The sequence below is a fragment of the Platalea leucorodia genome (genome assembly GCF_965183815.1).
Source record: "Platalea leucorodia genome assembly, chromosome: 6".
In the NCBI taxonomy this organism is placed as follows: domain Eukaryota; kingdom Metazoa; phylum Chordata; class Aves; order Pelecaniformes; family Threskiornithidae; genus Platalea; species Platalea leucorodia.
The window spans coordinates 9,665,278-9,953,635 of record NC_138828.1 but is presented as its reverse complement, the minus strand read 5'-3'; the positions used below and the strand labels follow the sequence as shown (position 1 = coordinate 9,953,635).

Genomic DNA, 288,358 nt, shown 5'->3' with positions numbered 1-288,358 from the left:
GTTTAAGCATGCATATATTATTAAAGGGTAATTGGTAAATAATCCTTATTAAATGAGTATGCCAGGCTTGAGTCAAAGAGTCCAGCCATAGATGAGTCATTTTTCCCCATCTTTCTTTAAAACTCACTGATTGTGCTTTGCTTTTAAGGTCTATGCTAGCTAATTAGGGAATTTCAGTAATCTATTTTTAATATGTACCATCTTCTGTTCTTTTTAGTGCAGCCTTAAGATAGACTTTTATCTTTACTGCTGTGCACAGATCATCTGAAAATATAAGTTCTCTACTACATGACAACTCATAATGAGCCTTAATGAAGCTTGGGAACAGCTGTTAAAAACTCCAGTTGAATAGGTTTGCCCAAGCAGCAGTAGCTTAGGATGCTTTTTCTCTCACAGCACTGTTGAGTCATCTGCTCACCATACATATAATGAGAAAAATCAAAAATGAAACACTAAAGCAGCTTAAGCCTTTTCCCTTAGACATTTTATTTTAATCAGAGTTTTAATAAGTACATTATGAACCATCATCTCTTAAGCCTTTCACCTTTTTAATTATATTCCTGCTCTGAACATCGACAAAAGCAAATGTTATTATGCAAATTTTGCTCCGAATTCGTGTCCTTAGCAAGAGCATAAGAAACATAGTTCAAACTCCATTTTTAATTATACTATAGATAAACGAGCTGGAAATTATTAGAAATTACAATAAGCTCTCACGATTTTACATGTTACCGAAGCTAAAAGTCAAAAGATTATATATTTTGGGTAGGATAAAGGACTTAAAGAACTACGAAGGTTAAACATCATTGAAACAAACAAATTCCATTACTTCATATTGTTTGTCTTCTCTTATTGACCTTTCATTGCTTAGACACTAAACTCTACGGCATATGGGACACAAGGGGTTTTTTGTACTGCTTTTCTGCTTACAAGGATGTGTAGGTTCCCTCCAACATTTTTTCAAACATAATTTGCCAATCATTCAATCAGAACACATGGGAGCAGTTCACTTTCATGCATCAACTGCAAAGCACTACTTCATGAAACATCAGAATTTTTTTCCTCCAATATCCTCGTTATCTGGTTTTGTTCCAGTAACACCTATAGGCCTAATTCCCACTCTACTAGGTATAGTACAGCTGCAGCAAAGAGATAGTATAGTTCAAAAGCACATCACTTAAGTCTAGAGCCAATGGATAAGAACTCAGATGACAGGAGATAAGAGATAGACGATTGCATTGAACCTGATAAGCAGAATCCACAGAACACCTGATAAACTTTCTCTCTTCTCCTTCCCTCAATCAATGTTTCCCAATAAAAGTTTCAAAGCACCAACACTGCTTTCCATTGCCAATATTTTGAATGATTTACAGCAACCTAATAGAGCCAAAAACTTAGCCGTAGGCATTGGACTTCAGATCTTTAGTTAATTTAATGTTTCTGAGCTTTGAACATTTCATGATGAAATTTTCCAGTTGTTCTGTAGGGAAATGCCAAGAAATAGAAGATTCTTAATAGATCTGTAAACACTGAGCAACAGAAGTCTGCCAAAGCCCTGGTCCAGTGAAGTTTTACTATCAATTGCAAAGGCACCAGAATTCATTCTTTTCTTCACTGATTCTGAACTCCAGTATGATTTGACTGCCTTGCACAAAGACTTGGAACTGTTTGCTTGTGGAAAGAGTGTTATTTGCTGAGGTTTTTCAAAGTTCCGGTCTCATGGCTCATTACGCTACTGACACCCACAGTTTATTTTCATGATTGTTTGCTTTGGAGGATACTACACAATTGCCACACCACCAGTGACAGATAACAAATACGTAACTGGAAAAAATGGATCTGGACAACTTAGACCTGAACTTGACAACTTATAGATTGTCTTCCTTTCCAAATTGTGACTGTCGTAACAACACTGCTATGCGAAGCTCACTGCAAACAAATGAAATAATACACTATATCTAATAACTCTCAAACAGAAAAATAAAGACTAAGGCCACGATTCTTAGTTATAAGGACTTTATCTGAAGCAGTTGCACTGAAAAGAGTGTAAAGCATCCTAATAAAAATCTGATGCAAGACAGTTTGGGATTTGCAAGTTTCTATAATGTACAGTGTTATGCACCAGAGTCTTCTACATAAAGCAGAAATCCAAAGCTGCTTGAACTCCTTTATTTTCAGAAGGAAAGAGTAAAAATAGAATAAGGACAAGGATTTTGAGGCAGCCACTTTCTCTGAAGTGGCCCTCATAGGTCACATTATCTGCATTTGGTTAGTGAATTCACTCCCGAGAGTCACAGAATAAAGGGAGGATGGTGGCAATGTTGTATAATTCAAGAGTTGTAATAAGTAAAATTAGCAAACATTATAAGTAGTAATGGAAACTATACATGTGAAAAATAGCGCAGTGACAGTGAAATTTTAGAACAGCAAATAAAAGGGACATATTATGGTTCCAGAGTCATTCACAAAAAGGCCTTTCCATGCATGAGAAATGCCTATGAAAATCCTCTGCACAATTTGGAGAAGAGAAAAATCTTTACACACTATAACAGGACAAGAGTATAAACCAGCCCCCAAACCACAGAATTAAAAGTCCAGAAGCTGTTTCAGGAGAAAGAAAAAGAAAAAACTTCCCAATTTCATGTAGCAATATACCTAATCTCAAAGCAAGGTGGCTTTATCAGGTCATTAATCTAAGATGATACTTGGTGCCTCTAAGCATTATTCCTCAAGAAGATATTTAGTCACTCTAAAGAAAATTCACCCTTTCACATCATAAGGAAAAAAAAAATGCAGCAGAAACCTACTGGCTCACAGTCTATTTTGCACAACTACTCTCTTTTTCCGTGACGTACGTAGGAGAGAGTTTGGTTATCCTGATATACACATCAGTTATTGGGGAGGGAGGGAAGAGGGGGAAGCTTGGGAGAGAACAAGAGAGCAAAAGAAGGAGTTTTTCTGTCAGACTAAATACAGGTTTAGCTGGCGGGCAGGGGAGGACCATCTTCCAATAGTTCAGGGACAACTCCATACACAAGACTGCAGAAATTGCAGGCATCTCAGCACAACACACATGATGTAAATAGCTTCCCAGAGCCAGTCTGCACATATACAGATTACCACAATGACAACATACAGTAGATGAGCTAATAAAATTACATCTGAGTTGCACCCCATTCCTGAAGTCTTGCCTCTGTGTAGTGCCTGGTCAAGGTGCTATTTATGCTGAGAAACTTAAGCAATAAGCAATTGTAGATACCTAGAATTTTTTCCCACAAACACATATCTCTGACTTCTCTCTCAAGGGTTTACATTCTCAGCTGTTGTAAACATAAAATGCCATGAAATGTGAAGTCAAACAGGGAGAATGGAAGTCTCTAGTTCTAGTAATTGAGTCTCCCTAATGAAGTTACTGTGTAAAAATCTCAGGGATGCACGTTCCACTTTTATTACTCTAAATGTGAGTAGTCAAGTTCAGCCTTCAGAGTAAACAAAACATGATTTACTTTATCAAAGGAAGGTGGAAGTTGACTTTTGAAAAAAAAAAATCATTAAAAATCAGTGGCAGGCAATCATTTGCTGAAAAATATCCTTTTCTCTTGCCAATAGTTTTATTAAAGCAGATTTTTAGCCTAGTCTTTTAAGGGAAGTAAAGGTATCATGCTATCCCAACTGTCAACAAGTTCAGAACCCATTAGTAAAATCTGGCTGAAATATGAAAATGGGGTAATAGTCTCAGACACAGAATACTCCATGCTACATGAAAATCAGCTGCTGAACAGAGAATAGATACCCCGGTTATCACCTCACTAAGGTTATTGTATCTTCCCATAGACAGCAGCCAACTAGCCAGTGAAATTTCCAGCTAAGCAACTCAGCACATACGCAGCTGCAAACCAGCAAGCTTAGGCAACGGCACTCACCTCAGCCACGATGGTAAGGGACACTGAAGGGAGGGGTGGTTTAGGTAAACAGAGGGAAATAGTATTACAGAAGATAAAGGCAGGCATTTGGGGGCTTAGAAGGCACAAAGCAAACAAGGGTCTATAGAAAACTATTTTGTTACAGTTCAAATTGTTTTAAATTAATCATCTCATTCAGAACTGTCCTACAAGGAGGTTAAATCCAGTTTTCCATAAACTATTCAGACTGTTTGGTGATTTAACAGGACATATTGTCAAAAATGGACCAGGTACGCTGCACACCCTTCTTGATCAGATGTCTATTGTCTATACTAGCACTTGTCACAGATATTCACCGTTGTGTAATTAGCTGTTTCAATCATACAGTATGGTTTCAACTGAATAGCTTAATATAATTCAGATAAACAGAAACAATGCAGAGAACATCTTGGAAGTCTCAAAGCATTTAAAAGGCTTTAATCATCTATCCTGTTACCACAAGGGTGGACCTTCTTTGAAGCTTAACTGCATATTGAGATAACTTTGGGTATATCTACACAGTCAGATAAGTTAGCTATGACGTTAATGCTCAAGTTCAGATTCCCTGATCATCTGTGTCATGTGTGTGTTACTTCAGACTTGGGGTCCCTTTTGGTGTGAACCACTCCACAAAATAAACCAAACAAAACCAAAACTTGATCATGGTTCTAGGTATCATTCACTCCAGGAATGGCTCTTTTAAGTCAACACAGCTGAAACCACATTAGGCTTGGCTCTCTACCCAACCAGGCCTCCAACACAATCCCACAGCTAGCACTCTGCTCTCAGATTTTCCCCTGAACATTCAAGTCACACAACACTCTTGTGGGTGTTATAACAACACTCTTCTACTCAGGTAGACTGCAATATCTTGTTTCATATACTTTGAATTTAAAAAAAGACAAAAATATTTTTTATGACCCAGAACAGACCTGGGCAAAAGCCATGTAATATGGGTGGATCCAGTCCACCCTGCACCACTTAAGTTCAGGACCAGAGACTGGTCCTGAGGCAGCAGCTTTAGAAGTGCACACAAACCTATTTGACTATACAGAGAACCAAACATCCATGTCTCTGGTCCATGGACACTGAAGACTCCAAATGGCAGAGTACAGACACACTTGTAGCTTGCACAAAGAGAGAAAATAATACCGCAAATTAAAGCTTTGCACTTCTATTCTAGATCTGTAAAAGACAGAATTTTGAAAGACATCCTGTACACCTGAGGTAACATCCTGCCCCAGGAAGTCCACTGGAGTTTTGCCATGAATTTCCCAGGGGACAGGGCTTCTCTCACTCTTCTATCCAGATTTTTCTCAATTATTATTAACTGGGCATTTAAGCTGTTATTCCAGGGAAAACAGGAATGAATTTCAGAGAAAAATAACTCACCCATTTTTCTAGTCCTTGATCAGGAAGCAAGTGACAATAACTGGCTACTAAGTCAAACCTTAGATTTACAAAAAAAGAGCAAGGGTAGAAGCATAAGTTAGAGCAAACAGGAAAATTCATTGCTTAAGTGATAATATAAAAGTAATCACGTAATTCCTCAGTACATCACCTGGTCCAATCCACAAACAGCTTTGCAGCTCGTGTCAGATTATGTTGGGCAAGAGTTACCCGTCTTTAACAATGCAATGATCGCTGCCAAATGAAAATCGGCTGAAAGTATCAGTCATCTGATCTGGCACAGGAAAGTCTCCTCCAGCCCCTGAAACATGACAATCTTGCTTGAAAAACTGTATACCTTGAGCTACTGCACAAAGGAATAATAGAATCTCCTTTTTCACTATATATTTCAGTTCCCACTGAGGACAGGGGAAACTAATATTAAGGCAAGTACTTGGCCTAGTCAGATTCCTCTTTCTTTGGTCTAAACTGTACCTAATGAAATCCAACTGGTCCAAAAGATTTAGCACAGATATTCCATTGATTTGAAAAAAACAGTTATTGCACTTCTAGCAATCACATAAAAGCAGAAATTGCTTGAATCTTAATGAAGGTATAAAAGATTAAAAAAAAGACATAAAAGACTGTTTAATAATAATAAAAAAACTAAAGCATACTGGTAAGGCCATGAATTCAAGCCTTGATTAAGCTCTGTAATTACATATTAGGTAAAGACCGAAGCATCAAAACTAAACAGTACCAGTTTGTACAACAGCAGTATGCTTTAATGAATCCCTGGAGCTACTGTTTCAATTATTAGCAGTTTTGGGGGTTTTTTTTAGGATAACCACTCAAACAGGGCTGTATTTCTAGGTAGACTAGAAAAAAAAAAAAGTGCTAGTTTTCGCTGAGCATATCCAATTCATTCCAGCATTCCACTGACGTTATATAAATGGCATAATAGATTCAAGTAACATATTAAAATCAGAAAAATGACAGAAAATGACTAGCAGCTTCTCTCTTCCCATTCACACTTTCTTCACTTCTACATATACTTAAGATTTGCATATTTCTACTTCTTTTCTGTTCCTCCCAATGTCCCTCTAAAATCAAAAGCAAAAACTTGCATTTTCAAAACTACCATCTTTGTTTCATAAATTCCCCCTACTGCTATAGGTTCCCTAATTAATGTTCTTCCAAGTCAGAATATTCAGAAATAAATATTAACAAATATTCTAATAAAATTATGGCATTATTTTAACCAATACTTTTTTCTTTTCCTTTTTCACTAACTCTTTATTACTTATGGGTTTAGCTATTCTAAAACCTTCCCTCTTCCCACTCTCCCACATATTAAATGGTATTTCCTTATTTTCTCTAACTGGATGCCCTAATATCATTTAATGTCTTTTTTTTTTTTTCCCCGCGTTTTGTTTCCCCCGTGATTCTAACAGCTTGCTTTATTGACAATTTCGGCTGGCTGCATAACAGGCTACAGCAGGAGATCAGTGCATGTAATGACATTCTCCACAATATCTACTTATAAACAAATTTATAAGGCTTGTTTTGTTAATAAGTCAGACTAAGAAAACTTTATAAGCACACCTAGTATTGCTGACATGCAAACACTAGTTTCTACCATAATTTTAATGTCATCATCAGTCCAAGAAGCATAATCGAGAGAGCTACAGCATCAAATTATAGAGGCCATAACCTTGACACCAGCCATAGAGGGAAGCAGGGTACCACTAGACACGTTTAATAGCAAAAATCCTAATTTAGTAGGACTGCCTTTATTCTGAGCTGGTATGATTTTGTGCACACGTAATCTATTGCAAAAGGAGCAACCAGCAAACCAAGCACCACTTTCAGACTGTGGCAGAACGGTCTCTGTAGTGACAGCAACTATGAGAAAACACAGCCAACAAGATACCTGTAGGTGATATCATGGTTAACTTTTCAGAGGGCGAGCACAAAAGTCTGAAGACGCGTTACTTCCAGTTCTTTGCTACCACTGCTTTCATCGGTATTAGACAAGTCTACAGCACTGCCCCACTATAAAACACATTTCTTGAATGGTGCGAGACTGAAAGGATGAGATCCTGGTGCGTCATCAGCAAAATCAAGCACAGGACTGTTTTCACAGATATGAGAGCAATTAAAGGAGAGGTATCTGAAACAGATGTGTGTGCATAAATCTCTGGAAACTCTGCTGTTATCACCCACCACTTACCCAGAGATTGCCAGAAAACACATGCACCCTGCTAACTGCCCATGAAAATTCAGAATATTTTGGCAAATCTGAATTTGCAGTTGACAGTCACGTTGGCAACAGGAAGAAGAAAAATGTATTTTGAAGACCTCCTAATAATTTTTCCTAGTGGGAGATAAATAGCACTGCAAGTTTTCATGGCCTGTATTTTATATGTTTGTCACCTGTAGATATTGCAAGTATTTTATCCACATGTTGTACAAAGACATAAAACAATTAAAAGCTTTTCAGATTTCTTTAATATCTGTGCTACTTATTTAGTGGGCCATTTCAGCATGCCTACAGACACCGTAGAACTAGCTTTGTGCCGTACGTGGTTTTCAAACAAGAACAGTGTTACAGCAAACACTGCTATTACTTCTGCTGTACTTCTACAAAAGTTATTCTATATCCTGTGGTCAGTGAAATCCTAGCACAAGATGGTATAGCCATGTTAAATCTCCATAATGGCTAGTTATAAAAGAATCCATTATTAGGGAATTTTTTCTAAATCTCTCACTATTAATTTAGGAGAGAGGGAGAGAAGCATATGCTTTTCAGTGTAAATTATTTTAAAAACATTAATATCCTGGAATTGTGTGCCAACTACCTATTTTGTATCCTGCTTAGGTTTATTATTTGTTTGGTTTTTTCCTTCTCCTCTCCACAGATCAACAGTAAGTATCGGATATCACCAACCCAGATCTTGATGTGGAAAAATGCATGCTGCTGGTGTGTTTCATGCTGAAAAAATGTACCACGCATTCCTCCTCTGATGATGTTTCTTGGTTTTCAATACAGAAAAAAAAGTCTTCTCTTGCATGGTATAATGAGCTATCTTAACAGCCATTTAGAAATGAATTGCCAAAATCCTTTCACAAGTACAAAAACTATAATGAACATCTACTGCTGAATATTTATCAATGTATCCAAAGACAGATGAAAGACATAGTATTTCCCTTTGCTTAAGAAGTTTACTAGTTCTAATATATTACTTTATCATCGTGCTTTATGTGGGGGGGTGAGGGGCTGGTCAGCCAGTTTTCTTAATAGTAGGGGAAGACTTATGTATTCCCAGTGCTTCTTTAAAAAAAAAAAAAAAAACAAACAAACAAACAAAAAAAAACACACACCCCAAAAACAGTTTTAACAATCTGTCCTTCCTGCAGCTTGAAAAATGAACTGAATGACAGGTTAAATATCTGGCAGACTGGTCACTTCATACCTGTGTTCCTGTACAGCTTTTTGATGCTTAGCATCCGTGCAGGCTGACCTCAGTGCTCCATAAGGTACTGATCCTGAAAGGACATAGTGCTCACCTTTGCACCTGTGAAACAGCCCAGTGGGGCCACATGCAAATAAACGAGCAAAGGCTACCTTATCAACATATGTCTGAAGATGCGAGTAAATGCAAATAACTAGTACTTCAGAATAAAAATATATTTGCAACAGATTTCTTTCAGAGCGAGATATAGTTACGTCCCTAAAGAAACTGACATTCACTGCATTTTTTAATCTTACCATATCCCAGTATTAGCCTATATTCACTCACCTTTCAGAATCACTGACCACTGTTTTGTGGGTTTCACACACAGGCAATTAAAAATAATTGAGTTATTTGTAGCCATTAATGTCTTCAGCTACTTCTCACAGCTCTGCATGAGTACCAGTACAAATTCAGAATGAAAAAAAGATCTTGTAACAGGAGATATAGATTCTTTAAGCATCAAGACTTTCGGAAAGGAAACTGAATTTACTAAAGGGGAATCTTGCTGCTGTCTTCAGTTATCTATTGGAAAGGTATGAAGAAGATGGAGGCAGATTTTTCCTCAGAGGTATGCAGTGAAAGGAATAGAGGCAACGGGAAAAGTTGCAACAGGAAAATTCCGCTAAGCTGTTCGAAAAAGAACGTCTAGTAGAAGAGTAATGAAAAACTGGAGCAGGTTGCCCAGAGAGGCTGTGGAGAGCCTTACAGATATTTAAAGCCCAACAGAACAAGGCCCTGAGAAACCTCATCTCAGTTGACCTTGTTTTAGTTGGGGGGGGGGGGGTGGTGTGGGGGGGGGGGTGTGTGCGCGCGTGAACGTGCGTGTGCATGTGTGAGAGCAGATAACCTCCAGAGGTTCCTTTAAACGTAAATTTCCGAGATTCAAATTTTAATACAAGAATTCTGCATGTAGGTAAGCCCACATACAGACTCACTACCCCTGCTTTCCAGACCTTCTCTTAGCTTTTCAGCAGGTATTGGCAAATATACAAATATCTTAACCTTCTGTAATGCCTCCGCTGTTAACATCTGCTGTAGGATTGCACAATTTCAGGATTACAAAAAACCTGAAAATAAATGAGTGAAAGTTTTATTGTTCTACCTACACACATCGGAATGATACAAAAAACACCCTTCACAGAAAGAACTATTGTTTTTCAGTGTGAAACAAAGCTTCTCCTCCATGCCCCATATTAGCATCAGTGAGACTTGTTTTTAACACCTATACTAGATTTTTGTAAACTGTGTAGTGCTGCACAGAAGAATAAAACTTTGTTTGCAGCTAACCCTTTACCTGTGCTTTCTGGTTTTGAAGGGGAGAGTTTTGCACCCAGATTTGCCCACTGTTCTGTAGTTGCAGCCTAGCAAAATTTAACCTGAATAAATACGTTGACAATTAGAAGATATCTATATTTTTGTTATTGTCATGGTGAAAGCCTGACAAGTAGAATAGAGTCTGGAGTGTTCAAAGGATTCTTCTAAAGGTGGGGGGGAGATGGGGGGGGGGGTAAGGGTTAAGTTTTGGGATTTTTTTATTTTTTTTTTTTTTTTTATTTTTTTTTGGTGGGTTGGGTGGGTTTTGGTTTGTGGTTTTGGTTGGTTGGTTGGTTTGTTGGGGTTTTTGGGGGGGGTTAAAGTAATTTTGGAAAATATTGCTAGAATATTCCTGGGCTGACATCAGTCTTACTTCTTACATCACTTACAAAAGAGAATTATTATTAGAGCTAGCACTATCATCCAAAACACTGTATGGAAACATCTCCCCTCACAGAATAAATTGAGTAAACATGGATAAGGTCATTTTTCTCTCTTAACTCAGAAGATGTCAATGAAATAATCAGCGCTAGCCCCATGCAAGTTCCTTTTATTAATGTACTAAGGGCAATTACCAGAAAAATACCTATCTTAATCTACCATCTTTTACAAAATATGGCTTCATATTATCAAGTCCCATAAATGCTGAAGTCACAAACAGCCATAAATAAGGGAAAGTTGATTAGGAGCCTATTAAACATGTACTTTTATTACTCCCAAGACTTCAGTGCACTATACATAGGCATCCCTATCTTCCTATAAATGCTTAGTTAGGGTGCACACTTGCAATGGTTTCTCAGACCATTGCAGTGTCATTAAACATCATTACATCATTATTGTTTCTTTATTTTTCAGTTCTGTTCACATAAGACAAGGACCATTAGCCACGGACAGAATTTATTTCAATAGAGGCAGCAACACATGAAATGTCCCAGCACAAGTCAGCAGAATACTTGCCCAGTGACAAGCAGTTATTTTGCCTCAACCCATCACTACAGCGGTATACTAAAATTTTTAAGTTATCATTACTCATATCTTGATGAAATTCTAACCAATTTCACGCAGTTAAAACAAACAAACAAAAAAATAAAATCTCTCTCAAACCATGTCTATCTGTAGCATGGGTTTGGTGGCCCTGATGAAAATAATGGCAATGCTTTAAATTATGGTTGTTCAAGGAACATGTTTTTTAAAGCTACTAAGACAGTTATATTGTCATTTAATATAAAACAATTGATAATTACTTAATCAAACTGGGAATTAGCACCAAAGATATAATACAGCAGCTGTATAAACACCTAATCCTTCTCATTTTATATAATGATACTACTTACTTTTAACTTAAATGTATTTACACGAAACTGGTAACAGTCACATAGTAGCCAACACCGTGCTCTTCGTTACCTTGCAACTTGACGAGGAATCATAAAACACAGGCCATGGGCTATTGTTTTCCAAACATACCCCTCCACATCTTTTTCCACAAAGAACACAGTTTAATTTTAGGGATAGTATCAAAGGCTGAGATGCCTCCTGAAACTAAAAGGATATTGATAAAACACAATCTGAACGCTGTTGGGATGCCCAGGATTTCCTCAGATAAAACAGTTGGGCTTTAAATCTCCAACACATTTAGCAAATTTTCCCTAGGGGAAGAATAAAAAAAAAAAAAAAAAAAAGTCTTGGCAACTGAACCTGGTGCTATGCCATTCATTAACTGTGTTACAGCCATCATATGCCCCAAAACCCTAACAATGCCCTCAATGCAAATAATGAGCCAACTTAAATCTGGGTGCACTTCCAGGGAATCAATTAGAGCTAAGCCAATGCTAAACATGACCTGCTGTACACCACCGACTTAAAACAGGCTATTTTATGTGCAATAGCTGCTGATTTTATGCTGATACTTTGCCAAACAATGAACTTGGCAAAAATCGAAATGGTCTTTAATCACAGTTTCAGTTAAATTACATTCTTCAGCAAAACATGCTCATGACAAACAATAAACTGACAGACAGCCTCACAAATTCAAGGTACAGCTACTCCAACAGAGCCATCGTCAAATAAGTAAACTAATTTGAATAAAAAACCATGGCCCAATAATGAACCTTTTCCTTGAGCAGAGGCATGCTGCCATATGCAGACATAAGACACAAGATGATGCAGCTTTTCTAGAATAGGTCTTTTCTTCCAACCATAAATGTCAATAATTTGAATTTAACAAAATGCATTTTTATAACTAAGTTTCATAAATTTGTATTGTGATGGAGAACGTTCAGTCAAAAATTGCCAACTAATTCTCTTTGCAAGCTCTTAAGTCTTAAGGCACTATTAAAAGCAACAGTATGGGGATAAGATGAGCAGAGATCAAAATACTGATCCTACTCTATTATTTTAAGTGAAATAGGTACTAAAAAGGGATGAAAAAGAGCAGATACTTTGGGTCTGTATCACTAAAGGATACTAAAAGGCACTTGCTTAATTATATCATTAGCTTAGTAGAGATCAACAGGATTACACAAGTACTTAAAGCTAAGTATTTACCGAGCTGCTTTGTGATTCTAGATGTTGGTAAGCACATTCTGAAGGTCTTTTAAATTTAATTTCTGTTTCTATCATATAAGTGACACTAGTCGGAACAGATATGTTAAGCACAGAAAACCAAATATTTTCACTTCACTTCTCCAACTTTTAAAAACTTTACAAGTGAAGAGTTTTCATTTAACTTTCACCTGTTAACCAGCAGATACAAGGTCTCTGAAGTGTGATTACAACTTAATTTCTCTGGGTAGCACACACCTGATAAGAAAAATATCTGCCCAAAGCAATCCTATTCAAGGGACAGAGAATCCTAACTTTAAGCAGCAACACAGACTATCTTTTTTTTTTTTTTTTTTTTTTTTTTTTTAAGAGAAAGTTCTGTCTTGCACCTGGACACTTCACTTTGTCAGCTTTCATTTCTCAGGCTACAGCTGCCAGACATCCCTCTGTCCCTCAAATGCTTAAGACTCTATGGGGTAAAACTGCCAAAATAATAGGTACAGAATAATGCCTTAAATTCTGGTAGCAGTAATGGGAGTAAGGCAAGGCGTTCCCTACTGTACTGCTGTGAAAGCATGCTTCAATAAGTTGCTATATGTTGTTATTAGAGCTCTCTTAATAAATGCCATCAGTAGAGATACAAAAGTGGCAAGTTATTTGATTTAAAATTCTATTTCAGGTCATTTATTCTATTTGTTGTTATTGGCTTTTATCTATAACAGTGACAGACAAAATAGTCATTTATGTGATTTAGACACCTAGCCATCTCATTTTCACACTACGTGCTCCAAGAAAAGGCAAAGAATTACACGCAATGTTGACAATTTATATTCAGCAGAGCCACTGTGTGACATCTCAATCTGTTGAGATATATCATACAGTTACCACTGTAGACCACTTCAAAATTATCCTACTTTCTTTCATAACGTCATGTGGGGAGGGAAACATGCTGGCTTCTTTTTAAGTTCTTGCACCTCCTCGCTCTAAAGCCCTCTGCTGAGCAAAAATATCTGTCAGTCTGCAGATTTCATTGTCGGCTACTTTCAACATATTGATTTCCCCAGAGACGTAAGTTGATTTTTTTTTTTTAAGCTACCTTATACTTCAACAGAGGTGCTAAAGTAGCAGCAAAACTAGACACTTCCATGCTACCGTCATATGTTAAACACTCTACACGGTTCCATTTCCTTTATGCTAACTAAATAGGCTTCTCTCTTTTCCAAAAGAGCCTTAACACATTAGACTAGACCTTTCTTCTGAACGTGTTATAGTAAGTCAATGGAAACCAAAGAATGACCTTGGAGAAACAGACCTGTTAACCAGGCTTCTAGTAGACTAACTGATTTTTCTTAATATTCATGACTGGCTGTGAATATTCTTCACACATATTTTTCTCAAAATTTGCTTCCCTTTTGATTTAACACACACAATCAGCTAGGCAATATAAAAACAATAACTTGAGTACTTGGCATTCACTCAGAAATTAAGGGACATCTTTCTTGTTCCACTCTGCTCAGCTTATGTCCTCTTAGCACACCCAGAATTAAAATAAGACCTCAACATACAGTTTCTAAAGTGAAAAAATAGTCTTGCAGAAAAGGTAACTTTATAAAAATAACGTAGATCAATATGTTAGTCTATTTCTCTCAAGCAAATGTGAAGTTTTGAAGTTTCATGAGCACATACAAATGAACAGTCAGCAGCACTATAAAGGGAAGTAAGCAGCTGAAAAGACCTATTTGTTTTTAGCTTCCTTTCAGTGTCTGTTTATAAATGCTTTGAGTTCAGAAAATATAAATAGAAGGGAAATTGCATTTTAAAAAATACATATATATATATATTTTCTGACTAAAATTTGACAGCAAAAAAATCTTGACAGACCACCACATTGCTAGACCAGCACATTTTCTCATTCACATGAATTAGTTTGTGACTCTATCACCAGAAACCTATGAAAGATCGCATTTAATTTTTGACGGTACCTTCCATAGCAAGACATCTTAACCCATATCTGGATTAGGATTTCACTAGTAGGAGTTTTGAAAACACTATTAAGCAGCATTAAACATCCCTAAATGAAAGAAAGAGCTGATAGAAGACAACATGGGCACACATAACCACATTCTCAGTATTCAAAAGCTGGCTGCTTTCTAACATTTCTGTCGGAATACAGAAGGGCACTGAGGGCCTCAATACTACTTAAGGAGTCAAGTATTCAAGAGTTGTGAGATTGCCAAAAAAGTGTCATTTTAGGCAGCAGATGTGCATGCTGTCAACAACTACCTTCACACAACATAGTAAACCAATGGCAAGCATATTTTTTGGCTTTGTTACTAACAGATTACTGCAGGGCATGTATGAATGGGAGCACATTCTTCTATGACAAATGAAGAGAAAAGCATGAGAATAAAAAAAAAAAATAAATAAAGGTAGGTAATCCCCTTCCTGGTATTGAAAAGTCACTGTGCTGCAAAACAGGTATTCAAATCTGGTTTCCATATTGCAGAAAGAAAATAAATTATTAGCATAGTTTACAATTGTGGGTTATTAAGAAATCAATACATACAGTACAATTTACTATCAGCACAACTGTTTATCTTTTCAGTCACAAAAGACTGTTAGGTAGTATTGAATCAAATAAGCAATTTACAATTCAGCAGACATCTATGGCAATATAAGTCCAGGACAATAGATTGTAGTGCCAAGAATTCACTGACAACTACTGACACTTCCTCATTTACGGTTTGCATGATCCGGAATTCAAAGTCTTAAAGGCTCTTTTAACTAGTGATCATCATCTTTGATCTCCATAAAATTACTATGGCATGTGTAGAAATGAGATTCATAAGAATCCTTACCCTCTTGGCACAGAAATTAACTTAGTAATTTTACTGCATGTTTAAAAAAAAAATAAACAAAACAAAAGCATAGTTAAAATTTGAACAAAATAGATCGATCCAAGTAATCATCATCCATATTCAGAACAGCATGAAAGACTTTTTCCTGAAGATAAAAGAAAGTTCCATTAATGCATTTTCAGCCTGCCATACATATTCTTTTCAGCATATTGCACCATGAATTATTCTTTTATAATCTCTACTAAGATCATTTGTCATTCATTTAGGTCTCAAGCCTTCTGAAAATGACAAATGTTTTCTCCTACATTTCTAAGTACTATTGAAAGTATTAAAAAAAAAAAAAATGCAGCATTAGTTGTTTAAGCTGTTTTATATCTACACCACAAAGCAAGAAGATTGCTTCACCGAGTAATTTGTTAAATTTGGGTTCGTGTTTCATATATTTCCCAGTCTTAGCTGAAAGACCTCATCTTCACTCATGACATCATTAACCATTAACATCACGGTTTTAATCTAGTCTTCCATAACATCATAAACCAACAAAGAACAGATATCTTCAAGTAGTTACACAGGTATACCTGAGTTCACAGGATCAGCTCACTCCTCAGTACAAAATATGGAAAGCATTAAGGCTTTCTGTGAGATATTTTGAGTCATAAAATGACATCCTTGCCCAAAAGTCCCTCTTCATTTACTTGACTTATCTATACAACAGCCACAGTAAGAGTCATGACTAGCTCCTGATTTCACTTAAAGTCTTCACAGCTAACTAGGTCTTTCCTGGAACCCAGAAAAGTCAGAACACCTGCACACATTTATCACGTTAAAAGCTCTCTAGCACACAGCACTGTGAGAGAGTACAGAGAGAAATATTAGAAAGCTGAAGTCCTAGTAAGTTCCAAGACCAACTTGTTAAGTGAGCTTTACCCAAGTCTACTTTACATATACTATCAAAGACACTAGACCCTCATTCAACAAGCAATTTCTACAATACCAGTTTTGTTCTATTATGGGAAACCTTATAGCCATCACCACTAAAACCTCCTTAGAGAAAGGAGAAGCAGGAGAAAAAAAGGACTAAAATTCATCTGTGAAGCAACACTAACTATTAATGTTTTACTGGAATAACAATTAGTATTTATGCTTTGCAAATTTTAAGACAGTTGTGTGTTGCATTACGGTGACTAAAAGGCTCTAAACATTAAAAAAAAAAAAAGTTTTAGCATTTTTTCTTACTGAATCAAGTCCTATGTAAGTAAATGCCAAAACCTCTGGTTATTTTAAAGTAAGCACCACGCTAAACAATTCAGCTAGAAGAGGGTAACACTTTCCAGTGACAAGCTTTATTAGAAGACTGCTCATTTTTAAGAAGAAAAAAAATATTTACACAGTACTATGAGGCTTTCTCCACTAGCAATACTCAGCTGGTCATCACAGCATTATTTTGGACACTACAAGATTGCCAAAGACTGGAAAATCAAGTTGTTCACTACACCGCTTCTTAACCAAGACTGGGAAATCACTATATCTCTAAATCAACAGTGGCAAGAGGAACCAGCACAAACATTTGTTGTACCACAGGCAGTTGCCCAACTCCACACCCAGAGGGAACATACCTTCACAATCAGACAGTCCAGGGCTCAACAAGTCCTGTAGCATTTTTCACTGTGAAAACTACTAAAAGAGCTTTGTTACACAGAATACCCTTCTATCTCTACAAGAACAAGCATGCCTCCTTCCCCCAGAGACAAAAGCAAAACCTCCAGGCACGGAGGAGGAAAAAAGAAAATGAAAGAAACTTCCAAGCATTTCTTCCTCATATGCAATCACTAACAGCACCTGGCAGCCTCCCTTTTGTCAGGAGCACTCATTAGTTTCACCTGAAGGCCATTTCTGTCCCACTAGAGCACTAAGCTATAAATTGCTGGGTGAAACAAGTTATTTGCTTGAAACTAGGATGTATTATATTCCTTTCTTACTAAGTTTAGCGTATAGAATACGTTCTATCAAAATCAGGTACTTAAATTTTGAGACTGAGTTTAACTAATAAGATAATGTTCAAAGAATAGAAAAGAAAGGTGGTTTTCTGATTAATAGAATAAAAACATTGTTAACTGTGTAATTCAAGTTCTTGGGAAGCTCTTTCCCCTACTTATTTCTCTCTGTATCAGACAAGCATATCACGAATTTAATGTTACTGAGCTGGGATATGTTACCTGCTGTAGCCAACAGCATTTCTTTCAATAACAGCCTTTTTTATTCCATGCAAAGTACACAAGCTCAGTGCCTCAGTCCCCTTTCAGCATTATTCATTAGACTTAAATGAAAAATGCATACGATAGCCTCCAAGATCTTCCCCCTTATCATATTTGTTATGTTCTTTCCTTCTTTTCAGGAGTTACAGTACCCAAGCACGTATCCCTTTTCATGCTGCTGCTGCTGCTGTCATTAAACTTTACATCTTAGTCCCTGAATGCAGCAGAGCTCTAAGCGTGCCCAGGACTCACTTTAGGCAGACTTAATGTAATCAATGAAGTATTATAAAATTGCTAACCAGTGTACCACAGGATTAAGTACCCCATAATATGCTCCAGAAAAACCAAAGCTCACCCACAACTGCCCTGACTTCTTCTGAAAGAAACTATTGGGGAAATTTGTAAGATTTAAACTTGAAGCATATCTATCCGGTACATTCAGTATTCATTACGATGATGGCCATTGACTACATAGTAACGTACCAAGTCTGTTTTTAACAGCAATCAATGGAGTAAAATACATAGACGAACTTTTGATCAAAGCCCTAACATTAATATTACTGTGATTTTAACTGTGTAACCCTAATACTGTGTTAAAAGTTTATGGCAATTGGCTTTGCCTTTTCATCCTTCTTAAGGCAAGCAGCACTGCACATTTCAGAGTCAAAGGCCCCACAATAAGTTGAATGAACCTTTCGAATAGACGTATCCAGGGAATGTCATTTTTAACAGCCTCCTTAAGGGTGTCTACAGCCCAGTCAACACGTATAGGGGAACCCAAGATGGCTGAGCCTTCACTCTAAGGAAATACCATATCACAAGCATGAGGGCAGCTCTCATCTGATTTATAAGTACATAACGTCCAGAGAACTGATAAACTCTGAACAGATTATTTAATTGCACCCAACAGTGAAAACATTAGTACAGACCCTCCTGCTAGAGTAAGGAGACGTTCTGCAACCCATTTTGCTGTTACCCTTAGGAACATCTCCAAATAAAGCCATTAAAACAATCCACTCTGAAAACAGTGAATTGACATGGAAGAATTCAAAGCAAGCTACATCCTTTCTCGCATTTTGCTTCCTCTCACTCTTTACCAGAATTTTATAAGATCTTAAAGAAGGTCCCTAGAACCCTATTAAACAGAGCTCAACAGCTTTAATCCATTACATATTGCGCAGGACTTCTTTCGCAGAGGTGAAGCCTGAAAATTGAGGCACTTATACCTAGCTTTACAAAGAGCTCCCTGCAGAGTGACTCCTGCAGTCACCCAGGAGCCCTTATAGAAGAGAACTCTAATTAAGGGCCTAACAACATGGTTAGATATTGAACCTGAGATATCTGCTTCGAAAAATACCATCCCCCTAAGAGCTTGGTTTAGAAACCTGCTCAGAGAAATTTGCTTTAAATCTGCCCTTAAAAAACATACTTAGCCTCTTCTGCAGTGGTAAAGAGGTCACTAAGAAGGATTGTTACTAATCATTCTCTTCCATGAGGCACTGCCACCATCACTAATGCTATTCATTTGCTCACAAATTTCATACTCATTATAGAACTTTTAGATTTTTATTCTTCAATACGACTAGGAAAGAGATTACTCTGCTTGAGATCAGTGTAATTACAGAGAACCTGGCAGGTTTGGTATCCTTTTCTTTCCTATAAATCACAGTCATTAGCCTCAAGTTGGACAACCATGATTCAGCAATGTCACATCAGCAAAACCCACCTTTACACAGGTCTGGTAGAGCTCCTACAACTGGGCACTTATCAGATTGCTGAGTTTGTGCACTCTAGCAACTGGCTTAATTTCTGTAGGCTATAGTGCCAGTTCTTTCCTTGGCTTGCCCAGTACTCTTCTTGTGCACAAGCCATCTCTGCCTGCCATCTGTTTGTGTAAATGAGATTTTGCAGCACAACTCCCCAGCGCTGCGTGTTCAGACCTGATCTTCCAGACTCATCAACAAGGACATCCTCCTCTGGTGCTGTGCTTTGGGTTATCAATTAATCATTTCAAAGACATATGACAGCTGAATCAAACAGTACATAAACCTTGTAAAGGTTTCCAAAAAAATACACCGTGCTTTAAATAGTACAAGAGAAAGATACAAGTAAGCAAAGCAATAAAACACTTCCACACATCTCTTGCTTAATATATGCTAGTAACTAACGTGAAAAATCTAAAAGTAGCCATATCCAGAAGGCATTGAGCTCCCTAACTTCCAGTAAAATCAACAGGGTTTAGGTACATATGTGATTTTGAGAAGGCAAACTTATTATAAGGCATCTACATATTTTTTTCAAATTGGCTTTAAGTCACTTATAAAAACAGGAATTAGGTAAATCTTTATTACTGGATTCTATATGTAGTGAAAACCTGTAAGAGAAATTAAGTCAAACCTACAGAGGCATTTTAAGGTCTCTGATTCCTAGCGAGTCAATGAGAGTTCGGAGCCTACAAGATTTAGCGCATGAGAACCTAAACACCTTTTAAATACATGCTTTTTCAGAAGTTATTAAATAGAAATTTGCCATTTTAGAAGCTTAGACAGAGTTCATTAGAATAAATTATATCTGAGAGCCTTGATGCAACAGGAAATGCCTCAATTTATTTCATGGCAGTGCAGACTCACCTTTGGGTATTACAAAAAGAAGAAAGCAAGACTGTGAAGCATCTCATTAAATATCTTACACTATGTGTTTTGTCTGGAGCTTTTGCAGCTCAAGACTATTGTATTGACAGCCTGAATGTGTAAAACATACCTGTTAGACTAATATCCAAGAAAACGGTTTTAAAAGCTTAAAAACTCACCTTCACCATTTTACGAAAGTTGAAGGTCACAGTATTATCTGCACTCTGGAAATTGTTTCAGTAATGCTTAAGATTACTGGAAATGAGAATTTGAAAGGTATAAGAATTATGCAGCATTCTAAAGAATACATGAAGATGAAAATTGTTGCAACACAGGGTAGCATTTTCATCAGAAAGTTGTATTTAATGGACTCAAGCCTGAAATATTGAAATCATATGAGATATCCTACTTTCACATTATTTTATGGCATCCGACCTAATCACTTCCCTTGACTTGATGAATCTTATAGAATTACTGTCAAGCTATATTGGGCTGAGAGATCTGTTTATATGAAGCTGATTCGTAGTTTTGCTGCTAAGTAAAAAGATAAATCCATCTGCTGTCTTTCATCTCACCTTTTCATGAAAGCCTGCAAGATGAAGCCTGTAGCAATTTTTTTTTTAATCTTTCTTTGGCTGTTCCATTTTCAAATATCAAACGAGGATTTTTCAGCACAGCCCACTGAAGCTTCTCTCCACTGAGGCTATAAAACATCATTAATTCTTAGCTTTAAAAGCTACACATACAAGATGGTCACATATTCAAATGCTCAACAGCGTCCTGCTTCAAACAAAGGTTGTGGTGTGGGAAATGTCATGAACAGATACTGTCTTGAGTGAGTTACTTTAACTTCATTCCAAAGAGCCTATTACTTAGAGACAAAGAAGAAAGGCAGGATATTTCACTTTCTTAACACTCAATGTTTTGAGGCTGTTTAATATTTGGGGGCCTGGCTTCCTCTACTGACATACTGTTTAAATTCTAGACTGGCAAAGCCCTCAAGTTAACATTAAACACACTCCCCAGTAAGAAGCACCTGTGTTGTTTTAGTACAGCATGGAGCCACCTGTGGGAAACTGAAAAGGGATTCTAATGAGATGCCCAAAGCCATTCTCATCTGCAGCAGCTCATGGCTTCTTAAAAAACAGCCTCAGATTAAGGACTAAAATAAAACTAAACCTGAAATGTTCATCTGATTAGAGGACAAGATCTTTGCCTAGCACAGGAGCAGGCACACCAAGGCTGCTCAGAAGCAAACAGAGTAGGCCCCCAGTTCTGCTAACTACCTGGTTTCTCAGTCTCAGACAAGAGTCCTGCTGGCATTTATGAATCATAAAACATCATCATTGTTCATGGATGCTCCATCTTCCCATGCCAATCATCTAGTGCCACCTGTGCAGACAATGCTAACTAGAAATTCCACCTTTGCTGTTCATGAAGAAGATACTAGAACTGACATAGCGACAGATTTTTTGTGAAATTTGGATTTACATCACAGGATAAAATTTACAGTAACATCTGGCTTTAGGCTGCAGTTTAGAGTTTACATTTTATTCAGAGAAGTACAGAAGGTTTAGGCATGAAGCCATAAATTCATAACAATCCTAAATAGTGTCACTAAGTACTAAATTTTGGAGTAAAAAAATGCACATCTTGCATGATAAAGTGAAAGACTGCACCAGTGAAGCATGAGTCATCACCTGTTGACATTTAATTTAACAGAACATTGAGAACATGAACACTTATAATGCTGGATGCTGATATCAAAGAAACAGAGAATTTGAAAATTTATGAAGACAAAGATACAATCAAGCAGAAAAAAAAATTATAGTGACTTCAGTGCAAAGAAGTGACACCGTGTACAACTACAATGGTACTCAATAATGCGTATTCGTAGGGACGTATCGACAGGGCTGCTCCACTAATTCACAACTTTGTGACCCTAGATAGATGCTCTCTGGGGAGGGACAGGCAGCTCCTTCAGCCTCCAGCGGTAAAGGGGGTAAAAGTCACTGTTCTGCCCAAAAAGGCTTTGGACAGGCAACATTCCAAGGTGGTTTTGGACAGAAGAGTTGACATAAATCCCCTTGACTTCTGAAGCCAGTTGTTTAAGACATGGTACGGTTGCAACAAAAAGACTAGTGCTCTCTGACAACAACAATGCACATCTCCAGTGACGTATGAAAGCTGGAAGTCCCAGTGACCTTAGAAGGCACTTAAAATGAAATTATGTGAGTTTGCTTCAGTCTGGTTAAAACGTACACATGATACTATGCCATATACACGCTGCCTGGTTTTTGTTACATTTGTTGACATTAACTTGGAAGGGAGGTGTAGAAAACGTACCGTGAAGAGCCATGCTCTTTGTGACACTGAAGACCAACTTATAAAATCCACGAGTAACTAAAACATAGACAATGAATGAAACATATCTTTGCCAAGCATCTCATCTCAGGGAGATTTGTTAAAATGACAGAAGACACTCAAAATTCACAATTTATTCTCTTACTCCTCTGAATGGACAGGGGTTGATGCAGCAGTTCCTTCACTGAATATCCTTAGTGTATTTCTTTTTCTGTTTATCACTCATAAAATATTCAGCAAGAGTACAGTGCCACCTGAAGAGAGGGAAACCAGGCTGGTTCTCATGGATCTCCCTACTATAAAATTCAAGAAGCAGCAATTTTTAAACAGATGGGAGGGGCTACAGAGTTAAGAACACTAGTCTAGAAACTGCTGGTGCCTCAGTTTAGGAAGCAACTTTTTTCCTCAAAGACAAAAAGATGATCAAAAACCTTTCACATTTCAGAAGAAAAAATATGGGAATCATTCATCCCACTCCTCTTCTTTTGCCAGAACTTTCACAGAGCAAAATTTCTGAACAACAAAAATTCTGTGTGGTTCTTCAGGATGATAACAGAGATACATTATAACCAGATAGATGACCGAAGCACTTATGATAAAAAAGGTAACCAGAAGACTGTACTGTCTCTTCTCTTGATCTCTACTAAACTAAGCAGGGTCTCAACTGGATACATTATCTCCAAGATACTTGCTTCCATTATTCTCAATTCTGCATTTCCAGTAGTAGCTAACATAATCAATTCTTGACAAGGATCATTGGAGATACAGCTTATGGTAGTCAGAAAGACCCCTGCAAATGCAACCCCATAACATAAAGACTTATAGAACAAAAGCATCTATCCAAAGACTATTTCTGCACAATGGCTGCCATCTAGGTGAATACACCAAGGACTGAACCCACATCATCTGTGAATCTAGAACTGTACCACAACACACATACTTGTCCATGGGCTGCAAAAGCACTGTTAACCTCTCCTCGGTCTTCAGGGTAGTGAAAGTTATATTTGCTATTCCAATCTCTTTCCTAAAACAAAGCAGAGCATCTGATGCTCTCTTATACAATGTACATCTGGGCTTTTTTCACTTGCTAGCTCAACAGACTGGTCTTTGCGTGTGATGCCCCCATTTGATCCTTCCCCTGTCTATATGCCATGGTTCATATGGAACCTAAATTAAGAACCACATTTACTTGTGTTCATTCTTTGGTTTGCCAAGTGACAGATTTATTGGCCATGTTAGTGATGTCACAGATTTTCTTTGTATTTCAGTCATCTGGAGTGGCATTTGGAAAGGGCATTTTCTGCCTACAATCAATAGCTTCTCTAGCTGCTGTAATATTTCTTCTTACTTAGAAATATTACTCAGAATATAAAAGCAATTGATTGTAGGCAGAAAATATACTTGCCAATTACTGATGGAGAGGGGAAGAATACAAAGTGCCCTCTAGCTTAAGTAGTTCCAGCTGGTGACACATCAGTACTAATCAGCACATGTGTTTCATAGGCACCGGAGCCTTCTCAAGCAAATGCCTGGTTTTCCTTCTTATAAGTTGAAACCCAAAGTCTCGTTTATTCCAATGAAAACACGAACGCAGATTTCTAATTCTGGATTTCTCAGAGCTCTACTTTCACAGTAACCGAATCAGAATATCCTGTTGTTGAATTAAGGTGGTGAAAATGCAAGTTAACTTTACTTATTTTTTATGCAAACTTTCCAGTAACCTTAACAGAATATGAACAGATTAGTGGAACAGATTTAAAATATTGGAAATTTGTCCTTTCTTCTTTGGACTGAAGCTAAAGTAAATAATAAGTTGTGTACTTGATTGTGATAGGTTGCGATTACCTAAGAAAGGTGATACTAATTACTATACAGTAGAATACCAGCATAGCTTTGATTTGGCGCGCTGCCAGAAAAATTTCCAGTCCTAAAGTCCAGACTGATAGCCACAGCCTTGAAAGTGGAACAGACACATACATACTTCCCTAATTTCATACTTTATGTACACACAATTGCACACAGCAAATTGCTCCAAAAAACACAGTTCTTCCCTGTTTGTTCTCTTACCTCCAAAGCTGCTACAACTACTTCAACATTCATTTATTTTCTCCATTGTAATTGGCTGCAAGGAAGTCTCATAGATTTTTGTAGTGCCTCTGGTTATATGCTGCCCGTTCTCATGTTTCCTAACCATGCACAGAGTGTGCATCAGATGATAACAATAAAGCTGGAAGAAGAAGAAAAGCCCAAAAAGGAGTTATGTAGTTTCAACAAGCTTGACATAAGCTACAGCCAAAGTGGCCAGATCCCTGAAGATGTTGGTTTGAGCAACAGTTTTCTCAATGAAATTATGATATCTCACTTGTTTCTCTGCATATCAAAGAATTTTTGTAAGAGCTATATTAAGGCTCATATTTTCACAAAGTACCTCAGTGAGATAGAAGTACAAGCTCCAGTGACACTGGATTGGAGCACCTAACTCAAACTTTCTGAAAGAACAGAGATGAGCACTTGTTAGCAAAAAGTCAGTTTTGATTGTTGTTTTCCATGCAGTTTTCAGAGATTAAGGCAAGTATACTTTTCTGGGCAGGTGAGGCCATTAGACGCTGCTGTAGAAGAAATTCTGGATTCATCATTCAGAAACACTACTTTCAACGTATTTCTTCAAGACATGCTCTTACCTTCATAGGTGTCCCAAAAGCATCTGTATGTTAAATCACCTAATAAGAAATACAATAATTTCAGAAATTATATCCTTCTATACTTACACAGTTTAGCTATTTAAGGATCTAAAATAATCCCTTGACAAATTTGAGTCCTCCTCGATATATGTTGAGACCTAGAACCCAGTTCCAAGTCTCTTCTGTATGGGTTGTTTCCTTCTGAATTTCTATATACTACCACAACTTTATATACATCCCAGACATTTACTCAAATTTGGTCTCAAAAAGTTCTTTAGTGTGTTTTTAGTATCAGCAATAAGATTTTGAAAAAATATTTTATTCAGGAACTATTGTAAACCATACATAAAAGATTACTTGATTTTTAGAGCAAAAAAAACTAAAACCAGAAAATGGATTAGCCAGTTTCTCTTCACAGCTAATTCTCTCTTCCTTGCCCTGACATTATACAGAGTCATTAAAGCAGGCAAAGCTTTCAGTTAGCACACTTAGTAAGTTATTTACATTTTAAAAGGATGTTTTGGAACATGCTCAATTATTCCAAGTAAGCATTACATAAAATTGAATTTTATACATTGGGCAATACTGAACTCCATTTGACATGCTGTTTCAATAAAGAATATGTTGCCAAATATGTCAACAAAGAATATGTTAACAAAGAGTCTACAGCTTCATACTTCCAAAACATTTTCTTCTGTCTATCAGGGAAAATTTTTCACCCTCCATGTGGGTTTCTAAGGTGATAAAAAACAAGGAAAAACAAAAAACTACTCCCCCCCCAAAAAAACCAAACAAAAACTTTGTGCTTGAATCACAAAGTTTTGGTTTCAAAACTATGTATATGAATTTAATTATTACTGTGATGGACAGACAAACTAATAAACCTCTAAAGGACAAATTTCCAGGACATATTTTTGGTTCAGGATGATTTTTAGTATGATTAAGCTTGAAATATCAAGACTTCCCTTCACTGGGAAATTTAACAGTGTTTCAGTCCAGCTGTTAACAAATAAGTTAGATGACATAATGCTGCTCACATCCAACTGACCAATCAAGATAATGACGAGCTGTGTTCAAAATATATCATCCACTCAGGGATAAAACTGCTCTGTCTAATTTTTTTAGGTAGGATGAAAAGAACTTACCATTCTCCATATTAACTGGTTTCTTGTAACTTTATTCAATTCTACATACATCTAAGTATTAAAATACATCCTACTACATACTAGACTTCTAACATTGCAAATGTTGTGCATAAATAGAAGAAAGAGCTAGGAAGAACAAGCAAATAGATTCATTTGGGCAGATGGAGAATGAAGAGAACGTTGTCATGAAAAGGCTCAATCAATCACTTTATGCTTCACTAATTTTTAGGCAGGTCTACTTTACTCATACGGCAACCTACCAAAACTTGGTTTGCCCAAGTAAAAATTCATTTTACATCAGTTTGGTCTGTTGCCCGGCAAAGAACTTACTAAACCTTATCAAACTGAAGAATTAGATGGACTGCCACCTTAGGCATCCCTTGTATCTCAGTGTCTTTTTCTCAGTCATCCCACTTCTCTGCTCTGCAATGCATAACCACTGTCCAACTAGGTAACTGCTACAATCAGCAGCTTTGCACTTGATCCAGTTTGAATCTATCATACTATTTTAGTTGAAGAGTCACCATCATTTCTGCTCAGCCCAATATAAAATATTTGTTGTTGTTTCTATTCTGCTATGTTTTTGATCTTCTGACTCCTAGCCAGACCCAGAAGTGTAAGCCGAAAAATCAATTGTTCCACAATTTTTTGTCTGAGTAATGTGGAAACGGGAATTATCAGCAACCCTTGAATAATTCTCCCTTCCAAAATTTCACCTTTATTTTCGAGAATCAAATGCTTTGAGAAGTTGGAGTATTCACCTAAATCCAGCTGATTTTGCACAAGCTCCACATATTCAAAAGGTGAGGATCATCCACAGGAATGGCACTTGTACTGCTAGTTAGGATTTCTTCTGACACACCACTTACTCAAAAGAATTTTCCATGCTGTCATTGCCCTAAAGATTCTTTTCACGGTTTCAGTAACAGTGGCATCTGCAGAGGGGAGCTCCAGCCACTTGAAACTCATTAAAACATACTTGAGATTGACAATGAGTTGAAAACATCTGTCAGACTTGGCCAAGATTTCAATCAAGTGTGATGTTGCCGCGTTACTTTGCTACATTGACTTAATAAATGACTTGGCTGCTGTCAATGCAAGGAAAGTTGGGTTCTAATTACTAGCCTGATTTTTCTTCTGTATCTGAAATGTACTTTCACTTAAGGTTCATAGTCTACATGACATGCATTAAAATTAATTTGCTGAATCTAGAAGCTGAGGTAAAGTAATACAGACTCACTTTTTAACATGCTGTATTAGGCATCAGCTAATGTATAACATGGCATACACATAAAGAGTCTCCAATACAAAGTAAATCACATGCTTCTCCCAAACAGCCTAAGAAGAGTAAAAAAGTGACTACCTGATACTTTCATCCTTTTTTTTTTTTTTTTTTTATTAACCTCAACAAGTCCCAAACAACTCTGAGCAAAAAGCTTCTAAGAACCTAATGTCATTTTTGAAAAATAATGTCCAGGAAAACCTGAGAGATACACAAGTAATTTTTCAAAGCAGCTAAAAAAGTGTACACCTAACTGAAGATATGCCAAAGTAAAAAATCAAAGGGCTGTATTACTATTTCAAATGGAATAGGAAAGAAGTAGCACACGGTTAATTCTTACCTCCAGAAAGACAATATTTTCTTTCAGATGTAAGGGAAGGGAATCCAATCCAGGGACTGATGGGCTTCATCCTTTCTCTTTACTTTTCTTCAGTATCCATTTCATCCAAAGGTATTACACGGATTTCTTGAGTTCTCCCTTCTTGGGAACGATCCCACAAACAGGATACTTTAGAAAAACAAACAGTTTTACACAAAGTAAGGCCCTTAACAAAATCAACACCTTGGAGTCTAGAAAGCTGTTACAATATGATTTAGATGATATAAAACTGTTATATGCGATGAGTATGCTATATAGTAAATCTGTAGGTAAAGGGAGACCATGTCAATGAAATGTTAACATTGACATAAAGCTGCATCACTTTTATTTTACCATTCTGGTATGTGCAAAGTATTCTGGTAGTTATTTTACTAAAGGGATTATTTTATGAAAATTGACTTCCAATAAGCGGATTTATTTTATTTGGCCAGATTTCAGCTTTTTTGTTGAAATGGGAAATAAAAGAGCAAGTGTAAAAAGTAGTCAGACTTATCAACTGTTCTGCGAAGCTTCTGCTTCCACTAAATCCACTGTAAAGATTCACCTGAAACCACCAGAACACCTATGAAGGCCAATGAGAAGAGCTTTTAAATATCCTACCCAGGCTGCATGCAGATATACGGGAGCTTTAATTCAAGGCTGCATGTGTGGCTAGAAAGGATGAGAAGTTAACACACAGTTGTCCTTTAAAAGCCAATCAGTCATTCCCTCTTGCAAGCACTGACATGTTCAGATTGTGTGTGCACCAAAATTGCAGCTCCGAAGAGTGCTTTCTTTGTTTATTTGTTGTTGGTTGCTTTTTTTCTGAAACTACTCCAGTTCTCTGAAATGATGGATATTACCCAAAGAAACAACAAAGATTTTATTAACTATTATTTTAGGTATAAATTATTCCCAATTTGAATAAAGATCATTTAGATAAATATAATGAAAATCTTAGGTTTTGCCTGATGTAAAATTTCATATATTCATAGAAAATCTCTTTTCCTTTGCTTGCTGTGCAGGAGCTTTAAGAAAGAAGAAAAATATTAATCTTTGGGTTATCACCTATGGCCAAATCAAGACATCTTTTTCCCTAACTGTACTTTGAAATTACACATAAATGAAAAAAAAAAAAAATTCAAATTATGAAATGCATTGTGCTGTGTTTTGTTTTACAGTATGGAGCACTGCCACATGCATGGCTCCTCTGTGAAAGGCTGGCAGACAGTCTATTTGCAGCTGTATTCTTACTTTTAAAAATAAAATTCTTTATGCAGTCAGCAAGTACCTTTTCTAATGATTTTTCACTTCAGAGGAGCACCACTACTTACACTAAGATATTACAACACGAAATAATATAATACACTCACATATTCTTTACATGCATGTTCAATATTTTAAGTAATGTTTTGAAATACACAGTATTATTGCAATGACTTCTCTTTTTTCTTTGGCTTAATGACCACAATAGGTTTGTGTTCACAACATGCTACCCTGACAAAACAAGGTGCTCTGCTCTAGAAATTTGCCCTTCTTTTTCTTTGTGATGTAAAGCTAGATGAAAAACTGCAGTCTCTTGGGCGGGGGAAAAGGGTGAGGGTCAAGGGCCAAGCTCAGACTATAGTAATAAGGTATGTTTAACCTAAGGGCTACTCATTCTTCAGAGACTCTCACCCTGTGAGCAAACTAAGAAATCAGAGGATTACACACAGAGTAAGGTGAAACGCAGTTCAGGTAGAGATGACAAAAATCTAATCTTCATAAAACTGTAACAGGTTCTTTGAGGCTTTTTAGTCCTTAGGATTTAATAATAATATCCATTGACAGCTTAGTCATTGAAGTCCTTGGTGGTATACCAGGCACTTTAATAGTCATCCAGAGAATACGTCTGTTTCTGCCAATTCATAAATGCAAATTTATTTTAGACAAGGCATGAATAACCCACTCATTCATCCTCAAGTACAATCAGATGAAAACACATGGGTTGAGCAACCAGCCATACGTTATTATTTGTTATGGATCTGCTATATCTACATTCATTTCTAGCCATTTTCAGAAGAGGGACAGACAAGATGATTAAACAGGCAATGTAAATTTCAAGATTACAGTCAGGAAACACATCTTCATTACAAAAAGTTCTCTAGAAGCCCCTATAAACCTGTTACCATCTCATGGTCTCTAGCAACATGTTGATGTTCACTTCTCAAAAACTGCCACTTGAAAATACAGGTTAGGTTGTAATTTCTAGGTGATCTCCTGTCTTTGTCATATAAATAGAAGAGAACTGAGTGGGTGAAATAGAACAGAAAGTCATTCTTGCATCTCCAGCCTCCAGGCTAGGAAAGACTATCAATGGTATGCTTCTCTTATGATGAACATTCACTAAACCTTTTGTTGAACTAGTTTCTGTAATTTGCTTATCGTATTAAATAGTTTTGCAATGAAATAATATGCTTTACTATGTTTTCTTAAGAATATTGTATCAATGCTTGCCAATGTATTTGCTCTATGCTCTATGTTCGGCATACTAGTTACCATATTCCAGTTGCGCTTTTAGCATCATTTTGAATGAAGTTAACATCAATATGTAATTTTGCATTATTTTTATTAAATATCTAAAGCAAGAAAATTAGTCTAACATTCATTTATCAGTAACATAATATGTAGCAAACCATATAGCTGCAATAAAAATAAGTACATCTTCACATGCAGCTAAAGACAAATGCAAGCAAATTTTGTCTCTGCTCAAAGCCAACTCCAAGAAAGCCAACTCAGTCTTGGCTCAGCCATATCAAAAGGACAATGTCCTTGTGCTAACAGTACCCTTTTTTTTAGAATTCACACTAACTTCCTTATGTTCTTATATCATGCCTTGACTTCTATTGACAAAATGTTCAGCTCCTAGAAACCACACCATCTTATATCACCTAGCAATGACTCCTCTGAAAAAAACAAGTGATCCTAACAGGTATAGAAAAAATCCAAACCTGTCCTTTAGATATTTAAAAAAACCGACAGCATGATGTACAATTTTTAGAAAGAAAAAGAAACAGGAACCTTGAAAAAAAGCTGCAGAAAAAGTCCATTATTTAGCAATTGTGACGGCTGCCCTCGACCTCTTAACCAAACTAGCGCTAGTGTGGTACAGGCTCCAAAGGAGGCAAAGGCCTGAGCCGTGGCCAGGCCACGAACTCCTCTGGTTCCAGTGTGTTCTCTGAGAACCCACAAAGGAGCCGAGTAGCACGGAGAGCATCGATGCATGAGAGCTTGGAACACCGATCACGCGATTGACACGTGAATAGCGGGTGTTTTTTCCAAGACTCATTTATCAGGGAACAATGTGACTACGCCAATTTGTCACGACAGAAATACATGTTGTATTTTAATAAATGTGAGTAATACACATTGCTGTATCACCTCAAAGAATGAGATAAGATTCCCAAATTATGTCTACACAGGATGAAGCTCTCCTAAATGCATACAGACCTCCTAGTCTAATGAGTATCGAGTTTTAAATAAAATTTATAGAACAGCTTGTATCTGCTCTAGAATAAATTTTACTCATTAAAAAAAACTTCATGAACACCATCACTTCAAAATCATCCTTTGTACTTGTTTTAATCTCAAAAATAAAAGATTTTTCTTTTGGAAATCAAAGTCTTTCTGCATGGCCTGTTTGTGCTCCAGCACCTCTTGCCACTGCTGTGTAACTAGCACCTTTAGTCTCACGCAGAAGTAAATTTAGCATCCTTTGGCATTCCTAGGAATAAAGGTACATCACGGTATGAGCCAGTGAATCACTTTCAAGGCAAACACAAGCCCATTTTCACGTCTTTGTATTCTGTTGAAGTTTGTCAATGTCAAGTCAACCCTCCCTAAAGACAACACATTTTCAATCAGAGATGTAAAAAACAGTTTGCATGTAATTTAAATTCTGCAAACTGGCAATCTTCTCATGAAAACCACAAGCAATTCTTTCCTTTCTCATGCGTCAGTACTCCTGATTTACCATCATTTTTCAGTTACATGAATTGATCCTTAATTTCCAAGACAGGAAAAAAAAATGAGCGTTTTTGACAGGGGTTAGTGATTTCACATTTAGTCACCACACACAGTCAAGCTTACACTGCTAACAGTTTAAACTACACAACCAAATACTATTCGTCTCTGCTAAATTCTTAACGCATCCATGGATTCCCATTCCACCCTCATCAAGAAAAGTTGATCTTTTTCATCTTCCCCACTAAAACAATATAGAACTGGTTTATGAGCATTTGAAGCTTGCAAGCTTTCTTATGCTGAACGCCAATCAGATATGTTACCAGGCAGCAATGACTGGAGATATATACTTAAAACCATAAGAATACCAGAAGAGGCACTGAATTTTGATTTAAATATATAAGGTTGTGTTCATGTGAGGCCAGGTCTTCATCTGGTTAAATCGATACATCTCCTTTGCCTTCAGGGAACCTGTGCTGATTTAGATCCCAAATCAGCACAGCACTGTAGTCCCACTGCAGTCAGTCAGTCTATATGTTAAGTTCAACAGCAGCATAAGGACACTGCTAATACCAATCTACTGCTTAATCACAGTTTTACTGTGATCAAGAATATGAACCTTGTCTTTTAGGTTACTGAAACAGTGCTCAGAGACACACGCAAAACTGAAAACTAATGGGGAAATGTCACAATTCAAAAGAAGCTGACACCTGTCAATGCACTTTTAAAAAGAAATGCTCTATTTAGCAAAAATGGTAGACTACTGATCTGTTCTGATGAGTATTCATTCAAAATTAGGACTCTATTCATTAAAACATTTCTTGGCTTTTTTTTTTTTTGTGGTGGAAAATAAGAACTTCTGTTCCGTTTTAAAAAATAATACTTCCAAAAGAGTCTAAAAAGGTAGCACTTTGAAATTGACCCCATCTTTGGTTTAGACTCTCAAAATGTTTAATTTCCCTTTCTCACTGTTAACCCTATTGAATTTTGATTGATTTTACTCTCCTTTTTTTTTTTTAAGGCCTCAGCTTTTTTAAACTAATGTAATTTCTCTCTCCTCCCCTTTTCCTGTCTGGGAGCGAAGGTGGCACATAAGAAACCATCTTCTACGACAGTACTACTGTACTCAGCACACCAGCTGGCCACAAAGTCCTGTGTGCCCCTCTTTATGAGGTATTAAGCACATGGTCCTAGATGCTAAGTTGATTTCTAATGCAAAATGTGTAAGTAACATGCAATTTCAATTTGAGTGTTTACTTTTAGAATTTTTTTTAATTCAAAATGACAAATTTCTGTGAAACATTTTGATTTAGATGAAAGTGCAATTTGCAGAATACTGCCATAGTGAGCATTTTTGGGCAAGTCTGCTTTGGAGGAAAGAAAAAGAATTCTTTGTTATTTAAAAACAATCTTTCTTTGCTTCAGAACAAGCAGATTTCTTCATGGGAGATACTTCCGAAGGGAAAATTTTCAGAGCACACGTACCCTCTCATTGCCCTGCACTGCTCATTGCAGGTAGAGAAAGCAAAGGAGTAAAGATAAGCTTGGGAGAGGGTGGGAGGACATGCATTGTTTTAATGTTTGTCTTTGTTTCTCACTACTCTTATCTATTTTAATTGGCAATAAATTAGTCTTCCTCAAGCTGAGTCAGTTTTGCCTGCAGCAGTAACTGCCAAGTGGTCTCCCCGTCTTTAGCGCAACCCATGAGCTTTCTCATCCTATTTGTTTTCTCCCCCTGTCCTGCTGAGGAGGAGCGAGAGAGTGGCTGGGTGGGTGTTTGGCCCTTAGCCAAGGTTAACTCACCCCACTGCATCGGACTAGATTTTTCACAGAGGACTAGGAACTTGAAACTACATTGAACAACTCCCAAAATCCTAACAATGGCTCTGATTCTGCAACTCTTTGCATCCAGGAAAAGACACAGGACTGTGCAGAGCCCTGTTGATTGCAATGTAGCTGCCTGCAAGCACACCTTCTATCCATAGAAGACCTAGCTGGAGCCAGTGAGGCTCCACCAGAGCACAAAGCTCCACCTGCCTCAAGACAACTGCAGGATCAGGACCATGAATTGCTCAAATGAACCTGAAGCCAATATAACTGTCAAAGGCATATGAACCAAAACAAGAAAATCTCTTCACAATTAGCCCACAACCACTTAGCTATATGGTCATCAAAATACTAAAGAAAAAACTTGTTGCCAATATAGTCAGGGCTCTCTTAATTTCATGCACTGTGACTTCAACAATTTCTTCATTTCTCATTTTATTTCTCTAAAAGTGGCTTCATTTAAAAGCAGGAAAACCACATTTCATGCTCTTCAGTTTCATTAAAGATATACAAAAGCCCTTACCAAAAGAAGACTACTCTAATTAAACCATTGTAGCAGAAGGAAATATTGAAATGATGAATCTGAAAGGATTCTGACACGCTCTATATTCTCTTGCACATCATTCCTTATGGTATTAAAAAAAAAAAAAAAGAAGAAGAAAGGAGCTCCTCCCTTTAAAAAAACGGTTTTTAGAATCACATGATGAAACATGTAACACTCAACCCAGAGGAACACAAATGGACTATCTCACAGATTTTCTAAGGTGTGTCAAGAAAGAAGGTCATTGATCACTTCTTCAGCAGTGTGAGAACACAATATTACACCCTCAGAAAATCAACCTGTATCTGCTTGACAAGGCAGGTATGGTTAAACCACCTGCTTAAAACTCATTCCATAGGAAATGTGATATAAGTATCATTTGAATTACGTAAGAGAAATTCAGAATCATTCAAGTCGTGCTGCCTAATCAGCACTTGAATTAAAGCATTGCTGAAAATAAAATAAAAAATTAAAACTTGAGTATTACTCCTTCCCTCAGGAACTGCAAAATAAGACTTTTTTTGAATGATATCTTTTCAGGAGCAAGAAGAATGGCAATGACTGTTCTGAGTCTGACACTGGGAACGGAATGAGGTGGGGGCTTATTTCACTTTTGAAGCACAGGAAACTAGGGCTATGTTAAAAAGCTGGCTCACAGTGAACTCAATTTTGCGATTAATTAATTAATTGCTCCAAATTCCAACAGTATTTTAGGAATCTCTTGATTACACGACAAATACATACATCAAAAGTTTGTTTCCACATGAGCAAGCAACCATTTCTGGGGCTGGCTTGAACCAAAGAAGCAGTTTCTATTTATTCAAATCCTATTTCATAGTGGATAAGCGCCTTTAGCATTCAAATCCTGTACAGATAACCATAGTCTGGGGTTGTTGCATCAGATGAGGCTCACAAACTATTTCAGTTAAATTTCCCATTGGTGAAGATCTCTATCACAGCCTCTTCCCTTCTTCTTTTCAGGTTGGTCTGCAATACAACTTAAAAAGAAAAATGTAAAAAAAAAAAAGTCTCTCCTTTCTTTCTCGTAGATCTGTCCAAGGAAAGGAGACTACCATAAGCTTTCTATCGGGGAGCCTCCTCCACAAACACACCTGCCACCTTCAGTTTATGATGTTCTCTACCTCCTCCCTCAAATCCGTACTGCCTCAGACTCCTGTAGCTACAGCTTCCTGAAGAACCACCCTTCAGGGTCTTTCTACATGAAAAGGAAGGTAAAGACTGGGAATGCATATGAATATTCCCAGTCCTGACAAAGCCTGTGCAGCTGATAACATATCATGCTTCCACGTGGTTTCTGATACACTAAGACTTCCTTCTAGCTCCAAGATGACAGAGAAATGGCATTGAGACAGGTGATTAGATTTCCTTATCCTCATGCCATGTTTTTTTTCATTCCAGAAACACCTTCACAGACCTTTTGAGTTATCTTAAGTGAAACAGATACTAATTCTGTGCTTTTTTTTTATTCCTATTGACCTTGTCACATTAGCCCAGTGTCTAACAAAAGACCCAGAAAATCATTCCCAATAATCCAAATCCAATATAATAGGCAAGAGGTGCAAGAGAGCAGATTCCAAGGAAGTCAAGAAACCAAAAGGTTGCTTCTTTCATAGCCTGAATGAAAATGAAAGACGTATCTTCCAACTAGAAGAGCAGATGAATTAGTGAGCCTCATCAATCTCACAAAAACGTCTCTATCAAATTAAGAGCCATGAAATACTAATTCTGTTATTTTAAATTCACTATTGTTACTCTCCTTACAATCCACTGGAAATACTAAAATACTAGAAATATCCAGTAAACACACGTTCATAGCTCTGGCCATACTATCAACAGCGATCAAAGCAGTGAGGAGTATCAATGCATTACTGACTGACTCTTGGGAGACTTTAATCTTTTCTCATAAATCACTTCTCTCCAGCTACCTGATCATTTGGATTTCAGAATAAAATACATGTTTTCTGAAAGGTTCTGACTGATCTGAGTGGCTCACAAGTAGGACCATGAGGAGTCTTAAATGGCAACAGCCACATGCCGTCCTGGTTTTTATGCATCTCTTTAGGTAGATTACCTGAAATGAACCATGACATCAGCTCATAAGGGAAGGATTCATTTTTTTAAAGAAACTTACTATTGCAGAGAACTATAACTAATCTATTTTTTTTTTTCTAGCTTGTAAGGTTTAGATGAAGATGTATTGAAAATATATCTCAAAAATATTTGCTAAATCCATACACTGAAACCAAATTTAGAAGCTTGCAGTGTATCTATTTCTCACTTGCTTACTCCATGTAAAACAATGGATTGCACGCTATATATGCTGGTGGGAGAGTGGGTTCCCTGAAACATAACACACTGGGAAACTGTGGTCTAACATAACTTGCCAATTTTGCCTGAAGCTGTTTCCATCAACAACAAAGAAAAGGAGGTATCATTGATTTCAACGGATGCTGGCTCAGATGCAAAGACAGTATACACAAGCAAAGCTTTAGGGACTGGTTTTGATCACCCAGGGTTTTTTTTATTGTTGCTCATCTCTGCATTTCCTGATTTTGCTGAAATAAAGAACAGCTGTTCTCACAAGCTTACCAATTCAAAGCTGTGAAGACAAAAGTTGCATCCAAATTTCCTTTTTCCTTAATGGCATGGTATAGATCTTATCTCATTCAATGGAGAACAAAATAAGTCCAAAAAAGAGAAGGAGGGGAGTCTGTCTCACGATTCTGCTAGTTGTGGAAAAATGTATCTCCCTGCATGTGTATCTACAGACACACTGCTGGAATTTCTTGCTCCCCAGTATGTGGCCAACAGAACAGATACCGTGGTGAAGTGGTTCACACCCTGAGGACTATTCCCCAAAATTGCTCTAGGGCCATTACAGTGACAAAACCTGAGACAACCACAGCAGAGCTGGCATTTTTCCTGGACAAAAAGATACACGTGTATTCATCACCACATGTGACCCTTGCACTGAGTTATGATACATATGCAGATCAATTGTAGGCACAGTACAACTGATGCGAACGTGCTCAGTGAGCGTGTTCTTGTTTTCTGGACATTCAGCACTCCAAAAAAGATATCCTGAAACCTTGTTTTCTGCCTCAACAAAATCTTTTGCAAAAGAAGTGGATATGGCCAGAGAAACGTGAACATCAGACTAAGATATAAGCTAGGCACGACCCCCCACCAGTACATAGCTTAGCATGTGCTATGAAACCTGCCCAGAAAGTTGGTCAAGTGTTTTGCTGCTGTAGACACACCACTGAAATAGCCCTCCCTACATGCCACAGTTCCCCAGAAAGATACAGTAGCTACCGCTCAGCTTTCCAACAGCATGAATCAGTCCAGGGAAAACACTGCACCCACGCAGCTGCCATGTTTTCAAGCGAAATGTCTCGCTTTGGATTGGATGTGCAATGCAAATGTACCTGCAGCCTCTGTACTCTCTAGTTAGCTCAAGCATCACCACACTACAGTCACTGCCATAACAAAAGTTTACATATATCTTTAAAGTGGGAGATAGTCTGTAGCTGAGGAACAGGAGCTCCACATTTGATCCTTGCTCCCTTTGTAAACTCAAGGAAACAAATCAGGCACTGTGCCTCGGTGCCTGTTGCTCCAGAGCCAGGCTGCTGTGCTTTTCAAACCAAAAGGACAAAGATTGCTGGCTGCACGTAGGCGGGGGCAGACAATTAGTGCACTACACGTGCACACTCGTGGCTAGAAAGAGGTCTGTCTCTCTGACACAGCAGCAAACAAGGGAGCATGACTTCTAGGTCCAGCACTTTTTTCTTCCTTACCTTGCTGAAATGAGGCAGGGATGACAGCTATTAGATAAGTTGCTACTTACCTGCAAGTCAAGGGCCACACACAACTAGTTGGCAGCATAGTTTCCCACACACATTAAGGGCCTGTTCAGAATCCCAAATAATAATTTACCTCACAAGAGTTTGCTCATTATGTACTTTGCCTGGCCCTTGTGCTCTTGTAAAACCCTCTTTGAGTAGGTAGGCATGAAATAATCTCCTGCTGCCTGTAGCACTGGCCTTTTTTTCTTTTCATGTGACTGCAAACAGACACTCCTTATTCAAAAAGGAAAAGGTTATTAAACTCAGCAGAGTTATTTTAAAAAAGATAGAAATGAACTGTGACTGCAATCTTAAGTGTGAGTCTTGCCTGGAAAGCTGTTTGACACACAAAAGGCAAGCGGAAAGCACAGATTCAAGTCAAGTCTGGCTATTTTCATGTACAGTCACCATTAAGCTGACAAGACAGTAATCTGCTACCTCATTTTGTTATGAATGGTCCTTTAATTTGGGGTTATTATTATTTTTTATTAGAAGTTCCTTTAAGCTGTATGCTCTCTTGACACAAATCTCCCTTTTCCAAACAAGGCACGCATCTCAAAAGGATTTAGACATGGCTTGTACTTTACACTGGTGAGTTGCCTCACTGATGTCAGAGTGACTCACACGAGTAACATGAAGGCCGATAAGTCTAAGCAGCACTGAGCCCTGTCTGATTAAATCTTTATATCCATAGCAGTTCATGTGTAAAACAGCATCACGGTCATGACATGAAAAGTCAGCAGCTGGTAAGCCAATGGATCAACACCACATACCTCCAAAGGCCAAGTTTTAACTTACCTGCTTGTTTTAAATAGGATGATGAATGATGGTAAAAATGGCACTCACTCTTCATCTCTTCCATGCCCTTGTTTGTTTAATGGCTGGACTGCCCAGCTACAATATTTCTTTTATACATAAAGCTTATTAAGTGCACTCTGAACCTGAAGTTTTAATGCTATTCTCTATGCTAACATTTGCCTGGTGCATAAATTGCCACAACAATCTGGCAGCTACTGTGATGATGGTACAATGCCTTGAAACAACACAGTCTCGGGCTGGTCAGAATGATTATTAGCACCAGTCACACTTGATTGAAAATAAAACAGATAAGCTGTATTAAACCATCTTATTGGTAACCATCAAGAAATGAAATGAGCTAATTACTATTTCCTTTCTTTTCCCAGTGATCTGGAATCCCTGGATGAATGCTGTGTAAACCAGAAAGGTTTTTGTGGCCATCCTTTAGTAATTGACCTTTAGCTCTCCCCATTTCATTTGCCCTAAGTGTTAATTGACTTCGAAAAAGCAGTATATTATCCTTTTAGAAAAAAAAAAAGTCTGATTTGTGCCCGCCAACATCTTACAGCATCAAAGCCCTGTTAAATCATAGTGCAGTACAGCTGGAAATGAGTCTCCAGAAGAAATGGAAAGAGGGTGGGGGAAGGCAGCAGACCCGTCATTGAAAGAGCTCCACTGCCATCTAGAGAGAATCTGCGCTAGCCAATTTTCTGAAAGGGAGGATCGTTGTTAGTCAAAATATTTCCATTCTGATGCTGTTTGGGGGGAAGGTAGGGACTCCGTTCAGGTTCACTGCATCTATACATTTTTTAAACCAACTTTGTAGTAATTTTCACTAAAAATAGCATATCCTGGAATATAATCTACCATAAATTCTAAGGAAATCATGGGAGATAGCTTTAAAGGTTCACTTATAGGCTCTCCTACAATGAGCTATGATATCTGTACAGTTTTGTTTCAAAGAAGCTCCTCTGAAGAGGTAGGTGCTGTATCTTTGCAGAAGGGTGCTTCAGTCACAAACAATTTACATTTTGACAGACATGCTATGCTCCTAGCAGCTACCTTTATGATATTGCTTGTCAGTTAGAAAGAAAGAATGTGCTATTTCAAGCTATGATTTTTTTTCTCTTTCAAATATATAAAATTGTCTCTTCTGAGTGTTTTATATGCAGCAGCCTCACAGAGACCAAGTCAGAGAGAGAGCAGGAGGCACCCATGAAATGCGTTACTAGTAACAGTCTACTTTAATCCAACCAATTTAATTTACTCTGCCTCTGACCAAAGAGCAACTGAACTCCATTTACTGTACGTGATGGGTCAGCTGCTATGAAAACTGGAGAGGCGTTCCTCACCACCAGCACCTAATCCGGTTACATTCTCAAGACAGCCGACACATGGGTACATGGTTAACTGCATCTGGAACAAAAGAAATTAATTTGTAGCTGAAGGTACAGTCAGTAAGAAATGAAACTGCATCACTAATGCACCTCAAAAGGGAGAGTTCATTACTGCTGTCTCACAAAAACACTCGCTGTGAATTGTGCTCCTCTTGGTCTCCATCACTGTTATTTACTTGCTAATTAAAGAGCAATGTGGGACTTGTAACAGCTAATAGGAACTCACAGGTTCCTCTGTCTACTGACTCCCTGAAAATTTCAAAACCAAAACCTGTTTGAGGACTAAGGACTGCTAGTATGAACCTAGCTGCAACCACTAAAATACTGCCTGGATGTTTTTCATATTACAGTGCAATTTGTGTTTGCTTCCTTTGTGAAATCCTATTGGGCTGAAATCTCTTGACATCAACAAAATTAGTAAATTAGTTTGTGGCTATCATCTCCTTTAGCTAGCCAGTGAGGTGCTCTGTGATGCTGCAAGGTATTTGCCTGCTATGGCAGCAGTGGTGAATTAATACGGCACAGAAAAAGATGACGGTGGTTATACTCTAGTTAAGAATATGTAAAACATGCTGCATTATACAATTATGAAGGGCAGTATCTGAATTATTTATACTCTTCATTCCTGCCTAAGAATGGCACCTCAAAACAGGATTATAAAGGAAATTATACCCAGAAAAAAATATTCTTCATTTTCACTGAAATACACTGAAATCAGAAACATTTGATTCCACACTGCCCTGCACTCCTTGACATTTATCCTGACTGGATGCTAAATCAGACCATTCTGAACACCCATTTTATATGGGCATGGGTGGCTACTCAAGGTGAAAGCAATGGAGAATCAAGCCTACAGAACCTATTATGCAAACCATAAAGTTCACTAAGCCAAGAGCTGGTCTCAGTGAGTTGACTGACTGTCTTCTCATTTCTATTAATGGTAACACTGACGATTCCTGGATGGAACATAGTAATTTTGAGTGATGGGTTTATGAGGAGAGAGAATCCACCACTTTGATGGAATACTAGGAAACACAGAATACAGAAGAATGAAGTAGATGATTGACTAGATAGACCTTCCAGTCCAAATGTGTTGCAAAATGCAGGAGGCCTTGCTTCTGTTCATTACAGCCAACAGACTTGTCAGGAGGAAAAACCCCAATGCACCTTTAAAACCCAAATTGTCCTTTTTGCTGACAAACACAATTAAGCTGTGCAATTCAGGGAGAGAACAGTAGGCATAAGAATAGTTATTGTGAAAGGGCAACCATTTAAACATGGCTAGACTGGGCTTTTTGCTCTTATCCTGCTTCTTACCTTGTCCAGAGACCTTGAAGGCAGTCCTGAAATAATGACAAAGAGGAGCTCACCTTATAACATTTAAGCATTAAAACTGAATCGGGTAAATGTCAAAAGCCAGACAGTTGTAGACACAGTACTGCTTCTGGTGAAGCAGAAGTGTAGACTTTCTTCTTCTTCCTCTTTTTTTTAAAGGCAAATAAATTCAGCCCATAATGCTTGCAACATGTAGACCGGCCCTTCATCCACTATATTTTACACCAGAAGTTGTTTTAGGCATTATTACCAACGGATAGTCCTGTTAATGTCAGACACAAGTACATGAACTAGAAATAGAAGGGATGATAACATTCATATTGTAGAAATGAAAGGATAGCATCTCTTTTGTGTCTGGAATTTATTGTGGAGTCAAAGGGCACTGAAGAAATTCTGTTTGATTTGTACATGCCACTGGATATAATAGGATGGGATTCATGAAGATATGAATCTCTCAGCTTGTTTTGAAGGCTCGCTTAAAATGTATTATTTTTTCAAGGGATATAAATAAAACTCCTTTAAAGCCACTTACTTACAGTGTGACTGTAATCAATTTACTTCACATCTTGATGCTTCCCTCCCCTCACTTCCAGACTTTGTCTTGTTTATTGAAACTCTATACTTCTAAGGGTAGACTGTCCCTCACTATTTTTTTTTTTTCTGAAATGGCTGGTACAATGAGACCAAGTGCCCAGTCTAAAGGTAACTGTCATGTCAGGCTTCAGTCCTTGTTCAAAATTAAATTCCCTAGAACATATTCATTCATGCTAGCTGGTTTTGTGCATTTTAGCAAAAAGAAAGGCACACACAGATCTTCCTCCTTCTTTCACAAACTTTTACCTCATAGGTTCATTGACTGACAAATCTCCATCCAGATCTCCATCTGTCTAGGCTTCTCATTAAATACCACATACAACATGACATAACTGGCATTGCTGCAATGTAATATTTTATGACTTTGTAAGACATGTTTATTTTTATATTGATTGTAAATATTTTGGTGAATAGGCTGGGTCTGCTCTGGAGAAAGCAAAAGCAGGGGTTTGATGTTGTTTGTCTAGCTTCTTCAGTGACCAGTGCAAGGACTTACAACAGTCTATTACTCATTTGGAGTTAACAGATGTCCTTCTTGCTCAAATGTCAGGGACTTGCCTTCTTGGTATAGAGTATCTTGAGTTTGATCATGATGGAAGATCATCATGTGTGCATGTAACCATGATACTTGATATCAAAGTCACAAAATCATATTTGGGAATAGCAAATATCATCATGGCAGGGCACTAATGTCATTCAGCACTTAAGCAGCCTGAGCCAGGTGCTAATCAAGCATAAATCACCATAACACCATTGCAACTAGTCAAGCTTCACCAATTTTCACCAGCTAAAAAACTGTCCCGTCATATAATGATATACAGAAGAGCCTCATAACCCAGAGTCAAGAATGAGCAAACAGGCAGCAGATATGAGTGCTTTTGAGCTCTTCTGTTCTTTTTAAGTAATCTCTAGGGACAACCTCTCTGAATTCATTTGCTTTTTAAAGAGCTTACACAACTTTTTGGCCAGCCTGTTTCAGACCCGACTGGAAGCAGTGTTCACCTTCTAATGAAGAATGCTGCAAGGTGCTTTGCAAATTGTTGCATATTCACTTTAGTACATGAAATATAGGAGACAAGCTGCGTGAGTGGCTAAAAACTAGCTAGTATACTAGAGCCAGAAGGTACTTAGGACTAGAAGCAGTTCCAAAGGGAAGGAGTTGACTTGTGGAATACTGTAACATTAGTATTGATTTTGTTTATTTTATAAACCTGAAAGGAGGAAAATGCAGTAAAGTGCTGAAATGGGCTGAGGATACGAAATGGGTGAATCAACAAATACACAATAGGAAAGCAATAAAATTCACAGGGACTTGGCTAGACTAGAATCATGGGCAGATAAGTGGCTTATGCAATTCAATTTGGAAAAAGGTAAGATAATGAATCTACAGTCAAAATAACAAGAAAAGGGAACTCTATCTTCAATGGACAGAGGGGCGACTGCTGAAAAGGTTTGCATTTTAACATTCTAATGCAGGAAATGGCATGCTGTAAACTCAGGTTTCTCTAAAACATCTCCCTTTCTGCCAGCCCTTTTTTTTTCAGTAGTTGCTGCTGTATGGTAAAAGGCACTAGCCAGAAGAGAGAACTGAAAAGAATACGTGAAATTCTTCAACTCTCGGCCAACTGGCTCCTTTTTATACAAAAAAGGAGAAGAAACAATGTTTAAGCACATAGAAATTAAAGGAGATTATTCTAATACAGGGCTAGATTAGATATTAGGAAAGTGACATTTACAATCGATATATATATCACTCTGTTTAATAAAATGGAACAGAATTGGGAAAGTAGGATGTGAAGAAGACGACAAAGAGAAATATATATAGGCTTATACAAAACACTTATTTAGGAAGTCTGAAAAAACAGGGTATGCATTTGGAAAGCGGTGAGGAAGATTAACCACATCACTCTTACCGGCTTTACAGAAGCACAAATCCCAGGATATTGTTGTGAAACCTGTAAACGTACTGTTAAGAGGAAAAAGGAAAAATAAAAACCAAACCCCGACATCTGAGACAGGATTTACTAAGGAATACAAAATCCCAGAGCTGTCAGGATTATCCCAGTAACTTTTGTACTATTGAGAGTTCCCAAGCATTGGTAACACCACTTCAACCCCAAACCTTGTGTGCCATGCCAGTAATAGTAAGAAGCCCTTATTTTTGAATATTTTACTCATCAGTAGTACAGTTTTAGCTGCCATGAGACCGATTTCTGCTTAACTTTCCTTTGTGGTTTTGGATGAAAAACTGTTCTGAGGAGATGGCAGGGAAGGTTAAGAAACGGAGGTAGCAAAATGTCACAAAGCCAAGGAAAAAGCAGTGAGAGCTGGAACACCCCTTTCCTTGACAATATCCCCTAAGGCTGGATACTTCCCTGCACTGTGCAATTTAAATCTGGATCCCACTCCAGGCTTGAAAGGGAGGGAAGTTTTGAGTACTCCTCTCCCACTCTGCAGGAGGCTATCCTAAATGACTGGTACTCTGATGAATTTCTGTTGGCCTTTTCTGTGGGAACATTTCCACTTTGCAGGTAATACCTGAATAATTGTTGGTGCAGAGACGAGAGCTCAAGTATTTTGTCTGTGCCATAACGCACCTCAAGAGAAAAACAGTCAATTCCATGCCACTGTATTGCAGCAGGCACTTCACAAGACTGAGATACAAGCAAAAAAAAATGTTAGAAAGGCAAAAAAACCTCCCAGAATTCCCCAAGGGCAAGAGAGCCAACATTTCTATGGTCAAGGTACCAATTCTCTACTTCACACAAGCAGCTACAGCAGAGAGTATCCACCAAATGTAACAAGTACCTGAACATGTTTCCTCTCTCATACATGCCCCTGTCACTGGAAGAGGCAGAATACAAGACCAGATCCTGAAAGCTCAATAACGTAGCGAAACCTACTTTTAATAAATAATAAATTACTAATAACAAATAAAAGACTCCAGTAATGTTCCAAACAAGGAAATATTTGGGGAAGAAAGAGCTAATGAATGTTTAAGTCTGCTCTGCAGTTATTTTGGGGAAAAAAATAGCGTTTTGTCCTTCAATGACTCCTAAGTCAAATATACACTCTTTGCATGCAAAGACAGGCTCTGTTTTAACTTCCAACAATGCAAAGTTTATCTGGACCAAAAGGACTGTATGAGGTCTTTCCATTTAATATCTAAATATTAGCAGTAATGCTTAGGTTTTCTGTTTTCCCAAGCCATTACAGTCGAACTGATTCTACAGTCCATGATGGTCTTGTAAGATCTTCAGTATCAGCTGACTGGCCACGAACCGGGCTGATCCAACCAGTGAGACCTGGCCAGCAATGCTACTGATAGAACAGGAAGAACAAAATCCTGCTCATTGGTAAACGCTACACTTGTGATTGAATTTTTCAAATCCAAATTTCTGCTCTTAAAAAAATAACAACAATAAAACCAGTCTCCAGATATAACAACACAGAGACAACAGTTCATATGACAGGAAAGACTACCTTCTTGCAGCCAAGACACGGGCTCAGTTTCAATGATGGTCCACCTGTCCTCACAGGAGCCACCCAGTTGTCCACTAGTGCCTAACAAGAAAAGCGTTGCTTAGCCACCTTGAGATTATAGATAGTTGTTCTGACATGCAAAAACAAATCACAGCAATAGATAACCAACAGAACAGAAGAAAAACCACCAGCCAACCTAATTCCATGATTTTCACTGGGACAGTTAAATAAGTTACCATCCTTTATGCTCCTTTTACATGTTTGAAACATGTACAGGACATCCCAATCCTCTCATTTAATCTATCATGACAGTATCAGAAACGTAACATGTATTACACTCCTGTCTTAAAGAGGTCAAGTGTAACAAATACCGCAAGGCATATGCTTCAGGTGGAATGTAGAAGTTTCACACATTTGTGAAATATCTCTACTTAAGAACTACTCAGATGATTACATCTCTCAGTTTCCCACAACCGCAAGGGGTAAAGGTAGGCATTACACACACACAAATTTTTTAATATTTTGTGGATAATTACACTACTGCTAGAGGCTGAATACTAATTGCTTGGAATCAAAGTAAAATAAAAAGCAACCCTCATAGCTGTTAATTTGACAGCTGGTCATTTCCTCAAATCTGATAAAGAATCCTTGGGCCGAGACAGCTTTTAGAACTGTGTGAGGCACATTCCTGTAGGAGGCAACACAGCAGCAGGGCTTCAAGGAGGGAACCTGATCTTTATTTAATAGACTGGCAGCTACAAGAGAGAACGCCAGCACATTTGCAAATGTGCCTGTAGCTAATGAGTGCATGTGCAGCTCAGAAGGGTTACAGATCTCCACATAAAACTCTGACCTAAAGCTAACACTCAATTTAGAATCAAATTATAGGGGGAAAAAATTGTGTAAATAATTCATAAGAATTTTAATTGACATTTCTTTTCTGTGGCAACAAGCCCATTCGCATTATGGGTGATTACCTGTTTTTTAATCACTCTTTGTGTTATAGTTGTGCATTATATAAACTACCCAGTCCCGATACGCTAGAACAATCTAATGACTAATTCTGCAATAGCAGCTGCAGTCACACAAGCAGTCCTGTTTTCTTCAGTGGAATCATACCAGTAAAGGCAACTTAATGGTGAGAACGTATTGCACCATACCTTAATTGAGACAAATTATGCCAACATTTTATGCAGTCTGAAGTCCAACTGGTTTCCACGCCTCTACTTACAGGGTTAAATATTATTTAATTCAGGGGCAGCTGATCTTAGCACTTTTTCAGATAAGACTGGTGACACAGCAAGAGTGAAGGAACAGTACAGCATAGTACATTTATACATATTCTCACCCACTCCAACTTTTTATAACAGTACTTTACTAGTATTATCAAGCCTACTGTCTAAGCATCATCCCGTGGAGATATTATAACCTATCAATCTCTTTTTCTTAGCCTATGTTTAGCTTGTTTTCACTTTTAGAAAACACAGTGGTGGTAGCTTAATGCTATCTAAGGATCCAATGTCAAAGCAGCTTGGAGAGAGGGAAAGCCACAAAAGCAGTAAAACCTTGGCCTTGGGATCAGATTATATCAGTTTATCAGGTAAATCTATTCGCTGGTCACTGGTGTTGACCATCTCACTTCAGGAGCAGCACGTCTGTGTAAATAAAGTTACACTCAGAGTATGTCATTAATGCACATCACCAACTTTGCCTCCAGTGTAAAGTCATGTCTAGACAGAATGGGAAGTGATATTAGAAAAAGGTTTAAGATATTATTAATTTTTTTCCCAGATGCAATCATGTGTGTTGATAGATTTCAAGCTCTTTCTGGAAACCTCTGCCAACGCTCCAGCACATTCCCTTCCGCTGCTCTGCACAAGTCTGCACTGGGAAAAGCTGGTGAAAATGACAGCCCAGAAGATACTGGGTAATTATTCTGCTCAGCCATAGCTTCCAGAATCCCCTGGGTTCCCAAACCCTCTCTTTTGACAGGAAAAGTCACACTCCTAAAAAGACAAGGTCTATGCTGTTGTATTGGAAGATGTTCTTATGGTGAGTATTATGTATGCACCAAAAGAAGCAGCACGAGAAGCATTTATGGGAACACATAAATAATAAATAAAAGCAAAAATAAAATGAACAGTGCAAGCTTAGAGATGAGAATTGTCTTTCTCTTTGAGGACTCTTAACCTGGTGACTACAATGAGTCAGAAAGGATATTTTTCAGTAAAATAATGTCAACTGTCATTAATACAGCTCTTTGTATCCAAAGTGATTAAAGCACCCTGACCAGTTCTACATGTTGACTTACAAGCAATGCCCCAGTCCTGCCTAATGCCCCAAAAAGTCTGTCGATAACTAAATCCATGAGTAGCTCCAGCTGCTAAGAAAACAGCTCACATGCCTGAAGTTGTGCATGTGCCTAAGTGTTTGCAAGAGTTGGGCCTAAATTACAAATTACATTCCTTATGCCTCTGTGATCAAGCATGGCAGCTGTTTAACTTCATACATTAACACGACACAGCAACTGAGGCGAGAGAGTATCTGACCTCACGATACTACAGGGAGAATTGCAGGTAGGCTGATTAAAATTACTCAGACGGAATGAGTCTTAAAATATGAAGCTTATAAATTATATAGTCCTGTCAACGCCAAGGGGACAGACTATGCAGTAACTTCCATACACTTACTCTCAGTTTCACACAACCACAGTTTGGGGGTAAAGTTTGAACACCAGCATCACACAGAGGAGAAGGCAGAGGGGCAGACTTCCTGCCAGACCCTTAGTAAAGAGGGCAGAGAAGGAAACAAAACTATTGGAATAATCAAGCTAAAAGCGTTTCTTTTAGGAACAGTATTAATTGCATTAAAATTAAAACTATAATTTTGTAATCTGACCACCTGTAGACGGGAAGCAAAGTACCGGACTGCCATCTGCTGGCACTACCTTATAATGAAAGCACGGCAACAAAATTATTTTTTGGAAGTTCCTGCAGGACTTGGCTCTTGGCGTATCTGCTGGTGGTACTGTGCCAAAATAACTGTACCGGCTTGCACCGCCAAGGCACGTGCTGCCTACAGCAACAATATTAAATGCATCAAGAAATACAGAGATGATGTTTTCTGACACGTACTGCAAGATGTCATAGGGACCAACATAAGTTTACACAGAAAACCGAAAGCACAGGGAAACTGCAGAAACAGAGCAAATGTTTGCTCACACCTGCAAACCTGGAAGCAGGTTCTACCCCAGCTAGCACACAAATTCAATACTAGATGAAACTCCAGCAAAACAGAAAAGTATTAATCAGCCTGAAGGCTATTTTTGTCTGAGGAAAATGAGCATCTTTTCATGTACACTCATGCTGTGTATTTTCACGCCATACCTCTCCACATAAGCGGTTGGCTGGAGCCTTCAACTCACTATTTTTTCTGAAACTAAGGATAACATCTCGTGTATGTTAACTTAATGTTACTGTAAATTCATAAGCTATTTTGAGTCAAAAAAGTTTCATAACAAGAAAATCAATACTGCATACATTTTCTTCTAACATTCCCTAGGGTCTTCCCTTAACTATAAAACCATCTATGGCTAAAATTAAGCTGCCCAATTGTTCCATTACTTCCTCGTTCTCATTATGTACTAAAACATCCATTCAGCATTTTTTTTCCTCTACTAATGTAACAGAAACTCATCTGCTCAATGAGATTTATTGCTTGCTTTTTTTCCTGTGTTCACAAGAGATTGTTGTGCATTTTGCAGTAGGTCTTTATTATCTAGTAATGATGGCTTGCAAATTAAATTAGTTTTTAATGGCACAGTTAAATTCTAATTTATGTTTTGGAGCTTTGTTTAATTCATTTAGTTGTAATGTAATCGCTTTCTCACTATTATCTTACATTACATAGGAAGAACAAAAGAATAGCGACTCCTCTCCTCGTATTCAGTTGTTTTGCTTTTATTAAATCTTGTTACTAATTGCATTTCCCTGAGAAACTTTTTAAACTACTGTAGGCTTATCTGAAGGGGAGGGAGGGGGGCAAACTATGTGGTTGCCTGGGATTCAGAGCCTTGAAGGAGTGAAACAGAACACTTACTGCAACTCACCGAGGTCTGACTGTACACATTGCTTGTGCACGCATACTCTTTAGAGGCATGACTCGTTACTGCCCTACAGGTTTTTGGCAACAGCTATGCATGAAAACAGGGCAGTAAAGAAAAGGCAACAGCTCTTTACCTTAACTTTTTCAGCTGTGAAGATCTGGCCTGAAACCAGTCTGTTATTAGCAGCCTTCTTAGGAGCTATTTTGGAGGGCTGAAATAAGACTTAAGGAGTGATTGTACCTCCAGGTCTTCCTCAGAGTGATTTTCCTCCCTGTATTCCCATCAGGTCATGTTCTGCCCTCTAAATCTTTGCTTTTGTGATAACGGTTTCTTACAGGCATCCCACCTGTTCAGCAGGAGGTTAAAAGGAAAGTACTTATTCAGTACATCGTGTAAGATATAGTTAGTCTATGTGTAAGGAGTTTGGAGAACATGGTGCACTACAGATGATTTCATCCAGGAATTAATGTACCCCTACAACATAACTTGAGAAAGATGTTTTATTGGGTGAGGAAACTAAAACACTGAGGCCAAATAACTTCTGAAAGCTTATACACTAAATACCTGGTAAGAAATAGATCCTACACTTCCAACATATTAGTTTTGAGTCAATAAGGTTGATTTTGTCCACAAAATTTCATAAACTAGTTAACCTTGCAGTCAATCACATGTATTTTAAAGGTCTTCATCTCTGCCTTTCCATAACCTGTGCTTTCCAAATTTGAATAAATAATTGTAAACTGGTTTTAGTTTAGTAGTTTAAAACAACATGCACAAGAATATGCAAAACTAAAAATTCTATCTTCTCTAATCTGTGTGCCACAGCACTGTAAGCTGTACAGGCCTGAAGAGCTAACATGTTCCAGATGTTAGAAGAGATCAAGAGCAAGGGCTTCAGAGGTCTGTTTCCTGCTAAGGTGACAACTCCCTGAATAACCCAACAGAAGACAGATCCCTTTTCAGTACTCCACTTTCTAGTCTGTAACCTGGTAACAGCAGCTTTTACCCTTCAGTCCATTCAGAAAGATGGCTCATTTTTTTACAAACCAGTGATTAAATCCATTCAAGTAAAATGAAAATAGCTACAGACATATAAACTATCACTACCATAAAACTGAAACCAGTTGTGTATAAATGGTACTGCTTAACTACAAAAGGAGCAGAAACTTTCTGGATTGACATATTTTGGTATAGTTTCATTTCAGCTTCAATGTCTTCTGAGATGCCATTTCCAGAAGTGACCCTGGAGAGCCTAGCAAACTGAATTTACCTTTTGCAGTATGCTATGCCTCATAAACCAATCAAAGCTGTTTCTGAATGTTTGTGGCATAAGAACAGGTCCTGAAATTAATTACAGGCCTATATTCAGTCTAGGCATAGCTGTGTTATACATGTGCACTGTTTTCTGATGTTACAAACCTTCAGAGAACAGCTTTTGTGGTTTATGACTCAAAGGTGTAAATTCAGTTTTGTATGAGTATGACCTTGCATGTTAAATGTCATTAACGTGGCACTCTAAAAAAAAAAAAAAAAAAGGTAATTTTTAGCACTGACATACAGTACAGAAAATGTGAGGTTTTTATCCTACTCTTGAAAAAATAGGATCAAAGCTGTTCACATGGGAAGAATTTGCATTTTTTTTAACTACATACCAACATTCACCTCTAAAAATACATAGATGCCTATCTCACGGTTTGCCTTTAATGATACTATCAATAGATGAATAATTATCAGTAATCATTTGATGACATTATTTTAAAAGTTAAAGTTTTCTCAGAAGCAAGAGAATCCGAAGTACTGCTGTGAACATATTTTTGATTAATGTTTCATAAGGGTAAAGTACCTTTTCCTCAATGTGTTTTTTAAGATCTAGGAGGCAACATTCATTTGGTTGTTTTTGACAGCTTTAACTTACTTCTAATAGGCACAGTCATTTTCCAGTTCTACACTGCGCTTAAAGTTTTTCAAAATTAACAAAACTATCCAAGATGAATCTTCTGAAAAAAGAATCTTTTCTACACAAAAGTTATAATTTATTCAGCCCAAAATATTTCTCACCTGTTTGCTGCTGAATACAACAGCCAAAGATTGCCTGCTACAAGACAGTCATATAATTAGTATGACAGACCACTACAGATTTCAATTACTATATCATGATCAGTGCCTGGAATAAAGAGGGGAATTTTGTAGAAGAAATCCGTAGGAAATAAACCGGACTGACAACTGACTAGAATTCAATTTTGCCAAAGTGATATTGAAATACAGAGAAGTAGCAGTACATTGATTAAGTTTCAAACTGCTGCATTACTAATACTGTCTCATGAACCTGCATGCTCTGTTATCACCATGGCAACACGATCATCAGAGCAATCCAGAGAGCATGCAACACTACAGACTGTTCATTTACATTTGTGATAGACGCTGAAAAGATTTGGGATTTAATAAGCCCAAATTTCTTCTGGTGCGTGGAGGAAAATGAAGCCCAGAACCATAACTGAAATTCATAAATAAAAGTTATAGAAAAGCAAAGGGTAAAATGTTCTCAGTATTTTAAATACATAGATTTATTCTGGATTTTATAATAAGAATTTCCACCCTTCAAAAGCCTCATGACTCATTATGTTACTGGAAACAGTATACTGTTAATGTCTTGTGCTGCATCCAAACAGAAATGCTATTATTTTAATCTTAGTCATTTCTACTCTGCAGCTGAAGTGGTCTTCAGATTCTGGACTTTAATCTTCACCTTTAAAATCTGAGTACTTTGCTGAAAAATTCAGATTTACACTTCATACTAGACTTCAAATAGTCCTTAATTTGTGGTTATTTATATCTGAGGTATCATGATGCACACATAATAAAAGCCTACAACGACCTTTAAAAACATCAGAATTTATGTCTCCAGGCTCATAATTCTAAGCAAAGTATAAGACAGGTCTGTCCCAATCCCCTGGACACTACCTGCATTCACTCTCCAAGCATGTACAAAATTGCAGCCAACATCATCCTTTTGTGAGAGGAGGACACTCAGGTGGTGATCCAGGTTACAGCACGGTTCCACATATAGCTGTTCCAGTACAAGTCACAGGGCTGCAAATTTAATTAAAGTAGGAATAAGCGGCTAAGAAAAGGTATATAGGAATTATAGCCTATGCCAGAAAGACTATATACTATCAAACTTAGACATACAGTATTATCATATGCAAAACAGCTGTTATGCAGGTGGCATCTTTAGGTTTATGAGTAAGCATTATTTCACTTTGAATAATGGTGGAAAAGGGATTCAGGTTGACACAAGTGAACTTATTTTCAAAACCTCATTTTGACAAAAAAAGTCTAAGGAATTTATTTACAAATATCACATTAAATATGTGGGTTTTCTAAACAAAAGCCCACCAGAGCAGAGCAGTGAGCTGGGCTGAAATTGTTGTCTGAATGACATGACTTCACAGGACATTATTATCTGAACACCTACATTTTCGCAGCTCTTCCTGTAAATCACCTCTTTTGAGAGAAGAGATTTTTTAGTCATGGTACTACGAAAGCTGGCTTTATGGAGAAAACTTGAGAAAAAGAACAAATAACTTATCAAAAATTCAGAAAAGTATGTTTTAATAACATGTATTATGTCTATTAACCTGCATTCTATACTTGTGTATTTTACGAACTGAAAATTACAGAGAGACTTCGCCGCTGGTCACCAGCAAAACACAGCCATTACAAAGACACTAACCAAATGCGTGTATTCAGCTCCCAGCGGCATGGACTTCTCCAGTTACAGAGTATGTCTGGCAAAACATGAAGTTCTCTCTCAGGGCTGGAGTGGAGCTCCACATGGAGGAGGAGGAGGAGCACCATAAGAGAAAGTGTTTTCCTCTGAGGTGGTTTTTTTTTTTTTTTAATGGCTGTTATTCGCAACGCCTCATGAAACTGAAATGCCACTGTAAATCCTGGAGAGAGAGAGATTAAAAGGCATAGAGCAAGTGAAGCAGTCAGGGGCACAAGATGAAGATATCAAATCCATTTCAGCTCCGCATACGTGGTATGTAAACAGAGATGGGCTCGTATGGCATGTATATGTACAGAATAGCACTGACAGACAATTTGGCAGTATATATATTAACTGGAATTTGAAGCCCGAACAATCAGACACGCCGATGTTATAAAATCCGTCAAATTGAACCCAAGCAAACACTCAAAAATAATAAAACTAGTAAGAGCGGATTAAGCAGTATTAAACAGCAAACACTTAAATGTAATTCAGAGCCACTACAAGGTACTTCTTGTCTACAGTCATCTGTTCTTTTGAACAAAGAGGAAAAGTAAAATGCCGTCATTTTCCAAATGTATAATTACAGCAGTTCACAAAGCTAATTACAAATGAGTATCACCAGCTCCAGTTCCCTGCAAAGCAGAAACTTCATGGACAAGAATGTAATTATTATAATTTGTCATGTTCCCATGTGATCAGCTGCACTACCGACACAACACGTGTGTTGCAGAACGCCTGCAGAAACAGACCTCAAGCCCAGTTACTACAGCAAGGGAGATCATTTCTAGCACAAGCTGAGAGTACATGTGATGCAAAAATATACGCTAGAGGAAATCCAGCATGTAAACATCCAATCAGAAGCAGAAAAAAATGAAATATTGAAGTCAGCCCCAGACCGTACTTGCAATTTCTTTTCAAACTAAAAAAGGGCACATTTCTTGGCTTCTATCAAAACATGAGCAGCTCTTGTGTTATTTCAACCAAAAAATCAGGGAAACATGACAACACCAAATGATATCATAAAATGAAATGCAAGGTTGGCTGCCTCACGTACTTTTCAGGTTGGCCTAGAAAATGAATCAGAAGCTTAAGCCTCAAATCTTGCTTCCATGATTCATGTTTACTGAAGTCCCTCTCACCCCTTCTCTCTCTGTCTCTCCATTTTTTCCCACAAATGCTAAAAAACAGGGAAAATCTGCTTCCTTACTGAGATTTTGTAAGCACCAAATATTACACTCATTTTATTATATGTTTTTAAATAATGTTGAAGATAGTTTCTAAGCCTCTGTATATAATATAATAAGAGATAAGAAGTCACTGCCCTTTTATTCATTCACATTTCCCGCTACAGCAACCAAAACGCTTTCTACTTAACTGAAAATAGCCCAGAACACATGCCATCAGACACCCAAAGATTTTTCAAAATCTGAATTACCCCCAGTAAAAATAAAAAATAAGGCAGCATTTTGCAAATTTGTGCTACTAGTCTTCTGAAACACGTTAACAACTTGTAAGTGTCAAGGGCCTGCTGTAACTTAGTACCAAAAAAGCATTAAATGCAATTGCCTTTGACTAATAGATATTTTATGTTAAAGGATAACCTCTAATTCTGCTCCAAGAAGTACATACTTGCCATTCACTGCAGACATTAGGAATTATGATTAAGATATATGAATGGAAGTCATCCTAGGGGAAAAAAAGTCCATATAAACGTAAGTGAATCAAGACATCAGACCTAAAATTGTGAAGTTTAAGAAATAACTAGTAGAACTCGGAGCCAAAGGAAAATGAATTTTAAGAACTACTATATGATTTGTATCTCAGTAAGACAAAGTATAGAGACATATCAATGCCATGTATCACCACATAAAATGAATCCTAGGAGGGAGTCAGGAAGAATTTTCTCAAAATAACATCCTAGTTTGTTAAATGCAGGACGGCACGACCCCATTCTCACGTAACTCAGTGAAAAATGGATTCTAGTAGCAGTGGGAACTACATTTATCTCTATGAGATGCCCAGCTTTCTGATGGGACTCGATATCACAAAAGACCGGCATTGTACACACTTCAAAAGGGCAAAGCCCAGCTCCTTTATTTCCGTATTCCCCCAGCCTCTGCAGTTCTTCAAGTCTTGTAAACGAGTGTCTGAAAAGACAGTATTTCCCTAATGCACACAAAAGATTATTCCTCAGCCCGGGTGTGGTCACTGAGATTAAACAGGCCAGGTCCTGAAAACATGGTTTTGAAAAAAAACATTATAAAGAAACAGGGGTGCAGTCAGAGGCTGTGTCTACAAAGAGTATATACTTAAGCTCCGTCCCAGTCCCACCCCAGGACAAAACCGGTCTGTGCACCATCCCTTTTCAATTCCCCGCTCCCTACACCCCTAACAGGAGCTAACCAAAGCCTGACCTGAAGGCCAGGGACGCAGGCGCGCAGGGCATTGTGGAAATCCAGCTGCTCACCCACCGGCAGCAGTGCCGGCACCTCTGCTGCTAATGAAAACCACTCAGAACAGCACTCTTCTCCCCTCTGAGCATTCCCTCCTGTCATCCCCTGTTGTCATCGTTCCTCTTTGGTTTTAATTTAAACATTATTTCTTAGAATTCCTGCTTTTACCTGCCGCTTGTTGTGGCACTGTCCCTTTAAAGGTCGCCAGGCTCGGCGAAAGGGAACCCTGAGGACTTTGCCGTTGTAAGGAGCCAGCGGGACGGCGAGCAGGGGGCTGCGCAGGGCAGGAGGCAGCTCTGGTCAGGGTCCAGGAGCCAGGGGCAGGCGTGGGCCAGCCTTCCCCAAGGCTAGAAGTGCCAAGAGCTCTGAAAGCGGAAGATAAGTTTTATTCAAACAAAAATCACAACGGCAAGCTTTCAAACAGCAAAAGGCCACCTCTGCGGTTAGGATGGCCAGACGCAGGGCTGGTGAGCAGACCCCTTTCCCATCCCATCCCCAGCTTTGCCCTCGGCCCCACGGTCAGGCCAGCAAGGGCTGGAGCTCCCTGGGTGACTGCGTGTTTTCCAGTCGTCCCTCCGAGTCCTGAGGAAAAGCGTCTGTCTTCCCCTGCCTTCGTCCCAAGCTGCCCACTGGCCTCTGCAGTCAGTACCGTGGGTGCTGGTGGCTACAATTAGCCCCTTGTGGGGCTGGCTGGCTAATTGCAGCTGGCCATAGTTAGCCCTTTACAGATTGCCAGGCTGAAATTTGATCACAGAAAGGCAGGACTTTTTAAAAACAGTTTCTTGGCAGCTGTATACTAAGCCCCTGTGGAGGCAAAGAGCAGACATATAGGAATGAACGGTTATTCCATGGGAATCAAGCAGTCGCTCACAGGGTTTCTTTTAATGCCTCTTCATGCTAACACAGCGTAATGAAAGAAATTAACTGTAAGCTTTCTAACATGGAAGTACACACAGCTGAATGCAAAATCACAGCATTTTCTAAGCAAAAGACAGGGGAACAAAATAGTTTTTATCTTGAACTATTCATTACTAGACCAATGATAAATTATTTCACAAAGGAAGCAGGGACTGTATGGCAAAGATGTATTTTTTTGCATGTACAGCATGTACAAATGTTTGGGGATATCATGAAGCCTGTATCAGTTTGAAGATACCAAAGCAACAGGTTTCTCTACTGTTTATATTCCCAGACAACATCAAAAAGGGCAGGCAGTCATCTTTGTTCTAAATACAGTGGGCAGTAATTGCACATTTAAGACATGTGTGCAGTACCCAGTAATTTCATATATACTAATTTTTTGGGTTTTGGCAGCTGTTCCTTGCATTCATTACACTACAAGTGTAAAGGATAAAATGCAAGGTGAATCCATGTTTTCATTTCTAGGGGAAGGTTTCAAATAAGCAAGCTACAATGACAAACACTGTTGTTATGAAACTGCTATCTATCTGTTCGTGTGCTTGCAAAGTGACAAAACTCTGTTTGCCATTTCCTACAAATATATAAGGTTTGGTCTTAGTTCTCAGTATGCAGGTATCCCATCAGTTTCAATGGGAGTCTTAAATATGCAGGATCACTCACAGTTACGTCCTTATGACTCTGTCCTGAGATGTCAATTTTCCTTGAGAAATATATTCAAACATAGTTCAGAGAGGAAAAATCTGTTAGCAAAGAACAAACTTGTATATACATCCTTAAAATGGATTGCAGTAAAAACTGAGAAAATAACCTTTCGAGGCAGAATTATATGTATACTAGACGTCTTTCATTTCAAAAATAAGATCACTGAATAATAATCCAATGCTTAAAGAGGGAAGTGTTTTTCCCAATACAGTGCCTCTAAAGAAATCCACCCCTCTTTCCAAAGCTTCAAGTGTGCAGTAAGATCCATTTTAGGAGAAAGGTAATTACAGCAATTTGAGGCCAAAACATGGACAGGAAGGAGGAAAAGAGTAGTCACTCCTTTCCATTCCACTTCCATCTTCTGATATAGTAGTTAGCACACAGTTTGGAGCAGTAAAGGCAACTCAAAGCAGGGAACAGTTATTCTGAGCGCTCACCTCAGGGCAAAAAAGACTTCCAGCTGAACAGTCTACCTGGCAATTACTGGCACCAACAGTTGCAATTCTACCCCTTCATCCAGCCAGGCTTCAGCGGGAAAAGTACCACACAAACAGCTGTGTGGTCACACTCATCTTCCTCCAGTGACGTTTCTCCTGCCCACACATGTCCCAAAATCCGCACAGATCTCTGTTTACTTACACATTTCAAGTTGTAACAGCTGGTTCATTTTGCCCTACACCTTATACCTACCAGTCTTTCCAGAGAAATATTTGCAAATGATAATTCAATAGTTCTCAAACCATACCACTGAAAATCCTACATGTGACATCAGATAACAATTTAAATTGAAAGCGATGTTCTGTAATAGCTCCAAGTTTTGATTTGCACTGTACCAAAAAATTCACATTTTTCCCTGCTAAGCTCTATTCCTCTTCTGTTAATATAAGTCCAGATTTCTTACATTAGAAGCTGAAGGGTTTTCAAATGCTTTAGTAGCTCTTACGTACTGATTTTTATTTTTTTTCCCCCCACAATATAGCTTTATCCATTCAGGGTCTGATCTGAATTTCAGCAGCCAGCAGGATGATTCTTGTTGATTTCAGCAGCCATCTGTGGAGCAAAACCAAACCAAGTTACCATCACTTAGAACCTGAAACAGAAGTGGTGCATTGTCTCTTGAAAATTGTTTACAGGATGGAATATATGAAATAATCACCAGCAAAATAGCTGACATTTGACACTAGTTTACAATCAGTTAAGCAGGCAGTCCTAGGAATTCCAAACCTGTCAGGTGTTATTTAGGTAGCCACTGACTCACAATTATTGACCCATAACTGTTGGCCTTTTTCCCTTGTGTTCTGTCTCTTATATCCACGTATTCCTTCCCACCTTGCAAAAGTTTTGAGAGGCTACCTTTTTTGTTTAGTTTTTGGTTTGTTTTGTTTTTTAAGAAAGTTTTACTGTGGTCTTCATCTCCAAGAATGACTACGATACAAATAAAAAATACTAAACGCCAATTTTTGAAGTGCACGTGGGAAAAATAGCTGTTCTGCCTGATTCTGAATTAATTTATTCTGCCTGTTGTTGAGACTTAGCCTTGAGGGATAGTCCCTGTAAAATGAGAGGGACAAGCAACCGATCTTCCACGTCTTCCATCAGATTTCACCAGATTTTCAAAACCAGCATCATCTTAAACAAGAAACTTATTTAGAAGTTGCTTGTTAGTGTGCAATAATCAGTGATTTAAAGGAAGATTTCTTTCCCTGACCAAAACCCCAAGTACACTCAGCTCAGCTGCTGCCTTATTTCAAACAAGGAAACGGCAGCAGTATATAGATGCCCTCCACAACACAAAACTAATATCATTATTTGCTTTAATGACAACTTGACCACAGATGCTGGTGCCAGTACTCCAGCATAAATCCACACTATTAAATGTCCTGCTTCACCCTGATGCTATGAGCTTTACACCCAGAAGCTTTATGCTGACAAGCAGGAAGCTATATAAAAATGGAGTCCCGTCTTAGCAATTAGTTTTAACAAAATAGTTATCGCACAGACAGATCAATCCTCAGCATCTTATTCCCCTTTCAGCAACTTCCTTTTCTCCAGTTTCACATTTCTCAATAATCAAGCCCTTGAGGTAGGGACATTATCATTTTTTCTCCTTTGTCTATAAAGGACAATACAATTCCCGGCATTACAAAAACAATAGTAATGTCCTGATTGCATTAGTTTGCCACTATTTGCCTAGAATAGAATGAGCCCCTTGGAAAAATGTTATTTTTTGAGGGTGGAAGGAATAGAGTGAGTTTTAACCGTATTTGATATTGGCCTGTATACCCTGTAACATCATTTCAGAAAACTCTGGATTCAATTTGGGCTGAGGCTATACTCCCACAGTTGAAGTTTCCCTTCCATAATTCAGATTTTCTTGGCTTCAGATTTACAAAACTAAAGTTTCTTCCACGCATAAATGGTACAGCAATCGCTGCTCCCTCAATGTCTATTCTTCCCTTTTTCTTTATGAAAGGCAAGAATTATTTTAAACCAAGTTGTCCTTCATGCTTCACATCAACCATTGTTTTCCAGTTTTGGAACATAGTAAGTTTTCCATTGTATAAATTTGAGTAATAAATTCTGGTCTTGTAATGCTTTACCCAAATTTCTGAGAACTCAGTTTAATATCAAAGTATAAAATATTAAAAATAATACTTCATTATTTTATTAAAGATAAAGATAATTCTTGTTTCCTAGATAAGCTTCACATATGCCTCCAGCACAGTAACCATCCCAAGCAACATTTCTAAATGGAAGTGGTTGCGTGCACACGGTGTTGATTGCACGTAAGATATCGAGGTCTTTTTTTGCACTGCTTCAATATTTTAGAGGAATCCACCAGTTCTCTCAGCAACAGTAATTTACGCAAGCTATCTTGAATATTCTTTTGAAGAAAGTCATGCAGCCTTGTACACTGTCGCTTCCAGTAAACGCTTCTTTAAATGCACGGATCATTGACTCGTGGCTCATTTTCCCCGAGTTCCAGCAAAGAACCCAGGACAAGAGAGGTGCACAGGATAGTGACAGCTTATCTATCTGTAATAGATAGGTCTGTTTACTCCAGCTGTGCAACGATGAAACTCTACTGAAATGAAGGGAATTCCACCACTGGAGTATAAAACAGTTATCAGTCAGGGGGAAATCTTAAAAGTCTGACAGGTGGAGCTTCCCTCCATTTCCACTCTTGTTCCCTCCCCTCTGAAGTGTTCGGTTCCATTTGTGAAATAATTAGGGGATAAAGCAATTCATAATAGGGCACAGGACTAGGTGCCAGGAGATGCAGGTTCAGTTCTGTCATTTTTCAGTTCTAAGGTCCACAGCAGTGAAATCATTCTACAGACTGTGGAAAAATTAAAATATAGCAAAACAGAAGAGAAAACAAAGCCCTCTATTTAAACTCCAGTGTTTTTTCCAAAAGTAAATCTCAGCAAGTCTTTTCTCATTCAGGCTGCATCTTGCCTGGATATGTGGAAGACACTACACTGTATCCATCAGACAAGAGGAAAGAAATCTTCCAAAATAAAATAATATTCAAAAATATCATAAGACTGGGGAAGGTAGTAACTCCAGTGTTTACTCACTCTGATACACCTTTTGGGTGAAGCATGTTAAACCTACTTATTATGCTCAGTTCAATAGCAGTAGCTTCAATAATGCCCAGTAAACAACTCTCTTAATGTGAATATCAGTTTTTGAAGCAAAAGACATTGAGCTCTAATTTCCATGCTCTACTCAGCCAGCTAGCAGAGTGAGGGATTTACTAGGCTCTGGACTACATGGCATTGTGTTTGGTGTAGAGGGACAGTTTTCAGACTGATTGGTGGGCTTTGGTTTCATAACATATTATAATATGCACTTCACTGTAAGCCCACCATTGCAATGTCAATAAAAGACAGGCACAGAATTGCTTATTCAAAGATTCCAGTGAGCAGCTCACTGCCATCTCCATCACAGGCGCAAAACATATGCTACAAAGGTAAAATGTCTTACTGCTTCTGTCTGCTGAATTTTACATTTGCTAATGACTGATACAGAAACAGGTGGTGCTGTAAAGTCATGGGAAAGCACTGAGTTAGCCATATGACCGTGGCAGTAATGCAAAGTTGTCCACAAGAGGGGAAGACTTCAAATTAAAACATGTGTAATTCATTTCCTTTGCAGGCTATTCTCTGGTGCCATTTGTACAGACCTCCATGTGTTAGCAATCTATTTGCGATGTTTTGCAATTGGTTCGAAAGCAGTCTTTGCTCTGTGGAGTGACAGCAGCAGCAGTGATTAAATGAAACTGGAATGCAAGGTCCTGCTGAGCTTCCCCTGCCGGGGAGCAGCCAAGCCACTGTACTTGGGAACTTCAGGGAGCTTTTGTGGTTTTTTCCTTGTTTTCCCTGCCAATTTGTGATTTGTTCTGTTTGACTTACTTCCCCTTTCCTTAAAACTGTCACTATCTATGACAAGCTAATTATGATATATTCATTTCTCAATACTTTTAGAGAGATGTCCCAGAATGTCAAATAATGTTGTAATAGAGATGAGGAGAAAACAGCAGGTGCTTGACATCTAATTCAGTTAGAGCTGCCAGCCTGAAATAAGAGAAGAAATGAACATACAACATGTACCATCCATATATTTATTAAATCTCTATGTACCTGCATAGCAGAGAACTCAAATGAACCTAGCCAATAGATTTCACTGTTGTTCTGTATCTCTTATCTACTATACATTTACAGAGAAGGAGGAATGCAGTTTGGAACGTCCATCTTCTCTGCAACTGTTAATTTGCAGAGATTCATCAGACTTGGAACTAGGACTCAATACCAGGATATTTCCATGGCATTCAGTAGCAGCTGAAGCTGTTCCACATCTCACAGAAGAGGTACCACACTTTTCAAGGCTTGCAGTTAGATGAGCATCAGTCAGAAAAAATGTTTATAAACATTACTGGCACAATCTTGAACAGTCCTGCCTGTCCTGTCTAGGAAGTCATCATCTTATAGGAGTAAGTCATTCCGAACAAAACCATGAATTAAAATGCAAGTTCACCCGGATTTCCTCTGACCCCTAGATCTCAAGTAGTTTGCCAAGAAAATCCCTCTCTGTTCACCAAATCACTAGCTCACAAGACATTAGCAACATTAGTGGGTTTCCGGGAGATAGAGGAAGCTGTAATAGAAAAGGTTTTAGGCAGCAAGAAACATCTCTTCTTATCGCTTATGTTGTTTTTAGCTATCTTCTAGTAATACTTGCATTATTTTGTCATTTTAATGCTTTCTTATCCCAGCTCTAGCACTATGACTATACACAAGTCACCGTACTGCCTTTCCCTCTAGACAGATATGCAAAAGAGAAATGTAAGCTATAAAACCCTCTCAAAGGGTTTTGACTCTCAAAGCAAGTTTCTGTCTTGGGTCTCAGCTTCCTTTGAAGCTGATGGGACTTCAGGGAGGTCCAAACAATCTCAGTGGAACTTAGTGGAAAGTCTTCCCCAGAAACTTGGCCAGACATTAGGCATGGGGCTATACCATTTTTTTCTGAAGAAGATTCTTTCTTTCAGACATTGTTTTCCACATGTATCCTTGGTTCATTGCAGTTTAGATTTTTTTAATGTCTCTTTCCACTGGAAGAAGAAGTTTAGAAAGGCTTGGATTTATTTTGCTAGCTTCATTTCCTCTGGTAGATATTCATTTTCTTACACTATTATATACCTATGCATTATGTGTAGTCTTGTGATGCCTGGGATTCCTTGCTTTCCCATTTGGACACTGAGAGCAAGACTTACTGAGCAACCTCATCTAGGAGCCTGTTCCTCTGAGCTGCATGTAACAACAGATACAGGCAGAGGAGCTTAGCTGTAACTCTTTTTTGTCTCTCTCCATCCACTTTATAGGAGCTTAGAAGCTCTAGTCAAGCACCTGTAAAATTCTGTGGCTAGGCAGTACTAGCTATCCAGACTGGGTACAGCTGAAATCTGCAAAACATCAAGAAAACAGTATGATTAGATATTAACTCTGCCTCACTACAGTTACTCTTTCTGTATTTGCATATTGTTTTATACACTAGCAGGCAGTGTTAGGCACTCTGAGTTCAAACTGAGTATCTCAAAATATGTCTAAGAGCAACCAGTCTAAAGCCAGCATTCTTTTTCTTTAGCTGCTTTTGACACCTGCCCAATATATGCCTGATTTTCTATGACTGCAAAAAGAAAATAATTATTTTGACAAGAAAAAAAAAGTGTGACCAACATTGATATTCTTTTCAGCTCCTTATTATGAAAGGTGCAATCCACAGCTACTGCCTTTTATATGTGCAGAAACTCCTTAATGCTTGGGAGACAAAGGACAGCGGACTGCATAGCTCCACAGACCTCCTGAGAGAGCTGCAAGCACACTCTCCAGATGGCAGGCAGCTTTGCATTAGGCGACTGAGCCTTCACAACCAATAAGGCTGTTGGAGAAAATCATGTCACCTTTCTTGAATCAGAAACGGCCCATGACAGAAATCTGTATGCTTTTGCATTGAAGTTTCCTCCATCCCACGATTGCTCCAGGACAAAACCAAAACTGTGCTGTCCTATTCACAAGCCATACCATGAGCCCTGAAAACGGGACTGTGGAGACTTGTTTAGGTAGAAATTAAACTCCCCTGTGAAACAGTACTTTGTTTCTATGCCATTCAGCCCTGCTAAGGTTTGCAAGGATAGTAAGACGACCTGTAGGCAAGAATGAAGTACTATACTTCTCTGTACATTAGGGGAGAGAGGCTTTGGCTTTTTTCTGTTAGCTCTCAAGGTTCAATAATAGCAATAACAACTTTCAGCATTAAAAATATCATGGTCCATTTCACATAGAAATATACATATATAATAGGGTCTTATTAACAAAACCAAGTTTTCTTTGGGCGCTCTGCCACATCTGAAGCATGAAAGCGTATGAGGAGTGGGAAGAAAAGACATTAATTATTGAACTGCGAATGGAGGAACATAGTCCTCATGAGATTCAAAAGATCCCTGGGAAACTGGACTTTCTTGTAAAGCACTTCTGAGACTGAAGTGCTCATGGATCAAGTGCTTTTGCTTTCTTTAGAGCAGCTGAATAGATACCAAAGAAGTCCTACATATAACAGCACTCTCTGCAAGACCTCAGAAATGACAACTTTCTTCACCACTGCAAATTGCTAACTCGGTAACCCTAATTCTCAGGTATGGTACTCACTTGTTTCCAGCACAAAAAGCACAGCGCTCTTAGCATTTATGAAACTGAATCTATAAACATGTCTCAAATTCAAGCATATGCCCTGCACTGCCCTTCAACAGACCTGCATCAAGTTGGTACTTTCACATTTGAGTAATTTAAACTTGGAAAGAATTGACTGTGCCTCTAGATTTTTCAGAGTGCTGTGCACGACTAATGAAAAAAAAAAAAAAATCTTGTAACAAAGAACCTAGCATTACACAAAGATTAAGTCTTTCCAACAGTATAATGGCCAAAACCTACATTTTTATAGCTGACACTATGCATTCTTTATAACACTAACAATACCTGTAGCAAACTGCACTTATTAACCGGAAGCCTAGGGCTATCATGGTCACCTCAATAAATTAATGCTGCATGCAGAGCTCAAGACAAAATGCAAAGCTGGCCTAATGTAAAAATGTGCAAAGCCCTTTCTGCAATAAGCAGTATATTTTAACAGACAGCTGTGACACCAGTGTGCCATGATCCAGGTTGGCTGTCTGCCAGTGTTCAAATCATTGGTCTGAAACTTTAAAGCTATGGGGTCTAATTTCTCTGCTAAAGTGGGTATCTTGTGGGGCTAATCAGTCTGGACAGAGGATTAGATAAACATCACAACATTTCTGCTAGAATCCAAGCTAGCTGTCAGTATAAATGTGCCTATTGTGTAAAAACACTTCAAGTGTAACATCTTAATTCCCAGCTCTTAGCGAGGACCCTAGTGACACTAGCTAAACTGGTAGATGTAGAAGCACTAAGTTCTCCAGTCTAGATAGATACCACTCCCATACTGCAGTGGAAATTGCACCTTGATGTTTGCAGGAGAGAAACCCAGGAACGTGTGCTGGAGGACATAAGAACACTCCAGGTCCTTCACTGGGCATTTCAGGATCAGGACCCTAGGACATACTGAAGAATGCACCTGTCCCTCACCATAAATGCAGTATTAAAAAAGACAGGGTTTTTGCTTTATGCAAGACAAACAGCAGATTTTTCCTCTTTCTTTCAGACACTGTTCAAAGAGTTATCAATCATGTGTTCGTTTTCAGATGGAGGGCAGTTTTATACTTGGCTTCTTCTGCATGAGTTAACTCAAAACTAGCTAAACACCACAAAAGAGTCAAGCTAGCTGTTATCTTAAATAAGACTATTTTCTGACCGTCTTCCTTGTTCCTCTTGCTTACATATACTAAACAGTGAAGGGCCATTTAAAACTTCTCCAATTGTCCTTGCAGTTTCTGGAACTTTTCCCCTCTGGAAGAACTTTTAACTGCTCTATCCTTCCTCTCAGAGTATTTGCGTAGTTGAGTTTGCTCCTGATACAATGTGCTGTTCTGTAATCAGAGCCAATTGAGAACCAGGCAGAGACCTGCTTCCTTCAATGCCTGACTAATAGGTCAGAGTTGCTTAATGCAACACAACACGATAACCTGGTCCCAACCATTGCTTGCAAAAGAACCTTTTAAAGGCATAAAAGCTATCGCAGACCAAGGACAGAACAAGTTCTTGAACAAATCCTGCCAGCAACCCTCCCTGTTTTCTGGTAAGCTCTAAAGCCTCCATAAACACATCAATGGCAATGTCTTGGGAACACACGTCTCTGTGAGAAACCAGGTAAATTAAAATTTAACATTTTTAGGAAATTACAGAATCTTCCACTGAGAGGCTCTCAAGTTATCAAACTGTAAATTCCTCTGGTCCCTGATGTTCTAGAGGGTTTTGTTACAGGTATTTCATGAAGACATTGCAACCTCCTGCAAGCTAACTGTCTCAACAAAAACTTAAGAGCAGCAGACCTTACACCAGTCTGAAAATTATGTGCAAAGAAATCACAAACAGGATTTCATAGCAAACTCTCAGAGGTGCCCTAGAACACGCACAAAATAGTTTTACAGACACTTACAAATTCCTCCCATGTAACTGGCACAAGTGACCAGGCAGGACCAATTAATCCAATCCATTCATGGTAAGTCAGTGAAAATATTCTTTCAGACTAGACTTAACTCTAGATCTAGTCCAAAATCCAGAAAAATTGAACAAACAAAAAACCCCACAAACCAAACCAGCCACATAATTGAAATCCTTATTCGTAGAGCTATAGGTGGAAAACAGCAGCAAGCCCAAGGTACTTACAACACAAATCATTGAAAGAACATACCCCAAGTTTGGATGACAAAACAAATTTAACTGACAGAATAACCGAAGGAGGGTTCAACAGCCTGCTCTGCCGCTTTAGTAATGTATTGCACTGTCAAAAGAAGGTTTTATAATGGAAGTGTTCAGCAGCTTCAGTAGCTTTTAGTAAGTGCTCACTATACCCTTCCTTCATCTTATGCCTCCTCACTTTTCTAGTACAACCTAATATGCAATTTGCCTATTTTACTGAAACTGTTCAATGGGATCATGGTTTCAACAATTTTTTTCCACAATAATCCCCAAGTCTTTTTCTTGATCACTGTGCTGGATGATTGTTCCACTTAGCAGGTATTCCCCAGATTATTTAGTTCCTTCAACTTTAATTATCTCACATTTCTCTACATTGAACTCTATTTGCCATCTGCTGGCCTAGTCTCAAGTGAAACAATTCCTTCTAATTTTGATTGCATTACTCTGCATTGTTTGTTCTGCCTCTAGTCCTGGTATATGCAATCTTGGAGGTTTTGTTTTCAATATTCTTTTTCAAGTCAGTTTGATAGGTGTCAAGAGAAATGGCTCAGCCAGTTCAGAAAAGAAATAAATGCTTTAGGAAAAAAATCTTTGCTTCCATATGAATTTAAGTGTTCTTCAGTAACTCAAAAAAATAAAGAAGTTCATGTTTCATATAACACAGGAAATATAAATTACATTTTGCCGTAAATAACCTGTGTGCTGTATCCTTCTCTCCCAAGGAAAGACCTAAAAGTCAGGGCTCAGAATACTTTTTTGCCGTTCTGGAGATTTCTCCGAGCTTGTGAAAACTATTTATTCTTAAAATTGGACTCAAACTGACCTATGATTTAGCTAATGATTTCAGCTCCCTATTGCAAGTTTTGTTGTCTTTTATTGGTAACTAATAGCTGTATTTTGCACTTAACAGAACCAATCCAAAGCCTATTGCACTTAGTTTTCCCATTGGCTCTAGTAGGCTTTGGCTCAGGCTTCCACCCAAAGAACTCCAGCTAGCTTAATTACAGACAGAAAGATAATTTCCTAGTGTTTACCTTTTACAGAAGATAAACTTGAATCCCAGAGGTTAACTACAGTTTCTAAGATCAGCAACAGGTTTCGATCATGGGTTTTTAAAAATTTGCTGAAGGAAAGTTAGTGGTAGCATAGGACAAGAATCTGCATCACAAGTCATTAGACTAACCAGATTACCCTTAGCTTTATTCCACGTTAAAGTATTTTTCAGCATATCCCTGGAAGCAGACTTTATCTGTAGATTCTATCTGAAGACTGTGAGGTTAAGTCACATTCAGATTAAAAGCCACTAACCTTCTACCTCAGGAATTTGGTAATGAGTGATTTTTTTTTTTTCTACCACCAGAAATAGAATCAAAATATAGCAAACATTTTTTTTTCACCTGCTGAGCAGCAGGGTTTGATATTCTCTGCCACTGTAATGATATCCTTTAAGAAGGGCAAAGAATCAGATTTTCTAAAGATCGGAGATTCTGATGACAACTGCAGTTAGAAAAACAGTACTTTGAATTCAGGTCCCACTAAGGAAGAGTGGGTTTTTTCCCAATATTTCTAAATGGTTTTGTCTGCTTCAAATACTTCCCCCCCCCCAAGTTTGACTGAAGCAATCTGCTTTAGCCAGACCTGTTTTGAGGTCCCTTCCAACCTGGGTTCTGTGATTCTAAAGCCCTGGAAACGGATTCACTTACAGACGCCAGTAGTCTTCTTAAAGACAAATGCAACACATCCTGGAGGTGACTGGCACAAGAGATGTTTTTACATCTGAATTCTAGAAGATGCTTTTGTATCTTACTAAGATTTCTCATTAACATCACTTCATAAGGATATTGTAAGAACTTTAAAATACTAGGAATTCCAGATGTTTGTAAAATATGTATATTATATTTAAGGAAAGAGTGCTAATTTAAACAGAGTGGTTTGCTTTCAAAACCAAGGCTTTTGCACACTCACACCCTTTGCTTCTGAGAGGGACTGCTCCATCTGAATGGTTAGGTTTGGAATGCATCTACATATGTGGTCTAATAGACTGAACACTCTCTTTAAAATAACAGCCTGGTCTACCAACCATATTTCAGCAACCCAACTCTTAGGTTACCCTTAGGAGCTGAACCCTTCCTATTCGATTTCCTGCTATGACGAAGCAGTTGCTCTTGTCTAATTTCTGAAGGGCTTTGTTTAGCTCAGTGACAGCATCAATTATGTATAAAATTATCAATTATCTAGTATTATTGTTTATAAAGTGGCATCATCTTCCTACGTATTTACAGAAAACTCTCTCTCTCTCTGTCTGATTTGTTTGTTTCCACAAAATGAGTACCTTTACTTGAACACAGTCTTTTGAAAAACATCAGAGGAATCGCTTATACGCAAACTCATTTTAACAAGGCTTTGTAAAAACCACTGAAGTGTTTATGCTCTACTAGCCCTCTTAGCAGGGGCTTAAATTATGAACAGGCACCTCTGCCCTAGTGGCACAAAGGAGTTGGCACAGAAGCTTGTCAGTCTCCTACTGCTCTCCCTTATCCCTCAGCCACCACTGGCACGGTTCTCCTGTGGAGGAGAGCAAGGGAGGGCAGTCAGTGCTATTTCTAAAGCAGCTTTAATTCTCCATCAGCTTCCTGCCAAGAAATCTGCAGGGTCAACAGGGAACGTTGTTAGGGAGTCACAATTCTTGTTGCTTGGGTTTTAAGCTTTATTGAAGCTTGAGCTTTGTTAAACATTTATAATACCTTAAGAAATACACTGTAAGCACTGATAAGGGACATCTGCAGGGTACAGGATATCCCTCTCACTCCACTAATAATGGACCCCACCATACCTTTAAGAGGCAAGTCCTTGCACTTGCTCAGAGGCGCAGTTGTCCAAGTCTTGGTGCTTTATTTTTCTTCTCAAAAAATTCCCTGTCTTACTAGTCCCAGATTATTCTTTGCTTCTATTCTTGCAAAATCTTATTTCATCATTTCTTTCATCTAGTAGCCTGGTACCGGCCCTCCACACTGAGTCTTATTAGACAAATTAGGAGATTCTTCCCCTTCCAGTGAACTGTACATTAATTTAAATTTAAAAATATATAAATAAAAAAGGCACTGCCTACATCACACTCTGAGAACCTTTGAAGCCAATTTCTTTAATATCTTCTTCAGCATCACTTAACATCTTTTTCGTCGTTGTGGTTATAGCTAAGTCATGATAACTTGGATGCATCAGGGCATCCATGGTCTCAGCTAGTGTCAAGAGCAAGACATTCAGCCTTCCATCTTATCCTATCATTTTTCTCTGCACAAAATAAATGTCATACCTATCTACGTTGGTATTTCACTCTCAATGGTAGGCACGTACAAAGTTTGAACTACAAGATCCATAATGTCTTCCTGCAAATGCCTTCAGCGTACAGAACCTTTACTAGATTGGTATACAATCTTTACTAGATCTACTAGCAAAATGAAACCACACCTCAAAGTTACACTGCAAAATCTCCTAGGATCTCCATCAAGCTCTGGTAAATGCTATGGATTTCCCTGATTTTCAGATTACATTTAGAGAAGGGACTATCATTCAACGTGAATCCTACAGCGCTGAGGTTCAGATTCATCACACTCAACCAAGGTACCAAAGGTAGGTGTGCACTAACCATAAGCTCCTTCTATAATCATTAGACACAGACACTTTCAGAAAGCAATTCAGATTTGCAATGGAATGAATGGCTCTTGGAGTGTGCTTACCTCCTTTAAGTGACTACAGAGGGAACCTGAGACAGCAACGTTCTCAGTTTAGGCACATCAGCGGAGTGCTAAAAGTTAAGTGGCTGGAAGGTCCAAGGTGTTTCTATCAAATGTTGTTACACTAGATAAAAATAACATGGGTGCACATGTTTCTCTCTCAGAATCAAACACTGAACAGAATTAATGGACCAAAAGTAAGGACCTTACCCAGTTGATCGACATCATTTGCATGTAACAGAGCTACAAACTGTACAACCGCCAACAAGTGTCCATCCTAACCTCATTTGGAGCTCCCATACCCTTTCTAGAGCTCTTCGTAACAGTGCCCATGTTACAGAACCATTCCTAACTTCATTTCAACACCTACATCTGGATTTAAAATCCCAACAGTAAAATGGCCCCTTATTCTTGCTTTAAAACCTTTGCATGTAGGACTTGCATGTAAAAATAGTAATGACTTGCCCAAGTGTTTCTTCAGGAACACGTTGAACGGGATCAAATATAGTTAATCGTAATAAAATAATTACAGGTTATAATGCCACTTGATGTTCATAGTAAAGTGAACACACTAAGAAGAAAAAGTTTCCCTTGTAAGGAAACAGAATCATTATTATAAGTCAGCCAAGCTTCATTAGCAAAACAGCAGCATTTGTGAGTCAGAGCAGCACTAGCAGACAGCAGGCTAGCCTATCTGATCCATTTTTAAATCCATTTCTATTAGCCTTCAACTACTATTTTCAACAGTACAATGTTTAAACTGCTTACCATAACACAAAATCACCTTCCTCAATGTATAATTGAAGCATTCAATAAACGAGGTATTCTGGCAAGTAATGAAAAACAGGGCACTATATACAACAGTAAATATTTGACTGGTTCTTCAAAAGAAAATTGCAGCATTTCAATATTTACTTTCACTCAGAAGTGTTGATGATTTCCCTGCTGAGCAATAAAAGAGGAAAATTAAAAGTGCCTTCATAATCACTTGATCTTCCTTTTAAAAAATAATATTTGCCAGAATATTCTCTGTATTCCTATTGTTTGTGAATTAGAAAATGTAAACTTGCAAATACATTTGGAAGTGCTACTGTTTTAAAATAGCATCTCCAACTTTGATTTTCCTATCTGCTCTCTGCCCTAAAGCGAATAGCAATTTCTCACTGTGACAAGATGGATCTGGCATCCTCAAGCTATATCAGCATGAACTATCATCAGCACTTGCTGAGCATCTCTCTCACGTTATATACAGTTCCTAACACATTTATGCTACAATGGCAATTATAAAAGTAACATTGGCTGCCTGCAGATGGTTATTTGATCCATAACAAAAATGAGTCCTCTTATTGTTTATTATCTCTGGTATAAAATCCATCCTGTCTGAGTAGAAGACAGATAACAGATGTCTTCTTTCTTTAACTATATAGTCTCTTGAGAGTAAATCATCAGTTATACACGGTGATAAGGATGCCCCAAAATGTCACTTCAATTTTGATCATTCAAAACATTTGGAATAAATCTCGTCTAAAGTAGTAACAATAGCCTGCCTGCCCGCGCCTTTCTTCAGAATTAAATGTGCATTTAACATAACTAGGTGTAATACACAAGACAGAAAGTCACCTCATTTGCTGGCTCCCACCTAGCAGGCACACAGTTGGTACCAATTTATGAATCTCATCTCCATCTTCACCAGGCAAAATAACCGAATTAGGTAGTGTGCTGTTCCTAGGACTGGTAGTATGATATAATTTATTTTCTTTTAAAGATTCAATCTGATGCTTATTTTGAAATATTTACTCTATAAACAAAGGGCCAAATACTGAGTTATGCCTAAAAGCACCTCTTCAGCACTAACCTTATTTATCCACACCAAACCTCAAGTTTTTCACGATGAAAAGTAAACAGAGAGGTCTGAGTTTTCTTACTTTGACTGCCTGAAGTTATACCAATAGGCTAAGCAAGGCCTCTAGGCTCTCCTTAGAGTCAATAGTGAGAAACCGGCATCTCCAGAGGACAATTCATCCCATCCCAAAACAAATGTTATGATACAGAATTGCTGTCACCTATCTGTTCACCACTGAATAAATGAGATACCTGCTTTTTTAGATAACTAAAGATGAGAAAGTCCTCTCGGACAGTGCCTTTGTCCAAAGTAACACATGACTCAGTAAAAGCAAACCAGAACCAGTATTCATGGATTAGTGGCTACAGCCAACCAGGAATTCCTGGCCTAACTGTAGGACAATGGCAGCAGTGTTTCAGAGAAGAACAAAGAATATGTTATGATTAATTAAAACTATGCTACAGATAATTAAGTTGTTGTATAGATAAAATGCTATATAAATGTAACAGAATAATTTTTTCTCTGTTATCAGAACTCTCCTTAAAAAGCCTCAGGAAAGAAAATGTGTTCTTTTTCAAAGAATAGTTATGCCTGAAATAGTTATGCCTTTTCAAAGAACACATGGCTGAAAAACATTAGCCCATCACTCACCTGAGGAGACTGGATTTTATTGATAACTATGAAACGAGGAAAATGTTGTCAAGCTTAATTTTATATTTTCTGCTTTTGTCAGCTTGCATGAGTAACTTCCATCCCCTTTCACGCTGCTCTTAATGTATTAAAAATAATTAATAAAGGAGACTCTAACAGAAGAAGTCAAATATGACAATATAATTAAATTACTCAGCATCCAGAAATCTCTTGCTTTTCAGATCTATGAGTTAAATATATGCCAATTCAATTTCCTTAAACACTTGACAGGACCTGTTTTCTATGAGATTTCTTGCTAACAGGCTTTCAGTCACATTAAGTGCTCACAAAGTGCACAGAAGTTGTATTTTACTGCACAGCCCTAATTGAGCTGTCTGGGCTAAAGTAGCTGAATGTTACAGAAATGTTTATTATACAAGCTCACTTACTCTGAAACTAGAAAAGAACATTCCTGTACATTTGAGTGTAATTTATCCTAGAAAAAAAGAAAGCAAAAGGTCTTTTATCACCCTCTCATTTCAGTGAATTATGCTTATGGAGTTCTTTTACAACTCAAAATCTGGTTTCACTCCAAACTGCAAAAGAGCAAAGCCTCAAATACCTTGCAGTTGGCTCTCATTACATTTGATGTCTCTTTCTGACCAAGAAGTATAACTTAGTTCCTTGTAGCATTCAGGAGCAACCTCCTATTTATAACTCGTAAGTGTTATTACCTTAGCAGCACTCTATGAATGGGGAGATGATATGTTTTTGTTTTCAATAAACATCTTGTTGTTCATGTTTGCCTTTTTCCTATAACTTCATTTAGTATTTGTTTCTCCATTTCTTCTGAGCATCTACCCATCCAGTCTAAGTCAAAAGTCACATTTAAAAGACACATAAAAATCAAAGAAAACAGATGTAAAAAAATCCTACTACCTGCATGTGAAATGCAACTGTGGCTGAAATGTCACACCCCCCCAAAATCCCTATCTATCTATCTATCCCATAAACCTTCCTCGTGGCAGTGAAGGAGGTAAAGGATGGAAATCAACTTCTCTCAAGCAGGAAACTAAAATCTGGCTCTGTTAGAAAGTAGGGATGTGTTGTAGCAACCAATTTATTGGATAAAAGCTGCAGCAAAGCCATTTTAGTTGTAAAGCAAGACGACATTAGCATAAAACCTGGTATCAGCACTTACCTGACAGGGGCCACTGGCTCACCCAGCCCTCCCTTGAACAACTCCCTGTATCTCAGCAGCGTGGCTCCAAGCGCTCCCAGCTGTGAGTACAGGGCAAAATCACCTGATCTGGCCCCACAACTTGCACCAGCATAGATCAGCAAAATCTATCCATTTGATCTTTGGGTCACACCTTATCTGCAGCTGTGCTAGTGGCTCACCAACTCAGCACATACTTTGGAGAAGAAACAGCAATCTAAATGAGAACCTTAAATACCAGACTTGACCTGTTTTCCTTTATTTCTGAATATCTCTGTAGTTTCTTTAAAAGATAAATAAATAAATGAAAAACCCCAACACAGAAACTGCACATCAGCTTAGTAGGCTCTTCAAGGATACAGAAAACTGGTTTAAATCCAATTTTTGCCTCAGTCTGGCCCGCTTATGCAAGCTTAATATTAAAAAAACAACCCAAAATACTTCAACCTGAGAAGACAAAGGAGGAAAGAACGCTAATGAAGAGCAGAGACTGAGAACCGCATTCATTTGTTGGTAACCAAAAAGTCCCAAAATAAAGTAATATAAAAAAAAACCATTCTTTTAGCAGGCTCCCCTCCCAGCATGCAATCAGTGTAATTAGATATTAGATCACAAGATGGAAAGGAGCTTGCACATAGGGCCATAAAAATAGAGTCTCTGCTCTCCTGTCAAATCTTCCTTTTCCCCCTGTGTATTATCTCTGCGTTTCCAACTAATTCATTTTATTTCATTTACTTTTCTCAAGTGTCCTCTCATCATAATTCAGTGTCTACACTAGTCCTGCACCTTGACTGACTGATTTTTTTTTTTCCCCCCTTATGTCCATGCTTGGCAAGCATTTAATAGTAATTAAAGTTTTCTCTAGTCTATTCAACGGGTACACAGATAATCAACAGACAGTGACTTTGATTGATAGTCACTGTCATGAAAAGTGGAGGATGAAACCTTTGAGTGAATTTCCTTGAAGAAAAGCTCTGTAGATAATACATTCCAAACTACGACCGAGACATATTTTTACCACACGCCAGTGTTGCTTAGAAAGATGATACAGACTACCAGAGATTGGCACAATGAAAGAGATATCTGCAGCCATCCAAATTTGTCAGTGATCTCATTTACCCTGGGGTGTCTCACCTTCTCAATATTACTTTAGACTCCTTAGTGGTATGACAAATCAACAGAAAATCAATAGCAATAAAACTACAGTGAAGCAACCTTCATTGCTGAGAAATTAAGACAGAAAGTGAATCTCATGGATTTCAAAATAATGATGAGAGATGACAAAAAACAGCAGCAATGGTAAAAGGGCAAGAGCAGCTAAAGGGTCTCCATGGGTCATCATTGCAAAACATTACCTCTGTATACATACACTTGATTTAGTGCTGGTTACATGAGGTCTATAGTACCACAAAAGCTAATAAGTCCCTGCCTTGGCTGACAGCCTTAGCACCTGTGCTTCATCAAACAGCAGGAAGCCTTGTAAATTACCTAGAGAAGCAACTGGTGACCATCCAGCATGCCTGTGAGAATCTCGCAAATCCCATTTCAGCACACTGATTAGGTTCATTTCATTTCCAATGTTATTAAAGCCCACATGCACGCTTTCGAGTACTACTTATCCTTTTGCCCTGATTACTGGTTTTAGGATCAAGTTAATATCACTTTTCCTTCTTGCACTAACAGAGATGCATTACTTCTGATTTTTGAAATAGTGCCAGCGTGTCTTTGACAACAACCTGGAACATCTACTAATTTAAAAGGAAAAGTAATGGCTAGAGAGTGATGTTATAGAAGACCCTAGGCACTTGTATTTGAGGATAGATGGATTGTTTATTTACATGGGAGTGAAGTGACAGGAAAACCTTTAAAGGGATTTGAGTTGGTACTGAAAGTCTTTGGGTTTTCGTTTTCTGAAGTTAAATTGCACCAAACTTTTTTCCATGTCGATGAAATTTACTTAAGAGTTTAATAGAAATATTAGCTTATGTGTCAGCACCAAGGAGAGAAATTCAACTGACATGACTAGACCTCTATTTGGATCAGCAAGGAACAGTGTCACAGGGTCTTGATAGTATGCAGACGAATGTGAAACAAAGTAACTTCATGGGTTGCATCTCAACTTCCAGCCTGGAAATGTTTAAGATAATGCTGAGATTAATTGTTGCCAGCAAATGAAGTGATTTTACACAGGTTTAAAGAAGTTTCAAAAGGGAGAAAACACGAAAGAAGTCTGCTGCAAATAAGAGATGTGAGTTAACTCAGTGGCTTTAGAAGTATTTGAAATTGAAATCTACCATTAATTCCACCTTTAAATAAATGAAAAAAAAAACCCTGAATTCATGCAGAGGATACCTGAATGGCCACTAGTAACAAAGAGAAATGCTGCACCAAAATTCCTGGTGTGTTGAACACTTATTTCTGAGTTCTGCTTTTTAATACATTACACTGCATGACTTTACATCTGAGACAAATTTGGTCATTTTCTCCTTCCTTCTTTTGAAGGCTAGACAAGAAATACATTATAAACTTCTGCCATAAGAGATCTTGCAGTCAAAGAGAGCTGCAAGAACTCTTTTTTGAAAAAAAGAGGCATGTTCAAAGAAATAGGACTATCCACGGGGGAAGGCAGAAGTCACATTCAATTCATTCCACAATCTTCAGCCACTACTGCAGAAATTGTCTCCCTTACAGGCAGTCTTTACCTTTACATAAATACCAGCAGTGCTCTTATCCCGAAGGTTTAAGCAGTCACTCGGTTATCCTGAATTCATGCCATGGAACCCGCTAAAGATAAGAAACAAGACTTCTAACTCAATCAAAAACTCTGCAGGAAGGCACCAGAGAACCGAGTCCAGTGCTTGTATTGCTGAGATCTGTTGCAACGTTTTTAGCTGTGTAGAGCCTCCTAAGTACTGAAGATATACCCATAGACATATAGCACTGGTCTAGAGCAGCTAAGGAGCAACAGAAAAATGAGCAGTAAAGTCAAGCTGTGGTCCATCAAGAATATGGTAGAAAGCTCCTGCTACAGGACAGCAAGCTATAGCCCAGATTTATTAACCATAGCTATCATCTTCTACCAAGGAGGTCACAGCAAATCTGCAAATGTCCCAAAATACTTTACTGTGCCCATCAGTATTACTTGATTCTTGGTTTCATCTTCAGTTGGTTTACATCCATGAATGTGCTTCACCCAACCCCTGGCAATCTTCATAGCAGTAGCATTTTTGCACGAGATAAAGAATAACTAGAGATGCGTAACATCTGCATATTGAAGGCATGTAAGTTCTTCACATTTAACTAATTTACCTAAGTAGTCACAACCTAGATCTTGAAACAAGCTAGAAAGGCATGAGTCAGGGGAATTACCCGGGCTAAGCATCAGACCAGAACAGGGCGCTGCCATCAACCACTATTCTGGCCAGAAGCTACAGTTTCAGCCTTCACCTAAAGGCCACTTTTCCCAGCTGTGGACTCTGAGTGTTGTGAGTGGTAACATATTACAGCCTTAATATGAGCGTGTCTTCTTAAAGTATACTTCTCGACAATACAGATTTGATCATATTCTTCCCACTCGCAGAAACTGATGACAGCCACAATCAGTAGAGATTTAATGCAAGTGGAGAAAATCTGAATGCATGTCTTATAAAAAACACACAAATGGGTTTCATCAGCTGGAGTGCACCAATAGGAGGTCATTATCCAAGGAATGTAATGACAGCATTATAGCCTTAAGACTGTAATCAGAACAACTTGTAAAAATGATGTAAAGATTGTCCACTCTCATTTTGGCCTCTATTACTAAAAATATTTTCAGTAAGCTTTTTATTTTTCCCTTCAGATGGCTCCATATGTCAAAGGACTGAGGTTCAGAAGATGAATGCTTCAAAGTCTCTGAAAACTGCAAATAAATTGCAAAGAATTTGCAATCCTCATTTCAGCCTGTATTAGCAATCTGCCATTCTACTTGCATAATTGATAGGCCATTCTATTTGCTTTTCAACTTTCTGCTAAGTTCTAGGTTCACTAATTGTCATTCACAAGTTCAATAAATACCCAGAAAAAACACAGAATTAGGAAGACCGTGACTGATATAGCTGAACATTGTCTTAGCTCATTGTATTAGCTCTAACAGTCCTCCTAACCTCTAACAACCATTCTTTCTACAAAGCGTCTGATTCATCACTCCCAGTGAGGAAACCAGGTACAGAAGAAATAGAGTAGGGAGCCCAAAGAATTAAATAAATATGCAACTATAATTTGCTACTCATAATTAGGAGTATGAGCAGCTCGATGCAGAGAGGAGGCCCAATATGCAGCAAAAAAGTAGTATACACATCTATCAGTCATGAATTCAGAGATCACCCAGACAGCTATATTCCATAGGTTGATGAGTTACTGATCAACTGAGCAGCAGTCACAGTGTATGTGAGTGATTTTGGCCAGCTACATATGAAAAGTGTTAGCTCAAACAACAAAGACATTTAAATTTGCACTTGTATCATACTGAAACTGTGCAGGGAGCCAGTTACTACAGCTGAGCTGATGCATGTGAAGTTATTAAGTTAGATGTCTGAGCTCTTAATATGGAAAAAGACATAAAGACTAGGTCCACAAAGGAGAGAGAGCATTTAACAGCATAAGAGCAGAAAAAAAAAAAAAAAATCTGAGCTTACATGGCTAGCACTGGATATATTTTTTTTGCAGGACCCACAACATGTTTGTAAAATAAATCAAATAAAGACTGTACTGGTAGTCCTTTTACAAGCTACTGGCCTACTCAGACATTGTTATTTGTAGTCATGGCTGAAAGACTTGGCTTAATCTGTTCATTTAAAAGGTCTATATTGGCATCCTCTTCTCGATTTTAGGATTAAATTCTTTAGCATTTATGGGGTGCATTTCAAATGAAAATTATTCAATTATCTTCAACATAATTTATTTTTCTTTACAGAAAACTAGCAATAAAGAACAGAACTGCTTACTTATTTTGAATCTAATTTTTAACACTCCTTTTTAATAAAATGTCTGTTTCATCTTTGCATTCTTGCCAGTCACTTAGAGATCTCTTTAAGGGTGAAAAGATTTCCCAAACCTTCCATGTGCACCCAGGGCACACCTGGCTTAGGGGACGACAACTGATCAGGGAGATGGCTTACCACTGGAATGTATTCTGTAATTCTGTCTGATTAACAAAGGGAAAAAGGAACGCACAAAAGCAAGACATCATATCACTTTATATTTGCCTGCTCCAATTAAATAATTATACTCAGTTTTTATAAATATTTGGCCTATTAGTAAAGACTAGTAGATTATTCCAGTTTGACTGGCACACACTGGGAGCTCAGGAAGTGGACCTATTACCTTCCCCCTTCAAAGAACTGGCATGCTGTGAGGCAGATTGTAATATCAGTATTCAGATCAAGTATTTTGAACTGTGTGTAGTCCCACAATAGCCAACAGGACCACTTACAAGATACAACCCAATCTGACAAACAGATCCAGTGACAGAAGAGTGGAATTTGAAAATACATTATTGAAGAGGTTTTTTCTTTTTTTTTTTTTTAAACAATAAGGGTAATTATCACCTGGGACAACACCTAGTTGATCCGATTGGTTTCCCACCACTTAAAGTCTACAAGTCAAGTGTAGATTTCTTCCTAAAACATACATTCTAATTCAACTAGAAATTTGTTATAATACAAGAACTTGGGGTCAGAATCCTGTTATCTATAACCACATATTCAGTAAAATGTTGCCTGGAATTAACTTGAATCTTATTTCTAAGTGGTTTAAGGAAAAGTGATGTGAACCTCTGAGTATACAAGTTCTAGGTGATCTTAAACTTCACATAAGCTAAACTGAAAGGTTATTAATTAAAAATAACAGTTTTAAGGACTTCAGGAGAGGTCTCTCTGAAATGAACAATTTGGTTGAAATTCATATTTCAGGATAAATCTATGTAATTTTTTTTTAACACAGATTAACACTTATGAAGAAGACAGAATAAAGATGTCCCTTTACAGACTTAAAATCTATCAGAATGTTGCTGTTCATCCCCATCTTTGGGAAAACAAGCATAGTCAATCAATGCAAAAAAAAAAAAAAAAAGCAGCCTACAATAGCTTTTTAGCAGTTCACTTAATAAAAATTTAAATCTTCTAAAGAAATCAAAAATATTTTTCTAATTGCTTAACTGTGTATTGTAAAATATAAGGATCTCTTACTGCTTATGCACACTAGCTATAACAGTTACACATTATACTATGGTAGTTATGTTATCATACCACTGTACTTAGAAACAGTATGGATCACATCTGTGATTCCTTTATTTGCCAAAAAGCCATGGATGAAACAGTGGTTAGATAAAATTGCAAACTGTGCAAGAACTCATAGATAGAGAGGGATTAGCAGACCGATGTTACTTCAGTCATACCTGCCACAAAAGGGGCAATCTAGAACCACACCATCACTGTCACTGCCACACAGCCAAGACAGTAGAGAGATGATTCAACTGTGCTGCAAGTTCTTTAACCCAGTAGGAAAGAAACACTGCCTGGCAATAGCTTCTACAAGCGCTCAGCCTTTCCTTACACATTCCTACTAGAAAGCTGTCAGGCTTGCTGCTTGCTTCCTCTTCAGACAGGTGCTAGGAATACCTGTCTTCCCTTTGGATACATTAAAGTGTTGAGGAAAAAGACATTGTATCCCTACATCGCCAAGAATCAGCTCTGCTTTCAGGCTTCCTTACAGGCTTTCACTGAAGCTTAGGGCCAGCTCCAGCAAAGGATGTCACAGCTGTGGGGTACAGACCCCTTCTCCCCTACTCATACCTGTGCTGGCCCCGCTGACGCTACTTCCACGCGGGTGATAGCTACGGCTGCCCATCACTCTCACCACTGAAGCCAACAGAGGCAATGAAGACTGTAGAGCTTGTTTTCTCATGCTAGCCAGATGCATCCCTCTTTCCCTCTCCCAGGAACCACTTCATACAAAGCTTTAGTGTGCATATTGTTTCACAGAGGCCAAACATCAAATTTCTCTTCAACCTGACATCTTTTGATCCCCTGAAGCCTTTCGTGCAAGCTGGGATTTAGGCACACAGGTACAGCGGGAGCAGAGAAATTATTCCATTACTGCCTACATTGTGTCTGTGAATAAATGGCTCCGTGCTCCAGGCCTTCTCTTTTAACCAACAAAGCCAGTGACGCATTTAAAAAAGCTTACACTATATTCTTTACCAAAGAAATTCCCATTTAGATCGATCTAAAATGAACTTTCCTGCATTAGACTGCTAACCTGTAGAACATTCTGGCTGCAGCTTTCATCAATTCCACCCAATAGCCTTTTGATAAACAAGTTTAACATTGAAACCAACAGCTGCAATTTGGCAGCCAGGAGTTTCCCCTCTTTCATTTTAATAATGTTTCTGCCAGCACTCACTGTTCTTGTTATTCAAGGTACAGCAGCCATAACTCATGTCTGCTGGGGCATTATTGTATGTATATTTTGGAGTAAAGAGAGCTCTTAGGATGTCTAATATGATGTCCTTTGCAATCTGTTATTAGAGTATGAATCACCTTCCCAGTTAATCATATCATTATGAATGCTGAATACATGAAAACCAAGAGGGATTGAAATGCATATATTCCCGGATTAAGAAAAGCTACTTGAAAAATATAGGCAGACTCGCGAAGACAGGTTTTGAACTGTGCTGGATTGCTGCACAAAACTGAAAAATTTTAATCAAAAGGGCTTTTTGCCTTAGTTGCTTGTAATGATCCGGGAAAAGAAAGGGAAAGAACATGCAAACTTCCATCTTCTCCTAAAAATGGAAATGTAAAAGGAAGAATCCAATGCATTTGGATGAAACCCAATATCATTAAAAAACAATAGATAAATACATCAACTCTCTATTTACCTGCACTGTCATTTCAAGCTAGAAGAGGCTGATGCATTTAGTCAGAGTCATCATCAGTACTGCATAGCATCATTAATCTCTTGCTTGTTTAGGCGGTAGCGTTCATTTTACTTTCCTTGCGTGTACTTTGCTGCCACCTCCAGGATGCTGTGGTTGTAAGACTGGAAGTTTAAAAAAAACCTGTAATCAACTGAAAGTTACTTTGCTCTGAGATGCAATATTTCAAATTGTAAGCATGGCTTTAGTCTCATTTCAAAAAATCACCAAAAATCTGTTTGCAGACACCATTCACAAGCATGGGTGTCATGATGGCTTACAGATGCAAAAGCTGCAGGCTGCTTGTTAGAAAAGTAAAATGGTGCTTTAAAATAATAGCCTAGTTAGCATAATGCTAAGTTACAAAGGAAACCCTGTAAAAAGATATTTATGGCATACACTCATTCCAAGCCAGTCTTTTGTGATTGTTATTCCACCTAATTCCAGGAAAAGAAAGAGTAAACAGACAGTTCTTAAACAGAATTATTTTACAGGGTTGGGATTTTTTTTCTTTTTTTAAACTGTGTTAAGTCATTCAAGGCACACTGCTAGCCCCTTAGAAGTAGGCAATAATTGCAGGGGAAAAAAAAAAAGGTTCAAAATCCTCTAGAATGAGAAGGTACTGGTGATATCTTTTCTTCCTCCTTTGCTAAGGAGAGGATCAGGTTCAAGTGGATGGAACATCAGGTATCATTAAGGAATACTTTTTTCCAAAAACTGTAATGAAGTGTTAAGTCTCACAGTGCACAGTTGTACACAATGGACTATAGAAAATTTGCCCTAGAATTAAGACTAACATTAGAGTGAAATTTTTAAAGATGCTATACAATTAGTAATAGCTACTTAATATAAGTCATGTACAACAGTGATTTTTTTTTCCTTGTATACAAATCTTTTCATCCCTCTCATCTTTTCTGTAACCTTCCTTTGGATATTTCCTGACATTATATCAATGTACTTTACTCTCTTGAGGGCATACCATGCACCTTCACTTGCTCACAATCCCAAAGCTACACCCACATTGATAATACACTGGTAAGAGTTCTTTACCTCTCTATCTGAACATCAAACCATTTCCAAAATATATCACTTGGCTCTTTTACATTCACTTTCAGTGGTTCCTTGTTTGCCTAAACACCTTTTGGGGTATTCACACAATACTGCAGCCTTCCGTAGCTAAATGAATTTGACCTGCACCAAGCCAGTGTCCTAACTGGCTAGGACATAATACTTATTAAATCCTGATATATCTCATTATCATCCTTTTAAAAGGATTCAGAACTTCCTAAAACTAATAGTATGTTCTGGTTGTAGAGATAGTATATACTTTTTTTTGGTATCTCCAAAAACATAAGATCTTGAAGTCATAGTTTACAACAGTGAAGGAAATCTCACCAAAGAGGCGCTACTAGAGTTAGTTTTTATTAAAAAATAAGATTTGGTGAAAACTAGGTCATATCCTACTAGGATTTTCATTTTTATTATGAATCTCCCTACCTCAAAAGTATAGGATGCAGCCTAGTTACATTGTCTAGAACCTACACTCCAGATTTTTCTGTCCCTGATTAACTGTAACAACAGACAAGTTAACATATCACACATCATGGCAGGAATGGTCTGTACCACTGGATTAGCCATTGCCACACTCTTTCTCTGTAGAGAAGATCAGCATAGGTACTACGTAACACAGAATCCACAGAACAAGTTTAGTGACATTTAAGCGAGATCTTTAATTTGTTAGACTTTTGCAGAGTTTATGCTACTGGCAAGTGTTTCTGTATAAGCCATGTCGATGGCAAGCTATGATGCAAACACATACAAACATCATTCCATGTTATAGCTGAAGTGCTTTGCCAAAAATCATTCAAAATTATGTATAGAGGGCAAGTTATTTGGCTCCATTTTTATTTTTATTCTTGCAGTTATTTAAGTAAAGGCTTACGTTGCTAAAGATGAGGTGTGTGTTCACTGGGTTCTTCTAAAATCACTTGGCAGTAATCTTGCCAGAAAAAGTGGAAAGCATAGTAACATGACTTTCATTGGTTTCCTGCACTAAGATCATTACAAACGTATCAGAGCCATAAAAATGCACAGAATAGGTGCTGTGTTTACAATAATACTGAACTATACTTACCTTTTGGAATTCAAAAGGCTCAATTACTTTTCCTCTATTTTAGATAGAATTCATTTGCTTTCCAATCTGATCAGCATTTGAAGTAATTAATTTGTCCACAGTAAATGTAATACTTCTTTATAGTTGAAGAGAGTAGTTTGAAAGGAAGACAAGACAAAAACTTCAGTAGAATGTTTGCATGTGACTTGATGAAATTTGACCCACAATCCAGAAAACAGCGCATTTTATGTCAATATTTCAGAATACTTCAGAACTACTAAATAAATTATACCAAAATAAAAGCACTGCACTCAGTGTAAGGACTCAGCTGCCTGGAAAATTCATCCACAGTAGCCTGAATTGAAATAGTCAACAACTCTGGGACCGTGGACTCACATCATCATTTTCTGAAAATCCCTTTAAAAAGACATCGTAACACAGACACTCTTTTTTTGATATTAGCCATCCTGAAGAACTAAAATTTAACAGGAATTTATTTCGTACAAAAGGGAAGCCTGTGGTAATTCACAGCATACGAGCACCTCATCAACACGGCATATTTGTGGTTATTATTTGGACAAGGGTGTAAGTGTCTGCTAAAAGAAATTCAATCACTCAGGTAGTAATAAGGATTTTTTGGATTGTTTTCCTCTGGCTTTTTTGTTTGCTTTTTACATGCTCTGTAAATCCTAGGATTTACATTTAAAAAAATGCCTGTAATCCAAGGAAAGCTAGAAATTAAAATGAAAATAGTAAATAAACTGAGAATTCCTGAGATCATCTTCTGTTATTCACACCAACTTCTTTCTCATATAGAACAGAAATAAAAGGTTCATATAGCCTGTATATCTGAAATTAAGTTTTAAAACATGTTTCTAGAACACATTATTAACTCCATTACTGCTACCATACTTTGTTGTTTTTTCTTAGCAGAAAGCTGGATCTCATTTTTCTCACTATTGTTGACTTGCTATAGTTCCATGTAAACATAATCCCAATTAGATGTTCATCACATACAGACTTCTGCTGTCAATATTCAGTATGGTTCTTCATCAGAAGCCATCAATATGACCTACACACTGTATTTTCTAACTGACAGGCCATGCATCAGCCACATGCTGTTTATTTGTTAGCTTCATTGATTAAAATGCTTTCTTATGGTTTCATTTGCATGTCCAGGAGGGGGATGATATTAGCAGAGGCCTCACAACACAGATGCAATGAACTACTCAAAGTGAACGCACCGTGAGATGAGTGTCCACGTCTTGAAGAGCAGGAGAAAATTAAATACTGTAAGTATATCAAGCTGCTTTTGCCATCTTGATTAAAGGGTAACAAGCTTTCAGGCATATATGTCCCTAACAGAGTTTATACACTCCACTTACCGTGTAGTATCATCAATGTCTTTTACTCAGCTGAGCCTTGTCTTATTTTTTAAAATACAAAAATGCAAACTTTTTTTTATAGCTTACACTGCTGTTGTGACAGCTAATACAGACGGGAGAAAAAGTCCAAGTCTCCAGTGTGGAGAATGAATCACAACTTCCGACACCTTTAAACCAGACAGAATTAAGCCTCTCCCTCATCACATGAGGTTGAGTGGAAACAGTATTGCTTTGTACTAAAAGGGGGATTTAATGCTCCCTTAGCCTTGCTTTGTAGTCTTCATGAGATTACAGCAACTACAAAAAAACCAAGGTGTAATTTATAATTTCAGCCCACAACAGCAAAGGGGTCAGATTCCCTATATTCTCTGAACATAGGCAGAAAATTCAGGACATCAAAGAACACAGGAAAAAGTCCTGATCAAGACAAGCCACAGAGGAAAAATATTAAATTAGTGACCACTGTGGGCATAGTGCGACTCCTATTTCAGGCTAAATCTTATTGAGATGAGAGTCCCAAGACAGTCCCATTTAAACTAATTTAGCATAAAATACCACTCAATACAATGGTGGCAATGTCTAGTCTCAACTGTCTCCTGCAATTTACTTTTAATCTATAACATTCCCCACCTTCTGCGCAATTTCATGGCAGAAAAATAATACTTATAAAGGCTACTTTAAAATAGTGTTTCTGGTTGCAGACCATTAGTTGTAAAGACAGTGAAGTACCTTAGTGCTTCTATTCAAATGTAAGTATTTGTGATTTTTAACATCTTACTATTCAAAGCAAAATAAGCTATTCATTTACCACACTTCCTTTATTCAGAACACTTTGAATAATATTTACAGTCAACATTTTATTTTTTCAAGGAAAGTAATTTTTCCCTTAGTTCAATTATCATTGTCTTTCAAACGTTGCTATCACTATTGCTACTAAATACCATGGCATCTTTTTCAGAAATTATAACAACCGCAGAAAAAGGTAAAATATTTCAATTACAAAAGCGCATTGTAAATAATAAATTGGGTGGTTCGTAACTGCTGTGCCTCAGCAGGAGCTGAAGGCAGGATCTTTGAAATAATTATAATTATTTCCTTGCTACCTTTTGTCTCGAGACCTTTATCAGTAATAGGTTAGTTCTTCCCAATTCCCACCCCCTCCCCACGTCCACCCTTCCCTATGAGTTAGAAAGGCCGGTACAGCAAAGGCTAAAACATCAGTACTGGCCATTTCCCATTTCTCTCAACTCACCTCATTCAGCAAAAGCAATAGACACACCAGACAGCGGGAAAGGGGCAGCAGAGAAAAACAATCATGCAGAGGAGTGCACTGAAGATCACTTACCCACTTACTCCCAGGCATTCTGGCCCTCAGCAACCGCAGAAGTCAATGCTGAATATTCCAGTAAGATCATACTGTTTGAGTAAACAATTGTGTATAACCTTTACTTTAGCTGAAAGAAAATGATGTAGTATTCTATTATCTACACTGACAAGTGATTTATTGGTATACTTTTTATTCCTCAAAACTGTTTTAGGTATTACACCTCTCCACGACTGTACTGAATTTCAAACTCTCTGTGCAATTCTGTGTCTGAACAGTAGTGCCAGAGATCCTTAATCGTTAATGACATATTAGAGTAGTCCATTTTCTCCCCAATACACGCTTCCTTAGGAATAGTTTTACAGCTACTTTAATACAATGTTTGAAGGCCGATCTCAAAGTCCTGAAATCTGTTTTTCATAGCAGATGTTTTACTTGTGCCGTGTCCCCCCTCCAAGATTACACACAATCAAATGAGAAAGGAATACTTCTCTATCAGTATTTTGTTTCACTACCATGCAGCTTTAGCACATGTTACACCAAAGCATTTCAGATGGCCTCTAGGTTGCTAGCTAGCTGAATACAAGTAACCAACTTTAGAGATTCAAGATCATTCCGACCTATTTCCCAATCATTTCTGAAAGGATCAACGAGGCTGCATTTTTCAAAAGTTCTCAGCAATTCTCCTCCCATTGTATTCCAGAAAGTCTAATGTTTTGCACAGAAATAATTAGCAAAGGGGCAAATGTTTTAAATCCAAGTATTGTTAACGCACTGGACAAGCTGCACTGCCTAGAATCCTTCTGTTCTTACAGATATTGCAAAGGCATTTTTTTCTTGCCTGAACTGCAATTAAATAATAATCTGATACTTATGTAATAGAAAAATATTTAAAGCTATTACAAAACAGAATTCAAGAACTGAACTACTTTCATGGGAAGTTTCAAATATTAACAAGAGAAAAACAGTTCCAAAGTGCAAAATAATGTAAGCTGTTTTCCCTCAAAAGTTATTTATGATATATACAGAAGATCTATGCATTTGTGCTTCATATTCACATCTAGGTAGTCACGAATGGAATATACGTGGCCCGAGCTCCAGCCTCTCAATAAATCAGCTACTACTAAGTTGAAGTGGAAATATTAAAGTTCACAACTGACTGTTTTAATAGTAGTTAGAGACAATATCCTCAAGCTTCCAGCAGTAACCTGGAGTGCAAAGTTACAGAAGTCACTTCTGTAGTGTTAAAGAACCTCCTCTTTCTTTAATACTACTTGCATGACTACTAGCACAGTTGCCTCTTCAGAAAAGACATGTTTAAGTAATGCTGCTCAGTGCCAGCTATTAGAAAGGGTAAACCTAAATATAATTGCTAGATTAATGCAGTGTCTCTTTCACTACATTTAATTTATATCTCCCAGTTTATGTTCAGATTTGCCTGTACCTGTTCAATCGCACTACTTCTCATTCTGTAAGAACATTTGTAGGGACTTCATTCCACTTCCTTAATACACAGCATGGTATAACTTCTTTCGTCTACTCTGAGCTCAGGCTATTCTGAGTCTGGAAAAAATTCTAGTGTAGATAATTGGTGCAGTCTCTTAAAAAAAAAAAAAAAAAAGAAAATAAAAAAGTAAGAATGTCCCCAAAAGCCCCATTATCATAATTATTACTCCTGACGCCTCTGCCTTCTAAGTCTTTTCTGTTCCCTATGGACCTTCGACCATACCCTTTTTCAGTCCAGCCTCCTACGTACCAGCCCCTAAAGTCAGGTTGCTCCCAGAAATGGGAATGCACAGTAAACTATATCCTGCTTTCAGAGTCACAACACCCTCTTCAGCTCCAGAGTAGACCATCTGCCCACTACCTCTTGCACATATCTCATTCAAAAAAGTATTAAAGCTGGAGAAGGAGGGGGGGAGAGAGGCATTGATTTTATTTTTTTTTTTTTTAGAGAAGAAAATGCTAGATAACACCAAAAAGTTAAATAAGCATCAAGCACAATACCCTTTTGACTGCATTATACACCTAAAAAAAGGTAGTGTCTGAAGAGTTTTTAAAGGCAAATTTTGGTATTTTAGAATATTTCAGTTCTTAAGGGGTGTTATTAAAGGAAATTGAAGTTTCATTTTATTTAAGTAAGCTTTCAAATGTTTCTGTAAAACACATGAACCTATTAAAAAAGTGAAGCTTTCAAACTTCCAGTCCACCAAAAATACCAAAACATCACGCAATTGTGGGAAACAAGCTCTCCATTAACTAAAAATCCCGTTTCTTGCTTGGCTTTGCTCAATGATTCCATGTGAACTCTTCTTTTCTGCACTGCAGCAGTTAGCTAGTGTTACAAGTCCTGAGCCTTAGCTGATTTCACCTAGAGGTCTCTCTTTCTTCTTACAGAACCAGAATAAATCCTGTGGAACATTCCAATGGAGCTTCTGAGCCAGCTTTTGCCTTGGCCTGGGTAACGCATCACACATGACTTTCGTGAAGTCTGTTCTGTGTGAACGGGTTACCAAGTTCTTAAGTCATATTCTTCATTCACTCAGCTTAACTGAAGAGTTTGCCAAGTCTGCCCCCCTCTTGCTGGGCCTGGAAATATGCATACCCACAAACGTATAACCTCCAGAAAGACACCATGGCAGAAGCCTCTCCTTTCTGTTACAATGAATTTGTTCTGCTTTAGAGAAGAACCAGTGAAGTACCTGAGTTCTTGTGAATTTTTCATTAAACAAGGTATGTAGTCATTATAGCTTGTGAACTGTTTTTCTAGAGTCTAATGACAGTCAGCTTGTTCACATAGCCTTCAGAAAATTCAAGGTATAAAACAACTTACAGAATTTTCTTTAAAAAAAGATAAAACATGAGAGGGAATAATCTAATCAAAAAAAGAGTAAATACCTCAATAAAGTTTTGTTTTCATTTTCTAACGTGTTCTTTTTTAAACAAAAGGTATATTCAGAGAGTGATTAATTTTCAAAGAAATTTGTTGATGGTACAGTGATAGTTATGTATCAACCAGCTTTCAACCCAGAAACTAGTTATAGGTGCACTTATAAATAAAAGCAATGCTGCGCATTAATTTTGGGCAATCATTCTCACAAGTTTCACAAAACTACGTCATACACTGTTTCAAACTTAGTGGGAAGCTCATGAGATCTCAACTTTTCCGTGTTCTAATCTAAAAGAATGCAAAGATATGAAATTAAGAGACAGCTTGATGATACCCAAGGTCCCCCTAAGGAAAAGCAAGTTATTTTGTTGCTTAGGTCCACAGCAGCATGCCAAACAGTGTTTATGAACTTGGATACCCTTCTTAAAATTGCAGTTTTGCAGTTAATGAGCCATTGATATACATACTTCAGAGATGCATAAAATTAGGACTGAGAGAGACTGCTGACCTAATAAACTTTTCATCAGAACTTTTTCAGGTATCATTTTTACCAAAGTCATAATGACGCTAAGACCTAGGGAAGGCCCATTGATTTCAAGGAATAGTCCCACTCCGTTCCACAGTGACCCCACTGACTTCAGCAAGATAACTGATGCTACCAAAGCACGAATTCAAACTCTGTGCTTGACAACAGCCTGAGTAGGCACTGAGACAGAATCACCGTTTCCCCCTCTGCAGCCAGGGTTACAGCACGTTCCTCAGGAGCACAAGGGAATCGGCAATAAAGTTGCTCTTTATACAAAAGACAGGTGCAGTAAAACACTGACCTTGGACTGCCAGATATTTTCAAGGATATCATGTTGGCATTTTTCATGAGCACTAAATTTAGTGAAACGGAATAGGGTTTATTAGATTAATTGATAATTATTAAATTAGCAGTGAAGCGATGATAGTACCTGAGAGTCTTGCCTTCAAGACCCTACCGAAGCAGCAATAAAGGGTTTAACTAGAATCTAGTTTAGTGTGAACTTGTAAACAAAATAAGTTTACTGATAATGAAATAAGCCCAAAGATTTATTTTCTTATCAAATATATTTGCAGGATTTCCTGAGAATGGACAACTTCAATGCTATTTCAAAGTGCTATCAATTGGTTGCACTATGCAAGCTGAACTGCGGGATATACTATAATAATTGTCAATATTGGCGTTTTATTCTTGCAAGAAAGACTAATTAATGGACTTAAATGTCCACTCACTGTTGTGCCAGAAAAGCAAGATTCTCTCCCACCCACCCCCTCCCCTTTTTAAAGCAAGAAAGAGGACATTATGCAGAGGAGCACCACGATGAAAATTAAGTCTTTTGGTGGATTATGACTTCAAGACAACTAAACACTGCTTCCAACAAATATCCTTTTGACTTGTTTCACCGGTAGAGGCACAAGTGGTTGATGGCACAAACCTACCAAGCAACTATGGAGTTGCTCTAGGAGTTTAAGACATACCATTACAAGTTATTTTCTCACTTGAGAATGAGCAACAATGAATCAATATTCCTTAATTTTGAGTCATTATAAACACATTTCATTCCTCTGCAAGGGAATCATCATTATTTATCATGACCCAATGAATATGGTAAATCACTAAGAATAATGGCAACTATTTTCTTCTAATTTTTCTGGGAAAGAAGCGAGCAATGTACATCCCTACTTAAGGGAGATGTCTCATATCAAAGTACATGCAACAGCTCTGCACACATGAAAACTCAGAAGAGGACAAATGAATTCAAAGTGAGAGGTTTGGAAGCCTATAAAGTCTGGCTTTATTTTAGTATCTTCTGTGCTACTCAGGTTCAACTCATGTAATAAACTCAACAGCTTAAAGCTTAAACGATTAAAGAAAGGACATGTAGTAAGAAAAGACATATTAAAAGTAAAAGCCACACTCAGATGTAGCCATGTTAAAAAATAGAAAAATTGTAATGAGCCCTATGCTTAGGAGAGAGCATTGTGCAGTTAATGTAAGTAATGAACCTTTCATCTGAAATGATGTAGTGTCACAACTCATTTGCATCCCACTTAAAGTGTAATTAAGTTTCCCTGACAGCATGGCTTATGGCTGAAAGAACAGACCTGGCTGCTAAATTAATCCAGAATCCCTCTAGTTAATAACACTCCGCAAAGAAAACTTAACACACTTTCATTCAAAGTTCCTAAACTTACATTTAAAGTGGCACTATAAGGAATTTCAGAGAACGTTTTTAAAGACTTGAAGCTACACTCAGTCACACAGCTGGCTTGAAGATAGTTGTACTGAATCCAAGACAGGATTTGACCCAAACCATAGTACACAAGACAACGCAGGAAAATGTCTAAACAGGTTTCCGTTTTTTGTTACTCTTGGAAAACTGACCTATCCATTGCAGGAATTACCAGGGGAATGTTCTCAACTGCAGAGAGAGATAAAAGGTCGCAGTCAAAAGGTGCTCCTAACTACAGCAAAACAGATGATCATCAGCTGGTTCATTACCTGTAATGATACGCATGTCTGATTTTTTGATAGAACAGTAACATCCAGCAATGCTCAGTAACAGTCAAGAGTTGCTCTGTTTTTAATTGAAAGAAGTCCTATTATTAACCATTCTTTTCAGCCACCTATAAAATCCATGTTCTACGAAGGAGTTACTAAAAACATTATAGAAGGATTGTCTATATAAAGCAGTCATGCTTTTATTTTTTGGGGTAATATTTTGTGGTTTATGAATCAGTTTATTCTTTACTGAGTTTCATCTTAAAGGTTCTATTTAGAGCAAAGAAAGGTGAAACGTTCCAGAATACATAAATCCTGTAAAATCCATATGGAGCTAAGAAAAGTTAATTCATTACCATGAACCATAAGTCATGGACTGTCTAGAATAAACAGCTCATAAACACCGTCATCTTATTTACCATTATATTCCTGTATGCACGTTACAAATAGTGAGGAACCTAGGCAGTCTCTCCATTATTCTGAAAATCTCATTAGAGAGAATTCTGTTTCTGCCACTGGCAAGAATCCAATTTTAGCAGCTCCACAAGATCATTCCCAAGAGTCACGCTGAAATACATTACATGAAAATCTGCAAAGTCAGAACCTGAATCCAAAAGGAACAGGTACACAGTGGCTATAATTAAACTGTAGTTGTTACAAAGGGCTTATTTCTTCCCTACAAGAGGATTAGTTATAACAGCTTTTGTGACTACCAAGTATGACTAACTGAAAAACAAAAATCATGTTTTGCAAAGTATTTTGATGTTCTGGAAAACAATTTTACTCTACAGTTGAAGAAAATGAAAGCTGGTAGCGGTTATTTTTTATACAAATAAATGTTCCAACTTGTCACACAAAACATGGTTTTACAGTTGGTGGTAACAGAACATGAACAACCAAGTCTCTTTGAGAGATTAAGCTATAGCTTTATAAGATTAATACCATCACTACTTAGAAGATTGGTTAAAATAATGTCAAATATTTTCTGTTAAGGGGATGCTTTAGGAAAGCATGTTGTACCCAGGAAGAGAAGTTTAAAGCACTAATTATCCCTCCACAGTTATAATTTATAACCATCAATGCAAAGCCTAAGTAGTACTTGAAGTGTAGCCCCTTAGACGAGAGAACTTGCTCATTCGACTGAATGTGACTTTCACCATAAGACAACACAGTTTAAACAATTTGGACCAGATGTTTGTTTTCAAGTAGTTTTAGTCATTACTTGACAGCAGCAACTGATTTATCTATCTCCACAATAGTAAGGCAGCTGGTTCCCAGATCTCTCCCAGATTCCATTTTTGACTTAACGTTTGGAGAAAATAAGGAACTAATGGAGAAAATAAGGAAGAGGAAAACAGTGTGCAAGTAAACGTTACGAGTTCCACTAATAATTTAGACTTAAAAATTAAATTCTCTTAGGTGTGATGAAAGAAGAATTTCATAGCCTCTGGCTTTCGTCTGGAGCCACTTGCAAGTCTAACATGTTACTCAAGGCCACATATGTATCTCATCAGATACAACTGTTTCTTGGCCACACGTTTCAGGGCAGCAAAATTCAACTTTGCTTTAAATGCAATGAGGTTTTGAGTTGGTTTTGCAAGTAATTATCAAGAGTTTATTGGCATTAACTGAATTAGTATTGTATAATAATAATAATTGTATAGTAATATTGGATAATATTAAGAATATAAATGCCATTATATTCCACCAATCACGTAGTTAGATATCAAAATACTAAGTTTTTTTAAAGCAGCAAATAAATACACTTTTTCGGCAGGGACAGAGCAATTTCCAATTCCTTTGCTGCAATAGCGAATAGGAAAACATGCCCTAACTGAGTTAAACAGAGACCACCTAGGGTCCTTCAGGCAGCCAGAAAATTCGGAGGTACTACAGAACCACCAAGCCTGAAATGAAGGAAAAGCTGCTACAGTAGTTTTTTTCTCTAACAACATCCTGCTTAAGTTCTGAAATCAGGGCCACCAGGCACTGTAAATCAGCCCTGGAGCTTTGAAATCGGTGTGTTCCTGCATGGAAAGAATATAGCAGAATATCTTCTCTGTAACTTGTTTGCATATAGCTGTTGCATTTCCTCTAGAATATTCATTCCTTGTAATTGTATGCAAATAATCAACTTACATAGGATGCTCTGTATTCTCATTAGCTGAAAAGTCTCATTGCCAAATGACATTCCATTCTGGATTTAATCCAAAGTCAAAAGGAAGAAACTTATTTCCAGACTTCGGTGGCCTCAGAGACCAATCTTGCTTTATTGGCAAAAAGAAACTGTTCATACTCACAAATCAGGCTCCTGACCCAGTTCAATCTCTTCTTTAAGTATTGGATAAAATGCTTATATATTCTTCCAATCATATATCCATGGATAACATGGAATTCATTATTCTCAGGTGGGAAATACTTTCAATGAATACATGATGCACCATTCCAACTACTCCAGCTTATATCCACTTTTTATAGCAGATCACTCCCTTTGCAGGGCATTTAAAAGAAAGTCATGAAAATTTCAGCCTCATTTGTAATGTGATATTGGCAAAGTGCTTTGAACTAAAGCATTTTCAAATACTCCAAAATATTTTCATTATCTGCACTATTCAGACAAGGATCTTGAAGTTTCTCTACTATTTCACAATTATTTACTATTTAGGGATTATTCAACTGATTCCCCGACAAAAGTTTCAACATATAAATTTAAGAAATACAGAAGTTAGCTATGGAAAAGAATTATTGAATGTTATCATTGCAAGCATTAAAGTGCACATATTGAAATAGACACTGATTTTGATTACTTTCTAATTTTTAAGAGCATTCTTTCTTCAAACTGCCATACCAATAGTATAATTAGAGATATGTAATGTTCTTGTTAAAGAGATCAAACTCCACTAAATTAACTGAGTAGCAATTCCTGCTGGATACAACAGACTATTCAGAACATCTTCCAGACTAGTGCCATTCCTATATACCTCCTCCCCTCCCATTTGAGATTGCACATGGGGACTGACAACACCAGAACTTTTCTCACGCTTGCTATTAAAAGAGTTGTGGTAACTTCAATAATTCCTTAACTGAGAAAATTATCATTAAAGTCATTTTTAGATGTCTTAATACAATTGGGCAACAGAAAATGAAATAGCAGTTGGGTCTACACACCTAGCTGAATCATCATAGACTGTTGTGTTTTATAGATGAAAGTCTGTGAACACAATAAGGATCGGCTTTTGACAAAAACAGATTTACAGGTGCTATTAAATGGAGCACCATGTTATCCTACAAGTTACAGTGAAATTAATTTCTAAACAGTTCTGTTACTTGTACATGCCAGTAACAAGTACTTCATAAAGTCTATATATACACTGAAGAGTGCAGGCCTTCTATCAAAGTGCTCAGTGGTGCCATCAGGTTTTCCATTTTTTATTTCAATTTGAAATTTTAAATTTGAAACCCACCAATTTTCCAATTCAGCATTGACGGAAGGGTCTAAATTAGTTTCTATGTATTAATCTTATACAATAGCGTGTACGGACATTTTGGATTAAGACAGCAATGTCTAAACCACTGCCACGGTGAAAGATAACTGCTTTTCAGTCTTAAATTCACTCTTACTGTGGACAGTACCAATAAAGGTACTGCCTTTTTCATCTACAGCTTTTTCAAAGACTCATGAAAAATAAAAGGACAATCATGATGTTGTCCAACCATGTTGCCTAACTACAGACAAATATAAAAAATTAAGATAAATCAGAAAAATTACTCTTTTATTTAGCCTTGGTTACTGCATGATTAGGATACCTGCAACAACATAAGTGCTACCCATTAGGACAGAAAGGGATGGATGACAAAGAATATTTATGTACAGTTCAGAACAGCAGGCTCCAATTTAATTTCAATGTGTGCTTGCACACACACAAGATGTTCCAGATATGCATAAGAGTACCTCCGTATAATCTATGGTTGAGGGATATCGAAAAAAGCTTTAGATGCAATCAAACACTGAGTTGGAAAAGGCAAAGACCACCTGCAAAAGTCTAGAAGTATACTTTTCCCCTGTCATGGATTTTGTGTCCCCACTTGCTTCATTATACATGCTGCAGAGAGTAGGGTCCTGGATGAAACAAGTTTACTTAGTTTATTGCCAGAAATTTTACTTCTGAAGACTGTTGTTCTGCCACAATACTGCATTCAACCCTATCAATTGCGGCTGCATATCTTGTATTCCTAAACTGTGGCAATTAAAAAAAAAAAAAAAAAAAAAACTCCCCTATATCTGCAAGACAAAACAACATACCCAAGTCAGCCAAACTGGCATTTTCAGAAAAATTCTGGTTTGGTCCTGACCAGATGACTGGATATATTACAGCATAAATTCCATTCCCTACTGGTGATTTAGTCCATCATGGAGGGAACTGTTGCTTATCTTCCAAATCAGAGAAGAATGGCTAAGCAAGCCTCAGATGAGCCTGAGATTACAAGATGGTAACTAATTCACCTGCTTGACTGAAGACAAGACCTTTTGTTACATTGCAAAAGAAAGCATCAAGTTCGTAACTCACCTTGGGATAGCCACCATGCCAAATCCTTACCTCAACAGCAGAAGTAGTGTATTTGTATTAACAGCAGTGGTATTTAAAAAACAAACAAACAAAACCCAAACAAACTTAGGAAAGGAGTGATTGCTGCTAAAGTATAAGAAACATTTTGATTACACAGGGTGAAATTCTATGAGTTTTGTCATTTAATTCAACAGGAGCCAGATTACAACCTTAAAAGTATAATGAAACACTATAATCAACTAAAGTTTCTGCAGTCTTGATGACACACTCTAACCATTCTCACAACTTCTCTCTTAAATTAATTCTCTTCATTAAAGTACACAAACATTCTAAAAGCTACCTGCCAAAGTTTTCACACATTACAGAAATTCTATTACTCTAAAAACATTAATTTAAGTGTGCAGTTAACTAAAAGTGTGAGCTATTGAAAAAATATATTCATACTCTGCACAATGTGTTAAAGTGAGGATGGACTTTTCAATAATTAATAAGGGAAAAAACAGCTTTGGTTTTCATAGAGTGTCTGTAAAGCTTAAGTATAAACTTGAATATAAAGAGAGAGCCACAGAACACTTTTCTGATTAACTGGATAACCTGAGTCAACTTACACAGGGATACAGAGGTATCCTGTCATTACTCAAAGTGCATTATTTCAATGATTTATTTTAGGACACTAAAACAAATGAAGTGAAATGTACAGGTTTTAGTAACCAGAAGGAAAAAAAAAAAAATCATAAAGGGGAAAATGGTAAAAAGAACAACAATTGTCAATTTGCAAACCTCTTTGTAAATGAAAAACTGGGAAAAACATTAAAAGAAATTAGAGAAATTTATTTTACCATGCTGGTTCTCATCTATTCTCACATCATTAAAAAATTACTTGCATTTAACCTTGAAGATAGTACATTTTATAAGGAAATCTATTAAGTGAAACAGTTGGCAAGGTGTGAATTTATTATTAAAAATCAGAAATATTTTACATATTCCTGGATCTTACACTATATTGTTCTTGAACAAAGTTACTCTTAAAAATAGCTGGAATAACTCCTTTTCCACTTAAAACAGAGCACAATGTATAAGTAAGCATTTCTTGTTTGAAGAGTCTTCTTTTGTCTAGCGCTGTTTGTATATAAAGTAATTCAGAAAAATATTTCTAAATCCTAGCCTTAAAAAATCCTCAAGTCTTATTAGGCACCTAAATTGACTAACCAAATCTGTTTTAAAAGTGACCTACCAAGGAAAATATTTTAGACCCAATCTTCTTATTCTAGAAATTCTTTTTAATGTGAAAAAGTACACATGTGGGCAGAATGGTTAACGTACAAATATGAAATCATGCACTTTTATTTCTCTACCATTAACATTAGAATACTAGAGTATCTTTCCAACCCATATACTTACCTGTTTATTCACAACTCATCATTGTGATATTTTCGTGTCTGGATAAAAACCCATAACCATCAACTTTCTACTTACTGGCCAAGAAGCTAGAACAACAAATAACCAGGAACCAGTCTCATCACTTGACTAGCAAGGAGAAAGGACAAGGACACCGTTTCCTCCTGTGAATTTACAGCAAGGCACAATCTAATCCCAATTCTCATGCAAGATTTACAGAGAAATGCTGTACTTACAGAAATAACTATGAAGTCAGTGACATTGTACCCAATTAGCTGTATCCAACTTATTTATAATCCAATTATTGTCCCCTATTAATGGAGGATTTTGTCGGTATTTTGGGAAATTTACAATCTGTTGTCCTGAACAGAACTCTCTTCACGTGGTCTCAATTGTTTCTAAGCACTGAACACACCTAGAACTCTCCAAGTCTTCCTTACTCATCGTTTTCTCTATGAAAATAGCTACCTTTTTTCCACATATGTAGTGGAAAAACATAGAAGAGGGGAACGTTGTCTGCAGAAAACTTTCTCCATCGGGATGCCTTTAATTCAGTAGAAGTTCAAGAATGCAGTCTGGTTTTATTGTGTAAATTAAAGGGAAATAAAGTTCCTAATTAAGGCTATGAAGACATGAAAACAATGTGAACTGCATCTTTCAAAAAACCTGAGCTTTCTGAAGTTATTTTCCCCGAAAATTCTCTGATCTCATTGATAAGAACACAAACAAGAAGTCCTTTAACTCGTAAGAAAATGAAATAAAAATAATAATGGAAACAAGAAAGAGTTTCAGATGGCATTTCGTTATCCTTGCAGGATACTACTCACTGCAAAGTAGTCTCCTCCAGAGAGGGTTCCTCCATATTCAGTCAAAAAAAAAAAAAAAAAAAAAAAATTCACCTGAAAACATAATTTCAATTATAACATTAAAACAAGCTCAGACTCACCACTCATTAAATACTGAATTTAACTTCACATCTAACCTCTTCTTCAGTCAGCCACTTGTCTGATCTATCCTAATTTTCCATCAATAACAAAAACCACAGGCATATGCAATCACATAAGAGACGGTGGTCTGTTATCCTCATGCAAACGATTGCAATAGTTACCAGCTCAAATTAAAACAGTATCCAAATTTAAATTATGCACAGACACACAGAGCGTCAATCAAAACTTCATCAGCTAACTTTTTTGCTCCATCAGAAGTTAATTACTAAACAGGGAAACAAATTTAAGGACCAGATGTTTGTATTCATTTTATTAATTGCTCATCATACTGTATATAACTGGTAAAGAACTCTATATACAAAGTCTAAGTCAAGTGAAGTTTCAGCAATCAACAACCTCACAATCAGTGCAATGTCTGTTATGGAAACTAAGCTGTAACTTTACCTACTCAAAACTGAAGCGACTGATAGTTTACATAAATTCTCATTGACAAAACTAGTAAAGGCATTTTAACCCTGGAGGTTTTGCAATGGCCTTATCTTTTGGCAGCTATGTGAACTTTTGTCTGGTTATCCAAAAGTGAAGCTTATGTGGTTGGACGACTTGTGTACCTGTCCTGGTCTTATTACTTTGGAATCCATGGAGCAACCTCATTTAAAAGGGGGGACAGGGGAAGCAGAATGCATTAATGGTAAACAAACTTTTACAATTTTTATGGTGAAAAAGACAGTGAATAGGTAGAAGGAGGTTCAAGTTACTGCCCCTATAAAGTAAGCAGGGGTACAATTTTCAGTCATTTCCATTTTGTTTAACAAGCAGTTGCTAGTCAATCGGCTGACGCATGTACCCAGCATATCAAGCAGATTACCCACCAGCCCCAGTAGTGTGTGCATAGCTCCAGGAGTAAACTGTCTTTGGCCTAGGATAGGCATCAGAGGACAGAAAGGCACAGGGAGCACAGAAAACAAAACTGTAAGAAACTACACTCTGCAAAACTTTTTGTAAGCAATATGTTCTAATTATGTGACAAAGGATTCTTGGTTCATAATAAAGATTGGTGCATATAATTTGCATGTTTGTGGGTTTTTATAATAACATGGCTCTGTAACTGTCAAGGGCTCTGATCCTGTCAGCAAGGAGGCATCCACAGTTCCTAGAACACTAGATTAGACTTCTTGCTAATCACAAGCTTGCAGATGCTGCTCAGCAAATCTCAGAATTAGGCCCAAATTTGATGCAGACTACGGATGCTTACATACTTTAAATCTAATCAATATGCCAATCATTATAGCAGGGCAATTCCAGCAGAGTTTTTTGGGAACAACAGAGTTGATTTAACAAAGCTGTAATGGACATTTGAAATTACAACCTCATCACCTACCATAGGTTCCCCCCTGCGCCCCATGCGAACGTTGGTATGAGGTTTCTGGTTTCTGTTTTCAAATTCACTTGCACTCAAGACTGCTTGGTTCCAAACGGGCATTCTGTGCTGCATGGTACTACTCATCGCAACTTATGGCCTGACATATCTAATCATAAATATTAACATTGCAGAGAGGGTAACCGGTGACATGAGTGGATTTCTTAAAAATATAGCTCTTCCAGCGTGCAACGTCTCCTAAGACCCAGCCTTTTGGACCGACACATCACTTCAGATTCTGCCAACTTTTAACCATTAGATAAAAAACATAGCCTTCAATACCAGCACTAATGGAGCTTAAACAAATGTCAAAAACTTCAGACTATCTTCTACTTCAAAAAAACTCCTGAAATGTCAAATGCAAGCTCGTAGACCTTACTGAAAGCTGACAATATGCATGCAAGCAAAGAAACAGTTAATCTTTTAACCAAAAAAATCTCAACATACTCCTGTTGTCTCCATTTGAGAGAAACAGATGACCAATACTGAGCTCAATCAGAGCCTGACAGCAATTACAAGCTCCTTAACCGTCACTCTTCTAACAAGACCTAAGATTCGTAAGCCATTTCTAATGCAGATAGAAGGGCTCGGGGAACACGGAACACAAATCCAATGGAAACTAGGCTTCACAAAACAGCTTGTAATTAGTATGTTCTAATAAGATGCTGAAAGACACACCACCATGCACAATTAATTCTATTCATGATATAGCTTAGGGAACATCACAACTAAGTTAGAAAAGACCACAAGTGCCAAAAAAAATCTGAAAGCAAGGCTAGGTGGCTCCCATTATGTGACCTACTGAAAAACAAAAAACTCATCTTGTATAATACCTGGAATTTATTTTAAACAATCCAGTCCTTATGACCATAATTAGTTACATTACAACTGCTGAAAAAACTAGACAATTAGTAGTTCTAATAAACTAGCCATTAACTTGTACCTATAAATGCCTGATTTTAAAAGCAGTATATTTAATAGTTGAAAAGAATCATTACATTTGTCAATTAGCACCATATTTTTTTAATTAAATCATCTTTCCATGAGTGGAGGAAAATAAAATACAGGAAATGTTTCATGAAGTTTAAACAGAGCAGACAATTCTTCTGACTAAAACCCAATTTTTAAGGGCTGTAACGGCTAAACCAATGTTTTGAGCTGTAAGTGTTGATACACGAGCTAAACAGAGAAAGAAGAGAAGTTGCACAGATCTTTGGACAAAGTTCTACTTTAAGGAGGTTATTCTGGTCTTGTTGATCAGGAAAAAATGGATTTCAGCAGAAAAAAAAACAGATGTTGAAAACTACAGAGGGCTTTCAGAATACATTTAAGAATCATGGAAGGAGAAGGTGTTAAAAACCAAAGAGAGGAATTCAGCATCTCACATTACAGTGAACACAAAATTAGGTGAACACAGTCAATGCTTGTGATGCTGTGCAATAGTCCCCATTTTAACAGATAAATTACACATCTTATAAGCAACGCTATCATGATTTTAAGCACTTCAGGCATTGTAGACTCAGGAGGATGAAAATAAAGACTTGGCACCGTGATGCTAACACATGCAGAATGTGATTACTTTTCCCTGTATCATTTACTAAACTTGCTAATTAATCTGGAGAGCCTCACCCAAGCATCAAATCCGCAGATTAACTGAGATGGAAAGCAGTCAATTTACTTTTCTATTAAAACTAAACAGGTGCAGAAATAAAAAAAAAATATTCCACTTCTCATTAGCTCAGATACTCTTTTCCAATCCTGAATGCTAAATCTCAATAAGTCTTGACACCACAAAGATGCAACATGTGGAAATGGACTCATGTCTGAAGGAACCTCCAGTATATAAAAAAATCCCCTTCCTTCCAAGGAAGCAAGTGCCTTACATTTGCCAATACCTTAAACTGTAGTAGTTATCCCTTTTCCCTGACCTGATGTCCACGTCTATGTTCCTTTTGTTATGTCAATACTCATTCAACTGAAGTTTACTTTGGTTTAGGGATTTTGCAGGCATTTTGGTGTTGGTTTTTTGTCCCCTCTCAGAGAGGGGACCTGGGGTAAGGGTTGGGTGGGGAAAGGCTTATCTGCTTCTTTATAGATGGAGTTGTTGTCTATACCGATTCACCTCGTGGCTGGAAAAATTCCACTGCAAGCACAAAAGGGATATCAAGCCAGAGGCACTGGCAAGACAAAGCTGCCCCCTTTTAAGCAGCAGCCTGCACTCAACTTTCAAAACCATCTTTCACCCAAAGACTTCATTAATGACCATCTCATCAATCGTATCTGATTAGATATAATAGTCACCATTTCCTACCCAAAGAACACTATCACTACATGACCTGACAGAGTTTGAAGTACGAGGTCCCTTAAAGGAAGATTTGACTCTCTTTCCACAGATTATATCAACAATTTAAAAATCCAAATAAGATAGCCAGATCTATTTAACAATATAAGGAAAACATGATTAGCATCAGTTTGACCAGTGATTTGTGAAATATAGACTGGTATCACTTTACCTATTGTCCTCAAGGCAAAAGAGCCTGTAGAAGTGAATGAAGGGTTCCATCAAACAATAATAAAGAAGCATAAAAAGCCACTGTGGCATAAACTACTCAAGAGTTCAGAAGCGACCAAGTACTCTGCAGCCTTATATATTTCATATTTAGTTTCTTGTCTATGACTATACGATCCTACACCACATTGAACTACATATACCACACGAACTACCACATTTATTCTGTACTCTCATTTCACGTGAGGGACAGCACGGAGGGAAAGAATCTGTTACCAGCAAGATTTCTGCATTTACTGCAGAACCTGGGAAGAATATCCAGAACAAACAAACAAACCAAACCAACCAAAAGAATGGAATCACAGTTCAGTAACTTTAATGATATCCTGGTAAATGGAATTGTATTTCTTCCTCTGACACAGGATTTTACGTTATATTTACCAAGTCACTGAAACCTAACTTTTCACAACTGACCACTAAATGTAATCCCATCCTGCCCCACATTCCACCTTTACAATTTTATTCATCAGGTAAAAATCTCCAGTACAGGTTAAAAGCAATAGCAATGAGAGGCTACTTATGTTCTTCATGGTCCACCAGGCTAGAAAAGACAAATTTAGCACTTGGCTTTCACAGTGATCTGCTAACAGCAATAGAATGTGAAAGTATTCCTGGTTCTAAAGAAAATATCCTGTACAAGTCGCTGAACTTTTTTCCATTTTTTTTTTCCTGACCCTATCTCCATTTCCCCTTTTCTCTCAAAGCTCTTTCCCTTGACTCTCCTGGACTTTTTGCCAGGCCAAGTCTGCTCTCTCCTACCTTCCCTTAGTTCTTCTGCCATGCACCCCCAGCCACCCCCTTTTGTTTTCTTGTCTAGCTGCTTTTGCATTTTATATCCTTTTCCCAGAATTAGTCTTCCTTCACAGCTCCATGTCCCACCTTGTGTCTCCCATCCCCTCCTCAGTTCATGGTTCGCTCAGCCCACAATAGCTAAGACTGAGCTTCCCAACTTCATGAATTCTAGCAGCTTTGTTCTTCCACTTCTCAGTACCTTGGTTCAGCACGAGATTTTGAGAACATCAGCAAGAAGAGTTGCTTTGCCCCTCAGTCGTAACACACAGTTCTAGTATAAATAATGAGAAACAACTGCAGGGAATTACAAAATAATTCCTTCAGTTGGATTTCCAGATATAAGAATAGATAGTGTTTCAGACCACGAATCCATCTAGAACAGTGGCCTTTATCCATAAGTAGATGCCTAAGGAAGAGTATGAACAGAAAGTAAAGAAAGCATATGCTTATCTTACTACACTCCCAACCGCCAATTATTTTCAGCTGAGGGGATTTCTTGAACCTGATTTTATATACTTAAAACCCCTCACTTTATCTTGCTTCCAAGTACCTTTCCCAATCTCCCACTGAGCCCACAGAAGCTTCTCAAACACACAGTGGCAATACAATGTTATGAAAAGCACCACCTTTCTCTGCTCCGAGCATGGCACTCACTAACTTCATATGATGGTCCATCCTCCTCATATTAGAACAAGTCAACCCCCACCCAGCTTCTCTTTGCTGTTACATGCATCCAGACTCTATACAGTAATTAGTAGCCCTCTACCACAGCCTCAAACCACCTCTTTTCCAGGCTGAAGACAGCCCTAGCCTAACCTGTAGATGCTCATAAAAAAAGAGCATTCCCCATCACATAACCTGTCACCGGGCGGCAGAAAGACCACTCAACAGTGAACAAGCAATTCTGCCTGCCAGTGGTGTATTCCCACTCCCTGCAGAATCTTCAGAGAATTCACCTGTCAAGATGCAAAAAGCTCTTTTGAAGACGTACAGAATAGTTTCTGAAAAGCTGTTTCACAGAGATTACAAAAGACTCCTCCTGACAATAATACAGACCCCTCACCAAGTGTCCGGATTTCATTCGAGAAGTCGTAAGAATTTAAGAAGGTAAAGACCACTTTTTTGTCTTCTGACATCATGAACTACCTTCCTCTGAAACAGCTAAGTATTTTGCTGAAATTAAAAAAAGGTTTGAAGTAGATACCTGGCATAAGAGGTTACAGACCACCCTGTTAACATTTAGGAAAGTAATATGCAACTTTAAAACAAGAACCAATTATTTAAAGTGCCAGGCACAATTAAATATAAATACCACGGCTTGTATAAGCTATAAAGCACTCAGAAAGAGAAAGCACCAGTTTCCAAAATGTTTAATTTGCTGATGAAAGCACACTCAGCAGTAAGAAGGAAGTGAACCAATTACTTTGCCTAGACTTAAAGAGATGAATAATTTTATGACAGCTACTACTGGCACTAGGATATAAACTTCATTGCCTGCAGTGACTGAGTTCAAGAGAGCAAACTCAAGAAATGAAAGACAAGATTAAACTGGCTAAAAATGTGTTCTACAGAGGGGAGTTCTGTATTTTAAAAAGACGACATCTGAAAATTCCTTTTTTTTTTTTTCCCCCCTCAAGAAGCTGCTGCATATCCCAAGAAAGCCACTAAACTAGTCTGGCTAGGTTGGTTTTAAAACAGCAGTGAAGGCACAGTAATTTAGATTTTATTTCAGTGCTATTTTAAAACAATTTAGTTAGTGCTGGTTTACCACCTGTGTAAGAATACATTTGTATTTGCAAATAAACTACATAACTGGCAGAAGGTATTTACACACATACTCAGTGGCAGTCTATAGCATTATTTCTGAAAATGAATCACGAACATATTTTCATATGTTCGTAGCTAGTGCAGATACAAACAGTGCTTCCTGAACCATCACCTAAAACCCTCCCACAGACCCTGCAGCTAAGGCTTTTGCTTGTTTTAAACCAGAGGAAAGAAAACAAGCAGTATGCTTGGATAGAACTAGCTTCTAGAACTGAATTCTCCTGATAATACTGATACTAATTTCGACAGATAGACAAGTAGATGGAAAAAGGCATAATTGTGATACACTTTATGTTTAAACTGTTGCATTGATCTCACTGGGACTATTTGTATGAGCATGTGTATAGCTGTTTATACAACCAGTGTAAATAAGGGTTCTATAATCAGGCTTAAAGCACTTCCCAGTACTTTTGCTGAAGCACTGTTCAGGGACACTGTAGTAAACCAAAGCACTCACTGAAAGCAAAAGGAAGGAATCATCAATAAAATAAACGCAGGTTAACTATCAAACTTCAATAGCATTATTATAAATGTACCATAATCAAATGCAATGAAGTCCACTTTAGAGATGGCTTTGGCAGTGTGAAAGAATAGTTTTAAATTTTATGTGCAGCAAGTTATGCACTGTGCTGTTCATATTTTGAAAGTATTTTACATGGTCAGAATTTAAAATACAACTGACGTTTTGTGCTGTGCCTTTCAGAAGCACAAAACACCTCAGCCTGGGAAAAAAGGAGCAGCAAGCAACATAGTACTTAACATCACATCCATCAGTATTGTATCATCACAGTGCTGGGCAGTGCAAATATTAACTGACTCGCATTTCTAATGAGTTAACTAGAACAGATAATATAGTAGCTATGCCAGCCATGGCAAACAAAACACATATAATCCAGCATGAAGTTAGAGCTTACTAGCTCTAACACCTGACCTGGCATATTAGAGAAAATTATACAAAGTGTACAAGGACATCAGCAAAATTTTACTCCCATTCAGAGCTTCTGCATAAAAAAACCCCTGCTGTGTGTTGTCACTACATGCAGTGCCAGATTTGATCACTTACCATACCTGACAGCCTAAGTTGCTCCATCTTTGCATTTAAGACACAAATCACTGCTGCCAGTAGGACACATTACCACTCAAGTTCTCTTTAAAGAAAACTTTCTTTTTGCATTTTTGTATCGAACAACAATTTTCTGTCCCTCTTAAGCTGCAGTTTTCACATTGTTTCACATTCTTCTCTAAGCTTCACTCCAGAGTATTCACACCACTCACCCTTGAAGGGGTGCTGCACCTCTTACAAACCAGGCTGTATTTAAAAAAAAAAAAAAAAAAATTCTTTCAGAATTAAATACAGCCTTTTTGGAAAGTTTGCAAGACACTATCCAAGATATTTGTAAAAAGAAAAGAATATTCAAATAATTTGCATATCACAACACTATGTTTTATATTACAGACTGACACCTCATGGAATTTATCTTCTGTTAATTTTGTCTCAAAATTATTTTTAGAAATACTACTATAGGAAAAGAAACATTACAACTGTAACTACACAGCATGGCATAGTGTTTCTTTTGATAAAGATGTCTCAAAAAAATCAAAATAAGACATCATCAGCTTGACTGAAACATCTTTTTTCTAAAATCAAGTATATAGCAAGAAGGAATGGATCTGGTTAAGGATAACTAGGCTGGTAGCACCAAGGCATAGTTTTGATAACCTTCTTCTTCCACCTAGTGGCAAGAAGCACAAAAAACAAGGTCTTTGGGAGTGCAGTCAAAAGATGTTTTCAAACACCAACTCTATAAAGAGTCACTGACATTATAAGGAGGACTGAGTCATGTAGAACCCTGGTTTTCATGTTCAAATTCACAAGCAATAAACATACTATCACAAGGAGCCTAGAAATACACTTACGACACAGAATTGTTGAAACTAACCTAAATTCTCTTTACAGGTATATTTTTCATTCATGAAGCTCAGTATTTTTGTTTTCCAGGTTATTCAGTCTGATCATCTTGTAAGTAAGAGGTTGCAACTATCCAAATCTGCATTCTGCCTCAATTGCTCAAGTGTTTACTAAGAAGATTTGAAAAAAAAAAAATTAAAAAACATTACAGCAAAACTGCTCAGCATTTCATTAAACTTAGTAAATCAAATACCACAATAGCATAAACTAAGACAGGTAATACTATTGCCCTATAGACAGGGGGTGGTTGTAGCAGAATATAAGAACTAATTAAAAGTTTCTGCTGAATTATCTGGCCACAGTGGAAAAAACACGCCTATTAGTACTGAGCACTATGTAAGCAATAGAAATATATCCATTATCTTGATTGGAATTTTAAGTAAGAGCAGTGTTTTCAACCTCACATTCTGCTTCTCTTTAGGATCAACATTCTCACAACAGAACCTACTGAATTAGAAAATGGATTAAACCAGAAGTGTATTTTCAGAGGCAATGATAAGTTGATAGTACATTCTTTGTGTTTTCAACTAACCCTGGCATTAAGCTTGGGGAAACTCCATCCCTTATCCTTTGTGTGGGATCTTCTCCTCAAAAAGGACAGGAACAGGGAAATTATTTCCTGAAGATTCACACACACACACACAAGAAAATTAAGCACTGAAAACATGCTTGGATATTTACCATGTCTGTTATCTGTTAGCAGCAGGACTAACAAAACATGGCTCCTCATACTTTTATATTTTATACATACACTCTGTCTCCTAAGCTTCTTGCCTCAAGATAACACTAGGTCACAGGTCTATGAAATCTAAGCTCACCTCTGTGACAGCACCTTATATCCCTTAAGTTCCACACATTTCCTAGTTTCCTAACCGAAGTGTAAAGGTAACAGCCTATATGTACTACAGCTGAGCTTAAGTATGCACCAACTGCTTCCAATACCAGGCACTACAGCTACAGAATAAGGGCTAAGAAATGACCTCTCCTTTCCCTCAGTTTGGGGTGCTATAGTGAGGAACTGCCTCCAGCTGGTCATGTCCACACATTTTGCAAGAACCCAGTATCTTTTGAGGCTATTTGTTCCTCCAATTCTCCTGAAATTGGCTAATGGATTTAAAAATTGTTGTGGAAGTGGGGGAAAAGGTAATGACAACATTGCCAGAAAGGCAAGAAGGTAGCGATAACCCACCAGCTTCATGCCCTTAGGAAGCCTGGCTAAATATGGTAAAATAATTAAAAATTGCCACGACATTGACATTTTCACGTGTGAAAATATCACACTTAAGCTTATCTAAAGCCTTTGCAGAGCCAAAAAAAAACAAAACAAAACACACACAAAAAAAACCCAAAACAAACAAACAAAAAAAACACACACACACAAAAAAAAAAACACCAACCCAAAACCACAAATACTGTGCACTCCCCAGTAGGTATTCCCCATTTCCAAAGTAATAAAATTCCTGCATCTTAGACTCAGTATGTTACATGATATAACTGGCACAAGGCCAAATATTACCCACAGGAAACATTTATGAGACAGGTTGGTTTTTTTTGTTTTGGTTTGTTTTTTTAAGAGAGCAATGGATAAGAAGTGCTCACAGAGTTGAAGTGTTTAAATCCGTTTCAAAGTGAAATGGATTTATGGACAGAGTGCTTCCATGAGCTATGCTTTCCGTCATGCAGCTCTGTTTTTTATCAAATTGATATCCTACATAAAGTATATCCAGCATGACAATTTACAGAATTTATCTGTATTATCCTCGATACAAGTTTGACATACAAAAACAGCACAATGCTGAATGTCTATATATATGTATGCGTGTACATACACACATACACTGAGCTAGACTGGACTGAATTGCATTCCTTCTAAACCAGGATTAACAATTAATGAACACATACTTAAACGGAATTCATGCAGAACAGAGTTTGTTTTATCTTTTCCTCATGTTTGCATGTCATCAAAAAAGAGAGGCAATTCAGGAAAGACGGGCTACAACTGGACCCCACTGTGTAGAACAAGGCCTGGTTAAAAAGTAGATCAGAGCAAAACAGCTACGCACTAGCTAGTCATCTCAATGAATATTGATACCCATCCCTGGAAAGTCCTGGGAGCTTGAAGTGACGCTGGCAAGCATTGTATTGTCCGTTGATGAGCCAGGAATTCACTGCTATGTGCCAAGACACCGTATTTCCATCTAACATATACCTTATGTAGAGATTCCCTCCTACAGTAAGTTTCTACCAAGGGAATAATTTAACTTTAAACCTTTAGAAACAAGTCAGTGCACGGGTTCTAACTCTGCACCCCATGAACCCATTCGGTAATCTTCTGATGAAAGCCAGCACTTACGGTTCAAACAGATTCTTAAAGCTTAGAAACATACAAGCAAACCACCTGACAGCAGGGTGGAGTAGCATGTGCCTTGAATAAAGTCTGTATGATAATTCTCATTTTCAGAAGAACCAAGCATTACATTTTTTACAGCAGAGAATTATTTTACTTTAAACTACTTATTTAGGGGAAGTAATCTGTTTCCCTCAAAGTTTATAATTCACATCCAAAGTCAAATCTGAAGTAGTCAGTTTGAAGTGGGAATGAATGAGATGAAGTCTCTGAATAAATAATTTGATTTGCTGTCCTTTACATACAAAACATCATTCATCACGTGAAAACAACCTTTGTGAGAAAAACGGTAAACTCATTTTGAACATTTGCATGCACTTTTTTGACAATGTGTTTAAAATGAAGTCTAAAAGTTTAGTGAAATGGTTTTTGCTTTTGACTGAACTTTCAAAAGCAGCTTTGAGATGCCAGTATCTAGAAGATGTTTTTAATCAACATTTATTGGATTATTCAGTATTTCAGACTAACGCCATTCTTTAGAAAACTGTACAAGGATTGTAAGTAGAAAAGAAGCCAAACAATTGAATGTACAATACTTCTCATTTTCAACAGATGGCACTTTATAGCAAGGAATTTATAGTGTCTAATTAAAAGATAGCAAAAACGACTGGATGGCTGAGCGCACTGACGTGCCAAAGACTGCATCTGAAAAAGCCTAATATCCTTAAACTTGAAAGTATAGTTCTATAAAACTGCAAGTACAAAGATGGAATCTAAGCCAAACAAAAACTCTGAAGTAACATTCTGTCTCAGATATTAATCACACCAAGATGTTCTTCGCAAAAGGCAGGATATTCCCGTCTTCTCTTCTTCTCCGGCAGAATTTACAGGTAGAGTTACGTTTAAAGATAGCAAAGCAAACATGACCATCAGACTATGGTTATTACTGCACACAAGCTCAGAAGAGAACAGAGAATCCTTTTAGTAATATGAGTTAGAGTGCAGTTTTGTGCAAAACTTTACAGGCCTTTTGATGTCTAAAGCTACACACAAGATTTTTTAGAATCATTTATGAGGTAAACAAACAAGAAAGGCCTGGGAGCATTGCTGCCTCTGAATTACAACCCAAGTTACACTTTTAAGTTGTCTGTCAGTATTGTCTGAGTGGAAGGTGCTTACTAACGAGAGTCACAAAAGGTAACAGTTATCTTTAGTTAACTAATCAGTAGTTATAGGGAAAAAGTCACTCTTCTTGGAGATGTACAGAGAAAGGACAAAAGGCAACGGACACAAGTTGCAGCATGGGAAACAGCAATTAGGTAAGTTTTTATAACAGAACTAGTTGAGTATTGAAACAGCCTGCCCAGAGCATTTGAAGCTCCATCTTTGGAGTTATTCAAAACTCGACAAGGCCCTGAGCAAACACATCTAGCTTCAACAATAGCCCTGCTTTGAGCAGGATGTTACACTACAAGAACACCAGTCCCTTCCAGAAACCTGTAGGATACTAAATTGTCCGGCAGAAAATGCTACACAAAAGGATGAGACCCAACACCACATCCTCGGGGCCTAACTTCTGAGAGATACACCCTCAGTTATGACTGAGACATATTTTCTCAGACTCCCAAAACAATCCTTCTCACAAAACCAGAGAACATGACCACCTTTTACCCTGTGATGATGACATGTCACCAGGATGCAGGAAGTCCTCTTTCTAGTAAAGGACTGAGGACCATGTCTTGGTCTGAATTCTCACTCTGAACTAAACCAAAGAAGTTTGATTTTAAAGTCATCTAACTTTTCAGATATAGGATCTGGTTAGGGGTTAAGGTTCCCATTTTCTAAGTTAATTTATATAGGATCAAGTCAGCAGCCACAATCAAGCAGCACCTACTATGCTAGACAAAAAGGAAACATCTCATTTGTAAATCCTGTGAGAGTTTACAGATTAGACGTTACCATCTAACAGTATTCAGTACTGTTAAAAACATTCATGCCCACGTGTAGAGAATGCAGGCACATAAAATTAGAGTATTTCCAATGTTAGGTGGCATGCAAACAAAATTCTCATATGTCTGAGCTGAATCCTTAAGGTGATATGACAAGATCTTGGAACAAACAAGCTTTTGCAGGCACACAACTATATTAAAAGGTTTTACTAAACATTATTTCTCCCAGAAACTTTTCCTGGAATACATAAAACCTTTTGTAAATCTATCCTCTGTACCTAAATATCCCTAGAAATTCCATACTGAATTTGAAGCAGGGAGGTCTGCTAATAAATTAATACAGATTAAGTTCTCCCTTCAGCACTGTGCAAGTGAAAACTTTAGGTACAAGAAGGTACAGGAAAGGGTAGTGTTATACCTCTGCAGCACCTTGCAACGCACATAGTGGGCCACAAAATGCCATGATAGCTATATTCTTTTCTGTTCTTGAAGGAGGCATTCTTTCTCCTGATTGCAATCAAAAAAATTAGGCAAGTAAGAAGCTCATTAAACAGCCAAGAAACAAACTAGCAGCAGTGAAAATACAGCAGAAATGCAGCAACTACAGGGAACTGAAAGATTCCAAGCCAGATATTGGCCTTGTCAGGCTTAGAGCTCTCATGAAAACACAGCTGTAATTTTAGCACATTTTTCCCCCTTAATCAGTAGGAGCAGATTCATCTCTTGCATAGATGAAAAACTCCATACCCAGATGAACTAAAACACAAGCCACTGCATACTTCATACATTTAGAATCAACTAGCCCAGATACTTTACAGTTGATTTTAAGACTGATCAATGACTTTGGTGTCAAGGAAAGCCTTACTAATCTGATATTTACAAACTGCTCAGAATGAAGAAGTTGTTTACATACAGCTTCATCCAACCTTAATGCTATAAAAATTTATGCTTCAATCCATTTAATTAGTGAGACACTTCCATATATCTGATTCAGGCTGCTTCCAATCTTCTCCCATTAGTCCCTTCAGATTCAAATCTTTGAAAAATTCCAGGCGATGACTGCAAAGAGAGGAGAAATAAACAAAAGCATTGTAAGTCTTGTAGTATGTGTCTTAATAAAAGGTAGTACCCTCAATAGGTTTAATTAATCTTTATTTTCAGGCTTTCTTGGACAGGAATGTAACCAGCATTCCGTGTGTTCATTTTCCAAAACTTGAGTTTATAAACAAAACATCACCACTGTGTTTCTGAAAATCTTGTACTGGAAAACACAGGGCAAAATCCTCAACTATGAACAAGTATCACACAGCATAAAGTGAAGTTAACAAAGTGCTCACCTTTTAAACTCCCTCAACTTATGTTGCCTGGAACTGCAGTCAGAGCAAGAGCACAGTGATATCCTGCTTTATGACTTATCCACACTCCAATAAAGTAAAAATTTACAACTCTTGACCAATTGAAAAATCGTATCACAGGAATATCCTTTCCTTACAGAAAAGAGGAAGACTAGATAATGAAGCTAGTAAATGTATTTTTTCTGTAAGACTACAAGTGTTGTTTTCTTTTAAACATTATGAATCAGTTCTTGCTAAGAATGTCTCCTTTAGGCTACCACACAGAAACAATAGAAGGAAAGCACTGAAGCTAATTGCTAATTAATACTTACATTAAACAACTGCCAAACAGTAGATAGAACATCTGACACTACACTAATCATTTAAAAAGGTAAATAGAATTCTCTTATTAGAAAGTCATTTGTAAGAGTAAAGACAAACTAAGAGCAATGAAAGTAGCAAGGAGCAACCTCTTCACATAATTGCATCTGCTAGCATGTCTGAAAAAGTCAAGAGGTTTTTTGGAAGGGGTGCTATAGAAAGAACAGAAGGAATCCCTTCCTGAAGAATATTACAGGCATTCTCCAGTTTACCACAGAAAAATAAAAGTATCTATTTCTTACAGAATGCTGATAAAAAGCATGTATTTTATTAGAAATAGCTTAGATTTTTTTTAAACAAACAGTTGCAGCAGCTAAGTTTTTCTTAAATAAAGGCAAAAACGGTAACTTATCTAAAATTTACCTTACCTGACTGTCATTGTATGTTGAGTAACAAGTTCGCATAAGAACTATAGTGTACCCTCTAGAGCTAGTTCATTTACACAAAATGCCAAGAAGAAGCTGTTTTTAATCAAATCATCTCAGCCTCACAGTCAAAGAAAATAAACAGGCCCAAAGCACAATTTAAAAATCAAGATATTCTAGTTTTTCTACTGATACTGAGTATCCTTTTATTATACTTTTCAGTTTAGTCTGCCTTCTCAAATTTTTTCCATCATATGGAGCCACCTGTAGAGGTGAGGTTGTTTAGAACAGTAGGGGAGAAGCAGAAGAGATTTACTGGAAATGTATCTGGTGAAATTAACACTAAATGGTGTTCCAGGAAGTGCTGGAGGCAAGGAAAAAGTAGAACAACCTATCTATGATTTAGCTGAGGAAGGTGATAAAACAGATGCCAATGGTGTTGAATGCATCATTTCCTATGCACCTGGGGGATAACATAGAAATCAAGCACTAATTACAGCTATCTGCCACAGTGCTTTATACAAAGTACAGCGCCAATGGATCTGGGGCTAAGCAGTATAATTAAAATACTAGTGGCACTTAATCTGAAAGCCAGATTAGCTTTTTTAAGTAGTCCAAGAATAGTGCAACTATATTACAAAGGAGTTAATTTCATGCTTACAAATCTGGTTTCTGTCCTTCCTGTAGCTCATGTCGACGCACGGGATAAAGCGCTTCATATTTTCTCTCTTCTCCTGAGCCATGAATTGCAAATGCATTGAACTGGTTCGTGCATGGTGGAAAATAATTCCAAGGAAGATGAGCTTTACCCTCCCATTTGGTTTTCATTCTGGTCACCTCAAACTCTAAAGGAAGTTCTTCCTGTTAAAAGAGGGAAAACAAACAAACAAAAAAAGGTAATGCCACCTTCCAATCAGGCAACACGTACCTAAAAACAATTAGTTTTTCTGTACATTATGAACGTACTTGACCACTTACTTTCCATACTCTTCTTTTGCCAGAAAGCAGCAGCAGCAAGTGTTGTCCATGGCTGGTCAAAAAAAATCAGAGCACAATTTTCTTAAAATGATGCCAAGTTATTAGTGCACTGTCTGCCACAAGTGTGTACATTCCCCATATTGGAATAATTTCTGCACCCAGTCTTCCTCATACATATATCTTACAAGCATTAGAACTGGAAATGCAAATTAACATTTGTGACTTTTTCAGAGTGCTGTACTTACGGACAAAGTTCAACTTCTAAATACTGTTCAGTTCTGTCACTCAGGAAAAATGCTTCTACAACTTAAAAAAAAAAAAAAAGAAACAACAGGCTGTCAGTATTTTATATTAACTATTTTGTAATATCCTGACACCTTCATATCCCACTAAAACAATTCTGTTTTCTTGATTTTTGGTCTGCGCCATGCCAGAGTTTATCTAGCTGTGTCCACACTACTGACAGCTTCCTAACTATTTGAAATGCTGTGCCATAATTGTAACTTCAAGAGCTTTCATTTTTAATGCCTATCATCATAAAGAGCTTTATAAAGCACTGTACTAATTGTATTTACTTTACCAACTCCAGCTTTGGAAACACTCATCTTGATGCAGCAGAGAAATAGCAGATCTAATAACTCATGTTAGCTGCCAATGCAGTAAGAAAAGCATCAGTACACAGCTGTTTCACCTCATACGGTTGCTGTGAACAAAGCTGACCAAGATGGAGGGATCCCAGTCAATCATACTCACAGCACACACTCCAGGTAGAGCAGTTAAGTGCAGAAGTCTTGTGTTTGCTGGTACCCTGAGGATTCAGAGCACCAGAGACCAGAGGGGGGAAAAAAGAAAAAAAAAAAAGAAAGAAAAAAAGAAAAGAGGAGCAGCTGATACCTTGGACAGGGGATTACTGTTCCAGGTGTACCTGAAAGCCAGGTGTGACTGCTGAATCACCTTTCAGGAACACAAAGCAGAAATATAATGGTGTTTCTCACAGCAATTACAGTATTAGAAACCTTGAGTTAGAATTATAATTAGATATGATTATTTTATTTTTACATAAGCCTATTTAGTGTAATATCATCAAAGAGGTGCTAATACTGTTCCAGGAGAGCTTTAATCAGAATAGCTCAATAATCAGGAAGTAGAGCTCTGCTGGAAACATTAAATTCTTGCATTATTCAAAGCAACAGGTAAAAGTGAAAGTATTGACAAGAAAGGAGAAAGAAAACAGCATTACTATGAGAATATTCCCCATTCCATTTGGGTACAGTTTTGAATCATGTTTTATAAGCTGCCCTTTGTTTCATACCTTCCTATCCCTCAAATATACTTTGGAAAAGTGATTAAAATAGACAAATGTTTTAGCTATTGCTCACTACTTCTTAAAGCAAAAGTAGAACCTATCTTTAGGATTTTACTTCTATTTGCCTACTGCAAATGCATTTAAATGTATATGCCACAAAATTATTTTGATATTCAAACACATCAAGCCTCTATTATTCCACAAGTTATATCAGTAACCCAGAAACTAAGTTTGAGTGCCTATACTATTGACAGGTTCAGGAAGAGTCAACCTCATCATTCTTGAAATCAATCCAGCTCATCGTACTTCATTTCTTTATGGCCGAGTGACATAACATATTAGCTTCTTTTCCCAGTCATTTGTATTGTTGCACTACAATAAAACAACCGCTCACCTTACAACCAGCAGTGTTAGTGATGAAAATCAATTCACCACCTAGGAAAAGAGCATCATTCTTGATACAGTTTGAGGTGGTTTACAGCTGAATATAGTACGGGGCTTACAGTTACTTAAGGAGCTGTATAGGGGTAAGGCGGCGATTACAACTAAATTATTTCCCAGTATTCTTCCCCACAGAAACTAAATTTTTTTAATTTTTTTTTTTAAAGAAACCAAGTTGAATTAGACATCATACACTCACAACCATTAGATCAGTTTGAAAAAATAACCATCATAGACTCTTAAACAAAGACGAGGCATATTAACTACAGAGGAACATCAGTGTCTACACAAATCAGATATATTTGCAGCAGAACAGTTATACTTACCCTCATAGTCCCACAGTCTACTAAAAGGTTCCCCTGGCTCTCCAAGTGGTGCTGGAGGATCATTAAAGAAGGGAGCATTAACTTCCATCAGCAGTCCTGCATTGTCTGACTTCAGCACAATTGTTACTGGCTCATGGCTCACAGGTAAACCATCCCATGTGTGTTTAATTGCAAATTCCATCTTCATGTGCTACATAAATGAGAAAGTTTCTGTCAAAGAAAGTATCTGTCAAAGATCTCAGATTCCATTTCAGCACCAACTACACTGTTTGCTTGGGCAGGAAAAAAGCACGCTTTCGTACAAAGTCAATCATCAAATCATGATTTTAGACATTGGCAGAGCTGGGATAGTTTAGCTTTATAAAGCAACTAAATAAACAGCTACATGAATGGTTTTCATAGGTTTTTATACCTGCATGGTTACAAATCATTCTGAAGTCTTACCAAGCTTAAGGCATTTCAACTATGTACCTAAATAAACACCTTCCAAAACCATCAAAAATATTTATCAAGAGAACAGACAAACAAAACAAAGTCTCCACCACATGATCTTAGATGATTTGGTAACATGAGAAAAACAGATTGAGAAAAAACTTCCATGAATCTGAGATTCAAGAAGATGAAAGAGTTAGCTAAAACTTTCCTTTGTGGTCATTGCAAACCAGCTGAACTACAGGATTTGAAGGAAAACTACAAGCACGTCTTGTTAAACACACTGAATGTTCGCGGAGCAGCAAGAACAGAGAACACTGCACTCCAACAGCTGTTGTTACTTAGAAATAACTGTACGAACCTGACGAATAGCCTTAATCTATTTAACAAGCAAAAGAATCAGTGGAGCCCAGTTTCCAACAGGTTTATGGCCCCTTATCCGTCCCCTTACACATCTGCTAGCCATACAAGAAGGGAACTGGCAGTACACAGCCTGACTGAGAATTACGCACATGCTGTTAAGGCCTGTGACCAGAGAGGTGCTAGCTCAGTACCTAAGTTGTAACCACGTTTCCTTCAGTGGGGAACGCTAAATTGTGTTGTTTCATCTCTACCCAGATGCCCATTTTCTTGGGACTCACAGAAAGGTCAGCGTAACTGACCACATTCTGCAGGTGTTATCAACAGATGCAGTACATGAGACACAATGTAACCGCATGCATCACACTTCCCTATAGGCCGTAGCCTTGCTCTTATGACTACACGTTAATTGTGTCTCATACCCCCTGCTACAGTCGCACTAGCCAGTTTCCATTCACTGATGTTCATGCTGAAAAGCACCAGACCTCCTCTCTTTGAGTTCAAGTCGGGAAAACAGCTAGAGTGACGTCAGGTAAGTAGATATACTCACAATCAAGGAGATAATGATGTGACCAAAGAAGTGTGACAGAGAAAATTTGAAGCAATAGATTTAGTAACTAGACACCTTAATTTAAGAAGTCCAGTAAAAAAGGAAAGTCAAATATTGGACTATCACTTTTGACAAGGTTGTATTTAAATAAACTGAAAACCAATTAAATTTTTATGTCAGAATTTTAACTGCATGATATGCTAGACAAGCATCAGATATGCTTTATGTGAGAGACCTGGGATAGCCCTAGAAACTATGACTCTACCATCATTAATGTTCACTCCAACTCAAGTGGCAAGTTTCTGCAAGCAAGATGACACAAGTTGAAAGAAAACAGCATACAAAGCGTGGGGAGGGAAGACACCCAGCAGTGTCCTAACGGCATCCTTAAGCCAGCAGAAATTGGCTCATCGTCCAGCATTAGTAGTACCTCAAACAGGCAAAGCTGAATTAAATTAAATTAAAGCTGAATTAAATTAAATTAATTAAATTAAATTAAAGCTGAATTAAATTAAATTAAAGCACAGTTTAAAACAAAAAGAGAGAACTAGTAAAAGGTATTCTAAGCAAGTACAGTGACAACTCTTCTGCAACAATTACCATGTACACCACCAAATAAAAGAGCAATATGTTAAATAACAAGTCCATTTCACAACACAAACAGCTGCTGAAACATACTCAATGGGCTATTTAGCCTTAAGCTGATCTAGAAAATATTAATCCACAGGAAATGTAGGCAAGTGTTGTGTTTTTAACTTTCTAAGCTGCAAACACTGAGCAGCATGAGCATGAAGTATCCACAGATAGTAAGGCTCTTCCTAGAGTTTTTTGAAATGAACAGGGGAATTCCTGTAAATGGAGTGCACATGCCTTATGCACACCTACTCCGAAAGGAAACAAGACAGAATTCCACAAGTAGGATCACTTACAACTTAAGAGTAAAGTTTAAGAGTAGATGAGTGCATCTAAGAAATTTAATAAAGTGTTATGAGCCCATCTTATACTACACTATTAAATTAACACTATGCACTTAGAAGTCAACATTTCCTTCTATTATTCTGTTTTCAGTTTGTGCCAATATATTTAACTCTTTGCATTCACTGGTCAAGGCAAATATCCGAAACACCTATTTGAAAACACTGCCAGATTTCAATAGTGTTTTAAAGTAATATAGCCTTCTAATAAAAGTAGCCTGGGAAGCTCTTCAAATCCAGGGGGAATTACATGACTAGCTATTACAATTCCTGACTGAAGTAAGGAATGTGAAGCTTCTTGTGCACACGATCTGAAAGGTTGTCTCAGGAAAAAAGTCATAACATACCAAGTTTAAAAAAAAAAAACAGTAAAATAATAGAACCTGCTAAATTACTTTAGACGCTACTGTAACTGTAGCGTCTAAAATGAAGATGAGACACAAGATGCATCACACATTCCTATTTGTAGTGTACCAAAATGAACACACTGAAGATTTAGCTGATTGTTGTAAACCGATATTACTCTTGAATAGAAGAACATGCAATTTTAAAAAGAACCATAAAGTAATAAGGAAAATTGCAAAACATTCTCTAGCTTTTGTTAGAAGTCTACCTAGTGCTAAGGTTGCTCAATTTACAGGACAGCAGATCTAAGATTTTCCAAATTAATGGCCATCGGTGCAAGTTTTAAGTTTATTACATCGCATAGACTTAGGTAAGCTGGCTACTAGCATGCTTTTCAATTACAATAAAAACAGCAACGCGTAGCAATGGTGTAAAAGTCATTTAAAACAGCAAGAGGAGACTTCTCATTACCTTTTAACACTACACCTCAGCCCATTGTTAATACGCTGTAAAGAGATGCAAACACTAAATGAAATAGTTTTACAGCAAGTATTTTCTCAGCCATTTAAAGGCACTCGCACTGCACGGCTTCAAGCTACGCAGAGCTGGCAGCGCCTCAGACCGCAGCCACAGGAGCGTCCCACCTCACCAGCAAGAGGAAAGCTACCGCTGCTTGCCGCTGGAATCACCTCACGCCTCTCCTCATCCAGGGGATTTACGTCTTCCAGCCCAAGCCCTACCGACGTTGGTAACAAGGACAAACACAAGCAGGAAGTAATTAGCCTGGCGTTTTTCTTAATTGCTCCAGGAGGACAGAGGAAAAGTTGGAAACCGTGCAAGAGCCAGCAGCTTTTGCGGTAGTTCATCACCAGACACAGGCGCGAGCTCCCAGAGGTTCCCGCCTCGCGTGACCCCCCCCGCCTCCCCCCAGCTACTCCAGCCCCAAACAGCAGCAGCAGCATTTCCTGAGGAGAAATGTAACGCGTGAGCGCCTGTCCTCACCCCACAAGTTTCTCAGAGGAGTTTAACGCGGATTTCTTACACCTCCAGACATCCCCCGCGACTCCGAAGGAACACCCGGCTCCTGAGGCGGCCGAGCGCCTCCGCCTCCCGCCCTGCGCAGCGCGCATGCGCGCGCGGCCTCCCTCACCCCGCCCGCCCCGCTTCGGTCGCTCCGCCGCCACGTGACCCCGGCGGCGGTTGGGGCCGCGCCGGTCGCTGAGGGAAGGGGCTGCGGCGGCCGCCGCTCCGGGGGCGGGTGAGCGAGGGGAGAGCGGCGGCGTGGTTGCCGCGCCGGGCTGAGGGGAAGGGGCCGGTGCGGCGGGGGAGGTTGTGGTTGCTGCCCCCGGCTCAGCCAGCCGCAGCCGCGGCTTTACTTCCCGAAAGAAGTGCGAGGCGGCAGGCGAGGGGAGCGCGTCCCCGGCGCCCGGCGGTTGTCGCCTCCGTCCCTCTCCCGAGCGGTTCTTGCCTTCCCTCTCTGCTGGCGAGGCGAACCCCGCCGCGGGCGGCGAGCGGCTGAAATAACCCGCTTTTCCCCGGGTTTTTGCAGGCTTTTCTCGGGGGGAAACTCGGCGGCGGCGAAGGTTTCCACTGGAAATATGGCCACGGGGCTGGGCGGCGGGGGAGAGCCAGGTGAGGTCTCTGCCAGCGGTCGGTTGGTGGGCCGCCCGCCGGCTCCCGAGGCACCGCGGGCCCGGGAGCGGCCCGGGGCGGGGGGAAGGAGGGAGCGGCGGAGCCCGGACGCTGCCTCTCGGAGCCGGGGTCAGTTTCTACAGAGCGTAGAAACCCTTTTGCCTGCGGTTGTAGCAGGGAAGATTTATGTTCTGTAGCTCTTCCAGTGTTTGCTGTAGTGAACAGCATCAAAACTGTTTTTTTGGTTCGCTGAAGACTAATAATTAAAAGCTGCTAATGAGGGTAATAGCCAAAAGCACATGCATTTTTTGTCATAACGCCTCTTTTCTCTAGTTATGAAACGACCGCGTTTCTTATGCTTGGCTTACACTTGAAAGGCAAAAAAGCTGTTTTGCCAGTTGCTCATAAAATGGGCTTTACAGACTAAAGTCGGCATTTTTAATTAAGTGGGTTTTGTTACAATTTTGGTAATTTTAACATAAGCTTAATATGATTGAATCAGAGTACACTTTAATTACTTACTAGCAAAATACTGGCAAAAATTTCTTCTGCACAGTTTATATTCCCGTAAATAGGGAACGGGTTGATGTGTTGTCCCAGGAATTTTGCTGTCCCTGTTGCTAATTAGCGTTACAGGAAAACTTGATAGCACAGAAGGACGAGATTACGGTGCATAAAGTGCTATGGCTGTGCATCACTCAAAAAACAAAATTTCAATTGATACTAAACTTTGTATGACAGCTTTGGGTGGCCAAAGTTGAAAGAGCAGCTCTTAATTGCAAGGACCTTAGCAGCAGAAAAGCTTCTGTCTGAGCCAAGAGTCATCCCAGCTCAAAACCCCGTATCTTTGTCGAGTTTTGCATGGGTATTTACTATACTGTGATGTGAGAAAATCATGGATTTTCAAATATTGGTATTTTTCTTTTTCATATGTATTTAATTTTTCTGGCTGTAGCTTCTTATTTTATAAATCTTTAGGCTCTAAACAGAGCTCAGATTATTCACTGTGAAGTGGCAACAGTTGCATTTTCTGCCAAGGAGTTAAATTCTGTCTTTAAAAAACTTCTTACATTTTGGAAGGTGCCAAATGACGAATTTGAAGTTGGCTTGCATGCCAGCTGAGACACAAGTTGTTTGAGGCCTACTCTAAGTCTGATATATGGATTGATGTTTCTCTTGTTTCATGAATGTGAAATCAAAGTTCTAAAACGCTGAATGTGTGTAATGCACATAAAAAGAGATTCTCTGAGCACTATTATATTTAGCTTTGTAGAATAAATATTTGTTGTGTTAAATACGTAGCTGTAAAGAAGGCTCTCGGAATGAAATGCCAGTCTCTGGCACTGATCAGTTATAAATTGAGTTTTACCTGAATGCTTTCTGCAGTATCAGCAGCCAACCCTACAAATAATAATTCATCCATGCCATTACATATTTTTGTGATAAGCTACTAAATACACAGAACTTTTATCAGAATGTATTTAATGATTCACTGTTGAAAGTGAGTACATCTATAAGGGGTGTTTAAGATTTGTCCCCTTTTGCACCTATGGCCTCTCATGTTTGCAGACTGCTTTGGCTGGTGAGGGCAGCTACTTTCCCCTTTCTATTCCTTGGCATCCTTTTACTATTACCTCCTTTCTGTCCCCTCTGTCTTTTTCCTTTATCCTCCTTTAAAAGATCAGAACCAGAAAAAGGACCATGGGATGTGTATCAAGAAGAATAGGCAAGAAGTTTCTTTAAATCAAAATGTATGCATTACCTTCCTGACTTCCTTTTTCTTCCCCTTTACCCATTCCAGCTACAAAGGTGTCACTCAGATTCTTATAAAATAGCATAGAGTATTTCAGTTGGAAGAGAGCTACAACGATCGTATAGTCGCTTGAGCAATTCAGGGCTGAGCAAAAGTTAAAGCATGTTATTAAGGGCATTGTCCAAACGCCTCCTAAGCACTGCCAGGCTTGGGGCATCGACCACCTCTCTAGGAAGCCTGTTCCAGTGTTTGACCACCCTCTCAGTAAAGCAGTGCTTCCTGATGTCCAGTCTAAACTTTCGCTGGCACAGCTTTGAGCCGTTCCCATGCGTCCTATCAGGATCCCAGGGAGAAGAAATCAGCACCTCCCTCTCCCCTTCCCCTCTTCAGGAAGCTGTAGACAGCGATGAGGTTGCCCCTCAGCCTCCTTTTCTCCAAACCAGACAAGCCCGAGTCCCCAGCCGCTCCTCACAGGACATGCCTTCCAGCCCTTTCACCAGCTTCGTTGCCCTCCTCTGGACACATGCAAGGACCTTCACAGCCTTCTTAAATTGTGGGGCCCAGAACCGCACACAGCACTCGAGGTGAGGCCGCACCAATGCCGAATGCAGCAGGATAATCACCTCTTTTCACCGGCTGGTTATACTATGTTTTTGTTAGATCAAAGAACACTCTGTGAACAAGTGGAAAGAGCTGATACTTTTCCCTTCCAGCTGTCTGCTGGTTCTTTCGTTTGTAGTACAAGTAGTAGAAATAGTAGAAATCCCAATAGCCAAAGTTAGATGGGTAAGGAAGAGTGATGCCTTAGTTGATGTTCCCAGCTCAGCAGTGTGAAACCTCATTACTCATTATGCTTTGCTTCTTTCAGAAAAAGCAGATACTGACAGACAGCATTTCTTCATTCTTGTTTGGGTTTCTTCTGGATATACTTGAGTGCTCAGATCCACTTATCAGTGAAGCTCTCTTGACCTAAGTTTGTTGAAAGTTTATTGAGAACTGCAGGGTTGAGTTCCCAAGAACAGGTTAGTTGTCAAACATCCAGCTGATTGAACTGGACACACAATGTGATTTGTTGCACTTAGACCATGTGAATCATTAAGATGTGTATGTGTTTGTGAGTTTTCTGGGCAGAAACTTCATTTTTTAAAATTTCTAAAAGAAAACAGAAGGAATATGAAAGAAACGGAGTTCATTATTATTACACAGTCTTTTTAGGCTTTTTCAAGTCCTATTTTCATTAAATAATTGTGCTAAATGGAAGAATTTTATGAAGCACGTTGTGCGCCTTGAAAGCACTGCACCTTTAAACATATTTCTGACTGCCAGTCAGGTTTATCTAAATGGTCCGTGTCGTAGCTATGATTCTCAAACTTTGTATTTTTCAGATCAGAGGCTAAACGTGGCACTTGGACAGTATGAAACAGATGAGATTTTGAGAGCTACTGCTGAGCAGGTATGTGAACTCGGGGATGGAAGTAGTGAGAATTTTTGTGATGAGGGTTTGAGACAAACATCTTTGCATACATAGAGCACAGCCCACTTCAATGTGGCCTGGTCTTGCTCTGGGTCCATCACACAACTCTAGAGCTGCTTGTTTTTCCAAGCAGCAGCAGAATAAAACTGTCATAACGGTGAATTCCAGTATCTTTGGTGCGTTTTCAAAAGTTTGTCATATGCAGGAGAACACATCCCTGCAAGAATACTTGTTTTCTACTTCAGTAGACTTTTTCGCTTTTATAGGCTTCTCTTTTCCAAGAGGTTGGTCTCGTGTGAAGATAACTTTTTGTGCTGGGCACCGTAAGCCTGTCTGAAAGTCTGTACAGAAGCTAGGGCATCAGCACTGTCCTGATGCTGAGATGCATGGAAATGAACTTAGCATTTACACAAACTTGTGACTGTTCTTTCAAGAGCAAGATGATTCCCCCTCGGATGCAATTATGCTTTGTGTCAGAGCATCTCCAGGGGGGAAAAAAAAAATTTGTTCAGATTGGGCCAGCACTCAAGGATTTTTGAATATAAACCTGGAAGTGATCATGTGGGATATTGTGTATGATTACAGTCAGACAGAACAGCAGCTTTGGGTTGCGTATAAACATTTAAAACTACATACACTCATGTGCAAGTACTAATTCATAAAGTATACCATTACAGAATAATGCCCCTGGTGTTGATGGCGTATCAGGATCCAGGATAACGAACCAAAGGTAACTGATTCCAAAGGATAAGTGGGAATACTACAAAGTATTCAAAAGAAATTGTCATGTGCTTTTAAAAGTGTAAACATCTGGGTGAACCTGGTCTTACGTACACGTTAACGGCTCTGAGAACTTCTGAATGGAGGTCTGTCAAAGTGTTCCTGTAGCAGTTGTTTTTAGATGCTATTCTGTTTATTCAGTAAATTAAATATATGACTCTTCTTGCACAATCTGTAAAATAAAGGGTGAGAGATGAATGAAGGAATTCTAGTCCAAATTTTAAGGTAATAAACAAAAGTGCAGGTAAGATCGTTCTGATCTAGGTAACACAGGTAACTGCTGTCTGTTGAAGTCAGATGGATGTTTCTAAAAATGCTTATTTGACAATCTTCAACTAAGAGTTGCCTATTAGTAAATTGTTTAATAATCGCTGTCATTTCCTTTCTGTTATAAAAATAACCTATCCTTTCTTGTTAGCTTTTAAGGCATTATCACTCCAGACTAATATAGAACTTTCAGAGCATTACTGTAATTTACAAAAATATTAGGAAGGAAAAAGTATATTAGTAGAACTACATTATTTTACATTCTTACAGGCCACTTTACTGTTGTATGTGAAAGCAGTTATAAAGTCTAGGCTTTAATCGTTTGGGATTCTATGGATGAAATATTAATGTTGTATTAATGCTCATTTATAATGCCCCATGTTCTAGTTCTGTTATACAGGAAATCTGCTGTTAATGATCATACTTTAAAAGTAGTAATTAAATTTGTTCATTTGATTGTGGTCAATGTCAAGCTTGGAAATAAAGTGCCTGTTTTGTTCTCTTCTCTAGATTAAGAATTCTGTAAAACTAATTAATTATCAGAACAATGTTTCAGCATTTACAAAATTTATTCTAAGCATGTTTTTCAACTTTTTAGCTTGTCAACTCTAATCACAGAGTATGATAAACACTTGGAAGAAATGAGAGAACAGCTGCAGCTTTATCAGGTATGGATGTTCGTAACATTTCAGACTGTATATTTTTAGTATTTTATACTGTTCGTATTTAGGCCATCAGTTTTTGTCAGTAAAGGAAAGCGTGCCCGCACCGTGCTTCACAAACTTGCTGGACTGCAGTCTGCCTCAAATGGATGAACGGAGAGCTTTCTATGAAAAGGCTGGGAGATTGTCCAAATTGCACAGATTACTGTGTGTTTGGAGAAGTAGCGTAGGGAAATGAAAAATCCATGCTTTATTTCTCTAGATGTTCTGGTATGGTTGCAGGTGTTTTCCTAGGTGACATTCAGATGAGGCGGCTGTTTCCCCCTTTCCTTACAGGTCTGATCTTGGCCACGCAGTCCAGCTCAGTCCTGCAAGTGTAGATGCGCCCAGCCTTCTTCGTTCTTAATAATTCTTCAGATTCAAATAATTCTGTAAATGTTTATTGTCATGGAGGCTGAGGTGGAGGGGGACTGTCCTCCTTTCAACCACAGAAAAATGAAAATTTTTAATGCTTCATATGATCACCAAAATGCAAAGTGATATGTTTAATAATTAAAACCTGTGGCATACAGAAAGCAATTTTTACTTGTGATCTACATGTAGAAGTTATACTCTGGTTTTGGTTTAATGCACTTAATTTGCTTGCTCTGTCCATCAAAAAGATTCTGCAAATACAGTCTTCAAGCTTGACCGATTTTAGAAGGCAATAGAAGCACTATGCTGTTGCACTACTTAGTTAACAAAACAGTCCGTTTGACTCATGTAACTGAAGTTTCTCCTCAGTTAATTCCTAAACTCTTATCTCGAATGCTTAATGCATAAAAGATGAGAGTTATCCACTGTATCTCTAAAAGAACTTAGTTAATTAAGAATCAATCTGTAAAAGCTGTAAGAATTCCAAAAGGTAAGGTTAGTGCTCGTAATAACTTCTGAATGCTCGCGTGTAAAAGGACTTAGCAGCTGTTCAATTTAAGTGGCATCCTGTGACTTCCCTTAAAGAAGAAAGTGTCTTTCATTTACTGTATTATACTGGATTAAATTCTTCATCTTTTACAGTATCGGTCAGAATTAAAAGATGAAAGAATTACCAAAGTTTGTGTCACTTGAATGAGTGCTTACTCTTGCATGTTTTTTTGTGTTAGGCGCAAATGAGTGAGATGAGACTAAAATTTGAACAAGTCACCAAGGAAAATGAAAGGTAAATAACTGCACTGCCCTGTTGCTACTGCTGTTTTTCTTGATTTCTAAACCTTAAAAAGCTTTTTTCTAGGACCTTGAAATCTTTTGAATCCACTTAAGAGTTGAAGATCTCGTACTCACAAGCTTAATGTTAGAGTCTTTAAGTGCTTAATACAGATTACAGCACCAGGTTTAGGAGATTTAACCATATCTCTGGAAGAACTAGATATTAAACTATTTCAAATTGTCTGTTGTGTTTATAGAACATAATACATTTAAATCTGAGTTAGAAGTAAACAGTATGTACTATTGAAGGTACAGTATACTTCAGTTGTTAAAAAAATCCCTGTTAAAGAAATATTTGCTGAACTTAGTTCTTTGAATTTCAGGCTGCATGCAGAGTTGAAAGAGGGTCTTGAGAAGCAACTGGAGGCTCTTCCTTTCACGCCTCTGGGAAGTGACATTCCTGCAGATGAAGGAATAGTGAGAAACCTTCAAGAACAACTACAACTGACAAATCAAGTGTGTGAGATGAAACATTTGTACTGTTTTATTTCTCTTGTTGTGCATTCGCAGATGAGGGGAAGCTGTTTTATTTCTTCGTTCAGAATTCATTTGTTCAGAGTTCCTTGAGACTATTTTGAGGTCCTCTTGACTTTCTGTAGCTAAAGAAACACATACCTATACTTTCAACTTAAAAACCTGAAGGAACTTGTCTCCTAGATTCATATAGGAAATTTTTAATATTAATTTGTGCCTGTAATTTTACCTAGTTGACTTGATCTTTATATTGAATTCCTGACCAGGAAATTAATGAGATACTTTGTTCGATTCATGTTTTTGTAGTAGCGTGTCATTTTAATCAAAAATGTTGTAATGTGATAGAAGGAGGCAAGTATATGTGGGATATAGAAAATAATATTTAAATCTGAAAAGATAAGGAAAATTTTTTGAGCGTATTACAATGATGTATCAATCCTGTTGCCTATGATTAAGTTGAAGTGACAGCTGAATTTTGGTATTTGAATATTATGTTTACTGTAGGCCTACAGTAAATACCTGTAAAAGTTTGAGCTAGAAAAATAATCTTGAAAACTTGCAATTCACTTGTAGGTGAAATTTGAACTTGTAAGCATCTGTTTTTCTGCTTCTGAATTCGGTATTTTGTCTGTATAGTTGTAATGTGTGCAGAGAAAAGTACAGAAAATGGCATTTCTTCAAAATGGAAGTTAAGACTTCTCTATTTAGAGAATGATAGATGAAGGTAAATGTGCTGTAATAGAATATTTTATGCAAATCATTGTTCTGTAACTTAGGAGAAAGAACAAGCAATAGAGCTCTGGCAGACTGTATTAGAGGAGCATGATCGACTCCAGCAGCAGTACCAGGAACGTATGACTGAAACGCAGATTCACGTGGCTGAAAGGCAGAAACAGAAAGTAATTTTCATTTATATTTTTGTTAATTTTGGAATGTCTTTCTATACTGTAGAGAGTCTGGGTCTGTGTGGAGTCAAACTGAAGTGGGGGGGTTCTACCAGTAATGTTAATCGTTTCCATAAGAGTCACCAAAGTTGAGTGGTCAGATGTGGTTACTGATTCGTCAGCTAAATGCACCAGTACAAGTGGAAAAGTTCTTTATTTCAAATATATGGGCAGGAACTTGGGGAATGCACTGAGTCTGAGTCTTAGCATATATATATGTGCACGAGATATGCATGTGCATATAAATAATCCTATGTTTGAATTGCATGGTTGGAAATCTTCAGTAGAGTTCAACATCTGATAAAAGCTGCTAAAGACTTCTGAATTCCAAGGTGGAAGTCTTTCACGTTTTCTTCTATGTTTGAATGCTGAATTTTGTCTGGAAGGTCACAGTGGGATGGTGGGAAAAGTAGTCTCCATTTCCTGTTCTCATTCAGTAAAGCAGCATGTGTAAACAGATGAAAAATCAAGTTCACCAGCATTCTTCTAATGCTAGCTTGTGTTTAGCAGCCTGCTTCTCTTCTGCTGTTTCTGGGGAAGGCCTCTCAGGAAATCTTAGTTCAGAAAAGAAGCTGTTTTGCCCTGATGAGCTATATAAAGATGCTCAGTGTGTGAAGAACTAAAAGAAACTTCATGCCTGTATGTACCTCGCTACAGATATTTCTAGCTCTGTAAAGAGATGCTACAAACTTTCAACATTTGCTTTCCATTTTCAACTGCACTAGACTTGTGGGTACAGTTACAGCTCACCTGTATAACAGAATTTTTTTTTACTGGTTCTTGTTCTTTTATGGTATTAAGTCCACCTCAGTAACCTGCTCTTTTCTGAGAAACAGGAAAAATATCTGTACAGCTATTGTGCTCTGTCAAGTTCCATAATTATTTCCAGTAATAGTTACGAGGACTCTCTCATCTACATGTAGTTCCAACTTTTTGCTCCTGTTCTTTCTGTTAGATTATTTCTTGCATTGCATTGTCGGTTACTGGTAACACACACATAGTAGAGCATACAGAGTCATTGGTAGCTGTTGGAGGGTTTAGGGCTGTCAGATTCCACTTTTCATTGGTAACGAAATTCTTGGTGGACTTCAATGCCATTGTAACAAGAAGGAGGTTGAGCTGCCTTTTATTCTTAAATGCTACTGTTCTCCCACAGAAAAAGACTTTTCAGTTAAATAAACTTTTTTGGTTTCTGTTTTGCTTTTAATGGAGGAGCAGAAAATAGCTATCAGAGGTAAACAGAAATAGGTAAGACCAACTAGAATTAGAATTGACAGAAAGCAAAGGTGAAAGAGGATATTGTTGTAAGGGTTGGACATAGTAAATAAGGGAGTTGTTGGAATAGGTTTCTAGCAAATACTTGGCCTTGAGGCTGTTAAACGCAGCACAGCTACTAGATATTCCAGGTCAGCAACCTGAATCCTCTCTATGCTGTGAAGACACTTGGCATGCTGCAGATGACTTTTGTGTTATGTTCATTTTCCTAGGAAGACAGGGTTCATGTTCAGAGACTCAGGAGTTGAATCAAACAATTTTTTTGTATGGACGCAAGCCATCCTATATGGCACGGAGCAAATGAAACATGTCCATACAGGCATTTTTTTTAATTGAGGGGTACTGTGCTTAGCAAAAAGGCTTATGGTAGCATTGTAGACCGAGTGGCTCTTTAAAGGCACTACTCATGTATGCTTTCATATTGTGATAGTAAGCGCGTATGAGTTTTGGAAGGAGGCAGTTTGTAACTGCGCGAAATTCAGATATGTTTTTCAGTAGTAAATCTAATTTGCCAGACTACTGGGTCAACAGCTAAAAGCAATCTAATTAAAATCTACAAAGGCATATGGAATTTCCTGCAACATGTATAAATGTCTTTGAAAATGTTTTCGGTTGACTATGAAACTCTAATTATACACTCTTTTTGATGATAATGATTATAAGAAGCTCTGAATTATCTTTTTAGGATCAACTGACTGGCTTTCAACAGTTGACTCGGCAACTGCATATAGCCAATGAGAAAATAGAGTTGGTAAGTAAAACCTTCTGAACAGTGACCTAGTAAATTACGTTTTTTTTCTTACTAGAGCCTCAAAGTATAAAAGAAAAGGAAAAAGTCCTTCATACATACCTGGTTGGAAAAGAACATGTGCGACGCAGACTTGCCAGCTTCTCTAGGGACCAGTCGAAAATCAAGTAGTAATGGCTTTTTTCCTGAACTCCAAACACCAGGTCAGGGTGATTGAGAGGTTAGCTCTTAATATTATGTGAGCTCTTTCTTCAGAAAGTCAGTGATAAGCTTACACATGGAATTTTAGTATATGGTGAGTGTAAGTCACGCATTCAAAACCACCTTCGGAAAGGAAAATTTTATTTAAGTGATGACCTCTTATGTATGCTAGCTCTGCCACATATCTGTCAATTCCTAGTTTGGCACTGCTGGCTTCAGTGTCTGTTGTTGACCTTTTTCAGGGATTTTTCTGAGCTCTAATCATCTTCTAGTGCTTCATCCATATCCTTAGATAGTGAGACTTCTTAGTCTCTAAGCTTTAGCCTAGGACTTTCAATATTGACAAAAAAATCTAATATGGTAGAAAAATTGAGGTGAAAGACTTGAAGTTTCTAGCTGAGCAGCTTTTTCTCTGAAAGACATGATTCCTGTGTGAATTTTGATTAATGTTTGTCTTGGATACTGGCAGTGCAAAAAGACCCCTAACCTGCTCTAGGCAGTCTGCTCTCTCCTGTCTTTATCACTGGAACTTTTTTTCCTCACATCTGACCTGTTGTTAAAATACAAGTCTGTTTCGTTGGTGTGAAATATTGTAGGTATGAAGGAAGGATTACTACATTCTTTGTCACAGTGCCCGTTATTGAAAACTTTTATATTGCCATTTTTCTCTTTCCCCGCTTTTTCTATTCTGTTCAAAGCAAGTCAAGTCTTCAAATGTTCTTTGACTATGTTTTTAAAGTGTCTAATCCTTCTTCTTGCTCGCCTTTAAATTCTTTCCAGTTGTGCCGTCATTCTTGAACTGTGGTGCTGGAAACAGTACAGTACTTCAATCGAGCCCTTTACAGTGTTGCGTAGTATATTGCAGATTACTACAGAATTGTATCTTGCACGCAGTTGTCCTATTTACAAGCTGTTTAATTAGTATTAATAAAAGCAAAATAATGCACTCGGAGAGGAACTTTTGCCTTATGTAGTCAGTGACAGTCTCAAAATTAACTGTTCTCTGAAGATAGGTACTTTGGAGTTATTGGGAGGTTGCTGTCTGAAAACAATCTCAAGCAAAAACAATGATGAGCTTTTAAAGCAGTTTTGCCTGAGGATTTGGAAGTTACAGACTGTTTGATCTGCTGTTACAAGCAAATCAGTAGTAGGTACCTCAAAAAAATAGAATCACTGAATGCTTAAAATCATAAAATTGGAAAGAGATGATGTGGAGAGGAGAGAGTGAAACAGGTGAACTCTTTGAAGGAGATGAAACAGATGATGTTAAGATAAAGGTAATCCATTTGTTTGCGTTATCCAGAAAAACATTTGGCAAGGTCTATTGCCAAAGGCATAAAGATGTCATGGGATAAAGAAGCATGCCCTTTCTTGAACTAACAAACTGAAAAATAGGAAGTGAAGAGACAGAGTAATTAGTCAGGCTTTTTATTGTGGAAAAACAGCTGCGTTTCCTAGACGTGCTCAGGTTGGAGTTGTTCAGCATATTTATAAGTGTTCTGGAAATGAGATTCAGTATTGAGGCAACAGTGTTCACTACTGATGTTAAACTATCTAGGGTAGTGAAAAGTGAAAGTAAACTGCAGAAATTTGCAGAAAGATCTCAGGATGTTGAGTATCTTGAGTGAATTTTATGTGACATTTCATTGGTATTAATAAAAGCAAAATAATGCATGTGGGCAAGAGGGAGCTTTCACTTTGGGTACTCTGTGATGGTCTTGAATTTAACTGTTACCACTCAGTCCTGAGTGGTTACCACTCAGAACAGGTATTTTAGAAGTAGGAAGTGTCTGAAAACAATTCTTAGCAACAGTCAAAAAAGCAAGGAGGATGTTAGCAATTATTAGGAGAGGAGGGAAAAGGAATATATTGTGCCTAAGTCCACAGCACAGTAGCATCTTGAATGCTGCCTGCAGTTGTGGTCATCTCTAATATCTCAATGTAAGATATATTTAAGATCTAGAAAAGGCCAGTAGGGTAACAAAAACATGAAATGATTCTCAAATGAGAAGGCAGTTGAAGGAGAATGACACCTCCAGCACTATGATGCATAGAAAAAAATGAAGGAGGAGCAATTGCTCATTGTTTCTTGTCTCTAAAACAAAGGAATTCTTTCCAGCAATATCTGGTCTACTGTGGTACTCATTGTGACAAGGTATTCTAGACACCTAAATTAGATGGGAATGCGGATGGCAGGTCTGAGCTATTACAATTCTCATCTCAGGAAGTTCTTACACTACCAAAATATGGGGACAGAAGGGGAGGATTAGGTAACATCACCCTGCATTTGTCTTTCTAAAATACTCTACGTAAACCTTGGCACTTGGAGACCAGCCACAGTGTTAAATAGACCTTACTGCCTGGTTTTGTGGTATTATATTCTGTAGAAATGCCCTATAACAATTCTGAATATATAACAATTTCAATAGAATAAGGAACATCTTACAAATATCTCCTTATTTTGCAGAGCAATCAACAGTTTCTGAAAACTGTAACAGAACAGAACGTGGAACTAGAGCAGCTACGAAAACAACTGAGGTATAAACCAGGCAATCTACAAAATTATTAAATATCTTTTCTATAGCTTTTTCTAACCTGCTGCTGTATCATGGGCCTTGTTTGTACTGCAAACGGACTTGATAGTGATAGTTACAATGGTTTCAGTTTGTTACAAATGTGTGCATCGTTAGTGTTAGGGTAGCATATTTCCAGTTAGTGGTGTTTGGTTGAGCTGTTTCCTGAAATAGTCAACATTTGACCTTTGATTTGAAAGGAACAAAGTGTCAGTATCACAACAAAATTGACTCTGGAGACAGGTTTTCAGTAGAATACAATTTGCTCAAAATCCAGTTACATAATTACTCATTACAGTTCTGAAATTTGAATGTTCAAAGTAGTTTCAAGTTTTAATGTTTTTAATAAAACTTCCACTCATTGTTTGTCAATAAAGAGCTCTACACCATAGGCTCTTTGGAAGTTAGAGGCAAGAGAAGCGTTAATTATATTCCTGAAGTATATCCAGGAAAATGAGAAAAATACCTGCGACACAATTTCATGATTATTAGTATTTACCGCCATAGTCTGTTCAATGCCAGTTTACTGTATCTGTTAACTCTTTTACTTAGTGGTGGTTGAGGTCCAAGTAAAATTTAATTTCAGTAAACAGTGGATTTGTGGACTGACAATAAAAAGGATTATTACTCATTATCGACCAGTGATTTTTTTTTTGTACAGCCTTAAATAAGCTTTTAAAATAAACTTTAGGTTTATAAGTTTAAAATTTATAATGTACTTAATTTTGGTTTAATTATTAATTTTTCCTTTGATTTTGGTGATTGTAATTTCCTTTGAGACTGTGATTAAAATATTTAATATTGTTGGACTGCTATGATGTTTTAATTAGTTTTATCTTTTGATTTTAAAGAATGTCATCCCAAAAACAGTAAAAATAATTTCCATTTTTATGTAAACAGTTAAAGATGGCTCTGTGTGTTTGTGCATGCACATGTGTTCATGCACTCAATTTTGTATGCAGCTTTTGCAGGTAATGCCAGTATTTAGAAACCTAGGTTGGCTGAAGGCATGCTGGTACTGATTTTAGCCCTCCAAGAAAGCATGGCTGCATCAGGCATTCCCTCTCCTCTCTTCCAAACCCATGCAAAATATGACATGAAGAGCAATTGGTATCTGTTGTAATGCTCAGTGCTTATCGCTGTAAAGATTGGGTGTTATACAAATTTCAGCATCTGTTTAATGAGTCTAGTTGTACAATTAGTAGATATTAAAGTTACTGCGTCACAATACCCACAGTAAAAGATACAGCTTTAGAGTGAATAAACAGATTCATTGGTGTTGAATATTGGTCATTGTTGAATATTTATTAACCAATTTAAAAATGAGTCTTTTTTTCAAGATTGGTTGTATCCAAACTTTCTTGCTGTTAGAGCAATAAAAATTAGCTGCTTCTAGAATTAAGCTTTCACCCCCTGCTTGGTACGTTATGGTTTATGTACTAGAAGAATTTTATTTGTTTTAAACAATGTTTATTTTTACATTTCCTTTGTATAATAAATTTAGGACCAGAACGTGCTTACAAGTGCCAAGTTACCTCAATGGCTGAAGATATGTTTTTGAGGGGGGCTTGTTAGCACCTCTCATTCTTATTAGCCAAGATTTTTCCGTGGAAAAACTATTTTCAAAAATAGTGTGTTTTGGAGAAGGAAAACGTTGTGACAAGCAATCAAAGATTAAGGTGGTATTCAGGGTATTTGCTAAAATAAAGTATTTCCAAACTCCGTCATCACTTGCAATTTGCTTGTGCATGCTACTATTTAATTCTTAAAAGGGAAAGAACAACATTTTCACATCCCTACTTTTTTGGAATTTCTTTCCTTGCAGAGGGTATTAGTATTGAATTACTGTTTTGGTATCTCATTCAGCTATAAATCTTTGGTCTTGCATTGACATGCTTACATTGACTCACGTAATAAGTGGGTATGAAAGCAATTAGCATTAACTGAACCTATTTTAGACATTCAATAAATGCTATCAGCATTCAGTTTATTACTGCATTTCTAACACTCTCAGTGATTTTGATTAAAAAAACAAAAAAATCCCAAACTTAAAATCATTCAGGTTGTGGTTGTGCAGCCAGTTGAGCGTTTTTGTCAAAATTACAGATGTCATGATTTCCTTTGGTCTCACCTTTATTTCATTTTTTTTTAAAAGGAAACTCCTTTTTAGGCGTGATCCTTAGAGTTACATGAAATTCTTTAATGATACCACTTTGATCAAATAATTTAGAATATGGCATGACAAGCAAAATGGCCAAACTCTTTGATTCGTAGCCACGCATACACACCAGGATCTGTATGACTGGCTATATGGCAACGAGCGTGGATAGTAGAAGGGAAGTGCTTGTTTTCTGCTTAAACTGCTGCTTTGGGAAGAAGGTGTGTTAAAAGGTAGAAGTCCCTGGGACTGACTGAAAGCTAGTGGATCATCTTGCTCTGAACTTTTACTCATATGTGCCCAAATATATAGGCATATTCTTGATTAGTTGCTGTTTTATTAATAGTGAAATTGTGAGTGACTTTAGACTTCCATCTAAGTATCCACAGGGCTGGAGTAGTCATCTTCCTTCTCATTTCAGAACACTAGATTTCTGATTTAATATGTTCTAGCTGGGCAAGACTGCTCAGCACATGTGGCTTAAGTCAATCAAAGCAGTTAACTGCATGCCATTAATCAATAAATGGACAATCAGTGGCCTATACATTAATGATCAATGTTAATAATATAACGGGTAAGCTGTGATACGAGGCATTTGCAGTATATTAATAAACAAATGCAAATCTATAAACAGCCTTCTGTAATTAATCCCATGAAGTACTGATCTCACACACACTTTCTTGCTTGCTCTTATATAGGTACACACACCCTCTCTCACGGGAAGCATGGATTAAAAGTGTGTGCCCAGGTACTCCCTTTTGGGGACGTACACGTGCCCCACCTGCACGCCCCTCGCGCTGGAGGTGCGGGTGCTCCAGCTTTGTGTGTGCGTGTGCCGCTTGCTGAAGTCTGCTAGCGGTGCCCTGCTGAGAAAGCGCCCCGTGAGTTCCCACACGCGCCCGATGGGTTGGTCCCCAGTTATTTCCCCCTGGGCTGCCAGCTGGGTGCAGGCTACTCACGGCGTCTGGTGGGGCGGCTGCTCTCGGGCACGAGAAGAGGTGGCAGTGCCCATGGGGCGACTCCTGGCAGGGTCAAACGCAGCTTCGCTTCAAACGTGTCGCCCACGTTCACAAGTTCTCATGTTTCCTTTCAAGCTGTTGTCTTCTCACAAGTCTCTTTGTAACTGTTGAATCTGGCTGGTGATGAGAACTGAGCCGTTGCTTCTCATCAGTGTTAACATAAACTCAATGCAAAATGTACGGTTACACTGTACTATTTACATACTATTTACGTGCTATTGCGCTAGCTATTAAGGGGTCATAGTCTGCCGTGCATAGAGACAATGTAATATTTGATGTATTTCTGTAGAGAATTGAGGTTTGAACAGATTTCTCTTATTTATATGCTAGAATTTGTATTAAAACATTTATTAGTGCTTTAGTGTTTCGAAGCTCTGTTGGCATTGCTAGGGCAGAAACTTGGCATTGCTGGGGCAAGGATGTGCATTTCAGAATCTTAAAGCTTTTAAACAGAGGTAACTTGCTAAGATTATGTTAAAGCTGCATCCTGAGAATCAATTTATTGCATGTTAAACACACACCTCTGAATTTGATCTGGATCTGAATTTGGTCATTAAAATGCATTTTTAATACTGAGGCTGTTCTGCATTTTATGACCTCTTTATATTTTTCTTATTTTTCCCTTGTTATGCTGGGTTTTGAGTTTTTATTTTGGGTTTTTTTTACAGCACATGTTAAATATTTTTGGGGAAGCAACTTAATGTCCTCATAAACTTAACAGTACTTTTTGTAGGAGAAAGGTGCATGATTCAGATGGAGTAAGATCAAAGTTTTGGACCTGCAATGAGGACCATGTGTCTGGAAATAATGCTGTTATGTTTGTTTTTTGCTTTTTAAAGAAATTATAACAAAATTAACTTTCCTGATTAATTAAGCTGAAATTAAGTATTTGCTGTAGAATTGCTGGGATTATGTATATTTTGCTTAAGATTTTCAGATAGGTATAATGTGCTCTTGTCTTTTATGCCATTACATCAAAATTATTATTTCTCTAAGGAATTTTTGCTGGAAGTTGACCCTGAACAGCATTAAATATTTTCTAGCTTCTTTCATGGCTATTAGTGCTCTAGTTTGCATTAGCTTATCTAATACGTTTGCTCTTTTTTAACTTCATTATACATTCAATCATCAGTCTTTAAATTTAGCCGAAGATGCAGCCTGAATAATTGGGTTACACCCCAGGTGAAGGACTCTCTGTCTTTCTGTTCCCAAGCCAGTGGAGTAGGAGGGTTGCTCATTTCAATGAGCTTTTCTACTGAGGAGGAAGTCTGATTCATTAACTAGTCCCTTTTTTTTTCTTTTTTTTTTTTCTTTTTTTACCCTTTTCTGTTTCAGCTCATCAAACCTCTTCAGATTACAAAGCACATCAGTTAAATTCCTCAGAAGTGGTTAATGGATTTTTTTAAATTCCTAGTCAAATTGCTTTAAGAAGGGAAATCTAATTCTGGAAAAGACTTCTCTGTTAAGTATCTGTGGCCAATTATATTGAAGTTATTGAATCCCTTAAAGTTTTTGATTGCTTAGTCCTCCAAAATATTTAATCAACACATACACCTTCTCGTTAAGCTATCTTTAAGAAGTAATTTGTTTAATGAATTTGGTATTCCTCTCTCACTGCCACATAGTAAGAAGGAGAAGGGGGAAACCTTTACTGCCCTGTAGGAACAGTATTACGAAATCTGACTGCCCTTCACAGCTGTTTCCAAACAGTTGTAATGGAGTTGGTTTTTTCCCCTATGATAATTGAAATGTAATTCATAGACTGTTTTCTTTATACAGGCAAGCCAAAATAGATGGGCGGACAGCAAATGCTAAGGTTGATGAAATGACCAGATTGACAGAGAAGCTTCAAGGCCAGTTGGAGAGAAAGGTATTCTTGAGAAAGGAACGATTTTCTATTGCAATTTAATGGCTAGTCGGTTATCTGAATGCTGACGTTAAATTGATTGCAAGTTGTTCTCTAACTTGTTTTATGTTAGTCTATCTTTCTTTTGTTCAGGGAAGCTCAGATGATGTCTGGATAATACCTATATTCTTTCTAGGAAGAAGATGTGATATCTGCCCAGCAAAGAGAAACAGCATCTGACAAACGCTTGCAGCAAATGCAGTCTAGTATAAAACAATTAGAAACAAGGTAAAGATAGCTCATTCAGTGTTAATAACAGGATACGTGCAAGCGAGATAAACTATTACGTCTTTTTCAGCCTCTCGGTTTTGTGTTTCTGAGCAGTTCTGTTTTCTCAAAATACGGATATCTTATGCTTGGCTGCTCTCCATCTTATTTGTTCTATTCTGCAACCTTTCAGAACAGCTTCTGATTTCAGGGTGTTTAAAATGATAAAACAGACCACCTGATTTTATTGACTCTAAGGGAGAAAAAACAAGGCATGTATTTTTCATTCTAGTGTGGAAATTCTAGTTACTCAACTCTCGTTAGCTGTAGGTGGAGTTCTAAAGAGAAACATTCACACTGAAACTTGAAAATGTTTATGTAAACTAGCTGGGTTTGAGGTGAATACAGATTTTTCTTTCCATGTTAAATAAGATTTGGTTTCAGGTCTTAGTTTAGCAATCTTTATACAAAAAAGGTTATTTAATAAAACTGTTAAAGCACACTTCTTAACAATAAATGCTAGTTACAGAAGTAGTTTGAATACCTGCTAAGGAGTAGAAGTTTAATTCCAGCACTATCTACTGGAAGATCTAAGACTCGATCAGGTTCTTTCGTCTGGGTTTTTTTTCCCCCCCTCACTTTCCAAGGATATCACACTTAGCTGAGCACAGTGCTTTTGATTCAAGTATCATGAGCGGTTATTAACATTAGTCAAATGACCTGATAGCTGAGGAGAATTCATAAATTTCTTATCGAAATAACTGTGTGACTGTTCATCTTCCCTTCTTGGTCACAGCCTTGCGAGCGTGATTAGCAGACTCTTCAGTAACTCTGGGAACCAGCCTTGTGACCGCGTGGTCAAGTACTGCCGCGAGGAGTTGCACAGACTTGTGTGGCTACCTCTGCTTGATGAATTTCACTGGCCTAGGCGTTGTGGAGGCTCTTAAGTTTATTTTAGAATGTCTTAAGGAATTAGCTAGTTTTATTATTTTCTGTAGGTTTTTGGTTCTAGAAAAATTGTGATTTGGTTCTACAAAAATAGAATGCTTGTCTTTATATTTTATGACAAACATGTTAGAAAGTACAAAAGCGTGGCTGCTTGAAAAGGCAGCTCAAGTGTTGCCCAAGTGCTCACTGTGGATATTTAGAACCACGCGCTTTATTGAACCAGCAGCACTTGTGGAACTTTCTGAGATCTTTTCGAGGATACCTCTGAGACTCTCCTGCCCTTTCTTGTGCCTGCCAATACTGACAATCATAATTAAACAATAAGAGTTTCTGAGCTGTTGTAAAATTAGCAGTGGTTTTCTTGTTCTAATGGTATAGCTGCAACTTCATTGCCCACATCCAATTATTCCATTTCCTCCACAGAGGGAAACTTTATTCCTTCTGGGGCTCTTCTATTCTGTTTTAATATAGAACATTTTCAGTGATGTATCCCAGGATAGCAACATTCTTCCAAGGATCTTCTGAGATTAGATATCTGAGTTAACTCCTTTAATTCTGTTTCTTTCTAGGACTTGATGAATTATTAAACTCAAATCTTCTGTCCAAAAACAAGCAGAAAACCAGGATTGACGTTTTGGCAACTTATGAATAAATATTTCCTATTAGTTTAGTTTGAAAGAATTAGCGTCTTAATTAAACACCTTGTTGTTAAATGAGTAAAATTATTACTGTCTTGTAGATTACGTGTTACTGTCCAAGACGCTGAACAGCTGAGAACAGAAAGAACAGCCCTGGAGAAACAAATCGGAGAGCTTCAAACAAAGTGTGCTAATCTAGAAAGGGAGAAGTACGATGCTGTTGCAAAAGTCCAAGATTGCATACAGCTCTTAGAAGAAGCTAACCTACAAAAAAGTCAGGTAAGGCAATGGATGAAGGTATTTCTTAGATATTGGAATACTTTCATTACTTACAGTTGCAAAGTGCCTGATTATGTATTCTTACAGGCATCCATGCATACTCAACGAAGCTTCTTTTATGTCTGTTGTACTAAAATTAGTAATGCGTAAGATGGCAAACTGTGGTATCACCATACATTACTTAGACGTGTCAGACAGTATAAATTTCAAAGAATATGTTGAGTGCCTGGCTAAAGGTGATCTAAGTGATAATACTCTGCCTGAACTTGAGTTTTCAGACACTTTTGACAGAGCTTCTTATCAAATACTTAAAAACAAATTAGGCTGTCAGAATAAAAAGGAACGTCCTGTTATGAATTTGTAACTTATTAATGGTTAGGAAAGAGGAGCTAAAACTAAAGGCACTTTCTTTGTTACGTGATGGACATAGGTCACCAAGAGAGCGAGTCCTATGTTCAGATCTCAATTATTCAGAAGTTGTCTGGAAAAGTGCCTGAGTAATGAGTGGGTGAAGTCTGCAGTCAGGAAAAAATTGCAGAGGCGTTTATTAGTGTATTATAAAGTGGCAGAAGAAATTCAAATGTGCCATACTCGGTGCTGAATTTAGTCTTACCAGTCAAAAAACGTTTTCGGTGATGGTGTGGATGTCTCAAATACATTCACGCGATCTGCAGTGGTACTTGATACAATGAATAGAATGTGCAGAATGAGAGTTGAAAATAAAGATGCCTTTAAACATAGCACCATCATGTGCAGTTTTGATCAGCCCATTTCAGGCAAGACACAGGAGAATTAGGAAAGTGCAGGAGGAGTCAACAAAGAAAACTAGACGTGCAGAGAAGCCTTAAAACCAATTTTTATATACAATGTGTTATTAAACTGTCATAGGATGACGTGTGTGCCAAAAGAATAGATATGAAAACAGTCAAATTCATGACAGGACAATCCACCAAAACTTCCTACAGAACAGGGTCTAATCTAGCAAGTCTTGACGTGTCTCTCGATCAAAAAAAAAATTCACCCTGTTTCCCAGTTCTTAACTTTCCTGAAGTATCTGCTGTTTGCCCCTTTAGGATACAGGGCTTGGTAACCTTTGGTCTAGTATGGGCTCTTTGTGTTTTAACGCTAAGCTTCAGTTCGACTTAGGCTTTTAGAAATCTAGTGTATTGTGGTTGCTGGCAAGACAGAACTTTAATGCACATTTGGTGACTGCAGCCATCAGTAAGTGAAACCCGGTTTAGTTAATGTCTGTGGGAATAAATGGAGAATTTGGAATTGATTCTGTCTGGGCTAACACGTTGAACTGTTGAGCAGTTAAGGACATAAATGCTCCCTTTCAGTCTGAAGTCGCTTTTCAAACTTGAGGAGCCTCCTGAGTATCTAAACTAGCTTTTTACTTTTAACTTTTGGAATATTAAAGTTAGCGCTGCTCTTGCTGATTTCAGTTCTGTGACAAAGGAGGCAGACCTGCCTCCTTTTTTCTGACAGAAAAGGTAACTAACTTCTTGAAAGAGATTCTGCTACCTTCTGGCCTGCTTCCAGAATGGATTACAATATTGACAAAGCTTCGGGTTCTGGTCATTACTGCAGCTAAACGTCTGTGATTCTTCCTGTTATACAAAAGACAATTATCATCTTGTTACAGTCTTTCTTCCCATATATTTATAGTCATTTAGGAAACCCTTTGGTGGCATCTTTTCATAATTTCCTCATACCTTTCTGGCTCTCATTTGCTTTATGAACTGATCTTCTACTGTTCCCTTTACCTGTTAGGCTTTGGTTCAGAAAGGGGTGAAAAATGAAGTTTTACATCCTCCAGCTCTTCATGGCCACCTTTGGACTTGTCAGTTCCTTTTTCTTAGTAAGATATTTCGATCCTTAACAGCATTCCCCTACAACCGGATAGTGGGGAGAACATGAAGAATGAAAGGTGAAAATAAAATCATTTTTTTCAGAGTTTAAAAAACCAGAAAACACTCTTTCATTTGCAAATTACTGGTAAGGAGTATAAATCGCATTTCCAGTTGGCTAACTATTAGTACATCAGAGCAGTGTTAGAACACCATTTTTCATCCAAAAGTAGTTCAGCAGATCATCTGATGCCATTTGCTATAAACTCACATGAAGCTGACAGAAAGAAGTGGTCCAGTAAAAATTGTTATGATGTAAATTGCGTCTCGAAGACAGTAACTGAGCAGTCATGGATAAGTAAGTGGCTTGTTATAAGTAACAGTTTAGATTGATGCTGTAGTAAGAATAAACTGGAATTTGCACACACTTGTTAATTTACTGCTCTGGCTAAAGGATCCCAAATTTTTCAAATTGGGAAGTTTGTTAATGAGCAGGATAACAAAATGCAGCATAATATACATATGAGTTAACTCTTCGTGTCTTCAACTGTGGCCACAGAGGTTTCTCCCTGCTCTGTAAGAGACTGAGGAGTGGGAGTAACAGGCTGTCACAATAATGCTGCTTGCGTGCAGAAGCACACAAAGCTAAGCTTATAAAAAGACATCAGAAGAATTTTAAAAGAGTAGTTTGAGAAATAAAATACAAAGTTGAATTGAATGGGAGCAGTAAAAGAGAGTATGACGGATGAAGTGGCATGTTACTGCCTGAAGTGAGTAACCTTCTATAGGCTGAATTTATGTCATCCAATAGGGATGCTCTTATGTCTCTCTCCCTTTATGCATCTACATATTCTTTATGTGCCACCTAGGATTTTTCATCTCACCCATCAAGAACTCAATATTCTGTGATCTTTTCAGACCAGTATCTCCTATTATACTTCAACATCAGTAGCTTTCTTGCATCCTCCAGAGGAAGGGTTCCTCGCTACACCTTTTTCTGTAATTCTTGCCATTCTTTTATGCTAAAGAGCTGTTTGGTTCTTTGTTAGCCGCCGTGAAAGGGACTGCATGCACATTCCTTAGTTGTTTATAAATTTTTACTCTTTTACTTTTAGTTTTCTGGGAGATGAGTAATTTAGTGTATCAACCATAAAAAATGCTCAAGCTGTACGTAGGAGCACATGTGTGTGTCTGTATACAGGTATTTGGTTTCCTAACAGAAAACTTTCTATGTGCCATCGTTGGCATTTTTTATTACAGATCCTGGCCCCAGATGAGAACACTGGAGAGTAGCTTTGCCTTTTGGTCTGGGTTCCTGTGCTTTCTTCTGTATAATTCCATGCCCAGCCAAAATCTGAAGTCCCAATAAGAAGTCCTAATAGAAAAAGGCACCTACTGACACTAACTTTTTGTGTGGTTCTGATTTACATGAGTGTGCATTTACTGCAAAATGTTCTCGCTCTTCTTGTTTTCTTGTTGGGTCTCTGGGTCAGCTACTCCAAAGTAAAAAGGAAAAAAGGTTTTTTGAACAGTGACCGTGTGTGGTTTAGTCTCTCAGTGCTAGATATTATGTCACCACAGAAATCTTACCAGTAGTATTTCAAGTTGTTATTTTTTTCTAGGCACTCTTTGGGGAGAAACAAAAGGAAGAGGAAATAAAAAAAATGAAAGATGAAATGTCTCAGCTCGCAGAAGATACTGCTGCAAGAATTAGAAAGGCAGTAAGTTATGATGTTTAGAAAGAATGGGAAGATTTTTTTGGTTTTCCTCAATGTGACAAGCTACTGATGGTGCATGGTCATCATGAGCAGTTTTCTTAAAAGTGTTTTGATAATATAGGTAGCAAGGCAGCGTGCTGACAGTACTGTACTCCAGCTTTGTTATCTAGACATATATTCTTCCGAACTAAATGATCTTAAATCTCTCAAGAACCAAAAGTGTTGATGTCGGTGCAGACACTGCTATAGAGAAGGCTGCACTGTGAAGATGTAAAGAATGGCACTTTGGTTTCAGAGACTCTGCTCAGTAGCACATCAACAGACTGAGTGTTGTATTGGTATCGAGGTATTTAATTTATGATACATGGCCTCATCTTGGAAGTTGCTGATGGAAGCTTCTCATGCATATTAAGATGATAGGGCCTGGTGAAAGTTATGCTATCATTTTTTTGGCATCTCAGTCCTTAAAAATATTCCTCTATTCAGGCAAGTAAGACTCTCCTACCAAGTACAGCTAACAATCAAAAGGCTCAATATCACAGCACACTTAGAAATCAAAATTTGGTAGAGAAGTGACTCAAAAAAAAGTTGTAGTCTCTTTATGATTTTTGTTATTGTTGTTAGGAGCAGCTGAAAAACTGAAGCTCTTCTGATAAAAGACTAGTCACAAAATTAATTTTCTCCATGTTGTGTCCCATCAGCAGTTAAAATGCAGACTAATCTACCTGGAGGTTCTCAGTAATTATCTGCATGTCAAAGAGCCTTCCTTTATTTTAAGGCAGACTCCAGAGGAAATAAAGGCTTGTTACAAGCAGGTGTTGGCAATGTCTTTTGTTGCAAGTGAACGACAGCGTAAAGCAATTATCTCGTTTGTAAGTTTTCAGTGGTGAAATTGATTTTGCCTCCTTTCACTTTCTTCACTGTGACACAACTTGCATATGTACTGTATAGGGATGAAAGGATTCTTTTTGTTTCCAGTCCTTTCATTTGGCGAGGTTTCAGGAATATACTGCCCAAATTTTCAGAGCCTTTAAAATGAGGATAAAGATGGTTTGTGCCTTCTTTGTGGCAGTTACCTGAAAGAATCACAAAAATTGTGTGGATTACTTAAAACTGCGATATTAAATGTCATACACAATTTGGAGAAGGTGCAAGAGCTAAACAGTAATTAGGATAAGCACTCTAGTTGTGACAATGATTTACTGATCAGAATCTAGAAATATCCTATTTCTTATTTTGAAATTATCTCAGTAAAAGTGAATCTATCAAAAGCATAAAAAGTAAAACTTTAAACTATGAGTTGTCATGTTTCTCCAGGTGTTAACAAATACTTCTTTCGTTACGTGATCTAAAAATATCTGTTACACAAATTGCAAATAACTTGCACCTAATGGACAGCAGCTTTCCTGACAGTCTTGTTCTTTCTGCAAGTTCTTGTTGCGATGCCCTCCTTTCTGCTTTTTTTTCTAAACACCCTTAGTTAAAGTACTATGGATTGATAATAACCATTCTTTCTAACATTTACATAATAAGATTTGTCAGTTATTGCAGTCCCGTATATTTCCATATTTATATACATGCACCACATATGGACTATATATATGTATAAAAGCAGGATGGAAGAATAGTTCACGGGATTAATTTTTTAGTTTTACTTTGGTTTTGATCACAGGTAGACTCTGCAAAGAAGCAATATAATGTGCAGATTTCTCGACTGACAGAAGAACTCTCAAGTCTTCAGATGGTATGGTGTTGACTGATGAAAGTATTTTTGATTGTAAAACATTTGAGACTTCCAGTTTTTGTTTATCAAGTAAAATACTAAATTCAGATAAAGGTCAGTCAAGTAAAATATGATTAATGAAGAATTGTCCAGGACTATGCTTTATTACTCTATAGCACTTCACGTTCTGCATGTCTCCAGACATGAATGCAACATACAGTGTCTTTCATGTTGCTTGAGAAAAGCAACTGTGTGCAGTGTCTTAACAGTCAGTGCAGAGATTCATATTTAGGTATAAAGGATATTTGCTTTGAAAATTCCTTTTTAATGTGCAGATTTGCCTCATGGGTATACAATCATATCTTACTTGTACTGAGAATCTTGCCTGGCTCTGCGTGAAATACTACAGTTCTGCAAATCCACACATTTCTTTTTGTAAGTTTATTCCTTGATTTATGCATATTGTTGTCATAGTTCACAAGCATCTTGACAGTGAGATTCTGTGCTGGAAAACATTTCCCATGTGATGTTTTTTCTTAAGTATCCCTGTTTCTTTCAGGGATAAATAAAGCATGGAAAGCAGAGTATTGCCTATCTATAGCTGGGGATGTAGAAATGAAGTACATGAAAGTTGATAAAGTATGCTAAGAGAAAGCCTGTGCGTCACAATCATCGTATTCTTGAATGAACCAGGACTTGTAACAAACTATGTGGGACACTAGAAGAGCTTGGTGCATATGCACCTATTTATGGATTAAATTTATTGAAATGGTTTCATTTTACGTGTCTTAGTCTGTATAGTGAATGAGGCTGATCCTATAGAGAAAATAATGAGCAGGTAAATATAATCAAATGCATTATGTACCAGCAGCAAGAATTACATTTACAATGGCTGGGTTTTGGCTTTGGTACTTCTTGAATTTTTCAGTTATTTTTTATTAGATTTATTTAAAAATGACTTTTTAAAATAGGAATGTGGAGAAAAACAGGGACAAATTGAACGAGCCATTAGAGAAAAGAGAGCAGTGGAAGAAGAACTTGAAAAGGTAAGACAATTGCATGCATTTTTACATCGCGTTTAAGATCTCCTTTCAGAAGGAAAAGATGTATTGATTTTTCCCATTTCTCATGGTTTTTTGGTTCCCTTAGTTATTTTATTTTTTGAGTAGATTTTCTTAATTGTAAATTTTCATGTAATTATTGTAATGTGTGGGGTTTTTTTAATCTGGAGAGTATTTTAAAGCTGTAATACTAAACTGAAAAAGAGGGTTCTTTGAAAAGTGTAAAACATAAAAGGAGAGATGTTCGACATAATCAGAAAGAATTTTGGTATATATTCCAGTTAAACTTAAGCTCAGTAGACAGAAAACTAAATGAATGCCAGATCTTTGAAAACTTTTTTCCCAAGTAGCAGCAACAATGATAGAAATTCAGTTTTGTTTTAAATCGCTGGAAAATAGGATGCAGTGAGGAGCAGCCTCCTTGTCAGTACCACTGCCAATCACCAGTGCAAGGTAAAGGGGATCTTATATGTGAGTTCATTCTTCAGATTTGCAGGGAAGACAGAGGACATGAATCTGACCATAGAAAACTGGAGCAACTGCATCAGAAATATTTACTTGCAGAAACTACAAAAGGTGACCTTCAGCTAAGTCTACAGACAACACAAAATAAACTGAAACAACTGGAAATGAAGTAAGTAATGGATAGTATAGAAATTGGAATGGAAAGCAATGGAAATTATTTCTGACTAATTAAGTTGTTAATGATGTGTTAGGTTTTTGTCGCATCTTTTTAACCAGTAGCAGGAATAGTATCAAGATACCATAGTTCTGAGGTAAGGGCAATCATGAATTACTGTAAAAGAATTAAAGGAGATAACACACTATGAAATGAAAGATTTTCTTTACAAGATGAGAACTGCAAGCAGTTGTTTGATAAAAAAATGAAAATATATTATTATTTGGAGTATATTATTTGGAATCTTTACTGCATTTTTAAATACTGGCTGTAGGAAATACTGTTTGTAGGAGAAGTTACTCTATGAAATATTCAGGAAGAATTTGTTGCTTTAAAAATTCATCTAAAGTGAGGAATCTCCTAGTACATGCAGAACACTGTGTACATAGCATACTGAATTTCAGGTCTGTGTTCAGAGCTAATAGACATTATTGCAATTCCAGTAATACAGTGGTAAAAAGTACAATATGGTACACATTTTTAGACCAGGTTGTTGTTTTCAGCATGAAAAGTGTAGGATTCTCTAGGAGCTTCAGTCATTTCTGTACTCTGATGATCGTAAATGCTGTCACTTCACCAGAGCAATCCTCAGATGGGAATCTGGAAATGTTATAAAAATGAAAATCTTGTTTCTCATTGTCATTTTACTGAGATTGCTACAATATTAGATTGGTTTTATGAATTCCGTCAACTTGATAAAATTCTTTGCGGACTTGTGCATAGTTCTAGCTGTCAAGCCTGTTAAACATGGTGAGCTGATAGAAGCTTTCAGGAAGAAACAGGGGAACAGTTGTACTGGGTCAGACCAAAGATCTGTCCCAATATATTTTATTTTTTTTTTTTCTCTAGTACAGAAGTTGTTCAGCTCTTGAGTTCCAACAAGACTTTTCTTCTCTTTCAGCTCTGAGGAAGAGAAATCTCGCTGCCAGGAAGTTATCTCTAAATTGCAAAGCATTCTGGATTCAGAAAGAGAAAAGAGTGCCTTTGTCAGTGAGCAAAGGCTAAAACTTCAGCAAGAGAATGAACAACTGCAAAAAGAAATGGAGGGCTTGAGAAAACTGGCCATAGAGGCTCAAAAAAAAGCTAAAATAAAGGTATGGTTTATATGTTGTTTTTCTTTTAACGCAAGACTGATGTTTGCCTAATAAGGCAGCAGTTCTAAGAGAAAATCATTGGAAGTTTAAATTAAGGATGAAAGTTTCAGTGATGCTTCCTGGTTTCTGCGTAAGAGTAATTTTGTTGTAGCATTGTGTGTCCTCAGAATCTGCTGGGTAACTCAATCTCTGCTATTTAAATTGTATTTTCATAGGTATTACATTCTGCTTGATAAGAAGATCCCAAATGTTCTTTGCTTTTTATAAGATTAATAGGTTAAATAATAGCATATTTTCCTTCAAGTGGTTTCACTTATTCCAATTCCAGATCTTCATTTATCTACTGTCTGTAATGTGTTAGGAATCTCCGTATGACTTTCAGTCCAGAGTGTTCCTCTACTTGTATGTCCACCATGTTGTCAGAGCAGTGTGGAACTAATAAATAATTTAATAGCGTGGCTGTCAAACATTGGTTCTGTATTGTCTGGACAGAGAACATTTTTCTATATGAATAGGTAACAAGATAATTAGCTGAAAGATGGGTGTTCTTTTTGAACGTGTTCTGTTAAATGCACCTGAACAGACTGCAGGTGGGATAATGAATTAATAGTAACCTCAGCAGATTCATGGTACCTTTGGCTTCTGGAGGGAGTCACAGCTTTGATCCTTGATGTGATTTCTAAACATATAAAGCTGGTACTTTTGTCATATAAAGCCCTCTGCTCTTAACTCCAGGGGTGTAAAGATACTGAAAAGGGATCTAAGAATCTGCAGCAATGAAGACTTTGGTAAGCAGTTTTACAAGTCATGAACGGGGACCATCTCAAATCCAGTTTCCACTTTGCACAAGAAGATAAAGGAAGCAGTCAAATTGAACAGAAAATCTTGTTCCAGCTCCAGAACCCTTTGGTCAAACGTAGTTTAAAACCAAAGGATCAGAGTCTTGTAACAGATAGGTAGTGGTTATAAAGCATATCCCAGATCTTTCTTTGTCTCATTTTTAATCAGACAGGCTTCCATTATAGTCACAGATAAGATTTATTGCTTGCTTTCATTTTTCTCTGATGTACAACGGATTTTAGGTGCAGTTAAGAAACTCCTAACACATTTTAGCTAGATGAAAAAGAAAGAACGTGCTTCTGTGGAGAAAACACAAGGGAGAAGGATAAAGATTATTTACAAAAATAAGCATACGCAGCTCATTATCCTTTATTGTCAGTTGTACTATTTGCTTAAATTGGCTTTGGGAACATGTATCTATCTGAACATATAATTACAAGTTTAATTATTGCATGTTACATGCTTTCAACAAATGTTTGTAGATTTAACTCAAGTGATGTAAAAAAAAAAAAAAAAAGTGAGAGACTTGATTGTACCCGATTTGTATTTTTTCTAGATAAGCACAATGGAGCATGAGCATGCTGTGAAAGAACATGGATATGAAGCTCGACTTAAGGAAATGGAAGACACCAGTCAAAAGTCTACTGCTGAACTTAGGCGTCTGTTAGTAGCTCAGCAAAAAGCAACAAATCGGTGGAAGGAAGAAACAAAAAGTCTTACTGAAACTACAGAAGCCAGGATCAGTAAGCTAAAGTGAGTGCAGTTTTGTTCCTCTTCTGGAAGCTGTTACAGTTTTAGTTACTGTTTGGTGTATGGCAGTAAAGCTGTGGTGAAAAACCATGAAGAGCAAACCATCCAGACTAGACGATGTGCTTCCCGCAAAACAAGGAAGAATGCTCTAAAGAGAACTTTTGATGCTCTCTGTGAAGTTAGCACTGCAGTAAAAATTTTGCATCTTGTTGATGTGTGTGGATTTTGTAATGACAAAAAGTAAATATATTCCAAAATGGAATATATTACTTTTAATTTTCTCTTTCAAGATATAACACGCTCAATTTAGAGAATTTTAGCTTTGGATTATGAAAACCTCTATATTTATAGCTATTCAGAACAGTCACCATAAAATCAGTTGTGGAGTGAGTCTCCAGACTTCCAAAACAAGCTGAAAAGAACCTATTGGGACGCACATCTAATGTTCTCTTCTGAGCAGCTGCTGCCATAAATAAGGAGACAAATGAGTTGTGTGATTGCCCTAAGCAAAAATATGATATAAACTTTACTTTTCTCTTAATTCATACAGGTTGCCAGGTAACTAGCTGATACTTGTATTCCCAGCACACAATGTAAGAATATTTTCAGTTTTGAAAGGGCATAGTAACAAGGGCATCTCACACAACAGACACAGGTACAGATTACATGTGATTCCTAGACGCTGGGGAATATAGGCACCTATGGTGCCTGTGAGCCTATATACAGACAGACATCAACTGATTTAGAAAAGACAGTGGCATTATTGGAAATGGGTGAGTAGAGAAGGAAGTATGCCAATGAGAAATGAGCAATTTGCAAGTTATGTCTGAAACAAATTCTGCAAACTTATCTTTGTTTTAAATGGATGCTGCTATAGATAGTGTTTCCTTCTACTTGGATGTTAATATCCATTAAAAAATGTTAAGAATCCACACTGATCAGTTTATGAAATAAGCAGATAGGGCACCTACATTCATCTCGGTTTTCCTTTCCAGTGTGTGGACCCATTGCACGGTGTTAACATATAAATGAATTGATCTGCGCACAGTGGATTTACAGTGTCTTTCCTTTTCTGGTGTTGCCTTCCTCCACCTCAGCTTCCTCACATGTCTTGTGTTGGGCTGGCAAGTAACAGCCAAACTGTGGCTAGTTGCGAGCTGACGCACACGCTCGCTCACTTGCTGTGGTCAGCCAGCTAGCCGGTGCTTCTAGGAGGCCAAGTTTTAAATGGGCTTCTCTCAACAGAGGCAACGTTTGCTTCATGCTTTATTTGATTTCTAAGCTCAGGAAACTCTGTCAATTAGATCAAGTAGACTATAAATTAGAGATTAAATTAGCCTGATATTTTTATAGAACTTCTTAGAAGTTTATGTCCTCCAGATCTCTTCCTCTTCAAAACTGGTTGAAGTTTGGAGGAGACTGACAGACTGGTACACAGTAACTTCTAAACTAGGAAGCCTGATTTCATAAGTCTCATTTCTTTAAAGTTAAAATGGTTAGAGAAGAATATGGTGTTGCAGATTTCATTATCTTTTAGGAAGTGCATTCAGTGGTTTTTAGAAGTAAAATTCAGGGTATGCAGCTCTGTTGAGAAATTTGAAATGACCCTTTAGTCACTTAAAGCGCAGGATGCACTCAGGTGTCGTTCTTTGCTCAGAGTGATTTTAGGAGTTGCTTACTATCATGTTAACAAGGAAGCAAAGCTTTTGCCCTATTAAAATTGGAAACCTGGGAATTCTAGCTTTTATTTGCTTTGGGAGTAATCTTTGGATTTGTCATGTTTTATTATTATAATGGTTTACATATTCTCAGCTCGAACCATAGTAATTCCAGTATCCTGTGCAATTTCTTTTGACATCTTTTGTAAATGCAGTAACTAAAGAAGAAAAATAATTTGTAATGTTTTGTGGTAAGGTAAATTTAAGCTGTTAAACTAGTAGTTTATTTTCTATAAATGAAATTACAAAAACTCTCACAGCCGAGCATCTAGGTTCATAACTAGATCCTGAATGTAGTTCAGCAACTTCCAATTAAAAGGGAAAAATTGCAGACTTCCAAAACAAAGATGTCTGTGAAACAGCTGCTGTCCTTCTTAAAGCTTTAATGTTAAGTGTTAAAATGTTGTTATAGGGGACCAAAAGCTTTAGACCTTATTTATCTGCAGCAAAATGCTGACATAGAAAATATAACAGACATAAGAGGAAGTCTGCTTTGTGAATCTGTATGAAAAACAGGTAGTAAATTGTGAAAATGTCCCTGTTTATGTGAGAGACTGCCTATGTGGCATCATCTGGAAAACTCCTGCAATAATTTACCATCCTGCGTCAAGAGAATACTGCCTGAGGAGCAGAACAGAAAAAAATGTTCATCTCCTATTAAAAATTGTAAGTCTACACTAAGTCCACATGATTCTCTGTGACTTCAGTAGATATTTTGGTGCAAGTCTAAAGGCAAAGTCGGTTACTTTTTAAGATGATTTCATAGGTGGTGCTTTTACATACTGTATGAGCTAGAAGCAGAAGTTTTTATCAGACATTTGCTCTACCTAACAAGGACCCTGGCAATGGAAACAAGTTTGTTCTCTGCTGGAAGGTAGTAATTTAAACTGACATAGGGAATTTCATAATTAAATCTGTGCGGTCATGCTCTGATATTATGGTGACAAGTGGCTATAACAGAACCTACGAGTATTATCTGGAAGATTTAAAACCAGCTGATTTTTCACATTATACACATTACCAGATACCTAGCTGTATAGTGCCCAGTGCAGTTGGTATGAAAATTAGCTCCTGAATTACACAGTACTAGTTATTCAACGCAAAGTCCTTGCTTATATTATAACTGAATAATTAGCATATTTATTTTAATCTTATCACAATAACATTTTGAGTAAGTATTCTGAGTGCAAATTCAGAATGGCAAATCACTTCTTACTTTGTTGTGATCTAAAATCAAGTTGCTGATTATTTAAAAAGCAAAATAATTTTGCGGCAAATGCTTTTATCATGGAAATATCAGCAAGACCACTAAATAATAGACTGATGCTGGGTAAGCAGGATCTGTTGAATTAAAGGCTCTGTTTGAAAGTCCTCTTGAGGCTAATGCAGGAAATGGTATCGCCAAGCCGTACAGAGGGGTCCAAGTGAAAGTGTGATGATCACCCAGCTTTCCTATATACATAATTTTTAAGTTTATGTGGTTTTGAGAGAGTTAGTTAAGCTATGAGCTTGTAAGGAAAACCTAATATCTTCCTGAGAAACTTCATCTTGTCATGACTGCACAGCAAGGCGATGAACTTCGATGAAGATCTCAACATACCCTTTTGGGATTTAGATAGAGCGCGCTCCAGGTTTAGCAGCACATCGTGGTTATTTAGTATACGTTGAGGACAGTGTGAGGCATTCCTTGGCACTTCATGAAGTTACTGTCTGACGTATCAGATTCATGTAACTATATGAGCAAATACAGAGATTGTGTTGGTGACATGTAGCAGAAGTTCAGTTTTTAATAAGAATTATTACTCTTACAGCATAGTAATGTGCTTTATAAGAGAATGTTTTTCAGGAAGTTCTAAACTTCCTAACAAAGTCATATCCATGTGTACAGGGGAGGTAGTTTACATAAAGGCATTTCATACTGCATTTCACCAGAGGTTTGCTGTTAGGGCAGCTCTCGTAAGCATCGAGTCAGTGTCCCATTTGTTAGTGTAGGTGTTTCCCATTCCATTGCCTCAAATTCATGATCTGTTGCTGGTTTTCAGTTCTATCCTCATTACTTTCATTTTCCATGTGAAGGTGTCTGAAACTTTTTGGCTTCTTTACTAACTTCCCAGCAGCAGCTGCTAACTTTTCCATATTCTGTGCTGCTCGTTTGTCATCTTTTAAGTCTCCAGTGTTTTGTTTGTGAGGTGTAATACATATACATAAAGGAATTATTATTAAATAATTACTTTTAAGAAATGAAGCAACATCAGGGAATGTTAGGTGATTTTTAATTTTAAAAAAATTAAGAAGCAAAAGTAAATTTTGCAACCTGTAACACTAGAGCAGGGTGTGATTTTTTTTAAATAATATGAGAATCTAGTAGATCAGTGAAAAACCTGTAGATAAAAATGCTGATAAATCAATTGATAGTTTCAGGCTTCACTGAAAATTATTCTGTGCTTTCTTGGACATTTGGGTCTCAGTTCAAGTTAAACATGTAATCATGGCCTATAAATCTGAACTTGGAATTAAAAAACAGTGCTGAAACAGTAGGCAATGCATTGAATACCTGTAGACTAAATTCCACCATTTTCTTCATAAAAATACATTACAGTCTTCATTTATGAGAAGAGTTTTCTTCCCTCTAAGCATCTTCAGATGTCGTACGCTTTTAGAAGGATTTATTGGTAACAGACCTCACCTTCACCTTGCAAGGGGGCAAGGAACCAGTTTTGCTTCAATATACTTGTGCCAAAAGTCAATCTTGAAGGTAACTAAGAAGGTCAGTGCTTCTTGCAACATAGGTCATCGTTCCAAATAAAAACCTTGCTCTTGGCAGCATGACTAACAACTCCTGACTAGTGTTTATTCTCTTTATTCCTGCAAAACGTCTAGTCTGGCAGACTATGAAAGGAAGCTGCTCTGGCTTTTGATTGCATCCATTTTAGATGTACTTTGAGTTCTAATGACATTTACCGAGGTGAACTGAGACAGCAAATATTTACAATTATAAAACAGTTATGCAAATGAATGATTACTGTTAAAGGTTGTAAAAAAGTGGCATAGCGCTCATATTTATTTAAAGATGAGTTGTCGCAAGGCTTTTCTATTGAATTTAGGTCGTTTCTTTCTTGAAGAATGTGTTTGTATGTAAAAAATTAATTTAATCTATATCTGCTTATATATGTTTATAAACACATACAAAAACTATCACCCTCAGATTAAGTCTGGGGGAATTTTATATTTTATGTTAATGTGAATTTAATGCTTCCTAAAGACCTGTACTGGGTTTGGCTAGGATGGAGTCAATTTTCTTTATAGCAGCCTGTATGGTGCTGTGTTTTTGATTTATGACCAAAAGAGTGTTGCTGAATAGTGCTAATACAGCGTCCAGGCCTCCTCTGTTTCTCACACTGCCGCCCCACCAGCGAGCAGGCTGGGAGCGGGCAAGAAGTTGGGACGGGAACACAGCCGGGACAGCTGACCCCAGCTGACCAAAGGGATATCCCGTGCCGCATGACGTCACGTTCACCAATAAAACTGGGCGGAAGTTCTTCCAACGTAGCTGTTGTTTGGATGCCGGCTGGGCATTGGCCTGCTGGTGATCAGTGAGTGATTTTGCATCTTCTTTGGTTTTCCCCTTCACTTATTAAACTCTCCTTCTCTTGACCCATGAGTTTTTGTCACACCTGTACCCTTTTGGTTCTCTCCCCCTTTCCTCTGAGGGGGAGCGAGCGAGCAACTGGCTGGGGACTTACCTGCCAGTTGGGTTAACCCGCCTCAAGACCAAAGGACAGATGTGGCTTTTGAGATGAAAATGCATATTAACGCTTCGTTTTAGTTGAATTGGTTTGGTTACTTGCAACGGGCTTGCGTTTTGACAGTTTCATCTCTGCTAGGGTCTGAGATTCAACCACCAATTCAGTTCTGACCAGGAATAATCAGTAGAATGAACTTCTGAGAGGCAAAAAGTCATCTTTCATATTTGTTATAGGGGTTTAAATGGAAAATAGTAAGGAGGGAAGTGTAGAAATGCTAAAAAAACTAGCAAACATTTCTAAAGGTAATTTTTTTCATAACACAAAAAGATCTTTCAAGTCTTGGTGAATAATTTAACTATTATATGTTCATTAATTTAGTAATTGACACTTACCCGAGTTTCTATTTGATTTTTTTTTTCTCCCCCTATATCTGGAATATTGTTTAAGTAATCTAAATAACCAAATTGGAATTAGATTTAATGTTTAAAAAGTTATTTTGATCTTCAGTGTTACTTCTCCACAAATTTGAGTGGAATTTGATAAGAAATAGAAGCAATCCATGTTGTTGTTGCTGATCTACAGGAGGTAGAGCTTCCAATTGTAAAGTTGTAAGCTCTAAGATCACTGTCAGTTTGAATGTCCCAAAACTTCAAGGGACTTAGGTGATCTGCCTTTGACAGCTGTGGTAAAATAATAGTATCCAGTGCTTCCAGCTTCTTTTACATTTCTTGTCTTCATTTGAAAGAATTTGCTTTTGAAAGAAATGAGGAATACACACACATACTTTTAAAGGCTGTTGCTTTCACTGAAGTACTATAATCTAGAAAAATGGTTCCTATGCCCATAAGGATAGATTGAGAAGGGGTAAGAAAGTTCTGACGCCAGAATTTAAGCACAAACAGGGTAATCAGATCTGCCAGCATTTACTAAAAGCAAATAAAGTGAAAGACTGTATGCAAGTTTAAAAAATAAGGGTAGATTATTTATTCATTCGGTAAAGTCCACTGTGACTGGTCTGTACTTATGTTAACTAGGTTAAACAAATAATTAAAAAAGAGGTCATAATACAAGTAGTAATAGATGGTTAATCCCGTCTAATGGGCATATGAGTGTTCTTCATAGATTTTTATGTTCTAATCCTGAGAACGGAGAAAAGAATTCAGGTAAATTGAGAAAGAATTTGGCAGATAACCAGTGGTTACACATAAACTCTTACCGGGCTCCTCACCAGTGGCCAACACCAAGAGCATATTTCTGTTAAATGTGATTCTGGAGCAGAGATCGGAACAAGATTGACACCGATAAGCGAAGTGTCGTAATTCAATCAAATGACTGAATTATCCACAGAATGCCCTTCAGTGGAGTAGATCTTGAAATCTGCAGATGGGAAAAAGGTAGATCTTGTAACTTGAAAACATGACAGGAAATTGATAGTTCTCTCAACTTTGCTATCGCTATTACTTTGGCCTGTCAGAGGTGTGGCTGATTGCTCAGTTAAGGTACAGTTTAGCCTGAGTAGGGGTAGGAACAGGTATACACAAGTCTGTTCCCTTTTTAGAAATATAAACTGAATCGACAAAACAAACAGTACATGAGACAATTTATAAACGTTGGCTTAGATGATAGAGGGTAAATACTTTAGAAGTTACTTCCATGTAACAATGCATTTGAGGAGCTTTAAAAATCTTAACTCGTTAACTAATAAAAAAAGCCATAAAATTTAACACTAATGCATAGAATGAACAAATTGGTAAATTAATAATCTTAACCATCTGACACTATTGTCTAGTAGTAAGATATGACTGGGGGGAAAAATAAAAAATACTTGTTGTAACATAAACCCATTATATTTGAACAACTGTACTGAATGGCTTCATTTTTTTAATATTCACTTGAATTATAATTGTCAGTACTTACAAAAAGGGAATCCTTGCCATATTGTTTTTAAATTTAAATACTCTGCTTGGCGTAAGTCATCTGATTGCAGCTATTTTGGGTGTCTTTGTTCCAGTTTCTGCTTCTGAAACATTTCTGTGTCTTAGTTAGAGTCCCTGACTCATCGGGAGCCGTGCGTGGCTTTTGGAGCACTCAGTTTTCTCTTTTCTACAATTGAAAAGAATCTGCCTCTGAAGAACGACCTGTTTTGGTGCCTGTGTATGAAGTGCTGGCCAGGGCTGCCTTCTCCTTCTCCCTACATCCTGTACAGTCCATTAAGTGAATTGCACAGCATCTTGAGATGAAGAAGTTTCCTCCGTTTCTAAAACATTATTCTTGGCTGCACTTCTGTAATGTTTGGCAGCCATAGCTGCTTATTTTAAGATGTTCATTAAAGAAAAAAATTAACAGGATGAGAGACAGCTGCAGGTACTGGCAGTATACAAAATTCATAATTACTAAGAGTAACTGAAGCATATTATAGTATAATTCAACCGAAAAAACAGCTGGCACATGCTATATTTGTCATATGAGAGCTTTGCAGAACGTACTTGCTACAGCTGGCCGATTTATCACCCGTCTGCCGAAATGCTAGAAGCTCACCTTTTGTTTCCTACTCACTTAACAAAGACAATATGGAGTAGGGACCGATTCGATTATTCAGCAGTTGGGGTTACTGCTCAATTTTAATATAAAATCTCGTAATGTGTGTTTGGGGGAGGGTTAACAATCAGAATGGATTGTCTAGCCCAATGAATGTCTAGCTCAGGAGCCATCATGGTTCCGTAGGCTTACAAGGTCAAACTGTTTTCTTTAAATACGTGTTCAGTGTGATCTAATTATAAAAATAATTTCTTGATATACAGCTGTATAGGAGCATGTAAACTCTGTTTATGGCCTGTGCTGCCCAGAATGCTAATTCCACACCCCAGCACAAGCATAGGAGACAGACTGGTTTCAGTCACTAAGACTTTTTAATTTAGAAAATTAATCTGTTTGGATAGTCTTCTAAGATGACGTAACAACAAAGATGGTTTGTCAGAATTTAAGAATTTCCTTATTTTCAAAGCCTTTTTAACTAGCGTAGTTAAACTTGAACATAAACAGTCTACACGTTGTAAGGAGTCGTGTTTGAATAGCTTTCTAGGGAGTTTGTTTTGAAAAGGTACGTATGAAAAGGTACGACAGGAATTGTATAAAATTGTATAAAATTTCTGCTAATAAAACAGTTTATAAAAACTGAACTTTCAAAAAACAGCTGTTCATTAGGGCTTCTATATTGAAAATGCTTCATCTTGATGCTTGATATTGATTACAGAGGACAAATTGCAATAAAAGTGTTAAGAATTAACATACTATTTTGATCCTGCAATTGTAATCCATCTTTAGTTCTTTAGTTTTAATTTAATTTTATATAAAAATGTTCACATATGGTCACACGGGTATAATCTATATAGAATTTTAACTGTTTAACATCGTTTAAATATCTGGCTATGTACTCTCATTTTTATAGCGGCTAGTCAAAAGATGTTGACCTGTTTTTAGGATATCTACCTGGGATGGGTTAAAGGGGTTGGCTGAGAACAAGGGAGTGGAAACTACCAGCTAGGTGTACTCGCAACCTTATGTTAACCGATATATTGCCACCCTGTATTTCAAGTGCCATATAGCTGTTTTCAGTCAAACTGTTACGAAATACTAAGTTTAAAAATTTTTAAGAGTAAATTATTGTTGAGAACTAAATGCCATCATTAAAATAGCAGAGGCTTTTTCAGATGGAGATCTGAGGTTAAAGTATCTCCCACCTGGCCTCCACTCCCCCAGAAAGAATAAGGGCTTTAGTTTCCATTGCAGTGTATGTCAGTAACAGGCAGAGCACCTAAAGGTTAGGTATCAGCTTTCTGAGTGTTGTCAAGGTGCTACATATTCATGAAGGTGATTGCATTTCGGCATACTTGCAAGTTGGGAAAAGAAGGTAAAGTGAGAATAGATTTGAAAATTCTTCACAAACATGCTCGAACCTCAATGTAGGAGGTGAAACTGGTGGCAAGAATCTTGATCACACCATTTTTTGTGATGGCTGTTGCTAGTGGGGTAGAGACTGGTCAAAGGTTAGAGCAGCTCATTTAATTTTGCGTCTTCCTCTGGCTAGAATTACCGAAGTTCAGAGATTTTTCCATCTTTAGTCATCCCTCCTCTTCAGTGGCTTGTGATGACAGGAGGCAAGAAGTGTTTCCTTTGAGCACCAATGCAAAGATGTCCACCATAGCCCAGATATTTTTTGTCTTCAATACTATACAAATTCATGATCACTCAAACTCATTCAGTATGAAAGTAGAAAGACCACTTTGAAGAAGGTGGCATTTTCCTTTTCCTCATGAAGTGTTAAATTGTTGTCTCATCTCACCAGTATAGAATGATTTGGTTTTAGGTACTTCAAAGCACCTTCAAAAATGTCTACGTTGAAGTCTGGTTATGGGACACTAATTAGAATGTTAATCTAAATATTGAATGCACTGTGCAAATGCAGCTTATATTTATAGCATAACGTGCCTGCAAAATAAGTTTCAATAAACAGGAAAAAAAAAAACAACTGTAAAATGTCAAATGCTCTTGACAAAGTTCTGTTGATTCGAACGAATACATCTCATTCCTCTGCCACTGTAGTTTTGAATACGCATCATGAAGAAGTGCTAGCTGCATAGTGCTTTTGAAATGTTTTAAGAGCAACGCTGTAATTAAAAATACACCATAAGCCCCTGCAATGCAAGAAGGTACCTATGAAATTATATTCCAATAACTGATGCGCTACTGTATGTTAATCAGCATGTTTTCTTCTGATTAATAGAAGTGAGCTGAGTCAACAAAAACTTCGTAGCCAGGAGCTCATTTCTCAGCTGGAAATGGCAAATGAAAAGGTAGCTGAGGTAAGATAATGACTGATACGACAACTACTTTCAGTTACAACCTGATGCATGCACACTAGGATCTTAACAGAAACCTATGTAGATGAGGTATGTTGCTGGTTTAGAAAAAATTAAGAAATTTTTTTAAAAATTGGAAAACCCCAGTGTTTCTGCTGACTGACATGTTCAGATGGCAGGAAGACAAATTAACTTCACTCTCAAATTACAAGAAAAGGTAAAGGAGAGATCATCTTTCAAGGTTAGTAATCTAGCAATTTCAGGCAATTCAGGTAATGTTTCGGAAGTCACTTATGCCTATGTATGCATGCATACCTCTAAAAAGGAGTAGGCGTTGTGTTATGCATAATGTAGCCTATGCAGAGATATCAAATTCTCAGCATACTATGCGTATAGTAGAATTTACACGGTATGTGCATATATGCATATAGATAAAAGCATTATCCATTAAAGATTAAGGGCAGGATTGTTTTGAATGTGCATTGTTCAATAATTAACGGCCACTTTAGAAGCCAGCTATCCTGTCAGCCTCATAAATCTGGGATAATATCCAGTTCTATCTAGGATAAGTTCTGTGTTGTCTTTTGTAGAGCTGTATTATTCAGTGGAGAAAAATGGGTCTGATGCGAGAATAGATTTCTGTAAGTAAAGGATGGTTAAGACAGACTTTATACCCTTTGATGAAGAGAGCAGAAGAAATCTGTAGCAAGATTATAATCTCATTTGTATTATCTAGTATATTCTTTTTCCCTTTGAGTATAGCGAAAACATTTCTGTTGTAAGATTGTGTAAATTAAATTGCCTGGATTAAAATGTCAGCTTTTATGCATCTTACTTGAAGATGGTGAAATGAGTAGAACTCCCTCTGCAGATTACTCTGCTTGCAAAAGTCACATGATGTCATATTTGAGCTGGAAATTCTCTATAATGTGTCAGCAGTATGTCTTCAGTCTTATTGTAAGTGGTAAACAGTTCTGCTTCTTAAGTTCCTCTTGTTTTGAGCTTTTTCACTGGAGTATGTATGGATCCAGTAAAAAGAACTTTGGATTTGTAATGAGATATTTCATTTGCACAGGATGAAAAATTAATGATGGAATATCGAGAATACATCAATAGGCTTCAAAGGCGACTGAGCCAGGCAGAACAGAGGGCAGCTACCGCATCTCAAAAGGTACAAAACTAACAAAAGCCACGTTATCTAAGTGCATTTAAAAAGTCCCATCGAATATTACAAAAATATTCACTTTGTATCATTCCTGAGGCAGAGGTGATCATTTATGTGCATTATTACTAATATAATTTTAACAGCAAGCTTGTGTTTTGGATGTATCATCACAAAACTGAGGCAATACTCAATTAAATGCCACCTTCTGACAGGATGCTTAAGCGACAGTATAGATTTGTTTATGGAAACAAATTTGATGCGAATTAAACTTGTGTGGTTCAAAATGTGTGAATGCAGGTGTGTACGATCGTTTCCTTCTTCAGGAATGGCAGCAAGTTAACAAAGAGAAAAAAACCTCCTTAAATAACTGCAGCTCCCGTTTACATAAAGCGGGCTTTTTTAGCTTGGTGTAACCTACTGCAGCAGTCGCAAATGATGGCTTCACGTGATAAAGAGCAAAGATTGTGCTGATTCCTACACCTGTCTCCTGGGGAGTCTGATTTACAACAAAGCATCTCTTGAGTTGACGGCTGGAGAGCTGCCTTTATAAAAACTGCTAGGAAGCATAGCTGTTTTGTGGGAATTCTGTGGATTTTTTCAGCCAAGTTCGTTCCCTGGTCTAATTCATTGTGTGGCTGCACAAAAGAGCATGGGGAAGTGGTGTGCAGCGGTCGCAGGACAGAACTGATAGTGTGGACCTGTTCAGTGTCGATCAAATTGCAACCTTGAGTATCTTCTGCCACGTCATGTGAACTCCTGGAGTTGTTAACTTCTTGTCTGTCTTAGTGGCCTCCAGCAGCTGTGTCCCATAAGACTGCTGGAGAAGTACACCCCATGCAGTTATCAGCAGTGATGTAGAACAGACATAAGTCGTCCTGCAATGTCAAAAATATTGAAAATTGTGCAGACAGAATAGGAAATACTTAGGTTTTTCCAGGCCATGGGAAGGGAGAAAGGAAGGGACGGTGTATGTATCTCGCTACCATAGTAAACGTGCCTAGCACGTGTTTCAGTGATTCTGGAAACTTCAGCCAAGGTGGGTCTGTTAGAGCCATGTATGTGCCCAAGACCTCCTTGTGCCCCATGGTGATCACTTAATGAGCTGAATTGTTGCTGCCTTCTTTTTCTAGTTCTCTTACAACCCAGCTCCAACTTTGAGCAGTACTATGCGATATTTGTAGACATTAGAGATATTGGGAGGAAGGGTTTTCTTCAGAAACTTCAGGCTTTAATTGTGTAAACCCCGTGCTACTTATAATTCTTTATTTTCTCTGCTGGACACTAGGTGAGTTTTTTCCATCCAGCTTTCTTTTTTCTGTACTATTCAAGCTATACATCTTGAAGCAAATCCCATGGGGGGTTTATACATTGGGTTCACTTATTTGCCAAGCAAATTCGTTACTGAGGTTGGTCTCCTATTAAGTAGAGGTGGTCTTTCTGCCTTCTGATTTTTTACAGTGATTTAGGAAACCCATTTGCAAATTACAGCTTTTTAATGTGGGCGATCCCATGTGAGTTGCAGAGAGGAAATGTTTGGTTGATGTAAATTGTCCAATTAGGACAAAGGGCATTTTTTCCCCCACAGCAGTGAATAAATGGGCATAGCTGCCAAGCTATCATAACATAAGCTGTCTTTCCTGGCTGTAAATGCTCTCTGTCATGACAAGGTCTACCCAGCTGGTGAAGAATTGCTCTGAAAGAGTGATTTTTTTTTTTTTACCTCCTGTTTGTTATATGTAGCTGTTCAGCTCTCATACTTCTGAGGTGCTGTCTTCCCTTAAAAATCATGGTCACATCACCTTTCAGGTGTTCAGGAGTAAATTCCTGGCCTCAGTGCCCATATAGGAAGAGGTCTTGCTGTTCTGAAAACATCGATCATTAACTGTTCCTCACCAGTCTCCCTCTGAAAGGTAACAAAGAGATATGATGTTTAGCAGCTGAATTGTTGTCCAGATCTTACTGCCCATCTTCAGAACTGCCTTTGCCTTCTTCAGGCTTGGCAGAGGTTACTGCTGCCAGCTGTCAGGCACGGCTTCTTTGTAGGCACTTACCAACTTCTGTGCCAAGCCCCTTCCTCTCCCTCTACCCCCGCCAAAAAAACCAGACGTACCAGCAGTGTTCCCACTAAAGGCTGGACAAAGCGGTCTCCAGGAGTACTGCTACAAGAATGTCTGCTCTTCTGAATCTGAAGAAACAAGGTGTTCATTCTCTTCTAGCTCTCAGAAGACGGAATGTTCATGTGTGTGCTTCCTCAGATTCAGAATGGCAACTCTTCTCTGTACGCTGAATCTGCAGATTGAGGGCTACTTTCTGACTTAATTGTGTATCCTCATTACATTATCCAGCTTACTTGTAAAATTAAATCAAATATAGGCTAGAGCTGGACTGTTAGGGAATCTAGACATTACATTCTTAATGTAGTTAGTTCAATGACTATAAATCTTAGCTTATTATTAAAGAAAGAATAGCAATTCAGTAAGAAACATCAAAAACACAGGATAATGTTTGCACAGGTTTAAAATGTGTGTATTCTGTGTAGATGACTTTGAAGTGTACTCCTGCTACCTCATCTTTCATCATCTTGAATTCTTTGGGATCTGAAATAAGACAAGCGCAGTCGTCATCTGTAGAGCATGTTGTAAATTCTGCTGTTCACCCCAAATTCCCACGTACCTGTGCTTCTTCCCTCTCCTTCGTGACACCTTACATATTGAAGTTCTGCCGATACTTTGATCTTACAAAAAATTATATACGGAACTATCTGCTTGTTTTTAATTACAGCTCAGCCTGATAACTACACAGAAGAAAAAAGCCGCTTCCCTGAAGGATCTGGAAAATATTTAAACATACGTATTGATCATTCACACCATGTTTGGAGTTAGTTAAGAAGATTGCTGGAGCAACTTCACATTGGAGCATTAAAGTCAAATACATAGCAAGGCTTGTAAAACTTACTTAGACATTTTCTGGTTTATTCAGGTAAGAAAGGGGGTGGATGAAGATACTGTATCTGTATGCATAGTAAAGATTGGAAGAAGACTGCAAAATGATGTAATTGAAGTCCTTTAATGTAGCCGATGAAACAGTCCGATACAGTGCTGTGGCATGTTGGTCCTTTTTGGTCTAAAACCCACCAGCTCCAGCTATGACAAGATTGCGTACAGGGAACAGATAACATCATTATACTGAAATTCATGATCAGCTTTGCTCACATGCACTCGATACCTTTCATTTTTTGTAGCGCAGTAACTTGGGAATGTTTTGAAGATCTTTTATGAATTGTAGTAAGACACTAATTACATCATGAACGTCAAATAGTTGCTGCTTTTATGGTAGGCGTTGCAGCTGCGAAATGCCTCCGTTGCCTTCCAGTTTTAAGAATTTGGTTCCGTTTGTTCTGATACCCCTGGGAAAGAGTCAATAAATAAAATGTTGCTGTGGCTGTTCATACAGCTTGTTTCTAAGGACCGTCATCTTTCTTCAGTTGTGCTTTTTCTTCCTAATTACTATTTTACAATTGTTCCTTGCTTTTCTGTTGATCTGCTCTCTTGGTTTGTACGTGTCTAGGAACTTCAGTTTGCACAAAGCTGGTGAAGTCATCCAGCTTTTATGCATTTTGAAATAGCGTGTTTGAATTCTACAGATGCCGGTATGTGGGAATCCTCTTGTGCACGTTTTTCTTTGGTAGTTGAGAAACTTCATATATATCACTCTAAAATTAGAGCTGAACTCTGTTTTCTCTTTCAGCATATATTATAAACATTTGATAGGTGTTAACTGACTTTTGAAGTGCTCCCATCTTGGACTTACTTAAGTGACGTAATTTCTTGTCCTTGCTCTTAAATGTGAAGAGTATAATTCTGGTTTATAACTTCTAATTCAGTTGAATGGATAATGCTTACCCAATGCTTGATGAAGACCATTGTTTTGGACTAACAAACCCATACGTCTGTCGCAGTGGATCTTCACCGTATTTGCATTTTAGAGGACAGACCTGGGTTGATCACCACATGGAAGTAACAGTTTGTGCCACCTCCTGAAAACCTGGCTCTTCAAGCAGAGCCTGCAAGATGGACGCAACCTCAAGAACAATTTCTGCTTAGCGCAGAGGAATTTACTATTTCCTATACTTGTCCACACTTGTTTCTTTACTAGTGCTTTCTATGTGCCTGTACCCATTGCAATCTCTAATTTTGCTGAAAGGCTTCAAAGATTTTTCCAAGCAACATGGATACATTGTCCAGAAGCGCCAAACGTCTGTTGCGGTGAGATTTTCATCAATCAACCATGCATATGATACGGAGGGCAGTAAGTACCAAGCACCTTACCGTCATTTGCATAACGCACATCTGAGATGATGACAGACCACCTGGAAGATTCTGTGTGAGCTATTAATCCCATTCACTCCATAGAGAGAGGCTCTAGCTGTGAAGTGAAACCCAGCTGGAAATGGCAGGTAATTGTAAGGTTTTGAGCAATGGTATTTGTGTATTTGTTCCTTGAGGCACAGAAGGGCACCTGCTTGGTTCCCTTTTAATTATGGGTATATTCATTTCAGCTTGCGGTGTAGCTCTTGTGGAATGGTTATTTGCCAGAATATGAACTGCAGTGATGACACAAGCACCTAACAGTAAAGTTAAAGGGCAGCAGAGCAATTATGGCAGGTGACACAGGAAAGAAAAAGATTTCCTGCTCATCATCTGTCTGCCTGATCCTCTGAGCAGCTAAAAATTGACCAAATATACCTGTCTGAACCACCCAAGGAAACGTGGTCAGGTTAAGCTCGTCATCCTCGCATCACCTCCATTCATTTTCGTTTGGCTTCTAGAGGAGGCTGCTGGCATGTTGCTCACAAATTGGACTTTCAGAGGAAAGGCACTTGTTGAGGCAATTAAAATTTGAGGCTTGCTGGTTAGAGAAGTGTTGCTCTTTCCCTCCCGATACTAGATTGTTTCATGGAATTGAGCAGCAGGCTTTTCAAGCCCGTCTTGGTTGGTTTATGTTTGTTTCTGTGTATTTCTTTTCACTCTTCCATTGAAAAGTTTTTGTTTTCCCTACTTCCCTTTCCCACCCCAACACCAGTTTTTGAGAGTTTTAAAGATTCCCTAGTGTGGTATTAACACTTCCCATTGAGTAAAACTTTGTTCTTGACTATGTTTGTTTAGGAAAAGTTTCTAGGTGAATAGCTACTTCCATTCAACAGGTGAGAGAAACTGACTATGAAGGCAGGACGAGTTTCATTTGGGGTCCTCCCAAGACCCCCGTACCTTCTGGCACAGGCCAGATCTTGAAAGATCTATCACTGCATACAAGGAACTTTTTCAGAGACTAGTTAAGTGGTTAGCATGCTGCCCTCAGCTCTGACCCAGCCTGACTCAGGTAATCCCAGCAGTGCAGCAGCTGTCAGCAAGATCTAAAAAGCAGCTGCAAGAACATCTCTCAGACTTTCATGCATGCCTTGAAGAGCTTGTACTGGTAACTCTTAGGAGGGGGCCATCCTTTCATCTTCGTTCTTTGAAATGTGTTTTTGAGGGGTGCCACTCGCAGCTGCCCACAGTGTGAATGCATGTGATACAAGTACAGATCTGAGAAAAATTATTTACCCTTAGCTGGTTTTCAAGATGTATTGCTAGGTGTATGTCTTCACAGCCTTGTCCTTGCCCTACTCCAAGTCCCTTCCATGTTTCCACGTCTTGAGTTTAGAGGAAGCAAGAGGAAAGGATCTACTGTGCCCTTCGTGCCGTGTCTCCTAGAGATCCTGCTGCAGCAGCAAATGTTCTCTGTCAGCGTTGCTTGACTATCTATAGGCAGTTCAAAGCGTGAAGGTACATTCAGCGTGCTTATCTTCAAGATCTACAGGTAAGAACCCTCATGTTCCTCTTCCAGAGGAACATGTATGAAGAGTATGGACTTTGGAAGGACATCATCTGTCAACAAATGTAAACTATTTGAGGTAAGCAACATCTCTTGGAGGATCTCAAGGAAAAAAGCATACCATTTTCTGTTGATGGGATGGGCACAGCTGTCAGTAACAAGACCCTATACTATTCCTCAAAGAGGGAAAAAAAAAAAAAAATCTTTCTCTTGCAACTGCAGTGTGCATTTTGATACCTGTAATAATCCAGATTAAATGCTTGGTTTAACCAGTTATTCAGATCATTGCAGTGAAGTGTTTATGTAAAAAGCCAAACAGAATAACTGCTGCAAATTCTAAAACACTGCTGGCGAGGATACTGCAAAAATGTACAGCATTTATTCACATACAGACAAAAAGGCACAATTCTACTGAATATTTTAACAAAAAATACAGCTGTCTTCAACTAGGTCTTTATAAATACTTCAAAAAAGGGAGAAAATAAATACAGGATTGGGCCATGTAATATAAAATAGTCATCTCTACATATACTTTTTATTTCTATCTGTTTCTCTTCATGCACCTTTTTTAATTAATTTCAGCTGAATGGACACCAAAGCTAGGCACATAGTGAAAAATCTTCTGTACAAGGTTTTACAAATGTAATGACAATTTTCTCAAATTTCCGAAATTAAGATTTATACACAACACGTATAACCCTTCATTTAATCTGTGTGAGTTTAAAACCTAACAAACGGCATTCCAGGCAACTTTACAGAAGTTCAACTAGCCTACAGGTTGACAGAATACACCAATCATAATCAAAGATCTCTTGGTCAGTCTGCACGAGGAAAGGTAATGCTTAAAAACAGAAATTCAGCAAATGGTTCTATCCCAATAAAATACAGGGGTGGGTTTGTATCGTCACTGCTGTACTTACGACACCTCTTCTGCTGAGCGCTAAGCATGGGAGACAGAACTAACCTACAGAGCTGGTCATACTGCAGTCTTCTTACAGCTTTTTTGGTTTTGGTTCAGCTTAACTTGAAACATTAGAAAGCTTATTAACCTAAACGTTGGGGAGCAAAACAGATAAGGCATTAAGTCTGCACAACGTTAGCATTCAAAATAGTGCAAATTAACAAGGTACCTCTTCCAAACTGGTGTGAGGTTAAATGTTTACTTAGAATCAGAATTTAGATTATTCCAGCTATGGCTTGACAAACAATTCCCTATATGGTCATGAGCTTCTTTCTTACAGAAAGTAACAGCGCCTGTCTGGAAAACGGTGCCGTATGTCAAGTAGAACCTACCTGCATTTACCTTTTGTCTGTCTGTTGTTGTTTGATCAAATACACACTTTTTTCTTTTAACGCATCCCAAGAGTGACTACGTAATTTCAGATTCACCAGTGCCCTGTTTTGAGTTTCACCTCTGTAAGTCATGAAGTTAATCTAACTTCTTGGGACCAGCAATGGGATTTTAAAAGTATGCTATCATCTTACACAAAATTCCCCTTCCTCAACATCGTCCCGAAAGGTATCAAAAGGTTAAGACTTCAAAGTTTTAAAACAAATGATAGGGATGCATTCTGTTGCAGTAGTTAATTAAGTGGTAACTTGCATAGCAAGACAGGGTGTTAATAAGCCTTTTTTTTTTTTTTTTTGTCTTTGTTTTGATTGAATCCTCTGGAAGACTCAGTTATGGCAGATTTCTACTGTGTTTTAAATGTTCCCTGCTCAAGAGGCAAGGGTCTAACATTAAACAGTGAGTGGATGTGGTAACAGCAGGCTAGGAGTAGGGAAGGGGGAGAAGGGGGCTCTTTATGCCTGTCTTTCTGTAACACATTGCTGCTTAAACTTCTTCACCAGTACCTACCCTGACTTATATCTATGAAGAATTCCAACATTTACAGGCTCCTAACACTCCACTGTTATATGTGCCCTCTACTCGGTACAAAACAGTATCCTAATGATCTGTTAATATTATTGCTCATAGCTTACTAGTTATTGCCATTTGCAATTATTAAAAAAGTACACAATCAGAATACGAGTTCCCTCTTCCATCAAATCTAGTCCAGAATAGAATGAAATATTTTTTCTTCATTTGACTGTAAAGAGCTAATCACAATTTATTGCCTTTCCATTTTATTCTATTTAAAAATATATATTCTTGCCCACTTTAAAGCAACCCTTTAGTGTCATAAGCCTGGCTTTCCCAATACGTACCATTAGTGCATATGTGCTGGGCTTTGGGAAATCCTACTGACTAGTGCCTTGGAAATGTTTGTCTTGAATTGTCATCGTACTCCCGGAGACAGGTGACTGACTAAACGGTGACGGGTTATTCCACGGGGTGCAGTAGCCCACAAGCCTGCCCCCTTTCTCAGACCTGAGCCATTCCAGAGTGTCCTCCGTGCTCGGTCTGAGTCTTTTTCAGCTGTTGCACTGTAAGGCAGCTGCAGCCCTGACCTGTCCCTTCCTCCTTCTCCAGTATAATGTCATGCTGAAATCTGGTCATCTCGTAGGTGTATTTATTTACATGTAAACTCTGGAGCTTACGGAGGGGTTTGAGCTGCCGTCTATGCTCAAACTGAATGCAACAGAAAACATTCTGCAAACGGAGGAAGACAGACCTACCACCATCCAAGGAAAGTGACCATTTGTAATGGGCTTCAGCAGTGCAGTATGGTTAAGCAACCATCTTCGATTCAGTACACACTAGTTAAATTAAGAGCTTGTGCTTTTCCAGAAGGCAGGGGAAGGGAGTATCATTTTATCAGTGCTTTTTAGCTAAAAGGGATGAACGCAGCCTACTTCCCCCTACCCACCCTAGCCCCTTCTAAAAGGTGTCTGTGAGTTACTTTAGTGTTCGTCACAAATCCTATTTTAGTAGTGATGTAATTTCTCTGCTTACTCAGGAAAGTTGCAAATAAAGGAGATTCAAACTTTTCGCGGGGGCGGGGCAAAAAAAAAAACAGCTTTAAGTGCATGTAAACATGTTTATACAGCTCAGGAATAATGGGTTATCAATTTTGTCAGTCTGTAGCCATGTCTAAGAACTCTCCTCTCTCACACCAATAAATAACGTGGAGTTGGCTTGTAGGCAGTGACTCTACTGACCGCGGCGCTGACACCGTGTCCCTGTGTCCAGTCAGGATGCCAGGATGCTTCTCCTAATAATGTCCGTCCTTCTGCTGATAGTGCTGTTCGGACTGAGCCTCTGCTGCCTGCACTTTTTTTCAGCCACTTCAGTCTCCGAGTCGCTCATTTCAGCATCGGGGATGTACCCATCATTCTCACTGTCAGGCTTTAGCTTGCTTTTTGCCCTGTCCTTCGGTGAAACTCTGCCCATGCCCAGGTAGGGGTAGCTGGAGTTCTGGCGGCAGGTCTCCTCCGGGCTCTCCCCCTGCTGCTGCCTCTCCCCCTTCTTTGGAATTCGGAATCCGCCCCAGTTTTTCACTGGGCTGGTGGGCGTCGTAGGCACTTTAACTACTGTCTGATTAGAGTTTACTTTGACAAGACCCCCGTTGCATTTAGGCACTATATCCCTCCGCGTGCCAGGTGCTGACCTACCACTGGAGTGGTTCACAGCCCTTTTGTTTTCCGATTGCCTCTGAGAGAGTTCCGTGGGTCTCAGTGGTTTGTGGTTGTGTTTAGAAGTCTTTTCCTTTAGTTCTGCCTTGATCACCTCACACTGTGGACGATTGTCTCTTCTTTTCCTGTGGTCTGGTATAACTATGCCATTTTTCTGCTGTGCTGATACAATCCGTGTTTCTGCAAAGGTCTTGTCAAAATTTAAAAAGCTCCCTGGAGCTGCACCGCCTTCCCTTTGGCTGGGCTGCCTCAGCATGGATTTGCTGTCGTTCCCAGAGCTGTTTCTTACTCTGTCTCTCTTGTGCGATTTTTTCAAGGTGTGGGTTAGAGATGTGCCCATTTGTTTCCTGAAGAACGCAGAATGCCACTTCAGATCCTCGATCTTAGGGGCATTGGGGCCCAGAGATGGACTATTGAACAACACCGTGTTTTCCATTGAGGAGAATGAGGAAGGCACGCCTAAATGTAAACAAATTAAGTTAAAGTCAAGCAATTCCACGTCTGGGTAAATACCGCTTTCGAATGTACCTATTTTAACTCTGGTCCTCATGCCTGGCGTGTTCTTCCACGTAAGTGGGTATCTGGTTGCCTATCCAGCACCCTTATGTCACCATTATGTGGCTACGTCGTGGTTTCACAACATATTGCTGGCGGAGTTTACCTTCCTGTAGCCGTGCTGCACCTAATGACACTCGTAGCAAACAAATCCTCGCACTACTATGGCCACCAAGACAGAGAGACGACTCAGAGAGGGGCGGGAAAAGCCACCAGCAAGTGGATCTCATTGATTCTGTCTAAAATACGGTTTATTAGTTACTGAATACTTTAAGGATAATCTAGTTAATGCAATAACTTTGAAGTTATCAATCTTTCTCAGAAAAGACTACTATCAGTGAGATTAGGCAGAAAAACCCATGTTGTTTTAAAACCAGAATGCTACCTTTTTAAAATTCATTTCTTTCAGCTGCCATCTATGATGCAAAGAAGCACATACTAAACACTAATGCAGCGGCACTAATAAACCCAGACTTACTAGGTACCATATGGCACTAGAATGTAAGTCATGGTCTCTCTGTCGTAAGGAGCCATTAAAGGATCAGAGCAGAAAGGACCTGAAGCAGCAAGCCCTTTGGTGCCCCATGGATAAGAACACAGGCTCACCAGTTTCTATAGCAATGTGCCCACCATTAGAGCTGCACAGATTCTCATTTTTTTCTCCAACTGCTGATGCATGGTGGACTACACAAGATTTTAATGAGAATAAATGAGGTCCTGTTCGTCCTTCAAAATTAGTCATTAGCCTGTAACCAAACCTTTCAATGCTTGTGCCTGTGGTCTTCCGTGAAAAAGATAACCCTCAAGCATACCTGAAACTCTTTCTTGTTCCAACTGCTTTGCGTAGATATTAAATATCTGTTCTTGAACTTTGCAAACAGATCTCTTGATTTTTTCCCTTCGGGTCACCATGTAAGTGAGATTACGCACCTAGAAGACATCAAGTTGATGAGTTTTACAGGTATTGTGTTTCTAGAATGTTGTCAATCTGTGCTTTGCATTAATTCAGTTTAAGTACTATACACCATTTAAACAAGTTAGTAATGCATTTAAATTTAACCTTCTTCAACACACTTCTTAGAAAAGAGTCTTAAATACCATTTAGTTGACAGATTTGGGAGGGACACAGCACAGAAGTAACTTCTATGAACACCTGAATCATTCATGTTATATATATATATATAGGAAATCCAGAGAAATGCTGGAAATGCTTAAATATACTCTGTATTAAATAGCCTAGCACCATTTCCTTCTTATTGTTTGAGACACAACAGAAAATTATACTTAATTAATAGCATGAAAATGTGGAGAGCTATTCAACAGTACCAGTCTTTCTGATGACCCTGCCAGTGCAGTATGATTGGTGAAAATAAAGGCAGGCCAGTCTGTTCATGCCATAGCATAATGGAGGTAGCAGGGACTGGGAACAGTAATGAAATGATTATTTATTTATCTCAGTTTTTTTTAGAAGAAAACTACATTTCTGCCCTTGAAATGTGACTGTCTCATCTAGACAGCTGCCTAAGTTTCACCACCACCGCTCTCCTGGAGCTTAGAAGTTACTACTTTCCCGGATGAGGGAATTGCCGAGAAGTATACGTGGGTGTTTCCCAGGCTGCTCTCGCAGTTCAGCCTGGCTGCAGACAGCGTGGTGCCCTGGGGGTTACAACCTTGTAGCCTGATCTCACAACCATTAAGGAGGAGACTTTTAACCAGTGTGACTGTTTTTGCTAAGGTCCTGCTCTATTTAAGGCTTCCAGTCCTGGGACAGCCAGCACTTCCAAGTAACTGTCATTACTCTGTGGATTTGAGTTAGAAGGGATTTGTCGAGCCTGGGACCCCTTCTGATACAGTCCCTGGCCTTTTGTTCTTTGCCTTCTCTGATCCAAGCTGCAGAGCAGATGCATCATGTCCACAGAAGTACCTGTTTCATGAGGTAAACTGGATGACACGATTTCAAAACCGGTTTCCAGATGGATGACGCTGTCACTAATGTCATTCATAATCAAGGCCACCCGACTATCTTGAAGAAGAGAAAAAAATGTAGGCCCCATTTTTTATTTTTTTTTCCATCCAAGTTCTCTTGGAGGTACAATCAGTGGGAACAACAGAGTAGTAAAATATTAAAAATATTACTAGAATGATGTATCCTGTTTTGACATGACACTTAAAAATGGATATATATACAGAATAATTTAAGATCCAGAGAACACAGTGACAAACTCAACTTATTTAGCTGATCAAAGAGAAGATTAAAAGAAATCTTGAGCACACAGAGCAGAAACAAAAGAGACTAGGTAGCAGCTATCACACCGAGCTAGAAAAGGGTCATGGGCTGGAAGTTAAAACTAGAGAAAAACTTCAAAAGAAAAACTGCACTGATTCATTAGAAGAGTAATTAGCTATCAGGATCCTTTACAAAGGGTGCAGTAGATGCATGAGCACCTGCTCTCCTGATGTAAAGGCTAGATCTTTAAAGACTTTCTGGAAGAAAGGCCCTAGTTCACCCAGCGGTTACTGAGCCTGAGGCAGGACCTCCTGAGCCGGGTTCCGTACCTGGCCTACACAAGCTTTCTGGCTCTAATGTACCTTAAACACCATTTCCCCCCCAAAAAAACCAAAAAAAAACCAAAAAGGAAGGAATTCAGGTCGTTACAGGATCAGATGTACTTAAGATAGAACACCAAACTGATCCTACTGAACTGTTCTTTAAACATTCAAAACGTAACTGAGTGGGATGTCACGTGCCTCCAAACCTACGGCACAGTCCAGTGAAACATCACCCTACTACGCTGTGTCAATGAAAAACAGATCTGCTGCAAATCAAGGTAAGTTTCATAATCTTTCCCTTCCTGTGCACCAGATGACAGGAGCAGGGAGAGCCCTTAAAGGCTAAAAAGGCTCGGGCTGGGGGTTGCAGTACAGTCCACAGCCATCAGAGTTAATCAGTAAAAAAGCATAAGCAGAAATACAACAATCCAGTCATAAGGAGACTGGCTACTACAAGCCAAGACTTGCTGGCCCTGTGAACTAACCCTCTATTTGAAAAGGGTAATTGGTGTGCTCTGTAGAAATCTAGTGTTAATGGTCTTTCCTGACAATACAACCTTGAGTTAAGACGCAGGATGGAGTGCCGGCCTGCCAGGGCAGTAACCGAGAGCGTAGTTTGGGAAGTCGGCTAAGGAAGGCCAGCGCACCTCGCACAAGCGCAGGCAGTGCAGTGGCTTACCCGCTCTAGATCCTGCCGGAGGTGTGTGAAGAGCTGCAACCTTCTGAACAGAACGTCCTGTTCCCGTTTAGCCAGATTGTCCTCTTCATCCTTCTTTGGGGTAATCAAAGGCTTATTGAAGTTGGCTTTTCTCTTCAGCTTCCAGTACTGGTAAAGGAATCCCACCGGCTCCTCGGGCAGCCGCAGCGCTTTAGCCACTTCCAAAGACTCAACAAACGTATAAAACTCATCCTCCAGCTGCTGGAGCTTCTGCTTGCGGAGGCTGACTCTGTGGGCCTCCTCCTGGTTTTGATCCATGCTGTGGAAAGGGTCCATGTGGGCAGGAAGAGAGCTGTCCTGAATCCCGTTCCCGTTCTCCTGACCTGGGCTTTCACTGAAAGTCTCGTCATCCGCTTTCTTGGTGGAGCTGTGCTTGGGACAGTATGACTTAAATTTCACCTCATCGTTCTCTGCCAGTATGGTCTTCATCTCCAAGCCACGGTCAAATGCACAGGTGACGTGAAAGGCTGTTCTGCAGTTCTTCACCGAACACTACAGAAATTAAATTAAAATTAATCAAATAAAAATTTAAGAAGCCATACTGCCTGAAACTATTCAAGCAGCCAGGACTGCTTTGGAAGAACAACCCTGCTACCACGCTCTGCTTCTAAGCTGCATGTACTTTCTTGCTCTCTTTTAATTAGGTTTACGATTTAGTGCTTTCAGGCCAGGCAACGATCAAGTGGCCCAGTGGGACAGGAGTGGTTAACCCCTCCCTAGCCCAATCACGCTATTCAATAACCAGTAAATCCACAAGAGGAGCGTTCTTGCCGTCACCGGAGCCACTCGCGTAAGGCGATGGTACACAAAGGAAAACGTTCCCCCTTTGACTGTGCCAGCGTGAGAGAGAGGGAAAAACATCTCGGTGGCTCCAGGCCAGTCTGGTACTTTTAATTAAAAGGCTTTCCCAGCAGCTAGACCCATGCTACCCGAAAGGCCTCAACCAAGGGGGATTTTTTTTTTTTTTCCCTGTTATCCCAATTTTATAATGTCAAATATTAAATCACTGTCAATCACTACTTCACTAACTACAGCCTTCATTTCACCTGGGGAATGAGGAGAACAGGAAATTCAATTTTTTTGTCCTTTTTCTTCCCTCCCAGTGAACCCCACTGTCATGCAGTGATGGGGACTAGTTCAGCTGATTTAGCACTTCATTTCCATTATATGTAACTTTCTCTTGCAAAATGCTGTCATTGCTATTGCCAGCCACAAACTGAAAGGTTTAAATATATATATATGTATGTACATACACACACGCATACATATGCATTTGTATCAACTCACACCTCTGCCTCCAGCGAAAAGAATTTCAAGTGGAAATGAACATTAGTGCTATTAACGCGAAGGAAACAAAACTATGCAAACGCAAGTCATCTAACCTTAAAGAGAAACACATTGCACTAGCATGTTTATACAGTACTTTGTAAAGAAGCCAAGTATCTTTCTCCTCTGAGTTTTCCTGCTCAGGTTGACTCAGCAGCCAGATGGCATATAAAGGTACAACAGAGTGTAAGCTGCACAAGTTTCAAATGAACATTCTTTAATAAAATCAACAGATAAAAGGAATTAAAAAAAACCAAGGCATCTTTTGCCCTTTCCTCTCTCTTACTAACAAACGGGACAAAAGCAGCCCAACTGGAACACCAGACAGTGCAGAAGAGTACTTCAGCCACGGTTTCCAAGCTGCTATCATTGAGAATAATCAGCTCTTCGTGCGGCTGATGTTTTATTGGGAGAAGAGGGGAAAGCCTGTCTCATGGGAAGGAAATCTGCTGAACCTGGGAGAATACGCGGCCTCGTTTTTCCCAGCTTACTGCAGCTGCTCTCTGCCCAGCCTGATGCAGACTTCCAGCTGCCGGCTTTTTTAATTGCTGTGCACATCTCCTAACATCTCTGGAGGATCTCTCTCTCTCTGTTCATCCAGTTAATGCTACTTCCTTTCTATTGCCATGGCTTTGCATAATGTTCTTCTCTGCTGTATAAAATTTCACAACACAAATCTAAATATTTCTCACTGATAGCCTCAATGATACCAAGATTTACACAACTCCTGTAAAATGCCAGGCAAAACTGTAATTTTTTGTCTCTCCCCCATAATTTCAAATGTAGAACTGTCTGAAGTGGCAGCCATCGTGCCTGCATGTCATCCTGTGTTGTCACTAGAAGGGGAGAGGTGGTATGAGAAGAAATACGGAAGGACGCTCCCCTCTCCCCTGCACACTGACATACATAAACACTCAAGTGTTCAATTACTGTAAGTTACCCCTCAGAACAGGTCTGGAGAATGGACAAAACAACTACCTAACAGCAGCCAAGAGGAAGGGCACAGCTCTGCAAGGAGGTATTACGATTGCAAATTTATATGCTGTGGACAGATTTATTTTCTCTACTTAACATTTACTGTTTTATATATTCCTTAAATGGAAACGGACTGATAGGTTTCACTGGAACTACTGTTGCATTGCTGTTTTACAACTTTTTCTGGCAACCTCATCAAAGGACTCAGAGCAGAGGAAAAAAGGAAACGGATAAAACCTAATTTTAAAGAAGCGTAGGACTTCAGAAATCTCTGTGTCTTAATGCTGGTCTTACCAGCGTGGATCCTGTAACATTAGGCTAGCCACAAAACAGAAAGAGCTCTACTTATTCAGACTTCTGAAACAGTAATATCTTCCTCTGTCTCAGAGAGCTTTCTGAGGATCATTTTGCTGAAGTATAAGAAGCACTTTGAAGCTGAAGAACATTACCACAATGCTAAGCTACCTTTTATTGTCATCTTCTACACAGCCACAGCACTGCCCCGAGTGGGTCACCTGTCCTTACTCTCATCATTTGTTCTCGAGTACGGTAGATCAAAGCTTTGTCCCGTGTCTCAGGAAACCAAGTATCTCCTCTTTCAAAAATCTGGGGCTTGGTAATGTGTTTTCACAATCTCTCTAGATTTTAAAACTGTTCTTAAAATTATTATTTTACATTTCTGAGTGAAGCACTGCAAAGGATCTCCAAGTGCTTTACAGCTAACAACCCAATATAAATATGCACGTGAAACCACACTTCCCAGTCTGAAATGCTCCGGTGCAGATCAGCTCAGTTATTTAACAGCAACAATTCACCGGCTATGGTGAGAAAGGCTGAATCCAAATCCAACTGAAACTGCAGTGAATTTCAGAAGTCTGCAATGAGACAAATTGGCACTGGCCCAAGAATGTGAGTTGTTGGTATGAAACAAATGGCTTTATACTGCTGGCTTTATAGTTCAATTATTTATTGCATCCGGAAATCATTCTTTTTGGAACCATGAAGACTCGACATTTGTTTTGATTCTGCCCTGTCTTGCTGTTTCGAGCAGTGATCACCCCTGAGCTCAAGTGAGTACCAGAAGTCAGAACGGTAACGTGGCACTGCTGCTACAGCAACGGGAACTGGGAAACCCACACCCAGGAGGCTTCTCCCCCCTTAGAAACACCAAGAGCTCCAGAATCTACCCACAACCAATGGAGGAAATGGGGCTCATTTCCTCAGCTTGTGGCTTGCCTGAAGCTCAGAGCAGACCAGTCAAACAATCTGTTTCTTTCCTACTGCTCAAAAAGCCTAATATTAAATGATCAGATATTCTCCTCAGCAACTTAAAAGCTGGACCAACAATAAAACAGTTACAGAAAAAATAGTTACAGCCAAAACAGTCCGATGTTTAGTACCTAAAATTAGAAATTCAAAGCTACGACTAGCTTTATCATCAAAGTGAAGGTGTTCGCTTCCACTGACTTCACTGAGAGCTGGGCATGCCCAGCACCTTAAAAGTTCAGGTTGTTACAGGAAATACTCAACTCCCACCGAGGTATCCAACTTGTCTTAGAAGCTACTAAACAGGGACTAGCAGATAGATTTCAGCACAGAACCTTTCAGCATTCAAGCTTCATTTTTGTATGTGGTGCATCACAGAAATATAGGGTTTTTTTTCCTCTACTCAACAACATTTAAGTTTTATTTCAGTGTACTAATAAACATATCAGCGTATCTACAAATTAGGAAGTCTCATGGGATGACCCGGCTATTATTATTAAGGTTTTACTAGAAAGTAAGAGCACACAAACATTCAAAAGCACTTTGTGTGCAATTAAGTCCATTGTAACAAACAGGAAATCAGTTTACTGCGGATGCAGATTTTGTGTATCTATTAAAAGCTGACAAAACAAAACACATTTGTGGGATGAAATTACCTGTATAGATGCTCCAACTTTTTCATTACACAGGCTGCACACCAGTGCCCATCTACTGCTGGGAATGTGAGAAACCTTTGTAATGGGCTCCATTTTTTCTGGGCTTCCAATGCTCACCTAAGAGAGGAAAGGTTAAAAAAAACAGAGTGACTACAGCACTGTTAACTGAAAAGGGAAACAATTTTATCAAAGAAATCAAATTCCTTGCGTGCATGTGCAAAATGTTCCAAGTTCCTCAGTTTATAAGGAACTAAAAAAATGAAAATTCCTTTTTTAACAAATCAGTTCCTCCCTGCATGAACAAAACAGTTTCAAGGTGAAGCCCTCCAATTTAAAATTATCATACAGGATGAGTATTTTGATTATGAGAACCCACAGGAATTCTCACTGTCACATCCAAACCTTCCTGATTCACCTTTAATGTTCCATTTACAAAATAAAACGGTACTTTGTGTGCTTGTTAAATGAGCTTTGCCATCAGCAAAGGCCTAATTTTGGTTGACAAACGTAATGTAATTACTTTCTTTACAGATGATGCTTCATCCTGCCAGACTTTACATATAATTGAAAATTTCTTATACTGTCTTCCTAAGAAGTACCATATATATGCTACACTTGGTGTAGCAACACACACTAGGTTGGAGCAATGTTTTAAACAGATTTCTCCTCTCCCAGAGACACTGCAGGCCTGAGCTCCCAAAGGGTTGGCACCTACCTCTGGAATCCACAGAGCACAGCTAACGTGGACCCACTTGGTGCCGCTCCGGGTCGGCTTCATGGCACCACCCTTCTTGGGACAGAGCAAACACTTGGGCTGAACGCCAAGCGCGCACGTCCTGCACAGCCAGCTGCCTTCCGGCACCTTCAGGATCCCGTAACACGCCTGTATTCCCATTTACAGAAAAGGGAAAGGAAAAAAAGGAAACAACATGCATTTCTGTTACTTTCTAGCTGTTTATGCATAGCCTCTCACAACTCTCAAAATGTTCATATGGAATTTCTAACACTATAGAACCATTAGCTTGTGGAAGATCTCAGGACGCTTTCATAAACTTAGCCAACCACATTACCCATTCGTTCCCCAAAAAGATCTTTCAGTGAAAGGAGCAGAAGTCATGACCAGCTGTTATGCAGCAAACCACTGCCCACTTCAGCTGTGAAAACAAAGAATGTGTTTGCCAGACCAAAGAGCAAGGGGGCTCCCAACAGATAAGCCTGCCAGCAGTGAGCTAGGATGAAGTTCAGTATCACAAAGTCTACAAGTAACAGGAACTGGACTGTATCTAATCCAAAAGGCAAGAACCACAAATTCAAGAGCTCTGCTGTGCAATACTTGATGTTATTCCAAAGCATTGGGGTTTACTTCTTATGCAGAGGGAAAAGTGCAGAACAGCGACTAATTAAGACCACTTTTTTCAGAGGACTGCATCTTTATGGAGACCTCCGGCCAAATTACTGTCCATTTTAACCCTCTTAAGTTTCAGGTCTGATGTGATCAGAGACTAAGGATCAGAGAACTGCTACAGGTCTGAAAACATCCGCTCTACTCTGAGTATCTTGCAAGATAGCCATTTGTACCTTACAGCTGTCATAGGCGTATTTCTTTATCATTAGTACAAATGCATTTAAGTAACACACGCAAGAAAATGCCATTCTTGCTCATCGGACAACACAGTTTTCCGAACACTGAATGACAAAGCAAACTTCTTAAAGCTGGGAAAGAAGGACAGGCTGATAGGAAGGCATCTACCACAGTAAGAAGTATCCACGGAAACAGATATGCTAAAATTGTATCTGTTATTTCATGCTAAGAGGACTTCTTAACTGCCACAAAAAGGTGGCACATAATAGTGCTTCATTAGCTCAGCTCAGGTCAGTAGGTTCTCCATTACATTAAAATGACTATAATAAATCCTACCTGTGTCCCTACTGATTGCCTCTCTGCTGAGCCTAAGTTGCTGATACTAAAGTTGTGTTAGCCCCCAAAGTGTGCAGAAAGAGAGGAAAAGAATATAGCAAGAGAAGTGACCAGGGGAGAATAAAATACACAGATGTATGTTTTGTGGGGGCTATTCCTCACCTTGTAACTTCCTCCACAAAGACACAATACCACTTTTAACCCTCTTAGCATGACATTTCTAGAATTACATCTCACAATTCTCCTCAATTATGTAATTTCTGAATTCATCCCACCGTTCCATGGTGAACTCTGCAAGAACTTAACAGATCAATGTCTGTCACTGGAAAAAATCCAACCTGTTATCTTCACTGGTTTGGAAAAGTTTCTGTCCCCACCCCTACACTCCCCCACTGTGCCCTGGCCGCCGTACCTGGTGCACACAAATATTGCATTTGTCACAAAACACCATTTCGTTGCCATCCTCTCCATCTGGAGACTGGCAGACGTCACAGACAACATCTTCATCATATTCGATCCCAAGTCCTTCTTCCGTCTCGATAGCATGATTCATGTTATCATAGCATCGTTGTTCGAACTCCTCTATGACCCTTTCCATCGTGTACTCGTCCAGCTCAGGCATCCCTGGGAAACAGGAATTGTTACTTACTTAAAGGAAAAAGTGATAACCACCACCACACACAACTCCAGCTTCTTTTTTAACAGCTGAGTAGGTACGGCCGACCCCCGCACATACACGTCATTCCTAGACAATCATGCCTATTCCAGCATAAACTAGGGAAACTGAAAAAAAAACAAAGTCAAAGGAGTCTTAGAACTGTATTAAACTAACAGAAGTGGAGTATCCAAACCAATCTTTCAAAATCCTGAGAAAAACTTTCCTAAACTGATTTTGGCTTCCTGGTCTTGTTCTCATTTTTCCTTCTGGGACAGCACTGTCTACGGCTTTTGTTTCAATGTTGCAACCCAGATGTTGACTCTTTGGTGAAAGATTTGAGTGTTTTGAACCGAAAGTGATGTGGGCAGAGGGAGGAAATCAATGACAAAATCTGCTATGATACTTGTAGCAAACTTGCAGTTTCTAACAACAGAAACAACTTGTTTTTTTAAAAGTCCCAACCCAAGAGGGTGCAACCCCAACTGAGGTCTCCATCAGACCCTGCTGCACCAATAAATTAGTTTGTTTTAAAAAGCGAAAAACACAATGCAACATCAAATCTGGGACAATAAATAAATGCAACATCTAATATGGGATTTGGTCTTTTCAAACAGAATCCATCAGAAAATTTTTCATGATACCACAGCTACAGGCTGATTACGTTATAGTATTCTATAATTCAAATTTGTTAACTATATTAAATTACTATTATAGACCCAAAAAAATATCTATCATAGAAGCAGCAAGAAAAAAATCAAAGAAGAGCACAGTGCTTCCTTCCCCCTCTGGCTTCCATCTCTCACTTGCGGTGACAATGAGCTGGCTGTAATAGTTCCAAGTTGGTACTACACCAACCTTTACCACAAAATCATGCCACACAAACACCTGTGAAACCAAGAAAGCTACGCTACTGCAAACAATCATTTTCCTCTTGCAAAGTCAGTTTAGCACAAGCATTTCCATAGACTTAAATCACTACAGTGAAGTGTAGGCTTAGGATATCCTGCTTTTGTTCTAATTCCCAATACCTGAGGTTTACCGTGACATACAGAAGATGGCAACCTCACAATGGGTGTTTTAACAAGAAAATCCCCCTTTGGCTCTCCCTGTGAATAACTGAGCCACAAATTCCACAAAACAAAGAAGAAAAAAACCTCTCTAGCTCCCCCAGATCAGAAGACAAACACTACAAAAGTACTTGCAGCTTCCCTTACTGGCAGGTAAACCCTTGCAGCAGAGATCAATGCATCCCACACTACCCAAACTGAGCAGCTGAAAGGTAGCAAGAGGGAACATCCAAAATCCTGCTGATGAAAGAGAGCGAACTTTGCCCTGCAGCCCAGAAATACTGCACCAGCAAAGCAGGTGATGGCAGGGTTTAGACCAGTTTGCAACTAAATTCTAACCTCACGATTGCTAGCACTTTCTAAAAAACCCTTAGAGAAATGTCATTGACTGTGCATTTATAAGGGTTAAAAAAAGGGAATCAAGGGACTGCGGCTTCAGTTCAAATGTTTACATTCATTCTTTTAAAGACAGAATATACGTTTGCAGTACCTGAAGCACTCCAACAGGTATCAAAGAAAACACAGGGAATTCATAGCTGCAGGGACACCATAAAGGAAGTGCTACAACTGCAGATGAGGAAATATTTCACTTTCCAAATGCCCATTAACAGTATCTGTAGAGTGCAGTGTCTGCCGGAGCACCCAGGCACATTATTTCAAGACCCACAATGTACTGCCTGCTACTGACAGGAGCATTTCCTTCCCTCTGCATACAGCAAAACTGAGTGGATAAAGATTCAGAGCAAATGAACTACAGAAAACTACGCCAAAAGACAGCATCAAAGATCAGATCTGTCAAATCCTAGCTGTGCAGTGTTTCACGTGCAACGTGTACTTTTGAAGGATATGTCGGTGCAGCAGAATGGCTACCACAAGGCTTCATGCACAGGTACAAATCTGCACAACGAAGAGCCCCTCTTGTGCACTTTATCACTAATGCCATTCACGCCCCAGCATAACACTGTGGTACCCCTCCTCTGGTTTTGGCACAAGACAGACAGACTGAGGCGATTACCTACATTGGACAGACTGATATCAATTACAAATCATAAAAAGTATTTTTAATTTTTCTTTGAAGAAAGCTCAGGGGACTTGCTGCTGCTGTTTTCCTGACGATAACAGGAAAGGTAACCTAAACTCTTGAATCATGAACTATTTTGAAATCATCTAAGCCCAAACACTAAACCTGAGCAGGCCTGACTTGAGATCTGGAAAAAAGGCGTGGGTAAGAGACCAGGTCAAGGCTGGGTTTGAAACGGAGAAACTTTTAAACAGTTATAAATGGTCAGTTTGTGGTTTACCAGGTCTTGAGCCATGCCACGTATGGGCTACAGCCAGGTAAAACCCGTATGACTAAACTGTAACTCAAAGCAGAGAACTGCCACAACGCTAAAACGAAAATGAACAGGGTTCACCAACACGTCCAAACCTTTTCCATCTGGCACAGCGTCTTTTCCCTTATCTAAACAATGTGATAAAAGTTCTGTGCTGACTTACATCCTCTTCAATTCCACTGAAATCCTCTCCTGAAGCACACACCTTACCAAAGAAACGTTCCTCTCCTTGCTCTGCTCCCCCACCCCTTCCCACGCACAAGCCGTCCTGTAGAAAAGGGAACAGTTGCTCCCCTTTGACAGCTCCTCTTCCTGCTTTGGAACTGGAGCACACCGTCACAGCAAGGTTTAGGAAGTTCCTCCAATAAATCACTGTGGGAATTCCTTACTGTCTCATTCCCTGGGCAGCTGGCGTAGGTTCTCTAAACTTCCCAAGACTCCTTGTCTACCTTCTTCGCACTGAACACCACTAGCTAAAAAGATGATACGGATATGTGACACACAGAAAAATAAATAAATAAGTAAAAAGGGCTAACTGGAAAAACTACCTGAATGGTCTATCTGATGTTCTCTTCAAGTACCTCGATGGCAAAATGGGAACTTTGTGAGAATCCCCTTATGAAATGGAGAGAAGCAGAGAAAAAAAAAAAAAACACGTGGCCAGATTCTGACCTATCTAAGCAGATACAACTCAGCAGTTATGAAAGCATATATCTTAGGGCTTAATCACATCAGGTCTGGTTTGCCATGGCTACCCCAACTCATATGATTACTATCTCTTCATACCTCTATCATCTCTTCCCACTGCTGCCCTTCTTATTCTTATTCTTATTCTTAAGTCTGCCAGCTTTAAAAAAAAAAAAAAGGCAACAAAAACACAAGCACTCATTGCTCACCCATTTCTTTGAATTCTTCATTGGCCAGCTGCAACCATGCTACGTCCACATCATTGAGATCGTAGCGACACACGCTGTCTGCTAAGGTTCGAATGTCAACGTAGCCCAGCTCTGGAGGCTCCGAGCCTGACGAAACAATATATTTCCTGGGACGCGTGAAGGTGACAGCTTTCATCTCAGACACAACCCTAAGACAAACAGACAAGCAGATGTCAGTCAGGTACGCTAGGCTGCTGAGAGACTTGTTTCTAGAGAATTCAAAATGCCTCATTCTAAGCGACTAACAATCATCAGCAATCATCTGACCATCTAAGCAATCATCTTGCACCACCGAGATGGGAAGAGAAGACAGTACAGGGCTCTTTCATAACGGATTGGCGGTATTATAAGAAATTAATTGGAGTTGTCTAGAAACCCAATTCTTTACCAGAATTCTAAATAAAATAAGAAGATTAGAGGATAGAGCTGTGCTTACTCTTACCTGAAATTCACACTTATTTAAAGCTAGAGTAGGAGCACTGTATTTATGTAGTGATGGCTGCCATATACACAGATGTTAAACTCCGTTGTAAGACTTTTTTTAAATCCATCTGTTTAACTACAATACCAAGATCAAGAAAATTCAAGGAAAAAAGTACTATTTCCTGCTACATTTGAAGTTTTCTTTCTTACAGTATGTTTCTTCTGTATTTTTTTTTTTGGAGTGTGTGTAGCTATGGAATTGCCATCTTTGTGAAATTCAGAAGACCTTTCCACAGAGAATCAGTAATTTGCAGTAGCTTCACCTTCACTTACCCAAGCAGATCCAAGCTCTGGCATCCTGGGTCTGCATTTCCTCTTTGACAATCACTAATGTCATGCTGGGCCAAGCACAAATATTAATCAGCCGCTGCTGAAACTACCTTCTCTCAGGTTTTGGAGGCTCCAGCTGGCCAACAACCAACAACAAAAGTGTATTTTAGCTGCAAGCCAACTGAAATTTTGTTCGACCACAGGCATTGATTCAGGAAACGGTAAAGTACCTACAGCACGTAACCTGTTCTAAGTCGGATTCCTGCAACGCCGCAACTTTGCAAAGCCAGGAGCTGGGGGCAAAACCGCCTGATTCACAAAGGACAGCAGTCATTCTACCAGCAAGCTGGTGACTTGCCTCCAAACAGCAAGATGACTCTGTCAGTCCACCTGCAGCGCAGTTCTCTCAGCAGAGGACATTGCACCTTGTCTTAGTTAACTGCACACACTGAGATTCAGTTTGGATGAAACCCACTTCACGATGTAATGCTGGTACCTCCAGGAGCGACATGGCACACTGCCAAATGACTGGCTCCGGCAGCACCAGCGTTGATGATTTTTTGGTGCTTTAGTGCTACAAGGGAGGAGATAGCACCACTCCGTGTAGACACAACTTTCTGCTGGGAACAGCCTAAGCTCCACAACAAGCAGGACATCCTCCACCCTATTTTGCCCCCATCTGAGGTCCAACGAGTTAACTCCTCCTATCAGAAGGCCCTGATCTGCTGCTACTGTATCCGCACACATAGGTCTCAGTAAATCCTCTACCTATTTCAGCCTCCTGCACAGCCCTAAATCTTCCCCTTATCTAGTGTACTTCAGATAACAATCCAAGAAATAGTGGGCAAGAACCGAACGCTAAATTTGGGGTTTCTGAGGTGCCGAAGGGGACTGTGGAAGAATACGAATCCGAATGACCTTGCCAGCCTAACTGCACTGCCCAAACTGCTCCTGGTCATACTGCACAGTATTAAAATATCACAGACTACTACGTCTCACAGAGAATTTCCTTTAAACTGGGCACTGCTCTCCAAATCTTCTGTACCATAAATTCCTTCCTGAGTACCTCTCCATGTGGAAATCATAACCTCTGGGCAGCACCCTGCACGTGCTGTCTAAATACCACTGTAGTGGCACAGAATAAACAAGCACAGGTAGTTTGGCTTCGAAACAAACCACCTTCATCTCTTTATTTCTGTGATAGAAAGAAGTAAGAAATAGCAACACTTACTACATACCAAAAAACACATTCAACTGAATTGTCCATCTGACCGCATGCTTACACTGAATCACCACACAGACTCGCTCCTTTCCCCACCCCTCTGAACCTGCTCTTGCTGCCCTGACCAGTCGCTACAAGGTCAAAACCTTTTATTCTCTACTATGTACCTCACTACCATCAGCTATCCGTACTGTATTTTACTGCTGTCCTACACCAGCTACTATTTGACTACGGCTGATTCAATTTACAGAACGTCTCCCTCCCGTCCCAAAGTTAGGCACAGAAGAGTTCCAGCACTCCAGCACCACCACAGCAGGGCTCTCCAAGGGTTCTGTGACGTTGCAAACAGGATGATAATCAAGCATCAGAGGGCCACTCTGACCCGCAGGTACTCATCAGTAGGACCATACAAGACAGCTCAGCAACTAAAAAAGAGTGGTGCCTCCTGTGCTGATACCTACAACTGCAGGTGCCTTCTTTCCCTATTACAGGAGATATCTTAAATTTAGAGCAACATCTCTGTTGCCCATTGGCAGAGAAAAGCTCTCTCCTAAGTGAGTACCTGGATCTCATACAGCCACCCAACCACCTCCCTGAAAGATACGGGTTGGGAATCCCCTGGAAGATCTCCCTCTGCTAAAGTCCACAGGTCTCCTGGCCCTCCTGCAGCCTTGGGAGATGCTTGAAAGAGAAAGCAGTGAGGAGAAGACAGCGTGAGCACACATGTACACTGGGTGTGCATTCATGCAGGGACTGGGTGAGGTCAGCGTGGAGCAGGCGACCAGCACTGCAGGGAAACGGTATGCTCCCATGTTCTAAACTGCACAGCAGAGAGGAAAATGCCGAGTTCTCCTCAGAGCTCCAGGTCCAATCCTTCAGAAGGAGAAGGAAGGAAAGGGTTTACCTGCTGTGCGGCTAAGTTCCCCATTATACAGACCTAGTGCTGCTGTGCAGCGGTCTGCAGGTTGCTGCACAGAACACAAAAAGCGCTAACAAACATTCCTGTAGTCCCCCTACTCCAAGGTTAAAGCTGGCAGATGCAGACCTAACAGAAGCAGTGTAGTGTCACCCAGAGTCAGAGACTGGCTGCTCTGGCCTCACCAGCGCTGGCGGGTCATTTGGCAACGCCTTATGGGCCAGCCTGGACTTACTCAGAGATCTATGATTAAATGGCAATAATCCTTGTTCTTCTCACTTTCTCCAACTCCAATCCCAACTAAGCATAAAACAGATGGGCTGCAGCACGCTCCTGCCCTTACAACTGTACTGCTTAATTTGAAACAGAAAACAACCTCTAAGTGTAACAAAAAAGGTAAGGAAAATAAGGGTTTCTTGGATAAGAGCTAGAAAATTTCACATTAATGTATTTAGTTACATGCACATCTGGATGGTTCTTAAAACAGCTGAATGTTGTACAACAAACAATTTCCTAAGTTAGTAAATGAAACAACCAAAAAAATAACGTGAAACCAACACAAATGCTGTATTTTCTCTAGCCCTTAAATCTGGCTTGTCTAACTGTTCCTTGAAAGGAACCTATGGCTTGGAACTAAGCACAAGAAGCATCAGACAAGGGCTCTCCCAGCAATGCTGAGTGAGGTCAAGTCTGGGCTTGAAAATAGAAGCTATTTTTAAGGTTCTGTCACCACACTCCATCCTAACGTAATGCCAAAAATGATTCTCTGACATTCATATTTCAACACCCAGGCAGAACAGGCCTGACTCTTGACCTCTCCGACCATTCAAAAAGTTGAGGCAGGTGGCTCTTCGTCTCTGAGAACCAAGACCTTTCTAGCTAGACACTGTGGAATAAAGCTCAAGAAGCCAAGGCAACGTAGACATAAGCTGCTAGCAAAAACGTACGTGTATTTGTTTACATTCCTCCAAACTATACCTGGCTACTGGTTCTGGGATGGTCCCTGGGCTAACTGGCACCTGAACTCCCTTTTCCCACTCCTGCCTCCAGGGGTCTGCCAGCACATAGTATTCATCAGGGTTCAGCTGGAAGGAGTCATGTAACTTCATGGCAGTGATCAGGTCCGTTCTGAACACCTGCAAAGAGAGTGACCAAGAGAGAAAAATAGAGACACCGACATTTGATATTTACACTCTATGATTCACAGCTTCAGGGTAACCATGGAGCACAGTGTAACAAGGTCACTGTATCAACAGTGAACTAACCCAGCCCACTGCAGGACAGAAGTTTAGCTTCATCGCAGGGAAAGGGGTGGCTGAAGGTGCAAATACTGATAGAATGACTTCCAGCTAACTCCACTACAAGTCCTGGCACTCCCCCTGCACTGGAGACATGATGCTAAAAGGTGTCACTCACTTCTACCTCCGTTTTGGCTGCAATAAAAGCTGCAGGAGCTTTGCGTCCTAAAACAGCAGCACAAGGAAGACTCATTTTTGCTCCAAGATTTTGGGTTTTTTTTTGATTATTGGAGCTCTGACTAATCCAAAGGCATTCTAGAAATTCCCTGTGGTAGAAATCAAGGCGTGACTCTACCATGACCAGCCGCAAGAGGAAATTCTAAGGAGATGACTCTTTGTGCAAGTATTTAAAATAATAATCCAAAAGCTCAAATAAAATAAGACCCAAACTGGAATTCTGGTGGCAGTTCCATGTTCAGCACAGGTGCTTGTTATTCAATCAGCTACAGACACCTCTGCATCATAGCTGTAATTTTACTTTGCCTTTGCAAAGGCATCCACCTCTAAAATGAGCAGGATGTTTGGCAACTTCGGGGTTAGCAGCCATAAACAATAAATAAGCAGCGATGCTGCCTTCAACAAGCCGTAGAATGAATAAAAAGGGATTCGCTCTCGTAGCGGGCATGCTGTGGTATTGCTGTGGCAGCTTTGGCCGGGTTTGCCACTGCCTGTCAGCATTGCAGAAAGCAAAGGGTGCTAGCACAGGCATCAGAACTACAAGCCTGCACTTGTTTACACGTATTCCAGCTCTCCCCACCCTGTAAGGCAAGGCTGCTGTAGACTCCAGCAACTGCACTCGGCACTCCTCACCTCCACAACCACCAATTTTTAACTACTCAATGCCATGTTCAAAGGAAAGGGTTAAAAAGCAACCAGGTGACAGAAAATAAGCCCCACCAGGTCAAGAAAAAGGTAGCTAACGTCTTAAGGAAAGTTCTTCTGCAGACTTCTCAGTTTGTGGTAGACAGGCTCAACATCCACCCAGCCCCACATTGCGGGGTTACAAAGGAAAAGACAGATGATCAGGGCAGTGCTCCTAGATACTCTTACGGGGCTGCTAAGGGGGCAAAGCGACACAACCTCCCAGTCTCCTACCCAGTCCCAAACCAATGGCGACGCTGGCTGTTTTACGTTAGCTCCAGCCAACTATTGCATATGGCTGAGGAAGAGCCAGATCTGCACAGAGCGCTAATTAGGCAGGCCTCCCTGGGACAGCAATTTCTGTCGTACGCTATTCACACACCTGAAATCTCAATAGATTCCCTACGATTTTTGGAAAGTATTTTAGGGAAACAGTGAACCTGATGGTTAATTATACTTCTGAGAATATTTCAAAGTGTGATTTGCCTTACCACACTGCACATCTTGAAACCTCTCCTCCCTCCCAACACACACATACTATCCCACTTCTGTCTCAGTATGTTTCCGCTTCCACTCTGGTTTTGTCACAAAAATAGCATAAAATCATGACATTTTTCTTAACACTTGTCTTGACATGTTCAGAAAAACTGCCAACGTTAAAAAATAAAGAATAATATTACCATATGAAGGAAAGGGTGAATGCAGGTAATGAAAGATAATGAAATGTTTTAAACAATCGAATTACAAGCCCTGTGAGGCTCCAATCAAGAAATGAAAAATAAGCCACAAAGTAAACTGGCTCACAAAACAAACAAGCACAGCTGGCCAGGGGATTCTGCACTTCGAAGTGATTTGAATTAAAGCAATCAAATGTCAAATGAAAAGGCGACTAAAAATACAAAATGGAACGCAAAACTTGCTCAATCTGAGAGCCAAAGTAACTCAGGCTCTCACATAAATTTGTCACAAAACTCCCTTAAAAGCAAAGCTAATGCAGCACCTGGCAGCCAAGAAACTCCTTCCCAGGCCAGTGGCCCTGTGACACCATTCTTTCTGCTCTAATTTCTGATGCAATCAGACTGCCTGGAGCAAAGCAGAGCGTACAGAAGTGCTGGCTCTCAGAAGCACTGAACACTTCAAAGCTAAAGGGTGAAACCCTGGCCACGCTGAAGTCAATGGGAATTTTGCCACCAACTTCAACGAGATCAGGATTTCACCCCGGGAGTTTAGCAAGTGTCACTTTTCTGCCAGCACACATCATCAGAATAGTCTGCTGTGGCGAGCGGAGACAATGCAAATGGAGGGAGGGAGGGAGAGGGGGAAAAGACCGTGAAACAGAGCTAAAGGGAAGTATATGAGAAGTCCATCCAGGCTGAGAAAACAAGAGAGAACAGCACAAAACTGCAAAGTGCAAAGATTCTGACAACAAATGCAAGGAAAGGGAGAGGAGAAAACAGAAGCACACAAAAAGCAACAGCAAGATTCATAATTATCTCAGATTATTTCTTGATAGCCTTTTATGAGGTGGTTTTTAAACTGGGTCTAAGGGGCTACTTCTAAGGGATGTACAGAAGATAACTAAGGGAAGCAAGCCTCTCACCAGCAAGAATAAATTCACCAGGGGTCTCCACATTCACCAAAAAATAAAAAGTCTTTAACAGGCAAAAATCAAAAAAGACGACTGGAAAACACCAGTACTAGGTGTAGTTCACACTGACCAATGAATGGGATTCTTCTTGTGAGAACTCTTCTCTGGGACTTAGGTATACTGTCACTGGGGAGATTAATAAAGCATGTTTTTTCTCAACATCAAGCACTCACTAACGCATCAGAAATACGTGTATTGGGCAAGTACGTTAAATGAAGAAATTCCATCTCCCAAAGCTAATGCTTTCTTTGCAGCCTCTACAAAGTCCACAGTGTAGTATTTGCCTGAAGATAGGGAGATTGAGCAAGAATATTTCCAAAGAACTGGATCGCATTTATGTGTTACTAACAGTTGATCCATCCTGGAAAGTTCCAAGATTTCTATCTCCCTTGATAGGATATCCTCAAAGCACTATGCAAGACAGAACTGTCAGAAAGCAGATTTCTAGTTTGACAAGCGCTTTAACAAAGATCACATAGCAAGACCCAGTACCAACTATGAAATAAATGTACCTAATGTAAATTTTCACTGTTCACAAATCAAGCTACAAATAAACCCTGATGCTTAAAATACTAGAAGACAGACTCCACAGCTATGTTGAATGGGTGTCAGACTATAACAAAATTCACAGATAGAATCTGGTGCTGGCAGTGCCTGTGCCAACAGCTGAACTCCCTTATCTCCTGGCAAATAGAAAAAAAAGGGGGGGGGAGGGGGGCAGATGCCAGCTAAAATGTAGCAAAAAGAAAAGAAAATGTAAATCAGAAGAAATGGATCCATTACCAGCGCATGTATACGGCTTTGTATTTCATAGATGTAATTTGTTACATACCTCAGAAGGTTTTCGATCTTCATGCCTGGAACATGAAGTTCTCCGATGTCGAGATCTGGAATGCTGGGACCAGGTGGACAGACCTAGGATACAGAAATGGTCATTTGCAGACACTGCTGCCACCTATCAATAAAAGCCTTTGCTCTCTCCATACACCCAAGATGACCAATTGACTTCAGTGGGACTGTAGGAGTAAGGCAAGCCATAGTCAGGCTTCTATGACAAACCTCCAAAAGACTCTTTCAAAATGAACCAGAAAATAAAAGTTACTCAGTCGTAAACTTCTGTGACCACTCTTCTGGTTTTGTTTTCTTTATCATTTTCTACTGATACACGCATGTATTGGCTGCACTGCACTTATCGGCCTTCCACCCAGCATTTGAAGAAAGCTACCTCATAACATGCTTCCCCCGAGCATCAATAAACCACTTTCTGCAGATTAATAACTGAGCAGGAGGTCTGCTGATAGCCTGAGATGTACTCTTTGAAGCTAATGTATTGATGTCCTAAATATCTGTATTGGTTACCCAACTTTTACCAGAGCAAGCCTTTTCAAAATGAAGCACACTGCCTTGCACACACAAGAGAGCCCACAAAACAAGCTGTTGTCTCTTCTGCTGAGCAAATCTCTCACTGTGGTTGTACAACTTTTGTCTGCATAATTATTCATTACATTCCAAACAAATTATACCTTTTTGCCTTGAAACCTTTTGACAGAGTCTCTGTCAGCTTTCAGAAATATTGTAACGGGAGAAAAGGAAAAAGAGAAAGAATCTACACTCCATTGACAAGGTAGTGCTTTGACACCACAGTATATTACACCTGTGCAAATCAACTAATCTTAGTTCAATAAGATTTACAGGTAGAGCAGGTATTTTGCACTGCCAACTACACAACAGTAATGAAAAAAAAGCCAATAAATTCTTATGGGTTGGAGAGATGAAGGACTTGTAATAAGGTCCATATGATATGGAAGCTAGGACCTACATGTTGAACTCTGAAGGATGAACACAGATTTTGCAACTCTGGGCATTAATCGTAGACGAATAAAACAGAACCAATGCAAAGGCCTTCCGACACTGCTCATTTCTTCACTGCCTGTACACATAGATGCTAGGAGTAAAAACTGTAAGGCTACAGTCCCTAAGAGCAACATTGCCTCACATCATCCAGCAGAAGCCTCTTGGGGATCAGAAAGCACTGGTGAAAAACAGACTGCACAGGATGGGATAAGTTCTCTATTAAAAACAAAAGTAATTTTCAACGTGAAGTGACTGTCCAAGACTTTCAATGGAAAGACATGACTGAGTAACAAGTCATCAGAAGAATTTGTTATGTTGTAGTTACGCTTCTGTCTTCTCTTTTCAGTAAGTAATACGTTAAGGAATCTGCCCCAATAAAAACCACTCTGTAACACAGCAGTGAATAACAGACATTACACAGAACATGTATAATGGTTAAAACTGAAGCAAGGTACGCAGCAAACAGCTATAAATCTTATCTTCTGAGGTAAGAATACAGAAAAGATCATTTTACTCAAATGTTAGTGTTTTAATACAAAAGCTGGTGATTTGAAAGGTTTTTGAAGTCATGGGCACTTTTCCTAAGCCCCTCTATTTGACAATTTTAATTTTCTATTTCTGTGAAGGAAAAAAAAAGAAAAAAAAAAAAAAGAAAAAAATTACCAACTGCCATTTATTAAAGCTGTGCGGAAAGCCAGACTCCCAAGATCATTTAACTACCACTCTCTTGAAAACTAAAGAAAAAACAGAAGCAGCAGTATAAACTCTTTCGAGGCTCCTACCAGCCCACACCCAAACACAACCTAAAAAAAGGCAGAGGGGAATAAGTGAAATCACTCAAAAAGCGTCAGATATACAGCTAAAATTCATGACACAAAAACATATTTTTCCTGCAATATAACAATATAAATATTAACATTAGAAGTCACAGACCACATACATATCCACACAGATTAGTATTTGGTTCTCGTGGGTTTTGGTATTTTCCATCGGCGAGACATTAACATCTGACCAACTATCTGCCACCGAGGTATTCAGCGAGTTAGACCACTGCACCAGCAAGTCAGACACTTTGAAATTTCTAATTCATTTGTGGATCTGTTTTGTACACTGTTGGACCTGGGGGAGGGAGCCTGCATAGAAGATAAGGAATTAAGAACAACAAGCTGTATTGGCAAAGCGTTGCTTGATTCTGAAGGTTCTGTGGGAGAAGAGCTGCTGAGTCGGGAGGCTTAATATACTTGTTCCCAAGTAATGCATGCGTCTGGCAAAATGAGAGCAGCAGCAGTAGGATGTTCTTCTGGGTCTTTACCCGTGTGCTTTAATTGAGCTCTGGTGACAACTTATCATAAACCGAAGACAAGTAAGCAAGCATATGGGCTTCTTTTTTTTCTAATGTGGGTATTAAAAGATGGGTTTCCAGGTCTCCCTCATGCCACAGAGAAGCTACAAAGGTGAGGAGTAAAATAATCACTACCATATCTTCCATCTCCATTTCTTTACTGTGTCATCTGCAGATGCTACACATCAAAAGAGTCTCTGTTAAATGTGTACTTCTATTTTAGAGACAGTCCATGTACACAAGGGTCAGGCCACTGGATTAATTAACTATTCCATGTAACATGAAAGGTCAACTCTTGGCACCAAAACTACAGAATCTTCATTTTAAATTACCTTTTTAAAGCACTATACAAGAGCACACTACGTAAAATTTCCATGCATAAGGGACAACTCAAACGCAGCCAGCCTTCCTCAGGATATATTATAATGAGTATTTTTTCCATGCCAACTAACTTTCTACAATGAATAAGGGAAGAAACAGCTTCTTACATAGTTCTGTAATAGCTGTTTCCTCGCACATAAAATTGGTGAATGCACAGTGAAAACACACAATGTTTTTAGTAAGTTACTGAAGAGACCGTTGTATTTTTCTGAGCAGTGTAAACTGACTGTGCATAATACTAGGAGAAAAAGGTGGAAGAATTTCTCATGGGACTGAGATTTTACTACTCACTAAGATCTGTAACTGTAGCTAACAGATGACCTCTGGCAAGGGCTTCACTTCAATAGGGAAAACATTTACTCGCTGGCTAAACAAAACCCAACTATAAGGCACGCATTCACAGATTCAACCAACCACCACCACTTAGACACAAAAGTGCAAGACATTGAAGGAGCCAGTCAAATGATAGTAAAATACCCAGTCCATAACAGTATTAAATTTAACTACTTTTGAAATCTCAAATAAGAGTTTCAACTCTGCATCCATTAAAGTTAACGGCAAAATATCACTGCCTTCAACAGTGCCAAGACCAGGTCACTGAATTACCCAAAGCTGCTTTCATTAATAAACAGTCCCCCCACTCTGAGTATACCAATGAAAGCGCAGGAAGAAAACGAAGGATGTCATTTGTCTTAAGCATCCTTTCCATATTTTCATACCTAATCCAGAAGAGGGACCTCACTGAAAGAAGTAGTTCACAGGCAATTACAGCTACTTCAGTGATTCATGATCTGATTTTTACATCTAAATACATGAAGTAAGAACCATTCCTGGATTATATGGAAGGAACAACCTACTGTGGTCAAAACAAACGCAGGATTCAAAACAGCTCCTCTGTATTACAAAAGCACATGAACCTAATCGAGTTATTTTAGAAAGATTCCAGACACTTTTCACCAAAATTATCCTCTTGCATTAAGTATCCAAAACGACCATATTCATCAACAGTTTTGTGAACACTAGCCTTAGTCCCAAACTGGATCAGGATCACCAAGACTAGAAAAACAACTAAAGATCAAGACAGAGTTAAACCCGGTTTTGGTAAAATAACAATAAAACATAAGGGAAGCCTGAATCACCGGGATTTGGAAGATGTAAAACTTTGGTAAGATAATGTTATATACCTCATGGGAGAAATGAGTTCTACAGCAGATGGAAAATTAATGAGATGTTAAGAGAGCCCGTACTACCAAAAGCCACGTAACAGTGAATATGAAAAATACACAACTCCAAAGCACGAAGCTAAATAAACACATCCAAAACATGCATCACTATCATCATTAGACATCAGAGATAAAAGGTGTCTTATTAAGTGCCTATCCTGTTACACGACCGTGCAAGTTAAGGATGAACATAGTAGCCCAGCTAGCATCATCACTCCAGGAGATACACCAAGACCATTCTGATTCTTTTAGTTAGGATCCTTTCAGGTGGCCTAGGTGTTCATATGTTTTAAAAGGTTTTCATCACTGAGAACAACGGGAGGAGGATCATACTACAAGTCTCAGTTTTCCTATTTTCCCATTTATCCACTTACAGACAAAAAGCAAAAAGAAATCCCAAACCACTAACGAGGTGTAATTCACAGCAAGAGAGGCAAAGCTCTAACACACTACTGGTGCTGGAAAGGCAACTTCTAAGACTCAAGTAGAAAACTTTCTGTTCCCCTAGGCTATTATATACAACTTACGCTGTAAACCCAGTGTTTTTATAATACCGCTACAGGGTGTATATAACACATACACCTCCTGATAATAAAAGAAAGCAATCAAGGAGTGTGAATTCTTTTTCTGTATTTGTGAAGAACACACACTTCCCAAAAGGAAAAACATAATCAATTTTAACTGTATCAATTTATTAAATGATCTGCCAAGAATATGTTTTGATTCCAAAAACACCCATCAAAACAGAGAATTCCTCAGGACCAATAAAGCAATTCAAGCCCTCGGGGAATTCTACCCCACAACTAATATACTACTCAGCAGGAGCAGAAAAGGCTCGGCTATTATGTATCATGCACAAGGCTGTTGTAAAGCCACCTGCAAGGCACCCAGCTGCGTCCCTTGAGAACTACCTGCTGCTATAGCCTCTGAACACTTCAAAGCCTCAGATCACTGGGCGTCTGAAAGCACTTCTCCCACCGTAAAGGCGCTCCCGCTACACCATTACAGCAGGCAGCACAACAGAGGAAAACATCCCCGACGTGGATGGATGTCTGGCTGTCACTTCTGCTTAACACGGGCATTTCCAGATGCCGATACCGTTCCTCAGCTCACTCCGAGACCAACTAGGTGCTGCTGCCAACACTCTGTCAGAAAGATCTGCAGCCTGAAGAGAAAACGTAGATGCTCAGAGTCTCCCCATTTACTGCCTGGCCCACAACTCTCTACAGTAAGGCTTTATGTCACTTAGACATAACTCCGCATGTCTAGACCCAAATTCCAGCACAAATAAAACAGAAGCGGACTATTCTAAGGGCGGTTTTCCATTATGTTAGGTATAGAAGGAGCTGCCTGCAGAAGTCTTCAGGCCTTACAACAGAGAAAGCACCATGTATGCAAACACAGCCTATGACGTCATTTCACATAGCCAAATTCCCCCTCTCATGTTTCTGTTGCTGGAGGATTTGCCCATCTATCTTCCTTATCTTTATATAAATAGTGTATTATTATACAATAATCTCATTCAAGATCAAAACAGAAAAGGCAACGGCCATTTCTCTCTCGTCAACACCGATCCTACTCAAAATTTAGTGTCATTTGACAACTATCCAATTGCAGCTGCTGAACAATGCATGGATCCATATGATCTCTGCAGTGCCTTACAACACCACCGCACAATTGCTCAGTATCTGACACACATAATGAACAGTCTTTGCAGCTCCCTGCCACAGCAGTTCAATACAAGTTCCCTTTCCTCAGCAGCACACATTTGAGTTTTATGATCTCAAAGAACACACACATAACCACGCGCAGGCACACGCCACTCTTCCAGCAGTGAGGAATTCCTAGGCTTCATCTTATTTTTTATCACAAGACCCAAATGCCACTCTAGCTCCCTAGCCCAAGGCTTCCCACTGTAACAATGTTTTACCACAACAGGATACAAAGTTTTAGCGCAAGTTTAATACAGATTATCCAAGTCAGTTTGAGCACCTCCCAAGCTAGCATTCATAGGTTGATAACATGATGTTGTCAGGCCTTAAAACTCCAGTGGAGTTAGCTGTACTCAATATTAGCAGTCTTGTAAAGAAAAATGTCCCTCTCCAAAAACAACAGTGATGATTATGCGATGTCCCTTCCTCAGGTGCAATATCCTAACAGCCCAGATAAGTCTTCCAAATCGCTCCTTCAGAATGCTCAAAAGTGTAACGACTTCACCAAAAGTCACCCTGTCCCAGTGAGCCTAACCTTCAGGTAAGATGCTAGTTCTGACCATTTGCCATCACTCCAAACGCCACAACCCTTTTTCAAAAGCACAGTAGTGACCACTAAACTTGCTGCTTTGCCCAAATTCTAGCCCTGCAACTCCATTACATTCTGTTGTTTAATCACCACCCCTCACCTACCAGCCAGTTCAACTGAAAACCGAAAAATGTTCTTCGCTCCCTTCTCATAAAATGCTGCACAGCATTACGCGTGCTGCTAAGTGACTGCCACATTTCAGGCCAGCAGCGGCTGCAATTCTGCGGTAAATGACGTACACACCTAGGGTTATGTACTCGGCAACCTTTGTGAAGGCACTCTGGGACCCATCTCAAACACAGCGGGAATCCGCTGGGATGAAAAGCCCTTTATAATCGAAGATCCCCATCATTCAGTCAGAGCAATGGATATTGGCAAAATATGTTTAACTTTAAAATAACATTTGTCTAGTAATGATAGAATAAGGGTCCATCTAAATTACAGAACTATATTCCATAATCCCTAAGTATTAAATCTTTCATTTCTCAGAACTGATGTGAAACCTTGGAAATCTTAGAAGTATTTTTCATCTGCAAGCGTCTTCAGTTCTTCTCTCAGACACTCTGCACGTAGGAGTATGATGAATTGATAACCTCTCCAAGAATAAATGGAAGAGGCATCGTGGGAGCAAGTAAAGTGTGAAGAAAATCATGCTCTGAATTCCTTGCTCATGGAAAACAGTGACCAAACCCTCTTTGACATCAAGGAGGGCCTGGATCTCACCCAAGCTCCCTACAATACAACTGTCTGAGCCTCAGATCTTGTCTCAAACAATCTGTCCACGTGTCCAAGCAATTCGTGCAAAAGGAATGCCCTGAAACTATAAATGGAAACTCCGCTGCACAACTTTATCTCACCAGGAAACAAAGCACACGGAATATTCAGCACAAACCACCTTTGCAGATTTACAGACCAAGGAGGCTAAAAAGTCAGGTCAAACACTGAGCAGGGAAGATAAAACAGCTTCAGTATCTAACATTTAATTAGAGTGAGACCTGGAATCATAAAGAGAAGTTTTTGCAATGGAATAGCAAGCTGAAACACAATGTAACAAAAATTGCTTAAAAACTATCAAAGCCCCTCCCCGATGCAGATAACAAGGAGGTAATTGAGTCTGGGGTAAACATTACTAATTTACTTAACACGGGATTTGAAGAAGATGGCACGTACATCACAAGGCTTTTATGATGGGCCTGGCTAATATTAACGTCTATTATAGCTGCTGTAATACATTATCTGGAAAGGGACAGAAACTAACAAGCTGCCAGATGACAAAAAAAGGATTACTTTGAGGTGCCAATAATCTCAAACCCTTCCCCAAGCCTCCCCCAATACCATTCCTCTGTATTTAGACAAAAGTTCAAAATCCAGAAGCATGCCTGCAGCCATTTTTCATTCAATTATATTTCATGGATAAAATGTTCAAAAGTGACCTATAATTTCAGAAAACGAAATCTCTGAGAACACTCTCAGATATCCAGGGACTAACTGCTGAACTGCTGTGCACAACTTTCACTGACACCTCTTGCTCAGTTCTTCAAATACGCTATTTTGGCCTCATGTCTAAATGAGGATTTAGAACTCTGATTTTAAGGGGACACAGCTCAACGATTTTCAGTAGTTAGGCTGAAGGACGTGAAATAAACACTTTTGAGGGCTTGAAGTCTGCACGTAGCTTTTGGGGAAGAATCAAGTCAGACAGCAAAAAAGAAGCGATGAGAAAAGCAAAGGTTCTGTCTTTAAGCTGCAAGGCTTTAAAATACTGCAAATAATATATAACCACCCACACTAAATATATCTTACATAAGTCAGTAAATATATGTATGCACTCCAGGACTCCAGCCACGTTGTTAAGGGTTCTTCTGTTCTGTATTTCACCCCTAAATGAAAACAATTCTCCCGTCTTTCATCTCACAAAAGGAGAGCACCTTTTCCTTCCTCTGAAGAACTACAGATGTGTTTGTATCTTCAGTACAATACGGTTTTAGTGCTTGGGGTATGAGGTTTGTTTTTCTGTCACCTTAGTGAGTACCGAGGAAACTGATTCAGTTCAGTGATCAAATAGAAAACAATCTTTGTGTGTTCATTTATTTTTTTAGATAAATTCCATTATTAGTAGCATCATTATTATTACCCTATAAATATTCAGGTTCCCTAGTTCAATAAAATAAAACGTGTATTTCTTCATGCCAAAATATTTTCCAGGTGGCACTAGCCTACACGCTGGAGTCTACCCCAGACAACCATCATCATTCAGGCTACTCCAAAGACATTTATCCACTGACCCTCATGATGAATCTGAGACACCTGATCACACCGTCTACTAAAGGCACAGTGTGAAAACTCAAGCTCGGCACTGATGAAACGCAAGGCCCAGTCCTCACCTTGCGAGACGAGGGGGAGCAGTGCTGAGCTCCAAGCTGAGGACTATCGAGTTCAGTATGATGGGAATGCAAGAAGTGCACCGGAGGGTCAAGAGGTGCCACTGACTGAAGGGAAGCAGATGTTTGGCAACAGGAGTCCAACTAAGTGTTGATTAAAAATTCAACTTTTCAATTAGAAGACGGCTGTTTGAAGTGCTCAGAATAGTTTATTTAATTGTTTGCTGCCTCTGGAAACTCTGAGAAGGAAAAATAGCTAGTGAAAAACTTAAAACCTTCAACACGGAGCCCAGAAACACACAGAAATTTTTACCTTTTATTTTCTAGGCAACAAAATTTGCTTACCTTTCTAACACTAGTATCAAGACAGTGAATCAGAGATACTACTGACAAAGTAATAATACAGAAATTAACATACTGAGAGTAGCCAGTAATTCTGCGAAAGACAAGAAGATTAAATGAAGGTGAAACCTGTAAGGGGAGACCCTTGACATTCATACACAGCTGCAAGGAACTACTGGTATCTCCTAGCACAGGAAAAGCAGAGAGAGAGGGCCAGAGCGTCAGACATTGTTCTCAGGGAAGTGTGAATGACAAAAAGCCTTGGAGATGCTGACCCTACATTAAATGTTATCTCAGCTTCTGACTATTAACTCTTGATCGTTTTGAACATGTATATAGTAATAGAACGAATATGCAGGAACCTGTATCTGAATTTGCCCAGTAACTTCACAAGGGGGAAAAAACCATAATCGAGTCAAGAAAAAAAAAAAGTGTAATGAAAGGGAAGTGGTATGCATTTCCAACAATACTTGAAAATACTTCTAAAATTTCACTGCCTTTTGCCATGTAATTTATTCAACAAATAGTTATTCATATTAATTAGGCTTTAAAATACAGAGATCATAAGAAGGCAAGGGTTTGTTTTTCTTTCCCTAACTCATTTTCTTAGATCTTCATCTATGGAACAGATGAAAATACAGATTTTTGCAAAACATAATTCAGTAAGTCGACAGCTCTATTCCAGATAGTTATATATCAAATGACATCACAATCAAGCATTATAATCAGCAACAGATCAGTCAACTGTATCTATTTCAGAACTTCAATTCCAAGATTATCTGCTTCGTATTTTATTTGGTAAAGCCTGTAATACAAGGCATATGAAGGGATCAAAGAGTAAAAAAAAAAAAAAAAAAACAAACAGGTAAGAGTGTGAAAATAAACACTATTATCAAAATGAAACACTATTATATAAAGCTGCTAGGGAACGAAAAAAGGGTAAAGCAAAATTCTAATGAAAGACATCACATTTCCTGCTACTTGTCTATTTTACAAGTAAAAACACACCTTTATTTTGGGGAAGTACACACCACCTTTGAGGAAATACACTGACTGCAATTTCTATAACCCCAAGTAAACTTCTCACCAAGAAAAAACAGGTCTGATTTGGGATTTTTTTCTTCCAAAATCCCCCAACTGCAGGTAGTTCTCCAAAACCAAGCCAAATCCCACACCTCTTTAATAGATTTTACTCAATCCTTACTTGGCCTCACTCCTAACCAGCTTGCTATTTCTCACCTCCTCCAATCCTTTTACCACTCCTTCATTTCAGCAATAGTTTACCTAAGGTTGTTTTAAGGTGCAGATTTGGCCATACCTGAGCAGATTCCCATGCAGCACAGACACACCTAAGAAATGCATGCAGGTGAAGCAGTCACCTACGCAGGGTCACAGTGCAGCACAGGGCTACGTTCTCAGAGTAAAGCTTTCAAAAGCACCTGGAAGACCTCCCTGATCATTTTCCGTTACATTTCAGACTGAAGTCTCACAAAAGACGTCAGATTTGAAGATGTGCACCCAGACAGATCAAATGAAAACCAGGAAAATCTGACAACTGGCTAAGCTGCACTATTGTCAAGTACAATCAACTTGCTTGTTTGGGCAAATAAAACACCTTGGCACATTTCCCAAACTGCCATTTTATCTCCCTGCCCCCCCTCCTTTTTTTTTTTTCCTGCTTAAATGAAAGATTATCAATCCCTGGAATTCATACACAAGATACCTATATATACCATACAGAGCTCAGTATTAGCTATGTCACTACAGAAACAGTTACAAAAAAAGAAATACATTCTGTATGCAAATTACTGATTTACTGAATTCAAATTCTCAAAAGTTATTCCTCAAATAAAATAATCTTCAAACGAAGTAAGAAACAACTTTTATGCACCATCAATCTTTCCTACTTAAGTTTGAAGCAATACACCTTTCCGTTGCCTAAGAGAGTATGAGAGAACTGAAGCAAATTCAAAATCCTAATGCAAACTTCTATTAAATACTAAGCTGTGGACAATGTCAGCAGATATCTCCATGCAAGTTCTGTCCTTGTAATGATAAATTATACTGCTTGCAAAGATTTTAAAGACGACTGACTTTTTCGCTTGTTTTATCTTATTAACTAACACCGTATAGTAATACAGTGGGGGGGATCCTGAATCTACTGTCCACCTGTGCTCAGAGTGACTGAGTTCAAAACTAGATCTTTATAATATACATTTCTACCCGTCCAACCAATATGCAAAATGCCTCTGTCACAGAAAACACTGCATTAAAACATGTTTTCAAACTCATAACCTACTGCACTCTACAACAAAGGAGCACTTACTGCCATTGTCGTCAGAATCCTCACTGCTGCTAGGAAGCCGACGTCGTTTCATGATCTCCACGGGAAACAGCAGGCAGCCTGCAAAGCAATGAGACAGCACTTAACCCAAGATAATAATACACAGTCATCAAGTTGTGTTTCTGATGGCATTCGAGGATTTACAGCACACAAAGGAAAACAAACAACTTTAAACGGCATCTGAAATATGAACAGTGAATATCTCAAGGATGCTTAATTAGGCAGTCATCATACCAGCAGGTGAACAAAATTGGAGAGTATCAATGACAACCCCACCAACACTTCCACCCCAAAAGAAAAGCGTATTTTGTTCTGAGAGGTCTTAAAATCACTAAATATCTGCAGTCAGTGTGCTTAACTTCCCCTGCCCATTCTGACACTAGATTTGCAACACAATAACATTTTTACTGCTTGTGTAAATATTTACTTTGGCTAATATGTTTTTGGAACCATTTTATTCCTGTTTAAAGTGCCAGATTTACGAAATCAAAGATTAAAGTCATCCACTTATACATAAAAAAAAAAGAAACATCAGCAGTAGCAAGCCAAATTTTCCCAGATTAACTAAACATGCATCATCTATGCCTTGGAAGGCACCACCCACTAAGGTAAGAGAGTTGGGTACTTCCTCCTGCAGGCACATTTCTAGCGTCATGCCTAACACTAGCTGTTTTTCAGGAATCAGACCACCAATCGATTACGCAGAAGCTCCTCCAAACTGCCAGACTTCTAGCAATACTCAGTTCAACTGCACGTGAACCAGTGATGTACAAGCAAAAAGGTCCGTATCTTTTTAAGTGCTATTCACAGGGTGTTGGTATTTTCGCATGTATTCTCTGTGGAAACCAAATTCAGAAAAATTACGAAAGCTGTGAATAGCTAGTCAGCATTTACATGTAAAAAGCTATTAAAAAGTCTAAGTTGGAAAGCAGAAAAAACATGACAAGTGCAGAAAGGCATATCCACCGGTTAAACTGACAAGGACTCTGGATGCACATCAAATCCCCTGAGTCTTTGCTTACCACGTATCAATTGTGTTAGCAACGAGGTCTGGGTGTTCTGCTTGCAGCAAAGCCCTCATACATAACTCTGGGGTGCAGATTTGGAAATCAGATGCCAAAATACTTTTTTGCTTCTAGGTAGGTGCATAAAATCTAACCTCCTCATTTTCAGGTGAGTTGGGATTCCCTAGAAACCTTTCAACAAAACTCTTTTCATTGACCCTTCAGCATACAGTTAACTACTACAACTTCGTTCACTGAGAGGATGTCTCATTGTAGTAAACACAATAATGCTTTCAACTTTTATAAGACTAATTCCCAAATAAGGAAACCCAAAAAGCCTAACGAAAGCCTGACACTATTTCCAAAAGAAAGCACAAAAGTATCTTCTCTCCCAAAAGGGGTTCATATAAAAAGAAATAAGCATTTTTTGAGGGAATTCATTTTATCATCACTAGCAAATCACAAGCAACTGAACCTAAGACTCTATTTTACACTTCCAGTGAACTTAATATAGTTGTAAGAGCCCAAGCATTGCAAGATTGCCTCCTCTTTCATATTATACATGCAACCAGAGGTGGGGGGAAGCCTCCCTCCCACAGAGTGACTCTCCAGAGTGGGTTTTAATATGGCCGCCTTTGAAACACGTAACAGCTTGAGCTGCAAACTTTGCTCACTAAAGAGCAGCTGAATGGTTCACTTCACCAAGACCTTTTGTCACCATTTCATAGAGTAAAAGTTCACATATAATGTCTGATGCCAGAGAATAAAGAATCATAAATGACAACCTCTTACAGTGCTAGAAGAATTCTCTCCAAAAGAACTGCTTTGAAGCAGACCAGAACTTCGTGTGTATGGCAGATGGAAATGCTGCCAATGAATAAATACACAGACCAGCCTGCACCATCAAAACCATCTGAATACAGATCTGGTATAAATATAGTAGATCCAGAGCCAAATTCTGATATGGTCACTTACAAAGACAGAAAGCCAACATTCAGATCCAAAACAGACTAAGACAGAACTGAAAAATCAATTAACTGCTACAAGGCCAAATCTAGGGGGATAAATATCTATTCTGTAAGGTACTTTTTCTAGTAGTTCACATGCTTTTCCTGTAATTGAAGGAAATATTAACAACAGCAATGTAAAACAACATACTCGCTTAGAATGGAAATATCTCCCGTAAACAAAGTAAAGAGGATATGGAAGAAAACAAAGAAAAATTATCTTAGAAATGTAACTTGTATATTCCCGGTCAAAATCCCCCTTCTTGGTTCATTCCCACATGGTCTGAAAAGTACTGTGCACCATGAAGCAAAATAACATAGCATGTATACACTGAGACACACTCATGAGCTTGCAATGAACAAGAAAATTTGAAATTCTGCTCCTCTCCATCTTTTTGGGTAAGTGTATTTTGAGTTCATCTTCTCCTAGCCATGCTTTCTGCAAATTCAGAAAGTAAGAAAAGACCCAGAAGCTTCTCCTTCCTACCACGTCATCTTTACAAAACAAACTAAACATCTTTGTTGTTGTTATTTAAAGGAGAGAGTGGTATTCACACCTCCCAATTCAAGCACTCTCCACGGTCCTTCAGAAAATAAGCCAGAAGAGAAGCCACTTTCCTGGAGTACAGAGTATTAGATAAGGCAGCTAATTTCCTTGTCCACTCTAGTCAGGTTTCTGAAGTCGGCCACAATGAAAAGCCTGTGTTCTCAAAAGTAACATTAAAAGAAATACCCCATTTGATGAAGCTTCTGTGAGATTCCTTTACAGATGCACGGGGGGGCGGGGAGGGGGGGAGAATAGTTAAAATCCGGAGATCTGATTTTCCCATCTTTGAACCTAACTTGAGTTTACAGGGAGCTAAATCAGAGATGGAAAAGCAGCATTTGGCTTCTTAGTGCAAGTCTCAAATCTCATAAGATTAACCCCCTAGAATGTTTGTCATTAGAAGTAATAAAACAGCTTTTTCCAGCTTCTAAAGTAATTTTAAACTGTTCCCACCAGATGTTCATATCCACAGTTCAGAACACACATTCTAGAGACAACACTAGAACAGCTAATAAGAATTACAACCACACAGATTGAAATGCTGCTGCTCTTAAGGGTACCACAGTGCCTCTGCCTCAAAGACTATCGGTTTCTACCAGGCGATGGTGACCTCAAAGTCACGTAAGAACTGCATTAAAAATAAACACGGATTATGGATAGTGATGGTTAGGTGCAGATTGAAGGCGCAGGCTTTTCCTGTTCAACCACAGACATTTTCCCAGCATGTTTAGAGAATACTGTGAATTCAAGTAACGCTTTTTTAATGTTCAAGAGAAAAAAAAAAAAAAAAAAAAAAAAAACAAAACCCAAACAAACTGTAGTAACTCATTCTTCATGGGACATCTGGGACAACCTTAGCTACAAATAAGGAGGTATTTTTATACTGAAAAAGGCAGAATGAAAAAAACCCCACACTTTTCAGTAAAATTACTTATCTCATTCTCTTTCCTCTCCTGATCTGAGATTTGAGTGCCAGCAATATTAATTTTCTTTGAAATGCTCACTCTTCGCAGTCATGAAAATGTTGGTATTTTTCTCTTGACTTTATTTTGACGTACACTTAATATACTCAGGTGCATATACAATGCATCTGATCCAATTCTGCTCTCATTAAAACATATTCTGAAACTGAAGTAGGTCTGTCAGTTCCAACGGGTCAGAACTAAAGGCAGGTTCATCAAGACTGACTGTACCACAGCTAGTTTAATGGTACAAATTGGCTATGATCACTATGCCTGCAAGCAAAGAGAATTCACATGTAAGCATAAAAAGGGTGAAACATTTAAGCCAAGCTTTAAGAGTCATACCAATAATAAGTAAAAACTATGCACTTAGCCTGCAACACTTGCAGGACAGGACAAGACCACCCAGGTTACTGAGTTCAATTCCCAACAACTGCATGCAACCACATAGTTGCTGTTTAGTCCAGAAGTTTCCACAAAACATTCACTGCACCCACACGTGCCACAGAACGACTTCCCAACCCCTTCCTAAAATGAATGCTGCTGTGAAGGAAGGAAGGAAGCAGCCAACCAAGCAGTGCCCTTGAACCCTGTATCTTCTACCACAAACATTTCTACAGCTGTTTTTCCCAAATTCTTACACCAGCCCCAAAAGGGCATTTGCCCATATATTGTTTACCTGCAGAGTAAGCCCAACACTTGAAAAGCTACAACGGAGTCCAGCAGCCCAACTGTAACAAAGGCTGCTGCATCACCAAGCCAAACATTCCCTGAGTTTTCAGTAACACATGCAAATTCCTAATAACCGGGAACTTTTGTACATCATTTCAGTTTCATTTCCTTGAAAGATGATCATTTCTTCATATTAAAACCATCATTTCAGAAATCAGACAGACCAACACACAGCACACTGATAGGTATTTCTCCTGAGGACTCTATCATAACATTTACCCATTTATTGACGGGGGTGAGGGGAAGGTGGACTTAGGCAAACGCCAGCCTTCAACCGAGCACAGCTTTACCAAAACAGCCATGAGTCTGCTGGCAATGTTACCCCACTCCCAAGGGCGGACAAAGCATCTGAGAGTGCTTTGTGCAATCACACCACCACCACAAATGGCATAGATGGGGCAAAGGCCATCACTTTTTAGCCACCAAGCACCCCCAGACGAGCTAGCCATACCAGGGCGGTACTGGTGAGGCTGGGACAGCTTGCAACGTGCTCTGCCACACCGCTCCCGAGGCTGAAGGTGCTGTGCTTTACAGAGACAGGTCACCAGAGGCTCTTCCATCCTTTTTCATCATGCTAGCTCTGAAAGCTAAGCTCTGGGTTTCATTCGTTGATTAGGTACAAACTTCAAACATGCAAATGTAACTCTGGACTTACACGATACGATTACTCAGATCACTTTTAAAGGCGAGATTACAACGCCTGAAACGTTTCTTCTGGCTACTGTATTTTGGAGAGACCGCTAAGCCTTTTTCAAAATACATGTAAAATGCTATGCAAATGTAATGACTAGATGATAATCCAATATAATCAATGTCAGGCCACAAAATAACATTTGGATTTAAATATCCTTGTGGAGGTGAGCAACAAACATCTAACTCTACACAAATAACTAGATACAGTTAGGAATACAGACATTTCTGCCTACTTCCCAGTATTTGCTGGCAGATGCAGTGCAATGGGTTAGAATCAGCAACGTGACACAGTACAGCAAATTCACTACTTTCACCAGAATGCATTATCACACTCCTCCGTTCCTCGCTCTGTGAGAAATTAATTTAATAGAACCAACAAAAACCACACTGGACAGCAATGCCAAGATCTTTCCTCTTACTTTTTTTCCCCACACTGAAGTCCCAGGGGTTGCACAGATAAGAGCGAAAAAAAATCTGAATCCTTTTTCCTAGCTTCCTCAGAGCAGAAACCCAGACATTACCCCATAAAACTGGCATGGTAGCATGCACACACATACCCCCACGTGCAACACACCACGGAACCTTCTATGCTACTACTGCACGGTTAAGAGAACCATATACTTTTTCACTCAGTTCGACCCTAAGTAGAGAGATGAGAAAGATGTAAAGTGTGTCAGCCTTTGTTATGCAAATAGCTAAACAGAACCAGATTTTAAAAAATAATTATACATGAAAAAATCTACATCCTCGGGTCAAAGGTTTTACATAGCACAATTCTTATGGAAGTATTTTTAACTGTACAAACCTCTGGGTAAAAAGGGTGTGTAATTCAAACTCTGACAGACAATTCGTGCTAACGGGTGTCACTACAACAAACTGCACTGAACAGCTGCAGAGACAGAACGGGAAGAAAGCAGAATTATGACAGATGTACACCCTGAAGACAAACTGAAGAACTGGCTTTTCCTGGAAGTTACCCACTAACTGCAATGAAACGAAGACCTAATTATCTCTAGTACATGAGAAATCGCTTCAAAACACTTATTGTACAAATGGAAGTAAAGTGTGACATAGTCTTAGCAAAATGGATAGTAGATGAAGACATTTGGCTTCTACTACTGTACTCTTTTTAAATACCTTGTTTATGACACCACCCCAGTCTTCACCAACCGACACCTGACATAGGAAGAAAAAAACCTGGTTTTTTCCTCCTATGCCCAGACCAAAAAAACCGCAAACCTACATCAGAAGTAAGTTATACTATTAAAATCCACCTAAAACTTCGTAATTCTTCTTTATCACCTATGAAAGCTTCGGCAGCGACATTTTATAGACACGGAGATAAAAGAAGAGTTCTTAAATGAAATACTATAGTATTATGTAGCACAGTCCATAGTACAAAAAAGCCACAGACCTTAAATTTGGAGAAAAAAATCCTCCAATTCTCATGAAACAAAAAGATATGTTCCAAGGCCAAGAGTGTTCTCCACAAGGAATATTCTACTGACTTCAGCACACCTATCCAAAATTTCACAAGGCAAGGCAGAAGTACAATTTGGACACATCAGCCCAGCGCTTCTCAGCCATCCACATGCTCATTTATGCACCTGTGCAAGGCAGCTCATAATGTTACCTTACAGTCTGGGCAGTGGCAGCAAATTATTCCCAAACTGTGCTGGTGAAACTGACTGCCCAAAATCTCAAGCAACGATAAACTGGGCTCCACAAATTAATTCAACCCACCCTGCACCCACTGCAGTTCATCTCTTCCATCTAGAAAAAGCTGTCAGCTTGGTCAGCTCCAGCTGAAAACAGGAGCACGAAGCAGCAGTGCTAACCACATGGAGAAAACATCTGAGGAAAGACTGGAAGTTTTTTTTTTTACTGTATTCTGAGAATTGGGAATGAAACCAGAGAAGCTGGAAGGGAAATTTGCAGCTGTGAGGGGAAAGGGGAGTTTATTATTATTATTTTATTTTAAACATATGTATTAAACGTAGCTCAAAAGCAGGGAGCAAGCGGTATCTGAAGCCAGAGGGAAAATCCTGCCACTAAAAAGTACAACCCTTGCTGTTTCAACAATATCCCACTGAGTGTGAGAAACCTCTAGAAATAGAATCATAACAAGCGTATTTTGGCACAACTTTTAGGAAGGTTTTTAGGTTTGCAACTGTGGGCAGCTTTTGACTTACTTAAAAGACAGCGCCTGCTTAAAAAGGAAATTATTCCAAATCACAGCTAAGCCTTTCTCTAAAAAGAAAAAATGGGGCTAGCAAAAAAGCATCTTCCTGCTTTAACATTAAAACGTCAACTAAAATGTGTTGCTAAACGCTATCATAATTTCTAATACTACCTCACAGCTGTCCAAGGAGAAGCAATCTATTTTTAACGCTTGCGGAGCAGCCACACCAACGGTCGCTTGCATGTCACGCGTGGCCGGTTCTTACTGGACAACTGACAGGTCTCGAGATCCCACGGACGGGATCCCACCCACGGGTGAATCTAACAAACTTTATTAGAATAAAGCTGTCAGCTGAAGGAAAAGAAAGAGGCCGAGGGAGAAGTTAGTCAGCGGCAGGCACCGCGCCCGGGAAGCCTGGCTTTTTGAAGCCGTCTCACAGGTGAGCGGGGCCCCTACCGATCCTAACGGGCGGTCGCCACCCGCCGAGCCAACGGTTGCCAACGCAGGGCCGCCTTTCCAGAGGGCGGGAGCCGGGGCTTGAAGAGTAAATTCGAAAGCGGCGCCTCACGCCCCCCGCCCGGGGCGGCTCTCCTCCTCCTCCTCCTCCTCCTCCTCCCGCAGCGATCCCACCTCAGCTCCCGGCCCGGGCGGGCGGCGCCTCAGGCGCCCGCCGGCCGTTAACGGCCGCGCCGAGGGCTCCTGGCGCCGGCTCCGGAGGCGCCGAGACGCGGCCAGCGGCGGGGAGAGGAAAGGGAGCCACCACCTCCCTGCCCGGGTGCCGCCGGGCTACGCCTCCCCCGCGGGGGTGGCACCTTCCCGGGCAGCGGCACGGCCGCCGGTTTCCATTTGAAACGGCCCGGCCCGCCTCCTCCTCCTCCTCCCGGCTCCCTCTCCTGCTCCTCCCCGCCGCCGGCCGCACCAATCCGCTCGGCCCCGGCTGCAAATCAAACTTGGTGCCCCCGGCTCCGCTCCCTCTCCCCCAAACCCCTGTCACAGCCGGCAACGGCCAAAGCACCTTCCCCACCCATCCACCCCCCCGCCCCGCCGCCACGCTGCGGTGGAGGGCGCGGGGAGGCGGGGGCCGGGACGGCGGTTTGGCGGATTGAGCAGCGGCGGCAGCAGCACGGAGGAGACTTGAGCTCGTTTTCTGTGTCTGTCTCTCCTCCCACTCCCAGACAGTTCTGGAAACTGTGTATCACCTCTTGTCACAGGAAACCAACCAGCAGGCGGTGCAAACAAACAAACACCCTGCGCCTCCACCCTCCCCAAAATAATGAACACCCCGCCGCCCAGCGCTAACCAGCCGGCGGGCGCCAACGGGAGGGGAAAAGCAGAAAATAAAAAATAAAAGACAGACAAGAAAAACCATCATCCTCCGAGCCGGCAACCACCCGAGCGCAGGGACGGGCAGGGTGGCAGCGGCATCAGGGCGGCTTTGTCTAATTCCAGCGAGCGGAGCAGCCGCGGGGGCCGCGCCGGGCCCGGCGCACAGCCGCACCGCGGGGACCCGCCTCGCTCCCCGCGCCCCGGGGCAGCGGCGGCATCGCCGAGCGACCCTGACTGGCGCCCGGGCAACTTCAGGCGTTTGCCGCCGCTCCCCCGCGCTTCTTGTTCTGTTACGTTACGTTCGCGTTTCAACACCGCCGGTGACGTTCCGTTCCCTCGTCAACAAACTCCGGCACGGCCACGCCGAGTCGCGGCCGGGCGGCCGGCGGCGCAACGTCCTGCCCCGAGGCACCCGCCGGAGGGGGGTCCCGTCCCGGAGTCCGCACCGCGGCCCCCTCCCGCCCTCGCACTTCGGCTCCGCGGCCCGGGGCGGGCGCCGCCGTGCACCTGCCGGCCGCTGCCCCGCCCGGCCCGGCCCGGCCCGGCCCGGCGGCAGGGATGCCGCCCCCCGCCGCGGGCCCGGGCGGCGCGGCCCGCCCCCGCCGCGCACACACACGCTCCCCGACCCGGGCGCCTCGGGGCTCCGGCGGGTTGCTCCCCGGTGGGAGGCACCGTGCGCTCGCCTCGGGCGGGACACGGACGCGGGACGCGGGCAGGGGCACGCACCGGAGCGCCCGCGACAGCCCGCCGCTCCCCCCCGCCGGCGGAGCGGCCACCGGCGCCCCGCAGCACGCCCTCCTGCGCCCGGCCAGCGCGCCGCTAACCGCCTGCGGCTCCCCCGCTCCGAAAGGCAACTTGTGCTTCATTTCACCGATGAGCAGTTTTTATGCTTTCCAAGCATTTTTTTTTTTCCTACAAGGGGAAAGCCAAGGGGGGGGGGGGGGGTAACTACAAAGCTCCTTCTGCACATCAACACCTCCTCCCCCACGCACAGACCCCCGCCCCCGGCGAGAGGCGACGGGTCTGGTGGACATGTGGGTGACACGGTGACAGACGCTGGCCATGGCTCCCCCCGCCCCCTTCCCGCACATCAGTACCCGAGCAGGACCTGCGCTCTGCCATTGCCATCTGTCCGCCAAGTTGCTCCAACGCTTCCTTACTTCCCGCGGAGGGCGATGCCCGGCGGTGCCCCCCCCGCCCCCGGCTCCAGCCCGCAGCGACGCCCGAGGCGCGGGGCCGGCAGCGCGGTAACGCCGCCGGCTCGCCTGGCCGCGGCACCCTCAGAGCCGCGCCGTCCCGGAGCCCGCAGCGGGAACAAAAAGCCGCCACCGCCGCTGCCGGCACCGGCCCGCCGCCCCTCCCTCCTCCCACCGCCCCAGCCCGGCACAAGTTGCTGGTGGGATAGCGGAGCCGCAACTCGGCCGCCTCCCCTCGCCCCGCACCGCACCGAGCCGCACGGCTCTTGGCGCCATGTTAATGACGTACTATCTTATTTCCACTAGGCAGCGACCTTCGGCACGAAACTGCTCTCTCGCCGCCTCCGGAGCGACAAAAAAAAAAACCATCAAATATGGCTGTGCTGGCGGCTCCCCCGGCTGGCGCTGCGGCGGCGGCGGGGCGGCGGCGGGCACACGGTTACCTGCTGGCGGCGGCGGCGAGGCGGCGGCGGCGGCGAGGGCGGGCGGCGCGGCCGGGCTCCCCCTGCGCGGAGGGCGCGGGGCCGCCTCATGAGTTCGGCGCGGCGGCGGGGAGCGGGCGCGGAGAGCGGCTGCCTGCGCCACACACGCACTCACACACACCCCGAGCCGCGCTCACACACACACACACGCACAGAGACTCCCTCTGACTGACGTTTGTACTTGTTATGGAGGAAGGACTCCGTGAATCAAACTCGTTTCTGGGTCACTGCTGCCACAGGGGGGAGCTGCTTTAATCCCCTGCCAAAACTGGAAGGCGAGGGAAGGGGGGGGATAATCACCGTGCAGCGCCGGAGTGGGGGGGCGGCGGCGGCCCCGGGGGAGCCGCCGTTAACTCTTGGCGGGCTTGGCCCGGGGGCTGCCGCCGCCTCCCCCGCTCCCGGGGCGGCGGGCGGCTTCCCGGGGAGCCCCTCTTCCCCCCCGGGAGCCCCTGGCTCCCCGTTGCGCCGACCCGGCCCGAGCGCGGGGGTGCGCGGCCGCCCGGCTCCTGCCGCCCCCTCGCCGCGGTTGCCGCGGGCTCGGAGATGGAGCTGGGAGGGCGGGCAGCGGGGCGGGCAGCGGGGCAGCCCTCCGCGGCACTGCTGCCCTGCCCCGCCGCGACTCGCTCCGGAAGGTTTAAGCCCGTTCCGCAGCCAGGCGTTATAACGCCGCAGCGGCTCCCCACGCGTGACGCGTAGTTCGCTATTTTTCAGGCGGAGAAACTGAGGCACGTAAGAGTTAAACGCTGTGGCCACATACGTAGCGCCTAATTGCCAGGGCGAGAATAAAACGGCAGGCTCCCTCTTCTCAGCCCCCCGCGTTATCCCCCAGCTCCCTAACTTCAGTACTTCTCAAAGACTAGAAAGAGCTAACGCACACGGCAGCGGTTCAGTTCACGTCCTTCTAGCAGGGAACGAAATTATCTGACATTTTACCAAATTACATACTAAACTTTCCATTCTCACAAAAAGTACGTTTGAGTGCAGATTTCTTTATTTTCCACATAAATCGCTTTACCTGGTGCCATGCACCTGTGCTCCCTGGGTGAAGAACTCCCCCTTTTGAGCAGAATTCCCGAGCAAATACAGTATGAGGTCATGAACACCACAGAGAAGATCCAGCATAATCTCAGGCACAGAATTAAGGCGATCTGTGGAAAGCAATACCCATAGTATGCAAATACGAATTAACGCAGCCTCCGCAGCAATATTAGCCTGCCAAAGAATCACACCTCAGATCGACGGAGGAACTGGGTCGTTACTCATCCACGCAAACCGAGTCCTTTATCCTGCCGTCTCACCCACCTCCCTACCTACCCACCAATAATGAAACAGTACTTACATCCTCAAAAGTTGTCGTTTACTACAAAAACATCCTTTCCCCCCCAAGATATTTTTTCACTGTGAAAATAAGACAGTCGTGGTTTTATTCATAGAACAACCTGAAGTAGCTTCAGATTTTAGAGCCTAAACCAAGACTTTGATTCCCCTTGTTTTCATCTACCTGACTATAAAAAATCCACACGCATTCTCTACGTTCTCCCGCACTTACCCTGGCGTCCAGACCTGGCAAGATACCTGCTGGAGCAGCTTTGCACACATCAGCAGTCTAATTAGAAGTAGCTCCACTGATGTCATTCGTATTTGCGGGATCGGGGCCTTAGCTTTTTGCCATTCATGGTGTGGCCATCAGGCACCTGTGATCACCTGTGCGACACACCAGGTCATACTACCTGCTAAACAGTCCGCTTATCGCCAGAATTACACTCGTCCGCTCGTCCTCTTGCCCCTGAGCTGCCAGGAACTACCCCACGCGCTCATTTTCAATACTGCCAAAGGATTCAGTGACTGGAGACTTTGGGGATCTGTATTATCTAAACAGCACGCGCCCACCGCTGTGCTTTGGAATAGATGAGGTCCGAGTTTTTTCACGCCGTGGTCTGCAGGCTCCTTGGGAGCTCCTGGACTACTTCTCATAAATCCATAAAAAGTAATCAGGATTAGCAAAGCTACTGTCAGTTGGCACTTACTATACAGAGCTATGCACCTCTACTGGACAAATATGATGGTTTTTTCTTTTAAATATTGTCCATTGTAAAAGACTGAGGAATCACAGGAAACGCTGTTTGTCCCACTTTTCGGAATTCTTTCCAAGAAAGTTCAGAACTGGCTTCTGAGAAAACCTTAAATGTGAATGTGCTCTAATTTCTAAAGAGGAATGACAAAAACTTTCCTGTCTCAAACTCCTTGGATTTGAGGCAATATTTTTGTTTTTCTGGTATTAGTTTTCCTTTGCATATACAGCCAAGTTTAAGTTACATCTTATATTTTAGGAAACATTTCTCTTGGAAGCCATGCAAGGCCATACATGTAGGAACAGAACATGAGTGTTTACAGAATGGTGGGCTGTGTTTTTGAAAGTAGCGAGTAAAAATGCTATCTAAATTACAGTAGAAAACTCACCAAATGTGAGCCCTCAAGCTGTTAGTCCAGCCTTTATGAGGAAGGTAACGCAACTGGAACAAAGATGCTATTTTGTCTCTGAGTGCAGTGTATCACCGAGACTGTTCTGGAATAACGTACTCATGTTTTAAAAGGAAATATTGAAAAATTGACGAGCTAGTAGCTGGAAGAATAATTTTGGAGATTATTGGAAAACGCTTCACAAAGAAAAGGTTACATCCTGTACTACTTCAACACTACAGGTATAAAGTTGTAGACTAATATAGCTATGGTCAAACAGGGAAGAATATAATAGAGCATACCAGAGTAAGCCACTGGCATCATAACTACAAAACAGTGCTTAAAAAAAAAAAAAAAAAGGGTCTACACATGATCTAAATAAAGCGATGAGTTGTTCACTTCAGAATCAGCTCTAGCAGCTTAAGACACTGTTATGAACCCTGCCTGAGAATACCCGGGGCAGACAGCAGGATGGACTGTATGAGCGGTCCTCACGTGCTTCCCTACAGACTCAGTGCCCCGCTCAGCCTGCCCGAGCAGGCAGGCTGCCTGACAGTGAAAGGGAGGAGGATGGGAAAAGCAAGCCACACGAGGCAAAGAGAGAAATCTTAATTCTGCATTAAACATCTGACTACAATCTGATTCTAAAAATTAGGAACCAAAACAGTGAGAGACGACCGCACAGTAGTCTTCTGCTACCTCCACGGGCTAAACTTCTAGGTGATGGGTAAAATTCTGCTAGAGATGGAGTCAGTAGAAGTTTTGCCACGGACATCAGTGGGGCCAGAATTTCAGCCTTCATCTCTAAGAGCTATTTACCCCCTCAGCAAAGCAGGCATTTTGTTATAATAAATAATGTCATTAGACTCCGTGCTTCACTCAGTCATCTTTACATCAGCATTAACACTCATTCCAGGAGCACGCAGAGAGTATGTATCAGGCTTGGAGTTAGGCTTTGTACTAACACACAGAGCTTCTGGTCCCTTCTCCAAGTTGTTTCATCAGATACAGTCACTCATATATTGCATCTTATTTAAATGTTTTGACCATTTATATAGTTTCTTAATGTCTCCTTCTTGACTGTTATTTCTGAGCAGATGCAGAAAGCCAAGGAAAGACTATGTGGCTTTCCAGCACTTTTTTGCCAGCCTTTTGCGGAAATCTGTTGCTGCAGCAGTGTCTGATAAAATATTTTTACTTACTTACTTCTTTCTTTCTTCTTCCTTTTTTTTTTTTCTTTTAATTTGATAATATTCCTTTTACACTTGGAATCTTTTCCACTAATTCTTGTAGAGTCTCTGCACATGATGGTGAAGCTAATGAAGTTGAGCTTCTCTCCGCTGTTAAACTTAGCCCAAGTATTACTTCAAACTCAAAACTGTTCTTCTGCTCTTTTGGCTCCAGTTTTTAAGAACCTCTACTTCTATTTGCTCCTTTTTTATTTTGAAGATTAGAAAGTTGAGGGGAAGAACACGGTACGGATCCAAACCAGCACTGTCAAGACTTTAGCTTGTACTTAATCTTCAAGAGTAAGAACTCCCAGAGAGCTTTCACATCTCCTGTGAGATGCATGTATTGCAGAGAGATAAGGCAGATGCACAGTTGGTCCAAATCCTGTTGAGGTCCATTTTGTCTCTAGTTGGTCTACTCACATGAGCAAGGGAATAAAAAAAAAGATTTTGACTCATGCATATGTAAATCTATACCACTTACAAATTGCATAAGTGCAATATTTTTAACTCCTGCAGAAATAAAACTTGCTCACACGGCTTACGTGTGGTCCATAGAGGAAGACAGTTGTCACAGTTTTTTTCTAATCCAAATACATCATTTATGGCAACATGGCACCTGACCACTTCACAAAATTATGCACAAAAAAAATTAATCGGTGCTCTGGCTTTTTCTTCCTTCTCCTTATCTGCAAGCACTGAATTTTGGTGTGTCCGGATTAGGGAGGTCAAAAAGACTAAGCTCAGGTAGTACGTTATTTCCTTTTACTCTGAAGCTGAGGTTTACAGCTACCAGGATTGCTTGTGGGAGTGATTTGCAGATTCACAGGCCATACTCCAAAGACGTGCTTTCTGCTGTGCTCGCAAGCCTCATTCTTCTGGTTTATAGTTCCTTTGTTTTATTGCAACGTAGCTGTTGTGAGAGGTCACTAACTGGGTGTATGAGCCAGTACCCCAGTAAGTAGAAGCTGTGCTATTAAGGGATGAGGATGGAGAGGGATGAAAATGCATCGTTAGAGCTGAACTTCAACATGCTATCAAACAGGGTGCTTGCAACAGAGACACTAGTGTAGTCTTTTTAATGACAAAACTGGAGAAGTAGAGATTATAGTATTCATTTTCTGTGTGGGTAGGCAGGGGCATACAAAGGTTAAATCATTCGCACAAGTCACATGTTAAGTCAGCATTAAAACCAAGAATAGAAACCTAAAGTCATGCCTCTCAGTCCAAGGTTTCTAATCTAAAGTCATGCCTCTCAGTCCAAGGTTTCTAATGATTAAACTATATCCTCTCCTTTGGCCTGGTCTATAGCACATAACACAGTACAAAGTATTCCTCCATGACATTTTGCACCTAGATGTCTTAAAATATTTTTGCAAGTCAAACACAATCATTGCACGGATATGCAACCGCTGACGTTGTATATTCATCTGAAAGTGAAATGGGAACAGGTATGCCCAATAGGTAACATTTACTGAATTCCCAAATCTAAAAGTACAGCTACTGAAATCAAGTGTTTCCAAATTATTCTAATTGAAAAGTGGAAGCTGACAGGAAACCAGTAGAACGAGAACCTCCAGGGAATAACTAGAAGCAGGCAGTTAACTTGCAGGTCTGCGAGTTAAGCGGGATGAAGCTGATGCATCACCTTGAAGGTAAACAACACGATTTCGTACATGATGAGAGAAGTAATTAGCAGCCAAGGTAATGCCCTAAGTACAGGAAGAATGGATTGTGAAAACCTCAGGCAAGTGAGAGTTTAGCAGCAACAGATCAAATCTCAGTTGAAGTATATACACGTGCCTATCTGGCAGCTCATCAAGCAACATTACACTGGCTAATCTAAATGAACTTCAATATTAAGTTGTGTTTGTGCAGGCAGAAATCATGTAGTGAAAGAAAGGTGCTGTGACAAGACTTGTAGAAGAGTTCAAAAGAACCTGATTACAGATTTCCTGATTGCAGAGTGTGTCCTGATAACTGGTTGCTAAAAGTGGAGTAGTGGTACCAGTTTATTGGGGAAGTACAACAAAAATCAATTTCTTTTTTCAGTAACTACCTAGTGCCAAAATGACTTTGAAAAATAAAAAAAGGCAACTTCAACTCTGGATCCTTAACAGTCAGAAAAAGATTAAACTGAAAAAAAAAAAAAAGATGATCAGCTGTTGAAATTGCTCTGAGCAGCTTGCGGTAACATTTCTGGAAAGAGCAGAAACCTTGGAAGTAGCTTCCCATGTGGCCCTTCTGGGTTCCACTCAGTACTTTATCGAATTGTCCCAGAGTTGCTTCTATTTGTGGTCTCTCCTCTGACAGCCTCTTCCAAACGCAATGACTCACACTTTATTGAATTTAAAGCTGTTTCCAGACCATGAAACTGAGGTCTGCCGCAAGGGCCAAGAGATCATACACCCTCCATGGCAGAAAACAGATCTAGGACAATTAGACAGAAGTTACAATGCAGAGGAGATATTCTGTTTATCCTCGATAGGTATAGCTCCCTCTCCTCAGTTTACCAGTTATCAGTTTCCACGCTTGAAATCCCCCTTAGGGGATGTGTCACTCATCATTTTCACAAAGGGCAAATTTTCTCCCTTAATAGTTAAGGGTCCACTGATTTCAGGTGCCGTTGTCCTGAAAGTTTCCACTTTGCCAAGAGCTTATCAGAAATACACACCCAGTAAAAAATTCACAAACATAAGAAAAAGCCGCAGTACCCTTATCAGGTAGAGAATGATTATCTATTTTGCAAATAAGACATTGAGACATAATGGTAAAGAGAGAGAAATGAAAAGTGCCCCTGGCAAAGCAAAGAGACTCAATCTCACGATTCAGCCCTAACATACTACAATAGTGTAATCCTTCAGTGCCGTTTGAAGCATACATAATACAAAAGGTCAGCTGTCCTTAACACTGCATTTGCACACGGGATGTGTCTAACCCCAAATTTCTGCTTCAGACTCTAGGAGAGCAATGAGAGTTACAGGAGGTGGCAGAGTCTTTGCACATGAAGATGTTCAGAGGCAGAACCTCAGACAGCTGCATAGCAAATTTTCAGTGCCCATAATGCAAGCACTCAGGATGTAAACAGCCCTCGAGTCACTTCATACCATTTGTAACAGTAATTCTGAAGTTACCTTTTTTTTTTTTAAATGGACAAAGGAGTTTATTGCTTATTTAGAAGTGCCAGCTTCTTTGCTACTGCTCAAAGCCAAGACTGCCACAGATATGTTTAACTAAGCACACAGAGAAGAACGAAGAAAACTTGGAAATCAAATCATTACTCTGGCTCCCGTGAACTTTGCTTCACTAAGCAAAAAAACCTGCAGCAAACAAAATGGTCTCTGACCTTCCAGAACAACATTTAAAAAAAAAAAAAAAAAAAAAAGTCTGATCTGCTTATGTGGGCAGATTTTGGCACAGGGTAAACATCTGTGTTTGCTCCTCAAATTGCACAAGTCAGAAAAGAATCTCTCTCTCTCTTTTATCCAGGACATGCTTTTAAACCGTTGTGCATTTATGTTTCTTTGACAATCTGAGGCAGGTTGCTTTCCTGACGTGGAAGTGCAAGTACTGGGGCAAAGTAAACGTGCCAACTGCCTGTAATCTGGTATCTGTAAAGGAGGAACCGGCACATCCTGCAGCGAGCACACGTACCCTTACGTAAGTGCCAAAACCGCAGGTCCAGCCCACTCGCCTTCTCAAATATTCAGCCAACCATAGCAGCATCTCTGCCCTCAGCCAAAGCTAAAGGTGAGCCCACAGTGTCTCAGATCTCCTCTGGAAAAAGGCCCAAGTACTTAAGGGAGGCAGGCAGAGTCTTCGGCTACAGCACAGAGAGGGGAAAAAAAGTTTACAGAAGATAAGTTCAGGGAAGCCTGAAAGAGCACCAGCCCCGTAGCAGACAGTCCCATGCCAGAGTACAACTTGTACTGGCCCTCTGGTGTAGTGCTTTGGATCAATAACATCTGTAATAAAGCACATATTGACTGCGAGGCTGGACAGATGCACAGAGAGATTTGTCCTCTCGCAACATGCTGGCGCTGGAGCCTAGAGCAATGATTTGGCTCTACCTTTACATGTTCATCTTTATTTCATGCTTTTCAAAGAGCTGCTCCTGTGGGTTCTTTAGGGTTCCCCCCCTTTTTAAGGAAATTAAGCACCTTTCATGACTGCCCTAATAAAATATTGCAAGTATTGTGCACTGAGTAGTGCCTGACACACGCCTCGGACATCCGAGTTAGCTTGCTTGCAGGAGTTCGATTTCAGTGAAGGAAATCAGTGACAGCAAAAAGGTCCCAAAACTCGGGCAATGAAATGAGAGACCAAGATCACCAATTGTGTAAGCCCTGTCGCTTCATGTGAACAGAATGAGTCAGTATTGAAGATGTGTACATCTGTCATGTACTGGCCCCAGCGAGGGAGCCCCATTAACTGAGTGAGCTGGTTACCCTTCAGAACACAATTAACAGCAGCTGGTTGAATGTTTTAAATCCTTTTAAAGTTGCCAAAGATACACTAATACCCTGAATTCTGTATTCTTCCATGAAAAAATAGCAGTCCAGAAAATCAAGCTAAAACATACACACAAAACCCTCTTCTACTCCATACACACACGCATGCTTTCTTTCCGCAAGTATCTCAAAGTCAGGAGATCTCCAAGCCCAGCTAAGGGAAAAGCCACCGATACTTGTCTTACTTTAAAAATTCCTTCCATGTACCTACAGTTTGTAAGCAACCATTGAATCCAAAAGCACGAGTTGAAATTCTCTTTTCACTGGGAATGAGTGTTTATGCCACTGCCTTCCGTGGAGCTAGGATTTTCCCTGAGCCTTCGTCTTATAATTGCAGAGAATTCTATATAGCCGTTGCCATTCAAACTGTAGGATATTTTTTAATAAACTGGTGTATCAAACACAACACACTGTACTCTGATTGAAGACCACCCTCTCACCCTGACCATCAAACGAGGAGTTAGGTGACAGAGGGTTTAAAAGCTGCATGTCGTTTCCAGCACATGCACCAAATGAAATCATCCTCAGCAAGGTTTTTGCTACACTAACCCCATTGACACTTCATAGCACAAACCCAGACACATTTAACCCTGTGAAAATTTAGGCCAGGTCTGAGAGCATTAAGCACAAGTAAAGTGAAAAATATGCTAGGTTACTGAGACTAAGTTCACAGGACTTTGATGTCCAGGGCTAAAAATGTAGTTCAGCAAATTCTTGCTCATTTGTCTGGCTCTGGAATAGTCTAAACTTACTTAGTACCTCCCTGCATGATTGCAACATTCCTTGAAGATCTGCAGCTCTTATTTTTTTGGCATGATCCAAACCGCTTCAGTTTGCATAATGAGGTCATGGCTTCAGTCTCAGCCCAACAAAGCCAGATGCGATGGTCCAGGGCTACCTATTGGTTAGATGCTTCCACCTTCTCCAAGCTGAATTTCGCAACGCCGCGCTGCAGAGCCAAAGGGCCTGCTTGTTCTCATTCCGCTTCATGACTCTGTTGCACAATGCCTCGACTTTAATAAAGGGGATGGAGAACACGCATCTCAGCCCAACTTTTGGGCTAAATCATTAGATCTCATATCTTTGTACTTACTAATTTTGTTCTGACTATACTACTTTTTTAAAAACTGCAGGAAAAAACTCATAGTGCTTGACTTTTTTTTTAAACAACACTAATATTTTAGGTCTGAGACTTGCATAAGACTTTTGCTAGATATGCTACAGACACAGGACACCAACTAAAATATCTTTTTTGTATTTTTAACCTCTATTAATAATACCAGTACGTTCAGCTTACACTTCCCTATTGAGAAATCCTTTTGTTCCACGTACAGGAAAATCTCCTGTATACGTAGGCCACAGCTTGCAAAAATAAACAAATAATACATTTTTTAGAAGATTAAGTTCATAAGTATGTTACACTGCTTGACAGTGACAACAAACCGCATGAATTTCCTCAAGAAAAAAAAAAAAACAAACCAACCCTTTTGCAAGAAACAAGTGAAGTTGCAATTTTTTTTCCTTTGCCCGAAGGTTACGTCACTTATCTCTTGGGCACAGATGACACTAATAACCACGTGCCTGGACTCCAGCTAAATTATCAGTTTCCTTTAAATAGTCTGAGGGAAGAAAAACAGCAAGAATGCTGTATAGGAAAGTAGGAAGGCTTGGTCTTGAGCCTAATTTTGAAAATTCTTTCAGTTTAGCCTCTGAATTTTGTTCTACAGGTTTTCATATACAAAAATTTATCATTTGTGTATGCAGACTCAGTAGCTGCATATGTAGCTACCCAAACTGCACACGATGTGGGCACAGCACAAATGTTTGTAAGTCAAGTTCTGAAGGGGACACCTTAATCCCTTGACTCCCATAAAATGCACCACACTTAAAAAATTGTGTCATGTAGTTGCCACTGAATTAACTGCTGATACCAGATACTCAAGCTGAATTCTCTGTGTCTCTACAAACACCCTCTAAAGCTAAGAGAGTATCTACCCATAACGCAGGGTCCCGTCCACCGCGATGCAGCTAAGCGTTCAGGTCCTATTCGTGATCGGAAATTCACAGCCAAATACAGGTAGTACCAAGAGCATTCTGATTTCTACAGCAAAATGTAATGACTTCATTTTAATAGGTAAACATGATGAGCTCCACAAACGACTGCTGAGGCATTAGAGATCATTAGTCCCGCAGAGAAAGCACTAACATCCTGCAGTATCAAATTGTTTATCACTAATTTACAGCGACTGAATCCACAAATACATTTCTATCACTTTGTAGTTGCTTAATTAATTACATATATTAAGCAAATTAAACTGAAGGATGCAGTGAGTACTCCCAGGGCAACCAATGGCTATGTCACCAGCAATTTGCTTCTTTTCCATGCAGAGAAGTCCTCCCAATTTTCTTTTTCTTTTGGTGGCAAAGAGGATCATAAAAGGATGAAAGCTGCGATCTGACTAGCACAGCAGAAATCAAAAGAGACTTCTATTGCCTTAAGATCAGTGAGATAACTCCAAGAGAAGAACTTCAGAAACATGTGCATGAGTGAACAAGCAACCCAAACTTTGGGGAATCTTCAGATGGCAATCAGAACATCCCCGTGCAGCTTTTCATTATGATAAGACCAGAAGCAGCCCACAGATAGCGATAAAGCACATCGTTATTTGCAAATTCATGCCAAACTTCATATGTGGAGTCTTCTAGAAAAGTATGATTTATGAAAACTAACATTTAAATAGTTTAATTGTTTTAATATATCAGATTACCACTAACGACTATGATATTTACTGATTTGTTATCTTTATGTAAAATGTTGTTAGAGGCAATTGTAAGCTCGTAGTTAATAATTTTTTGGATAAAGCTGTTGGGCTAATTAATTTTCCTCTTTTCTTGTATAAAATAATGCAAAAGAAAAATCAACACTCAGATCTCAAGTAGTTAAAAAAATAGAATGTTATTTTCCTTGAAAACAAAGCAAAAACAACAACAAAAAAATTTTTGTCCACTATTTTGAATACCATGCAGGCTGCTATGAAGAAAGTTAACTGCCTGCCAGGCAGACCCAGTACCTCCACAAACACTGTTTTACACACATTTAGGTCCAGAGGCATCAAATGGACTATTATCATACCTAAAATTAGACAAATTCATAAGTTTTTGTCAGACTGGGTGCTAATGTGCCCCAGGCAATTAACAATTTACTTTTTTTAAAAAAAGAAAGCAATATACTGATGATTTCATAGAATCATAGAATCGTTTAGGTTGGAAAAGACCTTTAAGATCCTCAAGTCCAACCGTTAACCCAGCACTGCCAAGCCCACCACTAAACCATGTCCCTAAGCACCACGTCTGCCCGTCTTTTAAATACCTCCAGGGATGGGGACTCAACCACTTGCCTGGGCAGCCTGGTCCAATGCCTGACTACCCTTTCGGTGAAGAAATTTTTTCCTAATTTCCAACCTAAACCTGCTCTGGCACAACCTGAGGCCACTTCCTCTCATCCTATTGCTTGGTTACTTGGGAGAAGAGACCAACCCCCATCTCTCTACAACCTCCTTTCAGGTAGCTGTAGAGAGCAAGAAGGTCTCCCCTCAGCCTCCTTTTCTCCAGAGGAAACAATCCCAGCTCCCTCAGCTGCTCCTCACAAGACTTGTGCTCTACACCCTTCACCAGCCTTGTTGCCCTTCTCTGGACACGCTCCAGCACCTCCATGTCCTTCTTGGAGTGAGGGGCCCAAAACTGAGCACAGCACTCAAGGTGCGGCCTCACCAGTGCCAATACAGGGGGGCACGATCACTTCCCTGGTCCTGCTGGCCACACTATTCCTGATACAAGCCAGGATGCCATTGGCCCTCTTGGCCACCTGGGCACACTGCTGGCTCATATTCAGGCAGCTGTCGACCAACACCCCCAGGTCCTTTTCCACCAGGCAGCTCTCCAGCCACTCCTCCCCCAGCCTGTAGTGTTTCATGGGGTTGTTGTGCCCCAAGTGCAGGACCCGGCACTGAGCCTTGTTGAACCTCATGCGGTTGGCCCCGGCCCATCGATCCAGCCTGTCCAGGTCCCTCTGCAGGGCCTTCCTGCCCTCAGGCAGATCAACACTCCCGCCCAACTGGGTGTCATCTGCAAACTTACTGAGGGTGCACTCGAGCCCCTCGTCCAGGTCATTGACAAAGATATTGAACAGAACTGGCCCCAGTACTGAGCCCTGGGGAACACGACTTGTGACTGGCCACCAACTGGATTTAACCCCATTCACCACACCTCTTTGGGCCTGACCATCCAGCCAGTTTTTTACCCAGCAAAGAGTATGCCCATCCAAGCCATGAGCAGCCAGTTTCTCCAGGAGAATGCTGTGGGAAACGATGTCAAAGGCTTTACTAAAGTCCACGTAGACAACATCCACAGCCTTTCCCTCATTCACTAAGTGGGTCACCTTGTCATAGAAGATCAGGTTGGTCAAGCAGGACCTGCCTTTCATAAACCCATGCTGACTGGGCCTGATCATCTGGTTGTCCTGTACGTGCCACGTGATGGCACTCAGGATGATCTGCTCCATAACCTTCCCTGGCACCGAGGTCAGGCTGACAGGTCTGTAGTTCCCCAGATCCTCTTTCCGGCCCCATTTCAATTTAAATGTTTAGGAGGTAGTTCTCCTTTTGATATTATTCCTTAACACATGTTCAGTTCTTGTACTGTTACGCCTATTGGGCGTACATATGTATTTGTGGTCACACAGACAACAGAACCTATACATGAAATATCACCACAGTCAGTTTATTTAAAATATATTTTTTGTTAATTTAAAAAATATAGATTTCTCCTGATAATTCAAAATAATCTTATAAAAATAATTTCTGATATTTGTGGAGCTCTATTCGGATTTTGAAAAACATATTATTGGCATTCATTTTTCCTGTACTATAAGAGTACAGGACATTTGAGCATTATGTCTTCCTCTCTCATACAAAAAAAAAAAAAAACCAAACCAAAACCAAGCCTGAACACCACCCCCCAAAAAACCCCAAACCAAACAAGAACAACAAAAAAAACACACCCCAAACCAGAAGGGAACATACATAAAGGGCAATTCCACAGCTATTTTGTGGTAAAGGATAAACCACAAAGTGTCCCTTAGGCAATGTGCAGAATGTATGATCCAGAGTTTGGAATGTCCTCATTTCCTGACACTTTTCCCTTTTTTCATCTATGTAAGAACTGCTGACTGCTACATTTCATAGGGAGAGGCAACTTTATTCTTCACTGCTTTAGGTGCCAGACTTAGGAATGACTAAGTCTTCTGTTCTAGTATTACAGTAACAGTTCTGAAAGGAAAAAGACATAAAATATAAAAGCTGAGGGTTAATGCCTCTCCCCATCCTTTTTACCCTAATTTGGGGACATAATTTTTAGAATCTTCTTGGAATACTCTGTGAAATGTCACATTTTCCTCATGATACAAGGTCAAAGCACTTCTTCCAAGCTTGTTGATACCAGCCCTCATACTTTGAATTAAAGGTCAAATGAATCAAACAACTTAAATCTTAAGCAAAAGGAAAACAGAACAGAAGTTGATGACCAGAACAGCAGAACATTTGAGCTCTTTCACTCCAGGTCCTCCAGACCCTTGTAGTGGTTTTACTTTGGTGTCCAAATCTATGCCATGATTACACTAAACCTTGTCTTGAATGAACAAAAAGTTTTCTCATAAACAGCAAAAACAGTAGATGAACTAAAGAATTTCATTGATACAGACCACAGCAATAACATTTTCAGGAGAAAATTCCTCGTTAGATATACCAAGCTCCAACTGTCTACGAAAACAATCTGCAATTTCGTTTCTTCAAAGCAGGAGCTAGCTATACAAATTTTCCTAGAAAATGTACAAGCTCGAACCCAAAATCTGATGAGCCATCCCTTCCTATGAATAGGTAACTAAAGCATAACAGCATTTTACTAATATATTTATATTCTACATGGTCAAAGTAAATAGCACTTTTCACTTGGACTCTGCTGGCCACGCAAAAGCATCACGCTGGTTGTCCCCTGCTTACTAAACGCAGCGTGGTTAGCTGAGCAAGAGCACCCTCTTTCTGAAGCAATTTTTGTGCCAGGAAACCTTGCTGGTTTTCACAGTGGGCGAGTATCCTGTGACTGAATGAGATTCGGACTTCTCCAGCCAGCTCGGTGTTATAAACACATCACAGTCTGAAACAGCTGTCTAGACATTCATCATGCCGTTGGGTTTCAGCCCTCCATATTTAGTCTTTGTGTGTCTAGGCTTGCTTGGATTGAACAGGCTTAAGTATTCTCTCTTTCTTTGGCATCTTTGGTACATTTCCAGGGTACTCACTAGCTCTCTATCAGTCACTCTTTCACGAGACTTCCTAGTCCAGCTGCTGCTCTGAATCAACTGATACTAACCTGCCTCAAAATAGGCCCTGGTCTACATCTGCGCCTCAGGACACTGATTTTCAGCTCATTGCTTCAGGAGGCACATGGCTACTGAAGCAAACTGATCCTTGACTCCACGTGCAACGTAATACCTGCAAATCTCCATTTTAGGAAGCACAAGCAGTTTGTAGATTTAGCTTTTTAAAATGTCTTATATAGTAAGTACACCCATGTACATACCTACCTGATTCTCTAAATAGTCTAAAAGGTGTCCAAGACTGAGATTAAAGTCTTCTAAGAAGTATACAATTATCCCTGTTCTACACAGAGCTGCTTCTCTGACACAGAAGGCCCACCAAACATTAGCTTTTCCTCACTTCTCGGTTAGCGTACTTGTTTTCTCCATTCCAAATATGGCTAACAAAAGACCTGTAAATCCAGATTTCTTTTCATGGTATTACACAGATAAGCTTTAAGGTTCCTTCTTCTGCCAGGTGAGCCATTACTTGCTTACCTGGCAGAATGGATAGGTTTTTTTCCTGACCATTACTTCTAGCGTGTTTGTTAAATTGTACTCCTAATTCAAATGTCATTGAGTTATAATAGCCCAGGCGGAGGGAAGGGCATACACTGATCTCAATTAACAAAGCTACACAGAAAAAAAAAAGGGTCACGTAAGACTTGCGGAGCACTACGTAGAAATAATGCAGAAGTGGCCTTATTCTTTGCATTGTAAAGCTGACATTTCTCTGAGTGCATTTTCTCAATTATTGTACGCTTTGTAAGAATTAAAAAGAATTCAGAAAGTAAATGGAGTTTACTAATTTATCAGTAAATATTGAGGTTTATACTTTAGGACTACCTCCATGGTAAAGGCAATCTGCCGAATCAGACAAAAAGCAGCAGGAATCATTTTTGTGTAGTTTGATTGGCTTTAGCAACAAACATTCAGAGAAAAATCACAATGGCAACTTTTTTAAAAGCATCTATGCCATAGTTTGAGCTGTGGCAGGAGTTACGTATCTATATTCTTGCCGTTTAGCAGGAAAGCCACCATGCAAAACCAAACAGCTCAAGATTTGAAAGAGGAAAGCTTTGGTCTGGAGTTCTACGATGCCAGTGAGTGAAATTCAGGTCTGCAAGTACAGTTCCATTAAAGTCATCGCCATTAAGAAATAGCTCTCCTGCTCTTCAGAAATGTGTTCTCTTAGTACAGATAAGAGTCCTTTGCCTTTATTTTAGTGATGAAAATAAGATCTACTGCTCTTTTAACTCAGCAAAGAACATCTGTGGAAGAACTGATTTCTATTTCACTCTGGTAACCATCAATAGAATTCCTTACTAAACTTCCATCACATACATCTGATAACAGCAGGATTAAACAGATGCTGAATATTAAGCATCTGCTTTAAAGACTAAGACACCAAACCACTGTGCTGGCGACCTGTATTTTTCAGTAGGCTTTAAGGTCTAAACTGAGCTTGTAGGCTATCATTTATCAAAATGCTATTCTGTTGAAAACAGCACCAAAATGCTAATATTTAAGCCTGTTTTTAGGACTCACACCTCACTTTAAATACTTTTTTTTTTTTTGAGGTTGATGAGAATACAGCATAATCGTGGCTACGCTTTCATTAGCGAGTTGTGCAGCACAATCAGCGCAAGTCTGAAGAGCAAAACAGGTGTTGTTGGAAACCAAAACCCCATGCTACAGGTGTTTCGGGGGGGGGGGGGAGGGGGGAAGGGGAAATGCTTTATACTAGCTTTACCCCAGTCTCCTGCACTGAATGACCATTAGCAGTTAAAGAACTTTAAACATGCTCCTGCAGCCTGCCTTTTGTTTTAGTTTAATCTAAAAGGAACTCAGTTTGTGTCCTCCAAGACAATTTGACAACACGCACCGATGTGAGGCAAGGAAGGAAAGACATTTTTTCTTTGAAAAAAAAAGCAATTGCCTGTAGCAATATGGACACAGGTGCTTTCAGATACAGATATAAAATGCAGATGCTGGAGACTAAGTGAACTTCATATCTGTATGTCGGTCTAGATTGTCGCTAGAAGAAGGAGAATCAGATTCTGCTCTTCATTTCATGTGTGCACCATCACTAAAGCACCAAGAGGGTCTCCAAGTTCTAAATTCGTTCATCATTACGTCTACGAGTGGGACAACTCTTGGTAAGCCTGACCATTCAACATTCATCCCCACTAAATTTAAAGGATATAACAAGTCAGTGTCATTAAACCAGAATTCTGACGTATTGAGCCATTGCCATCTCTCCTCTGTAAATTGAACCCAGACCCATGGCCCAGGAGTTCAGATTTCTGTGGTCTGAGGCTGAGTTCTGCAAAACACAGAGGTATGACCTTGGCTCAGCTTTATGGAAAAATTATTGTTGAGCTGTGAGAGAGTATGCAAGCTAAAACAATGCAAGATAAGAATTAAATGTAGTAAGAAGTAAAAGAAGTAAAAACAAAGACTAAAGTGAAGTTTTTAAGTTGGGAGCAGTAACTCAAGGACTCGAGAGACAAATACTACCATGAAAATATATGAAGCCCCAAAGAAGTAATAGTCAAAAGTCAGCAAGATCAAGGAATGGTTTGTTCCAAGAAGCAGCAGAGGCCAGTGCTTCTCTACCTGACTGACCGGCAGAGACTCATCCGATGTTTGCCTTAGGCGTGGTGCACACAGTTCTGGTTGGCCTGACAGAATGTTGGTCCTACCAATGTGCTAGCCAATAAATAATTACTGGGTACACACTGGTTGTATATACTCCCACTTGCAAGTCTCTAGGCATACTAAAGATACCAATACTATCAATTTTGATAACTATTTTGATACCAATAGGCATTGCTACTTATTGATTTCAATATCCATTGGCATCGCTACTCATTGATGCCTATCAATTTCAAAACTTTGATATTGACAGGCACTGATACCTATATGCATCATTACCTTTTGATATCAATATGCATCAACAGGCATCAATACCTATCAACAGCCATCAATACCTATCAACAGGTGTCAATACCTATCAACAGGTGTCAATACTGATAGGCATCAATACCTATAATTTTTAATACTCATTTCAATATCTATCAAAAAGCATTGATACCTACCGATAAGTACAGTTATCAGTACCTCTTGATTTTGAAACCAAATTTCAATATTCGTATGCATCAAAACCTATTTCAATACCAATTTTGATAACAATAGGCATTCAAAGAGTATGGTACCTATTGAAAAGAATCAATACCTTTTAATATCAATGTCCATCAATACCAATCTCAGTATTGGTAGGCATCGATAGCTATCAATTTCAATACTGATTTTGATATCATTAGGCATTGATACTTACTGATATCAACAGGTATCAAAAGGCAGGCATTGATACCTATCAATTTCTATACTGATTTTGAAATCAATAGACACCGATAGGCATCAATATTTATCAGTTTCAAGAGCTACTAATTTCAATAATCATCTAACCTATTGATTTTGATGCTGATTTTGATATCAATAGGCATCTATACCTGTCGATATGGATACCTTTCAATAGCAATAGTCCTTAATATCTATCATTTTTAATATCTATTGATAGGTAGGTATTAATAGACTGATTTAGATAAGCATTGATACCTATAAATACCTATCAATATCGATACCTTTCGGTAGCCATAGATACTTATTGTTATGGTAATCATCAGTAGACATCAATACCAATTGATAGGCATCGATACCTATGAATTTTGATATAAATTTATTTTTATACCTATCAATATCAATCAATTTCAATACCTGGGTATATTAAGAGGCATCAATTCACATGGATGTTTACCTTCTGGCCAAAGAGCCATATGAAGTTTTGGTATGTATGTTATAGGTGGTATTATTTGGTATGAAGCTTGTTCACTTCTGCTATACCTCCCAGAGCAAAATACTGAAGGAAAAGCATATTATCCTATAAGACATTTTACATTCACAATCAGGTGTGCAAAATCCTGCATTGCAAGGGTCAGTGAGCATGTGCAACATCACAGGCAGAGATGCGGGGGTCATTTGTTAATAACTGGTCCCTGATATTTAGACAGAGGACAAAAATATAATAGTCTTGTTATTTCATTATTTCCAGGAATTCTGAGTACTTACATATTGTTCAAATTCATTTGGCTTTCTTGGAAGTCAGTTCTCTTGAAAACAGGTAAGTTTCCCTTAAGCATCTCTCCAGATAGCTCAGTTTCAGCCTCTAGAGGTGTACTTCCTTCTTTCAGCTTTTGCAGAGTTATTAGTTCTATTTAGATTTCTCTCTGCAGGGCTGGGTCCTCTGACATGCCCACAGTTTTATTTCTGAAGGCTGACAAGACAGCCAGCCATATCAGCTTTTTTACTTTCAGCTGCAAACATCATTTCTCAGTCCCACACACATACCTCCAAACCCAGCAGGGCGAGACAGACACACTCCCACAGAGCTGCCTAAGAAGCGGCAGTGCCACATGGAAAGACAGTTGGATTTACTGGCATTGTTTCCCATTTTCAGTATTTTGTCAACTCGGGATTTTGGGTTTAAATTTGCTTATGTGACTAAAGGAAAACTGATAGCTACAAAAGATACTGCTTGCTCATGTTATCCTAACACGGATCAGCGTTGCAACCAGAGTATCAGCATATGTGGTGTCACTGGCACCTCCTGAAGAGGCAAGCTTTCAAAGTTCACCTCTTGCCTGCTGGAGAAGGCTGGGATCCCCAGAGTAATGCTTCTTGCTGATGGTAAATGTCACCATGGTATCGCATTACTACAACTAGTTTAAAAAAGTCTGACATTTAAAAGATACCAACTTAGAAATCGCCTCCCAACGACACCCCTGATGAAGTACTGAGTAGCAAGGAAAAAACACTATCTAGCAATTCAGACAACCTTCTTTCAGCACTTTTGGTTTTTCCAAGGGCACTTCCCATGCAAATACTGACTCTGCCCGAATCCCGTTACCTTAAAAACATTAACAAGATCACAACCTTAAGGAGCACGGCTGATGGCCGGTACCGAATCAGGTAAGTCAGGATGGATATAATGCACTATAGCAACACCTGCGGCGGCAAACCCGAGAATGAAAAATAAGAGCGGTCTCCACCCGTAAGTGATGTATTCCAATACAAATGGTATCCCAACATCGGTGCAGTTGCTTCATTAAGAAAACAGTCATGAAATGCGACAGAGGTTTTTAGTACAAACTGGCATAGTTTTCACAAGTTATAACAGATCTTTTTATGAGTATTTAACTAGGGGAACAGGGTGATGCACTTTGCAAACAAAATGAGTTAAAGATTAAATGGCTAAAAGGACTGAGGGCAAGCACCCTAGCTTTTAGGTTATTTCACATCAGAGAGCAACGTAGCCCAAAGCGAGCAGTTTAGCAGGTCTGTGAGGTTGGTGCTGAAACGCCTCTTATCTCCATCGTATCTGGTTTAGGAGGGTTGCTTTGGATCAGAGCCTGGCCTAGGGCCAAAACACTTTCACAAAACTGTTCAAAGCTTTTTGAAGGGAAGTTATCCTCCAGGGCTTCACGACCTAAACTACAGGTCTCTCCAAGAAGCACTGCACTGTCTTCTCATTTCTTACAAATATTTCAGCACCACATTAATATCACTTAGGAAAGCAGTGAGGCAGAAAGAAGAGAAGATCATTTGCAGCATTTGGGTGCCCATTTACACCATGGGACATGCTGCAGACCCACTGGGACACTGGACTTTTGTACTGGGTCTGTCTGGGATGGAGTTAACTTTCTTCATAGCAGCACGTATGGTGCTGTGTTTCAGATTTGCGACTAAAACAGTGTTGATAACACAACAACGTTTGGGCTATGGCTGAACAGTGCTTGCACAGTGTCAAGGCCGCCTTTTTTTCCTCACTCTGCACTGGAAAGCAGGTTGGGGGTGGGCAAGAAATTGGGAGGGGGCACAGCCAGGACAGGTGACCCGAACAGTCCAAAGGGATATCCCACACCATATAACATCATGCTCAACAATAAAAACTGGGAGGTTTTGTCTTCCAAGGTAACCATTGCTCAGAGGCTAGGTGGGCATAGGTGTGATGATAGGAAGAGGCGAGTGGTTGCCCTCACATCACTTGGGGATTTTTGCCCCCTCTTTCCATCGCTTATGAGCCTGTCTTTATCTCGACCCATGATTTTTTTTTGCTTTTGCTCTTCAAATTCTCTCTCTCATCCCACTGAGGGGGGGACCAAGTGAGCTGCTGTGTGGGTGCTTAGCTGCTGCCTGGAGTCTACCCACAACAGTCATAAAGTCATACCCCTCTACCATCAAGCTGCTAAGAGAAAGGACAGGTGAAGGAAGGCTTGATAAGAGCTGTTAAAGCAGCAGCCTTAGCACAGCAGAGGGAAAATTAATAACAGTTAGGGAATCAGATGGCAGAGCCAGCTTGGGTGGGCGGGATGACACCCTTTCAGCAAGAAAACCTTCTCTTTCCCCCTTTTATTGAGCCATGAACTTCTGTCTCATCCCGCACCCCCCCTTTTTGTAGCCTGTGCCATAGAGGAAGGAGGTAGAAAACCTCCTGTTGCCCAAGAGTAATGGGTAAGTGATCGCAGGACACAGCAGCCTCTTACCAGCATTTGCTGGGAATCTACTCGATTCCCTGCAGACTCACATGTATTCTTCACGGGCTGTGAAGAATGCTGTGGGCTGCCCTCTCTGGCATTCCTGCTGGTGCACAAGTCTGCCTACATCTCCATCCCGTACTGGTAACAGTATGGTACTGTATGAACTCAGCATCCTGTCTAGTGTAATGGCAGGCCAGCACACAATAGCCAATAATAGCCCTTTCTCTCTTTTCCACCCCAAGAGAATTATAACTGATCCTGTCTGCAAGCTGTTTGCTGAAACTAGGAACCAACACAGCTCCCAGCCTCCTAAAATGAGAGGGATGACTCTGCGCTGCACAGCATTTCTGCAGAGGGACTCGCGACTACAGAGCGTCGCAGCAGCAGGATTGCACCCTTGCGGCTCCCCTTCAGGGGCTGACTGAGGATGGGTGACACAGCAGCTCCTGCTTGTTGAGGCATGCAGGGGAGAGAGGCGTTACTGCAGTCAACCAGCACTTCAGCCAACAACTGCTTTGTATTTCGGATGAACAGAAACCTCCAAAAGGTACTTACTCTTGTGTTTGTGGGTCAGGGACAGGCTCCGCAAAGTCACTGCCCTGTGAGCAGGCTAATCCCTGGCAGTTAGTATGAAAAAGGGGCTGCGCTGTAGGTTCTCAGTGCAGAAGCCTAGGAGAGAGCTGTGCTTTCACAGCATGCGTTAAACACAGCTCCCCAATACTGGGGCTGAGCTAGGCACTCACGCAGAGTTGGGACTGGAGAGGTAATTTCCGAGATAGCTGTTCCACAGAGGAATTTTTCCACAGCTGGTGGCTCTGAAGGAAGTGTTTTAAATGGCCTCAGTCAGACCAGCAGTGTGCACAGTTTCACCGTGGCTCTGAGCCTGATGCTGTAAGCCTACCAGAAAGGTCAGGCACCGACTCCCCCTGCCCCAGAGCGACATACAGAAAAAGCAGCACGCTTTGTGGGGCTGGAATCCAGAGCATTGGCATAAGGGGTTGTTGACGCCAGAGCTGGCTGGCAACATGGAAGGAGGTATTTCTTGGCCTGCCCCTGCAGGAGCCTTCTATGGGGAATGAGGATCCTGGAGCAAACGCCAGAACGGGCGCTCTCCTCTGGATTCTCCTACGTGGTGTTTCTGTCCTAGAGGGTGATGGAGTCCAGACGTGACACCAGCTTGCTGGCATGCTCCCAAGCAAAGATCTTTTCAAGCTCCACATAAAGAGTGCACATCTGCTGTGGTGTTCCCAAGGATGCCTGTTGCTCCTGACCCTCAAGGACTCCACCTTCACTTCTTTATCTGGTTGAATTCCTCATTGCTTGCCAGTCTCCTCTATCAGCAGCCACCCTGAGATTAATGACTTCCAGGTAGGCAGCAGGATTATTTGATGGCACTAAAATCCCAACCCTTGCACAACTCAAAGACTATCAGTTCCTTGGGGCCCCAAGTTGCAGGTCTCCGAATTTTGTGAGGTAAAACACGTAACTATAAACTTGGCAGAAGGTGGTGAACAAAGTAGAAAAGGCATTCTAGAAAGTGGAAACAAAAAGAAATGGGAATTCAGCAAGGGAAGACGGCAAGATGGGCAGTTAGAGGAGGAAGAGGATTCCAAATCCAAATAGGTACAGATGAATGAGGAAGGAGCACCACAATTGCAAGAAAGAGCAGAGGGCTGGCAGTCAGCAGCAAATAGGAAAGTGTTCAAGGCATTTAGCCCCTTATAGAGAGCCAGAACTAATTCAGGGTGCTGTGAGAGCCGTCAGCGTTTGGGATCCTTATCTTAACCCTTGTGTATGGGGTCTTGCCAGATGACCTCATGGTGGCAAAACCCAAACTGGGGGGATAGAGCCTAAGGGACTCCAACAAACACTGGAGCATATTTGGACCTGAGCTTCCAGTTTTCTCCTAGAGGGGTCTAGTTGATCCTAGCCCACTTTGAGAACTGAACCAATATGCAGTAAATTGGGACAATCAAGGGCTTCACTTCAAAACCATACTCTTATTTACAAACCAGCTGCTAATATAAACACTGCTTTAGTCTTCCCATTACTGCTCTAAACCTTGGCCAGATATTTTCTCTCTTCTCTATTTATTTACAAACTAGCAATTATTTTCTTGTACTTATATCTGGAGAACCCAGTATTTGACATTTAGAAAGATTCTTGTCCACCACTAAATGAACTGCAGCCATTGCCTAGCTAAAAAACACCTCTCTTCCCCCATCACCACAGGTCTCCAAATACCAGTTTAACCTCAGTCTAAGCATTAAATAGATACAGGATCTGATGTAAAAATTATGGTTTCTATTGAAAAGCATCTAAACACTAAAATTAGGGATTAGACTCCCTTTGTACTGCTCACTGGATAAATATGTTATCTACTCCATTGAGTTCCCATGCTTTCAGAATTAAAAAATGTCTGTAAAAATTGCAGGGCTTTGCATCATAGCACTTGAATGGTTTGGGAGAACTGGGTGGAGCTGTTAGCTTTTCACCTTGCTCTAAGAGTCAGGGTTGAAGGATACGTATTAGGCAGTGTAAGTAAACTTGTAAAATCATTGCCTGTGCTATATGTATTTTAGACACAAATTGAGACTACTCCACCTTTTGGGAAAAAAAAAAGTGTCTTCAAGTTTCATTAAAAAAAAAAAATCAATCACTGTAAATTCTAAGGACTGCAAAGTCTAACCTACATCTTCAGTTTTGTGGTGTTAAACTAGGAAGGGTCACATGCAATGTCTGACCTACATAGTAACTCCACATATGCATTTACATAAGTGCTCCAAAGCTTTCCAAGGGCAGAGGGTTCTAGAAAAAGAGCAAAGAGGGGGCATCCCCAAAGAATTTCCCTGCCACGTACAAATCTTCCCAAACCCACATTATTCGCCACAGCTCTTGTGCGTGGTTCAGCTGAGAAAGCCTTTAATTGCAAAGCACTACTGATCTTCTCACGGATTTAGGAGCCTCTGGAAAATGCAAACAGCAAGCTGCAATTCAGCAGCTAATAAGAACACACAAAAATTCTTTCTCTGAATAGAGCTGACAAGCTCACATAAATTTCAGTGTCCTTGAGATACTGTAACTGCACCCGAGGTCATTTCCAACTGATGCTGGTCCCACAGGGAATTTCTTTAAACACTGTTCACTAGACTGTAGTCACTCCTATTTTTTATGTCAATAAATCATGGTATTCATGTGGTCAGCCAGAAATAGCTGTGGCCTGGTAGCCCAGTCTCATCATCATATTGGGATCTAATATAATTTAGATAACCAGCACAGAACAGGCCAAAAGATGCGGAGTGAGTCTTGCCTAATTATTTTGTCCAGGATTTAGGCACGTGTTCACTCAAATCTGGTAAGTTCATTTTTGATACAATCTACTTTAGCTATAATTACATTAAAACCAGTACTTTCAAAGTTTTGTTGAAGGCCAAGGAGAGGATGACCATAGTCGACCTTTTTCCAATAGCCCACTTTAAATAATACATCTTCTCCACTGCTATAAGCAAGTCCCAGGAATCTTGAAGGAAGATCAAAGAATCAATGAAATTAACCTCTTGGCCCTCCTGGACTCTCCATCTGCTTACCCACTCCTACTTCTAACTTAGGATCTATACATATCTTTGCAAATACATTGCTTCCAGCACTGCTTGGGACTTTACTATTACTATTGTACTTGCCCATTCATCTGCATCATGTTCCTAATCTGTTTGTCTTTCTTGTCGAATAACTCCTTTAAAGGGAAAGTTTAGATTTGCGATTGATACTTATGAAGACTCTATCTGGCAGAATGCAGTTTATATCTTAAGATACTGCACTTCTGTTAAGCTCCCTCTGTAAAAATGTTTAGGTCACCACATAGGAAAAGGTATGATACTGTAAGAGATACTACATACATACACACTAAGACAAGCCCCTATCATTTACAAACATCAGAATTGTGGGTTTTCTTCCTGTGATGAGTTTACCACAAGAGCACTACTTAAAGATAAGGTCTGGCTTATTTTGCAGCCTCCCAAACTTTTGGTGTGAAGTGCCACATTTTTTACAATTCTTTCTTTTTCTTCAACAATAGGCTTTGTCAAATAATCTTGAAATTAAAAAAAAAAAAAAAAAGATAGAAGAGAAGAAAAACCCCTAGCTTTTGAAACACTGTATCTATTTAATATTAGAGTTACTTCAAATACTGTGAGCCATCTGGAACATTATGGCTCTGTCTTGACTGCCAGAAATAGGTTTCTTTTGTGTATTCACTAGTAGAGCCAGTTTCTAGTCTACAGAGAGTCTTTAGTCTTCTCACAAAACAAAACAGAGAGTCAGCCATGAGCAAATGAGTACAGTGAACCCTGTCCTTAAATATCCCACAGAAACAGCCTGCCTCCCTTGGGATTTCACGGTAGGTAGTTCATCTACCACAGGTAGGCAAAGCCTGAAATCACATTATTGCTGATGTTAGAATTGTTTTTTCCTTTATTTCATTTTTCTGCAAAGGCAAAACCCAGTACTTGAGAACTTGTCATTTCTAGTGAATTTTCTGGAGAAAATATAGACCCTACGTAGAAGGAAAAGGACATCTTAATGCATATGTACCTCAGCATAAAAACGTGTGGTGCAGCCAAGGCCTTTTGTCTTAGCTCTCAAGAAGGCATCTAAAACTATACGCTGATATAATACATGATGCAAACACCTTTGTATATGTGGTATGGGTGTAACATCTTTGTTACCCAAATTTAAAGCAAACAAAAGAGCCCCAAAACCCCACAGCTTGTAAGCTTATAATTTCTTTCATTATTAGAAAGCAAGCGTAGAAAAAAAATTCTCTTTAAAAAGGAAAATAAAACCAAACACACTGCCTCAAAACTATTCACCACAGAAACAAAAAGCCACAATTGAGACACCACCTTTTTGGTACCCTTAGCCAGACACGAAATGGAGCTGCCTTGTTTTACAAAGCGAGTTGACATCTGTTTGACCAAGCCAAGCCTGTCCTGCCCCAACGCATTCTCATGCTCGCAGTGTAACCTGCGGCTAGCAGCATCCTCAAGGCCAGATCTGATAACTACCAGAGCCCAGAGGAAATCTGTCTCAGTACTAGAAAAGAAATCATGCCGTTTTAAAGCAGATGTATGTTCTTATCATTGTTTGCTTGTAAAGCAATAAAGCAACTTACTCACGCCTAATCAATCTCAACTGTTAAGGGTAAATACATTTGCTTTAGACATGGTCTTCATTGTTCAGCTACTTTAGTGCCTCTCTGTCTCTCTCCCCCATCCTTCTTTTTTGACAATATAAGAACATTGCTTTATTTTCACACTGTGGGGAAGCTTCTGCTGGGAAAGGTGGGAGAAAAAGACTAAACAAAGCCAAAAATCAAAACAACTTCTTTTTCCCTTTCCCTTCACTCCTGTCCACTAACAGTCATACAGTAAATCTTTGCAAAATTATTTCCCTTTCCATTTAATCCTCACAACTTTGTACATAGAAATTTAATAAGTGACTATATCTAAAAAACTGTGATGTTCTATTGAATTTTAAACTTGCACCTGCAGGATAGAAAAGAAGCAGCCAATGGATTTCTGCCCCAAACCAGAAAAAGGTTAACAGCAACAAGCTCATCAGCTTTTTTCTCTGCCATTAGATTACCAGAGGTTACATCCTGCAGCTCTCAGCTACAGCTTCTCCCTTCCCGATGAACTACTACGTGTCCAATTCAAAAGCCACCTATGAAGCGAGATAGCACCAGCATCCCATTTCTTATCAACCACATCTTCGATCCTTTTTGTGACCTTTTCTGGCCATGGCATTCAAGGACCTTATTTCTGCCGATTAAATCATTAAAGCATTTGGGAAATTTGCCTTGAAGTCTTTGGGAAAAGCTTGCATCTATAAAAACCAAACCAACAAACAACAACTTCTTTGTACCAGCCTGCCAGCAGCTGAGCACTAGGGCAGGAATGCCACTAAAAGAAGGCAGATGTGTGCTCGTTGCTGTGGCCCCCCAGTTCGAGAACTTGCACCCCCACCCCCTACAACCTAGTTCTAGTTGACTGACTTTCAGGGCACACTAAAAGGCCCATTTGTTTTCCCTAGCTGCGAGAAGACTGGGAGGACCCTGGTGAGAGATCATAAAATCTCTCCATTCTCACTTACAACAGTAGTGATTTGTATGTTAATAATAGGAAAACTGAGGGAGAGGAGTCTCCAGAGAAGTCTGTGTGTAAAACTATTCCCAAAGTGTGTCAGAAACAAAGCCAGACGCTTAATTCCTAAACATTTAGTTAGAAAGAAAGAAATCCACGTTGGTGCCTAAATAAAAAGGTTCTCTTATTTTCAGAGGTGCATAGCACATACAAAATCCCACTAGCCCAGCATTCATTTGTACAGCACCTAACATTTTGCTCAGCTTTTTGGATTTGACCAGGCAGGAAGATAAAACGATACCAACCATTAAACTAATTTAGTACATGTGCTCAATTTAAGAGTACCATAGGTCTGCATTTGCCTACACAAAGTTTTCCATTGCTCCAGTCTCTCTCGCAACTGATATGCTCCTTCAGCCACATGAGGTTTCAAATGCGGCAACATGACTTAGTTTCATTATTTCAGTCAAATTAGAGATCTTTTCTCCACTATAGGCTGAACGTGGATGAAATTAACTGTAAGTGGGGGAGGGAGGAAGATGGAGCAAGACATTTTATTTAAAAGCATTTCTCTGTATATCTATCTGAACATGAGAAATTCTGAATAATGTATCCGATGACTGGTGAAAACTCGTGCTAACATTCTAGCCGTAAGTGGGCAGAACCCTCATAATTTTGGTGAGAAACAAAAGTGGAATGTAAAGAATTAGGAACCATACCATTACTGAAGGAGTACATGAAAACCAGGTAGTGATGAACAGAGGAGAGGGACTTCAGCGTTACCACAGGGAGGGAGGAGCTTCCAGAGGCATCGTGGCAGGCAATCTAACACCCAACATGGACTCATGGGCAAATTAACACACAAGATCACTACACCTCTGTGAATTAAAAAAAAGAAGCATAAAGGAAAATTTTAAAAGCAACAGCATTGAGGAAAGAACTTGCGAGAAGCAAAAGTGCAATAAAAGAAAGGAATATGATTAACAGTGAAATAAATTTTGGTTTTCAAAACAAAGATTTTCAGAAGCTAAATTGTATACATTAAAATAATGAGTCCCAAGGACCGTGGGGGAAAAAAAAATTAAACATGCTTATTAGCTGGTATGTAGTTGAAAAAATCATGCACATATTATGCTCTAGAGAAAGAAGAGAATGAGAGGTAATTGCTGCAAACTTTCATCACAGATGAAGGTACAATAAAGACCTTCCCTCAAGGAGGCACATCAATGAGAGCCTAGGATAAAAGGTGTGGTAGTAAAACAGCAAAGACGGACGCTTGTTCTGCCTGAAAAAATGGCTGGAACGATTTGCAAAGCTAGTTGTACAGCCTTATTTTCCAGATTTAAATTAAAAATGGCAGTAGAAAGTCCTTTTTCAGTTAAATCAGAATATAAAAATGTCTCATTTAACAATACAGTTCCTCTAGTGGTTTTCTGTTTAGATATGAATGCAGATTATCTCTCCTGGGTCATTACCCAACAGAAAGCAACAGTATCATTGGAGAGGAACATGATATACTGAATAATTACAAATGTGTAGTTGACAGTGCTGAACTACAAGTATAGGGTTTTTTAATTATTAAAGTAGACCAGCAAAATATATTTTCCTTATAAACGAAACCTTTCAAAAGAGTCAAAACCGTGACTGCATGACGATAAGAGGCCGATATGGAATTAGTCAGAGCTACGATGGCAATATCAAAATTCATCTTCAAGAGATGATGGCTGAACTTATCAAGTAACGACCAGCAAAGAGTTCCTTACTGAGGGTAGATAAGTTCCGCCTCTCCAAACCGCATATTTATAATCTGCTTATACAGCAGCTCATCCGTACAGCTGTCCCTTCATTTTAAATCCACCTGCTGTTTTAGCTGCTTCTAGCCCGATAGCCAGTGTGCAATAAAGTGCTGAATTGGGTCTTCAGGATAAAGAAGGGTGAAAAATACACAAGCCCCCGCTATTCTGAAATTAAAGGTAAAGCAAGCTGTTTGCTTTTCTTTTAATTAAACACTCTTACTTCATACTTCAGATGCCTTGTGGCAGGAAGAGAGAGGCAAATTATTTGCAGTAGACACATGATGCAATGCGCTGCATGATGTAACTTAAACTGTATTATATGTATGATGTTGCTACGCTCATCTCAAACTGGCAAACATCTCCATGTTAACAGGCCCCACCGGTATCCAACTGGGCACAAAGGTCAGGCTGAGAGCATCCCATTGTAGGATCCATTGTTCTCCTATGAACTGTGCCTTGTCTATCAAATTAGTCACTTAAAGAAATGAAACAGTTACTTGGTTAAATGACTGCTTCCCCTGGCTATTAGACAAAGTTTATTACATCTCCAGGCATGTGATCAAATGATTGAGAGTTTGACCTAAATTTACTTGCTGGGCTAAACAACCAAAGGAACAAAAGGAATTACGCCTCGCTGCCTACTGTCAGCTACAAAGAATATCCATCAGTCTGTAACTGCAGATGAAATGCAGTTTTGTAGTTTTCTCTGCCGGCTTGTAGCAATTGCAGTTCAGGTGACGAAAGACATTTCAGGGAGTTTAGGGCTTTTTTTGTTGTTTGGTTGTGGTGGCGGTTTTTGTTTCCCTTGAAGGTTTATGCCAACTGGTTTTGCACTTTTGGGACCCTAAAATGATATGCTTTAGAGGTGCCTTGACATCAACATAGCTACGCTTGTGTGGAATTTCCACTTAAGACAGATGCACTTCGAATCCTTACAAAAATACCAATCTCAAAGCAGCAGAAGTACAAAGAGATCATAGTCTCACACATTTGATAAACCAGACTATAAACACAGGCACTTTTTAGAAATAAGCTTTCCTTAGGGGGAGGGGGCATTCTGATATTTCATAGACTCCCTCGATTTCCGGAGCACCTGCTAGAAGCTATTAACATGCAATCATTTGAAAACAGGTTAAGTTCTTTTATCATGATGTCATTTAAAAGAAAGCTGGCAAAATATTACATTCAGTTAACAGGGCTGGGTATTGCCAGTTGAAATTCAAATGTTTTGGACACTTGACTCCCTTTAATTCTTTTATAAATAGATTTTCGTGTTCTGGTAACAATAGTTTTTCAGTCCATAACACCCCTGAATGTGTGGCTCGTGGCCATTTTGAGAAGCAGCAGGGAATGAAAAATAGGGCTAAGGGAGTGATCTACATCAACAAAATAGCACTTATGTGCAAAGCAGAAAATGTACGTGTGTGCCTATTCAGTCTCCTTCAACACAAAGTAACTTGCAGTTTCACAGGGAAAACCAAGGAGAACTATGGAATGAGCACTAGTGTGTAACACACCCAGATGCCACAGTTCAGAGAAGCCCAGAGACTAACATGAGCAGGGACTGACTCCATCAAAAGCAGCAGGACCTGGTTCCAGTCTATGAGATCAAAGGGTCTGGCCCGTTTTAATAGAAGCATTGGTATCGTGCTATGGGCAAAGCCTGTCAGAAAAAGAGATCACTGCAGGACTAAAGGCTTTATCAGGTGACACTACCTGCAGAACAGGGAAAAAAAAGAGCATGAAAAGGGACTTACCGCTTGCTTATGAACACGCAGCTCATACTGACACACTTGGATAACTGTGTATACAAGTATAAAACCTGTGAGCTTAAGTGACTGTGCTTGCAAAGGTCATTTTGTATACTGTTTTTCCCCAAGTGTAGCTTTGATGTTTGGTCTGTTACAACATTTATATTTACGACTTGCATTCCGTGTTGAAGGTGTTTTAACTTGACAGAAATATAACATAAAATAAGTTTATACACATTCCTCCCTTCACCTGCTCAACATCAAGTGTGTCTCAGCTCCAGCTTCCTCTTGATACCTCTCACCATGCTGAACAAGAAGAGTTTATTCTTGGTTATTCCTTTAACCACTTTTCTTTCACAAAAACTGCTATCCAAAGCTTAACATCGCCTCTTAAAGGTTTGTAGGATTCTTTCTAGGTTTTCTTCTTTGTTTTTCTGTGAACATACCTTTTCACAACTATAAATGTCTTTTTTCCCCAAGGTGTAAAGGGAAAGGACTGAGGAAGGACCAAGTTTATTCACGGTCCTAGGCAGAGCCCAGCTTTATTTCACAAGATCAAGCAACAGGACATTCAACAACAGGCAGGGTGAGGGGAAGAGGCACACATCCTGACATGCTGACAGTATGTTGACAAACTTCTTTCAGCATCAAAACACTTCCTTCTTTTTGCAATTCATTTAAAGCTCTTGCTCAAGGTTTTTGAATAAATGGGCCATTGGCAGTCCCTCAAGGATTAATTTTCAAAAATTATAGCTCCCAAAAAAAGCACTGCTTACAGATAAACATTTACTTCTGTGAGTCAAACCAGCACCCCCACCCACCCACACCCTCCTCCACACACAGAGCCACATTTCAGATTCTGGAGAAGATAAGCATTGGAGCCAACATTTTAAAGGCACTTTGAATATACCTCTGGTGGCTCAAAAATGTCTCAATCAAATCTTTTTTTCTTTCTGGAGAACAACACGATGCAGTGAACATTTATCTGATGTTTCAGATTATTAAGCCTGGATAATAATTCCTTGCTGCTGGCACAGCGAGGTTCTCTCCACCTGCCCCAAGCCCTACATCCCTCTCCACCCCCCCGCCCATAATGCAAAACTATGCTCTTCGTATACCAAATAAAGAACTGCAATCAGAGACAAGGGAGTTGCCTGCAGCTGAGCTGACAGTGACAAACTTCAGGTTACACAAAAGCTCTCCTTACAAGCTATGCCAAACAGTATTACAAGCAAAGCCAGCAATCTGAACCAGCAGCCCTCTAGTTCTCACTGCCTGCGCTATATTCCTACCTTCAGCAAAAAGTCCTTCAGGGCAGCAAGAACAGCAGTAAACCTGTCATTAACAGCCACAGGACTGTCACATCAGCGACTCTCCCATGTCAGCTACAATCTTTAGCTCAGCTGTTTGCCTCTTTGGGGAGAACTTTCCTTGGCTGTCAGGAAATAGAACACGGACGTTGGTCCTTCATAAGCATATACAAGCACTCCAGGGCACAAATAAACAAAACAGTCCTATTCTTTGGGAAATCATGTTGATTTTTTAAAAAGAAGCCAAAAGATGCCTCTGTGAATAGTCCTATATATGAACTAGCATAGTAGAACTTACATGTAAATATGTCGTGTAGAATAAGCCACTGTCACTCGTTTCCTTTCCCTGCACCAGCACGGGAAAACAGATTGTTTTTACCACATGCTTGCTACAGAACTGTGTTTCCAAAACACATAGCTGAAGTCCTTGAATCACAGCCAAACAATTGGCTAAAACCCTGGAAGCCTACAGATCATTACCTTGGGCACTGCCATCTAGAAGCGCCAAAAAGATCTCTTTCTTCAGGTCTCATCAGCCTTCCTGCCCCTGTCAACATCAGTTGAAAACAACTGCTACAAATAGGGGAGCATATCTGGTCAACAAACAATCCAAGGTGCTATCCATTAGGTAACACCATCTGAAGAGAGAGAAATTTCATAAAAGTAACTTTTTGGTACAGCCAAAGCATTTGTACCACAGCCGAGTTGTTGCAGTGGCAAACTAATGGCATTCTGCTAAAGTAACATAAGCTTCAGAGAAACTTGGAGCGTTAAGACAAGAGTTTTGAGGCCACCAAAAGTGCTGGAGCTTACTCATATCTCTGGCCACATAAAATAGAGCTGCTAAGACATATCTCATGGGAGTGAGCAGAGAAATAACAACACTATCAGAATGTACTTGGTAGTGCGGTTAAGAGGCAGAAGAAACAAAAAGTATAAACATCTTCACGTTATAATCCTCCACAGTACTGAAGGCTGTAGGAAATTATTTCAGAGCATATGTTGGGAGGCTTGATTACCTAAGTACACTCAGAAATCCAAATTAATCTAATGGAATACTTAAACCGTTAAATCCTTGTGTGGGTACTCTCATTCAGAATTATGGTGGATTGTTCATCTTGAATTCATTTTCAAGATTAACTACTTGGAAGAGTAGACTTCTCGTCAACTATATGCCTCATTCTTACAATTATTTACATAGTAAAACCAAAAGGAACCAAGGTGTGACTGAGACTACAACAGCACTCTGTACCTGCATATAAAGACCTCAAGAAACAATAGATACAAAAAAAATGCTGCTGTTCATCTCCCAAACAGCAGAGGTGTATGTGTCCCCCACTATGCATGCTGGCTTTCCATAGCATAGCAAACCAAATTCAAACCCTCAGTCCTCAAGAGCAATCAATGATCTAAGCACAGCTCATACAAGTAAGAGATGCACTGGAGACTATGAAGCAAAAGAACTTCCTTCCCAAAAGCAACTCCTCTGTGCAAGACACAGAAAGACCCAAGAGCCAGCCAAGTCTGTGGAAATAGCTTCTCATGGGTACCAAAGCCTATGACAAGTCCAGGGACCTAACAGCCACAAACTAAGACAGTGCTTAAATGCAAGTATATGCCAAGCAAGGCATGCTCCACTCCTGCCTGTGGGAAAGACAACGAAAGAAGATGATAGCTATAAATTAACACACTATATTAAGACATTCAGGTGATTAACACAGACCCTGTAGTGAGCAGAGTCACTTCAAAGGGCTTTGTCAGCCCAGTTATGGTAGCCGGCTGATTTCTTTTACATCTCTTAGCAGAAGAAGCTTATGTAGTAAAAGAGACCAGCAGTAAACCAGAAAAGGATAGAATTGTTCAGGGCCTTGTAAGAGAAACAGTAATTTGATACAATGGGAGTCAGGATACGAAGCCAAAGAAGCTGAAGAAGCAATTCAGACAGAAATAAACTAAGCTATATAAAAGGTGAGTTACCACAATCCAAAAAAAAAAAAAAAAAAAAAAAAAAGATAGCTTTACATATCCAGTGCTGACAAAACATATATTTTGACTATGGAGTAAGCATTATGACCTCTACAACAAAGCAGCGCTATCAGCCACACATGGGACTTGTGTGTGCAATGACGTACATCTTCACTAGTGTGACAGATTCACAAAAAATCTGTATACTATATGCAAAAATAAACTAAAAATTCTAATCCACAAATAAGATATATACCCAATATGGTTTGTCAAGAAGTAAATGTTTTTAAAAGGGTGTGATCTTTGTCTGTTCCTTAAATTAGAACTACTTTTAAATAATTTCTTTAGCAAAGCTTTAGTAGTAATGAGTTGCACAGAAGACAGAGAAAACCACAGAAAGCTCTAGAACGATCTAAGATAGCTTTCCTGCTAACATCATGCTGAGAAAGCCTACAAAAATTCAACAGGTCTCCCGAGCAGTTGTCTTCATTAGATTTGCTCAGCTTTACTTCATTTCACTTAAATGGCTGAAAAGGAACCTTCTCCCTTTACATCCCTTTGTTCTCCTCCAACATTATTTGCAGCAACCTTCTCTCTGGTGATAACACAAAACCAGAACTGCAAGTCTATATATAAATATGCCATAAGATTCCCATATCTGTCAGCAAGTATGAGATGCAACTAAAACACATTTGAAAGAAAGTTTAAAAATCACGCATAATTTTTAAACAAGGATTTCAACTCTCATTTTCTTCCTGTTTTGTATCGCAAACTCCTCCAAACACACTGCACAGAGCTTAGACATCTAACCACCTAATTTCTGAGCCATCTCACCTACAACTGGATTATTTCTTGTCAAGACGGCCTGAGCTTCTAGACTCCTGCTAAAAATATGCTTGCCTCTTCCACAACATACAACATTGTACTCATGAATGAACTCGATGGTGCTAGCAGCAGGTGTTGTGGGAGAAAATAAAAAGTCTAGGAGAAGATCCCCTGCTGTCCTTTGTATTCTTAAGGTCTCACTCAAGCCTACGTCTGTAACAGCTTCAAACTATACAAGCTGAACAATATATCATGTTATTTGTTTGCTTTACATGTATTTCAATCCTTCTGTGAAGAAACAGGTGTGACGTGACTACTGCAGGAATAATTAAATGCAAAAGAATGCAGAAATGAATAGGGAGGAGTGGAAGTGGAGCCATTCCTTTTTGTAGCAGCTCAGTCTTGAAGATCCACCAAGCTGCCCCACCTGGCTGCATCATCAGACAGAAACAAGCATCTCTACAGGACCATCCAAGTCCACCTAGAGTCATTAGAAAAGCTGTAAGAAAACTGATTTTATAAAAAGAGGATCTTCTAGATGAAACAGTCTTTTTCAGAATCGTTTCAAGTTTCTCTCTGCACACTGATACATCTCACCGTGCCAGGCCCGAATTTATGAAATGGTTCTGTTTGTCCAAAATTGGGCATTTTGGTTAGAAGTAATTCCAATGAAGAATTCACTCAGCTCTACTCAGTTGTAGAAAGTAGTTGATGCATGCCTGAAAAACAATTATATGAGGATCTGCAAGAAAGTCTTGCCTGCTCTGTTAGATGGAAGTAAGAACCAAACCCTGAACTTACAGAAATTCTTTCTTTAAAGATATTCACCATGTCAAAGCTCTGCATCTGGAGTTCCTCAACAACTAAATGAAAAATCAGCATTTTAAATGCAAAGAGTACTGTAAGGATACTGTAGGTTGAATACTCGGTTACCTACTGCCAGAAACAGTCAGCTGCTTTTATACCATATGAAAAGGTTTTGAAAGCTGACAAAACTGAGGATTCTACCAAAGTACATCAGAAACATGACTAGCATCCAAGACAAAACTATCTGAGGATGAAAGTAGATTATTTTCTTTTAATTGTGAGGCATGAGTCTAATTGTTTAGGGTAGGCCTTTTCTTCAGTGGGAAAAAAATTCAGATGATAGCTTGTATCTCCTTGCATGCCAAGTTTTGGCCTCTTATGGTACAAACTGGATCAACCATAAATGCTTTCTTTTATTTGTCTGTCAACAGCTCCTCACTGCTCTTATTTTCAGTCTCCTGATTTCCATTTCGCATGGATAGTTTGATTTGTACAAAAAACACAGTTTATATTGATCCAAGATGTTCACATCTGTAAGATGATATTAATAGGATTATGCCAACATGGAGAATATGTAGAAAACATGACAACCTAAAAAATACTTTCTGATACCCAATAAAAAATATGAAACCTAACAGATTAGGTTATGTGATGCAAAAATATTTTACATCATTCGTGACCACTCATGATAAGAAGCAATGAGGGAGATATCAACTTTGCTTCAAAATGTAATTCTTAGATAAAAAGAAACCTAAAAAGCTATCTGCAGTCATCTGTAATGTATAATTCCACAGATACGCATATTTGCTAATGCGCCTATCAAGGAATTCAGAGTCAATTTTATGAAAAGAAACAAATCGATAGATCCGGAGGACAAGGTATAGACAGCATATAGACAGCGAATAAATGTACAGCAGAAACAAAATTAATGCAGGCTCTCACATACTTCACTGGGACCTGAAGAAAGCCCTTATATATATATATATCTCTCTAATTAGAGTTTCAATTCTCATACACATTTATTGATTTTTGTATCCTGTCAGGAAAGTGAGCAAGACTGCCCACTTATCTATTTCTATGTTGTGGAAACACGTTACATCTTATTTATATTAACATGAACCAAACAGCACGTGGCTTAGGTCTACATAAAATACTGATCCAGTGCATGCCATCTTTAAAATTCCCGTGCTAAGATTTGAAACAGTGAAGAAACCAGTATGACCATTGTTTCTCCCAACTCCTTCCAATCAAGACAAGTCACTACAAATCACCACTAGCATCATCACCTAAAGAAACTGCCTCTTGAAGACACTCTCCACTTAAGAGAAGCTGGAAAAATTTGGTTTTAGAGATGAAAGAAAAAAAAAAAAAAAAGCTGACAGCCAGGAAGTAGGACTGCCTGGAAAAAGAAGCTCATGCTACTCTCCAGCAATTTCACAGGAATGCTCCCTCTATGTCACATGCTATCAAGAAGCTAGAATGGATATAATGCTATGAATCATGTATGGATGAAAATACTGGAGCTATAGATAAAAATAACAGAGCCTGTTACCTATTAATCTGTTCATTTGGAGCTCCACATCACCAAGAGACATGCTTGGGAAAGGTGAAGACTGAAGCCTATGATAACATCTAATCCTGATAATGTTAGCTTCTGAAGAAAAACTCACCATACCCTCGGGGAGGTATTCATTCTTTCTCTACAGCAGAGCAACATCAAGATACTGACCACCACAGTTGCTGCCCACAGGGAGCAAAGCCACTAGAACCACAAGAGAAAGAGTCTGAAGGCTCAGAAAAAGGCCAGTCTGTCTTGGATTGACTGCCACAGGGAAGAAGAGAAAGAGCACAGCTTGTAAATCAGGTGGTCTCAAGTCAGCACCGGAAGAGTGAATCTGTCCCTCCCTGTAGGTGTTCTTCTGGTCATCTGCAGTTGACATTGAAGTTGTCAGAGCGGTGGTTTGTACTACAATGAAAAGTCCTCAACAAATATGCTGAGGTACACTGTCTTTACCTGAATCCTGACCAGATAACTTCAAAGGTAAGTAGGATTCTTGACTGGATACGTAACCCATGCTTAATATATATATGTATGACTTGTGTGTGCATGTGTATAAGGCTATTTTAAGTAGAGAAAGAATCTCTGCATCTGGATTCATCCTTTGGATATTCTGTTCTTTTTTTCCCCACAGGTCACGTCAATGAACGCCATACATACATCAATCCCAAACAGCATAATCTGCAAGATACTTAACTCATCCAGAGTCTTGATTAGACTTCTATGCTTGCTCTGTCTCTCAAGTGGGAAAAACATACGTATGGGAATAGGTTAGAAGCTTTGAAAAAGGGTTTCTGAAAGTGTTATGCAGCTTCATAATTCCATGGGATCAAAGTTGATTCATCTCCAAGTCAGACCAAGGAGTTTCTGTTTACTGTAATGGAGATTATGGACCAAGTTATGCTGACCACTCAAGGCTTACAAACTTTTCTAGTATTAATCAGCCAAGAAACCACGCAGAGAGCTGGTTTGTTTTGCTTATTTAAATAAGCAGACCTTTCTCAGATTATTAGTTCAGAAACACTTTTATATCTGTAGAGTCATTTTATATTCCTTATCTTCATGGAAATAAAATACAAAAGTAACTTCACCACTCTTTCTCTCTTCCCTAAACAAAATTGTAAAAGCTGGAAAATTTCTCTAACAAAAAAAAACCCAACCTAAGTAAATTCTGAGTTCCAGTTCTCAACTCCAGTACTGCAAGAAAAAGGAAGTTGAGATTTTGACCCAAAAAGCCAGATTCTTAATTAGTACAAATCTCAAAGTTCCAAATTCATCTAACATGAATCACTGCTTCCAACTGTTGAAGTAAATTTAGTATACGTCAGCAGCACAGCATCCCTTCCTACAAATGAAGGGAGAACAAAGGGAAACTGGATTTTGAATAAGGTTCTGCACTATCATTTTTTACTCATGGTTAGTCTTCAGAAGTAGAAACATTAGCATTGACTGACATAATCAAGATCTAGTCCGTTTTATTTACTGCAAGATAAATTAGGCTGTTTTGATACACTCTTCCCACACAAAGCTGCATATTTCCTTTTTGCTTGATGGAAAAATTGGAATTGGCTAACATTAGGCTCTTAAATGACAATTAACTTTAGCAATGTTAAGAATGCTTTCATTCAGTTATTCATATTATTGAGATGGAAGTTTTTTTGTGGCATAACTATTGCTGTTCCAGTTACATTATAACTAAAAAAAAGAAGTGTTTTCTATTCTCTCTTTCTTCTTCTTAAAGGACTCAATGAAGTAAAATTTCAGTGAAAGATGAATGCAACTCTGGAGGAGATAAGTTGCCAACAAACAGGAAAATCTGAGTGTTAATTATCAGCATGAATTGAAATAAATTCCCTCCTTAGGAGGCTGCTATTCTGAGTTTCCAGTGTAAAAGGGAAGAACTTGCCTTTACTTCTTATCTTATATATTATGCTAATTAATTTATTTTAAACAAAGCAGGAGATGGTATTTCCCCAGCCTTTCCTCTCCTTGTTGTGTGTTTCCTTGCACAGATTTTAATTCAGAGCTACATGCTTCGGGAAACATTTGGAAGGGAAAGTATGATTTGGCTTAGAGGTAGAGATTTTGTTTGTTTTGTTGTGATTTGGGACTGATTCAGTAGCACACTTCAATTATGATTCTGTGAGTATTTACTAAAAAAGTGGAAAATGCTCAAGAGTGGTAAGGAAAAAGCTCTCCAAAGCAACAGGCAAGGAGAAATGCATACATCACACTTACAAAAAGAAAAGCCACTTTAGGTTTCATAGTTCCTCACCCCACAAAAGCAGAACAGTCTTTTAATTGCGCTTTCTGGAGCTTTACCTTTGGCAACTTTTTTGTTTTTTATTTTTAAAACACAACTGAAGGAATGCTACACTATAAATAAATAGAATAGCACGGATGCCTTAACATGCGATTTTTTCTGTGATCTGAATACCACAATTATTTGGTTTACCTCCCTTCTTTTCCCCACCCTTCAGAGATTGCTGTATGTAACTGTATTCCATAGCTACAACTTTTTTCCTTCACCTTAGGAGCTCATTTTCTTGTCTAGTTTTGCTTCCTTTCTCTTCTACGTGCTTAATTTTCTGTTTTTCCTTTATACATGTAGATACAGATATATTTCTCCATCCTGTATTCTCTCTCTCTCCCAGAAGAATATGTGCTGATTGAAATATCCAGCAGAGGCTGCACAGGCCTGAGCCTCACCTATAGAGCTGAACCTTATGAAAAGAATGTAAGCACACGATTTTTACACTATAGCCACATCCTGATGTATGGTACTGCTTCCAGTGTATGCAAAGCAATTTTAAAGGCGATTTACAATGAAAAAGTCCAGAACGGAAGCCTAGTACAAAAAAAACCAAGCCCAAAATGGCCTTAATCACTTTGGACTTCCTTACATTATAAGGGAGATGAAAATATGAAGAAAACAGAGTTCTTATGTAAGACTGCACTAAAAATAATTATCTTAATACTGATCTTCACTGCCTTATAACTTTTTTATGCCAAGGTTTCCCATAGAAATAATCTTCGCATGCTCTCTCTCACTCTACTAATTTCTGAATCAACGGGCTAATTTCCTCAAAGACAGTGATTTTCATCAAACGTTATGATACTAGGTAGTTAAGCTGAGGAGGGAGAGTATCAACACCTCAACAGAGAGAAAGGCTGTAACTATCTGCAAGAAAGCTGCAGCTGAATCTCACATCTTCCTAGACACCAAAAACTCCAGCTACTCAGGCAAATCTGTAAAAAAACAGGGTTTATTTGTTCTGCTGCTGGTGGAGTGACTTGACTGAGAACTGCTTTCACAGTTTTTATAAAGGGAGTTCAATTAACTTACATACCCGATTAGCTGGTCTAATCATCTGATTTAGTTAATCTAAATTCCTTTTATTCCTCATCTTTCCCTACTGCAGCCTTCATCTGTGCTTTGAAGACATAGGCAGCATTCATCACATCTGCAAGACAACTGGGACAGGAACAATTCCTCCTATGGAAAACTTATGAAGCATTCCTCAAAACCACCCATGCATCATAACATAAAACTTTATGGAAAAAAAATTACCACGTAATTTAAGCACATGACAATTATGATAGACTGCATAAGGTGACACAGATGTCTCCCTTCAGGTTATCTTCTGCCAGATGTCTCAGCTAGCAGATTTGAGTGGTGAAAGGTATACAAAACTCCTGTAAGTACATTCACTAGTCACAGTCATTTTTTCCTTGGTCTGTTATGTCGTTACTAATGTTGGTAGAACTAAACGAACATGAAACATTTTTAGAATGGAAAGAAAAATTTACAATAGCCAAAGTATCTGCTTGTCAACCACACTGTTCTAGTTTTGGCAACCAAAGAATAAGTTGTCTAAGAAATTATTTATTGTCTTGTTTGGGAACTAAGTTTAACAGTAGGGCTGGACAAAAAACCCCACAAGTTGCTGCACGAAAGACAGCGTGATTCCGTATGCCTTAACCAGCAGTGGGAATTTTATCAGTGTTTTGAGTGCAGAACCAGAGTTATTCTTTGGGTAAATAATTCATACTACATACTGCTTTAAGGGAATTGTATGCAGCCCATTTTCCCCCATAATTGAGAGTATAGTTTAGCAAATGAATTAAAGCTTTCAATCCTGATATGCAGTTGTGCAAGAGAACAACTGAATTCATAATTAGGTGAATAGGTGTTTTTCTCACCTCTCCCCCCCCAAACGAGCAAGAGTAAGCCATTTGTTGAGCTTGGTTTGGTTTTAGAACAGCTTTGATGACTCAAGTAATATTCAGCTCAAATTAGCATCACAGAGTCTCTTATCCAGCTTTGTTGAACTAAAAATTGAACATGGTATTAGCAAACAGCACTATGCTAAAATAGTTAGTCTGCTAAGTGTCACTTCTTGTATCAAACACCTAAAAGGTTTTCCTGTGATTTACTACTTAATTACAGCTACAGTCATGCTGCAAAAGCAGCCCACTCTTGGTGTTTTTTTTCCTTAGATTTATTTACGTGTATTTTTGAGAAAGTTTATCTTGAACTTAGGGTATGAATTAAAGCTGCCCTACCAGATTTGACAAGGAGGAAGCATCAGTCTATTCTATACCTGAAGTGTACAATACCTGCGGGCAAAGTTCAAAAGTACAATCAAAATTTGTGAAAAGAACACAAATACTGATCATGTTTTAAGGTCAGCTGGTCACTTTCTAACTTTCATGCACTTAATTTTGCAACCCTGTCTGTGCTAGCAGACATACTAAACAATATGAAAGTTTTTGTGGAAACTTTGGGAAAGACAGTTGCCTCAATAAGCAACCTGAGTGCCATGTCTTATGGATTTCTCATGCCTTACTTTTTTAAAAATAACATTCTTAAAAGTGTTTTTCCTCCAATCATGGATATATACCTGCAACTTCATGTTCCCCTTGGGAGGTCATTTGGGGCAGAAGAACCAGCAATGTATAGCTATGAGACATTCTCTCTTGAACTAATGATTCTAATTGTCATGCTCACTAGAAAGATATTAATTGACAAATTCCAGTATGAAATTTGATATTTCCAAAGGGAAAAACTGAGAAGAAGGACAAGACCCTACACTGGCTAAGGACATGTGGGCATTGAATGGCTTTCATCGTTTCAGCTAAAGGAAGACTGCATTTACCTTGTAAATTGATGCATTTTTTTCTTCTCTTTTTCTGCTTACTACTATTGCATTTCCATTGTGCCAGGCTAAGCAATTGCAGGTAGCAATTGCCTCAGAATTAACCTGACTGTAGGTAATGAGGAGGAAAATGCAATAAACATTAATTGAATTGCAGGAAACACCTACTATCTAGAAGTGACTCTAAAGTGCTTGGAAAACATATGGAAGGAAGAGGTGTAAGTGCGCCTGCCACAAGGGCCCGATTCCGTTCCTGCTTCAAATCCTATTCAAATGAAGATGCACCCACAGCAGCTTACACCTTACTCCTGTGATGTGTGTATATAACGCCACATTTCACAGAGGATCTCTCTCATTGCTCCTTCACTTTTGTCCCACTCCCCTCCCCAAAAAACCCCAACCCTCACACGTGTACTGGGATTTATACTCCATTCCTCAGATCTCCCAGCGGTCACCCTCAGAAAACGCATGGATCTGACCCACAACTTGTCCTATGTAACGGATTTACGTGCTCTTGTTTCTTGGAATCCTTCATGTTCTTCCTCTTTAATTTTGACATTTAAAGGCAGGCAGACAAACAAACAAACAACATATGTTCCTCTTCAGTATCTACCTGAAATACCCATGGCTGCTAATGGCATGGGCATTAAGGTAATAGATTTGAATATTTCACACTGCAGACATTTCATGAACCCTGGGTTTCCAAGGATTCATTCTGCATCTTTTTCCTTACTTTACAGCAACCATCCACAATGCAAGTGTCGCTTCTTTTGTTAAAACATGCACACAAAAAATTATAGAAGCTGCTTGTTTTGAATTCTTCATTTATCTCTCATAGAGAGGAGCCTGCACCAGAGTGGAGCCACAACACCAGCCCAGATTATCACAGCAGCATGATCTCACAGCGCACCGAACTGCACTCTATCACAGAACAGAACGTCCTATTCCAAAATACAATTGAAATATCTATTTTTCTCTACTGATACCAAGCTTCCCCATGGTAGGTAGCAAACTACATGCCTTCTGAAGCTATGTTTGTCCTTATCGTTCCTTTAGTCAAAGCATTCTCTGCAGTTCCAGAAGTGGAAACAAATCTGCAAATATTTATACACCATGGGCACATCCAAGCGCCACCATTCTGACTGCCTAGCGCTTCAAATTTTGTTCCATGTCTTTCATATTCTCTCTCCCCTCCCTCTGGCTTGTAGGGTTTTAATTTTAGATCCAGATAATTTAAGATTACTGCACCTAATAAGAAATGGTTTAGGATGTTTTTCTCCTCTCCTCCCATTAAAAAAAACAAGAAACATTTATATTACACACATTTCCAATTCTGTGCACTGTACGCTAATGTTAGCTGAACTATGGTGCAGAATTGCAATCTGCTACAACAGTGTATTTTTTAGTTATACAGTAGTAAGATTTTCATTAAAAACATCCAATTAACATATAGTTTCCTACTAGTTGGGATTTTAACTTTAATTTTTAAGGAAAGAAGGATTTTGTGATATTCCTGCAGAAGTGCACATAGGCATATAGGAAGAGTCCAAATAACTTCTGTAGCCATTGGGCAATTTTGGTCAAACTGAAGTTGTCCATTATCAGAGGGAAGCCCCAGGGGAGAGGCACATTATGAATAACGCCATCCCAAGAGAAGCTTCAGACGGAGTTCACACCTTGTCAGATGGCAGAGGACCTAACCGCTGAACGATATTGCCATGAGTAAGTCTTCCTGCTGCTCACAGAATTAATTCTGTGTGCCAGCACTGCAGTGAGAAGGGAAAAACAAAGGGTCAAGATCCCTTGGAGCAAATTTTCTTTTCTCCTGGTTATATTCACTCCCAGCTAGCTGCTGAGCATAAGGGAAGGAAGAGCAGGTGGAAGCAGGGAAGGGAGGCTATTCAAATCAAATGCTGAAAGTTAGAGTAGATGAGTCACTTCTTAGAGTACAGTCCTACTCTAAAGAATCTCCTCTGGAAGATGGTTCACAGTACAAAGTTCTGCAGGAGTCTCTCCACCAGCCTAAAGAGAAAGGTAACCCCTGAAATTAAGTGGCTAAGGTTGCATGGTGCGACCATCATGAGTTACATTGGCAGAAATAACTTTTATCTCAGTCCAGTCTCAGAATATAAACATGGGCACAGTCAAGTACTTCAGTGTATAGTAAACTATGTCAACAAAAAAATCAAGTCCAGAGGTGAAAACATACTCAATGGCCCTATTTTATGCTCAAAACTTATGGATGTAAAGCCAAAGAACAAGATTTTTAAAAGAAAAAGATGAAGTTGAACTTCCTAAGGAGCTCAGAACCCCCACAGTAACTATGCCTGCCATTTTCTTGAACAACAAAATGTTAGCTGTAGGGGAGACTCCAGAACACAAAGACCACAGCTTTTCCTGCAACTACTCCACAGCTAAGACTTCAGGGCAACACAGCTTGCCACCGTTAGAACTAAACACGAATTAGGCAAAATACATATCCAGTGTGTTGAAGCAACAGCTGAAGCTTGATAGTAGCTTGTTTGAATCTCTGCCAGCATCTTAACATTTGGATACATATTTGAAACTTACTTAGACATCAAATTAAACATGTGTACCGTGCAGATTTTCCTGCATAACCTTCTTCTCAGCAATGACATTTTGTCTGAATAGCCTTAGATTTTAGTAATTACTCTCCACAGCTTAAAAGCAGGAAAGCTATGAGAAAAAGAGGCAAACCCACTTTGCTATTCAACCGAATTCAAATAGCATCCAAAGTATTTACACACCCTAAGAGATTCCAAAAGTAAATCTATACTGTCCCAAAGTGATTATTTCGTATTATATTTACTGCATATGACCTGCTGTTCCACATCAACGGCCACACTGAGCCAGACTTTCTGCAACAACAGCCAGTGGCAGATATCTGGAGAAAGAGCACAAGAGCAGGGCAAGCATGGAGTGATACTACACCAGCATATTCCTCTGTTTTTCAAGAACTTTCTGAGCCACAGAGGACATCTTTGCATTCAGAAGGCCCTCATGGGCTTTCATTTGTCTCATAATTTCTGAACCCAAGCATACTTTAGGCATTTGTATTACTGCACGGCAAGGAGTTCCCCAGAACAGTCTTCTTTCTTGTACATTTCCAGCCTACGACCTGATCATTCGAGGCTTCCCCAATCCTTGCATTAAGAGAAAGTGTGGTTACTTGTTTCTTACTCACTTTTTCCATGCCTCCCAGGATTTTACAGTCTTCTGTCACGTCCTCTTCACAGTCATGTTTTTCCCAGTGTTAATCAGCTGGGGTTTGTGCGGAAGTCGTTCCACATCTCTGAGTATCCTTGCCACTTTTCACTGCACCTGTTATAATATGAAACGAGGAAGTGAAAATCAGAAGTGCACTGAGTTTTGGATAGGGGGGCACAGTGGTGTTTTAAACAGGTTTGAGCCTATTAACTCAGTTTCTTGGTCAAGGCTAGAAACTTGGCAATCTTAGCCTGGAACTGGCTAATTCTAAATGAAATAGCCCAAAGATAGGAAGCAATTCAGCATATTAGAGGAGCATTTTGCAAGTGCTAATTAACCTAGTTTAAAATTTTTAAGAAGCAGTCTGAGCTAAGTAAAACAAACATGTTTCATGCACATTCTTCTGGCCATCTTTTCTCCTAATTTCCACTCTCCCAGAAAGCTGTCATAAGAGGCTCCCTCCCTGGAGTCGTGCCCTGTTTTAGCTCCACTTGTCTTTCCTCCCCCAGACTGCCACGCACAGAGGAACAACTTCTGCAATTCCTCTTCGCTAGCTCTCATGCGTGTGGCTTCTGCTCAATAATTTTATAGCAAGGAGCCCCCCCCCCCCCCCGTTAACTCTTTTCTAAGCCTCCAACTTCCAGATTTCTTCCTCTCGGAATGCCATTCCCTCTGTCCTAAAGTTGCCTTTGAATCTCAAAAATGAGGAATAACATGGGAGAAGGAAAATAGAATTGAAGGCGGGAGGGGTGTGGTGTATTTATATAGTCAAAGATATCGGGCAACAATTTTTATGATCCCACAAATTAAAAATAACTGGGGGAAAAAAAAAAATCAAGGTCTATATTATATGGAGACATTTTGAAGAACATAAATCACTCCTAAGTAGTGTGGAAAAATGGGAGCTGTGCTTGAAGTAAGCTAATGAGGTCAATCCTATCACTTCCTAGGTTCAGAATTCAGGACTAGAGAAATTATCCTTATCTGTTGGGAGTCAAGAACTTCTTAACCAAGTATTAGAGGCCATAAAACTGCTTCTCAGATTGCACTACTAACATACAACTTGCTTTATCTTAATGGAAGAATACATTTCACAGTCAAATTTTCCAGTCAATATTCTGAAATGGTCATCTTATTTCATTAGTAAGGAAACTATTTCATTGTCTCTCTTCTCCTCCAGAGTTTTTAAATTCACCCTGCACTGCTCAACGTGAGGACACGTGCATACACAGTTGAAACAGAAAAGCTAAGCAAGTTTCCAAGCTCTGCTACAGCAACTAACTTCACAAAACCAAAACCCAACTCTGTTCCTGTGTTGGAATTCTCTGAGAATATTCTCAACATTTGATCTGTAAAAGTCTGTAAAACCATGCAATAAGCTATGCATGCTTGGGTCATACGCAGAAAGGAAAGAACATGTGATCAATTTACAAAGCTGAAGAGGATCTTGCTAAGTCAGAAACATTCAAGTGCTTTCAGACACGGAGGGATTTGACCTATACAATGTCATACTGATTTTGGACTTTTATGGAGACATTATCCGTACAATTTTGAGCTGAATGAGTCAGCTTAAAAACTCCTTAATTATTCTTAAATACTGATGTTTTGGCTGTAGCAAAAATGCATCCAACTCCTCTCAGTGCCTGTTACCTAGATCCATGTTCCTCTAGACTGACGAAGATTATAAGGAATGATTTCATGTCCAGCTGAGTGAAATAAGCAGAGACTGCTGCCTTCGGACCACTCTGCAGCACATGGTTTACTAACACAGATACACACATACCCTGTCTTTGCTGGGGACTCCACATGCTCGGGACCTCTGAAAGTCCCCTTGTTTAACAAAGCATGGTTCGGGCCTAAAGAAGAGCGCTGGCCTTGCTGACCTGAGGTAGGTTTAAATCAGCGTTAAAGGCCCTGAAGATCCATTACCAGTTCTCTCACTCGCTATTGACTGCGCATCATTTCAACATGTTTCTCCCCCTATGGGAAAATAACGGAAGACTGGCGAGGAGGGCTGTAAACACGCTCAAGTGACTTGCAGCTGGGGTGTCAAAAACCACACATATCGTACTAATTTTGTTGTTTGGCCTTGTGTGTTGGACAAGTAGAACATCTGTGTTCAGATAACATAGGCCTGTGATAGACTTAGAGGCACCCTATCGAACATGCTTGAGATTCCTGCCCTGCTGCGGGAAAGACCAAAGCACGTGGTAAATTACGCCTGCGCGAATCCCTAAAATACAGGCAAAACCAGCAGGTTTCGCGATCCTCTAGCAAGGACCGAGCTCCGCGGTGCCTGCATTCCCGCTTGTGTGCCTCTGCCCAGGTGCTGCTTCGGGGATCCCCGGGTTTGTGAGGTAACGAAAATAAATTTACTCTTTGCATTTCATCCATGGTTTTGTGGTTGCTCCTGCGTCCTGCCTGTGCCGGCTCACACACCCCCTTACATATACTGCTAGCAAGAAGTGGGTGTATTCCATATTGCACTTGCTGTAAGCTACACACACTGGGCACTGAATAGTATGACCAGAAACCTTGCAGGATTTAATTTACAATCTTGCATGTTGTAAGCTCCTCAGGACAGGAAACTCTCATGTTTTATATATCTATAAAACAACATGCATACCTATGACACTGTATAAATAACAGAGGATCAGATTAAAAACATCTGCAGACACTCTGGCTGATCTATTGTCTTGCTGCCTGCTGTCTTTTCATAATTTTTGATGGCAGACGAGCCATTTCACACAACAGGATTGCTATCAGTGCTGATGCAGCTACATAGAAATCTGTAGCAACATGTTAATAAGGGACTTGATGAAGAGAGAAATTAAGAAATAATAATAATAATCTGTCCTTCAGGCATGGCCTCCTGACAGGTTTCTGTTTGATTTTTGTTTACTTTTTGCCGAGAAAAGATAGGAAACATGGATGACTCAAACAAAACAGTTTTGGAAATGTGGTAGGAGGCAGTAAGGACAACATTTCTTCGATTCAGAACTAAGTCTGTTGTGATACAACTTTTCTCTGGCTGCCCAGAACTGTCAACATCTATTCATCTATTGTAAATTGCTTCTGTGAAAGCAAAAATAATGTATGTCCGCAACATGGTGATAGTCACAGAAGATATAAAGAGATTCATACACTGTGCAAGTATTGAGTACAGAAATAATGCTAAAAGGGAGGCAGACTGTTATTGATACCAAGCAGGGAAGGGAACAACTACATTTCCAAGAGAGAGGCAAAGAGGAATCCTAAATATAGAACAAAATTCAGAACTGAAGCCAAGATACTGTCACCACCAGAGCTGCGTGAACATCTTACAGAAAATCCTTCAACAGTGTTAAACTCAGCTCCTTTAGGTTTAGAAGAGGGAAACAAAATCAATTCCCTTCACGTGAATCTTCTCTGTGTCCTTCAAATCACTATCTAAAAAAGTAAAATGGAAGCACACTCCTCTCTGCCCAGCTATATACTTTTCTAAATTCGTGATAAGCCTTTCACTATGACTCCATGGGCAAACTTCTGACAGCTGGTGACATGGTAGGTCTGCTGAATTGAATGAGCCTGGTATGTTCTTCCAGTACACCTCAGGCTGCTTTCACAAAAGACAAGCATTCATTAAAAGTCACTCCATCTAATAAGAAACTTCACTTTTGCAGTGAGGAATTAAGAACAGTTCAGATAGAGGAAAATGCCAGAAGTGTGAAACTATGAAAAGTGTTTTCTTCAAACCGAGATGATCCAAAGACATCCAGTCAGATCATTTCACATGCGAGTGCTTCCCTCCACCTTTCCACATTATTCTCTCAGACCTAACCATACTTAGTGTTACCCATTTTCCTCTCACCTTTCAGCAAGTAAGTAATGTAGTGATGATACTTTCTACATTTGTATTCAGAAGCGTGGTGTTTTCTATTCAACTTTTACCCCTCCTTTTCAAAGAAACACTTTGAAGAAACACTAACTTTCAAACACTAACAAGAAAAAAATGTTATGGAGCAGAACGCTTCTCCCATTACTCTTCTGGGAAGAGAGAGGTGGACCCATGCGTACAAAGATGTACATATAGAATCCACACAGCTTCCAAATGTAGAGTATGTGAAACATTTACATTGATAGGATTTTTGTCTTTCATGTCACAAGTCTGGGTACCAGAGGCTTTCATTCTGCAAAGAAGACTGGATGCTCACTTTGATCAGGACATTCACTTACTAAACATCTCCCAAAGAACCTAAGATGTCTAAAAATGAAATTAGAATGTGATCAAACTGTACTCCTGCCCGCTTTACAACCAGAGAGTGCCAAGCCAGCTTGCTAGCAAGGGCTTAGCAGGTGTACGACACATCTGTTGCAGCTGGCAGCATTTTATACGCTGCTGCATGACTGCAGGTATACTTAAACCCATCTTCCTCAACCTCCTCCCTGTGCCCAGGAAGGGACTGACAAGAAAAGTAAGTCAGAATCTTAGATAGTATATTGCTTTCTATAAGAGATTTTTAATAAAACACATGAACCGCAGCAATAAAGCATCTTAATGATTAAGGACAGAATCAGGTTACTACTTGCACCAGCAAATAGGATGGAGTCTCTGTCATGTTGTTCCTGCTGCTGCAGAAGCAATCAGTAACTGAAGAAGGAAAGAGCTAATGAAGGCAATTGAGTAGCTTGGAAAACATCAAAATCCAAGAGAATCCTAAATTCTAATCCCACAGCACAATACAACCTTTCCAGCTACACACAGTACTGCAGCATTTACTAGAAATCAGATTGCACTTTTAAAATGTAGTTCATATTGGGTGTACTATATATTTGGAAGAAATGCAGGCCATTAACTCTAGGCCTACCAGTCTCTATGGATTCATCCTAGATGTGCTGCTGGTTTGCTCACATACCATTTTGTTTCTTTTTCACACCCTAGAGAAAAGAAAGCTCACAATTTAGAATAAAATGCTCAAGAATGCCAGAAACAGTTCACAAGGACAGTTCAGCTGTTCTGTAACAAAGCCTTATTTACAGAACACGTAAGTTTGTCTTTGGAAGTCAGGAATTTAAACAAATAGATTTTGAATTGTCCCTTTTTTAGGGCTTTGAGATTTATTTCAATGAGAAGCACAAGCATCTGTTCATTCATTCATTCAGACCGACAGTATCAGAATCTTCTCTTTTATCTTTCTCTAGAGTTTAGGGGCTTTTCCTTTACTGCATGAAGTTAAAACACTTCACAAACTATTTTGAACACACTAGGAAGAAGAGCAGCAGCTGTGAAGTTCTTGCCCAAAATCAGAAACGGTTCCTACTAGACTTGGATGGTGGTAGGAAGAAACAAAATGGAACACCACCACCCCACATACACACACACCATCACATACACACACACACCAACAAAGCCATTTTCTGTCAAAAGATAAAGAAAAATAAAACTATTACACAAAATCGAGTCAGTTTTGCTAGAAGACTACTTAGGAGAGAAGAGTGAAAGCGTATTGGCGGTAGGGGGCACTCACAGAAGTGTTGAGCATTCATTTCAACCTTCTGTTACCCTGAAGAAGAGTGATTTTTGTTTTGACTAATACAGTAATGTAAGTGAAGGTTGGAGAAAAACATTAAATCGGCCATTAGTCTTTTCCCCTCCTTTAAGAACAGTTAAAAGTTTTCTCATTTGCTTCCTATTCTGAAGGGAATCAACTCTGAAAATCCTCTCGTAAATCAAGCTGTTCAGCTAGGGCTTCTTCTTACCAGTTGCCTACAGTTCTTTCCCAAATAAGGGGAGAAGGAAGAAAAATCAGAATTTTGTATACTCTTTCAAAACTAATCTTCCCTATCCTTCCCCTATTACTCATTTAGAAAGAGCTTCTCAACCAGATCTTTAAGAAACTCAGACCAGTTAACCACATGCATTTATTCATTCATCCATCCAATCACTAATGGAGCTACAGTCACTTAAAACAGCTGAAAAATATGACTCCCCATGCCTTTTACCTTTGAAGTTCTTGATAAAGGAATCTTTTTAATACACAGAGGACTTGAGGTATGGAATTATTGCTAAATCACTTCCCTTTTGTCTTGGTGCTTCAGCAACTGCACTGTGTCAGTATTTTCTGTCATCTTGTCATCATTCATGTGACTTGACATTTATCATCTGCTTGCATTATTACTCCAGGAATGCAAGGCAAAAAGTTTAGCTGGTGAAAGGTTTCTGCCTTTTTCTAGAACAGCAAAAGGCTGTCGTATAAGCAGAGAAAACAAACCAAAAAGTACCCCAAGGATGAGTTTCATTTCCCTCAGACAAAATACATAATCATTCCCATTCTACATTTGTAGAGTTTAAACATACAAAATGCCACAAAAATGCATAGAAAACTTTAACACATACTCACCATTAGCAATAAAAGATGAAAAACATCTGCATATGAGGATACATGACATGAAACACAAGGAGTCATGTCAACAATGCTCTATCATTTATCCTAATACTGGGAACTGCAGGATGAAGGCTTTTAATCAGATGGCCTCTAAGCAACAGCCCTGTTGCCTGGGAAGTAAATACACGTGTAAACGTTTTTGATAAAGGCATGATACAGCCTGTATCATAAAACGAGCCTTCTTTTTGCATCTCTTTATGTCACAAAATACGTTTACATTCATCACAGCTATGTGCATGTAAATTTACAAAGGCTTTGATCGTTTCAGTCCTGCTTGTACTGGTAATTTACTTGGCCCATTTGTGTGTGTCAATTCACCTACCAACTTCCAGAACACAGAGAAAGGTAGACACCAAATCTTTAGTGAGAATATAAGGGTTTCCCAACAAATCATATCTACAAAAGGAGCATAATAAGCTATTTGAGATACGAATCTGTCTTTATTTTTATGTGATATGTAGCAGGAAGCTATCAACAATAAATCTTAAGAGGGGATGCTAAGTAAACATAGCAGTTGATTCAATGTCAGTTTTACTCCTCTGCACTGCTGGCAAAGGAAGAGGGAAACCTTGGATCCCGAGTGGCAACATTTGAGGGAGACATAACAGAACTACAAAATGATGATAGAACAAACAAGAGCAAAAGCTTGATGCCACCCAGTTCCTTCGCCCTTCACAGTTACGGAGACTGTAACTGCTCAGCTGCAATTTGGCCATAGAGCAGAGACTGGGAGGCTTGTACAGAGCGATAATTGCTGGGATCTTTGATGACGAGCTGCCACAGAAAACACAGGACAACACAAACTGAAGTATCACATAAACTAACAAGGAAGTACTGGAGATGAGTAGCCAGCCCACTAGTGTGAAAAATAATTGGCAAGATGAAAAGATATTCATGGGTACTGCAAGCATATGGGAAGGAGAGGTGAGTACAACTGTCTGGGTTTATGGCTTCCTATTGGAAATACCACATCCTGATAAGCAGTATTGTATCATTGTATATGACGTGGCACATGTTGTTTAATGCTAAGCCTAGTCCAAATTTTGCACCTTCTACATCCCAGAACAGTTTTAAGCCATCGCCTTTAAAGGTAAGGAAGATGCCCCAACTTCTGTGATCCACTGACATTTGGATCACAGAATCTCAGGATTTCTAAGCATACTTGTTTTTCTTGAACACAGTACTACAAAAATCCAGAAGAATTTTCTTCTGTAAATGTTCACACAACTATAACCTCTAAACGAGCCCCTACCTATTCAGCAGTTTATGCACCCTAAATGTGTTCTGCACATTATCAGACCAAATACACAGTCAGTGATTCTACTAGATGAGCCCAGGGCAAGCCTTTCACTGACCAAGCTACTGACCAAGCTATTTTTTCCTTAAAAAAAGAAAAAAGAAAAAAAAAAAAAAAAGCTATGTTTTATAATAGTGTCCCAAATCCCTCTGTGACAAACTACTATCCCCCAATGTCAATCACCGTTTTATAAGGACAGCAAGAAACTGCAAAACTTGCAATTGCAAGAGCTTTTTGTATTGTATTTAAGAATGTTGTGCTCGTGAGGATAATTTTGGAAATTATGCATAATAAAATAGCAAAACACAAACTTGGACATATTTGTATGAATAAAGGATGCACATATAAAAATAACAATACACTGTAGAAAGGATGGGAAGGAGAAAATTAAATTGTGTGAGGAAGTGACCAAGCATGCGGCAACGGGGACAGTCTGGTATTATGTTTTGCTTTAGTAGTCGGGGTAGGGTCAAAAGAAACATAACCCAGAGAGGAGGGCCTCGGGATGATAGCTGAAAGCGAGCACTAGTCAATTAGGCCTGGAGACTGAGAATCACGTCAGCGTGAGAGCGCAGAGACACAAGGACAGGGGGGCAGACCACCTTCTGGTATTTGAACAGTACGGGAAACCAAATGACTCCTCAGAAGCACCATACCTTCAGCTGCAGTCATGAAGGTTACTCATATCGTGCACCGCACAGTCACAAATGATGAAGAAAACACCGTACAGTCTCTTCTACTAAAGAAAGTGTCTGCACCTTATGTGACAAACCAGGATTACCTGCTGCACCATCACTCGATTTCTTTGCATAAATGCTAAGGCATCTCAGCTAGATTCACTGACATACACAAATTAATTTGTATAACAATAAAGCTGGCTTTTTAACAATTGGGTGCAGATTCAAGAATAAACACAATATCATATTTAAAATAACAGAACGGATTTATCAACTACTGCCAAAGCTACTCAGAACAAAATAATCACGTAGGTCAAGGTCTGCTATTTCTTGCTTACTTTTTGAAGTACAAGGGCAAAGAATGGTAATTTTGCCTGGTTCCTTTACCAGACAGCTAGTGGCTGCCTAGAAGAACTGTAACATCCTCCGTTTCGTCTGAAAGCATCAGTTCTGGATGCCGATCTTTCTGGATATAGTCACTGGAAAGAGTGACAATGAGTAGTTTGGAAGATCTAAAAACGTCATGTTTCTTTCACACCCTGTCAAGAGCTGAAATGGTGGACTTAAGAACCATTCTTCACTAGGTCGGGAAGATCATCAGTTCCTACTACGGCAGCACTGCTTCCTAAAACAAAGGCAGATGAGCTTTGCTATTGAGTTTTGGTGTGGATATGAGTCCCTAGCCAAAGAGTTTCACCTGGAAGGAAACAGCTCAGAAGCCACATTAAGACGACAACCATGCCTGAATTACTGATACATTCTGGTGAAGAATTACTGATACATTCTGGTCAAGAACAAGTGGATTCTTAAAATGAGTTATTTATTGAAAGAGTTTTAAAGCTCCAAATTATGAAACTGTCTCTGTTTATGTGCTGTGTTGAAGAAAGTCAGACTTGGCACATGTTTCTCATTAACTGTACTAAAGCAGCTCAGTTTCCCTAGAAATCCCCAGTTTCTCCTCTGCAATAGGGTAATCTTGAAGGCCCCTAATTTTAGCTCTTCAGTCTGAAAGGGTAGCACTTACATAAGTAGGGCTGAGTGAATGCCGCTGAAACATCTATGATTATGCGGAATGCTAAAGCAAATTGGCTTTCTTGGCATATACAACATCACTACAGTCTTCAGAATAATGTCTAAAAGAAAGGAGGTCTCAAATATTTGTATAATGCATTTCACACATGAAGTATTTATATAGCCATCTTAAACATCTGTCAGTACAGTCAAGTGACACTGTGTGTTCTAAGATCCCAGTCACATAACTTGTTTCAAACTGGTCATAGCAAAAAGCTAACCCCTCCGCAACCCAGTATGTTGTCTATGCGCAAAGCATAGGCCAACGTTTCCACGTGTGCAGAATAGCCCTAGACTCTGGACACAAACAATTTTTTAAATTTGTTATTACTTCGGAACAGGAAGAAGTAGAACGGGCCAAATACAGTACGTAGTTTATCTAGCACTCTTTATAACAAAAGTCATATTTAGAAAAGTAGTGCTGTATGCTTTCCTCTGATTTTCGCATTTTCAGGCAGATTAAATCACTTTTGAACTGTTTGCTTGTTTGTTGATAACAGCTTTCAAGATGAGGTAATTAAAGGAAACCTATCAATTTAGTATATATTTTCAAGTTAATAATGTTGACATACTGTTCAAATAAACCTCCAATTTACTACAATCTGTTTTTAGACAAGCCCTCCATTTTAACCTCCAAATGGAAGGAAAACTAAGTGACTTTCCTCATCTCACTTAATAGAGAACATATGTTCAAAGATAATACTGTAGGCTTGTTCTGAGAAGCTGTTCTTCCTCTGACAGAGATGCAGTGAGCTTGCGTAGGAACACTGGTACATAATGAAAGTATACGTTGCCATAAATCTTGTGCGCTGTAGAGGCCACTTCAGAAAAAAAAGAGACCGCTGATCGGAGGAGCACATACACATGCACAAACAAAAGCACCCTGGCCAGAGGTGAAAAAAGAACCTGGTGTACCTCCTGTCAGCTGGAAGGGTCAGAACTAACAGCCACCTCAACCCTAATTCTTTTTTTGGGGGGTAGGGGTGGGGAGTGGTACTGAAGGGACAAGAGAGAGATGATGAAAAGAAGGAAGGGGTCTCTACCATCACAAAGCACAAGAAGCAGCTCTGAAATAGAACTGTTTTAAATCTTTCCATTACAAACTCTCTGGAATAATTTCAGATGGAAATGCTACAGTAATATCAACAGTAACTTTCATTTATTTTATAAATATTTACGTAGACCATATTTGTTTTTATAACTTGCACAAAGGATGTCATTGCCATTTGTTTCTCCAGGTCTCAACTTTTTAATCTACAAAAGAAGGTGAATTGACCTGCCAAGGCCACTGTACTCCATGCTGGAAAAGCCAGTAATAAAGCTCACATTCCTTGAATCCCAGTCCATTCGTTGATTCGTTAAACCATGCCTATAAACAAGCCAACATTTTACATTGTATCTAGAAACAAACCCAAGCCACTTCATTCTATTGTGCTCAATGCTGTGCCGTCACATCACAAAGATGGGGGCCACGTGCGATCCCTTACATCCAGTAATAAAAGAAAACCAAAGATCCATCACCAGACATTATTAACATTTAGTTGCAGATTTATCTGACCCTACAAAGACATGCCACATCAAACCTTTCAAGTTCATACCCACCAAATCAAATGATGACAAGAATCACTGAACAATTCTTCAGTATGCTTCGACACAACCCATGTTATAGCCACCTGCCTAAAAACCAGAAAGTGTAAGTTGTCTTAGCAGCAAGAAGTGACAAAACTGCATGGTTAGGAACTGGCCATGTGAGAAACCTGAAAGCTACATCCTCGGTTCGTTCTGTGCAAATCAATCATTCAGCTCCCAAGAACGCATTCAAAAGTTATGTTTTAGAGCAGAGGAATCCTACCCTGAAGGACACAGCTAACACATCCTAGACCTTCCCCTCGAAGTCACCACTTAGAGTCAAACCCTTAGCAGTTCCGAATCAGTCCTTGTATCTTCAGCTGACAGCCAGCACCAACTGCAGAGATATCCCAAATCCTGAACAGCTGGAACAAGTAAGGGTAAGCTGATCATGACAGAGTCACAGGCTGAACAACGTAACACTCACCTAGCCATTCAGAGGGTCAAAAACCAACCAAAAAACAACAAGAAAACCTGTACACACACACCACAAACAAAAGTCTGTACACAAAGATTTTGCAAATAAGCTTTTAATTGTGAATGGTGAAGCTATCCTTAAATCTTGGGATTCTGGGGCATAAACCTACATCAACATATAGCTGGGGCCTTGCTTTTACCCCAAGAACAAAGTAAAACACTAGCAGAAGTAGTGAGAAGTCATTCTTTGGTATGCCCTTGACACCATTCGACTTATCAGGGGATGAGGCATTAGTACTGTAGCGGGCACTGTAGTTCTTTCTCTGCTTCATCAGTTCTCTCAGGACATTGTTCCGTCTGTGACAGAGTTGTGGCAGAGAAGCACTTACTTTTTTAATTTGATTATTTTTAAAAGACCATCATCCATTTCCTTATTCATACACATGAACAAGATCCCGAATTTGGGTGGGGATTTTTTGGTGGGTTTTTTGGTTTTGGTTTTGTTTGGTTCTTTTTAACGTAGCGAGTATCCCAGGCAGTGTTGCATATGCTGTTGACAGAAGTCCCACCTTAAAATACTGGCAGCACTGCAGCTAGCTTTAGGAGTGACTATGGTTCAGATTTCAAAAGTAAAGGTGGCAGTTCAACCCGTGGTGCCTAAGTCTACAGTTAGATGCCAAAATACGGACATAAGTGTCTAAATAAATTATATGGTTAACAAAAGACCCAAGTCTTTGCTGGCCAAGGAACGTCCTAACATGTGCCACCCCAGGCAGATACTTTAAATGGTTCAATTATCAGAAGTGCTTGTGCAAACCACTTCCATTTAACACAGTGGTAGCTGCTCCAGATCACCAACTAATAAGCCTGAATAATTACCAAGCATCTGTCTTTAAATCATGGGGCACTCGCTGGAAGAAGTGATTTTCTGCACAGCCTACCAGTCTGAAAACAACAGAAAAAGAGTGTGATTTAAGTCAACCATGAGAAGCAGTTTTGTTTTTAATTAAGTTTGGGATGAAAAATAAATATTGCTACAGAGCAAAACACAGCTTTCCTTGCAAGAAAGAATTAACTTTACAAAACAGTATCAGGAGAAATAGTTTTTTACTCAATAGGTCAGTAATTTAGACATTCATGCAGGCTCAAAACCTTTCTTTGCCCAAGACTGGAACCCCTAGCCCCTGGTATTCTGTCGCTGCTGCTGCCATGCGTGTCCTGAATATCTGTCAACACATAAAGAACAACCACCGGTTCACCATTAGGGAACCCTCAGCATGGACGCCACAAGAAAGGGGACACTTTAGATGCATTTAGCTTGCGTTTGAAACACAGGCCTGAGCCAGAGCCCAAAATATCTACAGTATTTATACACAACCTCTTGCTCCAGTACGGACTTGGTGCTTGTTGCGGGTCACGTCAAAGGAGAAAGCTTAACCTTACGCCAACCCCTTGCGCGGGGATAACCAAAGCTGCAGTCTGCATAAATTGTGCCTACTCAGACCAATTCCTCAGCCACATAAATTTTGATGCTTCAAGTGACAGCATGACAGACAAGCAGTCCTGAGCTCCCTCTGAGTAAAACAGAGGTTCAGAAATGAAGCAGGCAGAATGCTTCATTCCACATTCCTAGGTAAACATTTTAAACAGCTTCCTGAAAGGTTACAACCAAAAATATAGAAATTGGACCACAGAAATGAAAGCTTGATGAATAGCAGTTCACAAAAAAAGCTCATCTGCATATTCCAAAAGGCACTTGCAGTTTTTAAAAAGTCTTGCAATACTTTCATGTCATGTTACAATTTTTTTTTCATGTCTAGGTGTATTACGGAATAATTTGAAATATAAGGTGTTTTAGTCTGCCTTATTGCTTGGAAACCCTCACAGATCAGGGTACAACGAGTCACTTGAGCTCAGAAACAAAGCTTGCAATATCAGGGTGTGGAGAAGATTAACTAGCATCAGAACATATGCAGAAATTTCTCCAATCAGGATGACTTATTAAGGAATGAATTTGTAAGCCCCAGCTGGTTTGTCACAGACGTTTCTTCAAAAATACAAAACTATGTACCATTAAGCCACAGCCCAAAGAATTCAACAAACATGAAACCTTGATAAATGTGGAAGTTAGAATAATTTTTAAATTTTGCATAAATGCCACGAAAAAAATTGCAGGTCATCTTGAAATAAAATTGTCACAAAGCACCTTGGGTTTTTATAACTCAAAAGACAATGTAAAAGTTTTTTTCTCATCCATTTGGGAGAGATTTTTGGTTTAACAGAACTGTTTGCAGCCTGTCCCTATAAAATGGATCAGTCTGGCATCAGTAGATTTTACACAGCTCAAGGCAAACAAGGTTAGAAGTATGAGAGAAACTTAGCCATCTTCAGCTGCCGCTGTCTGCAAGTTGAAAAGTTATGTATGCTGTTGTTCTAGTCCTGAAGTAATATTTTAAGGTTTGTAGAGAATAGAGTCCTGGGCAGTCAGAAATTTGGCTGTAGATGTTTTGTGTGTGAGTCCCGTCTATATTCTACCCTCAACATAAAGTGAGCAACAGAGTTGCAAGCAAACAGTAATCTGCCTGCAGAAGGCACACGCAGACAAGCACCATCTCCGTTGTCAGGAGGAGTAAACAGGTATTTTTGAGTCCTTTGTATTCACAGAGAGGTCCTAGGTCACTCTTATTGCCAGAGTCCAATGTTCCTAGGATCCGGGAGCTTCCATTCTAGAGCCTGCCCTCCTTAGGAGCTGGTCATATACTAGAGTCCAGTAAGTTTCAGACCATTGTTCAAAATACTGTTTTTACAAAATGGTATGATGTAATTTCAAAGACTGGAAGAGTACTTTAGAGAGAACCAAGAGTGCCGACGTTTCACAAAGCATTCTTTCTGTTGTTTTCTGGATACCTGAATATATCATAATTACTATCTGAAGTTTAAATAAGTTAATAAAATGAGATGTTAAGGATGTTTGTTACCATTTATAATAGTAAAAATTGTGAAATTAAAAAAAAAAAAAAAAACACAAAAACCAAAAAACAGTCTTTGAAGATCTGGGGCCCAATGCTTACAGATACGTGTTCAAGCTTACCATATTTTATATCGGGTAGTTAAAGTGGAAATTAAGATAGTCCAGAAGAGAAACAGTAAGCCTACAGCTGGTAGTCAGATCTAATTTTTTTAAAAGTGCCAGCACAACATGAAGCAGCACATTTTCCAAGTGCTGTTTCCATCCTAATATCACCATCTTTTAGCTGACCATCAGGAAATACTCAAACATATTGAAGTTTGCAATACTCTTTTGAAAGCTGATTAATGGTCGTTATTAGGAATTATCCGTATAGTTCCATCCCAACATTTGCCAAAAAACTTTACAACATTTTCATTTTAAAAACTAACAAAATCAGGAATAAATTATAACTTTTAGCTCAGGTGACCTTATCTTTCATTGTTGCACGACACCAAAACAGGACCTGATTCTCCCCACCCCTTCTGCACTGTCTATTAAAGCAAAGCTGCTGGATCAGCCAGCTGCAGGCTCCTCTGACTTAGAGACCTCGCAAAAACACACTTCCTTTTGGAATGAGTCCCTCTTGCCTTTCTCATTTTAACAGTCCCAGTGCAACCACAAGGTTATTCCCCACTCTCAAATCAAGACTTGGCCCTTTGACATTTTGAGTCACGCTAAGTAGTCCATTTGTCTTTAACAGGATTACCCCTTGATTATCTCTTTGGAAGGCAATTGATCGATCAATACTAATGAATTCATTTAGACAAAGGATCTAGTATCCAAATGTATGTATTCAAAATTGAATTTCACATTTACCTTCGGGTTCTTAAATATTTTTAGTAAGGGGTCTGTAGAAGTGAATAGCTTATTAGGTGCCAATAGCTTCATTACAAAATATTCATCACCTTTATGGTTTCTTCATACCAGTGCCTCAAGTAAAACTGATTTGAAATATGGACAGCAGAATTAGAAAAGACTGATTCCCTATAACTTTAGCACTCACAACTGGATTCTCCCATGTCTACAAAAGCACTGATCTGACAGAAGTAATCAGGGCCTTCATACCACTGCTGCCACCTACAGATTACCTGATAACTAATGAGGGTTGAACTGACACTAAAACATTTTCCTAACGAGAGTACTGATAGATAGGTGGGTAGGAGAGATGGATTGTATTTTCATGAAGCTCATAGAAATCAAGTATCTTAAAGATTGACCTCTGTTGTCAGCTTTGGCTGAAATTAATCAGTGGCTTCAAAAGTTGTTAGGGGAGGCAGGAACACCAAGAGATTACACTCTTAGTCTCATTTCCTAAAGAAACAAGGCTTGCAATGTTTTAATGTATAAGTTTGTTATCACATACACACCTTTCAAATAGGTTTCATCTGTTGGATTATTATAACGTCATGCTGCAACATTTTTCAAATTGTACTTACTTTAGGAGAAACTTAGAACCTTTTCAAATGAATCTGACCTAGTAACTCAAGAAATCTTACCAGGCCCTATTCAGCAAAAACAGCCAACTGTCGAATTCCTTATTCTAAGGGATTTAATTCCCCTCAAGAAGATTACTGAAGACACTGCAGACTGACTGTGCTGCAAATACTTGCAGTTTCCCCCTCAGTTGACAGAAACCTCATAGATTACCACTTGGTTGTTATCCTAGGGCAAATCTTATTCCAGGCAGGCAAACTGGCTTTTTCAGATGCCTCAACTTCAAACACCATTTAAAAAAAAAAAAAAGAAAAAAAAAACCAACAAAAAAACCACAAAACAAAACCAAAACCCCCACTTAATAATGAAGAAAACCACAAGCTGAAAGTGTTACTAGTATGAAAGCAGCATATGCCTAATTAACTGAAGTGAAATGCACGAGACTCTCGCTATAGCTGGGCCCTGCTGCAGAAGGAATGGTAGAAGGCAGACAGTGGTGATGACAACAGATCTTTCTCAGGCGCTGAACACAGTTCTTAAAGAGAGTAAAATATCCTTTTCTGAAGCTTCTGGTCTGAATCATCTCTCTTTAGAACTTGAACACATCAGTAAGCATTTCTTTCTATCCTAAGCCCAGATTCCTATGGCATGTTGTACTTGGAATCATTACATTCCTGTATCAGTAGTAGTATCCCATTTCTGAAGACTATCCACATCCACTTAGTGCAATTTTAAATTAATAAACACAAGAACCAAGTACTGAGCCTGAAAACATCCTTTTTCATTTCACTTAGGACTCTTAGTTGTACTAGCCCCCTACACCTTTCTTCTTGTTTTCGTCCTTTTAAACACATTCACGGTATTTCTCCGAGCCATAGAAGGCTGCAAGGCAGCTTTCAGTTGTGTGGAAAGCTGTAAAGCTTGCTGGCTGGCAGCAGGGTCCCCAGGCACCACCTGGAGCCAGACCGTCCTGTACCCTGAAGCGCAAGGCAGATGAGTCTCAGAGAGCCTTTTCACTGAGCTTCCCTTCCACTACTCTGAAGTGTGTCACCAGACCCATTTTAGCACATTTCTGAGGGCTGCTTGGGAAGTCTGACTTTTCCTAAATTCCTGGTGCACTGAGATTTCAATTAGTTTACCTTTCTTCAACTGACAGCAGCTAATCTTCTGGCTAACCACCTTCAGAATCTCAGGTAAACTTCCCCCAGCCCTGTCCTGAAGAAGCTACTTCTTGTCCTTGCCATGAAAGGAAGCTTCAGCAGACTAGGATTCAAAGTTTGTCCTGCTGTGACTGTACTGTAGCCATTTGTTAGCGATATGTTTAATGAGGTCAGCATAACTCAGCATAATGTACTCCTAGATATATTTAATATTGATTTCCTCTACTTCACTAGCAAAGTAATGTTGGACAGACTGCCAACATTTTAATTTGTTTTCCAGACATTTTTATCTTCCTAAGGTTGATTCCAACAGAAAGATTAAGAAAATTTAATCTATCATCTCTAAAAATGTATTCTACATGCAGGTGCTCTACTGTTTCTGCCTCCTGGTATCCTCCGTCACTTTCCTCACACTATAAAACCTGGCTCTGAGCTCCTTACAGCTATTTGCTTCAGCACTAAACTCTCGATTCAGCCTTTCCTTTCAGGTGTTGCCAGTGAAGAATCTACTTCTCCTTGGTGGCAGGCCAAATCAGTCCTCATCCAATTGACTGTGAGGACATTTTAAGCTCAGAACTGCTTTCCTCAAATACTTACAGAAGTGTTTTTCCCAGGAAACCTTATCATTAATTTCATAGTTTCTGGCTAAAACCTGTCAGCTAGCATCTGTTCGCAAGCCTGCACAAAACATGCTCTCTGTTTTATACAGATGGTATTATATTCTTTTTATCAGTCTTTGCATAAGACTACACATTTTCATCAAGTTTCAACAAAATGCTGAAGTAGGTAAACTGACCCATGTATTCCAGCAACTCCCAGACACAATAGCAGCATAACTGGGAAGAATCTTCCCTACAAGTCATCCTGATCCACATGTCCCTTACAAGCCAGCTTAAGGTTTGATAAGTTTTCCATAAGGCTAAATTAAACAGTACCAAAAACCAAAACCCCAAACCCCAACAAACCAACCCACAAGCACATCTTGTTTCCTTCATCCCACAGAGGAACTCCAAAATGGAAAGGGATCATTTGGAAACAGTAATACTAGCATGCAGAGTTTTCATTAAATATCATCACAAACATTACTTATTTGTGAGTACTGAATGTAACATTCTAAGAATTCAGGAAGCCCAGATGATACCAAACCAACAGTAAGTTCAGTTTTGGTGCTCTTCATGTGTGTAATGTTTGCTGTACCATTTGGTGTGTTAACATAAAACAAGAATTAGAAATACACAGTCAGTGCAACCAAATCAGCTTTCTGAAACGTTCCTTTTTACTTCCTCAAGTATACATCACTAATTACATGTTAAATTATGTATTTTTAATATAAGCTAGGAGTTTTCTCTCCTTGTTTACTAATTCCAATGTATTTAATTAGTCGCATTGATAGAGGTTTGCCTGCATAGGAAATGTGGATTGAGATCTGTTCTTAATGAGAACAGAATAAGCTTCCAAAGCTCTGTAATAAATTGTTCTGAAAACACACTCTGCTTTTCCCCAAATGTCTATCCTTTACCTCTTCCCAGCTTCTTTTAACTGCCCTCTCCTTCCATCTTATAGCTTACCCTTAAATATTTCTAAAATGATCTCCTAGTAAAAAAGCACAGTCTAATATTTCACAGGTGCACTCATGCTCTCTAGGGTCAATGTATCACCCTGTCATCACCACGGTCAACACATTCCTCACAATCACATTATCAGCTGCTTGTGTTGTTTCTGTCCTTATGGGGTGGTTGGGAATGCACGGAACTGCCGTGTGAAAGATTTCCAGGTGCAAGGTTATAGCTTTGCATCTGTTTTTCTTCTCATGAGAGTTTTTTTTCCTCCAATCTTTATAAGATTTCCATGTGCTCTTATTATGTTATCACTAGCCCATGAAACGTACACAACCTTTCAAAAGCAGACTAAATACTATGCAGAGTGAAAGCAACACTGGATTACAAGATTAAGGTGATTTTACTGGGGTTTCATTAATATAAACACTATAAATAAATTAGTCCAATCCTATACTTGACTATGATTATGCTATCCTGCATTCTCAGCTATCCTTCACTGTCTTTTAACATTCAGTTACTTATCTCCAGACCTCCTTTTACCTAAAACCCGAGAGCTATCTTTCTTACAGAGCATCAGCGTAAAAGGCAATCATCACTTAGACAACTCTATATGTGAATTGCCAAATAATTTCTAACAACACTGCCAATTCTAAGTTTCATTTAAAAAAAAAAAAAAAAAACACTCATCCCTCCGGAACTTTAGTGGCAGTTGGGTCCACATCTGGACTTTGCACCTTTATACAAGATGGGAAACAAAAGATCTATTCATTACTGAGCTTTAAGGAAGGCGCATCTGCATTCACATGTGCATTGCCTCACAAACGTCAGACTTAAAATAAAGTCTGGAAAACTGGAAACACACTGGAAACACTGTAATGCTCTCATGGAAGACATGACCTTGCAAGCAGTGATTCTTATTTTCCATAGCTACATACCCGGGTATGTTAGGGGTTTTGCTTTGCCTACCAAATTGGTAAGGATTTTCACACGAATTTTTCTGATAATATATAAACTTTATCATCTCAGGAGACACCATGCCCGAAAGACATCCTTTGGTCAACCCGCTCAGTATCCCTAACCATGCAGATACACAGCTCTTCTACATCTGCCTCCAAGACTGCATGTTCCCTGGAAGTTGAGAGGAGTTTAAACCATCCCAAAGCACCCTACCAGCAGTGGATTAATAATAGTCCAGATTACAACTGAATAAGGGAGAACGACACTGCGAGTACAGATGCAATCCTAGGTTAAATCTGTTTATACAGTAGGGGCAGTTGTCACAGAAGTTTAAGGCTGAAATCTTGAAGTTTTTAGAAGAGGAAGAACGGATTCTAAATTAACAGCAATATATTTACATACCTCTTTTCAAACCCTATGCATTTCACTTGTTGCAATTGAAAGGGAGTTTTGTTCCATCTGAACCTACTTTTAAAGGGTTCCTTCCCATCAATATCATTAGCATCTCAACAGCACTAACTGCAGGTTTCCGTGGCTAAATAGATAAATGGAAATTTCATGACAAATTATTACGCTTTGTCACTGAGCTTTTATAGAACATCACAGTCTGTCCCTTTACTTGTCCCACCTGTGACATAGTTTGTTTAATGACATTTTCTTTATTGTTCACCATGTGAGGTAGGCGAGTATAGTGCATTGGCCACCTTTAACATCTCCAAGTCCTTTCATTTTCCAGAATTCATTCACGTACTGAAGTTGAAAGGTGAAGATTCTTAAATTATCTCATAATTTCTACTGCATGTCAGAAAAAATGATCAAATTCTTTTGGAAAGTCAGTGTATACTTTAAACTGTCTCCCGTGAATATAGTAGACACGCTTAAGATTTATTTGTAGGTAGCAATCCTTGCATCTCTTGTCATTCAACTAAACAGCACACGCATTTTTAATAGCTGTTATGTTACAAAACAAGACTCAATTAGAATTAGATCATGCCAAAATTGGAGTCCAGAAGATTTACACTCTGCCAGATTGCATACAATACTCTTGTTACAGCTAACATACAAGCCAAGTTCCAATGAATACATGGCTTATAAAATGTTTTGAAATTCTATAACGTTAACCCTGCTTTGGATTTCAGACTCTGCTCCCTGAGAAACAGCTTGCTGTTACAATATCAATTGTGCTGCTTTTAGAGTAGACTAGATGGTCATATTTTCACTACAGTTTAGAGAAAAACTTGTGGGAAGCCATAGCCACAGAAAAGGCACAGAAAAGATATGCCCAGAGAGGTCTTTTTTCTCCCAGGGCTGATACAGCTTGATCAATACTCAGTATCAGTGAAGAAGGTATTTTTACTTATGAAAAATAGTAGGATAGAATAGCCAGCAAACCTCAAAAATTATTTGAATGCAACTATTAAAATTTTATACATTGAATTTTAACTACAAAGGAATTTTGAAGAGTCCTCAACATTAGAATCATTTGAAACAAAAAAGGAAAAGGGACTGCACTCTTAAAGGAGTTATTTTTAATAATAAAACTTACTAATTTAGTTGCAAATTAAAAAAAAGGTAAAGTAAAAGTACTGTAAACTTAGGAAGAATATGTTCTCTGTATAAGAAGAATATTACAATAAAGTACTTGAACACTTACATGCAAAATTGAAATTAACTTCAACAAGGGACTTTTGAATAGCTTTCCAAAGCACGTGTATGTAATATTAAAATCCACTTTTTATCTTCTATGGATACAAGCCATTAGAGAACAATTTCTTGCAATATACTTACAAACTAAATCTCTTAAGAGAATAGTTTTGTTCATTTTGCCTACCTTTCACCATCAAAGTAGCAATGCTGAGATCTAACAACAAGAAGCACAGTAACAGCTAGGTGGTACTACTTTAGTTCTCCTTGTTAAAGAGTTTCACTAGTCAAACATGTAACACATTGCTTTCTTACCAAGAACTATTTTACTTTCACACACAAAATAATTTACTACGTTCCAAAGAAAAAAATTAGACCTCATATTGCACTGTTTTGTATTGAACTAACCTACATTGATTTTTAAGTTGTTCAAGAGAGACTCTTGTTTCTGTAATCCATCCTTTGGCGATCCCGTTGAGTAGATCAGAGATTCTGAAAAAGCTACTAAAAGACCAAGCCTATCCTCTAGAAAACGTTAAACAAAGCTAGGCAACACGCTAATCACGTAGAGAGAAAGGGGAAGAGAGCTAGCCAAGTGGCCTCTGAAGCCGGTCAGCAACATAAGGACACAGCAGCAGCTGGGCCATTAGGGTTTAGATCTTTCTCACCTGTGTTGAGCTGGAAGCACTCTCTGAGAAAGGCTGTAGGTTTAGGGAAAAAATCTAGGATAGGTTAGAAGTAGCTTCTAGATAAGGTATCATAAAATGAGGTTGTTATGTTTGGCTGAGAGCAGGTTGTGGTTTAGTGAACAGGCTCCTTGCGTTAATTATATGGGAAGGGGACAAGTCCTCTGAAGTATGTGATAGGGCCTCAGCAGGCAGATACGCTCCCTGACAGAAGGTTTCAGCTGGGTTATGAGCTTGCTCTAGGAGTATAAGCTTTTGGGACCTTGCTCTGTGTGGGCCCAAAGCTTAGCAGGAGTCTTGCTGGGTTACAGAAAAGGACATGGTAAGGGGTGTTTCAAAGTGGGATGTACCACCACTTCACAGGATCTGGAGGTTCATGTGCTAGATTTAGAAGTGACGACTAGAAAGATGTTTCTGCTAGGGAGCAGTGCATGCCTGTGGTAGGTTGGAGAGACTGTTTTGGAGGTAAAGGACTTGGTGACAGCAGAGATATTTCATAAGGCAAAACAAAACATCCATTGTAACCTTTGTCCCACGCCCCACGGGGAGGTACTCAACCTCTTTTTGAGTTGAAACAAGGGGTTTGGGGACACAACCTGATGCTGTGCTTCTGCACCTGTACTTGCACTATTACCTTTTTATGGAAGCTCTTCCGTTACCAGAGTCTCCTATTCCATTACTTGTTGCCCCAGGTAACGGAAAACTGGTAGTTACTAGTAGTAATCATCATTCTTGATGATTAGTAACCACGTACAAAAAGTACAGGCCCCGGTCACAGGGAATTTGACTACTTTCTACTATATAGGGAAGCAAGCTCCTGAATTAGATACTGCAAGTTAGTTGCTGAAAACACCCTGTTTTTTCCTCCTCTCTTTTCGCTCCCTTCCCTGCTCCAGCTAGTGTTTCCAGGATAGCACCATAAAACTGCCCATCATCAAAAAAGGAGCTTTCAACCACCACAGACTGCTTGAATGCCTGTTTCTGTAAAAATCCATAAAAATCTATATGGCGGTGATATTGTCATTGCCAGCTTATCAGCAGCTGTTTGTAGTTTAATTTATGAAAAATATTTGTTTCATAAACTGTTGCTACCAAATCACCTCAGGGTAGCACTGCTATTGCTTTCATTTTGGAGAAGTATTTTGCAGTGCAGACCAACCAGCAATAGAAACCAAAGCTACTAAGTTCAACATGAAGTTGAAACAGGAAAGGATGAGTTTACTAACATGCCTGGTTAATTCTGTCAGGACTTGCAGCTCATTTCTCATCCCAGTGAATTTAATAAAACTTGTTGAAAAAACTATACACAAAGGGTAGTTGAGAAAAAGTAATATTTAAATTAATCTCAATCAGTTCGACCATAATTTTTTAAGGTTAATTGCTATAAAGTTTACCTGCTCTGGACAAAGTTAACTATTTGCTCAGTTATACCCTTTAAAATTTCTTTGCAATGGATATCACAAGATCTATTTGCTAGCACAAATTGTGTACATCATTTACACCAGGGACAGAAATGGGTTAGAGACTGGAACATTCTGAAATAACTAAGAATGGTCATTATAACTCCCTCGTGAGGTACTTCAGTAGACAATGGGAAAACTCTTGTTGCTGCTGACAATGAGGTAACTACACTGTGACTAACAAAAATAAATTATCTTCAGGATTGTCAGTTTGTCATCTGCAAGCATTTTTTTCACAGAAGGTTTTATAATCTTGGAAGAAATAAAACCAAGATGTTAATTCTATGGCTCAGGTCATATATGAACTTTGCTAAGGTTCTTGCCTATCAAGTGAAAATCAGAAAACCTTCGTAACTCTGCAAATGTCAGTTGCTGTTAGCAAAATTATTTTATATTATGCTTGTCATTGTCAGCAAATAGCATTTCTATCAATAATTTAAATTCATCATAAATTGGCATACATTCATAATCTCATGGGTATGTAGCCCATTACGGTTCAGTGGATAATAGATAATTTACGCATGCTTCTAAAACTACATTCCCTCAGTCTAGGTAGGAAAGCTGTACAAATCATACCGTAATTCCTATGACAATGAAAAAAGCAAAACCAAAGCTCGTCCATGTTTCACTGAAAAGAAATAACTGAAGAGGTTGTGGGGTACTACAACAGAGAAAAAACCAGTAGTGATTCAGACCTCTGAATATACAATATGCCTAATATGGCACACAATAGCAACAACCAATCTCTGATGCTATGGCCCAGCAGTTAAAGCTAAGACCTTGAAAAAATCACAGAGCTTCTTCATCCATGACACAGTGCAAAGGGCAAAATAACAGTATATTTTCTGGCCAATTTTTTCAGCATAGAGGAAAATTAATGTTTCAAGGAAAAATAAAAAGAAAAATGTTTCCTGGGGAAATAAGCATTGTTGTTTCCTCTTTTGACTAGATGTTATAGTTGTAAGAAAATAAAATCTTACTCCTATAAGAGTTTATGTGGTTTTGGTACCTGCTAAATACTTGAGTTATAATGATCTATTTGTGATTTTAAACTCATTCCCATTATGTGGGATATTAAGAAATAAAATTTCTCATGGCTTTAAATTGGAAATTCATACACTCATACAGAGCACATAAGGCTCTGTATTACATTGAGTATTATTTAGTATCAGGTTTTCATATGCAAATCCAAAGTGTGAACTGCAGTAAAAAACTGTGAAAGCTTAGATTTTTACTACCAGGCCAAGGAGAGCTAGAGTAGAAATTTGATACATAAACAACAGCAACGGGATGGATAGATGAAGGATAGAAGGATATTCGGATGGGTAGACAGAAAACAGTATTTTGTTCAATATTTGAGACATTGAAAGTTTCTTGCATATCCTGATCAAGTCACAAGGACACGCAGCAGCTGTCAGTCACTGGGTCACAAATTGTCTGATATTACTTCTTTGGAACCTGGCGCTCCTTTGCACTGATTCACCATTTTTCTTTTTATAAGAGATTAGATATTTCTTAATGTAGCTATTTATCTTGAGATAATTACACAGATGACTTCTCAGTAATTATAAGGCATTCCTTTTACTTTCCCCAGAAATTGTCATGGTTTTTCTTGTGGCCCCAGGAAAATATTCATTGGAGTCTAGTCAAGGGAATTCAACGTACCTAGTAAAGACACCTATCGCTAAGCATGTGAGTAGTCCTTTTTAAATTAAGGAGTCTACCTTTGTGGTAAAAGATAGGCACACACTACTTGTCTTGTTGAATTGGGATTCTCCTGATGTAAATAAGCTAAACCTGGGCTTACTTAAATGTTTTGAAAATCAAAATCTGTAAACTCTCATCATCAGTTAGTTTACATGCAGAAGAATGACATTCTCATTATTCCATGTTAAGTGACTAGCAACTTTCTATGGAGTTAAACATTTATTTGACTAAGAATATCATCTGGATGGTGGCAGAAACGAAGACTACCAAGGCCCATATTTCTAGGGAGAGGATGATTTCTAGGTGATATCAAAGGAAATCCTTTCCTTACGTCTTACAAAGAAATGATTGACAGCCCAATGAAATGTATTAAAATACTGTTCCTGGATAAACTGTTTTTCAGCTGGCATTTATATTTACGATTACAGTAGGTATGCTGTAAGGTTATTGCACTTTGTTCCAAAACCTGATGCCTAATTATCTCAGCCACACATCTTGTCCAGTAAGGCAGTTTCATGAACCAGCATAACCTCAACTAATACTTCAACATTTTCATTAATTTTGAAAGAGGAAAAAAAAAAAATTTGGTTTCTTCATCATCTTTTCACTGTTAAGCAAGCAAACACTCACTTGTTGCAAAACAATTTTATAGTGAATTGCTTTCACAAAACAAAATAGATATGCTATCACAAAAAAAACCAAAAGGTATTTACAGGTATGCTACCTGTAAATCTAAGTTATAAATCTAAGCCTATCCTGTGCTTAAGCACTTTGGCCAAATGAAAATATGGCCTTTGGAATATTTGTGCATTTCAGAATCTGTCTGTATTTTGTAACTGCAAATGCTTGACTCTAACTATCTGCCAAGTTCCATATGCTTAGTTGTACTATTCTGGGCTAATGCAAGAAAATAGGTTAGTCACCAAGAAAAGAATCCCAATGTAGAACATCCAATTCTAAAAGTTATCATAGATACAAAAAGACTCTCACAACCACAAGGAACAGAAAATGAACTGCTATACCTTTTAAGAAAATCTGTTTCTACTAAAATTTTCTATATTATTGAATAGATTGCTGGGAAGGATTCATTGCTGGTCTTTTGGAAGCAGAGAAAATTTTTTCCTCCAGCTCCTACTTTTTTTTAATTATAAAATATCCTATCTACCAGTTACAAGAGAGAATTATTCCATAAGCTCAGTATATTCAGCTTAGATTGTGGGTAACAATTATAATCTTAAGTAGCTACCTGAGAGGCAAAACTCTCACAAAAGTTTGAAAGAGTCTTGCTCTAATCAATGGGAAGGGACTATGGCTTCACCACTTGCAGAAGTGCACAGCGCACCAGCCAGTGCTGGTATGAATTAGATACTTCTATGCATGGAGGACCTAGCAAGGTCTATAGGCGAGAACTATATGAGCCAGGAGTCTGTACAGGACCAGGGGGCAGAATGCTATCAAAGCTACGTTTGGAAGGCACAACATTATTCTAAGAAGTTAGTATTTTCCCGACTGCTTAGTGTACAAAAAAGACGGGGATCCTACTCATCTGTCCACAATTTACCTTCTTAATCATAAGACTTTCATATGGGTTACAAAATAAGTAGCAGATTCCTCCTGCTTGGCATAATTCAGGAAGTTCAGGTTCTACTGCTAGAATAATACAAAATTTAATTTAATGCTGAAAATCACCGACATGTCTAAAACGTTGCTTGTTTCAGGCGGTCCATTAAATATATTGACAGCTATTATCTGACAGTGAAAATGACAGACTTGCAATTAACTAAGCATCCCAGAGTTCAGACTGTTTAGGAAAAACTGAAGACATTTTAATAGAGAAAGCTTCTCCCAAATCTTTAAAAAATCCCATCTAATTTACCAAACAGTAAGGTGTCTGAAACTCCCACTGGATAGATCTTTACTTTTTGGTGCCCCACGCTAAACAGGATGTTATACCAGCTAATTCTATTTAAGTCTGTGCAGTTATATGAGAGGAAGACTACTGTTTTATGAGCAA

At 39.3% G+C, this 288,358-nt stretch overlaps 3 protein-coding genes and 2 long non-coding RNA genes across 22 annotated transcripts; 1 reads left to right on the top strand and 4 right to left on the bottom strand.

Moving 5' to 3' along the window:
- Window positions 1-112,864: 112,864 nt before the first annotated feature.
- Window positions 112,865-121,767, bottom strand: LOC309591991 (UPF0462 protein C4orf33). The gene is made up of 6 exons (XM_082315014.1): window positions 121,673-121,767; window positions 118,010-118,199; window positions 116,182-116,242; window positions 115,937-115,988; window positions 115,620-115,819; window positions 112,865-113,937 (listed from the first exon to the last, which is right to left on the bottom strand). The coding sequence occupies exons 2-6, from the start codon at window positions 118,194-118,196 to the stop codon at window positions 113,838-113,840; spliced, it is 600 nt and encodes a 199-aa protein (XP_082171140.1). The 5' UTR covers window positions 118,197-118,199; window positions 121,673-121,767; the 3' UTR covers window positions 112,865-113,837.
- Window positions 121,768-121,870: 103 nt separating this feature from the next.
- Window positions 121,871-169,059, top strand: SCLT1 (sodium channel and clathrin linker 1). Of its 7 annotated transcripts, none has more exons than XR_014228567.1 (23): window positions 121,871-121,928; window positions 122,220-122,302; window positions 125,441-125,508; window positions 126,207-126,259; window positions 127,175-127,244; window positions 128,381-128,436; window positions 128,807-128,939; window positions 129,734-129,856; window positions 131,862-131,927; window positions 134,593-134,663; window positions 139,655-139,745; window positions 139,918-140,009; window positions 141,676-141,853; window positions 145,326-145,424; window positions 147,094-147,165; window positions 148,116-148,190; window positions 148,694-148,839; window positions 149,786-149,978; window positions 151,375-151,571; window positions 161,816-161,894; window positions 162,967-163,062; window positions 165,838-166,035; window positions 166,804-169,059. XR_014228567.1 is itself a non-coding variant. In XM_082315797.1 (22 exons), exons 2-22 carry the CDS (start codon window positions 122,269-122,271, stop codon window positions 165,898-165,900), a joined length of 2,055 nt encoding a protein of 684 aa, XP_082171923.1. In that variant the 5' UTR covers window positions 121,871-121,928; window positions 122,220-122,268; the 3' UTR covers window positions 165,901-169,059. The 7 variants fall into 7 exon arrangements, 4 of the variants coding, with proteins under 4 accessions (XP_082171923.1, XP_082171924.1, XP_082171925.1 ...); XR_014228568.1 differs by having other exon boundaries at window positions 165,838-167,072; window positions 167,212-169,059; XR_014228569.1 differs by having other exon boundaries at window positions 165,838-167,512; window positions 168,729-169,059.
- On the bottom strand, window positions 145,456-159,053 carry LOC309592444. Of its 2 annotated transcripts, XR_014228571.1 has the most exons (4): window positions 158,950-159,053; window positions 158,249-158,409; window positions 154,887-155,018; window positions 145,456-146,497 (listed from the first exon to the last, which is right to left on the bottom strand). It is a non-coding gene; the product is annotated as an uncharacterized lncRNA (long non-coding RNA). The 2 variants fall into 2 exon arrangements; XR_014228572.1 differs by lacking the exon at window positions 145,456-146,497 and having other exon boundaries at window positions 154,304-155,018.
- On the bottom strand, window positions 163,077-165,909 carry LOC309592442. The gene is made up of 3 exons (XR_014228570.1): window positions 165,167-165,909; window positions 164,777-164,959; window positions 163,077-163,931 (listed from the first exon to the last, which is right to left on the bottom strand). It is a non-coding gene; the product is annotated as an uncharacterized lncRNA (long non-coding RNA).
- A 425-nt stretch (window positions 169,060-169,484) lies between the features above and the next one.
- On the bottom strand, window positions 169,485-215,706 carry JADE1 (jade family PHD finger 1). 11 transcript variants are annotated; one of them, XM_082315791.1, is made up of 11 exons: window positions 215,635-215,706; window positions 205,313-205,390; window positions 193,995-194,077; window positions 190,334-190,491; window positions 186,426-186,613; window positions 182,883-183,094; window positions 181,268-181,435; window positions 180,553-180,669; window positions 176,291-176,821; window positions 173,874-173,991; window positions 169,493-172,965 (listed from the first exon to the last, which is right to left on the bottom strand). In XM_082315791.1, the coding sequence occupies exons 2-11, from the start codon at window positions 205,362-205,364 to the stop codon at window positions 172,064-172,066; spliced, it is 2,529 nt and encodes an 842-aa protein (XP_082171917.1). In that variant the 5' UTR covers window positions 205,365-205,390; window positions 215,635-215,706; the 3' UTR covers window positions 169,493-172,063. The 11 variants fall into 11 exon arrangements, with proteins under 11 accessions (XP_082171919.1, XP_082171921.1, XP_082171920.1 ...); XM_082315786.1 differs by lacking the exon at window positions 215,635-215,706 and adding an exon at window positions 215,423-215,574; XM_082315785.1 differs by lacking the exon at window positions 215,635-215,706 and adding an exon at window positions 215,269-215,384.
- Between the last annotated feature and the right edge of the window lie 72,652 nt (window positions 215,707-288,358).

Excerpts from the sequence above, each read along its gene's own strand:
- LOC309591991 (XM_082315014.1), bottom strand. The coding sequence starts at position 118,196 with ATGAAGATGGAATTTGCAATTAAACACACATGGGATGGTTTACCTGTG. Across the intron at positions 115,989-116,181 it reads TTAGAAGTTGAACTTTGTCC|CCATGGACAACACTTGCTGC; the intron begins GTAAGTACAGCA and ends TTTTTTGACCAG. Across the intron at positions 115,820-115,936 it reads GCAAAAGAAGAGTATGGAAA|GAAGAACTTCCTTTAGAGTT; the intron begins GTAAGTGGTCAA and ends CTCTTTTAACAG.
- SCLT1 (XM_082315797.1), top strand. The coding sequence starts at position 122,269 with ATGGCCACGGGGCTGGGCGGCGGGGGAGAGCCAG. Across the intron at positions 147,166-148,115 it reads AACTCTCAAGTCTTCAGATG|GAATGTGGAGAAAAACAGGG; the intron begins GTATGGTGTTGA and ends TTTTTAAAATAG. Across the intron at positions 161,895-162,966 it reads CAAATGAAAAGGTAGCTGAG|GATGAAAAATTAATGATGGA; the intron begins GTAAGATAATGA and ends TCATTTGCACAG.
- JADE1 (XM_082315791.1), bottom strand. The coding sequence starts at position 205,364 with ATGAAACGACGTCGGCTTCCTAGCAGCAGTGAGGATTCTGACGACAAT. Across the intron at positions 173,992-176,290 it reads TCCGGCAGGATCTAGAGCGG|GTGCGTAATCTCACTTACAT; the intron begins GTAAGCCACTGC and ends GATGTCTTCTAG. Across the intron at positions 172,966-173,873 it reads GGAACAAGAAAGAGTTTCAG|GCGTGCCTTCCTCATTCTCC; the intron begins GTATGCTTGAGG and ends GTTTACATTTAG.